General features: G+C 42.2%; 6 protein-coding genes and 1 long non-coding RNA gene across 10 annotated transcripts in view; 4 read left to right on the forward strand and 3 right to left on the reverse strand.

Moving 5' to 3' along the window:
- Nucleotides 1-4,301: 4,301 nt before the first annotated feature.
- Nucleotides 4,302-11,186, reverse strand: LOC121439542 (profilin-4). Its single transcript, XM_041640042.1, has 5 exons — nt 10,715-11,186; nt 10,322-10,533; nt 8,218-8,355; nt 7,250-7,355; nt 4,302-4,365 (listed from the first exon to the last, which is right to left on the reverse strand). The coding sequence occupies exons 2-5, from the start codon at nt 10,436-10,438 to the stop codon at nt 4,337-4,339; spliced, it is 390 nt and encodes a 129-aa protein (XP_041495976.1). The 5' UTR covers nt 10,439-10,533; nt 10,715-11,186; the 3' UTR covers nt 4,302-4,336.
- A 347-nt stretch (nt 11,187-11,533) lies between these two features.
- LOC121439723 (protein FAM228B-like) lies at nt 11,534-29,752 on the forward strand. The gene is made up of 10 exons (XM_041640322.1): nt 11,534-11,667; nt 12,060-12,191; nt 16,598-16,666; nt 17,751-17,942; nt 18,488-18,568; nt 20,352-20,439; nt 20,526-20,682; nt 23,056-23,163; nt 25,902-26,046; nt 28,990-29,752. The coding sequence occupies exons 2-10, from the start codon at nt 12,093-12,095 to the stop codon at nt 29,017-29,019; spliced, it is 969 nt and encodes a 322-aa protein (XP_041496256.1). The 5' UTR covers nt 11,534-11,667; nt 12,060-12,092; the 3' UTR covers nt 29,020-29,752.
- A 1,001-nt stretch (nt 29,753-30,753) lies between these two features.
- Nucleotides 30,754-50,199, forward strand: LOC121439618 (protein FAM228A-like). The gene is made up of 7 exons (XM_041640153.1): nt 30,754-30,941; nt 38,633-38,701; nt 40,130-40,318; nt 41,600-41,689; nt 41,788-41,942; nt 46,519-46,660; nt 50,035-50,199. The coding sequence occupies exons 1-7, from the start codon at nt 30,849-30,851 to the stop codon at nt 50,197-50,199; spliced, it is 903 nt and encodes a 300-aa protein (XP_041496087.1). The 5' UTR covers nt 30,754-30,848.
- Nucleotides 50,200-51,653: 1,454 nt separating this feature from the next.
- Nucleotides 51,654-162,962, reverse strand: LOC121439548 (intersectin-2). Of its 4 annotated transcripts, none has more exons than XM_041640053.1 (40): nt 162,860-162,962; nt 142,864-142,926; nt 135,910-136,002; nt 134,059-134,122; nt 131,050-131,213; nt 129,322-129,528; nt 129,103-129,199; nt 128,270-128,409; nt 126,978-127,041; nt 126,090-126,227; nt 125,620-125,705; nt 124,458-124,720; nt 123,574-123,723; nt 121,405-121,545; nt 120,213-120,300; nt 116,896-117,035; nt 115,727-115,807; nt 107,369-107,505; nt 105,262-105,398; nt 104,263-104,360; nt 99,891-100,066; nt 99,454-99,598; nt 97,844-98,046; nt 96,024-96,088; nt 94,003-94,169; nt 91,002-91,047; nt 90,799-90,920; nt 89,147-89,243; nt 88,558-88,749; nt 66,467-66,588; nt 63,453-63,559; nt 62,483-62,666; nt 59,576-59,674; nt 58,809-58,976; nt 58,180-58,395; nt 57,584-57,705; nt 56,809-56,891; nt 53,785-53,868; nt 53,152-53,325; nt 51,654-52,727 (listed from the first exon to the last, which is right to left on the reverse strand). In XM_041640053.1, exons 2-40 carry the CDS (start codon nt 142,892-142,894, stop codon nt 52,570-52,572), a joined length of 5,049 nt encoding a protein of 1,682 aa, XP_041495987.1. In that variant the 5' UTR covers nt 142,895-142,926; nt 162,860-162,962; the 3' UTR covers nt 51,654-52,569. The 4 variants fall into 4 exon arrangements, with proteins under 4 accessions (XP_041495987.1, XP_041495986.1, XP_041495988.1 ...); XM_041640052.1 differs by lacking the exon at nt 162,860-162,962 and adding an exon at nt 162,507-162,705; XM_041640054.1 differs by lacking the exons at nt 115,727-115,807; nt 162,860-162,962 and adding an exon at nt 162,507-162,705.
- LOC121439549 lies at nt 162,705-228,800 on the forward strand. Its single transcript, XR_005973263.1, has 3 exons — nt 162,705-162,990; nt 165,020-165,121; nt 228,143-228,800. It is a non-coding gene; the product is annotated as an uncharacterized LOC121439549 (long non-coding RNA).
- A 2,000-nt stretch (nt 228,801-230,800) lies between these two features.
- LOC121439755 (proline-rich protein 30-like) lies at nt 230,801-232,592 on the reverse strand. The gene has a single exon (XM_041640372.1). The coding sequence runs from the start codon at nt 232,288-232,290 to the stop codon at nt 231,082-231,084; it is 1,209 nt and encodes a 402-aa protein (XP_041496306.1). The 5' UTR covers nt 232,291-232,592; the 3' UTR covers nt 230,801-231,081.
- A 31,561-nt stretch (nt 232,593-264,153) lies between these two features.
- Nucleotides 264,154-288,358, forward strand: part of LOC121439593 (nuclear receptor coactivator 1) — a 260,024-nt gene continuing 235,819 nt past the window's right edge. Inside the window, exon 1 of the mRNA XM_041640129.1 lies at nt 264,154-264,174. The gene's annotated coding sequence lies outside the window, so the exon portion shown is untranslated. The remainder of the gene's footprint in view (nt 264,175-288,358) is intronic.

The following is a 288,358-nucleotide window of genomic DNA, read 5'->3' on the forward strand; positions in this document are numbered from 1 at the left end:
ATATGTTGGAATATCTCTTGAGGTCCAGAAACCCTGATCTGCGGCCACAGCCACGGCTGCTCATTTGATAGAAAAGTGAGCTGGAAGGATTAATTTTCCTGTTTCTAGGAGGGTTCCAGCAACTCCAAAGGTCCTGCACAGTTCTGCTGAATCACCCTGAGGCAGCAACTTCTCTCCTTGCACAATCGAGTTCAGGTGACTCACTATCTGGAACAGCAAAAGACTTGAGACTTTCTCAAGAAACGTTAAGAGAAAGTCACCAACCAGTAACATTAGCTCTCCTGTCTGCGGGACTGTCCCTGGCTCCCAGGTACTACGTGAACTCTCTCCATGGTACTACCCCTTAAGGCTGATGAGGCAAATCTCAGGAACCAGGAGTCTCCTTCCTCCTTCATTCCTGTCCTCTGTAGACTATCTGTTTTGGCTCTCTTCTTAGGTACCAGTTCTCAGGACTGTAACTCCAAGATCTGTCACCCTCACTTAGACAAAACACCAATGCACATAAAATAAAAATAAATTTTAAAAGAAGTTACTTTAAAAAGGAAATGGTCTTCACTGCTCTATTCGCTGACAATTTAATTAAGCCTTGCTCCAGTTTTGCTGGTGGCAAAGATTTGGAGACCACCCACTCAATAAACGATTTGTTCCCCAGTTAGATGCGTCATTCAGGCTCTCGGGTTTTAGAATTAGACAACACTTTTGAAGACTTACCAAGTGATTGTCAATTGTATCTCCTTTATTGTCACTTAGAAACACTCTGTTTAAACTTATATACTCAGGAGGGATCCCAATACTAATAATGTTGTTTTTTTTAACACATTTTGTCTACGATAAAAGTTTTTGCTAAAATTTATTTACTTAATATGCTTTAAACATATTTTAAGTTAACACCTAGATGCTGTATACTTAATTCACTTGTGAGAAACATTTGTACTACTCTTATTGGCAAAAATGTTCCTCATTGTTAATAAAATAAAAACCCCTTCTATAAGAAAAGAATTTCTCATTTTTCATATCAAGTAATCATTTCACACATCTTGAGACAATCATTTTGTCTCTGAAATTTAAGAAATAATTGATGGGAAAAGTGTGAAGCCCTCTTTTCCTCAATGAATTATGTTACAAAGATTTTCTTTTATTTTAAAAAAAATGTATTTTAACTTGTCTGTGTGAGTTCAAGTGATCCCCTGGAACTGGAGTTCTGGGTGGTTGTGAGCTGCCCTGTGTGTGCTTGGAATTGAACTCAGGTCGTCTGAAGAGCATCCAGTGCTCTAAGCTGCTGAGCCATCATCTCCAGTCTACACCTCATTGGTGCTTTTCTGCTTTCCTCTCACGGGACTCCAGTGCACAGCTGGTGGTGTTTTCATCACACAGGATGAGGGGCTATTGGATCTAACTGTATCTAGTGTTTCCCTTTCCTTTAGCACAGTGTAGCTTAGTAGGGCTTGGGATGGTCAAGATTATATCCTGGAGACGGGAGGTGGGATGGGAGAGGAAAGAAAAGCGATTTGATACGAGCCCTCAATCTCAGCAGCATAGTATTAGGAAAGTACACATAGGAGTTAAGAACCTGGGGCGCAGCCGGATGTGGTGGCACACACCTCTAATCCCAGAATTTGGGGGGCAGAGGCAGGTGACTCTCTGAGTTCCAGGCCAGCCTCATCTACAGAGGGAGTTCCAGGACATCCAGGGCTATATGGAGAAACCCTGTCTCAACCTTCTTCCCCTGACACAAAGAAAAGAATCTGGGGTAGGGAACCCTTTAATCTATCCATGCCACTGTGGGCCTCCCAAAGATTTTGTGCCTACCATGATAAGAACATCCTTAGTTTGGAGACTCGTTTGGGAAGATTACGTGCTCTCTAGGTGTTTCTACCCATACTGTGCAATTACTGCCAAAGAGTCACTTCTTTGGTTCTCTATACAGCTGGGCACAGTTGCAACTTTGTCATGAGAATTATAGGAAGAAACCGGAGAGTCTGTCCCAAGCAGTGCAGTGGTCAAGTAGCCAGGAAAGGCTGTCCATTGGCTGTTGGCGAACCACCCGGATGTTTCATCCTTGCATGTCACTGCAGTTTATCAGCCTAGGGGTAGGTGCACAGTTATCCTGACTTAGACACTCCAGATGTCAGTGTGTTAAATTACAAGGAGAAATCACTGAAGACAATCACAAACCTGTGGGAAGATCTATGTATATAGTCAAATAGGAAGCTATAAATTTATTTTTGAGTATTATTAGTGATGTAAAAAAAAAAAGTAGAAGTCGGGCGGTGGTGGCGCACGCCTTTAATCCCAGCACTCGGGAGGCAGAGGCAGGTGGATCTCTGTGAGTTCAAGACCAGCCTGGTCTACAAGAGCTAGTTCCAGGACAGGCTCCAAAACCACAGAGAAACCCTGTCTCGAAAAACCAAAAAAAAAAAAAAAAAAAAAGTAGAAATAACTAGCCAGATGGTGGTGGCGCACGCCTTTAATCCCAGCACTCAGGAGGCAGAGGCAGGTGGATCTCTATGTTCGAGGCCAGCCTGGTCTGGTCTACAGAGCAAGTTCCAGTACAGGCTGCAAAGCTACCCAGCGGAAACTCTGTCTGCAAAAACAAAAACAAACAAAAAGTGGAAATAACTAAAGCTTCTAGGGGCTGGAGAGATGGCTCAGTGGTTAAGAGCATTGCCTGCTCTTCCCAAGGTTCTGAGTTCAATTCCCAGCAACCACATGGTGGCTCACAACCATCTGTAATGAGGTCTGGTGCCCTCTTCTGGCCTTCAGACATACAGACAGAATATTGTATACATAATAAATAAATAAATAAAATAAATAAATGTTTAAAAAAAACAAAAAAACTAAAGCTTCTAACACAGAATATATATTTAAATTAAATGATATGCAGTGATTTGATAGTGTTTTTTGAAGGAATCTTAGTGACACTCAAGAAACAACCTGATGCTAAATAAACATGTACATTGAAAAATACTGGATAAAAATGAAGTCAGTAGTTTTCATTTAGTGAAAAACTATGAGTGTCTTATTTTTCCCAGGTTCTTAATATGTCTGCTTTTGTATTTTTAATAGATGAAGACTAAGTTTAGGGTATTTACATGTATTTTTTTAAAATTTCAGGAGCACTGAGGCTGGCCCTCCAGTCTTCTGGCATGCTAGGTGCTTCATCCCTGAGCTCCATCCCCAGCATAAACTTATTATATTTATTTATTATAAAAGCATCGTCCACAGTTGCTGATGCCCTTTTGGGAGGCATCCTTTTCTCTTGTGGAATATCCACACACACTGTTTTCCACTTCTCCAACTTCTCACCATTCCTGACATGCCAGGAGGCTCCCTGACTCTGGGGCTCTCTTATGCTGTCCTCCATCCTGGCATGCTCTTTGCCCTCTTCTATGCTTCCTCTCTCAAACTCGCTTCTAATGCCAGTTTCAGATTCTTGTAAAGCCCTGAAGCAGCTTCATGGGACAGTTAGTTGCACCAAGCTCTGTGCTCTGGCATGGTTTCATACCTGGACACATGCTGGTTCATTACGTGATCCTGATAAACTGGGAAGCCATCGGTGGTCGAGAGGACCAGGCGTTTACCTCTGGGCCATTGCTACTTAGCACTTGGTAGGCTGCTCAACAGGAAAGAGATGAATTTTGAACTTATCTCTTTCACAAACCAAGCACACGGATGAATGGTTTCAGTGGGAAAGTTGACAACGAAGAACAAATGGGTGACTCTTAGGACCTAACCTCAGACCTAACCTGCTGGCATTGGCAGGAAGCTCTTGGAAAGGTTGTGAGATAACACTTGAAAATGAGAGGATTTTCTAAGCAATACTTTAATTTTTAAGGTGGTTTGACACTGACTCGGTCTGGGTACAGAGTGGTCAGGGACACTGGTGAGAGGGCTCAGTGGGTTCACTTGCCAGCAGCCCTCACGACCCAGGTCCCTGTCCCACTACTCACATGGTGGACGAGGAGAACTGACTCCACAGCTCTCCTCTGACTTCGATGTGCGTGAGGCCCACACACGGGGAGACTAGGGCCTGTATTCTTGGAATATCTGGCAGGTTGTGTGGGGACTTGGAGGCGAGACTCCCAGCAGACTTGTCCTATGAAAAATCGTTAATGAACTCGGGTTTCAAGTCAGTGAGCAATGCTTAAAGAAAAGGAACGAGCTGGTCAGGTCCTTCCGGTGAGAGATGATGAACACTTGAAATAAGAAAAATGTTCCTTAACTCAGTCTTTGTTTTTGTCTTCCACTCAGTGTTTTTAAGCACAAAATACTTTTTCTTAAGGGTCTGTACTTTCTTTCAAAATAATAAAGTTGTCTTCACTAGTTGTCCAACGGTTTAGTTTCCTTTCTTTCTTAGATAGTCTCCTGAAAGAAACCCAGCACATTGATAATTTGTGAGTGTGAACTGACATTACAATGTAATTCATTCATTTCTCAATAAGCAGCGTTGGCTGACTACCACGTGCTGGTACCATGCCACGTACTGGAGTTACAAGGATGACAGACAGGATGGATAAAACACAGGCCTTGTTCTTGTGGAGGTCTGTGCCTAGCAGGGGAGTCAGATGTATGCAATCCTCGGTTCTACTCCATAGTGACAGGGCATTGGAGCTGCTCTGGAGAGAATGATGGCACACACAACTGTCAAGGGAAGATGGGTGGGGGAGGGCTCAGGGAACAGTAGAGCCTGCTGCCTGCTCCTTCATTAAAAAAACAAAATACTGTTTTTCACTCAGCAAAAATTATACTTGTTTTCTTAACCTGTGGAAGGTTGCTTGAGCCCCCAAAGGTTGAGAACCATGGCTCTACTGCAGCCATGACAGATAGAGATAGGGGGAGACCAGGATTGTACTGGCAATTGACTTTTAGTCAGATATGGTGGCACGCTCTTGCAATCCCACTACTTGGGTCTTAGAAGCAGCAAGTTCATGGCCAGTTTAATATGCATGTTGAGTTCTAGGCCAGTCAGTACTACATAGCAAGACATTGTCTCAAAAACAAAAAAAACAAAAAAACAAAAAAAAACCAAAACAAACAACACCAAAAAACCGAAAACAAATAAAAAAAGCAAGGCCTTTAAAAACTTAACTTATTATAAGAATTACTGCCAGGCAAATTCAGAAAAACGAATTTTTTTATATTCTTCTGTTTTATAGGACTGGTCTTAGATGATATTCTAATGAGAATAAACAAAATACCCAAACCATGAACCATCACTTCTTTCCATGTAGATGACAAAACACAGAGCCTAGATTCCTACATCCATGTGGGTTTAGTTAAGAGAGAAGCAAGTCTCATGTGAAGAAGCTAGGACATTTGGTTTTCCACTTGAGGTTAAGTCACAGGAAGTTTAAGGAATAATTATAGTTCTTTAATAATTTTATATTAACTTTTAAAAACTGATAATTTAGAATTAGTGATGCTAACATTTTACTGACACACACAATTTGCCAATATAGTTGTTTAAAAATAAACCTGACTGATTGTGTGGAGTAATACAGGGTTATCTGCCTATTGACTCCTTAAAGTTGCTATTACGTCATGCTGTTGGAATCTTCCATATTTAAAAAACAATTGAAACAGGGTTTCACCATATAGCTCTGGCTGGCTTGAAACTAGCTATACAGATTATTCTAGCCGTGAACTCACAGAGATCTGCCCACTCCTCCTATGTGCTGCGGATTAAATACAGGTGAATGGTCTACATCCAGAGGTTAAAAAAAAAATTAATCACCTTGATTCTTTATTTCTCAAATCTTCTGCAATAATCACATATTTTTTAATAGAGAAAAGCACAATTGGAGGCATACTAGCACATGCCTGTAATCCCAGAATTTAGTGGGCTAAAGCAGGAAGATTGCAAGTTTGATCCCAGTCTGAGGTACACAGTGCAACCCTATATCAGAGAGAGAGAAGGCTGGAGGAGGGGAGGGAGAGAGAGCCATAGTAATGAAGGAAGCACAGTCAAGTCAGCTGATGGTAGCAGCCTGACCCACCCCTTAGGCTATCCAAACACTTCTAACATCGCTGGTCCCTTCTTACAACAGTGGGTTCTAACTGGCGCTGTGCCAGCTGCATTATTTTTTGGAGTCTTTTGTAGCCTTGAGTGAGTGAATGAATGAATGAATGAATAAATAAATAAATAAATAAGTCGTCAGAGAATCTTCATTACAATGAAGCCAGGGAACTTTCTGACCTTCCCTATGGAATTAGCTTGGTTCTGAGCCAATAGAATAAAGCCTGGTTTATTGAAAACCTAGCGGCCTGCCTTCCTACTTTCATTATAGATATTTTAATGAGATATATTAGCTCAAATTATAGGTCTCTGTCTGGTTTCTGCTCCTACTCTGCTGAAACTGGGCCTCCTTTTCTAGGACTTAACTTCTCACCCATTCATTTGAGATTAGTTCACTGGCACTGCCCTGGGTTTGTTAGGTAGAAGTCATTCGCATCTCCATTTATCAAACATACAGTAATTTCCTACTCAAAATCATGTACTGTGCTAGATCTCAGATGGGGGGGGGATCAAGATGGCATTGCTGTAATGGGTTTGTAGTCCACATCAACAAAGAGCTCCAATGGAAATAACAGCAGTGGTGTGCATAAAATACACAGCACAGTGGAAGAGGCATCCCAATCTGCCCAGACCCTCAGTGACGATGAGGAGTGTACCAACCAGATGTGAGGGGCATGGGCAGGACAGGATGCATTTCTGGCAGGTAGGACGGCATCTACAGAGTCACGAGAGGCCATTTACCATTTGCTATGCTCAAACCTCGCTTTAGTTGTCTAGTAAATCTTAATTTTTATTTTCCCCAATTGTAAACCAAAGAAGGAGACTACACTACACACCAAGATGGCTCCACCTCTCCAGAGTGGGCCCCTAACATTCCTTTTTAACCTGCTTCCTCTCTGCTCCCCTGCGCATCTCTCTTGCACAGCTTACTGACGTGGGGGTGGGGGTAGGGGTAAACCATGACACAAATCAGGGTGCTACCAAGCCAGGGAAGGAAGCAGTTGCCTTGCAATGGGACAGGGCAAAGCTGACTCACGAAGAAGCAGAGACAAGACAGACTGCCAGCTGTCGAGCAGTGTTCCTATCCAGGGTACTTGCCTTTCCCACGGCTCCCCGGTGTTCAACACTTTCTGTGTGTGTGAGTGTGTCATCCTCGGATTCTCCAATAAATTCCTCCTTTCTCCCCTGGCTAGTCTGAGTAGGGTCTCAAGCCTCAGTGGGAGGCAAACTTACCCAGCTTCTCTGTGGCCTCCACACAGACGCTAGGATACATGCCTGCAGTGTAAGTGGCCACCAGAAGATACAGATGGGTCTTCACAACCACCACACCAGTGTTCTCCTGGGTGAGGAAGGACATAGAACGCTCTGGCTTTGTTCTGAGCCACAGACACATTCAAAACAAAACAAAAAACCTTTTTCCTGACTTCTTTGTATTTTTGTACTTGTATTTTAATCTTCCATTATTTTGAGAAATTTAGTAGTATTTTCTGAAAAGTTTCAGGTTTTTGTACTAATATTGCATGTATTGTGAAGAAGAATTCCTGGAAAGTATATTGACTGTGGGGAGGTTGGAACGTTGCAAGTCCAGAGCCTTTAACTATGTATTCTGGGCTATAGCCCAGTAATAACCTTTCCTTGCCTACCTCTGTGTCTGATTTAACATTCTTGTGCCTAACAGGTATATGAACTTTGGAAAGCATGTAAACACCCCACCTGATCCCAGCTTTACTGTCTGTATCCGTGTCTCTGCCCTTTCTTCGTTCCCTCGCTGTCCCCACACTGGGTTTCAGGACCCAAGACAAGCAAGTCATAGCACTGGAGGATGAACGGTATCAGGAGAGGTAGCTCAGCTGACAGAGTCCAGAGGGAATATTTTAACAGCCGGGATATCTGGCTAAGAATACTTTTGGACAGAAGTGCTTTTCTTCTTCTTTAATTCACTTCAGTGCTGGAGACCAAGCCCGGAGCTTTGCACGCTCCAGGCAAGGTCTCTGCTCTTCATGTCCATCCCCAGCCTCTATGAGTATCTTCACACTTCACAGCTTCATACACACACACACACACTTCCTGGCACTAGAGTGCTATTTCAACAACTCAAGGCTACTAGTAATGTTTTGCAGAGAGCATGAGGAGGGATAAAAAAAACCAAAGTAAAATTCTTAAGATTTTTACCCATCTGTCTTCGAATCTTGAATACTTACATTCTTAGCATAAAGAGAATAGTCATCTGCCCGGACACATTTGTAATCCTTTTCCTTGAAGTACAAGCCTTCCCTTCGGGTTATCAGTGGGTTTTTGGCAAATCCATTCACAAGTGTTCGAACATCACTTGGCATTACCTGCAGAGGTTAAACAGGACAGGTAAGAAGCATGGCCACTGGCCAGGTAAATTTGGTTGACTACCTTTTAAAATGACCTGAAGGCTGGGAATGGTTTTCACTTTTTAAAAATGACTGGACAAAAGAAAGGCACTCGTGAGCTGTCACCATTACATGAACCTCAAGTTCCACTGTTCATAAATTTGCATTAGAGGATAGCCATTAAAGGACTTTGACTCAACATGTCAGGATGAGATAGGCACATGTACATGTTCACTGGAGTAGTAGTCACGATAGCCAAGACACAGAACTTATCTAGATGCTGCCCAATATAAGAGTAAACAAAAAAAAGTGGTATACGTACACAATGTAATTTTATGCAGCCATAAAGAAATTGACATTGCTGGACATGGTGACACACGCCTTTAATCCTAGCACTTGGGAGGCAGAGGCAAGCAGATCTCTGTAGTTTGAGGCCAGCCTGGCCTACACAATGAATGAGACTCTATTTCAGAGGGAGAAAAAAAGAAAAATGAAATAATGACATTTGCAGGAAAATAGTTGCAGTTGGAGTCATTGTGTTAAGGGTTAATAAACCAGACCCAGAGAGACAATTAGCACATTTTCTTTTACATATAGAATGTGGATTTAATGGCTGGGCGATGGTGGCACACGCCTTTAATCCCAGCACTTGGGAGGCAGAGACAGGCGGATCTCTGTGAGTTCAAGACCAGCCTGGTCTGTAGGCATTGCATACACACGGTACATAAACATACACATAAAAATAAAAACAAATCTTTACAATTATGTGTATGAATATATTTGCTGATGTGTGCGTCTGTAGGTGAAAAAAATTGTGGGGCTCATAAGAGGGAAGTTAGATCTCTTAAAGAAGGTGGGAAATAGGACACGAGAAGAAAACAGAAGGAATCAAGCTGAAGCGGAAGAAGGTACAGAGAAGGGCACTGCGGGCAGGAATGAACGGAAACAAGGTATAATGACCATGTGGGATCAGGCTGGGCCTTGCCCTGTTACTCCATGCTTTGTAAAACAGCAGTTTTTCAGTGTTTCTTGTTCGAAGAGACTCCATTTGAAGATGGAGGACGACTCCACACCTGGATGGACACAGGAATAGCACTTCCGTCCAGTACCACCTACACAACACAGACTGAAAAGCGACTTATTCCCAGGGGAGAAAGATTGCGCCAACTGAGAAAGTGGAGGCATATGGGCATATTAAAACCATATCAGAAAGACCAAGCCCAAAAAATATCATATACAACAGACCAAGGCAAGGGTGTAACTCCCTTCCCCGGACTCCACAGAGAAGTAAACAGTTTGCACGGAGGTGGCATTGGTGCCGACTGACCTGGACCTGCCCCATCTGTCCATCTGTCTGCCGATCTGTCTGGACCCAGCCCTGCCCTTCTGCCCTGGAGCTGTCTCAGCTCTGCAGCTTTACTCTCAAACTTGGGATCTGAAGGAGCCTAACCACTCACCAAAGTTTCTCCAGATTCTTTCTCGGGGCTCTGGTTCTGTTAATTTATCGGTATCTATTGTCAAATATCTATGATATTTCTACTAACTTCCCTTCTTTTCAGGACTTATGAGAACCCTTGAACTCTGCAGTGATCTTTTAACAATTTATTGCCATTTGGAACCATACATACATATATATGGTTGCATGTATACGTACACACACATATTATTGTGTGATCCAAGAGTTGATATTAATAATTCAGATGGGAATTAAACAGCCTGTGTTCATCTCGGTCATGGTTGCCAAGGAAAGCAGGCATATCAAGTGGATGCCATGGAAATGACTGTTCCTTTATCATTACTCAATAAATTCTGATATTGTTGAAACATGTTCATATTCTTTACATTGTCCACTCACAGCACATATCTGAAGATGACATGTTAAAAAAAACAATACTTTGGATGCTAACCTAGAAAGCTATTTTTTTATAAAGTTTTTTCCTCTTACATTAAATCCTGGTGATGTCATACACAGGCTCCTTTCTTGGAGTTTGATGAGGGCGGCACTGTCCACGTGCTTTGTCCCCAGCAAGGTGTCTAACAGTAAGTTTTGTAAATGACTCATGCTTCCTCAGCTCTGAACCAGGAACTGCAGTTGAAGCCTCCAAGTATGAGCATGTAAGTGCCTCAGATGCTTCAATTTTAGTATCAGTGGGTGACCTTTAAAACGTTGGAAGAGTGACATTGGTGGTCTGCCATCCAGTGTTCACCAATACTCAGAATTAAACAACAAAACACCATGGAAAACCAGAGTTCATAGAATGGCTTATTAAGCGGAATTAGAAGAAAAAAATCAGAGCCTCAACATTTTTAGCTATGAAATAATTTACATGAGAATTACCTGGGGTTTAAAGACACAAATCCATGCCTATCATCACAGGTACCCTAGCGGCAGGAAGGCTACAAGTTCAAGGCCAGAGAGACCCTGTCTCTCCATGGTAGAGAGGGAAATGTAAAGTCCTCGGTTCAATCCTCAGACCCGCAGAAATGAACAAGTAAATAAATAAAAATCAAATAAAGTAAAAACAAAAAGAAGCAACCAGCTACCCAAAGAACGTCATAGCCAGTGAATAAGGAGAACAACCGAGTTAAATAAGATCCTTCTTTCATTCCTCCTTGACCAGCATCAACGCTGGAGACAGACACTGGGTCAACAGACCCCGAGCTCTACCACCACCTTGGATGTCCTTTAGGGCTACATTTCCTGCCCGTGGACTGCCACCAGAGTCAACCGCCACAAACGCTCGTTCACCAGGGACCTAGCATGGCTATCGCCCCTCTCCTGCCGCTCCTTTCGGAGAGGCGACTGAGGGCGAGCGAGCAGCCTAACCGAATCCGAAGTCCTGGGGAATGGGAGCTAAACACCGGGTACCAGCGCTACTGGGAAGTCAAAGCTCCGCCAGGGCCGGGCATGAGCGGAGCCTAGGGGCATGGGCGGAACCTAAGGGCACAGACGAAAGCGGATTGGCTGTGGCAGCTGCCTGTTAGTGCGAGGCCGGCCCCCGCTCAGGTTTGCGGGCCGCGGTCCCCGGTGCTACCCGACGAGGTGGGCGCGGGCGCTCTTGTCGCCTCTCGTGGCCGTGGGGCGCGTGGGGCCGCGTCCAGGAGACCGAGGCCCTAACTTTCGCGCGTTCTGAAGCCACGGTCTCGGGCTGGGGCCGCGGGCGCACTGTGCTGCGGGAGAGCCGAAAGCTCTGCCTGCCGCCAGAGGGGGCCGAAGGGCCTGGTCCGAGGCCTGCACGGCCTGGCGGCCTCGCGCACACGGTCTGCGTCAGCGGGCGGAGCGGTCTCCTGGTGAGCGAGCCTGGTGCCTGGATCCACCGTGGGGACAGCCTCCGAAGTCCCCTTTCCCCACACATGCAGACCCTGGGGAGGGCTTGGAGCCTCTTGGAGCTTGAAGACCCGAATTTCGTCCAAAATTCCCTTTCTTCTCCAAGAGCTCATTTGTGCCCCAGTAGTTTTATCAGATTTAGGGAACTGCTGGGGATGAGATTCCTAGAGGCTGGTCGGATGACCCGTAGCCATGAGGTCTCCAAAAGTCCCCTGTTTCATGGCAACCGGAAGGGAAACAAGGATGGTCCGTTTTCGAAGATTCATTCCACGGATGCCCAAGGTCATGAGTGTTGATTATTAAATAAAAAAGAAAACTACTGTGAATTTTAATTACAAAATAAACGCTGTTTTAGCTTTTCTAGGGACCCTGTTACTTGGTGACCACAATGAAAAATGGGAACCAAGATGATCTGGTAACGGGCACACTTCCTAAGCGCAAGAGCTCCAAAGAATGGTTGGAACCACAGTCGCTTTCTTTTATGGAGGTATAGTGTATGACTTTTGAGGTCTTTGCTTAGAAAGGGGTCTTGTACTAACTTGAGCTTTTTTTCTTCCCTGTTCTAGTCCTTTGCTTCTCAGTAGAGAGCTGCTTAAAGTAGAATCACAAGCCACTGATTTATAAATCTTTTCTAATATAGATAGCAAAGCTGTTAAACATCCACTGAAACTTGGATATGTTTTTCCAAATAGTTTTATTAAGGTATAATTGGTATACAGTAAATACATACACTTAAAGTGCATAATTTGCTAAGTTTTGGCATGTATGTGCTCCCGAAACCATTGTTACACATCAAGTATATTCAATATTCCCAGTTTCCTCATGTCCTTGCAGTGCCCCCCCCCCAACATTTCCCACATTTCCTGTAACCACGCTGACTTAAAAAGTTTTATGCAGGGAAAACTTACATGTTCTTTTTTTTTTTTTTTTTTTTGAGACCGATGTCCTGGAACTCATTCTGTAAAACAGGCTGGTCTCCAACTAAAAGATCCACCTGCCTCTTGCTCCTAAGTGTTGAGGATAAAGGCCTGCGCCACCATGCCTGGCTCTTCCGTCATCCTTTTATCTGGCTGCTTTCACTTAACACTGTTTTTCGGTTCCTCCACGCTGTTGTACGCATCACTAACTATTCCAGTGCTCCTCTTAGCAACTGCCCGTCTCCTCAATGACTATGTTCCAATTGGTCCGTCTTATTGATGGGCATTTGGGTTGTTTCCAATCTGAAGCAATTAAAAGCTTTTCTAACTGGGCAATGGTGGCACACACCTTTAATCCTAGCATTGAGAAGGCAGAGGCAGGCAGTTCTTTGCGAGTTCAAAGCCAGCCTGGTCTACAGAGTTCCAGGACAGTCAGGGCTACACAGAGAAACCCTGTCTTGAAAAGCCGAAAATAAAAATAAATAAATAAATAAATAATAAAGCTCTTCTAAGCATTCACATTCATGTCATGGTATGGACGTTTTTCATTTTCCTTTGGTAACTTTTAGTTGTGAGGTAAATTAACGTTTTGCGAAGTTGTCAAACTATTTCCCAAAGTTGTTACTTTACATTCCCATTAGCAGCATATGATAGTTACAGTTTTTTTCATATTCTATCCAACATTGGTATAGTCTTAAGTTTTATTGTATAGTTAAAAGACTATTAACCTAATTAGTCATTAAGACATCTTTGCTTGCTATGTATCTTCTTTGGTGAAGTTTGTTCAAATATTTTGTTCTTTCTAGAATTAGGTTATTATTGAAATTTTAATATTGAGATATAATTTATAGATCATAACAGTCACTTCTTTAAAATGTACAATTAAGTATCCTTTCAGTTTTTTTCACAAGGCTTTGTGTCTTCTACTACTCTCTTAATTCTAGAATATTTTCATCATTCCTAAGAAGAAGCTATTTCCTTCTGCAATTGCACCTCATTCTCTTTGCCCTCTAGTTGTTGGTAACAGTAATCTACTTTCTATTTCTGTGGATTTGCCTATCCTAGGCATTTATACAAATGAGTCATACATAATATGTGGTCCTTTGTGACTGGCTTCTTTCCCTTGGAATAATGTTTTCAAAGTTCAACCATGCACTCATGCTTTTTAAACAGTTTTTTATATGTGTGTGTACAGGTGTTTGTATACGTCAGAAGGGGGTGTTGGGTCCCTTGGAGCTAGAATTATGATGGTTGTAAGTTACCTAATGTGGGGCTGAGAACTGACCTGACCTCACTCTGGTCCTCTGGAAGAGGAACAAGCACTCTTCACCAAACTTTCTCTTTAGTTCCTACACCCTTTTTTTCTTTTTTCTTTCTTTCTTTTCTTTCTTTCTTTCCTTTTTTTGTTTGTTTTTCAAGACAGGGTTTCTCTATAGCTTTGGAGCCTGTCCTGGCACTAGCTCTTGTAGACCAGGCTGGCCTTGAACTCACAAAAATCTGCCTCCTGAGTGCTGGGATTAAAGGCATGCACCACCACTGCCCAGTCTCCTACGTCCTCCTTTTCATGACCAAATACTATCTCAGTGCTTGACTGAAATTTGTGTCTTTTTAAAACGTAAGAACTGAAAAAAAAAAATAAAACGTAAGAACTGGATTTTTCCACTTTTCTTGCTTCTGTTTGTTTGCTAAGTTTGTCCTTTCATTTTTAGCATATTTTTACCCTTTCCAAAATCTCTTTTTTTTTCTTTTAGATAGGACTTTACTGTATAGTGTAGCCTGACTTTCAACTCTTTCTCTTCCTGCTTCAACCTCACAAGAAACTGGAATAACTGGAATTAGGGCATGTGTACCATGCCCACACCCCCAAAGGCTTTATATTTCAGTTTCAACTAATGGACCGTCCTAGTATTGCTGATGTTTTTCTTAAGTGTGGGTCACATTTTCCTTTTCCTCTGTGTCTATTTTAGGCAGTATGAATGATGCATTTTAGAGGACCTTGATTCTTTTATGTCATTATGAGGAATATTAAACTTCCCAGACGCTTAACTCTGCTGAGTTCAGGCTCCAAATTTTGTCTTCCAGTTGGCAGCAGGTGAAGCCACTCTGCTTTTCTTAAGCTTTGGTTTTACTGCATAGAGTCTGGTCCACAGAGAGGGCAAGTGTTTACTGGAGATTTGGCCAGTCCTTTCGTGGACTTTGCGGCACTCTTTCTGTGACCCTCTTAGAGATGTCTCCTTTCCTCTCTCATCTCATCATGGTTGGGCCTGAGGATGTGGTTCAGTGGTAGAGCACTTGCCTAGCTTGCACAAGCTTAATCTCCAGCACTGCTAAGGAAAACATCTTCCATAGTTACCAATCAGTAAGACTGCACGCATGGGAGTTTTCGCTACCTCCATTAGCTCTGGCTGAAACGAGTTGGGCATGAAGGGATGGGGCTGTTTGGACCACTCTCCAGGGCCTTCAGATCGCTGATTTTGTGTTGTTTTGTTTTGTTTGTCTGTGCAAAAGGAGGAAAGAAAATGAATTCTGAAACCAAGGATATTGGTTCACATCTGTAATCCTTGCACTTGGAAAGTTGAGGCAGGTGGATCACAAGTCTAAGACTCCTGAGCAAGTTTTAGGCTAGGCTGGAATACATAGTCAGACTCCATTACACACAAAATAGTAGATACATATTTGAGTTTGTATTGTGGTTCAGTTATGTTTGGTGGCACACAACTTTAAACCCAGTACTCAGGAGTTAGAGAGACAGGCAGATCTCTGAATTTGAAGATAATCTGGTCTACATAGTGAGTTTTAGAACAGCCAGGGCTATAAAGTGATTGATTCCCTGTCTCAAAATGAACAACAAAAGCCCACCAAGCCCACACAAAAATACATAAATTTATTAGGTGATTACAAGGTCTTCATTAATAATAAATGTATTTATTTTAATTATATGTATGTCTGTATTGCCTTTGAGAAAAAATGTTTCAGTCTATCAAGCTGGTAGATTGTTATGGAAAATTAGTTAAAGAAACATACACAGGCCTGTAATCCCAGCACTTGGGAGACCAAGACAAGGAATGGATTGGCAGTAGTTTGAGGTCATCCAGGGCTATATAATGAGTCCAGGCCAGTCTGGGCTACATTCTAAGATCCTGTCTTAGAACAATGTAAGAAGACTTTAAGAGAAAATGTCTCTATTTCAATCCACCATTCTTATATTTTATAAAGATCCAGCCATATATTTGATTATACTTTCATATTTCATGTTTATTTGTAAGTTTGTGGATAAAAAATGTAACCCATGATTCATATTATCCACAGTCTTTACATTTTAGTATTTGTTCGTTTGTTTATTGATGGATTGGTTTCTTCAAGACAGAGTTTCTCTGTGTAGCCCCGGTTGTCCTGGAACTCAGAGGTCTGCCTGCCTCCTGAGTGCTGGGATTAAAGATGTGCGCCACCATGCCAGGCTTTACATTTTCGTTTTTAAAAAGCAATTTTCAAAGTCAAATCAATAGGTAAATTCGTTATAAAAGAGTAAGAATAGGACCAGGAAGTGTAATGAAGCCCTTTCTTTGACCTTGTGTTGTTTTATTTCAGTTACTTTTTTCTAGGATTAGGTTTGCCTAAGGTGTGCTAAACTCATAGTCTTCCATTAGATATACAGAGAGATTAGTCTGTCAAGTAGAGCCTGTGCATGCCTGTCTTTACCCAGAAAGGTAAAAACATTTGCCAGAGATGTGGGGAAGTCATTTGATGGTTCTGGGACTCAAAACGCCTGTGAGGTCAATTATTTTTTGCCCTAGAATGAGCTGTAACCAAGAGCAGAAAGATCAAAAGAGTCTTTGAGAAAGCACTTAATGATATAGAAACGTTGGGTTTACAGAGAATGTTTCAGGGATATGCCTTTCATATAAAAATATAATAAGCTCAGATAATGCTAATGATTGTTCAAGATTTGATTTTTGGACTAATTCTGTTCTTTTAGGCTTTAGCTAAAGAAGACACTGATGCAGCTGTTCAATCAATTTTATACAGAGAAAATTATGTAATAAAGGTAAGAATTAGCTACAAAATGCATCTTAGATAATTTTTTTTCATTTCCATGTAGTTTCTACTTAACAACTTTGAGTAAAACTTGAGGTTTCAAATAATTAGAAAATAGAATTAAAAACACTTATTAGCAATTGAGATTAAGTGGAACACATCTCTGAGAGTGTTTTAATGACTGCCAATCTCCTGTGCTTTGGGAGACTTTCTTTAGTGTTGTACAGGTGAGTATACCTGCCACACACATACATGTCATAAAATAATTTTGCTAGAATGACTTCACTTATAATGTATGCAAAGTTGCTATATTTCCTCTCTTCCCACTGTGTGGTATATTTGATCTATTTTAATTTAAATAAAACTTTTTTTTTGAGACCAGGTTTTTCTGTGTAGACCTAGCTATCCTGGAACTTGCTCTGTATATCTGGCTAGCCTCAAGCTCAGAAATCTGACTGGCCTCTGCATCCCAAGTGTTAGGATTAAAGGCATGCACCACCTCTGCCCAGCTTAAATAAAATTTTTATTTATTATTATTGTATATGTGTGTATGTGTGATATATGTGTGGACACACATGCCGTGGCGCACACGTGGAAGTCATAGGACAACTTCACAGAATTGGTTCTCTTCTTTACCATTATATGGGTTCTGGGGTCACAGGTTGCCAGACTTAAGGGACAAACTTCTTCACCTGCTAAGTCATCTCACTGGCCCAGCATATTTAATTATCAAGAGGGTGGGCATGTGCCTCCATTGTCCATGTATCCTTGTTTTTGGCAGTGTGTGCCAAATGATGGAAGCCTTATTTGTTTGTTTGTTTGTTTGTTTAGCTATGAGTGTTATGTATACCTGTATACCAGAAGAGAGCATCAGGTCCCATTATAGATGGTAGTAAGCCACCAATGTGGTAGCTGAGAATTGAACTCTGGGCCTCTGGAAGAGTGGCCAGTGCTCTTAACCACTGAGCCATCTCTCCAACCTCCAATGGTGGATTATCCTAAAGAATAATTTAAGCTATGAAGTTTAAGTTTTATAAAATTTTAGGAGATAAAAGCTTCAGGATAATTTTTTTCTTTCTGTCACTGTTTACTAGGAATTAGACAAGTATTTAAATCATTATGAATTCTTAAATGAAAGAAGAAAAGAAATGTTGTATAAAAAATGGGTTGAGCGTGTGGAAGATCCTCTACAGAAGAAAATTATAGAAAAAGTTTCTTCACATAAGAAGATTAAAAAGAGGAGACGACAAGAATTAGAGAATTTTTTGAGATATGTTAATAAGAAGGTACTAAGGTGATTTTGTACTTTTATAGTGGTTTAAAAATTATGTTTATCTTTGCTCACTGGCTCATCCAGAGTCCTGCCTCTTCCTCTTCTATTTATGTACAACCAATACTCTGATATAAACAATATATTCTTTTAAAAAATTAAATTGTATTTATTTATTCCTCTCTCTCTCTCTCTCTCTCTCTCTCTCTCTCTCTCTCTGTGTGTGTGTGTGTGTGTGTGTGTGTGTGTATGTGATGAGCTCTTGGAAGTCAGAGTTCTCTTCCTACTGTATTAGTTCAAGGGATTGCACTGAGGCCATCAGTCTGGTGGCAGGACTTTACCCACTGAACTGTCATGTGCATGAAGAGATGGCATCGATGCATTGGTGCTATTCTCAAGCATAAGACTGGAACCTTGTAGGACTGGGACTGTAGCTCAGTGCCTCAGGTTTGTCCCTTATGACTGAAAACAGGGATACAAACTGTTAAACTTTTGACTTCCGTTATCCTCAAAGTTAATTGTGTACCCTTTCTTATGTGCAGTTTTATTTCCTTCCTATAGGAAAATGCGTTTATAGAGCATTATGATCCAAAAGAATATGACCCTTTTTATACGAACAAAGAGGACCCCAATTTTCTGAAGGTAGGCAGTTTTTTTTTAATCATGGTGGTATGTGTGTGGTTGTTGTAAGTGTGCTTAACATAGGTGTTGCTTGCCCTTGAGTGAGTTCTTAAAGTTCAGTAGCATTGTTAGTAGTTCCCTACCTAGTATTTTAGAAAAGCAATAAATAACCCAAAGGCCAAAGATGAATTAATCTCAGAAAGTGTGAAAATGTTGTATAATAATTGAGTAATAGGAAATGTTTAAATATTTTCAAAGACTTTAGATTTTGTTACAGAAGTAATACATTCTTTTGTTTGTATTTTGAGACAGGGTCTCTTTATGTAGTGTTGGCTGTTCTGGAACTCACTATGTAGACCTGGCTGGCCTCACAGAGAACCGTCTGCCTCTGCCTCTCTAGTGCTGGGATTAAAGATCTGATGAGTTCTTATAATAAATGAGAAAACTAACTTTAAATTCAGAATATAAATAAAATAAAACAATCCATGTAACTGGAAGTTTCTCCCCTGCCTGCTAGTTCCTGAGTAACCACTCGAAGGCTTAGAATTAATTGTAAATGTTGGGCCAATGGCACAGGCTTATTTCTTGCTAGCTCTTATATTTAAATTAACCCATTTCTATTAATCTAAGTATTGTCTGTTGGCATTTGTTCATTGGATGGCTGCTGGTGTTACCCTGGCTCTGCCCTTCTTCACCTGTTTCTCTGCTTGGATTTCCCACCTGGGTCTCTCCTGCTTTGCCATAAGCCAAAGGAGCTTTATTTATTAACCAGTGAGAACAACACATATTCACAGTGTATAGGATCGTAATTAATCTTGATAATAAAAACCAGGGGTCAGATATTTGTCAGAACACAAACAAAGTATCACAACATTTCCACTTCCCAAAACAAACTCATTAACATTTTTATTTACCTTTCTGGACTTCTTTATCTATTTAAAACTAGTTGGTGTTAACCAAATGTTTGTTTTTCGTTCTATATATAAAGCATTCATTCTACCACTGAGTCTACTGTCTCCTAAAGAAATCCATCTCCCCTGCTGTTGTGTGAGGCAGTGTAGCACAAATAGGTTATTTGTCAGTTCACCCACCTATGAGCAGCAGGGCATAAATGAGTCTCTAGTCATTTACCACACCTTGCAATGTTGTCATTTTCCTGAAGACTGAGTATTGCTCTTACAAACAATTTTTATGATGCTTATCTCTGTAACGGTTTGTGACCCGGAAGTTATTTTATCTGTTCCCACACATGTGCATGCAACCTACAGGCATTAAGTGCCTTAGATACCGATGGCGGTAAAAAGAAACAGGAAAGAGTTCTGTAGCCGTGGAGGGACAGCATGTGCACAAGCAGCCAGAATGAAGGGCAATGTCGGAGCCAGGTGTGTCAGCAGACCAGCAGATGTCAGACTTTCCCACGGACAGGGGCAGCAGAAACGTGCAAACGAAAGGGGAAGGGGAGCATTTTCTCAGTTAAGGTTCCCTCCTCCCAGGTGATCCTAACTTGTGACAGGTTGACAAGACAGCCACCAGTGCAGATGGAGGCGAGTGAACGAGGCTCCTAGGGAGGCATTAGAGCAGAGCAGGGCAGGAGATGCAGACAGGCCCTCAAAGCTGTATGACCTCATAAGAAGAGTGTCAGAGAACCCATCTCTTTTGAATGTGTTACATATGTTAATAGCTCTATGTTAATAGGTCCCATGTCTTGACTCTTCTGGCGTGAAAACATATGGGTGTGTAGGGTGGACTGAATGCTGATACTCAGACCTGCAGCCCAGGCCTCAAAGAAGTGCTTCTCTTGTAGGTTATCATACCGCCAGTTCGTGACCCTTTGAAGAAAGCTCAATATGACAAGGATGATGAGAAGCGAACTCTTCTTCAGTGTGAGACTGGTATGTAACTCTTAGGTGACTCTTGGCCTGACAGTGAAGGCAGTTGTGTTTAAGCATGCTGATTTAGATTGCTAATTTTCTTGCAGGCAAAATCTATACAATGAAAGAATTTAAAGAGATCGAGAAGGCCCGATTGCAGTCCAGGTTCCCGAGTATTTCTAATTCAAGGCAATGCATGACTCCAAATGAATGGCTTAAAGTGCCCATGAGATATATAGAGAGTGAATTTTGTAAAAAGAGCAGGTAATAATTGATGTAATAGAAGTTGTGGGCTTCCTGGACTTTGAAAATTCTTTCTTGAGATAGTGATCTGTTTCAGTAATGATTTTGAAAATGAAGTCTGCTGTAATTTATTGTTCCTCCATATGTGATGTGTTTCTTGAGTTCTATCAGGATTCTCCAATTTTGGCTTTTGTTGGGTAGGCTATGAGGTATCTAAGCTTAGTTTTTCCTCTTAGAGTCCTCTGAAATTTTCATTTTTATCAGTATACATATTTCATTAATTTGGGGGGAGAATCTAGACAATTATTACTTCAAATATTTCTCATGTACCATTTGTCTGCGTTTAATTTCTGAGGTTCTGTGTGTGTGTGTGTGTGACCATGGATAACACCCACAGTTGTGTAAGTCTTGGATAGTGGTTGACTTTGCTTACTGTGTTTGGGTTAGATGATTTCTATTGAGCTGGCTGTAAGCTCACAGAGCCTCCTTGTTGCATGCTGTCTGCTGGTGAACCCATCAGAGACACCAACTGTGATATCATGACTTTAGCTTTGCCATGTGATTTTTCAGAGTTTTCACCTTTTCCAAAATTCTTCATCTTTTAGTGCACATTGTCCACTTTTTCAACCAGAATTTTTCAAAGGCCATACTAATCATAATTATTTAAATTTCTGATCTGATAGATCCAACATTAGGATCATTTTTGAATTTAGTTCAGTCTGGTTCTGTTGATTGCCTTAAATCTTGACTAGGCATTATATTTTGCCTGTTTTTTTTTGCTTGCCTTATAATTTTAAAAGATTTATTTATATTTATGTGTTTTGTCTGCATGTCTATTTTTACATGACGTGTATAGCTATTGACTGCAGAGGACAGAAGAGGGTATTAGATACCCTGAGACCAGAGTTAAATGGGAGCCACCATACTCGGCATTGAACCTGGCTCCTCTGGAAGAACAGTCACCTTTTTTGTTTGTTTGTTTGTTTGTTTGTTTATTTTTGTTTTTGAGAGAGGTTCCCACCATGCCCTGGGCTGTCTTTGAACTCCCCCTTGTACATCAGGTTAGCTTTGAACTCAGCTCTAGAGATCTTCCTGCCTCTGTTTCCTAAGTGCTGTATTTAAAGGCGTGCACCCCACAACTAACCCGAATTTTATGGTTTTTTTTTGATTGAGTATCAGACACTTGAGATGGAAAAATAGTGCAGATGCAGGGTTTTTTTGTTTTGTTTTGTAGAAACTGACATGCCTCTTCTGCCTCCCATTAGTATTGGGGGAATTGGTTTATTAGAAGTTGATCTATGTTTGGGTATTATAGCTGTTGCCTTTAGCACTCTACAGACAGTAAAAACAAGTATGCCATGCGTGTGCAGCTCACAGAAGCCAAAAGAAGTTATTGGACTCCCTCGGGCAATTGTGAACTGTCCATGTGGGTGCTGTAAATTGAACCTGGGTCCTCTGGAAGGGCAGCCAGTGCTCTTAACAGCTAAGCCAGCCACCATCCAACTCTCCAGATCGCTAAAGAGTTTTTTTTAATTGTTATTGTTTTTAAGATGTTTTTATTTTGAATTTCTTTGTATCTGTGTGATTCTGTGTATGGGTGTGGGAACATGAGTGCAGGAGTCTGCAGAGTCCAGACGAGAGTGTTGGGTGTTATGGTGCTGGAGTTGCAGGTGTTTGTGAGCTGTCAGAGTGGTTGCTGGGGACCAAACTTAGGTCATTTGGATAAGCAGGTTTTGCAGTTTAGCTATGTCTCTAGGCCTGACTTTCTTTGTTTCTGCCTGTTTGTTTGTTTTTAAATAGGAATCCATGTTGTGTGAGGGCCTCAGGATGATAGCAGAGGGATAAAATAAAGAGATTGATATGATAAAAGAAAAGATTTATGCAGTTTCATAACTGGAGGGTCAGGAAGAAAGAGAAAATTCGAAGTTGGAGCTCATGTGCTGACTGCAGGATTTCACGCTTGCTGGGCAGGCTCTCTGTCCCTGAGCCTGTCTCCAGCCTGCTGTTCTAAGAGCTGTCATCATTGTGTTTATCTCCTATGGCTGCCCTATTTGTGGCAGTCTTCTTGCCTCTGCCTCCCAAGGGCTGAGAATACAGGCCTGTTCTACTACATCTGACTTTATGACTTCTTTCTACATTAGAGTATAAACTCCCAAGGATTAGAGGGAAGGGTTCAACTTTGCCTGCCTAATCTTGGTTCTCAGCAAACATCACGCCATTCTCCATTATGGTTTCAGAAGCTCTTAAACAACTAGTATCATTGAGAAAGTATAGCAGTGTCAAGTGATGGTATTTTGGACCATATTTATAGCAGTCAGTATCTAATGATAATTAAAGCTTAAATGCAAATGAGCACTGTTTCACAATGTCCTGACACATACTTTCTTGTTAAAGGGTCAAAGTAAAGGTGAATTTTAATGCTGGTAGTTTTGATTTGAATCCACTGAGAAGGGTGCCTGATATTCTGGAATTCCAGGAGGAAGAAAAGGCAGTCAGTTACAAGTAAGCCTCTTGTTTTATAACTTTGCTCTCCTTTCATTTAAGATGCGTAGCTGTGTTGCCTTCTCTACCAGCCTTTCAGATTGCTTGAGTTAGTGCCAAGGCCTCACACAATGTCAGGGTAAAGAGACTTTTCTTTGTTTAAAGGAACAAATAGCACAGAAGCAGCAAGTACAAAAATGGGGCTGGGGGAGATGGTTAACAACTTGTACTAAAGTTATGAGAATTTTAGACTGAAACTAGTTTTGGCAGATATAGTCAGAATAATACCTGCACCAGAGTGAAAACGTACAGCAGGGAAGTAATTCATAGAACTATGTGTGCAACATGGGAAATAAGTTATTAGGTACTGATTAGTTAAAAATGAGAGGTTTCACACACAAAAGAGCTGGGTGGTAGTACACACCTGTATTCCAGTACTTGAGAGGCTGAAGCAGGAAGATCTTAATTTTGAATACAGCCTGGGCTACATAGCAAGATCCTCCTGAGAAAATGGTGTGTGGCTAGAGATTTCTCCACATAGTTATAGAAAAAGGTAACTTCTCATAATCTGATTAAAAATAATAGAATCCGTCATCATTGCTAGAGGGAGTTGAAAATAGTGCAGAAACTTTGGGAAACAGTTTGTCAGTTTTCTAGAATGGTAAACATTACCTTACCATGTGGCATAGTTCTGTAGCAATGAGGTGAGCAGGCCTGCTTTTCGTGATGCTCAGCTCACGCATGGTTAGCTTTACACCCAAAATAACAACACACAAATTGTATTCTTTTAAACACTGCCTGGCCCATTGTATCTAGCCTTTTCTTGGCTAATTTTCACATCTTGCTTTAACCCATATTTAGTAATCTGTGTAGCACCACGATGTGGTGGCTTACCGGGAAAGATTCAGCATGTCTGACCTGGCGGCTGGCTCCATGGCATCTGGTTTCACTTCCCTTCTTCCCAGCATTCTGTTCTGTCTACTCCACTTATCTAAATCCTGCCCTATCAAAATGCCAAGGCAGTTTCTTTATTAACCAATGAGAGTAACACATAGACAGATGACCCTCGTCCATCATAGTTCTAGTGCTGATTTTATTTGAGTGGTGTGTGTGTGTGTGTGTGTGTGTGTGTGTGTGTGTGTGTGGTGTGAGACGTGGTCCTCACTGTTTAGTCCCCTGGCTGACCTAGAACTCATTCTTGACTCTGCCTCTAGAGTGCTGGGATTAAAGACATATACTATTATTCCCAGCCTATTGCCAGGTTTATATTCAGAAGAAATGAAAACATAGAACCAGCTGGGTGGTGGTGGCACACACCTTTAATTCCAACATTCAAGACAGAGATTAAATTACATTTATTTATGTATTTATATATTGTGTGTGTGACAGAGAGAGGGGAAAGATAGGAAGAAAGAGGAAGGGAGGGAGGGATGGAGGGAGGGAGAGAGAAAGAGAGAGAGAGAGAGAGAGAGAGAGAGAGAATATGAACATGAAAGTGTGTACCACAGCACAGAGGTAGGGTTTGCCCAAGTTCTTTTCTTCTGCCATGTAAGTCCCATGGATCAAACTCAAGTCATCAGACTTGACAGCAAGTGTTCTTACTACTGACCCATCTTGTTGACCCAGTAATCAACATCTTATTGTAATTTCTGTCAACGGGACAAAGGTTTTCATAAAACCTCTCCGAGTATGACTCAGATAATTGTTCACATTGTTGGACACCTGGGAACTTGTGTTTTAGACTAGAGGCATTAGTCTTCCAGCTCCCTCTGGAAAAGGAGTAAGACTATATTCCATGAATGAGAGAAGCATCCCAATGATAGCAATAGGTGTGGAGAGGTGTTGTGTAATTTGGGGGGAGTTATACAGTTAATACCTGCCCCCAAACTGGACCAGTGCCAGCAACCCTAAAATGACTTATTCAAGTTTATCCTTTTGTTTTGCTTTTCCAAACAGTTTCTCTGTGTGGCCCTGGCTGTTCTAGAACTTACTCTGTAGACCAGGCTGGTCTGGAACTCAGAAATCCACTTGCTTCTGCCTCCCCAGTGCTGGGATTAAGATATGCCTGCCTCCCTCTCAATCAAGTTCATCTTAATGAGAACAATGAATTTATCAGAGGTTAGTTATGAAGCAATGAGTAAGCATGGCCCACTCCACTCCTCCCTCTCTCTCCTATTGCAACACCACCTTTACTAGCCCTGTGTACGACTTTAAGTCTTAATCAGGATTCATGTAAACCTGGGTTTGGAGTGCTACCTACCAGCAGCATAGGCAACTATGGGCGTGGACATGAGGCACAGAAAACAGACTCTAGGAAAGAAAGATACATGAATGTGTGCTCTGTCCTTCTTCTTAAAGGCCCTGTCTTGGCAGACACTGTGCAGGCATAAGAAGGGTAGCTTGTTTAGCTGTTCTGGCATAAGAACACTTAAAATTGGCAGCGTGCTGCAAGACAGCGTCACTCTGACCAGTATTTGGAGGACCAATTTCACTAGGTCAGGTTGATTTTAGGTCAGTTTGGAGCTTCTCAAGGATAGCAAATGCACAATGCTGAGGGCATTGTTCAGGACAAGGGACTATCACTCAGCTGTTTGATTATATAGTTTCAACAAATATAATACTACAACAAGGTGGTTACCTTTTAGTTTGCATAAGAATGTGAGTTCATATAGATCTCATAAACTTAGATTTTTAAATGAAGATGTTAGTTCTTCTACTGAGTTAAATGTTAAAAGGATTGCTCCTGGTTCTTCCTACAGAAACAAAGGACTTTCCTCTCTGGACAGTGAAGATCTGTGTCTCCAGGAGGGAAAAAACCCAAGTTCTAAAGGGATCAGTGCTGAAGGTCGCCATTCTTCTGCAGCCCTCCGCCAGGAGGTAGAAAGGAACGGGGACCAGGATGCGGTGAGAGCTGGGACAGTCAGTCCCATTTTGTGATACACAGGGTAGCACTTGCTGACACCCAGTCCAAGCAGTTGGGAACTTCTTGATATGGTAGGCTTTGCAGAATCCAGGATGCTATTGAGCACATCGCTAGTGGGCAGTAGAAGAAACTAAGACCGGTGTCATTTAGAGGCAGTGGAGAGTGTCCTTGCAGCCTGATGGAGCCACATAGTGGACTTCCCAGATGGTCTAGTATTTCCTTGGCTCCTGAGTTGACTCCTGATTGGGTAATCTGTCTACCACCTCTACCCTCTTTCTCTGATTTACCTGTAGTCAAGAAAAAAATTGTTTCTTTTAATTCAGATCAAGAATTAGTTTTAAAAAGGGTCAATACTAAAAGCAGTAAGGAAAGAAGGAAAGTAACAGCTCCCAAATGTAGACTGCCTAGAGATACAGGTGTGCATAGAGACTTCAATCCCATGGGAACTCCAGTGCTGTGGTGTCCTGTGACAGAGCTAGTCTGACACAAGTAGGTCTAGAGGGTACTATTACACTTCAGTTTCCCTTCCCATCGCTGGGTCCTGTACGATGGGGACAGTCTCTTCTCCGGGGAGATTTATTTTATCCATTCCTGAGAGTTTACTAAACCTGTCAGCACTCTGTTTTACCATCTTTGCCTGTCGTTGTTTAGTTCTTTTTTCCATGTGGTTGCTTACTTTGTACCCTACCTTAACAAATACCTGTTCTGAGTCAGGCAGTATGTAAGGGGCTGGATCCATAATGGTGAACTGCAGGGAAATCTCTGCTTTTGTTGAGCTTTTGATGGTAAAGAAAGAGAACAATCAAAATAAATGTAGAACAGGTGAGTTGATGAGTGAGGAGGAGAAAGTTAGATAAGGACAGCAAAGAAGGGGATGGATGAGGACACCATTTTAAATGGAGAAACTAGGAAAGGCTTCCTGGAAGAGATGACATTGTTCAGTGGCCTTAGAAACTGAGGATGGAATGGGAATAATGGAGCACATCTTCAATTCCAGTACTTGGGAAGCAGAGACAGGAAGACCTCTGTGAGTTCAAGCCCAGCCTGGTCTATATTGAGTTCTAGGACAGCCAGGGCTACACAGAGAAACCCTGTCTTGAAAAAAAAAAAAAAAAAGGAAAGGAGCTGAGGGTGGGCCATGGAGAGTCTTAGGGGGAAGCACATCCAGGGAGAAGATTGACACAGCAGCTTGAGAGGGGAATGAGGCTGACAAGAAGGGACTGGAGAGAGGTAGATGCCACTCGGGAGCCATTCAGAGGTTTTGATTATACACATACCTAAGTGACTTTGGGGGAAGGTTTTTTCTTTATTTTCCTTTTTTTTTTAAATTGGTTGTTGTCTAGTTTCTTAGAGACAGCATTTCATGGTTTCATGTATCCTAGACTGGCCTTGAACTCTTTATATAGCTAAGGGTAGCCTTGAATTCTTCATCCTTTTGCCTCCACCTCCCACATGCTAGGATTACAGGTGTGCACCATGACACCTGACAAAGTGACATTATAAAAGAAAACATGGCTGCTTTGTAGCCAGTTATATGCAGGCCAGAACAATCTGGCTGGTAGACCAGGGCACTGGATCAGGAGCATAGTAACTTGATGTCTAGTGATGGCCGTGTGGTCATGGGACCTAAGGAGAGAGCAAGACAACAAAGCTATTAGTGTTCGACATGAGAAACGAGTGAAAGCAAGAAACCAAAGACAACTGTGTTCTTGAGGTTTTTGTCTTGAGGAGTCTGGATGGACGATGGTCCTACTTCTGATTATAAAAGTTGGACTGGAACTTGGAGAGATTAAGGAAGAAGTACAAAGATGAGGTAATGCTTCCTGGGGCTAAATTAAATTTCCTGCATATAACTGGCTACAAAGCAGCCATGTTTTCTTTTATAATGTCACTTTGTCAGGTGTCATGGTGCACACCTGTAATCCTAGCATGTGGGAGGTGGAGGCAAAAGGATGAAGAATTCAAGGCTACCCTTAGCTATATAAAGAGTTCAAGGCCAGTCTAGGATACATGAAACCATGAAATGCTGTCTCTAAGAAACTAGACAACAACCAATTTACCATTCCAATGTACACTTATAGGATATGACTATTGAGTAATTTAGCCTTTTCTCTAGCTGTTCATCAGGATGTAGCCCAATGGAGAGTATTTACCTATCATGTGCGAAATTCAGTCTCCAGCAGTCTCTTTCTTAAAAAAGAAACAGACGAATAAGTAAGGAAGTAGTTAAGCATGTTCTGTAAAGGTAGTTTCCCCTAGCCTAGGTGTCCTCAGATGCTAAGTGTAATCAGAATACAAAGGCTCTCACTTCTATAGTTAGCATGACTAAGTGACAGAATGACTGTGTGCTCCTCCTAGCCTGGAATTTGCTGTGAAGACCAGGTGGGCCTCAAATCCACAGATCTCTGACAGCTTCTGTCCCTGGAGTGCTAGGATTAAAGGAAGCTCTCTCTCCCTTTCTCCCTGCCCCCCCCCCCTCTCTCTCACACACACACACACACACACACACACACACACACACACACACACACACGGGTTCTTGAAGACTCATCTTCACACATTTAGAACGTAACATTTTCTCCCTAACAGATACCAATACTAAAATCAAGTGTATTTTAGTAATATTCAGCTGTATTTAGCAACATTTATCTTTTACCTCAACCTCCCAGAGGAACTGTGCAGTGGGCAGGTTACGGTATAATCTGAAGGTCAAAGGAGATATGAGGTTGGACGTGCATAATGTAATTTGAAGTCACAAGATAACCTGAGAATGAGTTTCCAAAGGGCTGATGGCTAGATTCTGTGAGTAGTGTCAACTCTGGCCAGAATGACTTTGGGGGATCAGCTCCCATAGCCAAGGAACTTTCTGGTCCTGTAACCCTTTATTACTATGTCACACTCAACTCCTTTGTTACTTTCAAAAGGTTGTGACAACCACACATCCTGATTCCTGATCTGAACAAGGACCCACAAAAGAAGGCTGCTTTAGACGAAGTTACCTGCTGGCAGGAATCCTTCTGAGGCGAACCAAGGAAGAAACATAAGAATTATTCTGTTCTCTACAATAAACTTCTTTTGATATAGAGTTCAGTGCCTGTGATGATTAAGAAATTACAATGTAAAAAAACCAAAACAAACAGAAAAACCGGATGTGGTGGTGCATGCCTTTAATCCCAACACTTGGAAGGCAGAGGCAAGTGGCTCTCTGTGAGTTTGAGGCCAGCCTGGTCTACAGGATGAATTCCAGGACAGCCAGGAATACACAGAGAAACCCTCTCTTGAAAACAAAAACCAAAACAAAAAGAAATGACATTACATTTTCCCAAAAGTGTATTTTCCTCTGAAATTAAAATGTTCACAGAAGGGGCCAACAAAAAGAGCCATCTTCCTGAATGTCTGTCTCAGTTCACTTGGTTTGTGACTAAGTTATTCTTTCTGCCTAGGATTCCTGAAATTGAGCTTTAAGATATCAATTGTATTGTCATATTTTATTGCAATGCCATATTTATTATTTGCCTTATTCCAGGAGTATTCTAGGCTCTTGCCTCCAATCTACACATGGTTCCAGGTGAAAAACTCAATTAAAAATTGTGAAACATTATATTGTGGGAAATTTCAGAAAAGTATATACAAATAGAGATAACTGTGTAAGAGACCCTCATCTACTCTCAATAAAGAAAATTTTATGGTCTGTCTTCACTTACTTTTCAACCACAACAGATTGTGTCCTAGATATGTTTTCAAAAAACACCTGTCCAGGTAGTAGCGAGTGGACTTCTTTTCTTGCCGTCTTTGGATGGGAATGGCAATTCCAAATACTTCCCAAGTCCTCAGAGCCTCGACCCGTAGGGGCCTATCTGGATGCAATCCTTCCTTTCAGAGGCCGATGCAGGAGGAGCACAAGGTCCAGGCCAGACCTATTACATAGGCTTAAGATGAAATATAAAAGGTTTCAGATATTGTTACATTACATATTTTCACAATATTTAATATTTGTCAGGTGTGCACTATTTGCTATCATGACACATTAAACACTACATTTGTATTTATAATTTTATTTTTCATATTAAACTACTAGCATTATAAGCTTCAACCAGGGACTGTGGCATCCTTGCACACCCACAAGCTGAGGAGAAACACCTTCGAGAGGCAAGGGAGAGGTGTAAAGACAGTGCTCTAGTTTTCTGTCAGCGCGCCATTCCAGGGACGTTGGTGTCGCAGACCACGTGACCCTGCTTCGCACTTCGACAGGGCCCGAGACACCACCCACGGGAACTGACGGAGGCAGGCTGCAGGGTGCCCAGGGTAGAAACCAGCCAGAGAGCAGCCCGACCCTGAGGCGGCCTGGGAGGCCTGTGGGTCGGAGGTAACCAGATCAACGCAGGAGAATCCATCTGAGGGGAGGGGAGGCCTGTGAGCCTGAGGCGACCAGACCACTGCAGGAGCGTCCATCTGAGGGAGAGTAACTGGCCACTAAGAGCTTCCATCTGAGGAGGCCACCCTTACCCACTCAAGATGCCATCAGCCCAGGAGCATCCATCTGAGAGGAAGCCTGCAGCCTGAGGTGGCCACCCTTCCCTGCTGAGGGCCATCACCCTCAGCCCGAGGCTATGCATCCTGTGTTGACTCCTGCTTTGGTCCCCACGACAGCGTGGGAAGCGCAGTGAGGCACACTCGGGTCTCTAGGACACAAGAAAGAGGAGCTGAGTCCCTAAGAACCCTGCTTTTTCCACATCGATACAATAAGTTCCTCAGTTTTTCTTGCTCAGAGATTCTATTATTTATGGCTGCCACAAAAACTTGGAACTGCAATGACTATTTCAGTGTGGACAAACTAAAGGAGTGGCCAGAGCCGGAGTCTGTTTCTTTAATGGAGGTAACAGCATGGCTTTCCCCCCTTTCTTTTCCTTTTTCTTCCTTCCTTCCTTATTTCTCCCTCCCTTCCTCCTTCCCTCTCTTCCTTCTCTCTTCCCTTCTTCCTTTTTCATAAGAAGCAAGATAATGTAAATGGAGGAGACCAGTGATAGCTCCAATTGTGAATCCACTATCAAGATTGGTCTGGCTTAAAAAGGACTTAAAGGTTTGATTTTTAAGATGTTGTCTTTCCATGAGACGCACAATTCCTTGAGTTTATAACCAGTTTGGTCTCAATCGCCCATCTGTTTCCAGTATTAGAACAGTTCTTCTTGGCTTAGATTGGGTAGTCAGTGAGTGGGAGCACCTGGGTTCAGATTTGGCCAAAAGCCATCCTGAAGGAAAGACGGCACCAGCTGGCTGCCAGGCAGGTAAACACGAGTCAAATTTGGCCAAGGCGCTTCAGTTTCATGGGATTCTATGGTTTGCCTCATTAGAAAGCAAGCTCTTGAGAATTGATCTTGCCCCCTCTGTCATGGTGACAGGAAGAGTTGTGAAATGTGAGTTCACTATTTTTGTGTTTGTGAGCAGCGGATTTCAGAGGAGCTGCTTCGGATGATTAGTGTGTCTATATTTTCTAAAAATAAAATTGCAAAGAATGACTTATCAATGACAAAGACTATCTAGATCTCTCTTTTTTTAAAAAAATTAAGTTGCATTGTTTTTTTTTTCATTTTCTATTCTATACTTTTTTTGAGACAGGGTTTCTCTGTAGCTTTGGAGTCTGTCCTGGAACTAGCTCTTGTAGACCAAGCTGGCCTCAAACTCACAGAGATCCGCCTGCCTCTGCCTCCCAAGTGCTGGGATTAAAGGCATGCGCCACCACCACCCATTATATTGGTTTATAGGCATGTGCTTGCAGAAGGCAGACACACAGATGATGTAGCATGCATTTGGAAGCCCTTCCATGGATCCCTGGAATTAAACCCAGGTGGTCAAGCATGGTAGCAAGTACTTTTACCAGCTGAGCTCTCCTGACAGCCTCTCTCAGATTATTATTATTATTGTTACTATTATTTTATTTATTTATTTAATAGTAGACCTAGCTGGCCTTGAATTTGCTATGCAGTGTGGGAAGTCCTTCTGTATATGTGTTGTTTTTTATTGGTTAATAAAGAAGCTGCTTTTGCATATTTAACAAGTGGTGCTGGCATAACTGGATATCAACATGTAGAAGAATGAAAATAAACCCATATCTATCACCATGCACAAAACTCAAGTCCAAATGGATCAAAGACCTCAACATAAAGCCAGCCACACTGAACCTCATAGAAGAGAAAGTGGGAAGTACACTTGAACGCATTGGCAGGAGACCACTTCATAAATAGAACCCCATCAGCACAGACACTGAGAGAAACAATCAATAAATGGGACTTCCTGAAACTGAAAAGCTTCTGTAAAGCAAAGGACACAGTCAACAAGACAAAACGACAGCCTACAGAATGAGAAAAGATCTTCACCAACCCCACATCAGACAGAGGTCTGATCTCCAAAATATACAAAGAACTCAAGAAATTGGACGTCAAAAGATCACATAATTCAATAAAAAAAAAAATGGAGTACAGACCTAAACAGAGAACTCTCAACAGAGGAATCTAAAATGGCTGAAAGACACTTAAGGAAATGTTCAACATCCTTAGTCATCAGAGAAATGCAAATCAAAACAACTCTGAGATTCCATCTTACACCTGTAAGGATGGCCAAGATCAAAATCACTGATGACAACTTATGCTGGAGAGGTTGTGGGGGAAAGGGAACACTCTTGCATTGCTGGTGGGAGTGCAAACTGGTACAGTCCCTTTTGATGTCAGTGTGGCGATTTCTCAGAAAATTAGGAAACAACCTTCCTCAAGACCCAGTAATACCACTTTTGGGTTTATATTCAAAGGATGCTCAATCGTGCCATAAGGACATGTGCTCAACTATGTTCATAGCAGCATTGTTTGTCATAGCCAGAACCTGGAAACAACCTAAATGCCCCTCAACCAAAGAATGGATAAGGAAAATGTGGTACATTTACACAATGACTACACAGCAGAAAAAAATAACAACAGACTGAATTTTGCAGGAAAATGGATGGAGCTAGAAAACATTATTTTGGATGAGGTAACCCAGACACAGAAAGACAATTATCACATGTACTCACTCTTAGGTGGTTTTTAAACATAAAACAAAGAAAGCCAGCCTACAAACCACAATTCCAGAGAACTTGGACAACAATGCGGACACTGAGAGAGACTTACATAGATCTAATCTACATGGGAAGTAGAAAGTGGAAAAAGACAAGATCTCCTGAGTAAATTGGGAGCATGGGGACCTTGGGGGAGGGTTGAAGAGGGGAGGGGAGAGGCAGGGAGGGGAGCAGAGAAAAATATAGAGCTCAATAAATATCAATAAAAAAATGTATTTAAAAAAAGAAGAAGCTGCTTTTGGCCAATGGCTTAACAGAACATAGCCAGGCTAAAAGAGCTGCTGCTGGAGACCGCCAAAACTTTGACCGGTAGGCCACAACCTCATGGTGATGCACAGATTAATAGAGATGGATTAGTTTAGGATGTAAGAGTTCATCAATAAGAAGCTAGAGCTAATAGGCCAAACAGTGATTTTATTAACACAATTTCTGTGTGATTCTTTCAAGTCTGGGTAGCCAGGAACAAAAGAGCAGCCTCCACCAACAGGTATGCAGATCAGGCTGGCCTGGCACTTACAGAGATCCTAGCTCATCTCCAGAGTCTTAGGAGTAAAAGTGTGTGCCATCCTACCTTTCTGACTTTATTTTTAAATAAAGAAGGTTGTTGACCAAGAGTACATATGACATTAGATAATTTACTTAAAATCTTACAAAGAAGGCTAAAGTTTTTCGCAATGATACTTATCCGCATTTTTGTTAGTACTCTAAATAGTGATTATTCTACTTTTATAAGAAAAAAAATACTTTTCCCATTGGCATCTTGAGATAAATCTGAGCAGGCTTTAAAGTAAGATTGTATATATTCTAGAACTTACACTGGAGAAGACCCAGCTAGTTGTTCAGATACAACTTCCGATTTCATGTGAGCATATTAAATTGTGGATGGAAAATACAGCACTCCTTTTGAGACTTCTATTGTTTATGGATGTGTTTGAGTTTGGGATTTAGCTGGTCTTGATGCATCCAATGAGGTAGAACAGGAGGAAGAGCCATGATGGAATAACAAACTCTGAGAAACCAATAGTAAGAGTTTCACGAGAGGCCATTATTTTAGAACATACTGTATCTCTTCCAGACACTGGCCTCACAGTGCCTTTTCATTTGTTCCTCTGTAGTAATTCAAGGATGAAAGCTGGTCCATACTGACGCAGCTGAAAAAGCACCAGACTGAGGGTTTAGTGCATCAGCTTTCTCTAAACTCAAAATGCAAACAGCAAGCTTCCACACCAGCCCTGCGACTCTGGGCCAATTTCACTAAGTTGAATTTTCTGCTTTTTGAGTACAGTTGCACTAAATTGAGCTTTCTGAGTTTTGCTATTTGTTCTTTCCCAACTTCCCAGACCCAAAATAATCACACAGAAACTATATTAATTATAACACTGCTTGACCAATAGCTTAGGCTTCTTATTAACTAACTTTTACATCTTAAATCAACCCATTCCTATTTTTTTCTCAGCTTCTTAGGTGCGATATTTTGTATTTTACCATCAGACTCATGGTTTACTGGTAAAGTTCTGTCTCTTTTGGCAGCTACACGGCGTCTCTCTGACTCTACCTTCTTTTCTCCTCTATCTCTGTTTGGAATTCCTGCCTTTATCTATTCTGCACTGCCATAGGTCCAAAGCAGATTCTTTTTTAACCAATGGTAATAAAACATATTCACAGTATACAGAGGGAAGTCCCACATCATCTCCCCTTTTCTGTCTAAATAAAAAGGAAAGTTTTAGCTTTAACACAGCAAGATTACATACAACAAAACAGATATCAAGCAAGAATTATAGTTACAATATTTAGTTTATTTATATTTGTCAAATTAAGGAAAATACTCTACCATCTATTCTATATTTGTGAGTCTAAAGTTTTATAACTTATTTACCTTTTATAATTATAACTATCTTTCTTCAATTCCATCAAAGACTCCAGGAGGAGATAATATTAGCTAAGTAAACAGGAAGTGCATTGTAAGCAACTACCAAAGCTCTAGAATTAACAGAGACATCTCACTGCCTGTATAGTCACCCAAAGTTCTTCTGTAACATTGGGGCATCCATCTTCAGCCTACAGGCCCACAGTATCCTGCAGACTTTTACATGAAGCAGAAAATTTGAAAGACTGTTTCATCTCTATTGGCAGTTTGTCAGTCACTTTCTTCTGTATCCTGCAGAATGTCTGGCAGACTCTTTCATGAAGCAGGAACCCTGAAGCAGTTTCACCTTTAGGCAAGTTCAACAGTCATTTTTCTGTGGGTCCTGCATGTCCAGTTTATACAGCATAGCATCAAGGAGCTTCTTTGATGCCCATCTTCCTCTTGAAGTAGATTGATGCTGCCATAAGCAGATATGTCTCACTGTTGAGAAAAGTCTAAGTTTTAAAACACTTTAAATGCCATATTCTATAGGTCTTTGAAAGGCTTGAAGAATATCTATCCTTCTGAAATACATCTCTGCACATCTAGAAAACCTAATATGACTACAAGCTTGACTATTATAAATGACTATTAACCTGTATTTCTTAATTATACATTACATTTTTAAATAAGTTGTATAAACACAATACTTTAGTCAAGAGCATATATATATATATATGTGTGTGTGTGTGTGTGTATATATATATATATATAAAGCTGACCTTAAATTTCTATCAATAAACCAAGATCCATACCAATGCAAAGTATTCATTTCTATATCATATCCCCCTTTATGTGTAAGCAAACATTTATAAACAATATTTGGGAATTTGGGCATAGTTCCCTCCAAACTGCTTCCTGCTTTTTGATGGGCAAAGTATTTTGGGGGAAGGGGTTCATGAAGACCTTTTGGGGGGTATCTTAGTTCCTCAAACCACATTAGTCTGGAAGGAATCACAGGTTCTCATTCTCTGTGGAAATAAAAAAAGAACCTCTTTTCCAAAGTAACATATCCTTAGACCCAAATTTTGAAGTCAAGATTCCTTTAAAATAAATATGTTGGTTTAGCTTAGAAGGCTGTACAATAACATGCCTCTTTGCACTCAGCTCATTTACAGCCAAAAAATTAAAGAAAAACGATAATATGCATATCAGATTCTCTGTGTATTTTCCATCTTTACGTGGATTATTTTTCTTTACTCCTTTCATCTATGACTGTCTTTACTCTGCCTTTTTAAAGACTTTACTTTTTAAAAAACCATTTACTTCTTTTTACAACTATTTTTTCTCTCTCCCAAGCCTACATACATTTATCCAACACTGTGACATATTTAGAGGTTTTCTTCATCTGAGTTTGTCTTTATTGCATGTGTAATTATTTTCTGACCAGGAGCACTTTTGTTTTAATGCTAAGCGGGTATGGCTAGAACCAACTCTGAGGTCCTGCTTGTTGACTTTGCCCAGTCCAACATAGCAGAGACATGTTCACTGCCTCTGAGAGCCATGCACACTTCCCCAGCTTTAGGGTCGCGGCAGGTCTATGTCACCATTAAGCAATTTGTAACATGCTGCTCACAGGTCTCATTTAAGTGCTTGGCCTCCTAAAAGAGCCAGAGCTATTAGTGCTGCCAGCATGAACCAGGATATCACCATTACTTATGCTGAATCAGTAAGTCTTTTCTTAAAGGAGCCATGGTGCCCCTATTTGCCACCAGCAAACAGAGCCCATATATATATATATATATCTCAAGAAGCTACACTAAACTTTGTGTGTGTGTCTAGAATTCCTTTTTAAGTTCTCTCAGATTTTATGTGGCTGTAGTCAGCTCACATTGGTGCACCAATTTGTAGGTAGAGGCCACTTGCTCATTCCTGGCTGCCCAGACCCAAAATAATTACACAGAAACTCTATTAATTACAACACTGTTTGACTAATAGCTTAGGCTTATTAACTAACTCTTACATCTTAGATTAACCCATTTCTATTCTTTTGTATTTTACCATGAGGCTCGTGGTTTACTGGTAAAGTTCCAGGGCTTTGTCTCCTTCAGCAGTTACATGGCCTCTCTCTGATTCCACCTCATTCAGGATGTTTTTTTTTCTAGTTCCATACATTTACATGCAAATTTCAAGATGTAGTATTCCATTGTGTTAATATACCACATTTGCTTTATCCATTCTTCAGATGAGGGGCATCTAGGTTGCTTCCAAGTTGTGGTTATTACAAATAATCCTGCTATGAACATAGTTGAGCAAATGTCCTTATAGTATGATTGAGAATCCTTTGGGCATATAACCAAGAATAGTATTGCTGGATTTTGAGGTAGGCTGATTCCCACTTTTCTGAGAAACTGCCTTACTGATTTCCAGAGTGGTTGTACAAGTTTGCATTCCCACCAGCAATGGAGAAGTGTTCCCCTTACTCCACATCCTCTTCAGCATAAGCTATCATTGTTGTTTTTGATCTTAGCCATTCTGACAGGTGTAAGATGGAATCTCAGAGTAATTTTGATTTGCATTTCCCTGATGGCTAAGGATGTTGAGCAATTCCTTAAGTGTTTTTTGGCCAGTTGAGATTCATCTGTTGAGAATTCTCTGTTTAACTCTGAACCCCATTTTTAATTAGATTATTCGGCATTATATGATGTTTAGTTTCTTGAGTTCTTTATATATTTTGGAAATCAGTCCTCTGTCTGATGTGGTGTTGGTGATGATCTTTTCCCATTCAGTAGGCTACCTTTTTGTCTTACTGACTTGTCCTTTGCTTTACAGAAGCTTCTCAGTTTTAGAAGGTCCCATTTATTTATTTATTGTTGCTTAAAAATGCTTAGTAAGCTTCTTGGAACTTTATTTATTTTAAAGATGTATTTATTTATTACATACACAGTGTTCTGCATGTATCCCTGCAGGCCAGAAGAGGGCACCAGATCTCAGTACAGATGGTTGTGAGCCACCACGTGGTTGCTGGGAATTGAACCCAGGACCCCTGGAACAGCAGCCAGTGTTCTTAACCTTTGAGCCATCTCTTCAGCCCGGAACTTTATTTTTTATTCTTAACTATGTACCATATGTGGGTATGTGTATTTTAGTGCTTGTGCTTAAAGAGGCCAGAGGCATTGGATCCCATGGAGCTAGAGTTACAGGCAGATGTGAACTGAACAGCCGGACGGACATAGGTGCTGCCAAATGAAACCTACTCCTCTGCAAGCACAGTATGTGCTTGCAACTGCTGAATCATCTTTCCAGCCCAGCTTCCTGAAACTCTAACAAAATATGATTTCATGATGTAATGTCAGGGATGTGTTTCAAAATAGTCTAGGTGGTTGATGGAAAAATGAGTAGGGTTTAAATGAAATAAGATTGCGTTGCTACCATTAAAGCTAGATTACGGGCTGGTGGAGAGCAGGATTTGAAGTTTCCCATCATAAGGAGTTAGAACTATGCTGTGAGATACAGGCGCTAGATTTTCACGAGTGATACTGGAACACTGGCCTGGGACTTGTCATTCCTATGCTTCCTTCAGAGTGTTTGACTTCCCGTTCATTTTTGTTTTTAGGTATTAGCTCGAGAAGACATCGATGAAGCTGTGCATGCAATATTGTTCCGAGAAAACTACATCGTGAAGGTGAGTGGTTGCGTGCTGCCTTCTGGAGGAGCAAGAGTGGATGCCGTGCTCTGATGCGCTGAACATGACCAACTTAGGAGAGCAAAGGCTTGTGTTGGCTCAGAGATTCAGGGCATTCCGGCAACAGTCACTTCACATAAAGGCAGGCAGCAGTCAGAGCTGCTCACCTCTGGGCATTTAGGAAGCAACACAGGAAGCGAGGAAAGTGTGTCAGGATTTTCTTCAAAGGTCTGCTCTGGGCAACCTATCTCCCGCCTACCAGCCCTGCCTTCTAAAGTTTACAGCACCACCCCATGGCCTCATCAGCTGAAAACACAAACTAGCACACAAGTTTGGGGGCACATTTTACATTCAGACTGCAATGTTCTGTCTGAGAGACTCATTTGCAGGCAAAATGACGTGCCTCTGATTTATACCCTTGAGCTGTGTAGCCCTGAGAGGGTGCCGCTCTTTGTAGGATCACTAAAGGTCCCACATCTTGTATGGATCTGCCCTTAAGGAATCTGAGGGATCGTTTTTTAACTGCTTCCCCCTCATTGACTTGTACCAAATGGAATTCTTTTCTAACAAATTTGCCTCTTTTTCCTATTTTTCCATACTGCATTGGGAAATATTAAAACTACCAGAAATTAATTAGCATTTAAGGGTAATGACCAATTAAGTTACTAATAATCACTGTTGGATCAGCAAGCTTTAAAGGAGTTAATTTCCACCTGAAAGATAGTATTATAATAGCACTTTGACATTTTTATTGTGATTTGAATTTACAAAGTAAATGGACATTCATTCTCTCTCAACATAGTTTATTGAGTACACTGTAAGAGACAATGGGCTAGGCAGTAACTAAATCACTTGCCCATAAATTCTCATTTAAATGAAGTATCAAAAGCAGTCTTGGGGTTAACGCCTTTCATAGGTCAGGGAGCAGCATAAAAGTAAGTTCAGTGTCTTTGTTCTTCCAGTTCTGGCACAGACCTAGTGCTGGTAAAGCCTAGATAGAGAATGAATGTCTGGGCAACATTTTAACAAGAAATGAGGATTTGGTGAGTTAGGAAAGGCTTCATTGGGTTCATGAGTTGGATAACAGTTTGATCCGAAGGTGCGGTATGATTTAGAAGTTTTCATATTTTCTTCCTGGCCTGTGTTTTCAAGTTCTGTCTCTGAAGTTTATTCTGCGTTCCAGTTATTTGGTGTGAGGACTAGGCGGCATGAATCCCTGGAGCGCTTAGGAACGGGTGTTTTCTCCCTGGAGCGCTTAGGAATGGGTGTTTTCTCCCTGGAGCACTTAGGAACGGGTGTTTTCTCCCTGGAGTGCTTAGGAATGGGTGTTTTCTCCCTGGAGTGCTTAGGAACGGGTGTTTTCTCCCTCGCTAACAGAATGACAGGAACGGAGGTCTGTGATCCTTGTTGTTTGTGTTACTTTGTCAGAGAATGGATACATACATTCAGCATCAGGCAGTTTTTAAGGAAAGAAGAAAAGAGATGTTACATAAGAAATGGGTTGAAAATGTAGCGCGGCCTCTTCAGCAGAGAATTATAGAAAAAGTGGTTTCACATAGACGACCCGGACAAAGTCAAGTGAAATATGAATACTGCGCAAAGCACATGGATAAACCGGTTGGTACTGGATTTTATTGCTTCTTCTACGTAACTATGATGCCATTCTTTTTCTTGTCCTCCCATCGTTTTCTTCTCTGGCCTGATGTGTGGGTTGTCCCATCATTCTCACTGTGTGCCTGCTGGCAAGGTAGGGAGGGAGGGTGGTGCCGGGACTCTCTGAACCACTCCTTTTATCAAAAAGCAGACTCTTCAGCATTCCCTAGGCCAACGTTTCAGCTTTCAATCTTACCAGGACTGGGTCAAATGGCAATTCCTAGTTCAGAACAGGGCCGGGAGAGAGAGTTCCTATCCCTGTGGGAGGAAATGGGTGAGGGAGAAGCGGACTGCTTCAAGCCCGGGGTCAGACAGTTCTTTTCTTCGCTGTCTTGACAGAACAGCACCATTCAGTGTCTTATTTTGAAGATGTGTTTCACTTTGAGGTCAGGAACCTCTTCAGGAATTTGTGCCCTCCTAATTTGCAATATCAAATTTAAGTCTACTGGCTTTAAGTGTCCTCCTATTGGATCTTTGCTGTTTGGTTTCCTGGGTCTTTCAGCCCCAGGTATCTGCTAAACTGTAGAAGAGTTCAGACAGAACGTTAGAAACACTGGGTATCATCAAGTTCAGAAAACGTGCACTATTAATTCCCAAATGTCCTAAGAGCTGGAACTCAAGATGTAATCCAAATGTGTTGGAATCAAGGAGTGTGATCTTTCGGCATTGAAGAAGTGGAGAAAGAGGCTTATGGTTAGCCGGAGATTCCTTTTAAATGGCCTCAGTACCACCCACACCCTGACACAGGCTTACATTTCCCTAACCCCACCCCTCCCCAGAGCAGTGGGCCGTGTCCCCTCCCACTGGGAGGACTTTTCCTCCCAGACTGGTTAGAAACAGTGTTTGTGCTCCTAAAGGCTTGAACGGGTGCCTCTCACAACCAAGGTGTCACTTGCATGATTTGTTCTAGACTGAGAACGCGTGAGGTCCGAACTTGGCCTTGGCGTAGCACGGAATAGCTGAGCAAATATTATTGACTAATGCAATGGCTTAGTAAAGCTACGAATAGAAGCCGCCTCTTGCACGTGGGTCGGCCCCCTCCTTTCTCCTACCCGCCATTACAGTCCGTGAAGCATTTCCACCTGAGGCAGCTTCTCCCCCTGCGCTGTGCCTGACTTTATTCCTAAGTCTTGATCATGGCTTTGGTGGAGAAAGGCCTCGCTGACTGACGTTATTTAGGGATAGATTTGATCACTCGCTGGAAACTGCAGCGGGGGACTCAAATACTCTCATTTTCTCCTGTAGACGAAAGCCTCTCCGATGTGTGAGTGTCTGTTCCGAAGACAGCAAGAGCTCCGAGAAGCTAAAGGAACCCGCTACCAACACCGCACAGGTGCTTTGCAGCCACAGCTAAAAGTCAATCATTCCCACCCTGAAGAGCACAGGGGTTGGTTTTACAGAGTTTGATTTTGCTCTGGTGTCTTCCTGTAGAGAAACAGAACGACATGCAAAAAGAACCTAAAGGAACCAAGAAGGCTCCCCTCTTCAGCAAATCACCCAAGTTCATGCTCACTTCCCATGGCATCGTTCCCAAAGAGAGGCAGAGAGCCTCTGCCCAGCCTGTGTGGAATAAGCCCAGTCTGTGCAGGTACAGAGTAACCAGATAAGTCATTCTGAGCTCTAGGGGTTCTCCCAGAAGAGAAGAGAAAGGGAGCATCTAGGAGCCAAGGGTGTGGAAACTGTTGGTGGTTATTGAACCCGGGTGGTAGATTCAGTATATTTTTAAGCGTTTATACCAAAAGTCATTTTTGAAAGCTCTTGTGATCTCTGTGTTAACAGAACAAAGTCTTAATCATCTCAATAAATAAAGAATCAAAATAAAAAATCTAGTCACACACCCCCAAATTAGCTCATAATCAGAGAGATAGAAATTAGCTTACTTAATTTGCAGTAGAGTTCTAGAAATCATAGAGGTTTCATTGAAACACTAAATGTTTTCCCTGTGACTTCCTGAATCAGACAAAGAAACTCACAATTGCCACTTCAGATTTGTGCCAGAGACCTTAAGTAATAAGAGAGGGGAGAGAAATAAAAGGTAAAAGAAATGGGAAGCAAGAATAAAACCCTTCCTTTTTAACAGAAAATATGAGGCTCTACAAAGAAAAACTCAAAGGCTATAAATATTTTTATTTTGAGGCAGGGCTTCTCTGTACAGCCCTGACTGTCCTGAAATATAAATAAATATTAAAAATTAAAAATTGCAGTGAGGGGCTCAGGAGCCCCCACCCCTAGCTAAGAGGTTATTGACCGTTGCTGGCTTTTGGAAGAGAGGTAATAATTTTTTCTCGAGGATGTTGTCCCTTGGTAAACTGACTGTTCTCCAGTGCCTGGCCCCGCTCTCATGAGCATATGGACAGCACAAATTGAATCTTGTAACATGATCGGGGTGGCTTGTTGGGGGTTTCTGTCCTGCCCCCATATCCCACAGCCGGCAAGCCCCAAAGAAAATCACACAGAGATCTCTATAAGTTATAAAGCTGATTGGCCCATTAGGTCAGGCTACTTATTAGCTTTTGTAGCTTATATTAACCCATTATTCTGATCTATGTTAGCCATGTGGCTCAGTACCTTTTTCAGTGGGGCAGATCACATCCTGCTGCTTTGGTGGTGTGGGCAGGAGTGGGAGGAATCAACTTCCTCCTTCCCAGAATTCTCCTGTTCTCATTGCACCATTTCTACTTTCCTGTGTGGTTTTCCTGCCTATATTTCCTGCCTGGCCAGTTAGTGTTTATTTAAAACATGATTGACAGAATACAGACAATTCTCCCACACCAGAATCTGATGATGAGTCCTACCTACCTCCAAATACTACTCTGGAGGCAGAATCAGGCCTAATTGAGAGCTACTTTAAGAGGAATAAAGTAAGAACTAAATTAGCCAGGCGGTGGTGGTGCATGACTTTAATCCCAGCACTTGGGAGGCAGAGATGGGAGGATCTCCATGAGTTGGAGGCTAGCCTGGTCTATGGAGTGAGTTCCAAGACAGTTAGGGCTACACAGAGAAACAGAGAAACAGACAAGAACCAACTTAATGGGAAGATGTACCATGTTCATGGATCACAGCATGTAACATGAGGGGGGGGCCTGCTTGTTGTTGGGGTTTTTGTCTCTCCCAGCCCCCCCCAGCTGTTTAGCCCCAAAGAAAATCACACAAAGATCTCTGTAAGTTATAAAGCTGATTGGCCCACCTCCCTCTCCAGTGGCTCTAGAGGTGGCTCTAGCCTCTCACTGGCTAACTCTCACATCTTGATTAACCCATTTTTCTGATCTGTGTTAGCCATGTGGCTCAGTACCTTTTTTCAGTGGGGCAGATCACATCCTGCTGCTTTGGTGGTCTGGGCAAGAGTGGGAAGAATCAACTTCCTCCTTCCCAGAATTCTCCTGTTCTCATTACATTATTTCTACTTCCTCTCTGGTTTCCCCGCCTATATTTCCTGCCTGGCCAATCAGCGTTTATTTATAACATGATTGACAGAATACAGACAATTCTCCTGTACCAACATCACTCAAAATTGAAAACATGAAAAGTTCTAAAATCTGTCCACACATTCAGTTCAATCTGAATGAATCAGAGATATTTGTCTGGAGTGTGTGTGTGTATGTGTGTGTGTTTATGTGTATATAGAAATTGAGCTAATTCTAAATTTTATAGGACTACTTTATCAGGTATCAAACTGACTTAAAAACTGTACCAAATCAACAATTAAACCAAATTAGAGAATCAAGAAATTAAATACATATAGATACTTTATTTGTACTAAAATAAGGCTATAGTGCAGAACAAGGGGGATAATATAGGGGTTTCAATAAATGGTACTAGAAAATGAGTTTCATTATGGGGGGATTAAACTGGACTCCATTATCTATATAAAAACTAGTTCTAGTTAGGTTCTTACGTAAATTTGAGAAACAAAATCTTAAAAGTCATAGGTATCTCAGTACTTCAAATGGTCACAGTTTGAGGAGTAAGAACTCTCTCTCTTGGGAGCTGGAGAGATGGCTTGGTAGTTAAGATCATTACTGTTTCCAAGGATCCAAGTTCAAACCCAGCACCCACATGGTGGCTCACAGCTGTCTGTAACTCCAGTTCCTAGGGGATCCAATCATGCTCTCTTCTGACTTCCTGGGGACTACATACATGTGGGACACAGACATACATGTAGGCAAAACACCCACACACATAAAAATGAATAAATAGCCAAAAAAGAAAAAAAAATAAAGAGAACTCCCCCTGGAAAGTCTCTCCTTCTTTGGCACAATATCTGCAACTGTCCTATGACTTTACAGACGTGAGCATTACGTTCCAGGTAGATTTCTTGGTTCTTTCCAGCTGTTGCTATTTCAGATCTTAAACCTTGCACAAAAGCACAAGTGTCTCACTTTTCCCTTTTTGTGAGGGGGAGGGCAGTATTTCTCATTACAACTAAGTCTGGCCTCAAGCTCTTTGCCCCACCTCTACATCTCAAGTGCTAGGACTTCTCCCTCCCTCCCTCCTTCCCTCCCTCCCTCCTTCCCTCCCTCCCTCCCCACCTCTCTCTTCTTTTTTTTCTTTTTGAGACAGTTTTTTGTTTGTTTGTTTGTTTTTGAGACAGCCCTGGCTGTCCTGGAACTTGACTTACAGACCAGGCTGGCCTCGAACTCACAAAGATCCACCTGTCTTTGCCTCCCAGTGTTGGGATCAAAGGCATGCAACACCATACCGCCTGGTGAGTTTCTTTTACTTTTAAGAGCTTTTCATTTAAACACTAACAATGACGTAACTTCTCAGTGGTGGAGAGGCCTTTTCTTGCTCTCACCCCTTCACCCCCCCCCCTTTCAGCCCCTCAGCCAGAGCTGCCACAGCTCCTCTAGCCCCACTTTAGTCTGGCCTTTCCCACCTAACAGCTTGAATGATCACTTCCCAGTGAAAGGCTTTCCAGTGGCCTCCTCTAACCCTCTCGGCCGAGTCGGGTTCCTTACAGCTGTGAGACACTGCCTGACCCCCGCTGCCAGCCTTGCTAGAAGGCTTGAAAAATCCCCTTTCCTTAAAGCAAAGAAGTACACACTAGCCCCAGAAATGTCTGGATCGAGCCAACTGTTTACAGTTTCCCGATCTGCCAGGCTGCTGCGCACTTTGTTTCCTGTTGCCTGGTATCCTAGCCCAGGCGAGTATTACATCTTGCAGCGGCTGGCCTCAAGCGCTGGGCGGGATAGATGGCGAGTCTGCTAGACGAGGAAGGGATGGGGAAAGAGAAGGCCTATTTCCTTTGTCGGAATAGGCAGCCATGGCCGTGACTCCGCGAGGTGTCCAGAGAGCGCCCTGTGTAATGAAGGGAAGAACTAAAGAGCAGTACGCTACGTTAACCAGGGGCAGTTGATGGCAAAAAGCAGAATCTTTCTCAAGTGGAAAACTTTTACATTGGAAAGTCCCCGTATATTATATAATCAGCAAGAAAGCCAGGCTGCTTGAGGGACCACGATGCCTGCCGTCTCCTCTGAGACTTCGGGTTCTCGTCATCCCTTCTTCTTGAGGCTTTCTCTGTTCTGCGCATGTGCTGCCTAGTCGATTGCACTTCTCCCTGACTTCCTGGCCTGAGTACTCACACAGGCTGCCTGTGGACCTTCTGTTTCAATCCCAGGTAGGAGGACAGAGAGACTGCCTCAGCCACAGCTGGAGACCGGTCCCACAACTCACATGATAGTTGTGTTAGCCAGCTTCATCTGCGCCATTTGGCTTAAGAAAGGTTTATTGAACTCCTATTTTGGAAGGAAGAGATCATGATTCCATGGTCCCTCTCACCCCCAGACCTCCAACTTCATTCTTTAAAGGCCCATAGCATACCCAACACCACCACCCTGGGCTCCCAGTCTTCCCATATGGACCTTTAGAGACATTATTCCAGCTTGACCAGATGGGCGGGCTCCAGTGATGTCTAGCCAGCCTTTTCTTTTCACAAAACGAATATCGATCAAGTTCATTCAATAACTTTTTTTTCTTTGAGACAGGGTTTCTCTGTGTAGCTTTGGAGCCTGTGCTAGAACTCACTCTGTAGACCATCAGGCCAGAAATCCTCCTGCCTCTGCCTCCCAAGTGCTGGGATTAAAGGCATGTGCCACCACCACCCGATTTCAATTGCTTTTGAATTGTTCGCGCTGAATTGAGATCCCTCCCCCTTTTCTCCTCAGTTCTGAAAAGCTTGTCTGTACATCCAAGTCACATCTGCCTCAGGAAGAGAAGACCTGCAACATAAGCCAGATTGTCTTTGAAAGGCAGTTCCGTTCCTCTAAGCTCAGCCCAAAGAAGAAAGAGGCTGAGAAGAAGGGTCTGGTAAGCTGAGGTCTGGGAGTGGGGCTGGGTGACGGCATTGCAATACCCACTGCCCAGAACAGCGAGCAGAACCTGGCAGAGCCCTCCCCCGCGAGGAAGAGGGGAAAGTGGAGGCAGTGGGGGCGTTCAAGTCCTGCAGTGATCTGGTGGGTGGCCTGGCGCTCTGTCCCTCTGCCCTGCTGGGCGCTGAGCGAGGAAACACAGTGTAGGTGGGTTCAGAACACAAGTGCAGACCCGTCTTTACAAGGTGAGAGCCAAGAAGACTGGCCAGAGCTGGTTCACCAGTAACTTCAGCCCTCCTCTTTCCTGAGCCTTCCTGCCTCTGACAGTTTCTACCATTTACTATTCACTGAAAGCAGATCGGACATTTTGCTCTTAGCCAGGCCTGGTGGTGCACACCCATAATCCTAGCGCTTGGGAAGTGAGGGCAATGGGAAGACCAGGGACTGGAGAAGATGGGTAAGCTGTCAACAGTACTGGCTGCTCTTCCCCAGGACCCAGGTTTTATTCTAGCATCCACATAGGGAACCGATGCCATCTTCCGGACTCCGTGGGTACTGCATGTGTCTAGTGCACAGACAGACAAGCAGGCGAAACACTCATACACACATGGTAACATTTTTAAAAATTAAAAATAATTTGAGGCCAGCCTGGTCATACGGCAAGACCCTGTCTCAAAAAACTACCACCAGCAGCAACAAAAATTTTCTTAATTCAGTTATAATAGGCAATTTTAAAAATGAAACACGAGAAAAAGGGGTGGAGGGCAAAATGAACTTTTGCGTATTTCAAAGGGAATTTCCCCACACACAGAGTTTTGCATATAGGGCTAAGGATCGCATGGGCTCCTGGCCTCTTTGTCTCCCTCTTCTCTCCCTCTGAGGCTTAGTCACAGAGCTTAGAGTCTCTGTGACTGCAGCTCATGGCACAAGGGTTTTCCCTGATCCCTGCCACACTGAGAGCTAACGACTCAGAAGTCATTACATTTATTTTCTCTATTCTTGAGAACCTCATACACGTGTACAATGAAACATCACAGATATCCCTGTTTCTCCCAACTGCCTCCAAATGACTCTCATCACAGCCCCCTCTCCAAACTCATGTCCTTGTCACTGTCCCCTCCTCCTTCCCCATAGCCCACTAAGTGTGATTAGTGCTGCCCTTAGTGGATGGTGCTGGGCCCATCCTCAGTGTGTGGGGAGCCTACCAGGGGCAACACATGAAAGCAAAGAAAAAGACTGTCCTTCCCTCAGCAGTTATAAGCTGCCAATAGCTCCTCAGTAAGACATGGGGTCTAGGGATCACTCCCCCCATCTATACCAGAATTCTGGCTGGATTGGCTTTAAATACCACGACTGCTGTGAACCCATGAGGGCGACAGCCATGCCAAGCTCACAACATGATTATGGAAGTTACAAAATAATCCCACACTAGCTCAGAATTATGTATAATAAAGAGTTATTTATTAAGGGGGGGGGACTCATAATCACTGTCCTAGATCACAGTCCGCTGCATGAATGGGGAACAGGAACCAAATCTAGCAGCTGGAAGCGAGAACCGGAAGCAAGAGAGTGAGTGCACGCTTCACAACTGCACTTGTATATAAGAGACCATGCCCAAGTGGGCTGGGATCTTAAAGGCTATTGGCTGAAGGAGCAGGAGGAGCTCCCACAGCAACAGCGCTCCTCCCAGTTATCAATCAGACACACAGATACACAGACACACACACACGTGTTTTCAGAGAGACTCACTATGTAGCTCTGGCTGAACTCACTCTGTAGGCCAGGCTGGCTTCAAACTCAGAGATCCACCAGCCTCTGCCTCCTGAGGCAGTGCCATTATGTCCAACTCTTATATTCTTCCTACTTCCTCTTCCTCAGTGTCCCATGAGCCTTGGTGGTGGTTGCCGGGGGCGGGGGGGGGGGGTGAGAATGATGACCCTTCTAGGACTGGGCACTAAATCAGATGTTTTGTGCCCCAGCTCCTCCTCAGTCATGATGGTCTCAGTCTCCTTGAAAGCAGATTCTCCCTCCAGGAAGAACTACCTTTCGGTATTAATATAGGACATGGTCCTCTACAGAGCTCACACTCAACAACCGAGAAATAGCCAACATTTAAGTTAGAGTTTTTGTGTTGGACCTCATTCCTTGTACTTCCCAGTCATTGTGGTCCACAAGCCACAGACTAGACATACCTGCTGGGATAGAAGCTTACTTATACACACCCTCTTGTCTGTCTGTCGATCCCTGTCTCTTTTCACTCTCCCCTCTCTACTTTGCTATACAGAAACTTCTAGTCTGATACAGCCCACTTGTTTTAGGTCCTAATGTGGGTTCTGCTGTTATGGTAGGGGAGCCCCTGCTGTCATCATAAGAGTAAAAACATTTGAAAGAGGGTTTTAAAAGCAATGGTTTTGTTTCATTAGTGGATGGGTTAACAGGTCAACAGACTTTCTCCCTTCAGGACCTTGGAATCTTTGCTATCTTTAGCACCTGGCTTCCAAGGGACTCATTCCTGCTAACTTTCTTTCTTTCTTTCTTTCTTTCTTCCTTTCTTTCTTTCTTTCTTTCTTTCTTTCTTTCTATTTTGACCTTTTCTCCGTGTATCAGCCCTGGCTGTCCTGGAACTTGCTCTCTAGACCACGCTGCTCTCAAACTCTGCCTCCCGAGTGTTAGGATTAAAGGCGTGCACTCCCACCACTGCCCGGCTGAAAAGAATAGATTTTATATCAGGTCGGCGGTATATCTTAGTACTTGCACAAAATCTTGGGTTTAATTCCTGCCATTGAAAAGTACACGAACGTTTTTATCACTAACACAGCTGGTACAGGAAGAGCATGCACCTCGGTGATAGAACCAAAAGCAACTGGGTTCCGAGTCTCAGCAGTGTTCAGATCTTACCTGCTTGGCATGCTTATGTGGTTCATGTTGTGGAAGTACCTGAGTGACTTGAAAAATGCTGGCAGAATCAAGTCTAAAAGAACTCTGTCTCAATAAAAACAAAACAGAAGTTCCCCGTTACCACTACCCTAGCCTGCTAACATCTTTTTATGTGGGACAGGACTAAAGGCAGCACTGGGCTAGGACCACTGTCCCTAACTGTGGGTGCAAATGTGCTCAGGAAAGCAGCCCTGAGGGTCTGAACACCGTGGAGGGCAGCGCCTTGGGGACAGCTAGTCACCTCTGCCACCGTTAAGGTGGGTGGCGGTAAAGACACTGAAAGGCTCATCCGAGAACTGCAGAAACCACCAGAGAAGGGAACCTGTCAGAAAGGATAGAAGGCTTGGGGTGGGGCACTGTCTGGGGAGGGGATGCTTCCTCTCATGGGAGCCTGCTCAATCGGCATTACATCCAGCCCTTTTCTTCTGTGAACAGGTTTCAGGGACCCGACCACAGAGACCACGCTCCTGGGCAGCAGCAGACAGCCACCATTCTCAGGGGCAACCTGCTGTGGGAAGAAGGGTGATGACCGCAGAGCTCCTGGGGAAGCACCTGGCCTCCCTGCAGGGGGCAGCCAGGTCGGGCCTCCAGTGGGCATAGAGCTTCCTGCCTTCACACTGCACAGACATTTAAGACACTGAGAACACAGCTTCTCTCTAGGTAGGAAGCGGTTGCAGGAACGACCTGAGGAACAGCAGTTAGTTTTCTAAGCCCTGGCTAGGAACTAGGAAGTGTGTGTGGTGTTTTCGTTTCACTGAAAACACTTGACAGCCAGATAGCTTGAGCATCTCCTAGCACCTGGTGCTCAGTGGGGCTCTGCGCCTGGCCTGGGGCCAGTCCCCACTCAGAGAATACCAGGGCTTTATTCAAGTTCAGTCCTGCTCGCACTCCAGGGTGCGACTACCTCACAGACACTCCGGCCTGGCAGTGGGGGTTAAATTGCTCAGAGGGAGGATGCTCTACCATTGTGTGAGGCCCCCGGGGGTGGGGGGGACACTGAAGGGGTTTAATGGGGTCTCTTCACCGAGGGGAGATATCTAGTTATGTGAGGGCTACCCACTTCCTGGTGGATGGGGGGGGGTCTCCTCGCATCCTCTAGAAACTTGGGCTCACATTTCAGTGGGGAGGACAATTTGACTTCCTCAGGGGCAGTTCTGGGTTACTAGGCAAAAAAGACTGGAGTTGCTGGCTGTACCCTTTCTAGCCATCAAAGTCACATGAGTCAGATCCTGAGGGCTCCTGTGTCCCAAATCTGATCAAGGTGTCCTGACAGCTGAGAGACAGGGACACTCACTCTAGTGAGGATTAAAGTCCCCATGGTCAGGGAAAGAGCATAGACACACAGCAATGTAGACCTATTGCTGTGTAGCTATAGGTCACAAGGAACCTCAGAGCTTTAAAGCTGCCGGATTGCCGGGGAGTGTAATGTTCCACACGTGGGCTGTCAGCAGCAACTTTCCTGACTCCATATTGCTTCAGTAGCAACAAGACAAGCTCCCCAAACCCAGGAGAGTGGGCAGCGGGCTTGCCCAGCAGCCTGTGCCTGGTCCTTCAAAGCTTCCTAGAATAAGCTGGATACTGGTTGCTTCAGTTTTATGTATCAAGTAGCAGCTTCTTCCTGTTTTAACCAGCGGGTATGTGAGGTCAGCATCTGGAGTCAGAGAAGGGAAAAGTCTTTAAAATTTCAGTCCACTGAACTGTGTGTTCCAAGTGACTCAGCCAATTTAAACAAGAATGGGGAGAATGGAAGAGCCCTGAGCTCCTGGCTACTCTAGCTGCTGGAGAAAGATCTGTCACCTTTACTCTGTGATCTTCACTGGAGAATTTGTGTTCAAAATCTTAGTTACTATTTGAAAATTTTCATATTTCAGTATTCAGAAGCCAAATAAGCAGTATGGCTATGGCTATGGCAAGACAGAGGACAGGAAGTGCTGGGGCTGCTGGAGCTGCAGGGCAGCAGAGCTACAGACAGTTCTGACCTCTGCACTTCACCCTTCCCTGTAGGATGCCCCTGTCGGTGCCAGCGTAGCTCCCACGCAGTTCCCCTGCCCACAGCAGTGACCTGTGAAACCAAACCTCAGGAACCTGAGAGTCGCACAGAAGGGTCTGAGCAGGCCAGCGGTGGAGTTAAGTAGATCTCCTGGCCCAGCCATCCCTCAGGATTCTTTATAAGCAGTTTCGGAAGGGAGCTGTTAAAAGCCTTTCACACACAGTCAAGCTTTGAGAGGAGTTACATTCATAAACTTATACTTTTATTCTCTTTCTGTACATGTTGGCAATGATAAAGCTTAAAGATGCATTACTATGAAATATGCAAAACAAGGAATTTACATAAATAATTTATACTTCAGAAAATTAAAGTTGAAAAATATTCCCACATTATTTTAGAGTTCACAGTATATTTAAAGTACATCAAGCTTCCCTCCTTATATTTCAAACCGTATTGTCTGAGCAGAGAAGGATAAAATCTAACCAGAATAAAAGGATCAAGTTTCTGTTTATTCAGTGCACAAGTGGATGCTACTTCAGTATCAGGCCACACAGCCCCGCAGCTGCAGTGTTCTTCCCCAGCCCTTCCCCTCCTGAGTGCTGTGGCCCAGCAGGGCTCACGTGTGTGGACCGGTTCCAGCATCACCGACTCCACAGTGGACACATTTGCCAAGTGGTAACGCCCGGTGGTCTGATGCCTCATTTCCACATAATACTTTATAGCCCTGAAAATGGAAACCCTGGCACCTAGCGCAGCTGGACGTTAACACTAGTTACAAGGCACTGAGCTGTGGTGTTTGTCTATAGGAAAGGTCATGTTTGCATAGATGGCTAGCAAGTTAGTGTGCAGGAACATACTGGCCCGGCGTGTGGCTCTGTGATGGATGAAGCCCTGTGATGCTCCTTGGCCCAGGAGAACGTAGTCTTCCACTCTTGGACCCAGCCTGTGGGCAGCTCCCCGGTGCTGGCTTCTCCAGGCCCTCAGAGGAGAGTTTTTTGTTCAAAAAGCTGCAGGTCAAAGCGGACCCAGACTTCTCCAGTGGGGACTTCATGCAGCAGGAGCCGGCGAGTAGTAGGGCCTTTGCTTTCCTGCTCTGTTCGAATTTTTGCCACTGGAACTTCAGTACGACCCAGGAAGTCTGGGGAATAAACATCACGTGAGGATCAAGTATCTTTGTTCCTTCTAAGATTTAAAACCTTGCCGAGCAGGAGAGCCCGAAACAGGATTTAGACAGCTTTCAAGCCCTGCGTGAGGAGCCCACTGGCTCACGATCTTTGGTCCTACAGTGGACAAACGCATGGTTACAGCTCCCTATCTGTTAGCCAACAGGGAAGACAATGCTCTACCCATCCAGTACTCACTAGTGTTTCCAATGTATGCAGGCAGTGCCTGTGCTCAGAGACCATGCCCTCCGGCAAACACCCACCTCCTGCTGAAGTGAGCTGACAGGGCCCTGTGTCATTTCCTGTAGCTGTCATGGGGCGATAGCACAGTTTAGGACTCTGGATAAAGTCCAGATCCCAGACAACCGGGACCACCTTCAGGTGCCGAGTTAGACTTACCATCTGGAGAAAACTGGTCTCTGTCGAACATAGTGAGACACAGTACGTCCTGGTAAAGATCCTTGATAAAGAACTGGCAGTTGAAGTTCCACTTGGGGTTTAGCGTGTCTTGGAGGGTCCTGGTGGTATAGCTCTGGGAGCCCATGCTGACTTCACAGTATGGATTACTCTTTCCTGCACAGAGAGAGGTCAAGGACACACGAAGTGTGGTAAGGAAAGAGGGTGACCAGGGCAGGGTCTGTAGGCTGCTTCACCAGAGACCATGGCAAGAAGCACCACTACCTGGTAGGACACATTTACCTCAGAGCTGAGTAGCAGTAAGGCCCCGTGTTCCCAATGATGCCATAATCCCAGGGAGCAAGTGTAGGTTCTAACAGCAGGGCTGCTCCCCACAAGCCTGAGAAGGTGCCAGTGTGACATGCTTTGTGTATGTTCATGCATTAGCAATCAAGATGGGGGATGCTGGTTCTTACTGGGAAACAGTGAGTGATATTGGCCCAATAAACAGCTTATCAGGGTTCTAGCAACACCAGAAACACTGCCTTTTAAAAATTACCCATCATTCCACATTCAAAAGAGGTACCAGTAAAGAGCAGGGTGTTACCACATCTGTTGAATAAAAGCAGCATTTACCATTTGGTTTGCAGGCTTTTAATTCTGTAGCCTCAATGACGTGCACCATCAGACGCCCAATACCTGACGTCTTCTGAGAACGTGCTACAAAAGAGGAAGAGAGTGGTGTTAATTTCTCTGAGAACGTAGACAGACACCACAGTGAGGAAGCAATGCTGCAGGGCGGCAGTCTGCTCTCGCACCCTCTGTCTCCACCCTGGAGACTGAACCATGTTAGGGCGTGTCCCACCAGCGGCCCTGCTTCCAGCCCTCACTGTGTGTCACTCCGTCTAGACCACGAGCCCCAGGCCAACGCTGCTGTCATCTGCTGCTGCTGGCGAGCTAGCTTCTCCCAGGCGGCCATCTGCTAGGGATGCCTTTCTGACTGTCTTTGCCCGTCAGGATCCGAGTCATCCTGAGATCCTGGTTAGTCTCGGTCAGCTCAGCCTCCTTCCCTCTGTGTACCACTGCTGTGTAGCCTTGACTGAGGCCTGAAATGTTGTACCCTGCCAGTCTCCTTCCTCCACCGGGAGAAGCAACTGTGTGCCACGTGGACTGCTTATCTAGGCTTCGTAACCACAAAAATGCCTATGAATAGTAATATTAATTTTAAAATGCATCTGTTTGTCCAGTACTTCTGGCAAATAACATGTACTGGTTACTCCATGTTAGGCATGTGCTAGATATAATATGGATTATATTTAATTCCATAATTGCCTTATAAGGTAACTCCTGTTTAATAGGTGAGGAAAACTGAGTCTTAGGAAGAACCCTGTGCTCAACTCACAGGTTTTTAAAGGCCAGGGTTTCATTCTAGCCCAAGCTGCTGGCCTTGAACTTGGAATCCTTCTGTTTCAGCGACCTGACTGTTCAACTCAACAGTTTCCCCCTTTTGGCTTTTCATTTTGAGACAGAGACTCACTGACAGCCCTGACTGGCCCAGATCTTTCTCTGTGGACCAGGCTAGCTTTGGACTTGTAGAGATCTGCCTGCCTCTGCCTCCAGAGTGGTACGTCTAAAGGTGTGAGCCACCACACCTGCCCCAGAGTTTTTAAATGGCAAGGTTAAAAGGAAACATCAGTTAAAGTGTGAACCACTCGTGCCAACTTCAATGACACGAAGGACCCTGGTCTTGGTGAGCAGTTTGTTTCAGGTTTCATGTATTTGGAGAGGTTCTGAAGCTGTTTTAGTGTGGGCAGAAGTGAGTCCTGTGTTCACACTGCTGGCGAATGTGAGGTTTGGAAGCAGAAGGAATGCTTGGTGTCTGGGCCTGTGCAGCCTTCCCACCTTTCCTCCTTCAGGTTTTCTGGTTTTTATTTTCTGTTTGTTTTTTTTTTTGACAAGTTATCGCTAGTATCCCAGGCTGCCAGGCCTCAGTCTTGAGGGCCTCTTGCTTCCATTTCAGAGGTGGGTAGCCTTGTCTGTAAGCAGTGCTCTCCTCCCTGATGTCCCCATGGAGCATGCTCTTGTTCCTTGAAGGCAGACCCTGGCCTGATTGTCTCTATAGGCCCCACTGTGTGCGCTGCAGGGCCTGGCACACAGCCAATAACCACGTCTAAATGATTGTACCCACAGAGGATGCAGAGCAGTGCTTATAGACAAGAAACTCACGAAAAACCTTGATTTGTACTTTTGACAAATTAAGAGATCATTATGTATTTTATGAAATGATTCATCATTGATTTTTCAACAGCAAGCTTTTAAAATAGTATTCATTTAGGAAAAGGCAATTTACACATACCTCCAGGAGCACAGAACAAAATAGGGGAAACCTGAATAAAAAACACACAAGAGCTTCGGCTTCAGCACCAGGGGCCTGAGTGGGAGCACTGGAAGGGAGGAGGGTGGGGAGGGGAGGGGCAGGCCTCCACTGGGGAGACAGGAGGTGGGGCCTGGCATTCAAATGGAGGTTGGGGGCTAAGGATGCTCTCCAAAGGTCCTTTAGGACACTGAGCTGGTGGACAATCTGTCCTACATACAGTGTGACATACAGATCCCCTTGTCCTCGGGATGACTTCAGAGAAGCAAAATCTGAAAAATGGTCCAGACTTAGCCCAGAAGGGCTGCTAGCAGGTGCCAGGGAGGAGCCAGGGTTTCACTTGGGCCTTAAAGAGTGGGAAGCATCCTAAGGCAGACGTGGCAGCAGGCTGTGACATAGCAATGGGGGAGGCACTGGGAAACGGGCTGTGATGGGGCAGTGTTGGAGATGAGCCCGAGTTTGGGATGCGAAACTGTCCTTAATTTGGGAGGCCAAAGGGAGGATGCTGAAGCAGGGGCTGGCGGGCGCAGAAAGGGAGAGCAGAACCATCCAAGAGAGAGGCTGCTGGAGCTGCTGGACAGGGCATGTCTGGAAGGCTGGGATTGTGGAGAGTAGCCATACCCACTGTTGAGCCTGGCAGAGGTAGAAGCCCATGGGAGGGCTGTCTGAGGGGCACAATGCTGGGAGAAGGGTAGATTCCCAGGAGGAGGGGAGAAAGGAGAGCTGAGAAGTCAGATGAAGGTGTGCAGAGGAGCCTCAGAGTATGAGGGGGGTGGGGGAGAGGGCGTGTGTGTAACTACAGGAAGCTGGAACAAGGATTAGTTAGGTTACCCAAGCACAGTCCTTGAAAGCAATGGGGGAGAGATGTGTGCCAAACAGTGGTGGGGCTGAGGTGCAGGAGGGGCCAACTGGGCCCGGGGACCTGGAGGCCAGGATGGTAGGGGCAGGGGCCAAGAGGAGAGGGTCGGAGTGACATACCCAGCAAAGGACTCAAGTGGGATGACAGAGCCCCACCAGGGTGAGCTTAGTCATTAAGAGGAGGGAGGAAGAAGGGGCAGGAATGGCTGCAGAGAGAAGGCAGGCCGTGTGGGGTCCCATGGTAGGTGGGAGAGCTCAGGGCAGTCTGGAACTGGCAGTGGGAGGGGAGGTGCCCAGCTCTCCTGCTGTCCTATGACCCCATCTCCAGGCTTCACTGCAGGGACAGCAGCTGGTGCCTCTAGAGCTAGACTGTGGTCTGCCCGTCCACCTCGGGAGCTGGTTCCCACAGCTGGGGTACTAGCAGGTACCTTGGTAAGCCTTTTCCCGTTTCTTCTTCTCGGTGTCAATGTATTGCTCTGAGGCAGCCTTGATCTTCTGGACCCAGGCCGTCCTGGAGGAAAAGCAGAACGATGGCCACAGGACAGCCAGGCACCTCCGTGCTCAAGCACAGCCCAGTTCCGCAGCTCTCTTTCACCAGCCTTGGCTTTAAGCTTGTATAGCAGGTTTCTAGCTATCACCTAATCTTAGTCCAAGTGATAGACTGGGCTGCTAAAGACAGCGTTGGACAACACGAGGCCCTTGTGAGAGGCTGGGAGCCCCGAGCTGGAAGATATACCACACTGATGGTAACTCAGCATGGTGGCAGTTCCCAGGGGACTGTGCGGAGAACAGCAGCATCCCCTGGGATCGTCACCAGAGGTGCTTACCCTGGGAACTCCACTGGAGGGAAGCAGGGCTGGTGGGGATGTGGCAGGGAGGGCAGCCATCTGGCCAAGTGAGTCTGTGGGATGCAGATCTGTGGGGTTCAGGCGGCTCCCGGGAGATTTTGGTGGGGACTGAGGCATTGATCTGCCATTTGGGGAGTGTATGAGAACTCGGGAAGCAGGGAACTATTAGCAGGCGGCTGTGTGACTAGTGGCTGCACCAGGGCCTACTGTGGGGCTGGAGTACAGGGACGCACAGGCCAGAGGCTGGGATAAGGGTTAGTAGGCCTCCATCATGAGTGGCCACAGGCCTGTGGCACAGGGACATGTCTGTGCTTCCTCTGGAGTTCAGGACAGGTCACGCGTCAGCAGGACTGACCTCTCATTAATGTTGTCTGTTCGGAGGGTATACACCCGATCAATGTGGGAGATGTGGAAGACGGGCTCATCACTGGAAGGGTCTGTGGGCAGTTTCACCAACACTTCATTCAGGAAAATGGGCTGAAAGAATTAGGGCCAAAATATGTGAGAAAATGAGAGATGGGTCCTAAGACTCCACCCAGTGTGACCACAGAGTTCCGTTCATAGTTGTGAAGAGCCCAGGGAGAAGCAGAAAGGGGCTGGTGCCTGCAGGACAGTCAGTATCCCTGACTGGACAGGAGCTCTGAGAGCCTGTGCTGCTGATGGAGTCGCGGAGAGAGCAATGCCGGCTGTGGCACGGTGGAAGCTCCCCCTGTCACAGCAGCGGGCAGTCGAGGGCTGGCACACAGGGCTCCTTCCCTGGGGAAGTGCCAAAGGACACTGAAAGCCACTGGAGCAGGGGATGGACAGGGCAGGACCAGGTGGGAGGTCCTATGTGTGTGTCGTATGTGTGTGTCGTGTGTGTGTGTGTGTGTGTGTGTGTGTGTGTGTGTGTGTGTGTGTGCTCAAGGCGGAGCGTCCTTAGGCCCCATCTGCAGCAGACATGGGGCTCACCGTCTTATACATTTTGAACTGAGCGCTGGACTTGGAGCTGAAGAGCTTCTCGGAGCCAGAGGATGCGGCGAACTGCCTGACCATGTAGGTGAGCAGCAGGAAGTCGTTGAAGAGAAACCCATGCAGTTCCTTGTTGCTCTTGGTCTTATATAACTTCCCACTGTGCAGAAGCTTCCGGGGACCCAGGCAGTTGGTGAGGGAGTTGAAAATAAGTTGCTTAGAGAGAAGAAAATGGCACTTTGTAAGTCTGAGGGCAAATAACTCCGCTGTCCATGGAAGGCCAGTACCCAGCACCTGAGGTACTGTAGGAGATTTTCTAGGAGCAATACGGTTTGAATCACACAGCTTTCTAGAACAAATACAAACAAAACTTTTTCTATTTATCACTCTTTAGAATTCTCTCCAGCTCCATGAAAAATCAGTACTTGATTCTACAGATTTCTACCACTAAATTCAAAGAACTCACAAGGAAGACCCCACTTTGCCTCTCTTGGCAAGGCAGGGCAGCAAACCCAGGGTGTGCTGCAGGCAGGATGATGGGCCCACATGGTCAGTGAGCGTGCGCGGGTGTGACACAGCTTCCCTCCCCTGAACCTCCCTGGCGCATCCAGCTCAGCACACAGCCTCACCTCTGCCAACCCTTCGCACTGCACATGTGCCTGGATCCACTCCAGCCGGTCTGAATTTTCCTTCTCCCGAACTCCCTCGTTCACCTGGGAGCACAGCTCCTCGGCTCGCTCAAGGGCCAGTTTCAGGGAAGAGTGGTCAACGTGATTCTGTGGAGTGTTCTCTAGGATCTGGAGGACAGTGGGCAGTGTCGTGTAGGTCACACGGTGTCACCCACCCATTCACTGCCCTGCTGCACACATGTGTGAGGCCTCGGGGGAACCTCCCGCGAGAGGAGAAGCAAAGGCCTTGGGAAGCACACAGTCCCACAGTCCTTGTGGGAACAGGGGCTGGAAATTACATGGGCTATGGGTGACAGGGACACTATGAATCTGACAAGTCTTGATAATAATGGCTGCCTTCTTGGGTCTCCCTAAGAATATAAGTCATGTGGGTTTTTTTTTTTTTTTTGGTTTTTTTCTTGGTGGGGGGGGGGCGGTGGTTTTGCCTTTTTGAGCCAAAATCTCTGAAGTCCAAGCTGCAGAACATTCACTATGTTCCTTTATAAAACCTGTATTCTCCTTAGAAAGCATTCTGGGGCCCAAGGTTCTGCTAATGGTGACTCCATGTCCTCTCTGGCTTGATGGCTGTCCCACAGCTACAAGATGGCCTTTACCCTGCCCCACCAGCACACGGTGACCATGGAACATTAGGGCACTGCTCCCTGGGTGTGTGGTCTCTGTCCAGCCAGGGGGGTCCTGCTCCTGAGTCAGCCTGACCGAGAACTCACACTTCTGATGAGCAGGGGGTAGCGAGTGATCCTCTGCATGGGCTTCAGCAGGAAGCTGGACAGGGGCATTCCTTTACATCGTGGGTCAGATGCCAGTTTCTGGAAAACAGAGAGGCCTTGTGAGGAAACTACAGCTCCAGGTGAAGCAACAGAAACACTGGGCAAAACGCCCACCTCCTGCCAGGGCCACTGTCTAGATTTCAGGTTCGTTTTATGACAGGATCTGAAAAGACACATGTCAGGTTAGCAACAGGAACCTTTCAGCTCATGAGTCCAGCCCAACCCTGCTCCTCAGCTTTCCCATGCTGTGCAGCTCACTCTTCCTCTGCTGCTAGAACAGCGCTTGCCTGGCCGCTCCACCCAGCCCACTGGCCTGGCTCTTTACCACATTCACTTCTGCCATTTTTTCTCAGTGTAGCTGCTGCCCAGGCCCAGTACCTGTACGCAGTCATTCTCTGGAGTTCTGTCATGACTACATTACACTTCTCAGATGCTGCGAAGTCACCTCAGTCTCAACATGCCCCCCATGTTCAAATTCCCTCCACCTCACCCAGGAGTTGTTACTTCCTCCCATCTGTCGGGTGGACAGCTCTTGATTTCCCCATTTCAGTACGCCTACCACCCCTGCTTCACCAGAAACGTGTGAGATTGCTAGGTGAGAACCGGCTGTGCGCCAGGCCATGAACGTATGAATTTGGCCAGTACTGTCTCTACTGCCCTTTCTCCATGTTTCTGATTCACACTCAGGCCGTGCTTCTCTGTGGTCACTTTCCCCTGGGACACCTCCCTCCTCTCGGTGACTCTCCTCTGTGTACTTAGTGCCTCTGGGCACCAGGGCACCAGGTGGGGGCACCATACTTCAGGTAGCTCCATCAGAAAGTCGGTATCAGTGGCCTGCTGGTACAGCACCTGAAGGGGTCACCAGCACTCTGGGCAGAGCACACAAAGTGGTCGCTGGCACTCTGGGATGAGCACTTTTAATACTGAGGAGTGATTCACTACATTTATGAACAGGAACACTGTCCTTTTTGTTTTCAGATAGATCTGCACCTACATATTTTGCTCTAATGATATCTTTATGCTTTTCATTTCTATTAAAAAGTAATATTTGGAGATAGGGTTGTATCTCAGAGGAAGAATTCTTGCCTATTATGAGCAAGACCTTGGGTCTGAGTCCCAGCATCAAAAAAGAAAAAAAGACAAAAATTTAAAAGTAACCCTTTGATATACATAGTATTGACAAAATTTCCTTTTATTTAACTTTTCTTTGAAGTACTAGGGATGGAACCTAGGGCCTTGCGTATGTCAGGGAATCACCCTCCTGTTGAGTTATACCTCTAGCCCTATATGCTGCTTTACATTTTAAAGCATGTTAGCTGGGTGACAGTGACACACTCCTTTAATCCCAGCACTCAGGAGGCAGAGGTAAGTGGATCTCTGAGTTTGAGGCCAGCCTGGTCTACAGAGTGAGTTCCAGGACAGCCAGGACCACACAGAGCGACCCTGTCTCAAAAAACAAAACAAAAACAAAAATCCAAGTGTTTACTTATGTATTTATTTATTTGTTTGTTGTTGTTGTGTGTATAAGCCATATGTATGTGGGTATCTGTTAGAACCCTGGAGCTACCAGCAGCTATGAGTTGCCATGTGGCTGCTGGGAACTGAACTCAGGTCCCCTGGAGGAGCATTGAGTGTTCTTAACCATTGAGCCCTCTCCAGCCTGTTTGTTTGTTTTTTTGGAAACAGATCCTTTTTATATAGCACAGGCTGATCTTGAGCTTATGTTCTCTGTTTCTCAGCCTCTCAAGTGCAGGAATTACTGGTATACACAAGCATGCCTGGCTTAAAAAGAGCATTGCATTATAGTAACCAGGTGTATGAAGTTAGCTGCTTGTGCAGCACACGCAGGGTCACAGCTACACCTGTAGGGATTATTCACGGGCATCTGTGCACACTGCTGGTGCGGCACACACAGGGTCACAGCTACACCTGTAGGGATTATTTATCTTCCTGTTTATTCTTTTTTTTCCTACTTCCATTTCCTCTAATCACAAAGTACTCACCTGATTATTTAAAATTTATTTTGCTATTTTTTATGCATTTAAGTAAGCTCTTTTATTTTCTTTCTGGAACAAAATGATTATTAAATAAATAAAATTGTAAAATTAGGACTTAATAGTACAGTGGGGCTGGAGAGAAGGCTCACTGGCTAAGAGCATTGGCTGCTCTTGCAGAGGACCTGGGTTTGGTACCCAGCACCCACATGGCAGCTCACAGCCACCTGTAAATATAACCTGTAACACCAGTTCCAGGGGATCCAATGCCCTCTTCTGACCTCTGAGGGTGCCAGGCATGCATGTGGTTCACAGACATACATGCAGGCAAGCACCTGTATGCATAAATAATTTAAAAAGTAATGGCATTATGGATGGTTCTTTGGAAAAACAAAACAGTTGATATATAAGGTTGTTAAAAAAACAAAACGAAGCCGGGCGGTGGTGGTGCACGCCTTTAATCCCAGCACCTGGGAGGCAGAGGCAGGTGGATCTTTGTGAGTTCGAGACCAGCCTGGTCTACAAGAGCTAGTTCCAGGACAGGCTCCAAAACCACAGAGAAACCCTGTCTCGAAAACCCAAAAAAAAAAAAAAAGAAAAGAAAAGAAAAGAAAATGAAGCAACGCTACTCTTTAACCAGGATATAAACTCATGGTTCTAGTCAGGAAAATAAGCTCTCCCTGGGACAACACTATGCAGTCAGGAAGCTGCTGGCCATGCTTGCGCTTCCACTAATGAGGACAAGTCTGTCAACTGCAGATTTCCCACAACTTCTCAGCTTCCACAGTGGGAGGCGTGCTGCTGCCTCCAGGTGAAGAGGCGGCAAAGACCCAAAGGCCCAGGCTGGGCGTACCTTTAAGAATTCCTTGAAGTCAGCGTCCTCGTCTGTCTTCTGCTGTAACAGAGTGGCTCCGTTAAGCTGGCAGCTGCAGAAGCGGATGTAGGCCTGCATGTGGGACAGCTCTGCGGCCAGGATGTCCCCGATCATCTGAACAGGCATCTTCTCACCACCAGTCTTCTTCCGCACCCGCAAGGCCCTGCAAGTAACTGACGGTCACTCCCTTTTCCACAGATCTCCTTCCCTGGGAGTTAGAGAGTGAGCGCCAGAGACCAATAGCAATGGCACCGATGCACTGACCTAGCATCCTTGGGCACCTGGACTGGGAAGGCATGGCTCGCAGGAAGGGGCAATTGCATAGCCTAAAGCTCTGCTGGCTGAGCTAATCTGGGGGAAACACTAGCAAAAAAGAAAAAGGTACCAAAGTCTACACATTTAGGTGCTTTCTAGGTGAATTAGTTTTCAATTCACCTCATTCTCTTGACACAGTTCCTTTTGCAAGATTCAATTTGTTTCTCCCCATTTGAGGAAATGTGGCTGAGGAGCCAAGGTGGCCAGGGGCTGGAATAGAGTGTTGGTGTCTTCATGGTGGGCTGTGTCCCGGCACAGGCAGGGGTGCAGCCCGGATTAAACTGGCCAACTGGCCTGGCGCTCTGCTTTCATATATATCAAGGACAGGCCTTGAGCATGAGCACTGTGCTGGCGTCTGGCTGTGGCCGCAGCTCTCTTCTGCCTGTCGCCCCTCCTCCCAGCAGCATGCTGGACCTGTTTGGGGATCATACACCAACACAGCTTTTCTTGTTTAGTCAAAGCAGTTTTGCCTTCGAGTCCTTTACCTTTCTCAATGATTATGTAATGAAGCTGCAGGGAGGGCCCTTCTCAAAAAGCTCACGGAATGCAAAGCCTCAGGAGGAGGGCGGAGTTGAAAGTCCCAGACCCAGCAGTCCCTGAAGGGTTACAGTGCATCAGGAGGCCCACGACTCACTTCAACAGCTTCGTGTTGGACATGATGAGCTCCTTCCAGTTCACAAAGATCAAGGTCATCTCTGCTTCAGTGAGGAAGCCCGACTCTGCCATTGGCTTCTGGAAAACCTGAGTACAAGACACAGATGTAATTTAGCTGCAGTGTGGGTCCACAGCCATGCATGCCTTCCTGCACTCTTCTAGATAAGCATATTTATAACTGTTAGGTTTTTAAAGTTATCTGTTGTTATTGTGTATATATGTGCATATAATATATACACAACAGAGAGATACAGACAGAGTGGGGAGCATGTACGCCACAGTGTAGAGGGCAATTCTGGGGTGGGTTCTCTCCTCCCCCCTTTCTGAGGCAGCAGGGTCTCACTCTGCAGTGCAGTATCTACAGGCTACCTGGCTCGCAAGCTTCTGGGCATTCTCCTGATGGCCACTCATCTTGCCATGGAGATTACAGATGTGTGCTACCATGTGCGCCTTTGTCACATGGATTCCAGGGCTCGAACTCAAATACAAATGCTTTTAGGGGCTAAACCACGCTGGCTCATGGTTAAAATCGCACCATTTCCTATTCTCACTAGTTGGGCTCCTGTAAGGCTGACTTACGGGCTGAATCCCCTCGCTAAGGAGGTAGTCCCTCCTCCCTCCAGGCTTGCTGTGGGGCCAAGCAGGGTGGGCACAGGGCCTTGCATAGTGGAACCCACAGGATGGAGGGAGGGCAACTGCTACACAGCTGCTCATCCCAGTTCTCAGGACCCTGTGTGTTGCTCAGCGAGAAAACAGTGGGGCCTTCTGTTACTCCATGACGACCATGAGCAGATGCGCCCAGCAGAAGCCAGCTGCAGAAATACTCCCCACCCGGGCTCTACATACACACAGATGCACATGCGTGTAAGGCACAGGAGTGGATACAGGATTCTCACTGTGTACAGATGAAGCGAATGAGCTGCTGTTATTTCTCAATGGCTTATGAAGGGATAAGAGTGATTTTCCCAAGGTTCCCTGTAACACAGGGTTCTATGTTAAACCATGCAAAGGCCCTACACCTGTGAAGTGCTGAGATGGGGAGCCCTTGAGGCTCACAGGCCTTTAGACACAACTCACCATAGGCCCCTAGGTCCTTGACACTCCAGTGTAACTCATAGATCCCCATCCTCACGTCCACTTTTTCCTCCTGGCAGAGTAGACTCATGATAGTCTGAGCATAAGTGGGGAGCCCTTCCTGGTTGGGGGTGGACCTGTTCTCTGGGCTCTAATCCTTACCCTCTTTGGGTGTTGTTCCCCAACAAGACTGTGCACACTGTGAGGACAGGAACACCTTGGCTGCCTGTGTTCCCTGCCATAGCACTTTAGCTAACATTTGCTGAGTTAATGTGGGCCACAGACGTTAGCCAGAAATGCCATGAACCAGAAGCTCTCTAGAGGAGATGTCTCAGCTCCACACGAGATGAAGAATGTGGCTGGATGCCAGGACACACAGACACGCGAGAGGGTCTTCCTGCACCCAGGCTGCACTGAACGGCAGCTAAGGCCCCGGTCCTTATTCCCTACTGGGCTGTTCGTCTATGCAAAAGTCACGTGAGCAGGCTCAGAGAGGGAAGCAGAGGGGAAAAGACCATAGAGGCTTTACCAACTTCCATGAGAAAGTCACATTAGCATAGTGTTTTCCACCCTACGTCCCTGACAGGTCCCTGCCCCTGGAACACTGGGTGAGGAGGGTAGAAGGGGCATTCCTGACAAGCAACTGTGTCTGTTCGTATTCTGGGTTAGTGCATGAGACTCTATGGCCACCCTTAGTCCCCTTGGAACTGTCACTTCCAGGAGGCTGATTGGGAACAGGGGCTTTTCTCCTAACCTATCTTTCCAGGTATGGGGAAGTACAAGTAAAACCATTCAACCAGGGCCAGGCTAAGTTTGGGGGATGAAGAATGAAGAACAGCTAGGGAGGGCGAGAGATTTAACTCAGTTTGTAGGATGCCTGTCTAACAGGCATGAAGTCTGGGGTTCAGTCCCCAGCCTCACACAAACTGGGTATGATGGCAGATGCTTCTAACTGCAGTGCATGGAAGACAGAGGCAGGAGGATCAGATGTTCAAGATCATCTTTAGTTCCCAAGCAAGTTCAAGGCCAGTTTGGACTACGTGAGGACCCTGTCTCAAACACAAACACAAAGGAGTGTGTAGGGAGCGCACAGGCGTGAGGAAAGCAGGCCTTGCAGGCAGATGCAGCCCCTGCTCCACTCTGCTATCCAGGTCATGGCCGGGGACGCACCCATGGGTCCAGGGTAGGGTTGGGGGTGCTTGTTTCTCCAGGAGCTTTGTTGGCTGAATTGCTCTTCTCATCTGATGGCCTTGCTACATTCCCTGGCAACGGAAAGCCGTGGAAACAGAAGCAGGGTGGAAGTATAAAGCTGCCTTTTGTGCTTTCAGACAGAACCATTGTAAAGTGTCCCTCTCAGGAGGCCGCTGTCAACAGCTTAGACACCACTGACCACAAGGGCAGGTCCAGGCAGTAAACACGTGATTTGGGAAACTGTTTGGCAACTGCACCTGTTTGGTTTCCAAAGTTGACACCAACATTAGGTAGAGCCGAATGAAGCCAATGATAATGTCAGGTTTCCAAACAGCAGTGTAAATACAGTTAGGCAAGACCTGGAGTGGAGCCCGTTTGGAGGCCTTCGCACCCTCTCTATGCCCTTGTCCTCTGCACATTCAACTAGGGCCTTCGCAGGTTCCCACCCCCACTCAGTGGACTCAGCTGGGGAAGAGCCTGTGCCTCCATCAATCAGGAGCCTTCAGTCTTCTGCCTCACCAGGGAGCAGAGGCAGCCTTTATTACTACAGCGTGTGAGTCCTCACGTGGAAGTGGTGCCCAGGCAGGGGGCACAGCTCAATGGTATAACACGTGTGTGGTACGTGAGCGGCCCTGGGCTGTGCCCAGCACCGCAAACAGAACAGGATGGCTTACGTTGCTTTCATGTGAGACTGGCAGAGACAGCCACCCTGTCTCCCACGGGCCTCACCTCGATGACCAGCTGCAGATCGTCCATGTACCTCTCCTCTGTCTGAATCAGCTCGTGAATGTAGCCCTGCCTCTTCCTCTCCATGGGCTGCATTGTGTCCAGGGCTTGGAGATCGGCGCACCCTGCAGAGACAGGCAGAGCTTAAGGACACTACTTCAGTCCCTCAAGGAAGATGGGATTTCTCAGAGGAGGCACTGCTTTCCCAGAGGATCACCCGTTTGCGGAGGGCTGGCATGAGCACTACTCTGCTCCTAGAGGTAAACTTACCACATCTGTTAAGTTTCAGTATGCTCCTGATTTCGGAGCAACAGTGAGAGAACTAAGAATTTTAGAAATGGCCTCAAGGTGACCAGAATTTCACCATCCCACGACTTCTGGAAATTATTGAAATGATTAAATAAATTAGTTCTTGAAATTGGTGTTTTTCAAACTATAGATCATGAGCCATCATCAACTTAGGCCTGCTATTCACAAAGAATTACGGTCTATCATGCACACGGTGCTGGTTGGTGCTGTGAAAGGCTTTGCAATCTATCTAGTTATACTTACAGAAAATACCATAACTCACTTTGAATTACTGTTAGGAAAACAAGAACAAAAGTCCTGAGAAATGTATCTCTAGAGTTTTGCAAGGAAAGTTCTAAGGTTAAAAAATCTCAACCAGCCCACTGAAAGAGAGCAGTGGGGCCAGGCCCACCACAGAGTCCAGACACAGCCACTCAGAGGAGTCACAGCTCACAACAGGACGAGCGGTACTGGGTTCACTCTGCATCCATGCACAGCAACTACCTAAAACTACCCCAGGAATCCCCTCCTCAGGCAAAAAGTGGAAGCAGGTAAGTACCATAAAACCAAATTTGTAGGAGGCTGTGTGATTGGATGGAGCAGCTAACAGATCAAATCAATGTAAAATGTAATCACACTAACTGGGTTCTGGCTGGTTGCAGGAGGCCCTATGGTCAATTAACTTATGATTCTTATTATTTTAATATTTTTATTATTTATGTGTATGTATGCAGTGAGGTCAGAGAGGTATAAGGACCCCTGAATCTTGACTCACAAGTAGTTGTGAGCTGCCTAATATGGGATTCGAACTCAGGTCCTCTGTTAGAATACACTGTCTTAGCCACTGAGCCGTCTTACCAACCCAATCACCAATTAAGCTGGAACCAAATGGCAGAGTATTTCAAGCCATAATGGAAAAAATTCTTTGTAAGCCAATAAAAAAATAAATTTAAAAAACCACACACACACAAAGCTGGAGCCAGTGGGATGGCTCAGCAGATAAAGTTGCTTGCTGACAAGCTCCACCACCTGGGTTTGTTCATTGGACTCACATGATGGAAGGGGAAAACTGATGCCCCCCCCCCCCCCACACACACACGAGAGAGAGAGAGAGAGAGAGAGAGAGAGAGACAGAGAGAGAGAGACAGAGAGAGAGACAGGCAGAGACAGAGAGACACAAATACAGGTTTTTGTTTCTGTTTTTTAAACAAACGCTGATCTAGAAGACAATGAGGTGTGAATGGTGACTTCATCTGAAGCAGCAGCAGCTGAGCTGTCCCCAGCACAGGTCTTGGGAATTATGGCAGCAGTGGAGGATGCAGAGTCCCACAGGGAAGCCACAAAACAATGGGAATCGAGAGCAGTGCCCCAGAGGGCAAACAAACCAAGGGTCAGACTCTTTTTTTTTCCTGCTTGCTGGGGGAGACACTAGACAAATACTATCACCAAACTCTGGTATAGCCCAGATTGCTTTAACCTTCTCTAACCTTTTCCCACAGGACCTTGTGTATGACAGGCAAGACTCTACCACTGAGCTATGAATTAAAGAAACATATTTGTAGGCCAGGAGTGGTAGCACACGCCTTTAATCCCAGCACTTGAGAGACAGAGGCAGGTGGATCTCTGTGAGTTTGATGCCAGTCTGGTCTACAGAGCGACTTCCTAGACAGGCTCCAAAGCTACACAAAGAAACCCTGTCTCAAACAAACAAACAAACAACAACAACAGCAATGTGTGTGTGTGTGTGTGTGTGTGTGTGTGTGTGTGTGTGTGTGTGATAGATTTGGATTAACGTACAGTTTTAATGAAGATTTTTTTCTAATACTGCAGGCATGGATGACAGGTTTATAAAACAAAAATAATGAATTTATCAGGTGACATGGGGTGCTAGCCAACCAGAAACCATAGCTCTGCCAACGCAGGAGCACTGATTTGTTCTGCCTGCCGGGGGAGAGCTGCACAGCGGCAGATACACAGTGAATTGGGAAGGCCAGGTAGAGCCTGCTTGCCTGTGCTATGTGTGATATGGAGGCCAGAAGTGCGGCAGACAGCTCGTGAACAGTGCTGCCCAGGGCATCATCAGAGACACTGCTGGAAGCAACTAGAACCTCTACTGAGGGTACTGTGCCTCTTACTTAAAAAAAAAAAAAAATTAAACCAAACAAACAAACCAAACTATTTAACTTTATGTGCCCCATGGGTGTTTTGCCTGCATGTGTGTCTGTGTACCAGGTGAAGCCAGAAGAGGGCATCAGATCCCCTGGAGCTGGATTACAGGAGGTTGTGAGCCACCATGCGAGAGTTCAGAAGAGCAGCCAGGGTTCTTAGCCACTAAGCCATGGCCAGTCGTTACCTGGTGTTTCATGTCATTCATGATCCCTATTTGGGATTTATGAAATATCTGCATTCCGTATCTATGACTGTTTAGTTCTCTTCTTTAAAAAAGTTTTAATTACATTTTAAATTTATTTATTGTGTGTATGTGCATGCATTGCCTCGGCATGAGAGTGGAGGGCAGAGGATGACCTTAAGAGCCAGTCTTGCTTCCTCCACGTGGATGCTGGGGAGTGGAATCAGGAGTCACTGGGCCACCTCACCAGTCCTTGGTATTTTTCATTATATTTATTCATATTTAGAGTAAATGTACCTGTGCTTTTCTGTAAGTCACTGAAGTGAATACATAGCCATTAAATGAGCCTGCATGCATGTGTGGTGCCTGGGTTCAAATGCAGACTGTTGTAGACACTGCTCGCCCAGTGAACCGCATCCCCAGTCCCGAGCCTGGACATATTTTGTGTACCATTTTGCTCACATCACATTCTCAGTGGTTGCCTTAAAATACACCAACACCGGGATATCTAGAACAGCAGCTTATAACCACAGGAAGAGCCTCAAGTCGTTTCTATTTCTGCAGCTGGGATGGATATGACAGAGGCTTCGTTAGGATGAGCACAGGGACAGCTCACCACTATGCCACGCTGACCCCTTGCGTTTCTTCCCATGGCCCTTATACTTCTGTTCTTGGTTCAGTTCCAAGCCCTCACTCCAGATGTCCTTACCTGTGAGGTCAGGGGAAATAAAGGCACAGTGCCCCCTAAACTTTCCGCCCTTTATCTCTCTACTCCCTCACTCCTTATTTCATTCCTGGTCAGGTACTAGGGGTCCTACTTCTCTCTCTAGCCAGCACCCTTAATTGGTCTTCCCTTCCACAGTGCCCCCACCTGCTCAGGCCCCCCATTATATTCAGTTTTCACTGCTTTATTTTTGGTTCACAAGCAGGCAAGGACAACACACCAGCACGTCTCCTTCAGCCCCATTCCCTCTTCAACACTCATGTCACTGCCGAAGTCACAAGAAGGTCTAGACTTGTGTCCCCTTACATTTCCCTAACTCGGTACACTGTCCTGTTGACCCTGCTCTCAGGAAGGTAATAAGGACCCCAATATTGCTGGGTTCAGTGCCCTCTTCCAGCTCACCGCCTCCTCCACCTGCCCCTGCACTGTTACCTCGGAAGTGCTGCCCCTTCAGGCTTGCTGTCCCTTCTCAGCCTTCTCAATGCTCCTCTTCCTGGTGCCTCCTTCTGAATGTCTCCCTCTGCCTGCTGCCAAGCTCTCTGCTTCTCCCAAACCAGCAAACGCCAAAATAGGATATGGCATTCCTGTCCTGTAAGGTCACAGGAATCTGGCCACACTGCAGCCTGTGTATTGCTCTTCTTGGGCCACAGTGCATATTAGCCTATTTGATTCCCAGAAGCCCTGCATTACAGACATATGCAAGCCGAGGCACCCAGAGTTGCCAGCAGTGGACCTGATAGCAGAGGAAGAGGGGGGCGGGATTGCTGGATGAACCAAGGACTCGGGTTGTCATGGAGTGAATAAGCACACTTTGTCATCCTGGATACCCAACTGTCCCTGTACTTGAGAGAGAGGAGTGTGACCGAACCCTTCCAATGCAGCTTGTCCAATAGAGATATTTATAGATGCAAACTACACACTGGGTTTTGAAGACATATTTAAATATGAAATGTAAAATATTGTATCAATACTATATTGGCCAGATCATGGTGAAATATACCTGTGATTTCAGACAGAAGACTGAGGAACTGGAGTTAGAGGTTAGCCTGGGCTACATAGTAAGACTCTTAGAAACAACCAGCCAACCAGTCAACCAGCCAGTCAACTAGCCAACCAGCCAGCAAACTAACCAACAAACCTACTAACCAACCAACCTACCTACAAACCAACCTACCAACCAACCAATCAACCTACCAACCAATCTGCATACATGCCAACCAATAAGCCAGCAAACTAACCAACTAACCAACCTAACAACCAACCAGCTAGCCAGCCAGCCAGCCAGCCAATCAATCAATCTTGTTGCATGTTGTAATATTTTGGATCTATTGGATCCAAAATACTATTGGAATTTTATGTATTTTGACTTAAAATGTGACTGCTAAAAAAGTTTAAATTACTTTCGTATTTATTTAGGGCTTTTGTAGTTATTCACATATTTCTGTGAACAGTTCTGTATTTTGGGGGGTCTTTTCCTCACAAAATGTGAAATGGCTTCCACGGGTGGCAGAATGATGCCCTAACTCAGCAGCACAGCTTCATGGTCCGGCTCCAGTCTGTCTCCCAGCCTCTGCACTCACTGCTTTGCCACCTCCCCACCCAACCAGTAAGGCTGCCCACAGCTTTGCTGAGTTCCTCCTTCCCTTCCTCATTTCCAGCCTGGTTCTCACAGAGAGTCCTTCATGGTGCAGCTGGAGGACTCCACTGTAGGGGGAAGTCTTCCCACCTTGGGTCCCACTCATACCTAGATTTGCTTCTTTTTGTGACTAGTGTATCTGTATTCAGTGGCAGCTGTGGGTGGTGGCTGCATGTGTTCTGCCAGGGAGCTATACTATTTTAATATGTCATCTAAACGAGCTCCTATTGTCCTTAGTCCATAACCTTAGTATGCCTATGCATCCTCTGGTCTGTCTGTAACAGAGGCCTCAATATCAAACCGGTCAGTGCTCTGCCCCCAGGGACCAGGCCGTGTTTGGTAAGTGGTGGAAATACGGTGTTGGTCCTGGGCTGTTTGTTTCCAGATGCACTTTTCCTCTTCTGTCTTTGATCTGGGCTGTAGGGAGGCAGGGCCTGTGGGTGGAGCTGGATTCTGCCAGGTCTGGCAGGAAACTGAAAATGACAGGATAATTCCTTTCACCAGAATAACGGGTAAGAAACCTCTTTGTCTCTGCTAGTGGAAGAAGGAGAAATTGTTGGGCTAAAAATATCACTAAAACTTGGATTTTAAGAATTCTGAAACAGGCTGGGCAGTGACACACACCTTCAATCCCAGTACTCAGGATGCAGAGGCAGGTGGATCTCTGTGAGTTTGAGGCCAGCCTGGTCTACAGAGTAAGTTTCAGGACAACCAGGGCTACATAGAGAAAACATGTCTCAAAAAATAAAAAAAGAATTCTGAAATGGATGATTTAACACAGAAATTGGCCCATAACTTCAGGGGGTGCTCAGCCAAAGAAAGTATACAATCTGTTGGGAGGATCACTCTTGCCACCAGGAAACCAAGTACCACTAACAAGGAGCTGGCTAACAGTACAAAATCACACAATCACACACACACACACACACATCATACACACACACATATCATACACATACCATATACACACCATACATACCACAAACACACACCACACACACCATACACATACACACACCACACATACCACACAAACACACACCATACTTGCACACACACACCATACATATACACATCACACATACCACTAACACACATCACACACCACATAAACACACACACACACATACACACACACCATACATACCACACAAATACACACACATACCAAGGAGAAAATGCACAATAAATTTAAAAGTGAAGATGAAAACCCCAAGAACCTAAGATGACAGAATAAAAAACAGAAGGAGATGTAAAACACACATGACTGAAAACATGTGGGAAGGGAATAATCCACACAGCCCACAGAAAGAGTCTCATTGGAGAGTCTGGCAGATGGCTTGGTCAGCACAGTTACTTGCCAGGAGAGCATGAGCACGTGGGATGGGATTCACAGTGCTCACATTAGCCAGGATGGTGGCATGCATCTGTGCTGGGGAGAGGAGACAAGCCAGCAAGCCAGAGAGTGGCTGGGAGCAGAAACAGGTGAATCCCTCGTCTTGCCAATCAGTGAGCTCAGCATTTAGTGACAGATCTTACCTAAAAACTAAGGTGGAAAGCAATTAGAAGACCCCTGACCCCTGACACTGACCTCTGGTTTTCACAGCCACATATGCACCCAGGTGTAAACACACATAAAACACACATGCATACACTACCTGCAATACACAAAATACATATATTTGAAAAAAGTAAAGGCAAATGGTAAATATTATAATGAAAACAGTATATTAATGGATAAAATACCAAATTAAACACATCTAAGAATTAATAAGTAATGTGAGATGTAAATAAATAGCTTAGAAAGTAGCTCTGAAGAAAAACCAGAAAACATAAACTTATGATGAGGCCAGCACACACTACATAGAACACAGAGTGACAATGACGAGGCCAGAGCACACTACACAGAACACAGAGTGACAATGAGGTGGCCAGTGCACAGCACACACTGCATGGGACTCAGAATGACAAGACCAACACACACTACATAGTTGCTGAGGCGGGGAGGACAAAAGAGCTGGCAGGCAGCATTGAGGTCACAACAGTGATCTCTTTCAGGGATTGCATCACTAATGTTATAGCTGGAGTCATCCCTAGGCTGTGTGTGGCTGCCCACTGCTGTAACCCCAGCATTCAGAAGACTAAAGCAGGAACACAGGGAAGGAGCAGTCAGCCTGGGCTATACAGTGTGCTTTAGGCTAGTTTGAAACTGGAAAACCTTATTTTGGAAAACCAGAATCAATCAAATAAACCAACAAAACAAAATACAACAAATCCCAAAGGATCTGCATGAGAGGCTACCAGCAACCACCTAGACAACACGATGATACTGTGCTTATCTGCAACAAACAGAAAAGCCTCAACGTATGAAATAAAAAGATGGAACCTTTCTTAAAATAAATACACCTCATTTCAAAAAATGAGAGAAAAAAGGCAACTATAATGTCAATAGTAAAGTTGACACTTTTCCATGAAAATTATCAAACGAGCAGTTTGAATAGTTAACAAGTGTGATAAATGAACACATATAAGAGAATACACATTTCAACAAAAATCTGGGAACATTTGCTGATCGTAGCAGGGAGTATAAGAATTTAACACTACTTTCAATTGTTTCCTTTTAAATTTATTTCTGAGGCTGGAGAGATGGCTCAGGAGTCCAAAGCACCTGCTGCTCTTTCAGAGAGCCTGAGTTGGGTTCCCAGCATCCACACTGGGCTGCTCACACTGCCAGCAGCTCCAGGGGACCCAGTGGTCTCTCCGACCTCCACAGGCCTGCACTCACAGACACATGCTCCCCGCCCCACACAATCGGGACAATGAAAAACCATTGCAATTCTGAGTATGATGTGATGTGCGCACTGTAGCATGTCTGTGGGCAGAGAACAATTCTGTGGAGTCGTTCTCTTCTTCCACTTTTATGTGGCCCCCAGAGGTCAAACTTAGGTCAGGCTTGTGTGGCAAGTGCCTGCTTTGTCATTGATCCATCTCTCTAGCCCTTCAAATTTTATTGTAATTGTGTATGTATGTGCACGATGTTTGTGAGTGGTCACATGTGCCATGGTTGAGTATGTATGTGCACGATGCTTGTGTGTGGTCACATGTGCCATGGTGAGTGTGTGTATGTGTGTGCACGATGCTTGTGTGTGGTCACATGTGCCATGGTGAGTGTGTGTATGTGTGTGCATGATGTTTGTGTGTGGTCACATGTGCCATGGTGAGTGTGTGTGTATGTGCACGATGTTTGTGTGTGGTCACATGTGCCATGGTGAGTGTGTGTGTATGTGCACGATGCTTGTGTGTGGTCACATGTGCCATGGTGAGTGTGTGTATGTGTGTGCATGATGTTTGTGAGTGGGCACATGTGCCATGGTGAGTGTGTGTATGTGTGTGCATGATGTTTGTGAGTGGTCACATGTGCCATGGTGAGTGTGTGTATGTGTGTGCATGATGTTTGTGTGTGGTCACATGTGCCATGGTGAGTGTGTGTATGTGTGTGCATGATGTTTGTGAGTGGGCAGATGTGCCATGGTGCATATGTGGAGGATGGAGGACAGCTTTGTGCATTTGGTTTCTTTCTTTTGGATTCAGGTTGACAGGACTGTGCTGTGTGTGCCTTTACCCGCCGAGCCACTATACTGTCCTCAAATGTCTTTGCTTAGGAGAAGAAGCTTCCTGGTGCCCCAGATAGTTTTCTTTCAGTAGCAGGGACCCATTTAACCTGATCCACCACTACCTCTTGTGATTACTGCCTTTTCTGTTTTGATTTTCAGGTTCTGGAGATTCACCCATGGCCAGGCAAGAGTCCCACGCCAAGCCATAGCCTATTCCCTTTCCTCTCATTAGCTTCTCTCCTCATATCCTCTTACTTTCTTGGCCAGCCTTCCTAGGTTTCTCCTCCTCCTTCCTCCACAGCCATCCAGACTCCGAATGGTGAGAGTCCTCTGTTTTAGGCCTAGAGACTCTTCTCTGGGAGCTCAGTGACTTGGTTAAGCCCATGTCTGCCTGACAGCTCTCACATTTATACTCTGCCTCAACTTCTTATTTTTGCTTATGTAGACTCTCCCTCATCAACAGAACAGCAAAAGCCATCTTCTTACCGTCACTGCCAAACTCTCCTCATCACCTTCTAACTCAATGCCAGTGCCATTTCTCCCCAGCTCACGACGCATCTTTCGATGCAGACCTTCCTTCTGACCCTCCATATTCAATCCACCCCCTGGCTCTAACATCAAACACATCCACAACTTGAGCCATTTGCACCACATCCTCCATTACCATCTGGATCCAAGCCACTATCTTATGCTTGGGTCACTATGCAAGTTGCTAGAGGACCTCCTTGCTTCTAGTCCCTTCTGTTCACTTTAACATCAGATCATATCCTTCCTTTGGTAAAACCCTCTAACAGGGTTTTCTTTTGCCACACAAAAGCCAAAGTTATAAGACAGCCCCAAAGAATCTCAACTAGCATTCCATCTCCTTGGCCACCCTGGTCTCATTTCCCCTTCTTGCTATTCCCTTTGTTCCAGGCCCACTGGCCACCACCCTGTTCCCTGAGCATCACGAGGACACCCCAATAGCATCCCCCTCTGATATGCTGCCCCTCGTCTTGGAATGGTTTGTTCCCCAGATATTCCCCATGCCCTTCAAGTCTTTCCCTGTATTAGCAATCTGGACATGTTTGAAGGTCCTGTTCACAATGAAATGCCTTCACACCCCGACCAGCACTCCCTCTACCCTATCTATGTTATTTTCCTGAGATACGCACACTTGGTTAACCTCATTTGTTCACATTCCCCTCCTCACCTGGAGGAAGGCACTAGTTTTGTCCATTTTCTATCTACTCTATCCACAGTGCGTGACACACGAGTCGGTTTTCTTTAAGCATTGGTAAATCTGAGAGATCTACCCTGACCTACAGGTCACAAAGAGTGATGAAAATTTCCTTGTAGGCCCCGATGGACAGGGAGGATGGACAGAGTGAGCTGGACTACAGGCCCTCACAGGGTGGGTAGATGTGAAAACACACTAGGAACCACAGCTGATAAAAACTCTGCCCCACTGCCATGGTTGGGAACTACTGTTCTAAATCCCTGGGCAAACAAGAAGCCAAAGAGAGACGCTCAGGCGAGAGATGAGAAGGTCTGGGAATATCCCAAAAGGCGGAGGACAAAGGACAGGCTGTGCTGGCTGATACAGGCTGCTTGTTCAGATTAGGTCCTAAATGCCAGAAAACTCCTCACCCGTTCTGAGGAGAGCGAGGCCACTGAACAATGCCACTCTCTGTGAGCCCCGCTCTGCTAACCACTCTGAGTATTGAATGTAGTTGTCAGCTGTACTGTGTGGGAGCTCCATGAAGAGACGAGCTCCCAACAGTAAGCCCAGAAGATTGCAACTCTGCAGACTGCCTTGATGCCCAACTCTTATCAGGACTCTTAAAAAACGGCTATTTTATAAAACAATATTTTTTTATCTACTTGGTAAATACATATTAAGGACAAACAACGTACCAAGTAGTATATTTCCACCATGAAGCGATAGGTGAATATATTTTTGGGGAATTTAAATAATTCTTTAACAAATTTTTATTTATTTGTTGGTAATTCTGGGGATCAAACCAGCAGCTTCATGCATGTTAGGGAAGTGCCCTTTAAAAACAATTTAAAAGTTCTTTCTTCTTATTTTTTTCAGAGACATAGGCTAGCTGTGCTGTCTGATCCTTCTGCCTTACTTCCCAAGTGCTCTGATTAAAGGCATATGCCATGTACTCCACCAGCTTGGGCACCTGTGTATTTTTCTGAAGCCTACTGAGTTGTACATCAAGCCATAGGTTGGTTATTTAAATGCAACTGTACTGAAATATTTTAGAACATAAGAAAGCTACCACATAATAACAGCATTCTAGAATGTCCCCAAAGCAAGCTTATTGATATGTGCAAAGGCATATGTTTATCAATTTATTTTCATTTCTTAACCTGCTGTGAAAGATCATAAGCCTAAGACAAAGAGAACTTTTTTCTCTGTGTGTACTTACATGTGTGGCTTGTGAATGCATGTTCACATGTATGGCTGCATGTATTTGTGTGTGTGAGGAAGTATGGGGGGCCAGAGGTTGCTGATGGGTACCTTCCTTGACTTACTGAGGTGGTGCCTTTGCTGAAACTAGTGCCTGCAGATTTTAGTCTAGCAAGTCAGATTGATCCAGGGAAATCCCTGTCTCTGCCTCCTGAGTGCTTGGATTGCAGTTCTTACGTGGTGCGGGGGATCTGATCTGTGGTCCTCACACCCGTACATCTCCACAAAGACCAGGGCACTGGCTCTGTCCTTGGCAGTTACTTCTGGCTAGGATCTATGCGCTTCCTACCCTACACGGACTGAAGTGATATGCTCTTTAGATTCAGACTTCAGGCAAGAGAATGGGCTCCTTCCTTGCACCTAATCCAGAAGTTTCTATTCTAACAATATGTAACCTACCTCTGACTAATGTAACTGAACCTTCTTGAATAGAGGACAGAGATTGTGTAGTTGGGTGGCAGAGAAGGACTTCAGAGCTACCAGGTTTCTTACGTTGGAAGGAAAGGCAATGGTAAGCAGTGTCTACATGGCATTCACTGGGTACCAGGGGTAGACTGTACACCTGACCTGGTGTGACCCTGAACTGATTCTGGAGGAAAAAGGACTTAGAATACTCTGAATATCAAACATCCCCAGGCACTGCAAACAAAACCAACATGACCTTTACTTCCCTTGAACCCTGTGTGTCTTAGTGACATAATCGGCCCTTTATGCACCCTCTACCCTGGTACACAATTAGAACCTTGTAGCTACTTGTTGCAGCACTTTGCACCAGTACTCAGTCACCCAGCACTGCCCTGGGCAGAGGGCTTCATAAACCTAGCCTTCCTTAGTATCACAAGCTGCCTACACACTTCTCACCTCCCCATGGAATATTCTTACAGTTCTATTTCCGGCGTCCACTATTCCGTGACTGGAGAGCACCCTACACTGCTGGCTCTAGGAGACACTTGTTCTTCAGCATCTCCGTGGCTGACAGATAAGCACTCAGGTCCCAGGGGCAGGCTCTTCCAGGGCCAACCAGGATTCACCCAAAGCTGTTCTTTTGACCACCTCATCTCACCTCGCCTCAGATTAACTGGTGATTGCTCTACGTTTCTGGTTTGGAGGAATAGCAAGCCCTGGTTAAGGAAAAACAGGAACATAAATTCCAGATGGATTTGAGCTTCAATCTGTCAACCCCAAATGCCAGGTTAACTGTGTGCTGCACAGAACATGTTCCACATGTCAGCTATTGTTTCTAGAACTGACTATGCGGTGAACTAGTGCTTCCAGAATGCTGAACATATGATGTGGCTCTCATCCTCAGTGACAGACCAGGTGTGGACTCCCAGGGCAGCTTCATTATGCTTTGAAGTGAACACTGAGTGATGGGTACCTTTTGACGATAGCATGACATCTTGTAAGAACATTTCATGATTCCTTGTTCTTGTTTAAGGCAAAAAAAAGTGGTTCAAAAATTAATTCTGAAGTTGATGTGGAGAGGTGAGACTTAGCATAGCCACCACAGTACGGAAGAAGACAAGAGACTCGGCACTGACCTGCAGGAACCAAGACAGCATGGTACAAGCAAGAGAACAGACAGATGAACTGACCATGAGACCCAAGAAAACCCAGAAATCGACTCAGGAAACAGCTAACTGATCTTTGCCAGAGGAGCACAGGCAATAACAGAGAACATAATCTCAATAGATGGCTCTGGAACATGTGACAGCTACAGGTGTGAGACAGACTACATACAGACAGGCCTGTTCCTCATCAGAGTTAACCCGGAACACACCGTGCACAAGTCTCAAATGTGAGCCACAAAAGGTCCAAGTCCCAGGAGAGAGAACACCTACGTGACCTTGGGTTCCGAAATGATGTAATATATGACACAAAAGGTATAATCCACAAAAATTAATAAACTGGACCTCACTAAAATTTAATTTTTTTGTTTTATAAAAGACAGGGTTAAGAGAAAAAAAAGACAACTCACAAACTGGGAAAAAATATTTATAAAACTTACATCAGACCCAGGACTGTAATTCAAAGTGTACAACCAACTCAACAATAGACAAAAACACCTGACTTAAAGAATGGGCCATAAGGCTGGGCAGTGACAGTGCAGGCCTTTAATCCCAGCACTCAGGATTCAGAGGCAGATGGATCTCTATGAGTTCAAGGCCAGCCTGATCTACAAAGCGACTTCCAGGACAGCCAGAGCTACATTGAGATACCCTGTCTGGGAAAAAAAAAAAAAAAAAAAGGAATGGCCTATAGGCCTTAACACTTCACCAAAGAGAGGCTATAGCCAGGACGTGATAGCACACCTTTAATCCTGGCAATTGGGAACTCTGTGAGTTCAAGGCCAGTCAGGGCTACTTAGTGAGATCCTGCCTTGAAAAGGGGTGCTGTATGCCATCTATCTTCAGGGAAATGCATATTAAAACAAGATACCAACACACGCATTAGCTTGGCCAGAAGTCACAACATAATAGCAAATGCTGGCACAACAAAAGCTCCTTCATTGCTGGGGGAGTGATGCATAGCACTGGGACTTTGGAACAGTGTGGTTGTTACAAGACAACATGCTACATGATCTGGAAACCGAAAACACGGCATAGCCAAACAATACAATTTTAACTTGGCTATAAAAAGGAAAAATGCATCAATACATACTACATCATAGATGTTATACGAAGTAAGCCAGTCACACACACACACACACACAAAAAAAAAAAAACAAAAAACAAAAACAAAAAAACCCCATGTTTGTCCAGAACAGGCAAACAGATGAAGACAGAAAGTGGTTTAGTGGTTTCCTGGGGCTAGGGACTGTGTAGGTGGTATGTCCAGAAGTGTGTGTGTGTGTGTGTGTGTGTGTGTGTGTGTGTGCGTGCGCATACGCGTGTAGTTACAGGAAGGTAGGAGAGAGACAATTTAAAAGTTTTTTCTCCTGAGGTGATGAAAGTATTTTCTAATTGATTATAGCAATGTTTGCATGACTGTAACCACACTAAACCACTGAGCTGTGCACTGTACAGACGTGTATGAATTACACCTCAGTCAGATGGCAACTCTGTGCAGCTTTCTCTTTTTGGATGCTATTGCTACAGGCTCTAGCTGTCTTCTTCCATCCTTGCCTCTTCTCTGTGTGTATTTTTCCTCTCTTTACTGGCACAAGCAATGTGTCCCACCAGACCTCACAGCTCTAAAGGCAGTGGAAGCATCAGCATGGGATTCACAGCATGGACTCAGAAGCCAGATCACTAAGACACTAAGCCAACTTGTCCCTTATTGTGACTTTTTTGTTTTCCCATCTGTAAAAATGAAACAATGAGTTACTTTGTTCATGGATCTTAGAAAAGTATCAGATGAGTCCTCCTTTTTTTTTTTTTTTTTTTTTTTTTTTTTTTTTTTTTTTTACCAGTCCCGCAATGGCCCAGGCAGAATTCCCGTCTAATAAAACCTGCTGCCTGCCATGGGACCTCTCACTACTCAGTCCTTAGCTGAGGATCTCATATAAGTCTGAGCCTCTCTCTAGGGAGCCTCAACTACTTCTGGTGTTCTGGTGCTGCCCAATCCATAGTGGTGCCCATTCCCAGCCGATGCCTATCCAATGCTGGGCATCTAGATAGTATCTTTTGTATCTGGACAGCCCATAGGTGTCCTTCCTTCCCCCAGCTCTGGGTCCACACACGGCACAGGTACCCTGTTCTCCCATTCTGCCACTCGGCATACAAACCTGGGACTAGCTGAGAGTCTCCTCTCACGTTTCATCAATGCCTAACTTCTACCAGTTTCCCCTCAGAGCTTTTACACATTTTCTTCACCTCTGCTCAATACCAGAATCTGGAAAACATCCCATGCTCAGGCTATGCCAGGACTCAGAGTTCTTTAGAGCATTTCTTGTCATCCCAGAGTCAGCCTAGAGAGTTGTAGCAGCCGACCATCTCCAGAGCCTCTACTCTCACGGCTGGCTTCACAGTCCCACCCCTGCAACGCTGAGTGCTTGTGACCACACCTGCCTCCAGTCAGGCTTACTCCTACTTATCTCAGGGGTCTGCCAGCGGCTGCCTCCACCTAGCAAGTCTTCCTTGCCCACCATTCTAAGGTCCAGTAGGTATTTCTCCTCTTCTCTCCTCGAAATGCAGGGGAAAACATCTGCCACTGTGCTGAGACTCTTAAATTATGTGCTTCTGCCCTCACCCCACGACAGTGCCATGCTACGACAGCCTCACTCTCATTTACTATCACCTGCCCCTGGTATTCTGCTTGACCTCATGCGAATAAATACTCTACACATATTAGCAGGACAGCTTTGCAGAGAAAGGATTTGGAAAAGATGGTGTTTATGCTAAATTACATTTGGATACATTAGTTTTATTTTCATCAACTTGGTTACCAAATGTAGTTCTCTGCTATAGAGGTCCAGTACATGAGAAACTGTTGACGTTTCTTTATTGGCCTCCTATTTACACTAAAATGTCTCCTAAGATTCTTTCAATAGTTTAAAAAAATTGTGGGAAAAAACTATAAATAAAATATTCTGCCAGGTATGGTGATGCATGCCTTTAATCCCAGCACTTGGGAGGTAGAGGCAAGTGAACTTCTGTGAGTTTGAGGCCAGCCTGGTTTATAAAGTGAGTTCCAAGACAGCCAGGGATATACATAAAATCCCTGTCTCAAAAAAAAAGAAAAGAGAAAAAACAAAAAAAAGAAAGAAATATTCCTATTATCCTTGATTATACTATCTTACTTCTCTATGTAACAGCATAACAAAATAAAAGTATCTTTTGCTTTTGAGATATGTATGAGTATCTCAAGTTATATAAATCTTGACCATTGATCTGTACCCTGAGATTAAATTAAGAGAAAAGAGGAATTCCAAAGACATTAAATCACACTTATATCTAAGCAATTAAAATAAGCTTTAAAAGGATACTTCAAAAGAAATACACAATACAAGTAATGGAGTTTGTGTTCTTTTAATAAACACACTTGCATAGTTATATTACAATTGTGTAAAAATAAAAACAGATTATTTCATGCCAAGCGTGCCCAGCATTTGCACAATCTCAATACCTTTAATACTATAGTTTTCAAGACACACAAAATAAAAATTTAAGGCAAATACATCACTTTGCAACAATTTAATAATTTATTACATTACAGCAGCGTCACAGCAGCATGTAAGAATGCCACCCTAGGCAAAGGGTCTCAGTGCTCCCACCAGCTATTTACAGGAATTCATAACTTGGTAAACTCATTCTAAGAAAACTTGGCAGATAAAGCTTTGGCCTGGACTTCATTTCTTTCTTGCATTTCCTTACCCCCATCTCTTTCTTTTGAGCTCTAGCTCCATATTGTATTTTAAAACAGTTACCGTTTTAAGTGTTGCATTATTTTAAAATAGTCAAAGATTCAGAGAAAATATATAATCGATAGGATAATTTTTAGTTTTCGATTTTCTAAAATAACAGTTTTGGCTGTAGCCTTTTTTCCCCCTCGCACTGCTGTCAAGTTCAAGCACATATTTTAGAAATGCCTGCCACACAGTGTGACCTTAACCAGGCATTTCCTGCAAGTTTCAACTGATTGGTTCCATTGTATTCCAATTTTTAAATTATGCCTCCAATAAGCTCTTTCCTTTTAAGCAACAGAAAGCTGCCTTACAGCAAATCAGGAAGAGAGCAAACACGTGACTGATAAGGTTTTGCAACAGATTGCATGCACTTATAAGAGTGATTTAAATGATTATACGTCATACAATTTCCTTCCTTACAGCTTCCTATCAAACACATGACAATATACCCACCCAGGTAGTATCTGGTTAACACAGCAAATTTATTTTCTAGACTGACATTTACTTTGATGATGGGCCAGTGTGTGACTTAATCCACAGGTATCTGATGAACATATTATTTTCAGATTGATCATAGATGCTGAGTATAACCTAAGTGCCATTTCTAGTAGACTACTCTTAGTGATGGAGAAATCAAGTGATTTGACCTATAAAAATACTTTTGGAAAGATTTATCAGTATAGTAGAAAGCCTAAAATAAAAAAATATAACAGAAAAAAGGGCTTTATGGAACAATGCAGATAATTAGCAGCGCTTGAATTTCTGACCTTGGCTTATACAGCAGCTGTCCACACACTGAATTCAAGGATGTAAAGACAGAATGTTGAGGAGATAAAAAGCGAGTTCGGGTAATCTATATACTGTGGAAAAGTCAGTTTGGAATCAGTCTTTGCACTGTTTCTTAGTGACTGCAGGCAATTCTCTTACCCATCTATAAATGGATACTATTGCTTTCCTATGAATGTCATTTAAAATACTGTTATGATGGCAAATGCTAAAATGGAGGTGGTTTAAGAACTTTAGCAGAGATCTCCACCCCTGGGAGCACACACACATATCTCCCAACATTGCAATAGTGGGAAGTTTTCCAAACCAGATATTGGAGCTTTGTAAAGTTGTAACTAAACTGTCGGTTCTTTCATGATTTAGGTAATGTACAATTGCAGTAATTCATTCATAATATATAGGCACATTAACATAAATATTGCACAAAATATGCCTTTAAATGAAAGTCAGAGGTATAAAAGCATGTTTCATTTTCTCAAAGAACTCTATGAGGAATAAGACTCTGTGATTGTATATACATTTATCTGACATTTCTCAAACAGTAGATTGCACTGCAATTTGTAAACATTTTAAAATGCATAAACTGCTCATTGATTTTCAAATACGGTTTAATACTGTATTAGAATTCTTTTTCTAATTTCAGCTAAGTGCTCTCATACATACTAGTTTATAATAATGTCTATTTTGTTAGAGTGCTTTCCATTCAAGGAAAGAGGTAAAATCTTACGTCAAATGAACCAGTGTGGGAGAAGAATATTAGCCAGGAAAGTATGGATAGCAACATCAATATGCTAGTCTCAAAGAAGCCTCATGGGCATAGAGGAATGCCAGCTCTCACGTGCCCTTACCATTATGGGTCCTTGGTTAGAGCTTTCAAGCCTGCTTCAGGTCTGGCACAACCTCTTCAAGGATTCCTTATGATTTTTACTAAATGCATTATGAATGCCAACAGTGCCATTTTCTATACTAGGGTAAGTAGTCACCTGACTACAAGAGATAACATAAATTCTACTTTAGAATATATTCAGTTATAAGTGCTCTAAGCTAGGGGAAGTTTCTTACCCACAGTCAATGATGGACACTTTCCATTCTTGAAAGCAATTGATGTTTATGTCATCAATAAAGCAGTAACTGTGCTGGAGCACAGATCTGCATCCAAGAGCACCTGAGACCCTAAAGGAGCTACTCGAGTCCTCCACCCATCCTTGGGTAGTGGAGACAAACCAGACATACACTGCTCTGCACACAATGGCCAGAGCACACCACTTTCATCTTCTGTGGGACAAGGGAAGTTCCTCCGATGTTATTGCTCCTACTCAGATTACACAGAAACATACAAAAGGCTATTTCCATTCTTGGCTTTCAAACAAACCTGACTATTGGTACTTAAAATGGCATATTAGAAAGTAATAAACAGTGATTATTGAGGGCAAATCACAGATTGAGCCAATCATGGGCTCTTGTGATTAGGATTATATCAAATATAATAGCAGAACATAAGCAAACATCACCTGAATTCCATAATGAATATACAATTTGCAACAGCATTGGAAAAGCATGGCAGCCCATTCCAAACCAGATAGAACAGTTTGTGCAAATAGTGGGTCTTTGTGTGTTTGCACTCCCACCATGTAAGGGCAAACTGAATATGCATGCTAATGACCTACAATTGCCAAATTAAAAAAGGAAGAAAAATGCTAAAGGATGTCAGAGTGAACAGCAGGGAAAGCCACACAAAGACCCACTATCCTTGAAATTGTTACAAATAAATTTTAACTGTAAATTAGAAACACAAATAAATAATCACAAGTGGCTCTAACATTCAAGCGAAGTAAACGAATTGTGTAGGAGATATTTGATCAGGGCTGCCTGCCCTGCCTCCACGCTAGAGTCAAACTTGGATAGTGGGTCTCTGGGGTGCTTTCACAACTGGAAGACAACATTGGGTCCTAAAAAAAGAAAATGAGGAATAAAATGAACATAATGTAAATTAGATGGGTGAGAAAAAAATCTAATAGTCACATACAACATCAACTAAATAAATTTGAACCACAAAAATCCTCAACCTTAAAAAGTCCTAATTGTATAGTAAAATGAAAATAGTGTTTATAAGGGCAAGAGAAACACAAATGATAGTCTGCAGTTTAACCGGCACTAATGCCTCAAGGACTCTTAATAACTGATTCACTTCTCAATATCTAAGTAGCTATAATAAGTTCTCAGATGAATTTGTGACTATAAGCATGAGGTGTTTTCTAGAACATATCCTATGGAAACTGTAGGCTTATGCCAACTTACGTTTAGCGAACTTTCATAGCTACCAATACAAGGAATCCTGGTCATTTCTAAACAGCAATTTTGGCTCTTCAGTTGCTAATAAACAGCTATTTTGAGCAAACCTAACAGACATGCTGCTGGTTCCTAGGTGGTTTAAACAGCTGTTTTATGGAAAACAGACTTTTCAGAGGGTCTATTTGGAAACTGTCCTGAGAGCTCTTTAATTTCATGATGGATGACGAACCTTTGCCATTCATTTAGGAAAGAAGCATTATTTTCAGATGTATTACTACAAAACCCCAGATATCTTGGCCCAAATTAGGGTAGCAGATAAGCTACAGAGAATAACTTTATAACAAAGAGCACTTTGAAACTATTCTATTTTGACCCAGTCCCTTGACAGTCCTATTTCCTCATCTCTAAATAGGTAAGGTGATCAAGAAAATAACCGGTACTCCCTTCCATCCCTATTTGCCTTTCTAGCAAACTGTAACTCCTTCTCCTCTGGTCCAGTCAAATGTCCTCTGAGAAGCCTTCTGCAGTGACATGCCTTCCTCCCCACAGGGATTCAGGGATCTTTCCCAGGTATGTACTTGTATAAATATTCACTATGGCAAGTGTTGCGTTTATGTTACTGCTCCCAGCTGAAGTCCAAAGCTACTTAGAGCAAGTGTTGTCACTGACTATTGGGATTCTCAGTATGCGGTGGGCAGCTATGAGATGAATACACTTTTTCTTCTTCTTCTTTTTTTGGTTTTTTGAGACAGGGTTTCTCTGTGGTTTAGGAGCCTGTCCTAGAACTAGCTCTTGTAGACCAGGCTGGCCTCAAACTCACAGAGATCCACCTGCCTCTGCCTCCCAGGTGCTGGGATTAAAGGTGTGCGCTACCACTGCCCGGTTATGAATACATTTCTTGACTGAAGCAAATGACAACTTCATTTCTTTAAAATTGTGTAGACAATAATAAATGAAAGATTTCCCTTATATTTGTTCAAAGATTATAGTTTCCTTATATTATTTCAAGGAGGGCATGAAGTCAGTCACCTTGTGGAGCTGTGCTAACACAGCAGCCTGGTGTAGGAGGTCCTACTGTTTATGTATTGCTTTCAATGGTTAATCAAAAAAGAAACTGCTTGGCCTGATAGGGCAGAACTTAGGTAGGCGGAGAAGACAGAACTGAATTCTGGGAGGAAGAAAGCAGAGTCAGAGAGAGCCGCCATGGAGCTGTCAGGTCAGACATGCTGAATCTTTCCCAGTAAGCCATGACTTCGTGGTGATAAACAGATTATTAGAAATGGGTTAAATCAAGATGTGAGAGTTAGCCAGTAAGAGGCTAGAGCTAATGGGCCAGGCAGTAATTTAACTAATACAATTTCTGTGTGATGATTTCAGGTGTAAGCTAGTCGGGGAGCCGGGACAAACAAAGGGCCCCCGCTCTCCTTGCAACAGCAGCCTCTTGCTACAACGGCTGATTTTAAACTGGATTCCAGTTTATGATCCTTCTGAGTGCTGGGATGCTACCAGTGTACCATGCCTGGCTTCAAAGTTACATGTGCAATCTGACATGTGTCCTTGGTTAACCAATTCATGATTTCTGTATAATGTGTGTACCAAACAAATTTCAAATCCTGTTCTCTTAAGAATTAGAAACTGGGGACATGGATGAGGGGTGGAGCACCTGCCTATAGTTCATGAGGCTCTAGGTTCGATCACCCCCCACTACTGCTACTACTACTGGAAGGAGGAGAGAGGGAGAGAGAAAGTAAAAGAAGAGAGAGGGAGAGAGAGAATTTTATTTGAGCATGGTAATACAGGCTTATAATCTAGGTACTCAGAATCAGAAACTGGAAGCAGGAGAATCAGGAATTCAAGATCATCCTCAGGCACAGAGCAAGTGTGAGACCAACCCCAGCTACATTTAGACCAGTATAGTTTAAAAAAAAAAGTTCTCACAAGACAGGGTATTTTTCTAAGAGGTTTTTTATATTTCAGGTAGATTTCTCTAGAGTAATGGCTTCCTTTCTTTTTCTTCCTCCCACCCCTGTCTCATTTGTATGTGTTTGATGTAACTGAGAAACTGATTTTGATTCATATATATTTTGTGGCATGAGACAGTTCTCTAAAGAATCACCTAATGAGAGTTTTGCAAGCATGGAAATGGGTTAACTTTTACAAACTGGGTAGTATATAAACACATAAAAAATAAACGAGGGGATTCCAAACGAATGCCATATGTACACTAAAAGGATACATTGTGGGATAGGAAATTACAGTACCGGCTACTTTTCATCAATCTGAGAAAGAGCACCAGATGCTGTAAAGTGGTGGCAGTGGTAAAGGGGAGATAGATGCCATCACAGCAAAGAACCCACATGGGAAATTACACACTTTTATAAAGACAAAAACTAACACTAAAGTCTGAAACTAGCAGAAAGCATTTATGACAAAGCAGGACAACTTTTGAGCTTGTGTACCTTTTGGTTTTTCTTATTTGAAATAGTAACTATATCTTGTGTGAGCACTAATATCTGATCTGGAATAGCAATGCATGCAATACAGCATATTAATGGTTTTATATCAGGTAAGAAGTAAGTAATTTGATGTTACTCACACTGTTGACTTGGGTCTGAGTCTGTTGTCATCTTAACATAGTTTGAAGGAAAGAGACCAGTCACCCCATTGATTTCTCCTTGCCACCAGTCAGGATCATCCTTGTTCATAACATTAATCAGCTGTCCCTTGGAGAAACTCAGCTCATCTTCATTATTTGCTGCATAGTCATACATAGCAATCACCTGACACACTACAAAAAAAAAAAGGAAAAATAATAAATTAAGCATTCCTGTAAGGATCAACCCTGTCCCTAGAGTTTAAATCATTACTAAATTCTAAAGTCAGGCTAAAAATTTCCCTTACATGCTCTCTCCCTCCATCTTCTTTCCCAGTCTCAAAAAAACAAAAACTAAGTAACTGCAGGTACAAATCCAAGTGAACCACTTCACGTTAATACGACGGAACGACAATTTCACATGTCAAGGAGCAACAGAGTTCTGCAGGAAGACGTTCCCAGAGGCCTGCTGCTCTGAAGCAGAGGACAGGAAAGGCAAGTTTTCCGTGTCTTCAAAGAGCTAGCTAATCTAAGACACTCTGTGCTTTAACACAGTCTGTTAGACGAAATACAGGGTGACCCACTTTCATACCAGCGTGAAAGGCAGGTGTGGTCCTCTCACTACTTGGACCCAGCAGCTTTACGTGGCTGGCAGGAAACCACCCCTTCTGTCGTTTTTTCCCTCTGGCCTATAAAATCAGCAAAAGAAACGTGTAATTAGAATATGAAATTAAAAACAACCATTGAGCTACAATTTAAAACTAAGAGAACCTAGGATTTCTATAATGACAAGTTAACCTTGCCCATATACTGGCCTTTGCACTTGACTCCTCAAGACAAAATCTATATCATTACTGGCAAGTGTCTTAGTTTACCTGCAAGGCTTGGGAACACCAAATCTAGCACTGTGACTTATGGTGGGTGCTCCTTGTCATACTGTATCAGCTCACTCTGATGAGAGGGCTGGAGTCATGCGTTCACCATATGAACAATCAATCATACCCATGTGAAAAAGATCCAGTTAAAAACTCCAACACTAGGGCTCCCACAGGCTTCTCGGACTGGCAATAACTCTGAGTTGTTACAGATTATTTCCAGGGAAAGGTCATGCTGCCCCCTGCTCTGCTGGAGAGGGACACCTGTTCCACTTTAGGAACCCCTTGTTCTAACCTATAGGCTGATTTAGTCTGTACTGTTCCATAATGACAGTGAGGACAACAGCCTCAGTGAGTACTAAGAATCTCTCTTATGAACTACCAAATTTGAGAGCAGTCTTGGGGACTAGTTATGGAACCTCTGAACTCACCATTGGCCTTTTAGATCAACATTAAACAACTGGAAGATTCACTACAGTATGCATCTCAAAGCATTCTGAAAATGACAGTCATGGAAGTCCTTAGAGATCTTCCAATTAAGAGTTCTCTGGCTATTCTGCCCAAATAACAGTTTAAAGAGATCTTCCCAGAGCCTTGCAAGTTCAACTTAACTGTTAAGGGTATAGATCACTGAAAGTACACCCTGGAGCTTCATCAATAATCAAGAAGTCATTAAAGCATATCTGGAGGGTCATGTTTCCCATTGAGTCCGTTCAAAGTGAATCAGAAGGTGGCTATTGAGGGGCTGAGTCAAGAACGTATCAAATCTGCACATCTGTTCACTGCATGCCAGAACTAAGTTATGCCTCGCCTCCCATCATTTCCATCACATGTAAACTTATATAAAAACATTATTTCTCTCATCATCTCTTAACCCTAACGTGCCTTTAGGTTAGCAAGGAAAATTAGATAAGAAAGAAAGCATGTGCCAACTGTTAACATTTTTGGGAAAAACTATGTTCATCTATGTCTGTACTGTTTCCTTGCACTGCTGTTTCCAAGGCCTAAGACTTAGGGGGTGAGCACAACAGCTGTCTACTGGGGAGTATTTTTCTCAGCACACAGCTGGGTCTTTTCTTTTGAGGGGTACAGCAAGGTCAGTGTCCCAGGCAGAGTTAATGGTATGCTTTTTCCTTTAAGAGAAGGACCTATGGCCTAGTGAGTGGTGAACTGGAAAACGATTATGTTGTTAGAGAAAATTATTCTTTAAACTGTTACTTATAGGTCTATAAACTACGTTCAAAGCAGCAGAGACTCAGGGAAATATTTGTAAATGCTAGTCAGTGTTATGACTCGGGGTGACTTTTTTTTTTTTAACTGACTCTGTCTTTTTTATGAGCCTGCATTTTTACCTGGCAAAGAACATTACCTGTAGCTCTCCTTGCCACCACCCACTTGTGTTTTTCTTTAAGATTAATATTAACTGCCCTGGTGCAAGGCTGAGCTGCTCAGCACCGGAAGCGGCATATGCTGAAGTCACTTGCGCAATCTCTGAAAGGAGAAAACAGAAGTGTGGATCCAAGACTACGGCAGGCAAACACCAGTCAGTTTTCAAGTCACTGTTCTACATACCAGGTTTTTTGTTTAATGTTCCTGATTTGCCAGCATTCCCAAAATTCTACAAGGAAAAAATACATTTTAAAAATTATTATTTTCAGCAATCCAGACATGACAATCTAGGTTTACTAAGAATTAAAGATTTCTAGTGCCCAAGATTCTTGTTTCTTTAAATGAAGACCAAAGTGACAATAAACTTTGTGTTAAGCAAACACCTGAAGAATCCGACACTGACAAAGAGATCTGGTCTGCTGACAAGAGTGTTTCATAAGCAAGTAGCTGACACTGTCACACACTTACACGACAGAAAGAGTTCATTTTACATAACTTTCTTGACATTAAACATGGCTGTCTGGAATATATTGGTTTGGTTTTGATTGCTGTGATGAAACACCATGACCAAAAGCAGCTTAGGGAGGATAGGGTTTATTTCATCTTACACTTCCAGATAAGAGCCCATCGCTGAGGGATGTCAAGGCGGGAACTGGGAGATCCATGGAAGGTGCTGCATCTCATAGCCTTCTCATCCTGCGCTCCTGTACCAGGACCCAGCCCAAGGGGGCCCCAACCCACAGTGACCTGCTCCCCAATCACTAATCAAGAAAATGCTCAAAAAGTTTGTCTAGGCTGATCTGACTGGGACATTTTCTCAATGGGGCTCCCTCTCTCAGATGACTGACTACTCAGCTCATGGGCTAGCCTATACATGAAGGGGTTTAGCATTGATGCTAAGTCTATAAACATGTATTCTGGGATATGTGGAGACATATATGAGTTTTGTTCTTATTTCCTATAAGGGACCCTGACTCACCCATAGCTCTTGCTGAATAGTAGGCAACATTTATTTATTTATTATTATATTCTCCCTAAAATGACTGGATTTGATTTAAGAATAGGAAATTCCTATCATGGGCAGCAACTATAACTTTTGTTTGGCTTTAAAGGATAAGCTGGGGATAGAATGTAGCTCAACAGTTGAATATCTGTCTGCTATTTAAGAGGTCCTTGGTTCAATCCCCAGTACTGCAAAATAACAAAAAATAAATTGAACTGATCATATTTATCATTTTTAGCAGTCCAAGTAAAAGAGGGAGGAGTAAGGAGATTTTCTTCTCCATTAGCATACACAGCAGCAGTGAGGGTCTGAAGTCAAACTAACATTTGTGAGTACACAGCAGGGCTTAACCACTGAGCCAGACCCATCCCCAATTTACCCTTGAAAGTCAAATACAAGTCACAGAACGTTTACTTCTAAATCAGATGAAGTCCTCTTAGAGAGAATACAGTCCTCAAAATCCACCCTTTCAACAATCTGACACGATACTGTCATCTACTAGCATGCTGGGCTGCATACACAGTACACCACACCACATTCACACACAGCACACCGACCACGCCACATTCACCCACAGCACACCGACCACGCCACATTCACACACAGCACACCACCATATTCACACACAGTACACCATCACACTCACACACAGCACACTACCAGATTCACACACAGTACACCATCACACTCACACACAGCACACCATGCCACTGTGCTGCTCCTACCTATCATAAAGGTCGGCTGTGCCTGCTAGACCTTTCTGAAAGGGATAATATTTACAGACATTTGTCTTGCTATCATATAATAAAATGTGTCAATACAAGGAGCATCTGCATACCTCCGTGAGCTACTAGTTTCTAAGTACTGGTGAATGATGGTATGATTTTTCACACAAGTAAAGGGTCTATTAACTATGCAAAACATTTTAATATAAAATGCTTTTAATATAAAGTTCAGAATTTTATATTAAAATGAAAAGAATTTTAAAATAAAGTAAATATTACTTTTATTTTAAAATTTAATATTTTATTCAACAAATAAAGGTATTTAATAAATTAATAATTATTTTATATTTAATTATTAGAATAATAAATTTAAGGAAATAAGTAAGTTTTACAATTAGTCTATTAGCATTAAATAAATATTAATAAAAATGAAAAGGATTAGAATATAAAAGCATTCACTGACATGACTCTAACTACTAGAGCTACAACTAATCTAACAGTTCACCCTGCACCAGATTCTGATGTAGAAGAATTAGACTACCAAGAGACATCTGCAGATATTAAAATACTTTTTACCCTTATATCTGCATGGGGTCTTATGTTCTTCATATATTTCAACCAAAAGAGAATACCAAATGCACTGAAGCTGAGCATAGTGACAGACACCTGCAATAGCTTCATTTGGGAGGTCCCACATACCTCCCAAGACTAGGAGTTCAAGGTCTCAGATTTGTAGCAAACATGAAGACAGCCTGAGTTATGTAAGACCCATGTCTACCCCAATGATAAAAAGATTACTTTCAGTGTAAACCAGACTGAATATAGAGACATATATGGGGTCTTTCCTCACTTACCATAAAAGCAACCATAAAAGGTTCACAGAAATAAAAATTATACCCCTTTTCTCACTGAATAGTTTTCTTGAAATTTTGAGTTATTTTTTCACAAAAGTTTCTTATATTTTCAGATAATGAATTTAGTAATTTAAAATGAGAAAATGTTTAAGCAATTTCAGCTTTAATTTCTAATATGGTAAAGATCACTGAGGTCTGACTCACATACTTAACCCCTTTGAGGGGCTCCTGATCCTCTTCAATAGCCAGAAGGGTCCACATTACAGCAGAATGGGGTGTGTGGAAGCAGCGGGAACTGCAGAATGTGGACACGTGGAGTTAGGGCTGGTGCAGACTCCTGCCAGGTGGCTCTTCTAAGTTCTGCAGACTCTGGAGCCAGTTCTTAGTGTTGGTGACCATTAGGCTCAGTTTTATCAATGGCTCATACTCTACTTACTCTGTGAATCCTGTGCCCCTATCTCCTAACTGGAACTCCAAAATAAAGCCTATGTGGTCAGAGCTACTTTGAGCAGTTTCCTTGTGATGAAAGCAGCAAGACAACAACTGTAGATCTCCGTATTGGTAACAACGGAATGCTTTTATTTTAACACAAAGACCATTACCTCTTGATCTTTTGGTTTGACATAGTTGGAAGGGAAGATTCCAGTTCTCTCTCCAATACTTCCTGTCCACCACTCTCCATCTTTCTGGGTCACCAATATTTCTTCACCTTCATTGAAAGTCAAATCTCCAGGCTCTACACTTGAGTATGGATAAAGTGCAATGTACTCTGTGGGAACAAGGAAAGGCAACAGTCTGGACTTTAAGACTACAAATGTAAAAAAGAAAGTGACCTTGAGCCTTACAAACTTCAAACAAGGTCTTCAGGCAGAAAACAGAACCAAAGCAATAATTTAATAATTGTCTAGGTGAAGGCTAACAAACGTTAGGAAGTGCTTTACAGTTTTTTCAATTGCTGTTATTTTGTTAAAGAAAAGAAAGACTAGGGGCTGGAGAGATGGCTCAGTGGTTAAGAGCATTGCCTGCTCTTCCAAAGGTCCTGAGTTCAATTCCCAGCAACCACATGGTGGCTCACAACCATCTGTAAAGAGGTCTGGCGCCCTCTTCTGGCCTTCAGGCATACATACAGAATATTGTATACATAATAAATAAATAAATATTAAAAAAAAAAAGAAAGACTATTGCTTAGGCTGTAGGGACAGTGGGCTATGCTACAAGACTATCAATAGTCAATCTTTTGTTTGTTTTGGTTGAGAAACTATCACTATGTAGCTATTCTTCGCTAGCTTGGAACTCACAGAGATCACCTGACCTTACTTTCCCAGTGCTGAGATTAAAGGTGTGCCCACTTGGTCAATCTTTTTTTTTTTTTTTTTTTTTTTTTTGGTAACAAAGAATTATCCCAAACTACAAACATATAGTATGTCTACAAATAATGGAACTGAGGCTTACTGGGAGTGCTACCTGGTAATAATGGAGTCAAAATGATCTCTTAAACCTTTCATGTAAAATACACCCTAATCTTTGTTCTTTAATTGTTCTGTACACAGTTACGAAAACATTAAGTTCTGCTACAAGGCTCCAGCTCCTAGCATACTGCTTGGCTCCAAGCAGATTCTAGATGAATCTCTGTTACTGAATGACCTCATGGGATAGATAGGTCTGCAGTTTTATACTGTCTTTGATTCTCATTCCTATGGTTACTACTACTTTGAAGAAACAACATCTGTGTTTTAGAAGACTATTTATTTAGTTAGGTTTTTTGAGACAAGATTTCTCTGTAGCTTTGGAGCCTGTCCCGGAACTCACTCTGTAGACCAGGCTGGCCTCGAACTTAGAGATCCTCTGCCTCCCAAGTGCTGGGATTAAAGGTGTGAGCCACCATTGCCTGGCTAGAAGTCTTTTTATTTTTCTATTTTTATGTATATTTGTCAACACAGAATCTGGTCTTTTGTCAGAAACATACTTTGAAACCTACTTATTCTCACTCCCAGAGTCACTCTGCCTAGCTGGTTTACTACAACTACAAGGGTTACAAGGTCTAAGAAAAATCACAGTAAGGAAGAGCACCCAAGCTCTCCTATACTCCTCTCCCCACTCAGTCTGCAGTGCAGATAGGGAGCCGGCCTCTCTGGGGACCTCATTCCCTAAGTTGCAAGGTCATGGTTGGCTCATTCTCTTCAGTCTGTGAGAAGCCCTTTCTCATTCTTTGCCACTGTGTTGGGATTAAAGGCACGCACCGTCACTCTTGATTAGTTTTATTTACGTGTGCGTGTGTGGTTTCTACAGAGGCCAAAAAGGGCACCAGAGCTGTAGTTACAGGCAGTTGTAAGTAGTCTAATATGGGTGCTGAGAACTGAATGTGGGTCTTCTGCAAAATCAGCAAGCGCTCTTAATCACTGACCCATCATCCCAGCCCCTGTGCTGAATTTCTGTAGGCCCAACTCTAAATATGTTAAGAATTTTCAGCCATATATTTTCTGTATCTTCAATATTCATATGACGTAAGGAGAAGCAGGTTTTCTTAATTTCAAAAACATCAAAGAACTAGAAATGGAGAACAATGTATGTTCAAATAATAACTAAGCTAATTCCTGTTTAATACAAATTGTCCAGAGCTTACCTTCTCCAGCTGGATAGGCTGTGGAGGTAGGTTTCTTATTTACAGCTGCATATAATGCTTCTGGCCTAGCAAATTAAATGGAGAAATAAGACAGATTCACACACGCAGAGGGCAGAAGCAGAAGAAAGGTGTGCTGAAGACTTTAACAGGGTTAGCAGAATCTAGGGTTCCCTCAACTAAACTGCCATCTCTGTGCACACAGGAGTAGTCCTATATACCAAATCCTCCTAGACCAAGACCTGTCTAATTATAAACCACTACATTTTAAAATAACTTCAGTAAAATATAGCTTTTGCTCTATATGGAATTTAACTAACAGAATGCACACTAGTAAGTGGACAGTGTATTGAGAACGTTATTATTTGATTAGAGTTTACTGCATCTTACAATATAAAAATAATATTTAAAAAATCTCATAATAGGTAAATAGTAATTTTCATGTTAATACAGGAGGCTGGTTTCAAAAGTTTGGAAGAACTATCATGTTCAAGATCTAGATACCCAGGGGATACAGAGGACTCCCCAGGACCTGCAACTGAATTATGGGGTGGCACAGAGGGAACATTACTAAACCTCACAATGGGACTGCCTTGCTTAATTCTAATGTCTCCATTGGTGCAGGCTTTGCTTGCTCTTTTTTTGTGGTATGTGTTTTGTTTGTTTTGAGACAAGGTCTTCTATGTTGCCCATGCTGGTTTTTGAACTTGTAAGATCAAGAAATCCTCCTGGTTCAACTTCCTAAATTGCTGAACCTATAAGCATGTATACCCATGCCCAGCTCTGCTGCAGGCTTTTAAGTAACATGACTTGTCTCTTAGAAAGGATCAGTAATTGAACAGAAATTTATAGGGGAAATGGCCTCTAAAACATTTAAACCTAATCTATTTTTTGCTTATGCTTTCTTCTCTGTAGTATGTTATAGAATAATACAATCATTGCTATAAAGGGTCTCTCATAGAGATGCTAGGCATGTATTGTGATTTCTATACTTCATCCATCCAAAATTCCAGTCAACCCGAGCAGCTCATTTCTACATCTGAACTAAATACTGACAAGCAGACATGCAGCACCAAAGAGCTTAATTTGTCTATTTAATTCTTTCATTTAATCAGAAATTGGAAGATAATACAGGCTGGTGAAAACAGTGCAACTAGGACATAAGCTCGACACAGGGGACAGTTACCCACAGCTAACATCTGTGCCTACTGCCGAGTTAGAGCCAGCTGGCAATCTGACATCTCCACAGACTTAAGATTTCAGTCGAGTTATTTTTTGGGTTTTGCATATTTGTGATTTCATTCTTTTGCTCACTCATGCTCTCCTGTCCTCATTCAATTAGCTAAGATGACTCAGTGGCTACTATGTATTAGTATTATAGTAGATACAAAAAAATGGATCAAAAGAGACAACAGATTATAGCTTCATGAGCTGATGACTTAATTAGGAATATTGGTCAAAAAAGTCAGTAACTATGAAAACATATGCTATGAACAATAGGGAGGTTATGCTTAAAGAGCCCTAGAGGTTCAGCCATGACCCCAGTAAAGAATCCTTTAAATATTGAAAAATTTCAGTAAACAGTGGAGAAATGCTTCAAGTGAAATGAAAAGTAATTTTTCTAACTGGTCTTACAATAAAAAGAAAACAAAAGTCTAGAAATTGAGTGTTTTGAAACCTTCACAAATTTGAAATGGTTAAAGTGAAAGATGCTAACGCAGACACAACATGTGAAGCAGTTTCTTCCATGCTAGGAATCACCCTCTGGTTATGTGGAGAAGACACCACCACCCACACTGCACGTAACACACGGAGGTGCTTACTCTCGCTTTACTTCACTCCCAGGAATGATCTTGACGTAAGATTTGGGGAACCATCCTCTTCCTCCATGTACCTCCCCAAACCACCAATTTTCCTGCTGCTCCAGGACAGTAATGACGTCATGCTTTGAGAAGTTCAAGTGGTTCTCTTTCTTTGCCGTCCAAGAACAAAGGGCCTGAGCTTTCAGGTTTTCTACAGCCTGCCCCTAGGACAAAAAGCAACCAAAAGTTAACAACGGATCATGGTAACCACGATTTGTGATTCCTAGCATATAACAGAGAGCATATTAACCTGGTCAGTCTATAAACTTAAAATGACACTGATCCCCAGTCTTCCAGCTTCCAATGGCTTCTAACTGCTGTTGGTAACCCTGTTGCCCAAGGACTAGAGACCTGATCATGCTTAGCATCTCCCTTGCTATTCCCTCTTAACAACCAGGACCCCTTCCCTTCCCTCACACCATGCTCACTGCCTTCTCACTTCCCACAAGCAATAACATGAGTCCCTCCCAGGCTGATTCCTTTCCTCCTCCCACCTCCCACAGCAGTAAGGGCATGTCACTGCAGCAAGCTTTCCCAGATGCAGGTCACTGTTTACCCACTGAGCCATCAACCTGGTCACAGTGTTAAAAGTGTAAGCTTCTCTCAAAAACTTTGTTTTTTTCACTGCCAAGTTGTCTAGTACTGGATTGCCTACTTTATTAAACCCCTAACCTCTCTAACTGCTTATCTTAAAATGTTACTTGTAGGCTGATATTTTACTGATTGAGACAAAGTCTTGGTTATATAGCTCAGGCTAGACTTAAATGCTTTATGTAGCCACGGCTGGCTTGAGAATCTCAGTCCTTCAAGTTCAGCCTCCTAAGTGCTGGTGGTATACACCAACACGATGCCTGGATCAACCTGACTTCTTCACCCTTTCCTCAAGAGTTGTGTAATCTAACTACACTATGCACAAGTTTCATTTCTTCCAATACCTCTAACTTATGTACCTCAGTGACCTTCCTCACAATGCTCTTTCACTAGAGAAACTTCTAGGTTTAGTGAAGCCTTACTTCTGTTTGAGGGTCCAACTTGGACACCTTCCCTTCAAGAAGCATGTACTAATCCTCAAAGATCAGCTGAGATGCCCTCTCATCTCCAAGCCTCAGAACTTTGCACACACATTTATTATAACATTTCTCATGCTTCACAGCCATGTGCATGAAAATGATTCCTTTATTAGGTTATAACTACTTAATAGAGAATTTTAGTTAACTTACGTTTTTCTTGAATTTTTAGCACATAATAAAATGCTGGAAATTATAACCATGTAGTAAGGAGTTCTAAGGGAAGATGAAATTTGTATTTCAGGCTTTACTGTGATGAAGTCCACCATGTCTTTTTAGTAATACTAATGTGTCAAAGTATATATACCAAAGTACCAAGGTTCCCAGCCAAGAAAAAGCAATGCCCCTCCCCAGTCCAATCCTCATGGAACTGAATTATTGAGCAAACACTGAGAATGTAACTGAATGCTACAGGCTCTGTTTAAGTGAGGGAAATATGGATGTCTATGTACGGAATCCAGAGCAAAGACAAGAATAAAATACACAGAACTACAGATAACATACCTGTCCATGAATGGGGGACACGGATCCAGGGGACACGGTGCGAGTAAAAGCTGACTTTTTTTGCCATGACGTGTTAACAGTAAGGTTTGAGAAAGATACATTTTGATAATCAGTCACTGATGCTGGTTGAGTTGAACAAAGTGGTCTGCAAATGTAAAACTTCAATATGAGTATACTTAGTTGGTTAGACCCTAGTGAAGCACTACCAGTTTACCCATGTGTCTAATATACACTGTGTTTAAACAGAATTTGTAGATAAAAAGAAATTATGCACTACGAGGTCATTTCCTATTTCAGGATGAAAATGGGAACAAAAGGCACTGTTGGCAGAGCCAGCCCAGATTAAAACCATGATCAAGAATCAGGTTGACACAGCTATGCATTAGTATTCACGCACTGCAGAGCTGTATGAATCCCATTGTCAGCTCACAACTCACTGGGAAGAAGCTGAGGTAGCAGAGAGAGATCCTGTAGGAGGAAGTAAGGCCTTCTTAGGAGACGGAGCTTTTTCACTGGATGGCAATTTTTCTACATAGTTGCATGGAAACCAGCCAAACTTTCCCCGAAAGCTGCCATAAAGCCAACCAGGCTCTCCTACGGTTTTTTCATCAACCTATAGAAGAAAAAAAAAGGTTTAGTGCTTACTCTCAGATTAAGAATTAAGTCCATCTGAAATAAAAAGGTATTTCCTACAAATTTTTAGGTTACTATTTCTTGACATGGACAAATTAGTTTTTAAAATTTTAATCAAAGTTAAAATATGAGGCCAGGTGTGGTGGCACACGCCTTTCATTCTAACACTCAGGAGGCAAAGGCAGGTGGATCTCTATGAGTTTGAGGCCAGCCTGGGATAGAGAGTAAGTTCCATGTCAGCTAGAGTTACATAGTGAAACACCGTCTCAACAACAACAACAACAACAACAACAAAATTAACACAAGGTTAATATATGAAAATAAGTTACAACAAAAGCATCATCATATACAGTTTACATTGGAAAAACTTTTCCTCTACTCTCTATCTAATCTCTCTCTCCATCCATCTATCTGTCTATCCGTCCATCCATCCATCCATCTATATCTATCTATCTATCTATCTATCATCTATCTCCATCTGTCTCTATCTACCTATCCATCTATCTATCTCCACCTGTCTCTGCCTCCCAAGTGTTGAGATTAAAGGTGTGTGTGTGTGTGTGTGTGTGTGTGTGTGTGTGTGTGTAACCAGAACTCTTGGTTGGCCTTAAACTTGTGGCGATCCTCCTGTCCTGGCCTCACATGTGCTGGGGTCACAGTTCTGAGCATCAGGCCCAGCTGCAAATACTATTTACAGTGCTGCTTCTCAGATTTGTTTTCTGTCTTTAGACATTATCTATTGGGTTTTGGTTACAAAAAAATATAAAGATTCACCTCTCTTTCACTGTGCTTTCTTACTCTTTCTGTATTGTTATATAGTTTTTATTGAAGTATAATTAACATTTATGTTATATCTATGTCAATCTCTCACATCTGAGTTATACAGTATTTTGCTGATTACATTTCCTGTCCTGCAAACATTCAATATCCTACAGTTAGTCACTTTTGGGGCTTAGCTGAACTGGAAAACCTGTGGGTACTATTTTCTAAGTGATAAAAACCAATTTTCTTTTTTTCCCTCAAACACTTTTTTCCCCTGTAGTATAGTGGCCTCCCATCTCACCATGTCTCTTGCACTTCTTTCTGGTTACTACCTTCAACACATATGGAACCTGAGTGTAAGCCTGGTTTCCTTGCCTCATGCTGTGCACTTCCTGAACAGGCCCACTTGCTCCCAGAGTTTGGCCAGTGCTCTTACAGAATAGAGTCCCAAAGCTCTTCTCTCAAGAGAGACTTCTTTTCCAAAGGAGATTAATACACTTTCAACTTCTAGCACAAGATCATCCACTGGGACCATCAAACTCAAGTCTAAGATTGAGCCCCTCTCCCTGGTCCTAGGCTACATTCTCCAAGCTGCTATTCCTCCTCTTCTTTTCTTTTAATTGTAGAAAAAAAGTGTATTTCGAGTTAGCCAGCTGGACTCAGTTTAGATGACCCCAATTCTGCTGACACATCCAGAGCCTCACAATGCAGAGCCAGCTGGACACAGACCTTCTCGCCATCAAGCCTTATGAGGATACTGACTTTGGCCACATCAATGTCACAGAGTTTTTTCACAGTTGGTTTGATGCGGTGCTTGTTGGCCTTGACATCCACAATGAACACCAGTTGTCTTGTCTTCTTCACAGCTGAGTCTGTGGTTGGGGGAGGGGATCTGACGATGGCATAGCGATCAAGCTTGTTTCTCCTGGGTGCACTCTTTCAAAGGTATTTGGACCCTCTCCAGAGCCGCAGGGTCTTAGGCCCTGGAAGGTGCGTGAAATGCAGATTTTCTTTTTGAGGCCATGGATGGCTTTTGGCAGAAGCTTCTTCCTTCTTTGTTTTCGGCACCAGCTTCGCTTGCTGTTATTCTTACCATCAAAGACATAAGCCCCTGAACAAGTCTGTGTCTCTTATCTCTATACTATGTCGATAGCCAAACTGTTGACTTTGCCACTAAACAGTTCTTTCTTTTTTTTAAAATTCCATCCTCCATAAGCAATAGCAGCCTTTTGTTTTGTTTTGTTTTGTTTTGTTTTGTTTTGTTTTGTTTGTTTGTTGTATAACATCAACCATGATAATTGTTACTCACAATCAGATTTGGTTAAAGTGCTCTGGCCCAAGCAGTGCTCTCCCATTGAAACTGTTATAATCAACATGACCATACTGTATTATTTATGTACATGCATTTCTGCTAAGTCTGTCATAATCAGCATCACTATGTTACTGCATCTCTTCAGCTGTCTGAGTGCTCATCAACTCCACATAGCACACACTTGCTGACTTCAGTGTAGCCAACCGTCTCTCACCTCTTATTTTCTAAACCTTTCTACAGCATACTTTTCTGCTGACAATGTTACATTCATCAAAACATGCAGGATCTACTAGGATTTTAAAATTCATTTTTAAAGTTAACATACAAAGAAGTGGGTTGTACCATGGCATTGCCATGCATAGATGTCATCTGCTGCATTCTAACTCATGTCCACCTCCCCGTGTTCCACCTACTTCTACTGGCTCCTTCCTTTCCTTCACAATTTTTAAAAACAACTTTTTGGAGATGTGATTAACATAAATTTTATATTAAAGGTGTTAATGTAATGTTTTGGCATATTTATATGCATTTCAAGATTATAAGGTACCCATCACCCCAGTTTCTTCTTGCTTCACCCTAAGTTCTGCTTCCTCACCATCCCTCCTGGGAAACACTGGCCCGCTTTATGTCTCTAAACATTACTTTGCATTTTCAACGAATAAACTCGTGTAGTATTTTTCTTTTTTTGTTTGCTTCCTTACGTGTAAATAAACTGTTTTTTGATCCATCTGATGTAGGATTTCCCTCTGTATGCTATGAATATGTTTTATCACCTTAAAATGTAAGAGTTAGCTAGGAATAGGCCTGAATCATTGGTCAAACACTGTTATAATTAATGTAGTTTCTGTGTGATTATTTTGGTCTGGGTGGCTGGACAATGTAAGCAGTCTCTGTTTACATCCATCCATGTTGGAATATGAGTGCCATTCCTCTTTATTGGTAGTTATTTGAATATATCATACTCTGTTCATGCTTTTCTGGTGAGGGACAATTGTATTCTGCCAATTATGTTTAAATAAATGCTGATTGGCCAGTAGCCAGGCAGGGAGTATAGGCGGGACAACCAGACAGAAAGTAGAGGTGGGGCAATGAGAACAGGAGTATTCTGGGAAGAAGGAAGCTCATTCTGCAGTCCTGTCTCAACCACCTAAGAAGCAAGATGTGACCTGCCCCACTGAAAAAGGTACTGAGCCATGTGACTAACATAGATAAGAATAATGGGCTATATAAGTTATAAGAGCTAATACGAAACCTGAGCTAATGGGCCAATCAGTTTATAACTTATGGAGACCTCTGTGTGATTTTCTTTGGGCTTTACCAGCTGTGGGAACTGGGCAGGCCCTCATGTTACACTTTCCTGCTGATGGACATCTGAGTTGTTTCAAGTGTTTAGCTATTATAAATAAGTATGCTATGGACACCTGGATTCACGAGGACATGTGCTTTCTATTCTCTGAGGTAGATACTTAAGAGTAGAATGACTGGGTCATAGTGGATGCATATTTAACTTTTTTAACAATAGCTTATTGAGTATTATCTTGATATCACTCAGAGACTAAAATCTGAGTCTGTGAATTTTAAAGTCTGTGCTTTTCCAATAAATCATATTACCTTTATCAACACGATTCTCTATTTTCTTACTCATCTATCTCACATGGGTTACGATAATACAACAAAGACCACTTGTTCCTTGGAACAAATTCAGTCAGGACTGCAGAACTTAATGCCATCTCTTTTAACAGCCGCAAGAGGATATGCGGCCTCTCAAACTCTGCTGCTCCTTTATTAAAACACTGCAGGTGGTGCTGCTTTTCTCATGGGAACTGATAGCACAGGGAGAACACTGGGCTGAGGACCAAAGACAAACTTCCATTCCCCTTTGCCACCGCAATGCTGACAGTCAGAATACGTCTGAGTGTAAGTTTTCATGTTTGGTAGTAATAACTACCCTGTGTGGCTCCAAGAGATGCTGCAAGGACTAAGTGAGATCATGTTTAAAAATATTTTTAGAGGTCTGTAAAAATCAAAGTTAATATTATAGAAGCATAGCATAACGTACTATAATTAGCTTACTCATGAGTGGGAAAGGCTTCATTTCTTACCTGAATGACATCCCCAGAATTAAAACTCATCTCATCATGGTTCCTTGCTTCAAATGGGTACAATGCTCTATAATTCACCAAAGCACTAGCTGTCTCACCTGAGGAAAAGATAATTCCCATCATTTGGTACTATTTTTGAGTACTATGACTCAACAAAGAGCCTCTTAAAATCTACAAGAAAAAAAAATGAGCATTGAACAGTATAATGAGAATCTGCTTGCCTCAGACTTGTTAGGGTTTAAATCTTGACTAGTCACAGAGTCAATGTAAAGCAAAGAATGTTCATCTTAAGTGAAGTAGGAGGTGCTAAACCAAGCGACACCTCATAGGCTGAGATGCGCACATGGATCTAGGGGAAGGTGTGGGAATCGGCCAGATCAAGCTGTGTACAGGGAAAGCATCTAAGCAGGGGATGAGACATGGCTAGAGCAGTGGAGGTGAGATCACAGAGAAGCAGTGTACACAAGGAAGCTGCAAACGAGACCAGTGAGGAAACAGGATTAGATGAAGAAACATCTATAGATCTACTAGTTTGCTCTAAAGGGAAAATAGAAGGACTCACAAATGAATTGGACTTGATAAATTCAAAATATTTTGTTAAGAAGTTTGAACACACTGTATTACTATTATGAATCTCAGTGCTTACTCATCTAGAAGTAGGCATACTACTGAACTATGATAAGAATGGACTCCAAGCTGTATAAAAAAAGCCTGCCTTCTGAGAAAAGTTTGATGTGAAAGGCTTAAAATTTTATTGTGTTTCCCTTAAATAAGTGGCTAAACCATACTGGTTAGTAAAGTAAAATCTTCCTGATGATGTCGATTCTGAACACTGCAGCAGATCTTTCAAGCCAGTCAAAGTCTTTGTCTTGTTATGGAGTCTACTCCCGGTCAGTCCCACCTACATCTAGTTGAAAAGGCTTTCCTAGCCTAAAGATGAGCATCTTCCATCTGTCACTGTCACTCGGTTGCTCTCAGCAGATCTACCTTCATCCTTACTTTGTTTGGCCTCAGTTTTTCGCTCCTCTTCTTGAGTTTTCTGCTGTGACTTTTCTTCTTGAAGTCGCTTTTGTTTTTCTTCTTCTTCCTTTTTAATACTTTCCCTCCATAAGTTTTCTTTTCCTTGCTTTGCTTTCCTTTAAATAAGACAAATAAAGAGTTTACACAGTGTCCAAATATGTGGTACACAAAAACCAAAACAAACTAACACACATGCTGGATGATCTGGTATCCACTCGCTGGAGAACTAGCAAGAGATGTTGACAGACGGGAAAAGATGGGCTGAGGAAAAAGGAGGTTGAGGGAGGAAATAGGGGTTTAGGGATAGTAAAAGGGGGGCTGAGGGAGGGAAAGATGAGTTGAGGGAGGGAAAAGGGGGCTGAGGGGGAAGTGGGGGGTTGATAGATGCGAAAAGGGGGGCTGAGTAATGCGAAAAGGGAGGCTGACGGAGGGAAAAGGGGGGCTGAGGGAAGGAAAAGAGGGGCTGAGGGATGAGAAAGGGGGGATAATGGATGGGAAAGGGAGCTGAGAGAAGGAAAAGGGGGGCTGAGGGATGGAGAAGGGGGCTGAGGGAGGGAAAGGGGGGGCTGAGGGCTGAAGGGAAAATAGTCAGCCAAAGAGAAACTTCCAACTAAGGTGAGCTGGAGAGTACACCTGACAATTCTCCAGACCTCAAATTCCCTCTAAACCCAAGAAAAAAACAGAATGAGATCCATTCAGCAAATATAAAACTTCTTCCTGTCTGGATTCTTCACAACTACTCCTTGTGGCCTTAGCATTATCAAGACTAGCAGAGGCTGTAGACAGAGAGACCCCTGGGCCTAGTTTTCTTTCAATGTTTTTCAAACCCTTTAACCTCCATCCAATCACAACATGCTTCCTCTAGAAGTTTTGCACAACTTTGGTGAAATCTGTGTATCAGGATAATGAACAGGAGTATGAGATTTAAAGTATTTTAAGAGCCTTCCATTTTTAAAATTACACGGAATCTCCAAATTTCTTCACCAACTAAAGCTGAAATAAGCCAAATAGTAAGCCTCAAAATAAACCAAAGTTCCCATTTTGATTGGGTATAATGTTATACAATCACAGAGATTCATCTGGCCATAATTTCTGCTATTCTGACAGTGCTGAGGCTAAGGGAAGATACTAAATATAGTAGTGGCAACTCTTTCTTTGAATGGAGGTCATAAAAATAGACGTGAGAGAACTATATAATATATATTAGTTCTGAGAAATGCTGGCTCATTAATACTTGTTTACCAGTCATACTAATTTCTAACACAGGAGAACTTGGGAGAAACAAAGGATTTTACAGACAAAAGACAAAAAGCAAAAAGCCAAACAATCCACACACTGTTTCTGAGGGAAAGGTCTGTGCTTCAGAGGTCCCAGCCTTCTCCCTCCCCTGCTCTACGTGGGGACGATCGGAGCATCTCAGTGTCATTAAGAGAAGTGCAGCAGCCACACGGCATAGAGTCAGAAAGTAAAATCACTCCATGTTTTTAAGTGATCTTTCAGAGAACAGACGGATCTACTGGAGAGGGAGAACTAATGAGAGTTCATCATGTGCAATGTACAAGATGCAGTCCCAGCTACACCATTTAATGCCTACAATATCTCCGAGGTCTTCATCTTTTTTACAAAAGAAGAAACTGAGATTTAGAAAAACAGTCTGTTAACCAGGGTCCCTCAGATAGGAAACAGAGACCAGGAATCCTGTCCAGGTCTGAGTGCACGTTCTTAGCATTCACTGACAAGCCATAAAATTGGTTAAAAATGAGCACTTAATAACTAAAAGAAGAATTGAATTTATAAAATTTTAGAATCTGATTAGTATCTAAAAATAATCCTTTAATTCCCTTTAAATTTTCATAAATAAAGCAATGAGAAACAAAGCTAGATTTCTTTGCTTTTTTTTTTTTTTTTTCGTTTTTTAGGCAATGTTTCTCTGTGTAACCCTGGCTGTAGACCAGGCTGGCCTCGAACTCACAGAGATCTGCCTGCCTCTGCCTCCCAATGCTGGGATTAAAGGTGTGCACTACCATAGCCTGGCAGAATTTTAATAGCAATATAGCACAATATATTCACCAGTTATATTAGTTACCTTGCAGCCTCATCTTCTAGCTTCTTTTTCTGTATTTGCTCTAATCTTTTTCTTTCAATTTCCTTCAATTTGTCACGTTTGATTTTATGAAGTTGTTCGAGGGCTAGCTGCTGTGTATTATAGCTTTCTCTCAGTTCCTAAGGATAAAATATAAATAAGTCAATACTTAAGTATTTTAATCATATTTAATAATATAGCATTTGCATTTAAAACAAATTACTAAGACAAGTATAATTAAATTTAAAAGATTTAAATATTTAAAAAATATCTATTTAAATGATATAAAATCTTGAATACTGTAAGTACTTCATGCACCTATTAAGACAAACACATGCTAAATTCACCTATTTCCACATCAGTTCATCTATAAAGGACAAAGACTATTTAATAAACCAGTTCTTTGAAGTGTTATTTTCAATAGAAAATGAAATTAATTAAAATATGGAAAACAATTTGCTTGTAATAACATTTAAAGAAAAATTTTGTGGTGTGTGTGTGTGTGTGTGTAGGTCAGAGGTCAAGATCAAAGGTCAGCCTTGAGTACCACCATCTCAGGTACCACCAAATTCCTTGTTTACTGAGATAGACTATCTCTCTGCCTGAAACTTGCCTAGTACTCTGGTCCGGCTGGGTAACTCAGGGATCTCTGTGTTCACCTGCTCAGCACTGGGCACAAATATACACAATGAATTTGTACGTGTGGTTTTGGCAGGTCTCACTGTTCCCTGTATTTCCATTCAGAAGCAATCATTTATTCTTGGTCTAAATGATTAGGTGTTATAAAGAGAAACTTCTCTGGCTCATTAAACTGAGATAAACTAAATCTGGCTCCTTTACTATCAAGTGAAACCAGGAGTGACCTTAAACAGAGAGGTGAGATTGTAGACAGAGGTGGGGAAAAGGACGAGGGGGACCTGGTCTTTAGCTCCATTGCTCAACGTAGGGATTGCCTTTCCAGCAATCTATTCTGATTCAGCCTTGTATTCTTTCAATAGCCACCATTTTGAATTGGCTTTTTCCCCTTGGAATCTACAGAATACTAAACAAGAGTGGGGGAGGGGGACTGAAGGAAAGAGAAAACTAATAACAACCAATCAAACAATAAAACAAAACAAACAAAAGAAACAGAGAAAGAGAAGGGAAAAAAACCCTAAAATAATCAAAAGAAATTTAAGAGCAAAGGAGGGAACTGGAAAATATTTGACTACATTTTAGTCTTCTAAAAAGTGTGTCCCCCTCACCCTCCTGGTCACAAAACTCCATACCAAGCTAGGCCAATCTATATATTTTCAGGAACAAGCATGTCAGAGGTAAATGGAGGTCTGGCCTAGGGGTAGTGTGGTGACTGAGACTGTCCAAGTGTCTGGGACTTACACAGCAACAGCATAAATGCTGTGTTCAGGTGAAGCCTCACACAGCGCTCAGCCTCCATGGCTGTGATTGGTATTGTTGCCTCTACATTCTACTGGAGAGCAAAGATATGGTCACTACAAGCAGAAGCAGGGTGACTCAGTATTAAGAAGCATGGCTCTATGGGAAGTCCATGAAAGTTAGAGTCAGGCTCTGTCAATAATGGCTTGTATTATCTCAGCCAAGTTTTATAGTTTCCTGAATGTGTCTTACAGAGCTGCTGGGAGGGTAAATGAATTAATTCAGGTAAAGTGGTTATAGTTTTGCAAGCTACATAGTTAGATTCTCAATAAATATTAGCTTTTGGTGGCAAGGGCCAGGACTAAGGAGACTGCCACATTTTGAGAGGGTATAAAGAGCTTTCAAATTAATGTCACATCATAGCCTGTGTACACTGGTCCTCCAATTTATCCTTTAAGATTGAGCTGCAGTAACATTCCAAGAAGGTTTTATTTCAGGCCCTGAGTCCTTGAAATGGGCCTTCTTCCAATGGACAAAAAGTCTATTAACTGGGACCTCTCCCAGCAAAAGCTGAGTAATTCTTGTGGCTCCAAAAAGAACCAGGACGCTGAATACGACATAAAAACTGCTCATTTACAAGTTCTGAAACACTGGCATGCGCCAGAGAAGTCAGGAGGCCAGAGAGAGAAACACTGAGGGAGGTGACGGATGTCCACCCGACACCCAGCACTCTCTCCTTCCAGGCACTCAGCCATCTGAGAAGCTGAGAAAAAGCAGTGGCTATCGAGCTAAGGAGAGCACCTACTGCTGTAAAGGGTTGGGGTAGATGAGCTGGAATTCTTCCTGAAGAGGACACACTCTGAATGTGTCATGGACACCTCAGGATTAGAAAGTAAGTTGGGGCTCATGGTTCCAGAGAGTTATGGAACATGGAGTAGGCAAGCAAGCATACATAAGCTAGAACATACATCTGATCCACAAGTGTGGGGCAGAGAGAGAGCTAACTGGGAATGATCTAGGCTTTTGAGACCTCAAGCCCACCCCCACTGACACACCTCCTCCAACACAGCCACACCGCCTAACCCTTCCCAAACAGTTCTACCAGCTGATGACCAAGTATTCAAATATATGAACTTATAAGGGCCAGTCTCATCCAAACCACCACAGAAGCACACCAGTCCCGCTTTGAACCAGCTCAGTCAGTAACTGAATTAAGGTTTCTACTTCTGTGATTTTTTTCATATAAAAAGCTTGGATAGGATTCAACAAAAAAAAAAAATTCTGAAGAATACCAGAAGTCAAGGCCATGCATCAAGAACTAAGGAAAAGGACTAGAGAGATGGCTCAGCAGTAAAGGCTGTTCTTCCAGAAGACTCGGGTTTGATTCCCAGCACCTACAACTGTAGCTCACAACCATCTGTTACTCCAATCTCAGAGGATCTGACATACTCTTCTGATCCCTGCAGGCACTGGGCATGTACATGGTATACAGATATACAAGCAACAAATTAATATTGATGCTAAATAAGTCAAGTATGCAAATTGTAGTCTCTAGAAATTACCAGAAAAGTAGAAGGTACAGCTAGTTACAGAGAAGGAGGGGAGTTCAACAACAAAAAAAAAAAACAAAACAAAAACAAAAACAAAAAACAACCCTCAGTTTCTAGCCCTATAGTCCCTGAAGGGACTATAACATTAATGGTTGCTGGGGGAGAGTGAGTGTAGCCATTATTAAGCTGTCATAGCTCAAGTAAATAACTCCCTACCCATGCTCAGGTAGAACCCTAACCAAATGAAGTAGGTTTTCAAAATGTGCAAGGAGGACTTTTTAGGAAGGAAAAGGTGTTGTGGGAGGAGTAAGAAGATGAGGATAATGGTGGGGGACTGTACTCAAAGTACATTATATATGTGAATGACGCTGTGGAGAAATGGAGGAAGGGGGAAGGGAGAGAGAGAAAGGAAGTCAATGTAGATGTACTAAAAAAAAGGAAAGGTAAGAAAAAGAAACACAAAATAAATGAGGCAAAATAAATAACAAAAAAAAAAAAGAAATGCAGTTCACAGTCCAAACTTGTCAATAAGACCCACTAACTCAATTTAAATATAAAACTGAAATTATAAACTATAACTATGCTATTTAAAAGATAAAATGTCAATGCTATATTTAACAGTCTATAATTAGTATGGGAAAAGATATATCATGACAACAAGGCAAAAGAAAGCCAGCACTGTTAGAATAATACATCAGGAAATGTCATCCTTGAGAAAATTATGTGTGTGTGTGTGTTGTATGTATGTTTACATGTGTGCATGAGCATAGGCATATACATATGTTTTCAGGCCTGAAGTCAACTCTAAGTATCTTTCCTCATGACTCTACCTTGTTTCTGAGACAGGGCCTCTTGCTGAGACCTGGGGCTCAACAATTAGGATAAACAGTCTAACCAAAAAACCCCAGGGAAAACCCTGTCTCTGCCTCCTGCCCACATTGCATCTGTCACTTCCTGCACTGAGTTTCTAACCATATCACAGACTTCTGTGTGGATAGCTGGGAGCAAATTCAGTGGAGTCTCATGCTTGCATAGCCAGCACTGTGCCAAGTGATTATCATTCCAGTTCCCCCTCTCCACTTGTTTTGTGTCTTTGAGACAGGCTCTTACCATGTAGACTGTATTCAAACTGTACTCTAGGGTGGCCTAGAACTTGCAGTCCTCTGCCTTAGCCTCCCAGGGCTGGGATTATGGGCAGAAAAACTAGTCCTAAGGCAAGAAGCCTCCCTTATAGGAGCATATCATGATAAAGGGACCCATCACAGTAAGATACAACAGTCTTAAATCTATTCACACTAGCAAAAGCCTCCAATCTGTAAGTACAAAAGGTAACAAAATCAAGAGAGACCAATACATAATCAAAGTGGGAAGTCTTATCATCCCGGTCTCTTGATGTGCTCAAGAAAGACAGCACATCAAACCACTTTGCCTTCACTGGAGGGCAATAGCTTGTAATCTGAGAGCCAATTCATTTCTAAGGTTTTAAGATTATTAGTAGTAGAGTTCACAAGTCCATGTACATGGATGGCTAGGGACAAAATTAATTTTTATTGAAATCCAACAATTCCATTAATGTCAGATGCAAGCAACAAATCACCATGGTATTACTCACATTTATGACATTTTCACTAACAGAAACTGAAGATTTTTTTTCCCTGTATAGTTTTAGTAAACAGAAACTGAAGATGTTCTTATAATTTCAGATTACTGCTATTATGACTTAAAATGTTATTATCTGTCACTATATCTTCTTGAATTCATAAACATAGAATCACATATACTTGAACTTTTATATTTGATGACATTTAAAATACATATATAACACTGGGGATTGGGCCTAGGGCTAAGTGCATGCTAGGCAGCTGCTCTAACCCTAAGTTACACCCTCAGCCCCTCATTTAAAATATTGTGAGATGAGATCTAGAGGAGTCCACAGCATAAACATATTTAAGAAGCCAGTTCCTTCCCCATGCCTTGCAGTGGTTCTTCGGGCCCACACTTCCTGCTATATACTTATCTTCCCAAGGTATACCTGACACCCACCTGGAGGGTACAACTAACAATTGTGGTGTTGGCGGATTTTGCTTTTCCTCTATGGAAAGCACTTCCCACGTTTCTATTCTGAGTCACTAGCAGTAGGTTTTACCACACTAGGTATTTTAGAGATTCTGTGCATCTCTTTCCCGAACAAGAACAGAAGCGTTTGTATAGCACATGAGGGCTCATCTGTGTCTGCATGTATGTGTATGCATGCGACTTCATGTCACCTATTGATCATCTGGTCACTGATTCTCATTTATTCACATCTGACCTCTGCATTGATGATCCAATAAAACCCTAACTCTGAGATCAGACCTTTTAAATGCTCTTTTAATGGATCATTTCTACTTGCATACCTTGGGTTCTATTATCATCAAAAACATCTATCACTGACCAAATACCCTATTCCTCACACAAAAGCTCTCAACCTTTCTTATACCTGGTACAGTTACTTTAAAGGGTTCTCAGCCTCATGGAGACCTCTACTCTGCTAACTTTCTCATTCTCTTTCTTAATCAGCCCCTTCTCTTCTATGATCGTTTCTCATCCAGTTCCTATTTCAGAGTTCATCCTTACCATAATTCTCGTGTTTAGATCTGTATCTCCCCTTCCCTTTCATCTCGGCCAATGTCTGATAAAATCTCAAGCCTGTATGAAGCCATGAGCCTATTTCACAAGCCTTCTCTGGGCATTATCTAAGCAGCTGTACATTAATGGAGGAAAGTCATATAATTAGATGTAGTCTTCAATTTAAACTTATGACCCAGAATGAAATAGGTATTTAACATTGCTCAACACATTGTTTTCTTCTCCCAAGCTTGTACTCAACCACCCCCACCTACCAAGGCATCTACTTAAGGCTGACTTCTCTATCCTGAAATTTCCTGATCCCCTGTCTACTCTCTTTCCTAGAAACCTCACTGAGACCCCATCAGACTATAATCCCTTTGTCTTCCCATCTCAAAATTAGTAGAACTCTTGCATCTGTCTTTTTCTGACCTGGAGTGGTTGTTCCTTCCATGCTCTCAATGATCCAATATATTCGAAAACTCCCTGCTTTCTACCAACAAATGTAACTGTATTGATCTTTTTTTGTTTGTTTTCATTTTCAAGACAGGAATTCTCTATATAACAGCCCTGGCTATCCTGGAACTTGCTCTGTAGACCAGGTTGGAATTGCACCAATCTTTCCCCATATGTTACACTGGAAGAATTATTTCGTCAACAATTACATTTATTTACTTAATTTGTGTGTGTGCAAACATGTATACACATACACACACACATACATACACACATACATACATACATACACAAACACACATACATACACACACACACATGCCACAGTGTGTATGTAGAAGCCAGAGAATGTCTTGTCAGAGCCAGTTCCCTTCACCCACCACACGGGTCCTAGGGGTTGAATTTGGGTCATCAGGCATGGTAGCAAGTACCTTTCCTCACTGATTTTTGCCTCCCATCTGTGGAAGTATTCTTTTTAAAGAATTCCTTTAATCTATGCTTTGGATTTTTTCTTTCTTTTCTTTCTTCTTATTTTGGAGGGTGTGAGTATGTGTATGTGTGTATGTTGTGTGTATTCATAGGCCTGAGTTCAATATCAGATGTCTTTTTTTTGCCTTATTATAATCTTTTTACTTATTCTTTGAGAATTTCATATAATGTATTTTGATTGGATTCATCCGCCTCCCCCACCTTCCTACCCACCCAACTTCATATTCTCTTTCACTTTTAAAAGGAAAGAAAACAAGCAAACAAGACCATGGAGTGCAGTCTGTGTTGGCTGACTACTCCTGGAGCATGGGCCTGCCCTGTTCTCTGGAGTACAGCTGATACAGCTGTCACCTTATTTTTCTGAGACAGGGCCTCCCACCACCTAGTCTCCCTAGCACTGGAATTACAGGTGGGCGTGCCCTTTTCATGGCAAACATATAACCCATTGAGCCATTTCCTTAGCCCCTGGATCTTTTTCTTAATCTACTTTTTTGGGGACTGGGCTTTATCAAATATCATACGTATTTACACAGAGCCTCCATCTCTTCCCCTCACATCCTTTCTTGTCTCCTTTGAGTTTTTCTTTGTCCCTTCATGTAATACCCTTCATCCTCACACTTTCCTGCTCTCTTCAGAATCGCTCATACACATTTAACAGTCTTCACGCCCATCCATTGCTGATCCACAGCATCCAGCTTCTGCTTATTACTCGGCTGAAATGGTGCTTTCTGTGCAGTCCTCAGAGGAAGTCAATGGAAATCCTCAGTGCTGGTCACCACTACAAAGGCTTCTTTTCTAGCTTTCTGTAGCTACACTCAAGTTTACTATCCAGTGACTTACACACTTCACACTCCTTTGGTGTCCTAAATTGTCTCTGATGAAAGTTTCAAAAAGCAATGAAAAACTAGAATGCAAGAAGCAGAAGGAAGAAAGTAAAGCAAGACAAAATAATCTGCTGGCCTGTAGAAAACCAACGCTAACCAGAAGAATAAGACAGTACCCTACGGGTGAGTACAGTCCACAAATCTGTACTGAACCTCATTTCACAATGAAGAGATTCACACTTATGTTTCTATGTAATCTGTAGCAAAAGTTCTAAGACCAGATAACCTGGTCAGCCATGTTCTAATCCTATAGATAGATCAACATTTGGGACCTTGCTACTGCTACTTTTGAAATCTGCCCTACCTTTTCAAAAGCAAGCGCTGAGGTGTGACTACTGTGGACACACGAACTGCCTACTGCCATTCATTCTAGCACTGAGTAGAAGGTGTAATAAGAATCGATAAGGGTGGACAAGTGGTTAATATAAATCATCTCTCTTTACACTACATTAAAGAAGGACACCATTGAATATTTTGAACAGTCTGTGTAATAGAAGTGGCAAAGCCCATGACTTACACCTCAGGTGTGTGTCAGAACACAAGGCCTGGTAAGTAATGATGCCCTCGTATTATTGGTTCTTTACAGTTTTCCTTATGCAAAATCAGGATGCAGGCACACACAAGCCATCCTGCCCTAGGGAGCAGGAAGTCGAAACTCGAGCAATGATTTTCAAGGACATAGCTGATTTACTCTCACATCTCCTTTGTTTTCTCTCAACCCACCCCATTGGTTAACCCAATCCACAGAGATAATGTAAGGGAACTGGCGGGATTCCTCATGAAGGAAGACACTGTGGGTAGCCTTCCTGACTTCTGGCATTAAACTCAAACAGGCAATTAGGCAGCAGAAGGATATTAGAGCAAACAGAAAGAAAAAAAAGGTTTTATTGTATATGTTATTCCAAACAAAGATAATCAGATAAAGGCAAAGAATAGTACAGTTTAAAAATAAAACAGTAAAATAACTAAAAGAAAAAGGAAGCTAGATATTAGAAAATAACCTTAAGTAAGAGGAAGAGGTTGTTGAGACAGCTTAGCAGAGACAAAAGGCACTGAAGAACAGAGTCATCCATATTCCCACACTGTAAGATAAGGCAGATAAGAGGCCAGTTAAACTATGTACAGATTCAAAAAATAATTTAAGGATGATAACTTGACTGGCTTGTCTGACCATCAGTGACAAACAATCACATTTTAATTTCTCTAAAGAACATATCTTTATGTAAAGTACACTCTCAGCATTATTCACCTCCATTTCTGTCCTTAACTGAAGCCACCATGCTGTTGTTTATTCCATAGTTGTTGCTAATGTTACTCTAAATAAGTCAACAAGATAAAAACCATATGAAGAAATAGCTTTCTTAAAGAATTACTATATAACACTGTGTGCTTTCATAACCTTATGCATAGTTAGCAAAGGGTGAACTGAGACTGCAGTTTGAGTGGACACCAGTAGTCTGGTTCTCAGCATTCCAGTCAGTTCCAGTAACCAGCTAACACTTATTATCTCCACTCATATGGTGCCAGTGTCCAATCACCACTGCCCCAAAAGAAAAACAGTCTGCTGGGCACCTGTTCCGCCACAGAGGCAAACAATAAACCAATGAATCATGAATTATATGAAGTTTATAATATCAAATTCTTCTTTAGATTTCCCTAAGTATTTTATTGTTTCATAAAGGTTAATTATATTAGTACGAAGCGACAAACAAGAATTTAGTGTGTTAAAAGAGGATCTACCGACAGCAATTTTGAAATTTCCATGTTTACCCCTCCTCCCTGTTTTGAGACAGAGTCTCACGTAGCCAGGCTGCTCTTAAACTCTCTAAGTTGCCGAGAAACAACCTTGAATTCTAATTCTTTTGTGTCAGTCTCCCAGTTTCTGGGATTTACAGGTGTGACCCACCATGCCCATTCTGTTGCTGACTTTGGTTCTGAAGGACTGACAAAAGCAGTTGTTTGTGAAATGCATAGATGCCAAGAAAAAGAGCACATAGCACCCAAACCTGGAAACTCTGAAAAAAATATTTAGTCTTATGACACAATATTTACTAAACTTTAGAAAGCATTAAAAACAATATAATTCTAGTAGATGAAATGACATAGTCAATTAAGAAAATGTGATACAAGAAGCCCCTACAGAGACATGAAGATAACAGAAGATAAATACCTTCAGTTGATTGTTAAATGTATCCATTTCTGAGAGCTTAGATGCAGTTTCTTTTTCAAGAGCATCTAACTGTTCTTTAAGTCTTTGGCATAATTCTTCCTTTTCTGATGATTTTTTATGAAGTAAACTGATCCCTGAATCTGAAGTAAAAAAAAAAATGAAGTCAGTTTACATTTGGGAGCAGCTCCTGTCACTTCTATCTGCTCACAATGACATAACTAGAGAAATACAAAGGGCATACAAAGATACATAGGTGAGGAGAAGAGACAATACCTTTTATTTCCAAGTAACACCTTATAAAGATCCTCAAAGGAAACAGATATAAGTACTAGTTCTCTACTGAAAGGATCAGGACTTGAAAACGAGTTTGACCAGATACAAGAGGCACAATCCACCTACCTTATTAACGAGGTGAGCAGAAAGCCATGGCATAAAGTCACAGTAAGTACTCAGTCAACAGAATATGCTGCTAAAGTAGCTTTGTACTTACTCGTGACGATCTCAAGAACAGAGGACTACTCACAGAAAAGACCCAATAAGTATTACTAACAGAACTATTTAATAACACATTTTAAGAGGTAAGAGGAGAGAGTTTCACTGTACAAGACCTAAAAATATTTACACAAGGATACAGAAACTAGGTCTGAATATAGTGATTTCCATTAAGATGAAATAGTAACATTACTATCTAAATACATATTCCAAAATTTTGTAATTTTAAAGTATAGAAATCAAGTATAGAATTTGAATAAAATTAAACACACAGAGTAAAAACTTAAGTCATCCTTTATCTGAAACCCTACATTCTCCTTTTAAGCATTTGTACTTAGATACATGTGCATTCAACCAACTTCTACTTGACAGGCTCATATTATCTACAGCATTCTGTAACATACACACATACATATATCATTTATTTATTTCCTTACTTTCTTACTTAAATTTTGGTGATAGTGAACAATGGACACATGCATGCTAGATAAGCACTCTGTTACTGAGCCACACATCAGTCCTAAGTTGTTTTAAATTTAACAATATATCTTACCATTAGGACATGTAGATCTAGTTCCATCTGCATAGTAGTCTACATTATAGCTATTCTGCTTTAACATACCTAATCCCTTTTTGTGGTAAAACCCATTTTTATGGTAAGCACCATTCTACTCTATTTCTCTGAGTTCGATGTTTTCAAATTTCACATGTGACACCATGCACTTTTTTTATTTCCATGGCTGATTTATTTTACTGAGTCTACAGCCTCCAGATTATCCACAATGTCACATTTGGCACTGTTTCCTCTTTTTTAAGGAAGAATATTCCGTTTTGTGTGGATGTATGTGCACGCACATACATTTTTCTCTACCTGCTTTCCTGTTGATGGGCATCTGATTCCACCCTTGGCTATTGTGCAGGAGCCACCATAAACACAAGAGTGGACATAGTCCTTTGAGACAAAGGATTCATTTCTTTTGGATCTACACTCAGATGTGGGTCATATGGTAGCTTAATTTTTAATGATTTAAGGATCTGCCTTACTACTTTCTATAGTCTCTGATTTACATTCTCATCAATGGTGTGCCAGATTTTCCTCTCTTACCGTAAACTCATATTTCTTCACCTTTGGATAACATCTATCCTAACAGTCTGAGGGGATAATTTGTAGAGAGCTGCATGGAGCCGCACCTGATGGTGCTGGCTTCCGCCCTCAGAGATCCCAAAAGCGAGTGCTCTCTGTGATAATCAACTCCGATCATGGTTAAGGCCTGACTCATGCTATTATCACGCAATGATTGTCAGCTGCTTGCATATGTGTGGACCTATGGGCAGTGCCCACCTGGCAATCCGGGGTTGGCGGCCTGTGCCTTTTTAAAGGCTGGGAGAGGCTTGCCCGGGGAGAGAGAGAGAGAGAAAGAGAACAAGGTCCTAAATAAACTGCTTGCAAGAAGAGCTCCGGTGTTGCATCTTCCTTGCTGGTCAAGGCGGGCACGACAATAATTCAGTGTTTAGCCATGGTGACCACATCTCAAATACCTACTGGTCATTTTATCTCTTCTTTGGGGAACTGCTTATTCGAGTTTTCTGCCCATTTTTAAGTTGGGCCATATGGAATTTTTCTGTTTGTTTTGGGGATATTTTTTGGTATTAGATTGTATGAATTCCTTATATATTTTGGAATCAAGCCCCTATCAGATAAATGATTCATAGATATTTTCTCTCAGTCTGTGGACTGCCTTTTCATCTTGGGTACTTCACTGGCTATGCAGAATCCTTTCAGTTTGATGTACAATGGCTTATTTCCTATTTCTTGAGCTTTTGGTAATATCAAAAACTATTTCTATGAAAATTTCCTAAATCCATTTTTCTATTTTTGGTGATTTAAAAAAAAACTGTCAATGTGGCTGAAGAGATGCTTCAGTAGTTAAGAGCCCTGGCTGCTCTTCCAGACCTCTGGGGTCTGATTCCCAGCACCCACATGGTATCCCACAGTTGTAACTTCAATTCTAGTGGATCCAATGCCCTCTTCTGGTCACTTCAAGCACTGCACACATGTACTGCCAAGACATATGTGAAGACACAAATAAATTAAATAGTTTTTAAAAATCCTGCTAAAACAAAAAAAGAGGATATGAAGTTGGAGGTGAGATGAAAAAGTGGGGTGGATCTGAGAGGAGTTAGGGGAGGAGAGGGAGTAAATATGATCAAAATACATTGTATGAAATTCTCAAAGAATAAAAATATTATATTAAAAATGACTGCAAAGGATATCGAGGTACTTTTGTTTGCCCTCTTTCAGAAGTTTTATAGCTTGTATTTTATATTTAGGTTGTAATCTATCTTTGTTGTTGTTTTGAGACATGTTCTCATTCTTTCGTCCAGGCTGACACGGAATTTGCTGTGCAGTCCAGACTGGTCTCAAATTCATGACAATCCTCCTGCCTCCATCTACAAAGTTTTGGGACAGGCATGAGCTACTATGCCCAAGCTTAGGCCTGTAATTCATTTTCAATTTATTTTCATGTATGGGAAAAAAATAAGGCCAATTTCACTCTTTTACATGCAGTTTCCCTACACTATTCCCACACAGGATCACGCTTTCCCACTGATTACTTCCTCCCTTTAGCTTCCTACCTCATCAGGGATCTGGTCATGGCAATAAGATGAGCAGCTATTACAACTTATGATAATATTCTTCACATTATTTAAAAAATTTTAATTTACAGGCAAAATATTATTTTAGGGGAATAATGCCATTTTAAAATAACACTATATTAAAACAATTATCCAGAAAGGAAACAAAACAAAACTTAGAGACTTACCAGGTGTGTTATTAAGCTGCATGTTTTTAATTCTTTCATTTAGTAGTTGCTTTTCAGGTACCAGATAGATAAGCTTATTTTGATATTCCTTTAAAAAGAAAATTAGAATCTGATTAAAACAATATAATGTCTAAGAATATTTCTTTAAATTTAAAACCTGATAAAACTTCTAAGACTCAGAATAGAAATACAAGGTTGTAGTGTAGAATTATATAGGCTATAAAAAGAAAATACTTAAGCAAATGCTTATGAATGGCCAGCTGAAGTTTAAAGGTAATAAAGAATTCCTTCACCACTGGAGAGTGTCTAGAGACCTGAACTTTTCCGCACTGTAACGGACAACAGTTGGCAGAGTGAGAGGGGCTTCTATGCACAAGACCACACAGGTAGGCAGGCCATGTATCTGTAACGCACAAGTACGCATCAAACAGGGACTGCAGTCTCAGGGAGAAATAGGGAAGCAGTTTTAAACCACGTGAGAAAGGGCTCTGCTGCGACAAGGGGAAGACAGATTATTCACACTTGCAGTAAAGACGCTATGTGGGAGGCCTCTCCAGTGGAAAAGACTTCTAGTGCCCTATTCTCAAGTAGCAATAAATAAACCAGACTCCACAAGCAAAGGGACAGGTCTCTGAGAGAGACACTTAATCTCCTCTCACCACAGTTCTGAAAACAGTAACTTCAAATCAGAAATTCCTCAACTTAATAGTAACAGTTTTACTGTAACATATGATATGGTGTGAATATGGGTGTCCTGTCATAATTCCAGGACTGACACACGACTCCCAGTGCTATAGTGATAAGGGAAAAGGCTGTGGGAAGTGGTCAAACCATGAGGACTTCCCCACATTAGAGGGATTATTGGCCTGCCCTGCTCACTTGCCAAGTGCGAGAACAGGAAGATGCCACTTTTGCAGCAGAGTAAACCCATGTCAGACAACGTTAATGCCATGATCTGTAAATGAACTAAACAGATATAAAGAATTTTTTATTAAAGTTCAAAGTATACATATTTATTTATGTATAAATTTAAGCAGAACCTAGCTCACATCTATCCTATGGACTTTCTGATCTTTTCTATCATAGGTCTGCCAAGAAGTCAGGGGCTTACAACTCCCAAAGCAACTATCTATTATGAAGAACTGCTGACGACTGCATGTGTTTATGGACCATTCAGCTGCAAAAGACCTACCTGAAGTTCTTGTTGAAGTTGTTTGATTTCCATAATTTCCAGGTCACACTGCTTATCCAAAACTTCTAGCTCAGTTTTTTGTGTTTGCTTTCTGATTCGGACATCTTGAAGTCTGCCTGAGATCTGTTGATGTTTTCCATTCTATAGGAAAATCACAATCATTTATATGGTAAAAAAAAAATTCTATAGGAAGATCAAATGCATGATCCATTGTCAGTCTGGTCTACAATCCAGTGAGATCCATTTTACATTCATTTATATGAAGAGTTATCAGCAAGAAGCAAATCATTCTCAGAGAGCAAGATCCCCTATGCTATGTGAAAAAGCACAAATATAACACACTGAATTTTTTCTGAATTATGTATTTATAACTACCATAACAATCTCAAAGTATATTTAATTTATTCTTTAAATGTTCTCTGGCTTTTTTTCTACCTTCAATGTTATTTTTTAATCTCCTTTAGTTAAACAATATCCAGAGGAAACTTTTGAGTTTCAATCCTTTTCTCCTTATGAAAGAGTAACCTTCCTTTCCTGGGGAAGGAAAAAAACAGACAGCAAACATTCTTCAATAAGGTCTTAGATAAAGGGAGAGGTGGGGCATAAGGATGAACTGCCACCTCACCCTCCAAGCAAAATTTAGCTAATATTTAGAGAAACATATTTTAAAGAGGCAACTGGTTCAAAAAAAGGTCTTTGGAATGGGCCCTAATCCAATAGAACTAGTGTGTCACTATAAGAAGAACAGACAGAAAATGCAACAGAAATGCCCGTCACAGAGAAGGACATGTGCGGACAGACTGAGACCTCACCAGGACACAAACCCTGACTCTGGCCTCTGGAACTGTGAACATTTCTGCTGTTCAGCCTTCCCAGCCTGTGGTGTTCTGTTATTACAGTTCTAGCTGTCAAATAGTGAGGTGAGAAAAACTGAGTTATCACTGATTAAAGTCTGACTGGATAACATGTCTTATATTTGAAAAATACACACTAAAAGGAACATGTTGCATAGACTCCAGAGCTTATTTTATCTTTAACATGTATAAGTACAGACTGAACCTCTCCAGACACTGACCCATGATACTGTGTTAAAGGAAAAACAGGCGACATTAAGGTCTTTTCTTATGATAAATTATTTTATATTTATTTATTGTGTGGGTATGCACACAGGTCAGAGAACAATTTCTGGGAGTCAATTTTCTCTTTGTACTATATTGGTCCGGAGATTGACCTCAGCAGCAAGTGCCTTGATCTGGTCAGTCCAATCTCCCATTTTTAAGAAAAAAATACAACATCAAGGTGATGGTTCTAATATACACATAGCATACAGAAGCTAAAGGTTTAAGATCTCTGGTGTAAAAATCTCCTTAGTAAATTAGGAGCGTGGGGATCATGGGAGAGGGCAAAAGGGAGAGGGGAAGAAGGGAGGGAAAAAATATACAGCTCAATAAAAAAAATTAAAAATATTTAAAAAATCTCTGTTGTAGCACTGTGGCATGATTAATAACTATGGTTTGTATACAAAGTAATTTAGGGTCATAAAATAACACCTTTCTGACTAAAAATATCATGGTTTTAAGTATTTAGTTGTTGTTGCTGTTATTATTAATTTTTGCAACACTGGGTTTCTCTGTGTAGCCCTGGCTGTCCTGGAACTTGCCCTGTAGACCAGGCTGGCCTTGAACTCACAGAGATTCACCTGCCTTTGTCTCCCAAGTGCTGGGATTAAGGTGTACATCACCACTGTCTAGCATAATACTTTATTTTTTAAAATTATTTCAATGCCACTCAAGCCAACAAAAAAAAAAAAGTATTAAGCAACTAGTACAGAAGAACTAAATTTGGTTCCAGTGCACAGGTAAGCATTCATCATGCTGACTCTTGACATTCTAGCAAGGCTAGGCTCATGGGATTCTAGATCTTTCTATCTTCTCATCCTACATTTCAAAGAACTTGACCTCTAACATTTGATGTCAAACATCAGTTAAGTAGAGTGACTATCAGTGGAAAACTAGTTTTCAAACTAAGAAAAACTGTAAAAGAGATCATGTGGTAAGCAGCTTTTTTTTTCTTTTCCTTTTAAGTAACTGAATCCTTTTTATTTACACAAACCCTGGACGGGTAATGCCAGCATTGTTCTGATAATACCCATGTAAACTTTAGCCATACCACTGCTTCCAACTCAAGATGGAGACTCTTCTTTTTAGAGTTCAGCCTGACGATTTCTTCTTGTTCTCTATTCTTTTGATTGAGAAGTTCCTGTCGACGGATTCTTTCCCATTCTAAACGACGCTGTCTTTCAAGCTCCTGTTTTGCTGCCTGTAAATACCAAATTATTGTTAATTTTTAAATTAAAAAATTGCACGATTCAAAAACTCATGGGATGACATTCTTTAGAACTGAGTGGCCATAATACCTAAGGGCAGGTAAGAAAATCTGGTTTTCTCAATGGGCCCTAAGATACCCACAAAAATGGCTTTCATTTATCACTTTTCATTGCATCACAGAGTCATCGTTTTGTTAAGTCATTCTTCTTTTAATAAGCTAAAGGACGGCTTCATGGTATAAAAAGCAAGAGAAATAATCATGCCTTTATTCTGATAAAGAAGAGAAATAATTCCATTTACAATTCTTCAAAGTACTGTAATTTACTGTGTTCCATCCCTGGCCCATTAAAAACAACCAGTGTTTCTAGGCACCTCTGTAATACTAGGTCGCTTCTGGACTCCTCTGTGTAGCTTCATCTGCCTATGCCTCAAGTCTTCAGACTGATTCTGAGTCCTAAGCTTGCAGGCACCCAGAGACCTCCTGCTGTCAAATTCACTGTAGCTCTTCACTCAGCTGAGCTAGGCACTCAGTCCTCCTCTGCTTGGGGCCTCACCTGCACAGGGTAAGGTTTCCATGAACCTTAAAGCCCTTACACAGAAAGGGAAGTGATAGAGTGGCATGACACTGGGGGGAAGTCACAACAGAAAGGTCATCATAGTTTCAGCAGATGCCATGCGCTCCCTCATTAAACCAGTGACTTTCTTAGGAAAGAACTCGAAAATGACCTCTCGTCTTTCTAGCTCCTTTCTCCTCTCTTCCTCCCGCTGTCTCTCCAGTTCTCTCTGCTTCTCCAAGCGTTTTTCCAATTCCAGTTGCTTCTTCCATTCTTGTTCTTGTAATTCTCTCTGTTTTCGCTCCCACTCTTCCTTTTCTTTCTGGGCTTTTCGCTCAGCCTCCCTCTGCTGCTGCTCCATCAAGGCTTGGCGTCGCTTCTCCAGTTCCATGTTTCCTCGTTCATAGTTGGCTTTCCGTTTATCCTCAAAAGTAACTAAAAGGGGAGAAAGGAATGAAGGAGGGAGAGAGTGTATGCTTTCTCCCACAGTCTACAGAATCTCTTATCTAGTTCAAAACACTGTGGCCTAGTAGCCATTGAGTGCTCTTACTCTCTGGCTATTTCTCCTTAGGATACTTTTATCTAAAATGTAAATAGGAAAGAATTTACTTTCCTGTAAAAACATTAATTCAAAAACCCACAATTTTCTATGTTTGAATCTATTCAAATATATTTTGACTATCCACGCCAATAAAAATATTGGTTTACCTTTTCTCAGTGCCTTTTTCAAATAACCAAGATTGTGTATTATCTGCTATATGACATGAACTTTTTGAAGAAGGTAGTTTTCTTGTTTGGTTTGGTTTGCAGTGCTGGAGTTCAAACTCAGGGCCTTGCTTCAGCTGGCCAAACATTCTATTATTGAACTATAACCCCAGTCTTTTCACTAACTTTTTAATAATTTAAAATAATTATGTATACACTCTTTCAATAAATAGTTAAAACTTTTTCAAAGCTAAAAATTTCATTACAGAGCTTGATCTGATTTCATTTCCCTAATTTTCCAAATATATACACTCTCCCTTATTCCTTCATCATTTTCAGTTTTACTCTTTGTTAAAATGAATAAATAATTAGAAACATTCCAATGGACTGGTATTACTGTTCAGTGATATAAATGTTTGGTCAGTTTACTTAAGTCCATGGATTCAGTCCCCAGGAATGCACACACACACAGACAAATTTCACCTTGTAATTTCTTTATATAACATAATTTTTAGGTATATAACACTAAATATTTATTTGCACTTCAAAATAAAATTTAAAGTAAATATGATCAATAAATAATTAATAAAATAATTATTAATAAAATAATTAAAGTGTAAGATAGACACCTGGCAATTTTTTCTGTGGTTCTTCTTCTTGTGTTTTCTGATACGAAGGTAGAGTTCCATTAATGGAATCAATTTGCTTCCCCCCTCTAAGAAAAACAAACAACAAAAAGCATCACATAGTCTAAGAATTTTCAGACTAAAAAATACAGGCTACTAACAATGAAAAGAACTTAATACTTAAAACACAGGACTAAGACTATTTAAAATACAATATGGCCTTTAGTTATATGTACAAAGTATAGATTCAGCTGACTGCTATACTTGAGCAAGTTTTTCTTAATCTTTTTAGTTAAACTGATGAGTTTCCTTCTCTCCACCATGGTGAAAACAACTCCTGTTATCTATGCTTTTCCAACATGACTCATGGAACATGAAAATCAAAGGATAGAGTATATATTTAGTCTCCTCTAAACTAAAGCATAGGCTTCAACAAACTGAAACCACAGCTCTGCGGCTCCAGAGACACTGACCTAAAAGACGGAGGAACAAGCTCAGGAGGTAAAGTCAGGGGTAACGGCTGTCCAGCTTTGGCCATATCAGTGAGGTGCATTGCCAGGATAAACTCTTCAGCTTTCAACTGTCCATCACCATCAATGTCAGCCAGAGTCCTACAGGAAAAGTGAATAGTCACAATTTACCAAGGCCACTAAGAGTTTTTACTGACTAACTTAAGAGTATAGCTTTTTTTTAAAAAAATATTTATTTATTTATTATGTATACAATATTCTGTTGTGTGTATGCCTGCAGGCCAGAAGAGGGCACCAGACTTCATTACAGATGGTTGTGAGCCACCATGTGGTTGCTGGGGATTGAACTCAGGACCTTTGGAAGAGCAGGCATGCTCTTAACCTCTGAGCCATCTCTCCAGCCCCCCCCCTTTTTTTTAAGAGTATAGCTTTTATTTTCATGAGTAATAATAATGATAATGTAAATGCTAGGTTAATATATTTTAGTGAAATATAAACATATACAGAAAAATGAGTCAATTTTTACCCTTAATTTTCATAGCCCACAAAACAGAGGGAAGACTCATTATGACTATTGCCCATTCTGAGAAAGTGGTTTATCATATTTCATGTTCAATTCACTATATTAAAAATGAAATGATCTCTGAATTGCAACAAAAGTCATTATATAAAAACTTACAGTGTCACCTATAAAATAAAGGCTCAGTTCTCTAGAACATATGCATCCCAACTGAATATTAACTTTCCAATTCCCACTTTTATGGAGCATGCTTGAGTCACAAATTCCAACAGAAATGATTAGTTTTCTATTTGTTTTTTCCAAAACAACCTTCTGGAGGGATTTCTGATAATGGAGAATCTATAGCTGAAATCGTTAATGGGCAGACTCACCAAATGGTAGCCAGCTGAGTTTGGGACAGATTTGACTGAAGAAGGGCATTTCTAGCTTGAAAACCTGATTGGGAGAGAAAACCACAGAGATTTCTTCAGTCTCTTTTAAGTCATGCAAAAAGTGTTGCTGCTTTCCTGGAACATTTACTGTGAAAATGTTTGTGCCAGGGGCCAGGTATTGAGTATTCCATAGTAATCAAACACAGTCCTGCTCCAAAGAGTTCAGAGTCTAGAATCAGTGAGGATGGAATGCTCCTCCATGTTCTTCTAGCGAGACAGTGCTACTTACAGCTCTGAGAGCAAGGGTCAAGAAACCAGCATGGAGGTGAACTCTCCAGCCTTGATCCCCCACACACCTCTCTCCCTGCATGTTCTTCCTTTGTCCCTTATTCTTCACTGTCTCTCCTGCTACATGGTCTATAAGAGCTGTCATTGCTCCCAGGACTCCTGAACACACTTTTCTCTGTTTTCAACAAGCATCTAAAGCCTGATGAGCCCTACGTGCACATCCACAGCCCAAACTTCACCTCTGTATTTATATTCCGAAATCCAACCAAAATCCTACATGTGTGTTTCACAGGCATCTCAAAAAAAAAGTATGTCTAAAACTTCTCTGTTCCCATCATGTCACTCTCCCAAACTGCTCCCTTTTCTCTATGAACTGCATTACTGCCCAGCCATGACTCCAACAGGAACCGCATTCTTTCCCAATCCCCGTTCTTTATCATCATTTACGATGTCTGACCAGAGAATTAGTGCTGAGAGAAGAGGGAGTGTGATACCCAGAGGTGGCACACACTTGCCTATTGTCAGTGTGTGCCCCAGGAACCACCATGTCACCATCCTCTGTCAATCTATAGAATATGCTAAACTGAACTCAGACACATTTGAGTTAGAGCACAAAGAGCGAGCAATGAAAAGGGCAAGCAGAGAAAACGCACTTTCTCTCAAAGAGATCTAAGGCTAGATGTAACCACCACCACACTCTGTGGTTTGGGTTTTCATTCACTTCAGAGGCTACAAGACGAAGACTGACCTTCCTGAGAAATTCTTTTCCAAAAAGTGGGATGTACACCTTTGTACCTAACTTGGCATAAGAACGTGAAGAAAGCAATCAGGTTGTATCATCTTTCAATAATTGTACATGTGCACTATTCTTATGTATGAAATGCCTTCTGAATGTCCTAAATGTTAGAACTTTAGGTAAGACAAAGCACAGATTCAAATAACAGTTTTTCAAAAGAAGTTTACATAGAAGACTAATGGTCTCATAACCACTATAATCCAGTTACCTGAGAGGTATCCACTCATGCTTTTGTCTAGACTATTAAATTTTTGCCGATACTTTAATCTTGAAGGCTGAGGAACTGCCCACTCTGAGGTCCCAGTCTTGGGCGAGTTCCCTGAGAGGGAAGCAGTTGAGGAAGTTGAGCTATAATGAAATGTATTAAAATTTTATGTTACCAAATAAAATACATTTAATTAAGACAAAGACATTAAGAATCATTCCTTATACAATATAATGGCAACAGACACATGCAACTCCATCTATTAAGAACCTATTAATTCCAAACATCTTACTGTCCAGGGTCATTTCAAATGGCATTTCTTATCTTTCAAACACACTTAAAAGATATTATTGTCTACATTTGTTACTTTGTTAAACTATGGCTCAGTGATGTTAAGAAAAGAATAAGGTCACAGAAATCAATGATTAAGCTACAAGGCAATATTTTTCTGGGTGAAACGTAACTCTTTGCAACTGTTTTGAAAGAACTATGATGACTTCTATGGCAGGTAATAAATGACACTTATGTTTTCTAAAATTTTAAAAATAACACCACAGCTAGGCATGGTGATGCACACCTTTAGTCCCAGCACTTGTGAGGCAGAAGCAGGCGGATCTCTGAGTTCGAGGCCAGCCTGGTCTACAGAGTGAGTTCCAGGACAGCAAGGAATACAGTGAGACCCTTCCCAAAAAACAAAAAAATCAGCAACAAAAGAGAAAGCTTATCTAAGTATTTATACTTGTCCATTACAAAGAACAACCTGGATAAGTCCAAGGCTTATTAAATAAAAACCCACATTGAAAGTAGACAAGGTTATATGTGTTAAATATTCATACCTACTAGATCCTAAATCAATCAGAGACTGGGCCTTCTGGATACTAGCACCACCAAATCCTCCCATCATCAAACTGTAAGATGATGCATGAGGCAATGCTGGGGAAGGAGAGAGATAAAAGGGAAAAGATCTGTACTAGACAATTCCACAAAGAAGGAAGTCTTTGAACAACAAATATAACAGCGGCTTCCTTCACATGTCTCGCTCACTAGACACTTACTTGAAGAAGAGTAAGGAATGGATAAAGGCTGAATGAGACTGGCGGTTCCATTTGGTAATGATGATGTACTAACGGAAGGCACTAGGGGAGCAGGCATCATTAAGGGAGGAATACTGGTCCCTGAAGTTGCAGAAGACAAGGGTGTTGTTATAGGTGCAACTGGAGGCAATGGCTGAGGAATAGACAGATTGGGCATGCTTCCCATCCCTAAAGACAAAAGAGAACACATTTTCTAGTGGTACCAAGTCAACTATAAAATACACGCCAAAAAACAAGTTACAGCACAAGAAGCAGCCCCGATGTTTGTAGAAACACCATGGGCAAACCATCCTTAAAATACTCCTTAAAGCAGCTTTGAACCTGAGGTGAAGGAGATATTCTACTGCTCTGAGTGTCAATCATCTGCCATGCATGCGCTACAAGCGAGCCCAGACATCACTTGACTTTTTTCTCCCATTACCACTAAGACAAAGCAATCATTGTCAACTAAAAACACTATCTCGAAGCTAAAATGTTATCTGATTGTATGGTTTTTTGTGTAAGGAAACAGATCTAGTGCTGCCACATTACTAGACTCCACATGCTCATTTCTCAGACAAAACAGGTTCTAGTTAGTGGTAGACATGTTTATGTATATGTATTATTGGCAAACATGCCACATATTTCACTTTTTTATAAGTTATATATCTATAAATTAAAGACAAATCTTTTAAAAAAGTGTGACTTATTTCCTTAACTGCGGGACACTACAACAGTGTGTCCACCCGGTGGTTTGGTGTTTATCACTACAGCTGAGTACACGAGTGGAAGGATACAGTGTGTTAAATCTAGTATCTGGTATAAAGAAATGCATTTCTTAACACAAAAATACCTTATTGAATATTTCATTCAAAATGAGTGCTTTTTACATATAATTAATAAATTGACTAGTCAAAATTATATGGAAAGCATATTAACCAGTAATTTCTGAAGAGTGTATAAATTAATTAGGAAAAAGTTTGCAATTTTTTGGCCTCAATTTATCTGGCTAATTAATCTTTAAATTAAAGAAATTCTACACATTTGTGATTTTAAATTACCACACAAATCAGGTGAGTTTAAATTTATTCAGTCATCTTGTTTTATTTATTTACTATTAAGGACACATCCTGTACCTATTTCTGAGGTACAGTGTGGTATTCTGATACATGGAAACATATATGCTAACCAAACCAGGGTAGTTAGTACATCTACCACCTCAAGCATTTGTCATTTATCCATGCTAAAAACATTCAGAATCTTCTCTCCTAGTTACTTTGGAATACACAATGCAAAGCTGTTGACCATAGTCACCCTATCATACAGCAGAACACCAGAATTTATTGTCTGTAACCATAATTTTGTAGCCACTATTTCTCCTTGACACCATGTCCCCATCACCTCCCTTCTGCAGTTTCTAACACTTAGCATCCTGCTTTCTCCTTCCAGGAGAGATAGAAGAAACTAATTAGGAATAGTGATTTGAGTCTGTTGTAACTAAGGAGGCAGATCATTTATAGGAGTTGTGACAGAGGATTCTGGCAAAACCAGACATGGACACTTAGCTATTAATTAAGATCTCTTCTCTTAAAGGTATGAAGCTTAACTTGGAAGTCTGATAATTGTCATTTTGTGCTAATAAATCCTTTCCTGATCCCCAAAGAACCAAGCTTAACAACAAATAAAGGTGATAAATGAATGCATACATACCAAAACGAGCGGAGATCAGCGGAGAGAACATAGGGGGCTGTTTCATGATAGGAGGGAGAACTACAGGCAACTGCTGGCCTTGAAGCTTTAGTTTGATGAGTTTCATAGCTATGGAGAACTCCTGCTGATCCATCTTCCCATCCTTGTTCAGATCTGATAAGGCCCTAAAAGGAGAATGAGGGGAGTACATCAATACATGGGGTGGCAATGAGGAAGCAAAATTACTGCTGAGGTTGAGAAAATAAAAACAATGATAAAGCACTCACATGTAGACCAGCACTTAGTTAGGCATATATATATATATATGTATATATATATATATATATATATATATATGAATAATAGAAAACGTGCACAGTAAGAGATACTAGTCAGGCAGACTCAACGCAATGCCCATCAAAATCCCAGAAAAATTCTTCAAAGACCATGAAAGAATGGTACTCAACTTCATATGGAAAAGCAAAAAACCCAGGATAGCCAAAACAATCCTGTGCAATAAAAGAACTTCTGGAGGCATCACAATCCCTGACTTCAAACTCTACTACAGAGCTACAGTACTGAAAACAGCCTGGTATTGGCATAAGAACAGACAGGAGGACCAATGGAACCAAATCAAAGACCCAGATATCAATCCACACATCTTCGAACACCTGATTTTTGACAAAGAAGCAAAAAATATCAAATGGAAAAAAGAAAGCATATTTAATAAGTGGTGCTGGCATAACTGGATATCAACATATAGAAGAATGAAAATAGACCCATATCTATCACCATGCACAAAACTCAAGTCCAAATGGATCAAAGACCTCAACATAAAAAAAGCCAAACTGAACCTTATAGAAGAGAAAGTGGGAAGTACACTTGAATGCATTGGCACAGGGAACCACTTCCTAAATAGAACCCCAGCAAGCACAGACACTGAGAGAAACAATTAATAAATGGGACCTCCTGAAACTGAAAAAAAAAAAGCTTCTGTAAAGCAAAGGACACAGTCAACAAGGCAAAACGACAGCCTACAGAATAGGAAAAGATCAGAGATCTGAGCTCCAAAATATACAAAAAACTCAAGAAATTGGACACCAAAAGAATAAAAATAAAATGGAGTATAGACCTAAACAGAGAACTCTCAACAGAGGAATCTAAAATGGCTGAAAGACACTTAAGGAAATGTTCAACATCCTTAGTCATCAGAGAAATGCAAATCAAAACAACTCTGAGATTCTATCTTACACCTGTAAGAATGGCCAAGATCAAAATCACAGATGACAACTTATGCTGGAGAGGTTGTGGGGAAAAAGGAACACTTCTGCATTGCTGGTGGGAATGCAAGCTGGTACAACCCCTTTGGATGTCAGTGTGATTTCTCAGAAAATTAGGAAACAACCTTCCTCAAGGTTGTTTGGATATATACACTTTTGGGTATATATCCAAAGGATGCTCAACCGTGCCACAAGGACATGTGCTCAACTATGTTCATAGCAGCTTTATTTGTCATAGCCAGAACCTGGAAACAACCTAAATGCCCCTCAACTGAAGAATGGATAAGAAAAATGTGGTACATTTACACAATGGAGTACTACACAGCAGAAAAAAATAACAACATCTTGAATTTTGCAGGAGAATGGATGGAGCTAGAAAACATTATTTTGAGTGAGGTAACCCAGACACAGATAGACAATTATCACATGTACTCACTCATAGGTGGTTTTTAAACAAAAAAACAAAGAAAGCCAGCCTACAAACCACAATCCCAGAGAACTTAGACAACAATGAGGATACTAAGAGAGACTTACATAGATCTAATCTACATGGGAAGTAGAAAGTAGAAAAAGACAAGATTTCCTGAGTAAATTGGGAGCATGGGGACCTTGGGGGAGAGTAGAAAGGGGGGTAGGGAGAGGCAGAGAGGGGAGCAGAGAAAAATGTAGAGCTCAATAAATATCAATAAAAAAAATACTTCTTTGAAAAAAAAAAAGAAATACTAGCCAGAGACAGTAACTAACAAAATGCTCACAGACCATACAGAATCTATAGTTTGCAGAGGAAATCTAACAGTGTGAACAGAAAATAACCATTTAAGAATATTATAATTCTAAGCCTGGAATGAGAGCATAACCCTGAAATACCAACCATTATAGAGACAGAGGTAAAAGAATTGTTCCAAGTTTGGGGCCAGCCTGGCCTACAGAGTGAGTTTTAGGACACCCAAGTCAACATAGTATGTGTATTTTATGCAGATATGTAAATTCTAAGTTTAACTTATTCACTTGTTCAAATAATTGAAAACATGTTTGTGACTAGCATTTTGTTAAACACACAAATGTTCCATAAGGAAAAAGGATGAGGTATAAGATCTTATTTATTATAAATACATTTTAAAAACACAATCCCAGATACTTTAAAATTATTTTTTAAAAATTTATTATTTCTTCATGTGTTTGAGTGTTTTGCCTACTTGTGGGTATATGAACAACATGTGTGCCTTGTGTCCACAGACATCATAAAAGAGTGTCAGATTTCCTAGAACTGGAGTTACAGATAGTTGTGAGCTGACAGGTAGGTGCTGGGAATTGAACCCAGGTCCTCCACAAGACCAGAGTGCCCTTAGCCACCAAGCATCTCAAGAGCTCCTCTCAAATATTTTCTTAAGTAGGAGCAAAGAAAGGGATGGCTACGTTGGGGTTTACAGATGATAAAAATAAGTGAAACTACAATGCGGTAACAAAAATAGGAATTAGAGATTTTGTCAAATTGTACAGAAATAGTTTTCAATAATAATTCATATATTCTTTCTTGAATTCTAATGGAATTAGAAATTTTTCCTATAGGACAAAACTTCAAGTGATTTTTTCAATCATTTATTCAGTGTAATTTATTTCTAAAAGAGCTAAAGAAATATTCTTATTTAATAATAGAGCACAAATGAAAGCAATCTGATGTTAACACTATAGTATTGAAAAACAACAGCCTATCAGAAACTTAAGTGCATTTATAAAGAAAATATCTTACCATATTTCAGCTAAAACTGGGGCTGGTAAACCTGACTGTAGGAAAAAAGTACGGGCCTGATCACCTGAAAGTACAGAACACAAGAGCCAATGATACATTGTAAGTGGAATCATCCTAATACTTAAGAATAATCACAGCTGGCAATGATGATGACTTAACTCCAATCATTAAAGACTATGGAGTTACAAGTGTACATACAGTTATCTGTACTTTAGAACCATACAAGTCACCACTAACATTCTATTAAGTAGTGAAGAAACAGTATATTATTCGTCTTTGATTTTTTCATCCCGAAAGGTGCTATAATTAAAACTATCAAGTGCTAGTGAAACATTCCTCCACGAGCTTCCCCATTCTTGTATGGTTGCTTGCTGTACATAACAATAACACAAAACCCAATTCTTCTTTGTTTAGGTTTTCAGAAAGGAGTTTGTAGAAGGAGGCTGTTTGTTGGTTCCCGGCTGCCCAGACTGGGTAAGGTTCTGAGTGTCTGTCTCCTTAGGCAACTACGTGGAGTCTCCCTGACTCCAACTACTCTCTTCCACATATCTTCTAGCCTGGCTATATTCTGCCCTGCCATAGGCAAAAGCAGCTTTATTCATTAACCAACAAGAGCAACACATATACAGAAGCATATCCTTCATCAGGAGTTTGTAAGTGGAAAATCTTGAAGAATGAAGTGATAATGTCTCCCACTGGAATAAAGAACAAACTTGCTTTGGAATGATGGCTTTTTCAAGCTCAGTGCTCTCCTGCAGCTCTCACAGCATGCAGGATACGTTTCCAACACTCTAGATCATCCATGTCAGGCTTAGGGAACAAGGGAAACCAATAGAAACACAGCCATGTGCACACTGCTAGCTGTGCTGCTAGTGATAAAGTCTTGATTCAGGAATCTAGCAGCCATGAGTGGTAGCTGTCAATTATTAACTTGTAAGCAGAGTAATCAGACTCTGACAGCAGGTACAATAAAGCAGGAATACAAATAACATCAGACTATAATAGGAGGATGGATTCTAAAGTCAGACTAAAAGCATTCAGCAACAGACATCTTGATAGCCTTAAGCAAGCTCCACCTCATGTCTAGGTCAGGACTTTACCCTGTGTGAATACAGACACACACAGTAGCTGCCTCACAGGGTGCTGTGGAGGTGAAATGCAGTAATGCATAGTACAAAGCCCACAAGTGGTATAGGAGTCATTCCTGTAACAGTTGTTATCTGTAAAGCATAAGACACAGTGGCACACAGATGAAAAGTTTCAAATTGCTAGGGAAGGGAGGAAAGACACTCCCAAATTCATCACCTTGTTGTTCTGGTGGTCTTTCACAAAACAAGTGCTAACATCAACAATTAATATTTAAGTTATATCTGGAAAATATCATCTTATATAAGAAATAAATTAAGGGGGCTGGAGAGATGACTTAGTGGTTAAGAGCACTGGCTGCCCTTCCAGAAGACTGGGTTCAATTCCCAGCACCCACCTGGCAGCTCACACCTGTCTGCAACTCCAGTTCCAGAGTCTCTCACATCTCACACAGACATACATGTAGGTAATAACACCAGTGAATGTAAAATAAAAATAAATTAAAAAAGAAGAAACCTCTTGAAACAGTATTAATATGTAATAAAACAGATTCCTGACCATCACTTAGAATACAAGACAAGAACTCTAATATGACAAATTAAATCAACAAATTAAGATGATTTCAGGAAAAATATTTTTTAAATTCTAGAGTTTTGATGGATATATGTTTTATTATTTAACACAAATTTGACAGCAGTTATTAAAACTAAAATATATGAACATAAACATAATTTACAATAAATAATATAAAAGATAAACACAAACCTGTTATATAACCTCCTGAAGGCTTGAGGTTATCAAACTGTTTGTCATGCTTATTGCGTTCCTCAGAGGTAATAGCCCACATATTCGGCCCTCCTAAAACATATATGAAAGGCCAAGATATTATAATATGTACATGAGCCTGCTCAAAACAGTGTATCCATAAGAATGCAAAATTCTAACATACAAATATGAATCCTAAGTATCCATTTGATAAGATTATTGAATGTGTGAAGGATATAAAAAATAGAACTCTTATCAACTATATACAGAAACACTAAGGTTTTTCAGCCATTCATTGAGTTAACATCTATTGAATAATAACTGTATACCACTCACCCACTCACGAGAATGAGGTAAATATTGGCAATAAAAAGATTAAAGTCTGGCCGGGCGGTGGTGGTGCACACCTTTAATCCCAGCACTTGGGAGGCAGAGGCAGAGATCTTTGTTAGTTCGAGACCAACCTGGTCTACAAGAACTAGTCCTAGGACAGGCTCCAAAACTACAGAGAAACCCTGTCTCAAAAAACAAAATAACAAAAAAAAATTAAAGTCTGGCAATAATGGCACACACTTTTAATCCCAACACTCAGGAGGCAGAGGCAGGTGGATCTCCAAGTTTGATGCCAGTCTGGTCTACAGAGCAAGTTCAGGGATGGCCATGGGTACCCAGAGAAACCCTGTCTCAAAACAACCAAAAAAAAAAAATTAGCGTACTATTATCAGTCTCAAAGAATTTCTACCTGTAAGGTAGGTACCACCATGTACTGTGTACTGTGAGAGTCCCTGAGCAGAAGGTAAGTACCACCATGTACTGTGTACTGTGAGAGTCCCTGAGCAGAAGTATGACAACAGCTGTGGGATTTTTTTTTTATTTTATTTTTTTTTTTAGTTTTTCGACACAGGGTTTCTCTGTAGCTCTGGAGCCTGTCCTGAAACTAGCTCTTGTAGACCAGGCTGGCCTCGAACTCACAGAGATCCACTTGCCTCTGCCTTCAGAGTACTGGGATTAAAGGCTCGTGCCACCATTGCCTGGCTGAACTGTGGGATTCTAAGTCAGAGCATCGGAAGTGAATTACAGGAAAGACTAAGACCTAAGCAGAGGCTGGAAACTTCGACATCTTGCCATGTGCCGAGGTGGTCTGGGAGTACTTGGCTCACACAAAAAGGGCATAGCTGGAGAAGTTGGGATGCGCAAGACGGATCTGAGTGCACCAAACGGACTACCAGCTCAGGTGCCATACAGGTGAGTGCAGAAAGTGGCAGGAAATAACTAGTCTGAGTTAACTGGAAGGGTCATTTTCTTTTCCTTCATCACTGGGGACTGAACCTAAGGCCTCCCGGTAGTAGGAAGACTCTCCTTCAGAGTCAGGACACAAGCTACTTCCTTCAGGGGGACCTTGATATCACTAGATGACAACAATCACTTCCTCTTCCAGATTCTCAAGATAAACTACATGCTTCAGCAGGGCACTCAGGATCTGCTCCAGCAGACTCTAAGGCCTGGGAGCTGGAGTGTTGTGTGTTTGCCTTTCTATTCTGAGAACCAGCTGAGTACCGGCAAGGAGCAAATACTTAAAAATGATTCCAAATAGATGTCTAAGATAGACATCTAATAGATCAATAAGAAAGGGAGCAAGTGTGGACGTGTTTACTACATAGACCAGGACCAGAAGAACAGAACACTCACAAACTTTGCTGTCTACCCTTCACATAGAATCACCAGCAGCCTCTGAAGGAGTCTTTGAAAAGCTTCACACATTCGCCTTGGCTAATAATCACCTGTGCATCACTTCTGGCTACTCTTATAGTGTGCTCAACATCTGTCAACAAGGAACCACATGTTTAGACACATAAACTCACATAAATCTGCTATCCACACAATAAAAAAGTGTTAGAAAAGTGATTTTCTAACTAGAAAACTAAAGACCTACTCTAATTTTAAATGCTAAAATTGATTTAACACATTTTTCTTAGCCCTAAATGACTAAATTAAAAATAAAAACTACAAAAAGAAGTTTTAGGAAGTAGAGTTAAGAATAAAGAGAGCTGCTGAAGAACTAAGGATCTAAAGCAGCCACAGCTACCTACTTCTGAAACAACCACTCCAGGTGGAGTAAACTTCCCTTGTCCTATCACCTTATTTATCAGAGACTGAGCATACTATCTATACAATATGCAATACACCTACAATAAAATAACACTGAACATAATCTTTCACCTATTAAGATTAGCAAAATAAACCAGGAGGCCAGTGTGTGAGGAGGAACGAAGAACAAAGTATAATGACATGCACATGTGAAACTCCATTAAAAGCTGTCAGAAGTCCTGTGATGGGAAAGAAACTGTGTGTTATTGAACTTATTTACTGTGACTGACTTTGGGGAAATGATGGTAAAAAGATGAAAAGATGAACATGACAACAAAGGGTGAGAGCAGCTGTGAGCCCTGCTGATGCAGGGATTTATGTTCAGTAGCTCATTAACTCCGCCAGCACCGTGCAGTAAGTTAGGTACTATTATAGATAAGGAAACTGAAAGCAATGGTGGAAAAGCAACTTACTTAAGGTAATACAGTAAGTGATAGAGCTGAGATAAGAACTTGGCCGCTTAAGATTAGCGGAGTGGCAGAGCGTTTGGCGGGCAAATACAAGGTTTGGTCCCCAGCATGAGACAGGCAAAATGGAAACTGAGGCTAGAACGGGGGCAACCTGAACTTGCTGAATTGTATGATATCCCAACACACATGAAAATATGCTCTTGTACTAGAACTGCCACCTCTGAGGCCTAGGAATACCACCTAGGACAAAAGTTCCTTCAGAGACCATGTGGAATATGCAATACACCTACAATAAAATAGTGACTGAGGAATGGCAGAACAAAGTATAATGATATGTATGAAAATTCCATTTAAAAACTCACCACTTTGTATGCTAACCTAAAAAACTAATTTGAAAAATATAAATGGGCAAAAATGTCTCACTGTATAGTTCTGGTTGGCCAGGAACTTGCTATGTAGATCAAGCAGCCTCAGATTCAACAGAGATCCTTGTGTCTCTGCCTGGGATTAAAGGCATATGCCACCATGCCTGGCTATGGTGCTCTTTTATATACAACTATTTTCAACTTTTCTTGGGTGCTTGTCTTCACAGTATGAAACTCAATCAGCCTGTTAATAGTGTTTAATTCCTCCTGACTCCTTCATATCCACTCATTCAATAAACACGTAAGGGGGAGCAAAGCTGAGTACATGCACCCCTTTTAAAGGTGCTCTCGGCATTCTTAATATTTAAAATCATACCACCAAGAAAAGCAAACTATAGTGACTATTATTATGATTAAAATTACCTGAAGAGCCGGGCGGTGGTGGCGCACGCCTTTAATCCCAGCACTCGGGAGGCAGAGGCAGGCGGATCTCTGTGAGTTCGAGGCCAGCCTGGTCTACAAAGGGAGTTCCAGGACAGGCTCCAGAGCTACAGAGAAACCCTGTCTCGAAAAACCAAAAAAATAAATAAATAAATAAAATTACCTGAAGAAATGAAATACTCAATAAATTAGTTAGAACATGGAATAACTTTTAAATCATGTTCAAATAACTTGCAAAACAAGAAACCACTTTAAAACGTAAAATATTAATGTATCAAAACTTTTCCAGAAATGAGATAACCTCTAAATGAAAAAATCAGAATGTGTTTGATTCAAAGTCAATTTTTAAATAATTAATGTAAGTCTAGTTTTCTTACTTAGAATGTAGCACTAACAGAATCTTTCAAAGAACTAACTATTTGGTATTCTGCACCTGGAGGGAAGAAAACCTCCCAATTTTAGTCTATTTTTGTAAGCTTTATGGAAAGACAGAATAACAAGGTGGCGGTGGTTGTCCAACATTTCCTTTAAAAGCTGATGACCTCTGACACTGTCTGATAGTCATGTTAGGACTCCATCCAAATTCCACCCATCTCCCTGTTAGGTTGGGAGAGTAGGTCCCAGCCCCCAGGCCTGGTCTGGACTTCAAATCCCAGGAGGCCAGGTCCTGACCCTTCCCTGGGGGTGGGGTCAGGACCACTCCTCAGGGTACTTAAGTGATCCCCCAAAAGAAGAACACCTGGTCCCCCTTTCTTCATCCCAGGGGTCGTTTTTCTGGCTTCCCGTTTCCCCCTTGGGGCCACCCGAGAGCGCAGATCTCCCATTAAACATGGATATTTCTTAATTTGGCTTGTTTTGATTTGCTTGATTGGGAATTTTTGCGTCGTCAGAGAGCTCGCTTAGGAAATATTCCTAACACTCCCCAACTCATCACTAAAGATGGATTTTCAGAATGACTTCTGTTGTTTATTCTCTTCTCGCTACTACCTCTGTTAAGTACATTCATAAAACCAGTGAAGAAGAAAGAGTTCTCAATTACAGAACCAACTATATGCTTGTTCGTAATATAATCCCTGTTTTCACATATGTAGATATACACACATATCTATAAATATGCAAGCATACATAAAGAACACAGCTAGGTAGTTTGTCAATACTGTAATTCTAAATGTAAGTAATTCAAACATGCTATATTTATATACAATAGAAACCAAATTTTAGAAATAGTCTGCACTGATATTTGTCTCCAGTTTAATATTTAAAACAAATATAAACAAATAACACTTAAAATAAATGATATATACTGATCTAGTACTAAGTTAAATGTCTAAAATATAATTGTTATACTGTTCTAAACAAAGCTGTAGCCTAAGTTATGGGAACCTGAACAATAAAAACCTGGGTTTATAGGTATAGTGCAATGCTGCATCCGACTGTAGAGACCCAACATCTAGCTCAGCAATTTTCTAACCATATGGTTGAAAGATTACTGAGCCCTACCAATTCTAAAAAGGCAATAAAGTTCCAAGAAAATGGGGTATTCTTAAAGCCATTGGAGGTTTTTATTCTGTACCCTGCCTCTCCTTCCTAGATTATAGATGAAGCCATTATGATGGGTTTCATAACTTCTTCCTCCAGTCAGTCTTAGCACCCCATAATTTTGAGGCTGAAACAAGTGATGTCACCCTGTAATATCAACCAGTAGCAACACGTATCTGAAGTAACCTCTCGCCTAGCACTTGATGTCCTATCTATCATGTTCTCTCAATCTACAAATTTATTCAGTTTTTGAAAAGCACAATGTAAAGCACTGTGATTAAGGAGGCTCTGGGAAGGACGTTCTGCAGAGCAACAGATTAGGGGCAGAGCTGCAGCTGCAAAAACAGGAGGGAGGCACTGACAGCCTTTTCAATCTTGTTAATAATAATAATAAAAAAAAAGGAAGTGAAGCACCAAAGACTAAGTAAAAAACATCTTGTTTGTACATGTCTTTATCTGCACTGTCCCGTAGGGCAGCCTCAGCTACAAGTGGTTGTAAGCACATGAAATGCAGCAGCGTGGTTACTTGACTTTTATAAACTAAGACAGACGTGGCTACTGTATTAGACAGACAGCACTCTGAGAACCAAAGCAGCCTATGAAGTCTGCACTTAGCCCTAGAGTGATCAAGACATACATGGCCAAATTAGATGAGTGTGTCACAGCATTCATACAAACAACTGGGTCTGGCATCTAAAGACTTAACTGCGACAAATGATTTACTAGAAATGCAGGCATACTTTTGAAGTTTTGTGTTATACATGGATGTTGCTTTCAATAACACTTTAAATGCTGAGTTGGACTTAAACTAGATAAATACAAGTTACTCAACTATTTTTAATAAGTAAAAGGTAACAGTCTCTCTGTTATCAACTTTTCAGAAGTTTTCTTTTAAAAAATGACTATATCTTCCTTTAATCCCAGTACTTGGCAGGCAGAGGCAGATGGCCTCTGTGAGTTCGAGGCCTGCCTGGTCTATAGAGAGAGTTCCGGGACAGGCTCCAAAGCTACAGAGAAACCTTGTCTCGAAAAATAAAAACAAAACAAACGAAACAAAAAACAAACAAACTCAAATGACTTTCTTTATTCCTACATACCACTTCCTAATTAATAATTGGAATTTTATTCACATGGGCATTTTTATCACTGAACATTTTGTTTGCTTCCAATCATGTTTACTTATAATGCAGTGATCTATACAATAAATACGTACGAAAGGAAAGACTGGGATCATACTATGTGTTTATTTGATCCGTAAACTCTATTAATATTCTGGTTGAAGTTTGTAAGTAAACTGACTTTAGTGAAAACGCTTTCCTATGAGGCAGAGAAATCTTCAAAGCTGGGAAAGCAGCACTGTCTTAAACTTACAGATCACTCATTGTGGAAAATAATTATTTAATTTAAAAAACGCCTGTGGCACCAATCCCTATAGTCCTACACCAATTTCACAATGGGAATAACAGTCATTTTAACCGTATTTATGTATTTATTGGGAGAGACACAAACTAGGCAGTGTGTGGAGGTCAGAAGACAACTTGTAGGAGTCGCTTCTCTCCTTCTATCCTGTGGGTCCCAGGGATCAAACACAAGTTGTCAGGTTAACTAATGAGATAAAATAAATATGAAGTTCATAAGTGTTAATAAAGGAAAATTTAATCTTATATTTGTGTTATTAAACAAATCTTGATGGCCAGATCTATTTGCAATCATCTGTGCAATTACAAATACCCTTACTATTCACCTAAGGGCACTCTTGGTTTTTGTCCTCCAGTTTCATGCATTAAACAGAATATACCTTTAGGTTATTCTCAATTGCTCAATGGTAAGCACATATTCCAGATACTACCAAAATGCTTCAACAGAAATGTGGAATTTACTGCATAATACTAATAAGAAGATACAAGTATTGCTCTGAAACACTTGGTGCTTTCAAGTTCTACATTCTAAAAGTCAAGGAAAATTATCTACATAAATATTTCAAACAACAGGCTCATCACTACAACAAAAGCCTACATCCTCTCATGTACCATCAGCATAAAGTTAATTACCGTTCATAGCTGTGGGAAACTGAGCCATCATGGTCCTGAATTTTTCTTGCAGCTCTCAGCCATCTGCAATATGAAAACATGGTCCCCATTAATACAACAAAGACAGATCACAGCTTAGTACTAAGTTGTGGGACTGTCTGTCCCCTTTAGCACACACACCCAACAAAAACAACACAGAGCTCCTGCTGCTGCTGAACAGGCAGAATTCATAGCTGGGGATGAGGAAGGGTTCTATTGTAATAGTGCTGCCTTCAGTACATGACCATTTAAAAGAAACAGTATATGCAATAGCAAATACAGAATGAAAAACCCTCAGTATTAATCAATATTTCTGTAGAAATAAATTCAGGAAGAAGCACTGTTAAGATTAGGTAAGAATTGATTTAAGGAAATCAACTGCATAAATTAAGTATGTAAGAATAACATGGAAGTTAGGGAATGGTGGTGCACAACATTAATCCCAAGACTCGAGAGGCAGAGGCAGGTGGAGCTCTGAATCCAAGGCTAGCCTGGTCTACAAAGCAAGTTCCAGTATAGCTAGAAACCCTGTTTCAAAAAAGAAAAAGAAAAAACCAAAACAAACAACAACAACAACAAAAAAAAAAACCATGGAAATCCATAACAGGTTTTAATCACCTGAAAGAAATCTATCCAAAATAAATGTAGTGCTGTGTTTTAATTAAACTCTCTAAGTTTAAAAAATCATCTAAAAGGATTGGAGTAGATAGAAAAGCGCACAGACACACATGGAGGTACAGTTTAAAAGTAATTATCAAGCCGGGTGGTGGGAGTGCACTTGGAGGCAAGGCAGAGGCAGATGCATCTCTGTGAGTTTGAGGTCAACCAAGTCTACCGAGCAAGTTCCAGAACAGCCAGGGCTATACAAAGAAACTCTGTCTTGAAAAACCAAAAAAAAAAAAAAAAGAAAAAATTAATTATCAAAAGGCATCACAATTATTAAAATATATTTACATTTATTTAAACAAGTTGATTGGTCTTTGTAGCTAACAGCTCTAGGTTCAGACCTGCTTGGCTCTATTCCTAAATGTGACCATAGGAAAGTTGTTTAACTTTTTTTAAGTCTTATATTCCAGCCGGGCAGTGGTGGTGCACACCTTTAATCCCAGCACTCGGGAGGCAGAGGCAGGCAGATCTCTGTGAGTTTGAGGCCAGCCTGGTCTACAAGAGCTAGTTCCAGGACAGCCAGAACTGTTACACAGAGAAACCCTGTCTCAAAAAACAAACAAACAAAAAGTCGTAGATTCCTTGTCTACAAAAATACTTGGATCAGTATTTTTTTAAGTAGTACGTAACTCAATACACTAACACACAGTGTGTATTCAGTAAATGATCGCTATTCTGTAAACATGCAGAGAATGTGAAGCTTCACTTTTGATACCCCCATTCATTATTTAACTTTAAAATAAATACAAAATTCAAATTTTGTTACAAAAATCTTAAAAATAGGACTAGTGAGGGACAGTTAAAAAGACCACTCCATACCTCATCTATTTAACCAAATAGTTTAAATATTGATAGTTTTAGGAGCCCTAGAAAAATACTTGGGTAAGTGATTTTAAACAAAGCAGTTGGGAAGGGTTCACATGAAACTATCACCAGAAAAAACTGGCTAAATGGCTGTCAAAGGTACTGTTCCAAGGTACCATTCTATTAGTGAATTCAGTACGCTAGCGCCCTATGCTAGCAAGAATCCAGTCCTCTAACGACTTAGATAAATATGGTTACATTTCATATTTATTCAGTGATTTGCAGTAACCCTCCAAAAGATGGCACATAAATGCAATTAATTTATTGACAAGAGAACTGGCAGCTGCTTTTCCTCCTACAGAGCAAACTAATCCATCTACTCCATGTTGCAGTGAGCAAAAGGAGAGGTGATTAGAATGGTTAATGGCAAAAACCATCCTTCTACACAACAAAGAACAGCCAGACTGAGCCAGAAGGACGGGTAACCTCGCAAAGGCTTACTCTATAATCCCACCTCTGCCAACCACAGGCTCTTGCTTAGTGGACAGTGAGCTGTGGACTGCAGCTGTTGTCCCCTCTCCTGCTCTTACTCTTTCTGGGTAGGAGAAAAGTTTAGCATGAACATGTTGGTTTTCTTCATTCCTTTCTTATAAGATAAACTCCCAAGCATTGGAGTTGTTTACAAAAAAAATGAATGCCAAAAATCTGGTGGGTGACAGAATTGTCATAGAAGGTACTGTGTTGAGCCTTACAGGATGAATGAGAATTAGTTACAAATAAAAGGTTAAAACCTTGAACTTAACTGTGGCAGAATGGTGTTTTAACGGGTTTTACAGAAAAGAAAATACATTTCATTTAAGATAGATAGTCCTGAAAAAAAAAGGCCAAAGCAAGGAGCAAACAGGGCAAGCCGAAAACAACGCCTGGCACTAGATAGAGGCAGTGGGAAGAGCTAAGAGGAGCTAGAACAGCGAAGTGTTCAAAATAAGCAGAACTCACTGGTTCTCTGGAAATGAGTGCCTGTGGAATAAAAGGAAACAAAGAGACAACTGCCAGAATTATAGTCTGTGAGGTTGGGAAACCGGTGCCATAACCAGTAACAAAAGTTACCACCAAAGGAAGTCTCAACTACTCATGACTACAACCTCAACTTCCTTAAACACAGAACAATTCTACAAATAAATACATTTTACTTCCTCCATGTAAATGATCATAAGCAATATAAGACCTATGCCAGAAAGTAACTATCTACTTAGATGTGCAGTTTCAGAGGCTTAGATCTTACTCACTTCCTGTAATAGACAAGGCTTAAACATGAGAGAAAGTTTGTCCAAAACATTACATATACCACACTATGTAACCATCTAAAGCACCAAACACAGTGTCAATGATGACTGAGATAACAGACAGAGAACAGAATCCCATGGACAGAAAACCTTTAATCAGTTAGATCTAAACTTACAAACCATCTGTCTAGAACTTTTGGCTGGATATCATGTATTCCATGAAGATAACAAAATGTCATATGGTTGATACTCAATTATCGCAGTTATAATCCTGAAATAAAGTTAGAGAACAACCAAATAATACAGTGGACAGGGAGGACAAGCCTCCTGGTATTACAGAATCTCTTCCACCTCACATGTAGAATTCACCTATTCATGTATGCAGGCACCATACTGAGGCATTTACACATGTATAAAGCATTTGGTTGACTCTGATAGCATCTGATTATGGTAATATAATTTATTGGAATCAGTAAGTTTTTAAAGCATACCACTGCATCTGCTTTAGTTACATTAACTTTCTGTCCCACTTTAGAATCATTAATTGTGACATGCTAAACAATTTTCTAGTTTACTAGCAGACTTGGACAGAATAATAATTGGGGCTGGAGATAGAGCTCAGAGATAGGGCACCTGCCTAGCATACACAAGGTCTTGGTTGAATCCCCAGTACATCACAAGAAAAAAATATAATTGAAATCTTGAAAAATAAAAAAGATCACATAAGTGTCTTTTACATTTTTTTAAAATAATGGCTAACACAGGGTGGTGGAGGCACACGCCTTTAATCCCAGCACTTGGGAGACAGAGGACATGGATCTCTGTGAGTTTGGGGCCAGCCTGGTCTACAAGAGCTAGTTTCAGCTACAAACCTGTCTCAAAAAAATAATTGCTAATATTTGCTTAATGATTTCTATTAATTTAACACGCCTCTATTAGTAACCTACCACGTGTCGTGTTCAGTCACTATTCATCAAGAATTCAACATTCCACTTCTGCACACAGACCTTCAGATGCCCAAGGGCTATGTACCTGGAATACTCCTGCAAAATCCTTACAAGGCAGATATCTTACTCATGCCACAGATGAAGGCACAGAGAGATTAAGTTACTTGCCCAAATTCAGTGTCATGAAACAATGTGGAGATTCCAAACTTATCTTATTTTAGAGCCTGGAACGTCTCCCTGTAGGCTTTATGCACCTTTTCCTTTCTTAAATGAATATAATAATGATGTCATATGTTTTAGGGGAGAAGAAAAGTCTGGCCAGGCTGCTGCAACCCTGGAAGCACAGATCAAATGGACTGTTTCTGGCCTCTTGACATAAACTCAGAAGGGAAGGGTAACTAACCAGCATCTCCTCGGGCACACGCTTTGTGGGTGTCCAACAAACCCCCTGCTCTATTGTGTAGAGGATAATGTGCAATGAATGAGTGGCAGTCTGAGGTCCTGATCTGAACTGGTGAGTACTGTGGAGGATGTCAAGACACCTCTGCAGAATGCCTGCTTGGTGAATAACAGGTATGAAGTCAAGATTCATGTGACTGAATGTCAGCCAGATGCAGTCTGGAGAAGCCACCAAATATAATTTTGGGATTGGGAAAGTATATGATCCTGATGAGAGAGAAAAGTGAACTGCTAGACCTGGAGACGCTTCTATAATGGGTCTTAAGACCTAGGAAAGAAAAAAACTACAGCCATTTAAAATTCAAAGTGGCTCAGCAAAGAGTGGGGGTTTTGTTTGTTTAGAAGCACACAATTATAGAAAGGAAAAATTACAGCCATTTAGTCCAAGATACCATTTTCAAGATAGGAAGACTAAAAGAGTTGAAGAAGCCCACAAGTTAGCGAGCAGGAATGGACCTGGAAACCACACCCCTCCATCCAGAGAAACGTCTGTAAAAGAGTGTCCCAGTCTGGCCAGGCAGAGCACTTGGAATGCTAACAAGTCTACAGATATGCAGGACCAACACTTGAGGCTGAGTCAGCAGCACGTCGTATGTGAATCAAGAGAGCCTTTTAGACTAGTTTCCACCCCCAAAAACCTTCTCGCACAGCTACAAGTTTTGTTTCTTCCCTCACCTCACTGGCGTTCCACTCCTGCTTATACTCTCTGACTTTGATAAGCATGCCCTGGCACACACGCACACACTATACAGACACATGTGCACACATACATGCAATTAGTAACCAGAATTTTTAAAAATTGACTATATAGAGAACTGGTAGAAAAGAAGAGGATCCAAACTGCCTCCTTGAGATCCTCCAGACACAAGAGATATGGATATCAGCCATACTGTTTCCCGCAACGTGGCTCTTCCATAACTGGTGGGGAATCTTTTCTTGTAAGCATACTTTTAGAGATAAAAAATTATTTCTCATTAAATTCTGAAGCATTTTAAATTTTGAGTAGAGAGGAAAGCTTGTATTCATCAAATCTACTTTGAATCATAATAGTTAAATAGCTTAAATAAATTTGACTAAAGGCCTGACACTCAAAAGCATGATAGTACAGTTCCTGACAGTATATATTCTATCTATCTATCTATCTATCTATCTATCTATCTATCTATCTATCTTGATTTTTCAAGACAGGGTTTCTCTGTGTAACAGTGCTGGGTGTCCCAGAACTTGCTCTGGGATCACTGTAGTGATGTTTTGTTTATGTTTTAATAAATAAAGATTGCCTGAAGATCGGAGTACAGAATTTAGCCACTAGAAGAAAGGGAGTGGTAGCACACACCTTTAATCCCAGGACAAAGACAGAGGCAGAAAGAGCACTGCACTGTTAGTTCAAGGCCACCCTGGGTTAAAAAGATTAAATCTGTCTAAAAGAGAAACAGAGCTCACACAACGGTGGTCCCAGCACTTGGGATCACATGCCTTTAATCCCAGCACTAGAGAGGTAGAGATGGGAGTGATATGGTTGAATGGAGAGAGAAATATAAGAGGAAGGAGACAGGAGCTCAAAGCAGTCTGAGGTTTGGTGGAGACAGTTGTAGTCTGAGGTTTGGTGGAGACAGTTGTAGTCTGAGGTTTGGTGGAGACAGTGTAGTCTGAGGTTTGGTGAAGACAGTAGTAGTTTGAGGTTTGGTGGAGACAGATGGAGTCTGGAGATGCAGTCTGAGGACATGATCACCCCTTCAGTCTGAGTACTGGTAGAGGTAAAAGAACTCGCTAGTGGCTGGCCTCTCTGCTTCTCTGATCTTCAGCATTAACCCCTATATCTGACCCTGGGTTCTTATTAAGACCAACTAGAATTCATGTTACAAACCAGGTTGGCCTTGAGCTCACAGAAATCCACCTGACTCTGCCTCCTGAGTGCTGGGATTAAAGGCATGCACCACCACCATATTTTAAATTTGTTACTACCTTATAGTTTATTTTGTGTGCATATGTGTTTATGTGTATGGATATGGGTGTGCACACATAGCAGCAGTCATGTGGAGGTCAGAGGACAACTCTCTGGAGTCAAGTCATCTTCTTCAGCTACATGAGTCCAGGAGAACAAACTCAAGTTGCCAGGTTTGGAAGTTGGTGCCTTCATCCACTGAACCAACTAACCAGCCCAGGTTGTTTTGTGTTTTGAGATAAGGTTTTGATATGCATCTTAGGTTGGACTAGAACTCGGAACTCAGGATCCTTTAGACTTAACCTTTAAGCCTGATTTTACACCTGGAGCAGTGACATTAACCAACAGAGAAGCTCTGGGAAAACAGAGATGCGGCTGTTAAACTTGGGAGACAAGTTGAAACAACAACAACTTCAGTTGTAAGCATAATTTGACATATGTTGGTAGGAGTGACCAAGAAAATGGAAAGACTCTGTTTGAGCTACAGACACATATTTGGTAATCATTGGGGACTAGGTATAGTTGCAATCATGCCAGGGAAAGAATGTATCAGGAACAAAAGAAGCCAGGCGTGGTGGTGGCACAGGCCTTTAATGCCTGCACTCCGAAGGCAGAAGCAGGTGGATTGGTATGAATTAGAGGCCAGTCTGGTCTATATAGTAGAGTTTCAGGGCCAGCCAAGTCTATATAGTGAGACCTGCCTCAAAAACAAACACAGAGAAAGTGTTCCAAGGAGGAGTTATCATTGCCAAGTGACACACAAATAAAGGCTAAGTTATGAGTCTTAGCAACCTGTCAGGATCGGTTCTAATACAAGCACAGTTCCAGTGACTTCAAAGACAAACTGAAGTGGATTATGCAGTAAAGGGAAGGTGGCTCAAGAAATATGCAGTTGCTAGGCATAGGTGGAGCTAGATAGTAGTAGTGCACTCGGGAGACAGAGGCAGATGGATCTCAGTGAGTTTGAGGCCAGTCTGATCTACAGAGCAAGTTCCAGGAGAGGTTCTGTGGTGGGGGGAGGTGAGGAAAGGAGGATTATTGTATTTACTTTTTAGACAGGGAAACAAAACTATTTTCCTAGAGAAAATGAAATTCTCCAAAGGAAGTGAATGAAAAGAGACCTTTACCTACATAAGTAGAATCAGATAGTTCTTGAACATAAAGTCACACCATGGGACAGAATTTCTGGTTCTGGGAATAAAGTTCAGATATGGCAACAGGATTTTACAAGTATAAGAGCAGGAAAATAGGAACAGAGAAAAAAAAAACAGATCTCCTTCTGCCAATCTTTTTTCTTTCCCTCTCTTCAAAGGGCAGGGTTGAAGACAGACTAATTTCTTGAACTCTCCAGTGTCTAAATGTGAATTTCTTTTCTGAGACAGAAAAAGGGAAGATCACATGCAAATCAGTTCCCAAGAATCAGTCAAACACGTATCTTGTAGACCAGGCTGGCCTCGAACTCAAGGGATTCACCTGCCTCTGTCTCCCGAGTGCTGGGATTAAAGGTGTGGGCCACCACCGCCCGGCTACAGTTTGATTTTATATCCTACAACTTTACTAGAAGGGTTTATCAGGTCTACAAGTTTTTTAGTGTAGTCTGTGGATCTTTTAGAAAAGAATCTGAGAACAGGAATAATTTGCTTTCCCCCTTTCCCATTTATATTCCTTTAATATCCTTCTCCTGTCTTATTGCTCTAGCTAATACTCTAAGTACTACATTGAGTAAGGGGGGAAGAGTGGGGAATGCTCAGGCTTCCCCCAATTTGTGTAATGTTGGCTACAGGTGTGTCATATATGCTTTTATTATGGTTTGGTATGTTCCATCTATTTCCATTTTCTACAGAATTATGATGAAGGCAATGTTGAACTTTGTCAAATGCTTTTTATAATGATATTTTATTTATGTTTTAATAAAGAAAGCTTGCCTAAAGATCAGAAGGGTGAAGCTAAGCCACAAGAGGTCAGGCAGTGGTGGTATACACCTTTAATCCCAAGATTTGTGAGACAGAGGCAGATGGATCTCTGTAAATTCAGAGCTGCCCTGGGCTATACAAAATCAATGCAAAAATAAATTCAGGTGGTGGTGGCCTACACCTTTAATTTTAGTTCTAGGGAGTCATATGCCTTTAATCCTAGCACTAGAGGGAATATAAAAAGAGAAGAGAGAGAAGCTTAGTCAGCTTTGTCTGCTTAGGCCCCTTTAATCTGCTTAGTCTGTAGGCGCCCAGCCTTGGTAGAGGTAAGACTTTTCTAGTGGCTGGCTGCTTTGCTTGTCTGGTTTTGGGGATGAACCCCAATATCTGACTCTGCGTTTCTATTATTAGTGCTACAGCTTTTTTCTTTATCTATGAAGCTGATCATGTGATTTTTGTCCTTAAGTTCATTTATATGATACATTTTCTGATTTGAGCACACTGAAACATCCTTGTATCCCTGGGATGAAATCAAGCTGGTTATGATGTATAATCCTCTTCCATAAATTCAGTTTGCAAGGACCTTGTTAGGGTTTTTACATCACTGTTACATTAAGAAAATTTATCTATAGATTTCTTTTTGTTGTTGTGTCTTTATCCAGCTTTGGAATCAGGACAATATTGGCTTTGCAATTAGTTTGGTAGTATTCTTTCCCTTTCTATCTTGTGAATAGCTGGAGGCACAATGGTATTAGATTTCTCTTCAAAGTTTGGTAGACTTAAGCAGTGAAAACACACTATTCACAATAGCTTCCAAGAGAAATTAAAAACAATCTAGAAGGCAAAAGACCTCTACTGTTCTAAATCAGCTATGATAGATGTATTACTCATGAAAATAGATATTAAAAACCATAGAATTTGGCACTTTAAAATGGTGACATTTATTGGAAGTGAATTATGAAGTTGCTATTCTAAATAATCTAACGTTCTTTACATTTCATAAAATATGTTTTAAGAGTCTAGTCTTTATTTACAAGGCACGAATGAACTATTCCCCCTTCGCTTTTCTCCTCGGTGCTTATAGCACTACCTACCATGCTGGTGACCTTTCTACTTATGAAGGTTTCCTTTCACTTCCATTTCTTCTTGTACATAATGTCTAGTGTTCTAACTTCTGTTTTCATACTTGCGCACCTCTATAAGACTGTCAACCCCTGAGTTTGTCTCTTCATTTTCATATACCTTAATGTCCAGTTGCTATCGGGAACTCCCCAAGGCCAGCTGGCCTGAGTCTGAAAAAGCATGGGATTAAACCGGACTTGCTGAACATAGTGGACAATGAGGACCACTGAGAACTCAAGAACAATGGCAATGGGTTTTTGATCCTACTGCACGTACTGGCTTTGTGGGAGCCTAGGAAGTTGGGATGCTCACCTTACTAGACCTGGATGGAGGTGGATGGTCCTTGGACTTCCCAAAGGTCAGGGAACCCTGATTGCTCTTTGGCTGATGAGGGAGGGGGACTTGATCGGGGGAGGAGGAGGGAAATGGGAGGCGGTGGCGGGGAGGAGGCAGAAATCTTTAATAAATAAATTTAAAAAAATAATATATTTTCTGTGTGGTTATTTTGGGGCTGAGCTGGGAACTAACTAGCAGTCCCCTACAACAAATTGGTGTGCCAACATGGCTGACTAAATCCATGTAAAACCTGAGAAAACTCGGAAAGAAATCCTAGTCAGAAAAAAAAAAGTTTAACACAGCTTCTTGCTCTGTTTGTGGGCAGTGTGCTGCAGCTTCTTTAAGAGAGGTTTTCTTGATTCAGCGGTAGCAGGGAAAAAAGCCACATGGTTTTGAAACAGTGGCTTTCTGGGCTGTGCTGCCGGCACGAACTCTGGCTCTTTTAGGAGGCCAAGCATTTAAATGGGGTTTATGGGCAGCATGCTGAAAGTTACTTGGTGGCAGCATGGGCCAACTGGTTATCAGAGTTGAGGTAGTAAGGACAGCTCCTACCCGGCAGTCTCAGAGGCAGTGAATGGACTTCTGCCATGTCAGACTAGGCAGAGCCAACAGGCAGGACCGTATTTGCCCTAGCAATGCAGTTGCTTAGGTTTTTAAGAAGGGCTTAACATTTTAAGCAGCAGTCCTGGTCAGAAAAGGATTACAGATACACAGTAAAGACAAATTCAGAAGGAAAAGACCTCTAAATGGGTCACAGTGTTGGATAAATGTATGTAGGCTTGGGAGAGAGAAGAAAAAGAGTATAGAGAGTCATAAAAGGAACTAAATGATTCAGAAAATAAAAATAAAACAAAGTCTTTAAAGAGACAGAGTACTGACAGTCATAGATTAAAGGAGTAAAGATAATAAAATAAATATTTAAAAGGTAATAGAGTAAAAAAATAAGCCATGTAAAGATGGAAAATACACAGAGGGTCTGAATTATGCATATTATTGTATTTTCTTTTAATTGTTTAACTGCGAAGGAGCTAAGTACAGAGAGACATTTCATTATACAGACTGATAAACTAAACCAACATAAATGTTTTAGAGGTATCATGATTTCAGAATTTGGGTCTAAGGATTTGTTATTTTGGAAAAGAGGTTCTGCATTTGTTTCCACAGAGGATGAGAACCTGTGAGATTCTTCTAGACTAATGTAGTTTGATGGACCAAAGACACCCCCCCCCGAAAGGTCACTGTGAACACCCCCCAAAAATTATTTTACTCAACAAAAAGCAGGAAGTAATTTGGAGAGAACTATGTCCATATTCCCAAATATTGTTTATAAATGTTTGTTTACATTTAAAGGGTGATATGCTATAGAGATTTGTATTGGTATGGATTTTGGTTTATTGATACAAATTTAAGGTCAATTTTGTTATACTATGTGTGTATATATATTTCTGCTCTTGATTAAGGTATTTTGTTTGTACAGCTTATTTTAAAATGTAATGTATACCTGGGCAGTGGTGGTGCACGCCTTTAATCCTAGCACTCAGGAGGCAGAGGCAGGCGGATTGCTGTGAGTTTGAGGCCAGCCTGGTCTACAAGAGCTAGTTCCGGGACAGGCACCAAAGCTACAGAGAAACCCTGTCTCGAAAAACCAAAAAAAAAAAAAAAAAAAAAAAAAAAAAAAAAAAAAAAAAAGAAAGAAAGAAAGTATACTGGGTCAGCTGGAACAGTGTATGCTTGTAATCCCAGCTACTGGGAAGGTGTGAAGTTGTGGGGTGGGGAGGACTCAGCTCTAGCCAGGAGTTTGAAAACAACCTGAGCAGCACAATAAGACCGTTTCTAAAAGAAAACAGAACAAAACAAACATCAAACCTCCCCATAAAACCAAGAGAAAAAAACCTACATCCATACCCACAAGCACATACTGGGAGCAAGCAGGGCTTTATTGCTTGGCTCTCCCAGAAGCAAGGCTGTGACACTCAAAACTCACTGCACACATAATGGGAAATCGCCAGCTGTGTTTTCACTCAGTTTCAGTCTCTGGGCTTCTACTCTTTCCCTGCCTGCTTTCAGACCAGCTTTCACGTTACTTCCTCAGTCCAGGTTTCTACTTCATATGCTCTGGGAGGGGACTCACTGCTTTGTGCTTGTGGGGGAGGTATATAAGTGTGTGTACAGGTGTGCACAGGACTTGGCTTTTTATGTGGGTGCTAGGGAGTTGGACTCGGTCCTCATGCTTGTGGAGCAAGCCCTTTGTCAGGTGGGCCATTTCCCAGCCTTCAATCCTTGACACCAGCAGCACCACCAGAACACCTTGAGTTCAAGTCAGTGCATCTGCCCAGTCACCAAAGAAGAATGCACCAAAAGTTAGAATTCCATGTAAGTGCTATGGGAATGAAAAGGGCAGAGGATGAGTGCCTCACTTTGCCTTGAGAAACCAGAACGTTATTAGATGAGTAATCTCAGAGGAAATGACTCCTACATTGAGTAATGGGTACTAAACAATAGGTTTCAGACAGCAGGTTACTGTGATTTTTAGGAACCAAGAACAGAAATAGACAAAGGCACAGAGGAAAAAAATTTAAGACTTTAAAAGACGACGTAAAGTCACACGCCTTTCATTCCAGCACTTGGGAGGCAGGTGGATCTCTGTGAGTTCAAGGCTAACATGGTCTACAAATAGAGAGTTCCAGGATAGCCAGGTCTACATAGTAAAACCTAGTATCAAAATAAAAATTTTTTAATTTAAAAAAAAAACAAAGACAATGTCAAAGGACCTAATCCTCCTAGGGGATGCTGTAAAAAGTACATGAGTTATAAAATATAAAACACTTAGGTATACAGCATATACTTACTCAAAAAGTGCTACCACCATTATCATTTTTCTTAAATCTATAAACAAAGCTAAAAAACATGGGAAAATCTGTATAACTATATGGAAGACATACTTCTTGCCAAACAAAGAATTCTTAGAATAAACAAGAGCGTTGGTGATTTGGTTAAGCTAATAGAATAATCTTCTACCATGCACCAAGTTTCAGGTTTGACCCTTACACTACACAAACCAGAGGAGAGGCACATGCCTGCAATCCCAGCATGAAGGACATGGAGGTGGGTGGATCAGAAGTTCAACATTATCCTAGGCTACACAGTAAATTTGAGGCCAGTCTGGGCTACAAGAGACTGTCAAAAGAGATTAGGGAAAAAAAAGGAAGGGGAGGGGAGAGAAGAGAGGAAAGGAAGGAACAAATGAACAAAGTAAGCATGAAATGAGAAATCAGAAAGGAAAGTTTTCCAGTATAAATGGAAAAAAGACAATGTGAAGCTAATACTTAGAGGAAGAAAACCTAAAGTACTCTGAATAAGTTAGTGTATTTTTTAAAGGCAAAGCTTTCAAGAAAGTGGGGAAATAAGATGGTGTTGTTTACACATTCATACTAATTCATTCTCCTGTAAAATAGTCTGGTAATATGTTTACACGGACATTAAGAAGTGTCCATACCTTTTCAGCCAATGTCTCTCTACTACTTGAAATGTATTCTGGGGAAATACTCATAATCATGAAAACAATTACAGCTTTAAGGATGTGAACTGCGGCAAGATAGAGATTACAAATGACCTTAGCAGTACAGAAGCATAGATAGCAGCCATAAGCAGAAGAGCAAGGTCAGAAATAGATCCTAGGTCTGTCGTCTACCAGTTGTGGACTCTGGGGAAATTACTATACTCCCTCAAACTCAACTACGAAGTTCTTATAGAGAGTCTAAAGACTAAATGAAGCTGGGCAGTAGAGGTGCATACCTTTAATCCCAGCATTCAGGAGGCAGAGGCAGGTGGATCACTGTGAGTTCAAGGCCAGCCTGGTCTATAGAGCAAGTTCCACAACAGTAAAAGCTGTTACACAGAGAAACCCTGTCTCAAAAAAAAAAAAAATGACAATCAATTTATGCAAAGTGTCCCCCAAATAACTAACATATAGCTACTGCTCTATAAATGTTAGACACTATTAATACTCTTCGGTAGTGAGGACAAAGTATTCACCAATAAAAGTATATAGTGGATAAGTGCATAGTGAAAACAGAGCCACGCTTTGATAAATATTATTTGTAAGCTACAAAGAAAAGTCACAGAACAGAAACCAAGCATGTAGTCCAGCGGAAAACCACTTGCCTAGTGCACTACACGTCAATCCCTGGCACAGCAGGAAAATATATTAAATTATAACAAAACACATGACAACATAACACAGGTCCATAGTCAGCAGAGACTAAGTTCTAGGAGAGCTACTAAAACATGAGCGATGGCTATGTCTGGAAAGTTTCATAGTCCTTGTGTTTCCCTATAGCGTCCCCATTTTCTACACAGAACGTTTATTATTTATCGTAATAAAAATAGTACACAAAGTCAATAAAATTGAAAACCAAACAATACAGTGCTTTCAGGAAAAATCAAATTTAGTGTCCATCCCAAACTATTTGGCAAAACTCTGCTTTAAGTGCACACTATGTGGGGGAAGGTTTTTTCTGGTTTCAGTAACTAGAAGAAATACCAAGACCTGCAAGGTATTAACAAAATAAATAACAAAAATAAACTATCTTAAATATGTTATTCTGAAATACAAATAACTTATTTATATGAAGGCTACCATTTATTCTAAATTCAAGAAATTTTATTCTTTCTTCTCTTTTCCTGAATTTAAAGCCACTACGGCAGGACAAGGTTGTATATTTTGTCCACTGGTTATATAATCATTACACTGGGCATGTCTTACAAGAAATCATGTAATATTTATGGAACGATGGAGTGAAAGAACAAATTCCATGCTATGAATTATGAGTGACTTCTGTTGTCTTTAACTTTCAAAGAGAGAGCAGTAGCTGGAATAAAGGAAAGACGTTGTTACATGATACGGAGAAAGGCAAAGATGAGGGAAGATACACTGTGGAGAGAAGCCCAAGCTGTGAAACTCTACTCTTAAGAGGGGGTTGCCATCATGCTACAAAAACTAGAAAGCCCAGGTCCTAGAGAGTACTATAGAAAAGGCTTGCAGTTACCCAAACCCAATCCAATGGTCCTTTACATTTCATTCATCCAAATTACTCAGTTCTCGGAACCCAGTGTGAACCAGTAGGAACCAAGATGTTGGAAGAAGGAAGTAGTAACTCCAAGTCACAGTTACTGGAATGAATGAGGGGAGGGCAAGGAAACCCCAGTACAGGCTGTCTCTGCAGCAAGACAAAAGATCATTTTATAAGCATTTCACTAAAAATTTAGCAGTGGAAAACCTGAAATGCTCTAGTGAGAAGGCTTCTCTTCTATCTCTTCGGTTTTCAGATCTTAATAAAAATGGGTTAGAGAAGCAATACTACTTTGCACTCCTATTTGACCCACACCACTCTTGGCAAATATGATGGTGAATACTGAGGGACAACTTGACAGGATCTACAACTACCTAGGAGATAAGCCTCTGGCCAGGCCTGTGAAGGATTATCTAGATTAGGTCAAAGAAGTGGGAAACTCCACCCTGAATGCAGACTGCTATTCCCTGGGCTGGGATTCTGCACTATGTACAAAGGAGAAAGCCAACAGAGTGTCTGCATTCATCTCCCTGCTTCCTGAGTGCAGACGTGGTTACCTACCAACTACCTGTCTCATTCTCCTGCTGCGATGGACTAGACCCTCAAACCATGCGTCAGTAAACTTTTCCTTCCTCAAGTCACTTCTTGTCAAGTACTATGTCGCAGCAACAAGAAAGTAACTAACAGAAAATGTCACTAATCTTTGACATGATTAGTTATAATCCCTAAGAATAATTTCTAAATCAATGCCACCAAATGTTATTAAAATTATAAGATTTATTAACTTGACCTACCTGGTATTTTTATTAAAGCAGTCATTTGAGAAGTGCCACAAAAGCCTATTAGATGGAAGATGGAAACGGGGTCAAAGATTCCAAGCAGCAGCAAAAAAATGGCAAAGCAAAGGTTGCTCCTGTCCTAAAGACCAGTGTGAACCCTGCAGGCACCTCAGCTGGTCTCCCTTGTCACTACCCTCTCTCAACACCAGCTTCTTCCTAGTCAAGGAAGAACTGAACCCCTGCCAAGGCTCTGAAGTGATTATCCAAAGCAGTAGAAGCTAAGGGAACTAAGGGGCAGAGTCTTAGACTAAACTGAAGGTCAGATTGTCTAATCTATTTTCAGTCTTCTCATAGAGTTCATTTGGATGCTGATTAGAAAATGAGTACCAAAAGAAGAAGCTAATTTCTTATGGAGTCATTAGGATAAATCACAAACCAGAGAGAAAGAGACAGAGCCACAGAGTGAGGGAGAAAATAGCTTGAAATTTCTCACTGAAGCAAGCTGGGATGATAGCAGGTAACATTTATTACATACTTCTCCTAAGCACAATCACTAAGCACTTTGTAGTACATACAACATTATGAAATAGGTTCTATTATTATCCCTCTTTTATAGATAAAGAAGAAAACAGAAATTAAGAGAATTTTTAAAACTTGCTTAAAGTCATACAACTATTCGGAGCTGGAGCTGGGGTAGGAGGTCTAACTGAAGAGCCCATACTTTTATCCAACATGGTTACACATGCAATTCTTATTAAACCAGACTTTTTCTCAAATGAATATGTATTCACAATGAGAAGGATCCAGAAAACATAAAACAAGTGGTTAAATACCACAGGTTAAATCTCTACCATCTGGTTGTAGACCCCTACATGTCTGCCATAAACACGGCTGAATAGCTGTACTGCAAATAACAAAGTTACTCAGTGTCTTGGTCTGGCTGTGAAGTTATGTTTTAATTGAAGCTCTCAAAACACTGCAAATGAAATATGTTGCACTCTTAGAGTTATGAAAATACATTATTTCTCAGGCTATTCACTGTCCTATTTCTGCTCAGTTTCCTCCCTCCCTCCCCCATTTCCTCTCTGCCTCACATCCTTTAAAGCTGGTTCAGTTCCTCTTTCTCAAGAACACCTACATGCACATCTCACCCAGGGGAGTGCTAACCCCTGTCTGTGTGCAACAGCTGTAGATGGTACAAACTTACAAACAACAAGAGCCAAGAGTGGAAGTACATTCTAATGGATGTTCAGTTTTAGACCTATGCAACTGCAGAAATAATTTGAAATATTCTTGTTGGGACCAGTTAAGTCCTGGCCTTCAGCTGCTCTTCCCTGCTAGAGCCTTCTAATTGAAGTTACTAGAAGCTGTGCCTAGTCTAGAGGATCAGAGGATGGGATTTTTCACCTGTTGGCCATTGACCACAGAGTATTTAAGCCTCCACGGTGCTATTAAAGATGGGCTTTGGTACCAGTGTTGGAAGGTCCGTGTGTCGGTCTGTCTCTGCGTGTGTTTCCTCAACCTCCAGCCCCTTGCCCGAAGCTCGCGAACTGGGTTCTAGCGCATAGAATGCAGACGGGGGGGGGGGGGGGGGGGGGGGGGGGGGGGGGGATGGCAATTCTTGCAATTCTTGTTTTTCTATTTCACACTTGGAATCTGCTTTTAACAATTGGCATACCCCAAAAGTCTTCCCTTGTTTGGCCTTTTTTTGCAAAATATTTTTTCCAAAAATTTTCCCTAAGTCTGAAAATACAAAAGCAATCAACCCCCAAACTGGTTGTTAGACAACAAATGTATCATATTTTAGTAACATAATTATCATATCCTGAATAATGTACAGTGCCCAGCGTAAACGTTCTACAAACAAACAGTGAAACTTCTGAGATGGGTGTGAAGGTGCACACGTGGTATCAGCAGTGGGCAGAATGAGGTGGGATAAGTTCGAGGCCTGTGTGTGCTGAATAATGAGACTCTGGCAGTGTAAACCGAGGGCTCCAGATGCAGCTCCATGGTGAAGCACTCTTCTGTCCTCCCAGAGAAGCCTGCAAACCCTAGTCCTGGCAGTCCCTGCTAGAGCTGACAAACCTAGCTCACCCTCCCCTAACGTGAGTACTCACGGCAATTCGTTTGCTCTCTCTATATATTGGACATATATATGTATATGTTCTATATATGCATGTATACATATATAGAATGCCCATATAACTTTGTTTTACCTGAACCAAGATGTTATGTACGAGAACATCAGTGCTGAAGTTAAAAGAATCCTAACCTGAAATGGGATGCTCACACTTACTAACTCTGAGACCTAGAGCAGCTAAATGCTAATTTAACATTTCACTTATCTGATGGGAGGACATTAATTACCTACGAGGCCTTCATATGCTTTAAACAATTATATAAACACTGAACATAGGCTCTAATACTAGAAAGTGTGCTATAAATGACCACACGGGAGATAAACTGTCATACTAAAGGAAGTTTAGTTGATGATGAACAATGCATTTTCTTTTATTAAAATGATGGAACTCTGTGAAACTCTACATTAAAGATGAATTAGAACTAAAAAAAAAAAAGTCTGCATGTACCCTGTACCCAGATGGCAGAGAGCATGCTCAGAATGTGTGAAATGGTTGGTTCACTCCCTAATACACACACAAACACACACATCCCTGAAAGTTCTAAGATTATATATGAAATTATCCAATGTCAAAGATGATGAAAATCTTGAGAGTTCCTATGTCTGGGTAATGGGTGCATGCTATTTTAAATATTTTTGTAAAAACATATTTATTTTTAAAGTACAAATTGAATCCCCTGAGTGTACGTATTTCTTCATATTCAGGAGAAATCAGAATTTGAGTCTTAAGATCTACTGAACAACGGTATAATTCTACTCAGTAAAGTTTTCACTAACTATTCTACCTTTCATTATAAAGGTGAACAACGAGAATACTTAAATGCATTAAATGTTTATAAGCATGCAGATTTTTTTTCAGCTGCATATCAGTATTACACCAAACAGCAGCAACACGCTTTTTTCTGCATCCTTAAGAAAAAGGAAGGAAGGAAGGAAGGAAGGAAGAAAGAAAGAAAGATTTTCACTTTGCTTGCTTATGAGGCAATCATAGGAATAATCCCTAACCTATAGGTAACTGAATTTTGCAGGCCTCCTATCAATCCGTATAAAGGCTGTGGGAAAGGTTTCTGGATCGCTTTCAGGTTTTATCAGTGACAATATAGCAAGCCTTCAGAGAGAAGTAAGCAATTTCTCAGAGGCTTATGTAGTTTGGCCTCCGGTCTGTGCAACCGAAATTAAGCTAACAGCACAAAATTCCAAGTGACAACTTGCCTCCCCTGAGTACAACACTCGTGAAACGGACCAAAAAGCGTGTAACAAAACAGTAGTTTCTGTGCTAACTTCAATTTCTATTATGAAGTAGCTGGCTCTATCCAAAATGCTCCTATTCATTATGAGTTCAAGTTTCAAACGAACCTATTGGCCACGGGCAATCCCTGAACAACACAGCCCGTGACCAATACTCGCAAACAGCATCCTATCTGCAGAATGAAAGCCACCTGCACTGGCAGCCTTAGTTTCCCCAGCCACAATGCACTTGCAGGCGTCTTTTCTCCCTTCCTTAAATAGGCAATCAACTTTACTCTGGTGACCGAGGTTCCCTGTCGCCGTGCTTCCTATACACCCTGGAAGTGCATAACGCAGAACAGAAGTCAACGCTTAACATTTCCCAACTTTAGCTGTTAAAAACGCGAGCTGTGGACGCCAAGCATCCGCCCACAGTCCTCTCCTGACTCGGGCTACTTTGACGCACCGGGATGCGGCTCACCTGACACTCTGCACCAACGCTGACCAAGGAGGGGGGGAGAGAAGAAAAACAATAAATAAATAAACTAAACCAAAATAAAATGGGTCTCCAAGGCAACGCGCAGCCCGGTGCCCCTAAGGAAAGCCGAGGACCGCGTCGCCCCTCAGTAAGAGGCGGCGGCCGTCACCTGCCAAGCGAGGCCGTGCCGAGGGGCCCCAGGGTCCCGGCCTCAGAGAGGAGCGGCCCGCCGACCCCGCGGCCGGGACAGGAACCCGCAGCCCAGGTTTCCGCCCGGCTCGGCCGAGCCCGGCCCGGGCCTAGGGCGGGGGCCGCACGCGCTGTCGAGAACGGGCCCCGGCGGTCTGCGGCGCGCGGCCCCCTCGGCGCGGCCCGTGCAGCCCCGGGGCCGGCGGCGCCCGCACCTGCCCCGCGCCCTGCAGCAGCAGCGCTGCCGGGCGGCTTCACCCACCTGGCGCCTCGCGCGCGTCACCGCGCCACCGACCCCCTGCGCGCTCCTCGGCACCCGCGCCGGGGAAGACCCTGCCGTGCGGCCGCCGCCGCCACCGCCGCCGCCGCCGCCGGGTCAGTCGTCAGGTCGGCCGCAGCGAACCTGTTGCGCAGCCTGTCACGGCCGCTGGGCTCCGGCGGCGCCGCCTCAGCCCCACAACAACATGGCGGCCGCGGCCTCCGCAGGAAGCCGGGGGGCGGGGAGGCGAGCGACGGGCGGGCAGTGACGGTCCGCCCGCTTGCTTGCCCGGCCGGCCGCGGGGCACCGACTCCCCACCGCGGGGGAGCGCGACACTGCGTGACGTGCCTGCTCACCCCGGGAACCGTGGAGCCCTGGATCACGAGGGCGTGGGCCGAAGCGCTTCGCTTCCCGCGACGTCCCGAAGCCTCCGAGCTGACAGCCCTTCCAGGAGCTGCCACGACCCACCTGGCTCCTCCTCTACGAGGTGACTTGAGGAGGCTGGGTGGGACTTTTCCTGCCACACTGGACCCCAAGTTTTTGGAAAGGGCCAAGAGATGTTCAGGACATCCCTGTTGGACCACACATGGAGCTTGCTTTCTCTCTCGCTCTGGAACCTTCTTATTCACTGAAGGTCTCTTCGTTAATGAGGGAGCTAGAATTTCCTGAGAATGGGGAAGTTAGAGGTGCAAAGGAGTTGCCTCCACCTTTGAAACAGACCCTTCTCAGGAACTCCCCTAAAGGAGTTAACCGCACCCAAGAGTCGGCCATCCATTCACCATCACACACACACACACACACACACACACACACACACACACACACACAGAGAGAGAGAGAGAGAGAGACAGAGACAGAGACAGACAGACAGAGACAGACAGAGAGACAGACAGACAGAGACAGACAGAGAGACAGAGACAGAGACACAGAGAAAGTCCAACAAGGAGCATCCCTAAACCTGTTCACATGCAAGAGCATGCTCCTCACAGGAAGACTGCTCCAATTTCTTCTGCCTGCAGAAGCTAACATTCTTACCTGTCTGATAGGAGAAAGTCAAATTCAGAATTCCTATCACCCCTTTCTATTATGCGGACTCCTCAAATATCTATATCTAGGGCTAGCCGGTCGACAAAGTCAACACTCCCTGGGCAGAAAGGCTTTCTTTAGATTTAGATTGGTGTGAAGATGTGATGGTTCCTAATGAGCAAAATGGGGTAGTGGAGGGGGACCCTAAGACTCAAGGTTTAGGTTGAGGGGACTGTGCTGAGAGGCAAAACGCTTAACCAGAACTGGCGTGTCTGGAATCCCCGCACTCAAGAGGCTGAGTCGGAAGGACCATGGTTTGAGGTCAGTCTAGGCTATATAGAAACTGTTTCAGAAATCCCATAAATAAATGAATGTTTTTAAAATATCCATATCCCTATGATTTCTGCTGAGATGTGAGAGATCTGTGTAGATCAGATGCCCTGGAGCTTCATTTTTTTACCTGTTGCGGCAGATGAAGGAATCAGGTGTGCCCTGCAAGAGACGCTGCTGCAATGCTCAGGCCTGACTGAACTGGACAGCCAACTCCTCAGAGGAATTTAGCAAACATTGATGGGGATAAACAGGCTTTTCTTGCTCTCACAGTGTTTTATTTAACTCTTCGATTAGGTCTTCACCAAGACCTGACAGACAGGTCCTGAGCTTCCATGACACAGAGACACCTGACTCCCTGGTATCAGTCCAGGAGGTCCCTCACTTCCTGGGGACCAGTTAATAAGGCTTCTTCCTCTATAAACAAGCCACTGGGATTAAGAAAAGCACTCCTAAGCACCCATTACCATTCCCATGCCAGTGCTCCCTTCCCATGCCCACATCCAAGTGTGTAAGCCTCAGAACCACAGTGCTGCAGAGATGGCCTACAAGGTAAAACTGATTTTTTTATTATTATTATTCCTAATGGGCAGATAGTTAATCTCCACTTCCCTCCCATCACTGACTAGTGTCACTGTGTTTTGATGTTCTGGGCATGGTAGCGTTGACCTTGTCTTCTTTCTGTTGAAGAAGCTGCCAGATCCTAGGGAGGAGAAGGATAGGGAAGGAGGGAGCATTTGAAAGTCTCCCTAAAACAAACTACAAAGCTAACTATCTCTGATGCAAATTGGGGTTCTGTCAGCCTGCCTGCAGTATCCCAAGCACTAAATCAACACCCCAGGTTTCTGTTCAAAATGTCACAACAGAGTACAAAGACTTCCGGTAGCCTAGCTTCTCCCATCCATACATGTGTGGCTCTGAGGTGAACCAGTGCCGTGAAGCATTTAGTGGTTAGACAGAAGCTATGAAGCAGTGAGGGATCCTCAGCCCCCAGGCAAAAAAAAAGAAGCTAAAGAATGGAAAGCCACCCAAGAAGTGTTCTTGCTGCTTCTAGATCTTTCTTTCCCCACTCATATGGGAAAAAAAAGTCCTTTTTTGTTTTGTTTTGAGGTTTGCAACACCTCTCTTCTTTCCTTATGTCTTCTTTTGCCAAATTCCAGGACACTCAATGTTTACCAAGAATGCCAACGCCTGAAGAAGTCAGTCCTCCAGGTCCACCCAGAATTCTCAGCATCCTTCGTCCTTAGGTATTCATGATTCAGGTAGGTGATGCATCCATCCTCCCAGTTCATTAACTTCCTCCACTCAAGGGCAGATCTTGAAACTAAATTCCCTCAGAAGCTCCCAAATCTATTTTTGGTTCACCTCCGGCCTGGACTGGAGATGAAATAGCAAGTCCTGCCTAAGTCAGAGATATTCTTGTCGATTCTATAAAAGAGTAACAATTAGTGAAGAGTGGAAAACTAAGGAGTCAGGAGGTAGACTATGTATGTCACATCTGTCTCTCCCCGCCTGCCAAAATCTCGGGTGGATTCTTAGGCCTGTGACTATAAACTGAAGTTTTACCATGGGGACATCTAATCATGGACTTTTCCCTTCCATGTATCTATGCTCGTCCCAGTCATATAGATCCTCTCAATTTTCCCATTTGTAATTTTCAAAGGTCCCATTCTTCATCCAAAAACCTACCACTCAATCTATCCTCAAAACAAGTCTATTGTGGTGACAACCGGCTGGAACAGACAGAAGTAAACTGTCCCGATTTCAACCATCCCATAGGATAAACATGTTATCTTTTAGGAAGCCTTAAGAAACTTGTCTTTTAACATAAGACCTGTACCACTAATAGACTGCCTATGGCAATACTATAAACAGACTTAAACCAATAATTTATGAAGAGATTAAGAGGCTATGGCCAACAGAAATCACCCTGCCTTACCCGGCGTTTGCTACTTCTGGGGTTCTTCTCTCCTGAAGACAGTTTCCATTTATGATTCCCCTTAGATAGCTTCCTGTAGTATTCCAAGCTACAGTGCAGATATGTTGGCCACAAGTTTTTATATTTTATATAAAATTTAGATGTTATTTGCTTTCATATTTGAATGTAAATTTACATCCACTGGATGTCAGATACTGAGTTACAACCGGTGAGATGGCTCAGGGGTGAAGGCACCGCTGCCATGCCAGATGAGTTGAGTGTGCTCTCTGGGTCCAGCAGGTAGAAGGAGAAAATCACCTCCCACAAGCTGTCCTCTAACTTCTACACATGCTCCATGGCAGGTACATGCTCGTGTATAATAAGCACAGTCAAAATACAATATAAAAATTCTGGGTTTTATGTTTTACTTGTTTTCTTTCGCTATTTTATTGATATTTTTCAATTCTCGTCTAGTCTCACAGTGTCTCTTGAGAAGTGAGCTGTTGATCAATTATGTCTATTATTGTCATACATCATTTTCTTCACTGCTTAAAGACATGCACTGTATCTTTGCTTTCAGCAATTTGACTATGACATACACCAACATGGACTTTCTGCTTTCCAGCTTTATGAATCTCAAGACTGCAGATATCTGTCTTTTGTTGAAATATTTTAAATATCAGTCATCATTTCTTCAGATACCTTTTTCTGCTCCACTCTCCTCCTTCTGACATATATTTTTAACTGTTCGTTGTCCTCTGGAGTTCTTGTTAGGTATACCCCAACAGTGTAGCAATGTTCCACTATGGAACACCAAAAACACTGGCTCTACCCTCCCCTGCACACAGGACGTCTGGAGCTATGGGTACTGGGAAATGCTCTTTTGAAAGTTGTGTTTCTTTGACCTTCTTTGGTAAGAGCCTGTTTGTGTCCACTGTTAGCCAGGGCATCTATTCTAGTGTCTTATAAGAAAAGAAAAGGAACATCATAGTTTCTCACTCCTTTGTTCACATTCTCTCTCTCTCTCTTCTAAGAAATGGGTGAAAATTAAAGCTTTCCCTTTCTGGGTTTCTTTTTCCTTTCAAAACTTAGAACAAACTACTAACAATAGTGGTTAATGCCTGGATATCTAAAGTGAAGTCCATCTGGGAAACAGTTTGAGACTGCCCTGGTATTTTATCATCAGGATCGTATACTGATGAAAAGTAGGCCAGCATAGGTGTTCCAGGCCCAAGGAGAGGTCTAGGCCTTCCAATGCCATGTCTTTGTCAAGCCATTAATTGAATCGTTTTCTTTCACAAAGTTAAAATTATTAAGACCCTCACAGGTTCTTAGTTCAGAATCATCATCAATGGGTCAAACCGGTCCTTAGGTTTTCTTCTCTGCTCTTCAACCTCACAAATCCTTTTCTAGAGTATGGTGCAGAGGGGGAATAGAGAGGTGGAAATAGGAATAACTCGGGGAAAGAGGCAGGAAGGGAAACCTCCCACTCTAGCATGGGAGGAATATTTCTACTTCCAGGTCACTGGTGTCGTGTATAACTAAGACTGTGGCTTGAAGCCGGATGGTACTGGAAAGGCAGTGCCAGGCAAACTGGGGAGGGAAGTCAGCCCAGACTTGGTTCTCTGCCAGCACTGCAGGGTGGAGTCAAAGGCCTGCTTCCTAAGGACTGAAAGCCCTGAACAGGATGTGCTCATTCATGACTGAAGCACCAGGGGCTTCCAGTCTGGCAGGTGTAGCTCAGCAAATGGGAATCCAGTCTGCATTCAGGAGTCAGACATGCTTCCTGTCTGGCATGTATCCCCAGCTGTCTGCTTATGTCATTGTTACTGTGTGCAGACAAACCAGATACTAGTTCACCACTTGTAATAATCTAACTAATAATATTGTCTTTTACACTGGACAGAGGGCTTTTAATTTTTACCTTTCTATTTTTTAATTTTTGTAGTGCTGCAAATGGAACCCAGGGTCTTAGGCATATTAAACATGTGTTGTATCATGGAGCTGTACTCTTAGCCCCTAATTTTAAAAAATTTTTCTTTTCTTGCAACAAATTTGAAAATCAAATATCTGTTTGTGATCAGCTAACTTTGATTGGCATGAGAAAAGGAGGTAAAAATCAGACTTCACCTTATGTTTGGAGATTTTTCTCATGCATAGTTTTGATTTTCATTTGCCCCTTTACCTAAAATAATCGTAAGCAAGCCTTGCTATCGCAGAAGAGTAACAAGTTTCCTTTAAAGCAGGCACTATATCAGATCCTTTGGTACTGCTTGACCCAGAATGGCTAAACTTTTGTTTCTGGTGTTAGCATTTCTTTTTTCAAAATAAGACAATGCCTTGAGAAGAATCTTAAAAAAAATAATTACTACAACATGCCTGTAATCCCAACTACTTGGGAAGCTGAAGCCAAAGCTTCACAGATTTAAGGCTTGTTTGGGCTACACAGTGGATTTAGGGCCAGCCTGAGTAATGTAACAAGATTGTGTCTCAGAAGGAATTGTGGGGAGAAGAAAAAAAAGAGAGGGGGAAGACAAAGAAGGGGGAGGGAGTGACGTGGGGGGGGGGGAGAAAAGAGGTAAGGGCAGGAAAGGGAAGAAGGGTGACAAATGTTATTACTGGCTCTTTGAAGATTGAGGCAAGAAGGTCACAAGTTTGAGGCCAGCCTTGGCTACAGAGCAAGACACTATCAGGAAGGAAGGAGAGGAAGTGAGGGAATAAATCCAAACCAGGAGTGGTAATGGGCAGGTACAGAGTAGCCATAACACTCACATCATGCCAAGAGAAGCCACAGGTAAATGGGAGGTGCGTTTTGATATTCTAAAAAATGATAAGCCTTTAGACTTGCCCTGTCTTGTCTTCACTTATGAAAACAAAGTCCAGGCTATGAAATTATAGCCCAAAGTAGAATCAGCAACATGAAGCTCGTCAACATCCTCACCCCACCGGGGAAGAGCAACTAGCTCACGAGTTTTCTGCTGGGGACTCTGGTGTGAGAAGTCCTTCTTCGTGTTGCTTTTATTGGTTAATGAATAAATCTGTTTAGGCCAGTGGCTTAGCAGAATAGAGCTAGATGGGAAAACTAAACTGAATGCTGGGAGAAAGAAGGCAGAGTCAGTGAGAAGAAGCCATGTAGCCACCTCCAGAGACAGACACACCAGAACCTTGCTGGTAAGACTCAACCATGTGGCGATATACAGATTAATAGAAATGGGTTAACCAAAGATACAAGAGCTAGCTAGCATTACGCTCAAGCTATTGGTCAAACAGTATTGTAAATAATATGGTTTCTGAGTGATTATTTTAGGTCTGGGCAGCTAGGAACAAATGAGCAGCTTTCCCCAACAGGACTCTGGTGGTGATGATGATGTGGGTGTTGGGTGCTCTTTGTCATTGTGATTTCTTCCTTTTGTGTTTAATGCATCCAATTGATAGGTCTTTTCTAGTCTTCACAATTTAGAACTGCCATAGCCAGGCAGTGGTGGCACATACCTTTAATCCCAGCACTTGGGAGGCAGAGGCAGGCAAATCTCTGTGAGTTTGAGGCCAGCTTGGTCTACAAGAGCTAGTTCCAGGACAGGCTCTAAAACTACAGCGAAACCCTGTCTCGAAAAACAAAACAAAACAAAAAAACAAAAAGCAATTTAGAACTGCCTAATTCAGTATACCCACAAAGGAAAAAAAGAAAGAGCAGAAATGGGCTACTGGCAAAACAATTCGCCTCAGAAACCATTCCTCAGTGGGTGAACTTTTGTTATTCTCATAAATGAAAACTTGAATGTCAGAGAAACTCCATCATTTGAACAATTCATTCATCTATAAGTACTGTAATCATTAATGGAATGAAATTTATGTCCTGCCAATGCTGAAGCATGCATGGGCAGCCGTACATAGTGGTTCTGTTGAACTTGTCCATATTGGATTTCATGGTCTAAGTTGTTGAGGATGACTGACCAGGTCTCTTCCTCAAGAGGGCACCAGATCACATTACAGACGGTTGTGAGCCACCATGTGGGTGCTGGGAATTGAACTCAGGGCCTTTGGAAGAACAGGCAGTGCTCTTAACCACTGAGCCATCTCTCCAGCCCCAATATGGACAATATTGGCTATAATCATAGTCTGATACAATTTTGTTTTTAGTTTTTTTCTGGATATATATATATATATATATATGTATGTATGTATGTATAAGGTTCCACTTCTTATAGGCTCCTCTACCTTGCAGTAGCCCCATGAACTAGGGCTGAAGTATGTGTGTGTGTGTGTGTGTGTGTGTGTGTGTGTATACACATATATATGTATATATATATATATATATACATTTAGTTTTAGGAGAGCATTTATTTATGTTTTATACTTATTTTCAGTAAAGATACTTTCTCCTGCTTTTCTGTTTTTTTCCTTAAAACACATTACTGAATTGTTTTTAGACATAGTGTATTTTCTATATTCTTATAAAATTGTATACTATCTTACTATCTTTGAATGGAAGACCATAATTCACTTAATGAATCTCTTGTTAGTAGCTGATTCTAACTTATTATAAATAATAAGCATCTCCTTTCTAAATATGCACATATAGACTATAAACATTTCGCAGTATTTTCTTTTTTCAAGACAAGGTTTCTCTGTAGCTTTAGAGCCTGAATGTAGACCAGGCTGGCCTCAAACTCACAGAGATCCACCTGTCTCTGCCTCCTGAGTGCTGGATTAAAGGTGTGCGCCACCATTATCCGGCTTTCTCAGTATTTTCATATTTCTCTTTTACTAGACTTTCACTATAAAATGTTCCATAAAGGCAGTTGTTTTAAAGGCTTGAGCTCTAGTTCTGGGGCTACTGCAAGGTAGAGGAGCCTATAAGAAGTGGAACCTGGTCATAGTGGTTCACTCATATAATCCTCGTACTATGGGATGGAATTACTATGGAGGCAGGAGAATCAAGGGTTCAAGGATTTTCATGACAACATAGTAAGTTTGAGGCTAGTCAGAGCTATATGAGATCCTCTCTCAAATGAATAAACAAAAATAAATAAAAACAACTTAAAATGAATTGAAAGGAAGTTAGGTCATGGGGGCATGACCTCAGAGAGAATTCTGGGTCCCAACCTTATCCATGTCTTCCTTTGGTACCCAGTCACCACAAGGTGAGCATCTCTCCCTTGTCACATAGTATTCTGATGTTGCCACTAGGCCCTGTGGTCATAAGTTGAAACCTACACAACTATGAGCCAAAAGAAACCTTTCTATATGTGTGAAGCTGCCCTAATAAAATCCATTACTTTTTATATTACCTTAAAAGTTAATAAATAGGGCTGGAGAGATGGCTCAGAGGTTAAGAGCACTGGCTGCTCTTCCAGAGGTTGTGAGTTCAATTCCCAGCAACCACATGGTGGCTCACAACCATCTGTAATGAGATCTGGTGCCTTCTTCTGGTGTTCAAACAGAACACTGTGTATGTAATAAATAAATAAATCTTTTTTTAAAAGTTTTAATAAATAAATAAAACCTGCCTCTTTTGAAACTGATTATTTCTGCCACCAAAGAGATGGAAAGCTAATTACCATTTTCTGGTGCCCATTTTTAGAATTTATTTTAAAAATCTTAACCACTGAATGAAAATAATTGTTTCTATAAAAATGTATTAATCTACCATAGCAATATTAGAAGATTCCACTTCCACTGTGTTCTCCTCAATTATATTTTATTTGCATTTAAACTTTTTTCTAATTAAAAATTATTTTAAAATTTTACTTGTTTTTCTTATATCCACTGATGATCAGCATTTTTATTACTTTTGCTAAATAACAAAATTACATTTTAGTAATAACTTTGTTCAATGAACTATTCATATACTATCTCTGGTTGATATATATATGTATATATATATACATATATATATCAGATAATAAATCTCTGTTATATTCCTTCAAAATTTGTGTGCTGAAATCCTAAACCCCTAGATGATAATCTTAGAAGGTGAGGTTTTTGAGATGATTAAAATAATCTAAGTACAAATGAGATTAGTTCATATAAAGAGGCCTCAGGGAAAGACCTTGTGATGTCTCAGCTAGACCATGGTACCCGTGTACCAGAAGTAAATCCTCACTGCTGTGTGACAAAATGATTTTCTGGGGAGAAGCAACATACATGTCTATTAACCCCAGATAGGAAACACACAGCAAACCAGAGTAAAGATACCACCAAAGTCCAATTCATTGAACCATGAAGTTTTACTGGGGGTATTTACAGGACTATAGCTGAGCAGTTCCTTACAGGAGTAAGTAATTTGAGTAATTTACTCAAAAAACAGCCACACCATCAAGGCACACATCACCACAGGGACAGCTCACAAAGTTGGGAACCTGAAGCACACTGTAGATAGCCCAACAGATTGGAGAGTGTCCTTCCCACTTGTCTGAATTGGTCTAAACCTCTTCTAGGCAGCTGGTATAGTATCAGAGTCTTCTTTGCTGCTTAGCTCGGCCCAGTCTGAGAGGGATTCTCAAGGCTTATTGTTGGTTGGTTTTAGAGGACTGAAGCTCTTTTGAATTGTTTACCTTCTTGCTTAGGAGCTTCCCTGCACGATGGAATGTTTCAGAAGAAACTGTTAGACAAAATCAGGATGTACTAAATGTGCAAATGCCTTGATCTTGGACTTCCCAACACAGAACTGAGAAATTCCTGTGCTTTTTACACTAGCTAGTTTGTGGTATTTCAATTTGGCAACCTAAGACACTGTATACATATATAGTCTCGTATTTATTTTTTAAATATTAATAATTATTACTATAATGCATATATGTATACCTACATTCATATGAGGTACCCACAGAAATCAGAGTTATTAGATGCCCCTGGGGCTCGCATTATAGGCAGTTGTAACAGCTTAATGTGGGTGCTGGGAATCAAACTCAGGTGTGCTGGAAGATAGCATGTGCTCTTGACCACTAAGCCATCTCTCTATTCCCTATTCCTATTTAACCAATTCATACAAATGCTTTATATAATATACTCAAGGAAGGATTGTTTTATTTTATTTTTAAATTAATTAATTTTAATTACTTGTGTATGTATGGGGAGTGGAGTCACAGAGGGCATTTAGATACCCTCTAGAGCATTTAGCTCTAGCTGGTGTTACCATGAAGTTGTAAACCACCTGACATGAGTGCTGGGAGCAGATTAGGCTCGTATACACTGAACCAGCTCCTCAGCCTCCTGAAGGAGTTTTAAAGATCATCGGAGAGATGGCTAAGAGATTAAGAGCACTGGATGCTCTTCCAGAGGTCCTGAGTTCAATTCCCAGCAACCACTATGTGGCTCACAACCATCTGTAAATAAGATCTGATGCCCTCTGCTGGCCTGCAGGTATACATGCAGACTTTATACACGGTATACATAGTAACACTGTGTACATAATAAATAAATCTTTAAAAAATCACCATGTCTTGCTTGTCTATTGTCTTTCAATTTACAGATTATTTTATTATCTGCTTACAAGAAATGGATTTATTTTCTTTTGAAATCCATTTCCTCATCTATATAATTTAATTGGTAATAGTCTTTTATGTTCAATAAAATGTTCAATGAAAAGGCTATGTCAATAATCATAATATGGATCCTGACTCCATTAGGTGTTTAGTAAATGTCACTAAACACTGACAAAAATGAGCATTGTGACAGAAGATAATTTTATCTATTTCAACAAGGTTAGTAATTGATTGGAGGCTCTAAGTAAGTTCCTAAGAGTCTCTTACCCAATCCAAATAGTAGTTGGGTTATTTTGTTGCTGTTAAGTTTTTTTTTTAACAAGTTCTATTTCTTTGTTTTCTATAAACACTAATAACATTACTATGATGTAGTAGGAATAATAAAAACCCAGAGACAGGTATTGGGGTTCAAGCTAAAGGTCAGAAAAGCAAAGCAGCTGGCCACTAGGAAGACCTTTTACCTCTACCAAATCTTCAGACAAAGGGGACGACATCCTGTCTCTTCCCCTTTATATTCCTCTCTCCATCCAACCATATTGCTCCTGTCTCCATCTTCCTAGTGCTGGGATCACCTTTGTGTGACCTCTATTTCTCTTCCAGACAGATTCAATCTTGTATAGCTCAGGGTGGTTTTGAACTAACGGAGATCAGACTGCTTCTGTCTCCCGAGTCCTGGGATTAAAGATGTGTGCCAACACTCCCTGGCCTGTATGCCTGACTAGTATGGCTACTTTGCCCTCCAATCTTCAGGCAAGCCTTATTTATTCAAACTCAAATAATATACCACTATATTCTGAGGCTAGGATTATAAGTGTGCACCACCCATACTCAGCTCTGTCATTATTAAAACATTAATTGTAAATTTTAATGGGATAAACTATGATTTTTCTAAGTATGCCTTAGTTAGGGTTTCTATTGCTGCAACAAAACACCACAACCAAAAGGCAAGTTGGGGAGGAAAGAGTTTATTTGACTTACACTTCGGAATTGCTGTTCATCACTGAAGGAAGTAAAGATGGTGGCATGGACCACATGGTGACCATTGCTGTTTGACAAAGTTCCAGCATTTCAACACTGCAGACCATACTTCTCCAGCACCTTTTTACTTTCATTTTTAGTGATTTTTAATTATTCTCAATGTTAATTCTTTTCCTCTTGGGAAATTTTATATGGGCTTCGGTAAAGGATGAAATTGTGTATAGTAGCTTCTCTAAACAAAATAATTCTTTGGAAAAAAGTCTCTGCCAACATAGAACCAGAAATTCCATTGTGCCCCCCTAATTATGCCAAGAACAGGAACGTTAGAGATTCACTAGATACACCTGATCCCAAGGATGAAATGCCTGCAGTTCAGATGCAGAGGCCATTCAAGGCAAGAGTTCATTTAATAAATACAACACAATGGGAAAAGATTAAGACATCAGTACCTTCCCTTTTGGGAGTGTTATGAGAGAAACAGGACCGTATAGTATAGATAGTGTCTGTTCCCCAGAAGTCCTTTTCCCACTTGGATAAGGGTCTCCATTTCCTCAAGGGGCTTGGGGAAAGTTCTTGCTTGCTAAAAAGGGAGACATTCTTGTCTCTAGCAAGAGGAACTTGTGGCCCTTCCATTAACATAAGACGTGTGCCAGTAGTCAAGTTCAGTGCTAGATTCCTCAACCCTTGACCTCAAGTCACGTCCCAGCTCAAACGCCCCTTGTCTCCCTCTTAATCCTCCGTGCAAGCGTGAAGTAGAAAAGGTGAAGTCTTTTTTTTTTTCAACTAAAGGCTACTGACAGCCATCCTAATTCACCCTCAGATCATGTCCATCTCCTCCTTCACCCACACACCTACTGACTCCATGCATCCTCTTTGGGACCTGAACCCCCAGCCAGAGCAGGTCTTCGGCAGGACAGGAACTCAAACAGGGCAGGTACCCAGAGGCAGGAGCTGATGCAAATATCATGGGGGTGGGTACTGCTTACTGGCTAGCTTCCCACGGCTTGTTCAACCCCACCTTAAAGAACCCAGGACCAGAAGCCCAGGGACAGCACCACCCACCATGGGCAGGGCTCTCCCCATTGATCCCTAAATGAGAAAATGCCTTACAGCTGAATCTCAAGAAGGCATTTTCTCAGCTGAGGATCCTCCCTCTGATGACTTTAGCTTGTGTCAAGTTGACACACAACAGCCACTCGGTATAGAGCCATTGATCATATCCAACACCTTTCTACCCCACCCTTCTCTCTCTACCTCCTTTTCTAGCCTCTAGAAATTTATACTTTCAGGTCACCTTAAATATTTTTGTTTTTTTTTTTTGTTTTTTGTTTTTTTTTTTTTTTTTTGGTTTTTTTTCGAGACAGGGTTTCTCTGTAGCTTTGGAGCCTGTCCTGGAACTAGCTCTTGTAGACCAGGCTGGTCTCGAACTCACAGAGATCCGCCTGCCTCTGCCTCCCGAGTGCTGGGATTAAAGGCATGCGCCACCACCGCCCGGCCACCTTAAATATTTTTAAGTATTATTGTTAATAGTAGTAGTACTTGTTGTTGTTGTTGTGTGTGTGTGTTGGGAACAAGTTTTGGGAGTTGGTTCTCTTTTCCATTTTGGATGCTGGGGATCAAACTCATGTGGTTAGGCTTGAGAGCAAGCGCTTTTACCCACTGAGCCATCTTTCAGTCCTGACTTTTACTTTTTTAAAGTTTCCACATATGATAGAGAATGTGTGATACTTGTTGCTCTGTGACTAGTTTGCTTTGCTTAATGCTATGTCCTCCAGATCTACCCATCCATGTTGCTGCAAATGACAAACTTCCCTTCTTTATGGACAAATACCACTCCATTGTGTACATACACAGCCCATCGTATTGGTCTCCTCGTCTGCTAGTGTGCATGGAGGTCGAGTCTGCATCTTCGGTGTTGTGAATAGAACAGGACTCAATAAGCATGGGTACAGGTTGTGTACACCGACTTCATTTCCTTTGTGCCTGTACCCGGAGTGGGATAGCTGTCTACGGTGGCATTCTCTTGACTTTGGTGTTCTGTCCCAGAAGAGAAGCACTGGGATTGTTAGCAGATTTAAACAGAGACAGAAAATTCTACTTTCATACCAACAAGCTTTGGTGAGACTTTCTGTAACTCCTTAGAGATTTGCAGAAAGGTTCATGAACTTTGTGCCTTTCAAGTCTAGCCTTGCTTTAATTTGATGTACTGTGTAATCTAAATTGATTGGGTTTTATAGAGTAAGCCTTGGGGCAGAGACCAGGTTTGAACATGTACTTAACAGCTTCTACTGTACTTTCAATTCTTGGAAAATAATAATTAATGGTTAGGCATTGGGTGTTTGGCACAAAACCCTGACTCTAAGTATAATTAACTTTAAGAGCTATTTTGGTATCCGTTGAAAGTGAGATGTGAATTCTTTACGGCTTCATAGAAGGAGTCAGAAATCTATCCTGTGCTTAAGACATATGGAAATATATAATACGTAAATGGAATTACCTGATGAACGTGAACTCAGTGGTGTTAATGGAATAGCAGTAGAGATTTTAGAATTAACTCCACAAAAGTCAGATTAAGGGTTTAGGGTCTCTGAATACTTAAAGCATCCATGTTTATAGTCTTAAAAAGCAAAATCTCATAATACATTAGATCTTAAAATGAATATCAGTAAATCTAGTAAGTTCTATAATTTGTTTCATAATTTTCCTTATGACTACTTCAACAGCAGTTTCTCGTGCTCAGATGTTGAATGACTTCCAATAACTGTGTGTGCATACATGGATGTGCAGGCATGTGTGCACACTTGCACTGAAGGCTGCCACAGGAACATCTTTAGTTTGCCTCTTGGATATTCTGTACCATCATCTTCAGAACTTCAAGTGTTGAGGGAAGTGTGTGCACTTTGGCTCCAAGCAGGAACACTTTGATTAGAAAAGGTAGCAACAGAAGAAACAACCCAGGCATTCTGTGCCCACCTCCAGAGAGACAGAGAGAAAGCTGTACACAGTGTCTCCTGCCTTGCAGGCTGAGGCTCAGCTTTGAACTTGAGCATGAACGTTTGCCCAAGTATGATGGTCACCAAGTAGGAACTGCAAGAGGTCTTGTGTGACATTCCTAACATCTTCACCTTTGCCATAGATTTAATCATTTACCCACCCAGAGTTGAAATGCCTCTTTCTAATTTTTAAAGATTGCTTCACTTGTCTAAATAGTGTTCTGTGTGTGTGTATAAAATAAGATGTCCTGTGAGAATAGAAGATGTTTGACTTTTTCTGAGACACAGCACCATGTAGGCCACTGGTAAAGGCTGGGTTTGAACTCTGTGTGTGCGTGCGTGTGCGCGTGCGTGTGTGTGTGTGTGTGTGTGTGTGTGTGTGTATGTTGGGTTTATTGAGACATGGTTTCTCTATGTAACAGTTCTAGCTGCCCTGAAACTCACTCTGTAGACCAGGCTGGCCTTGAACTCACCGAGATCCACCTGCCTCTCTGCCTCCTGAGTGCTGGGATTAAAGGAATGCATCACTACACACAGATTTTTTTAAAAACAGAAAAGAAAATAAGATCATCTTCAAAATTAAAATATCCAAATACAAAATTGAAGGATAAAACTTGGCAAAAATATTTTAAAGAAATGCAACAACTTCATGTCAGAGTGAACTGATGTGAATGTTAAGGGTGTAATCTAAAGTAAATAGAAGCTTATTGGTTTGGGTGCCCTTTCTAAAAGCACAGCCTTCATGATACAGTTCATCAGTGTTCGTGAGGTTACAAAATATATACTTGGCCTTTTCTTTCATTGACATACACTTTCTAAAACACTTGGAATCTCTAAGCCAGGAGGAATGTGTTATTGACAGAAGTTTCTGTTCTGCTAACAGCTCCCAAATAAACACACTGAGGCTTATATTAATCATAAATATTCAACCAATATCTTAAGCTTATTACTAGCTAACTCTTTACATTTAAGTTAACCCATATTTCATATCTATGCTTTGCCACATGGCCTGGTACCTTTTCTCGGTATGGCGTGCCCATCTGGCTTCTCTCTGTCTCTACTGGCAACTCCAGACTCCACCCTTTCTCCCAGTATCCTTAGTCTGGTTCTTCCTCCTAACCTTATCCTGTTCAGCTATTGGCCAATCAGCTTCTTTAGTATACCAATCACAGTGACATATTCACATAGTATAAAGGAAATACTACATTTCCTTTTTTGTCTAATTAAAAAGGAAGGTTTTAACTTTAACGTAGTAAAATTATAAACAAAAAAAAAATGTTATCAAGTAAGAATTACAGTTACAATATCCAGGCCATTTTTAGTTAGCAAAATTAGAGAAAATATTTTATTATCTATTTCATCTTTTGACTCTAAAGTTTTAAACATAATTTGCCTTTTATCATAACTAAGGAAAACTTTAACTATGACTATTTAGTCTTCATCTCTGTGGGGTCCCTCTGTAGATCCTGCCAAAGAATTGAGCCAGCCCCCCACCGGCAAAGTGTGCTGCTTGCCACCCAGCCCCTGGTCCTGGAGACAATCAGATACAGCAGGGAGTCAAGTCAAGCTGGAACTCATTGATTTCCTTACAGCATGCAACTTATAAAGAAAAAATCCCATGAATCCCAGAAGAAGCAGAAGGGGAATTAGCCAATCATATCAGCAGTCACATCTGCATGAGCTACGGCTCCCACAGCTTCTAATGTGGATCACAAGTTATTGGCCACTTCAGCCCCCTATATGCTCATTCTCGATTCAGCCCACACATCTCCATCAAAGACCCCAGAAGGATGAGATGTCACCTAATGACAGGAGCATCTGGCTGCCTAGAGAGTCACCCTAAGTTCTTCTGTAACTACAGGCCTAGAATATATGACAGACTTTTCAGAGAAGCAAGGAATTTTGAAAGACTGTCCTACATTGTCCTGGCAAAGTTTCATAATCACTTTCTTTTATGTCCTGTTTGTCCAATTTGGACAACATACTGTCAGCAGTCAAGTCAAAGGCAGGTTCTTGCTCAGTGGTTAAAGCAAACTCCATATTGAGTTTCTTTGATGCCCATCATCTCCGAAGTAGATTGGTGTTTGCCAGGAGCAGATGTGTCTCATTGTCATAAAAAGCCTTATATTACTAAGCATCTTAAGTGCCATAGTCTGTAAATCTCTGAAATGTTTGAAAATCATCTATCTAAAATATATCTCTGACCTTTACCTTGAAAATATACCTCACGTGACTACAAGTTTGATTGCAATAGGTGACTAACTACTAACCTGCATTTCTCTATTATCCCAAATAGTTTGTAATAATAATTTTCAAGGACTAGAAATTTTCATTGCATTGTTAAATAAGCTGCATAGGTACAATACCTTAGACAAGAGTAGAAACATACATATAGTATAGTAAAAATAACATTAAATTTTTATCAATAAGCCAAAATCCATACCAATGTAAAGTATTTAAGACTAGTAGTTTCTTTTTTAGTTTTAAAGTAGATTCAATAATCTACTTTTTTATCCTATCATTTCTATATCCCTTTTTTTAGAATGAGATCCATGATACTAATCTCCTTTCTTCGGATTTTTTCCTGACCATTTCCAATAACAACTTGTAACCAACTCCCTAAATTATGAAAAATGTCCATAAGCCATCAATAACAATCCACTCCATCTCTTGGAAATGTGGGTATGCTATATTGGTCACAATCTGTAGTCAAAAGTTTCTGCCTTGCCAGCAGATCCCAAATAAACATACTAAGGCTTTTATTATAAATGTTGAACCAATAGCTCAGACTGATTAGTAGCTCACTCTTATATATATGTATGTATGTGTGTGTGTGTGTCTGTGTGTGTGTGTGTGTATATATATATATATATATATATATATATATATATATATTCTTTGCCACATGGCTTGGTACCTTTTCTTTATATAGCATGCCCATCTTGCTTCTCCCTGTCTCTGCTGGCAACTCCAAATAACCTTCTTCCTCCCAGCATTCTTTGTTTGGCTTTCCCCCTAACCTTGTCTTGTTCAAGTATTAGCCAGTCAGCTTCTTTATTAAGCCAATCACAGCCGCTTTCCATTCCAGATGAAAAGCCAGCCTCTGATTGTGCTCCCCTGCCCCCCCCCCCACTTCAAGACAGGGTCTTACTATTTAACTCTGCTGTCCTGGAACTCTCTCTGTAGACAAGACTGGCTTCAAACTCGCAGAGATCCACCTGCCTGTGTCTCCCACATGCTGGGATTAAAGGCGTGTGCCACCAGCCCAACTCTGTATTCTTTGTTATATCTTATATTTAAAAATGGGTAATTGTAAATAAAATGTTCTCTTGAATTCTGTGAGCCACTCTGGAGGAGGAACTCGTTGGAATCTTAATTTTTAAACAATTGATCAGAAGTTGCAAACTGACATCTGAAATTGGAAGCTTTCTGATGAGGGTGAGCCTTTCCATGTGGAACCCAACACTACTCCCAGGTATACCAGGCCAGAACTGAGTGGAATCAGAGGGTCTGCTGCTGGTGTTCCCGGGAAATCCACTGCAGAATTCATTGGTTGGGGTGTGCGCGGGGTGGCAGACCAGAACTGTTTTACACTGTGAGAATGTAGGTGGAGAAACTAAGTTGTTTTTTGTTTTGTTTTGTTTTGTTTTTTCTATATCCTTATATCTTACAGTTATTCTCCTGGGAGGAAAAAAATCTAACACTTGGTGAGGCTGAAAAACATGTTTAACAGAGGGACATTACCTGTATTCTACGTGCAGTTCATTATACTTTGGGAGATACTGCCTGCCCTGGGATGGGTCCAGACTGAGTGGGCATTTTCTAATCTTAATTTTGTCCTTCCTTTTAAAACATTCTTTTTAGATTTATTTACTTTATTTTATGTATATGAGTGTTTTGCCTATATGTATATATGTGTGCCACTAAAGAGCTTAGTGAATTTGCTAATTCATGCAAGCAGAAGTCTGGGAAATATGTGTGGGAACAGATTTTAGTGGTGTCAGATAATGGAAGGAACATAAAACTGAGTCAGGCTGAGTTTATTGATATGGGCCACTGAGTGGAGATTCTAGGTTCAGGATGGAAGTTCCCAGAGTTGAAAAGGGTGTCAAAAGTCTGTTTAAATGGTTGGCTGAAGCATTTGTCAAAAGCTGGCCTACTGAAAAGGAACTGGAGATGCCTAATATCCCTTGGCTATTGATGAAGGGATTTTAAGGTTCAGAGAAACTGCAATGGTAGAGTGGACACTGTCTTAGTTAAGGTTTCATTTATTTATTTATTTATTTTTCCTGAGACGGGGTTTCTCTGTAGCTTTGGAACCTATCCTGGAACTAGCTCTTCTAGATCAGGCTAGCCTCAAACTCACAGAGATCCAACTACCTCTGTTTCCCTAGTGCTAGGATTAAAGGTGTGCGCCACCACCGCCTGGCATTATTTAAGGTTGCTGTGAAGAGACACTATGACTGTGACAACTCTTATAAAAAAAATTAATTAGGGTTAGTTTACAGTTCAGAGGTTTAGTCCATAGCAGGACTTGTCATAGCAGGTGGCATGGGGTATGCAGGCAGACACGATGCTGAAGAAGGAGCTGAGAGTTCTACATTTGATCTGCAGGCAGCAGAAAAAAACTGTCTGCCACATTGAGCATAGTTTGAAAATAGCTTGAGTTTTGATATCAGAGCCCACCCCCCACAGGGACACACTTCCTACTCAAACAAAGCCACTTGTCCTAGTAGTGCCACTCTCTATAGGGACCACAGGCACCTGTGTAAAGCTAATCCTCCACAATGAGACGGCCCAGAAGACCTGCTCTTCACTAGTACTGTGCCACAAAATGGTGAGAGGAGCACCAACATATTTGAGAAGCGTCGGCTTCATTGTCCTTTTCCTTCTGCACACCTAGGGCTGGAGATGCTGCTGCCCAGTTGGGTGATCAAATGCAATCGGTTTAATTGGGCCCCCGAAGTAGCAGGGGCCAGATGGTGGCACTGAATCGCCAACGGCAAGATGATCTTACTTATTGTGGTAGGCAGCACAGGCAAAGTGATTTTTATAGTGGCATGACTCACGGACCTTTGTTACTGGCTAATCAGTCATGATGTTTCCAGGCCTGAAATAGAAATATAAAATCTTTATTTTAAAAAGTGGCTCTGGAAGTTCTTCTGATGAGTTCAGCACATATCATTTGGGGAAAGGGTATAAAGCATTGCTTTGACTGCATTCAAGTTTAAAGTGTCACCTTAAAATGACAGGGATGATTCTGAAGGTTCCCCTTTAGACCTCATTTATTCTCCTGACTCTGCCTTTCCAACAGTTTTGTCTTAGACAAGTTACTTCACCTTTCTGAGCCTTTCTCATTTCTAAAGGAGCCCTACATTCCCCTTTGTAAGTGTATCTCAAACACTGAGGTACCTTACACAGTCTGTGGGCAACTTAGGCCTGCTCTACTCATACACTGAGGCAATCTCACAGGTATTTCGGGTTTAATTTGTTTGTGACCCATTCTAGGGAGTGTTACTAACTTTGGGCATGTTATTAAACTTATTTCCTAAGTGTGTGTTAATAAACAAAAGGGTTAGTGCTCAGATACATATTTTCTAAATCAGAATATGTATGGATGTCCATGTTTACACCTTAAAGATTTCCTCCTATTATGCCCAGAGTGTGGACCCCCCAAAACCACCAAGAAACCAGATCTGATGCAAAAGCAAAGAGTCTTTTTAATTACGAGTTAACTCAGGTCCTCCATCCATCCAACACACAGCAAGTGGAACAGGAGAGACCCCCCCCCCCCCAGCCAGCAGTGGGGCAGGGTATATATTGGGGGTAGAGCAAGGGGGACACCTGGGAGCCTGCTAGTTGCATAGTAATGGTTTCAGGATTTGGTGCACCTCCAGGCTAGGGGAATGAGTCCAGAGTTGGTCAGCTGCTGCTACAGAAAGGTTACTATACCTGGAGGCCATGGGGGGTGGGGGGGTTACTGCATTCCACTATTATCAGTAAAGCGTGGCCAGAGCCTGCCAGATAACTTCTGATTGGTTCTTACCGTAGGAGGGTATTCGGTAGTTTCTTCCCAGTAATTAGGACAAGGTCTGGCAAGGTGAGGGGCTCAGCACGCCCTGCTGTGTCAGGGGCCTAAGGGCCTACTTCTTGCTGGGTCTTTTCTGTTGCCTAGGCTGCCAAAGCAAAGGGTGTGTGTGTGTGTGTGTGTGTGTGTGTGTGTGTGTGTGTGTGTAGGAGGGGGGGAGGGGCTGAGCCCTCACCACTCCCCACTTATAATGATTTAACGTGGGATTTTTTTCTGCTTTACAAAGGTGTAACGGTCATAAACATTCAACAGAAACCGGACTTCCAGTTTTCTCAGGCTAGATGTGGGCAATGTGGTACTGTCTCACAATACTGGGAAGTGGTCGGGAGCCTAGCTCTTATTCAGCCACACAGTCTCAAGGACAAGCAGCCAGTATTCAAAGCTGTGACGTTGGAAATCTTAATCACATTGAATACATTATTTTGACACAGTATTTTCAAACTATTATGAGTTTCCTGGGACATAGCCCATTGTACATCCAGGAATGCTTGTATCATCCAGTTTGTCATGTGTGTGAAAAAGAATTTGGGTCTTGCCCACCCACCCACTAGGGCTAGGAATTTGATCCTTATCCCAACAATAATCTTCAAAAATAAGGAGTTCTTCAAGTTTAAGCAGGACTTAAAGACCAAGGTCTGTGTAGAAATAGGTCCTCCAGGTCTTTTGCCCTCAGGGCTACACCTCAGTTTTATTCTGGGGAGGAACAGTAAGTAGTACCAAAGGGAAAAGAGCTTTCTCCTTTAGCCTAGCTAGGACTGTCTGCTTCACTAGATTTTAACTGGACTCACTTTTGCTTTGTCTACAGTAGGCCTTTACCTTGGCACCTGTCCTTGCTTAGGCCTGACTAGCCCAGGCTAGCAGCTGATCAGATTCTTTATCTCCCTCCAGCTTTGTGTTCAAGTCCTTAGCTTCCTTGAGTAAGAATCCTATCATGTCCATTTAGCCAAACAACAAAAAGAAGAGAGGCAGGCAGATCTCTGTGAGTTTGAGGTCAGCCTGGTCTACATAGTGAGTTCCAGGACAGCCAGGGCTATGTAGAGAGACCCTGTCTCTAATCCACCCAACCACCCAGAAAAACTTCCTATCTTTTCTTAGTAATTCTTGGAAATTTTCTACCCACCAATACTCTTCCTTCTCAGAGCCTGCCAATGCCTACCTGGCCTTATTGTGTTCAGATTTAAGATGAATTGCTTCACAAGACTGTTAGGCTGGAGCCTAGGCCCCAGTCCCTGGCATCTATCTCAGCCCCCAGGCCTGGTCTGGACTTCAAATCCCAGCAGGCCAGGGTCAGGACCACTCCCCAGGGTACTTAAGTGATCCCCAAAAGAAGAACACGTGGTCCCACTTTCTTCCTTCCGGGGGTCGCTTTTCTGCGGCTTCCCGTTTCCCCCTTGGGGCCACCCGAGAGCGCAGATCTCCCATTAAACCTGGATATTTCTTAATTCGGCTTGTTTTGATTTGGCTTATTGGGAATTTTTGTGTCGTCAGAGAGCTCGTTTAGGAAATATTCCTAACAAAGACAATACTGTGAGTATTAAAATATTTTTTTTTTCTTTAAGAACCTTAACAAATCCAGTTCAGGTTGCCACAGAGACGCATTTTTTAAAATCCAAAGACTTAAGTAGCAGTCAGCTGGAAAGGACATTCTGTGGCTAAGCGAATGCTTCTTACTGCTTAGCACCTTCCATTCTTAGTCCCACCCTAAGCAATAAAACCCCAGGGTGTCCTTGACCTGTAGAAGGCACCTCCCCCTTCCCTCCCCACCCCTTCGTCACCGCGGCGAAGTTTGTGTAAGGAGACCCTTGCGCTCCCTCTAGCGGTGAGAATGCATACCGCACCAACAGCCCGTGGCGTCTCCTTGGTGCTGTTTCTCAGTCCAGAAAGCAAGAGTTTCGTTTTCTGTTTTCGTTTTCATTTTCTGTCAGCAAAGAATTAGAATTGTCTGTACCTTCAAGCAGCTATTTTCTCAGTTCTTGCTTAGATGGGCAGTTCAGCCCGTTTTAAAATATCCTTTGATGTTATACCCAGGGAGCCAGAGAACTCCAGCAGGACATTCCCTCAAGTTAAAAAACAAAAACAAAAAAGCCAAAGGGTTCTCTAAGCGCTCTGCGTACCACCTGCAGAAAATAGCCTGCTGTGTTTGTTTTAACGGAAGATTTCTGGGCCCTGCCCCAGAACTTGGGGTTGATGTAGTTCTCACACAGATTAAGGTTTGAGAACAATTTGAAGATATTATTCCAATCCATGCCTCATTTAAAATCGTGCAGGACAGTGCTGTGATCAAACTCATTCGATAGGATTTTATCCACAACAAGCCCAGTACTCCTGCCAGTCTTTCTCCCTGAACAAAGATCTTTCTTCCTGACCATACACCTAACAAACATCACTGTGTATTCAAAACTTTGACTCCAGATCCTTGAATGTTCTTTAAGTACCTGCCTCCTGTAAGGTGTTTTGTTCTGTCCAGAGAGAGGTGTGTTATTTGCACCTACTACTCTGAAGGTGGGTTGATCTAATGTTAGTCTCTTACTGATTCCAAGACGCCAAAGGGAATCGTTCCTTTTTTTTTAAAAGATTTACTTTTATTTTATTTTACATGTATGAGTGTTTTACCTGCAGTATGTCTGTGCACCGTATGTGTGCAGTGTGCACAGAGGTCAGAGTGTCAGGTCCCCTGGAACTGGAATTGCAGATGATGGTTAGCTACCGTGTGGGTGCTGGGACTAGAAACCAAGGTCTTCTGGAAAATCAGCTGCTGCTCAAACCTATTGAGCCATGTCTCCCACCTAATAGCCCCTTCTTAAAATGCCTGTAAAACTGAACCAATTGTCCACAAACAGTACCACTAGAAACCTAAGTGAAATTTCTCTTTGGAAGTATTGTTTAAATGGTTCATTTGTAGAATCCATTCCCAAATCTTCTGGTTTGGTAGATGTGATTGGAGTGAGAAACCTATATTTTATCAAGTATCCCAATTTGATGGTTCTAAAACACATAACCAGGAGGTTTTTATGGGTCTTTGTTTGAGGTAGGGTTTTGCAAGCCCAGCCTGGCCTTGAACTCAAGGATGACCTTGAATTCTGTTCCTCTTACTTCTACTTCCACCTCCAGGCCAAAGCACCACACCCAGTTTTTCTGTGGTTGTGGGGAGGGGGACACAGGGCATGGTGCATGCCAGGCAAATGTTCTACCAAATAAGCTCCATTCCGAATCTCTTAGACAGCATTTCAGCAAATACCATCTCACATGCCAGATTTTCCCAACAATACCATATTTCCAGAATGCTTTACAACCAAGTCCCTCAGGAACTTAGAAATTGAAGTCTTTGCTGTTGGCCTGAAGAAAGAGTCGGAGTGGGGTACCAGTGGCACAGTGACCATAATTTCCCACCTTCCCCTTGCGATTGCTTATAGAGGATGTTTGCTCTTTACACATCAGTCCAAACTGGACCTTCAGTTATGTCCCAAGGCAATTTAAAATAGCCAGCCGCTCTAAGTTGTTTGGAGCTAATATATAGGAAGGAACCCATTGGATATTCTTGACTAGGAGAAATTAAGATTGATATTTCTGCTTTACCAGGATGGTCAACCGCCTGAATTGATTACCTAAAGTTCACCACTGTAACTATAGAGCACCAGGAACATTGCTGTAACAACTGGCTAAGTTTTTTGGGGGAAAATAATTAAATTTTCATGTGGGAGTTATTTATGTGTTAGTATTTTAAATTAAATTTTATACACTCTTAGGGGCTAGGGAAATGACACATTTGGTAACATGCTTGCCGTGAGGACCAGTACTTCAGAGGTGGAAGCAGGAGGGTCAGAGGGTTCAAGGCCACCTGGAGTACCTGAGACCCTGTTTCTTCCAGGCTCCAGACAACTAAACAAATAAATATAGGTGAATTTTCCGTAAAATTTGGACAATAAATAATAAAAGAAGAATCTGTAAAGGAACAAAATGAAGGAATTTAACATATAAACAACTCACCAGGAGCACCTCAGAGCTGAGGTATAACTCAGTGGAAGAGGCCTGTCCGGTATGTTTGAAGCTTCAGCATACAAAATACAATAAAAATAAGATTGTAACATCTGAGCCTATAAGTTCCACAGTTAAAATCATGCTCCCAAAATAAAACGCTAACAGCACAATAATGAGGGTACCCCTCCATCTGTAACAGACCTGGAGGAGATTCTGCTAGGGATAGATGTGAAGAAGGACCAGCACTGGCCTGAGCCTGTGTCTCCCTCTCTGACCTGTTCTCTGGGCTACTCTCTCCCTTGCTTTATCTTAAATCACAGATGTGACCAAAAACTGTCCCCCAAGCAACAGTGATGTCCGTGACCCTGACAAATCTCGGAACACCCAGTCCCAAGATAATAATCAACCAGACCACAATGTCCCCAGGATTACTAGCTGTATAAATTCCCTCGACTTTGGCCCTTCTCTATATATAGCCACAAAGCTGTCACTGACACCTCAAAGACAGATTTTAGGTCACTAGACTCAATTCTTCCCAGTATGTCTACACTCAACACAAATCCTTCCCAACTTTGAGCACTGCAGGGGAGAGTGACCAGGCCGAACTGTTGGGAACCCCAGAACCAATCAGTTTGAAGGAGACCATCAAAGAAGTATTATTTTAGACTTATGTTTTGTCTTTAAATGAACTTTCAAACTCTGACTATCTTAAACAGCATAGTATTAGCATAGAGAACTAGGAATAAAGATCCAGAGTAGGCATTGAGATCTACTTAATCCAGGGATTCCGGCTCCATCACCTCCTCCACACTAGTCCGTTCCTTTGCTCTCCTCTGACTGCAGCTAGGCCTCGTCACTGTACACAGTATCAGATGGGAAACCAGCACTTCCTGAGGTGCTTCTTCATGTTACAACTCTCCAGGTTTTTGTTTGCGTGTTCGCACATGTGTGTACATACATGTGTATGCGTGTCTGTGTGCATGCACATGTGAATGTGGGACTCGTGGCCATAGGACAACTTGTAGGAATCAGCTCTCAGTTCTCTCCTTTCAGCGTCTGTGTCCTACGGGCTGAACAAAAGTCATCGGCTTTGGGTCAAGTGCTTCCACCCACTAAGCCATCTTGCCAGTCCATCTAAGGCACTCTTAAGAGTGAAAGAACTTTTGCTAGCAACCCCTGGCACGTCCTTACAGGACACCAGCTGAAATTTGGTAATGCTTATTGTGTGACTTATCCTGGAGAATCATAACCTATCACAGACGGAAGTAACAGTTCCATCGAAATCCAGCGTGGGGAGACAAAGACTGTGCTACTGTTGCTCCCAAGAGCACAGGGGAGGGCCACTCACGGGGGGGGGGGGGCATGGGTCACCCAAAGACAGCTCTAGCACCCAGAAGCCCACCCCAGCATGGATGATTCCTGAAGGTGGCATCTTTGGAGCTCCTGCACGACTTCCATGACCCTTGTAGGTCAGCGAGTGCCAGGGGCCACGGCAAAGGAGCAGCAGGTGGCAATTGACTTCAGGGTATTAGCCCGCCAGAGGGGAATCCCTGATGGGTGAATCTTGGAAGAGCAAGGCCCCTAGGCCAGAGACTCTAGAGTGTCCTTTCCTTCTGCTGCGCTTTCACAGGTCTGCTGCCGTCATCTCTCTCCAGTATCTAGTGCAGCGTGATTAATAAAAACCCAGAGGCAGATGTTGGGATTCAACTTGAAGATCAAAGAAGGAAAGCAGCAAAGACATTGGAGAGCCCTTACCTCAGTGAAATCTTCAGACTCAGAGAGTAAGCTCCTGTCTCATCCCACTTTGCATTCCTCCCTAGTGCTGGGATTAAAGGTGTGCACCACCATCGTTCAGCCTCTGTGGCTAACTAGTGTGGCTGTTGGGATTAAAGGTGTGTGACACCACTGCCTGGCCTGGATAGTTGACTAGTGATGTGGGATGTCCTTCTGCATATGTGTTGCTTTTATTGGTTAATGAATAAAGCTGTTTTGGCCAATGGCTTAGCACAGTAAAGCCAGGCTGGAAGAGATATATAGAGAGAGTAGGTGGAGTCAAAGAGATGCCATAAGCTGCTGAAGGAAACATACACCCCAGAACCTAACCAATAAGCCACAGCCTTGTGGTGATGCACAGATTAATAGAAATGGGTTAATTTATGATATAAGAGTTACTTAATAAATAGCCTGAGCTAATAGGCCAAACAGTGTTGTAATTAATATAGATTCTGTGTGATTATTCTGGTCTGGCTGGCCAGGAAATGAATGAGCAGTCTCTGCTTACAGATGGTGCCAATATGGAGCAACTACATTCACATAAAAACTGAGAGAGCTTGGGAAGGAATTCTAGACACAAAAGAACAAATGTAAGCATAAAAAAATGCTCCTGGTCAGAAAAGGATTACAGATACACAATAAAGACAGGTTTAGATGAAAATGACCTCTGAATGGGTCAGTGTTGGAAAAATGTACATAGGCTTGGGAGAGAGAAGAAAAAGAGTATATGCAGTTATAAAAAGAAATAGTTTTAAAAATAAAACAAAGTCTTTAAAGAGGCATTAAAAGTAATATAAAAGAGTACAGACAATCATAGATTAAAGGGGTAGAAAAATAAGCCATGTAAAGATAGAATATACATAGAGTCTGGATTAGGCATATTATTGTGATTTCTTTGAATTTTTTGACTACAGAGAGATATTTGATTCTGGGGCTACTAAGCTAAACCAACATATATATTTTAAAGTATCTTGACATCAAAATTTGAGTCTAAGGCTATGTTACTATGGAAAAGAGGTTTTGCTTTTGTTTCCATAGAAGACGAGACCCTGTGAATTCTTGCAGGTTAATGTGGTTTGATAGAACAAACAAGACCCCACAAAAGGTCTTTGTGAACCCTAAAAATACTTCACTCAATAAACAGCAGAAAGCAGTTTAGAGAAAACTATTCCCAAATTCCCAAATATTTCTTTTTTTCTTAAGAAAAAAATGGAATACGATATAGAAATGAATACTTTGAATTGGTATGGATCCTGGTCTATTGATACAAATTTAAGGTTGATTTTGTTATACTGTGTATATATATTTCTACTCTTGTTTAAGGTATTATGTTTATACAGCTCATTTAAAAATAAAATATATAATTAAAATTACAGACTAATAGATAGTCATTTATGTTAGTCAAACTTGTAATGTTAGTTTTCTAGATATACAGAGATATTACAGTTACACAGATTATGTTCAGTACTTCAAAGACCTACAGAATATGGCATTTTGTTTTGTTTTTGTTTTCGAGACAGAGTTTCTCTGTAGCTTAAGAGCCTGTTCTGGAACTAGCTCTTGTAGACCAGGCTGGCCTTGAACTCATAGAGATCTGCCTGCCTCTGCCTCCCAAGTGCTGGGATTAGTGTGTGCCACCACCGCCTGGCTCAGAATATGGCAATTAAAATGCTTTAAGAACTTAGACTTTTCTCAACAGTGAGATTATGTCTGCTTCTGGCAGCACCAATTACTTCAGAGAGGTTGATGGGCATTGAAGAAATTCATTACGGAATTTACCTTCTATGTTACAAGGCTAACCATTTGGGCAAGAAACTGCTCTTGCCTAGACTGCTCGATAGTATGGTGTATGAAATGGACATTCAGGACCTACAGAAAAGTGACTGCTGAACTTTCCAAAAGATAGGATAGACCTTCAGGGTTCCTGATTCATAGAAGAAACTGCCAGAAATTCTGCAGGATTCAGAAGAAAGCCACTGATGAACATTGCTGTTACAAGGAAGAACAGATCTTCAAATTCCCTGCTTCATTGAAAAGTCTGCTGGATACTATGGGTTGTAGGCTGAAAATGGGTGCCCCAGTTGTTACAAAAGAACTTTGGGTGACTGTCCAGGCAATGTCTCTGTTAATTCTAGAATTTTGAAAGTTGCTTACAGTACACCTCCTGTTTACTTAGGGAATATTATATCCTTCTGGGGTCTTTAAAGAGTTGAGGACAAATAGTTATAATTTTCATTAGTTAGGATAAAGGATAAACTCGATATAAAATTTAGACTCACAAAGATAGGATAGATGATAGACTATTTTCCTTAATTTGCCAAATGTAAATGGATTAAATATTGTAAGTGTAATTCTTGCTTGATACCTATTTTGTTATATGTAATTTTGTTATGTTAAAGTTAAAACCTTACTTTTTATTTATACAAAAAAATGGAGAGATGATTTGGGATGTCATTCTGTATATGTGTTGCTTTTATTGATTAATGAATAAAGCTGTTTGGTCAATGACTTAGCAGAGTAAAACAAGGTTGGAAGAGATAGAGATAGAGAGAGTAGGTGGAGTCAAAGAGATGCCATATAGCTGCTGAAGGAAACATATACCTGGGAACCTAACCAGTAGGCCACAGCCTTATGGCAATACACAGATTAATAGAAATGGTTTAATTTATGATGTAAGAGTTACTTAATGGTAGCCTGAGCTAATAGGCCAAGCAGTGTTGTAATTAATATATATTCTGTGTGATTATTCTGGTCTGGGTGGCCAGGAAACAAAGGAGTAGCTTCTGCTTACAAACTAGTGTGACTGTTTTGTGTTCTGAGCATCAAACAAGCTTTATTTATTAAAATACAAATGAAATATCACTACACTTCCTCTTTTTTGTCTAAAGAAAAAAGAAGGCTATAACTAATATAAAAAACCATACACAATAAGTATAATAACTATATACAATATATACAGGCAATACATACACCAACAATGTCTAGTCCATTTGCATTTGACAAATTCAGAGAAAATACTCCATATCTATCCTATCTTGGTAAGACCAAAGTTTTGTACCTAATTTATTTTCTATCATAACTTGCTTTCTGCATCAGATAAACAAAGAAAACTATAACTGTAACTATCTAGTCTTCAACTACCTCAAAGACCCATGAAGTAAATATTAATTGAATAAACAGGAAGTTCAAGCAAATGAATTTCAAAAAATATGAGAAATGACAGAAACACCTGGCTTCCTGCACAGTCACCCAAAGTTCCTCTGCAGTGCTGGGCCATTCATCTTCAGCCTGCAGGCATAACATATCTGATAGACTTTTCTGTGAATTGGGGTATTCTGAAGGGTTGTCCTTACTTGTCTTGACAATGTTCAGCAGTCACTTTCTTTTATGTTCTGCTGTCCAATTTGGATAGCATACTGTGAGCAGTTGAGGCAAGGACATTTTCTTGCCCAGTGACTTACTTTTACCACAAAGAAAGTAAACTCCATGTGGTGTTTCTTCAATGCCCATCATATTCTCTGAAGTAGATTGGTACTGCCAGGAGCAGATATGTCTTATTGTCATAAAAATGGAACTATGTTATTAAAACATCTTAAATACCATATTCTGTAGGTCTCTGAAGTGTTTAAAGATGACCTGTCTATCTAAAATGTATCTCTGTTTCAATTTGAAAACATGTGTAATGTGACTACAATTTTGATTATAATAAGTGATTAACTACTCACATGCATTTCCTTATTATTTTAAATAGTTGGTAATAATAATTTTCAATTACTAGAAATATTTTGCATTGTTTAGTGAGCTGTATAGGTACAACACCTTGAACAAGAGTAGAAATGTATGTATAGTATGTTCTAGGAAAATTAATCTCAAATTTCTATCAATATGCAAAAGTCCAATCCAATGTAAAATATTTAAAACTAGTAGTTTCTTTTTATAAATAGATTCAATAATCTATCTTTTTTATCTTATCATTATCTTTTTAGCTTATCATATCTATATCCTCCCCTATTTCTTTCTAGAGTAGATTCAATAATCTACCCTTTTATTTTATCACATCTGTATTCCCCTTTTTTATTTTCAAAACAAGAGCTCTGAATCTAATCTTTTTTGTTCAACTTTCCTCCTAGTCATAACCAATAACAACTTATAACTAACCCCCCCCCCAAAAAATGACAAAAATCCATAACTCATTGAATGACCAAAAACCACCCACCACACCTCTTGGGAATGTGGGTGTCATAGTCTTAAATTTATTTTCTGCTATCTTGGGGTTACAGCATCTTTAGGGAATCCTGAAAAGAAAATTTTTTGTTAATTGTCAAGTACTGAGAGAGGTAGTTTTATCAAATGTGTTGTCCAGCCTTTGAATAATTGGAAAGTACAGGGCTTGTCTCAAGTCTTGGCTGGAGTAGTCTGCTAGACTGGATCGTATCAGATAGCCACCTAGAAATTGTCCTGAGCAGTTTGTAGTCCAAAGCTGATCTTCAGGTGGCATTTTTCAGCTTAGTGGTGTTATCATTGTCCTGGAGGAATGACACCCTATTGTTCTTATGGAGAGTTCAAAGGTTGCTGTTAGGCATGCTCATGGTTCACTGCAGAAAACTGATAGAGACTCAAACACGAAATCATGTACAGGAAGGTAGATAAGGTAGATGAAACTTTTTTCTAGAATTAGTTAATATTCTATATAAGCATTAATGCCATGACAAAAAAATCTAGTGTGTTATACACACACACATCTTAAAAATCTTATACCTTAAGAAAAGTTGTTAACGAATTAGTACAAAACCACAGATTATTAAATTAGTGATAATAAAATAGTCCTTAAATTTTTATTTTTCTTCTGTTCCATATCCACGTATTTCTTCTGACATGAGATAGAACTTTTGGATTTTACCTTAATAAGCTTGCTTGGGTTTAGAGGGAGGAGAGAGCCACACTCCAACTTCAAAGGCAGCTTTGATTTTTAACTAGACTGGGACTATAAAAAGACTATTTGCATTATTTATCTATAGAGATAGCAGAAACAAACATTTGGGAAGATTTATAAAATTTTATCCTGTTGGAAATGTGATATAGCAATAGGTCATTATACTCTTTTTCTTGGGATACTTCTCCTGGATGATTTATCTCCTTTCTTTAGATATCTCATTATCCAATAGTCATTAGATTCCTTAGCTGGATGCCTTTACTCTCCTGCAGAAACAAAACCCTTCCCCAGCCCTAATTTTGAGGAGATTCTTTTTGGCAAGTTATATATGATCAAATAAAAGGTATTTATTAGTTTTATAGGTCAGTTTAGATTAAACAGCCATGCTGTTCGATGAAATATCATTTCTTCTAATTAAGAGGTACCTCTTGTTCAAATCATATCTTTATAAATTGTGATGGTATCCATAGCTTTTCTTCTCCTGTGGAAACAAAAACAAAACCCTAATCTAATACATGTCCTGGTCTCCATTCTGAGGTCAGTACATATTTAAAGTATATTAGCTGGTTTAATTCTGTAGTTTTTTTCTACTACCCAATGTCTCCCCACAGCTATTGTTTCTTTCTCATTAACATTTAAACAATTTAAAGTTAATAAAGTATTATGCAGTCTATTTCTGGGGAGTCTTTATCATCCATTTCTGTTTATTTAACATATCCTTTAGAGTTTGATTGACATTTAGGATTATGTGGTATACCTGTAATATGCTTTATATTATAATAATTAAAGACAGTTTTATTTTCTTAGAGACATATGCTGGAACATTGCCTGTCTTTATTTATACAGATATATTCTTGATGGTCATAACTTCTAGCAAATGTGTGATTACCAAATCAGCTTTTTCTGAACTCAAAGCACTTGCTCATTGAAAACCTGAATATGTATCAGTGGTGTGTTGTACAAACTTTAGTTTTCAAAATTCTACAAAATGTAGCACATCCATTAGCCAGATTTCATTCCTTTGAGTACCCTTTGGGTTACTTCCTGCAGGTAGTGGTGTTTGGTTGTTTAAAGAACAAGTAGGACATTTCCTTATAATTTCCTTGGCTTGTTGTTATGTAATGGAAATTTTTTTAAACAATTTTTGCTATTGACATGATGTTTTAAATGAAATTCTGAGGCCATCAGCACATTTCCAATCAATAATTGATCAATTGCTGCATTATCTTGTGCTAGAGGACCTGGCAGACCCATATGGGATTGGATGTGTATCATGTAGATAGAATGATTTCTATTCCTGATTATATCTTGTAACTCAATAAATAATTAAGTCAATTCTATGTCATCTGGTATAAATTTAGAGGTTTCAACATGCAATAACTTTCTGTATATTGTAAATAGGTAACTATATTGGGAGGTTTTAAAAAAAATCCCTTAGTACCATGAGAAGCATAATTCTGACTTTTGGACAGAATCATAAGGACTTTGCTTAAATTTTCTGATTTTGTAACCTGCCTTTTATAATTTTATTTGCATCAGTATAGAATGTAGGGTCTGCAGTTATTGGTGTGTCCCTTACAATGTGAAGTAGCATCCAGTTAATTCTCTTTATAAGTTGAATTCTCTTGCTTTTGAGATAATCTCTCCTCCAAAAAATTGCTACAAGTTCTTTTCCAAGGTTCACTTTCTGCTCATAATTTGTCGATTTCATCATTATTAAAAGGTACTGTATGGCACAGGAGACCACTTCCTAAATATAACCCCAGCAGCACAGACACTGAGAGAAACAATTAATAAATGGGACCTCCTGACACTGAAAAGCTCTGTAAAGCAAAGGACATGGTCAATAAGACAAAATGACAGCCTACAGAATGGGAAAAGATCTTTACTAACCCCACATCAGACAGAGGTGTGATCTCCAAAATATACAAAAAACTCAAGAAACTGGACACCAAAAGAACACATAATCCAATAAAAAAAATAGAGTACAGAAATAAACAGAGAACTCTCAACAGAGGAATCTAAAATGGCTGAAAGACACTTAAGGAAATGTTCAACATCCTTAGTCATCAGAGAAATGCAAATCAAAACAACTCTGAGATTCCATCTTACACCTGTAAGAATGGCTAAGATCAAAAACACTGATGACAACTTATGCTGGAGACGTTGTGGGGAAAAGGGAACACTTCTGCACTGCTGGTGGGAATGCAAGCTGGTACAACCCCTTTGGATGTCAGTGTGGTGATTTCTCAGAAAATTAGGAAACAACCTTCCTCAAGACCCAGTAATACCACTTTTGGGTATATATCCAAAGGATGCTCAATCATGCCACAAGGACATGTGCTCAACCATGTTCATAGCAGCATTGCTTGTCATAGCCAGAACCTGGAAACAACCTAACTGCCCCTCGACCAAGAATGGATAAAGAAAATGTGGTACATTACACAATGGAATACTACACAGCAGAGGAAAATAAGGACATCTTGAACTTTGCAGGAAAATGGATAGAGCTAGAAAACATTATTTTGAATGAGGTAACCCAGACACAAAAAGACAATTATCACATGTACTCACTCATAGGTGGTTTTTAAATATAAAAGAAAACCAGCCTACAAAACACAATCCCAGAGAACTTAGACAACAATGAGGACACTAAGAGAGCTTACATAGATATAATCTACATGGGAAATAGAAAAAGACAAGATCTCCTGAGTAAATTTGGAGCATGGGGGCCTTGGGGGAGGGTTGAAGGGGGAGGGGAGAGACAGGGAGGGGAGCAGAGTAAAATGTAGAGCTAGGTAAATATCAATTTTAAAAGTATATAAAAAAAGACTTTACAATTGATCTCTACAATTTTCACCTTTTGGGGTCTAGTTTTTTGTAAACTTATTTTATAACCTAAATAATTAATAGAATCTCCCCTTTGTATTTTTTAGGAGCAATTTGTAATCCCCAACAAGGCAAAATTTTCTTCTTCAAATGTTCTTTCTAAATTATCTACATTTGAATCAGATAGTAAAACAACATCCATGTAATGGTAAACTGTAGATTCAGGAAATTGCTTACTTATCATTTCCAATGGCTTGCTTACAAAATATTGGCACAGGGTGGGACTTTTTAACATTCTCTTTGGGAAAACTGTTGATATCTCTTCTCAGGCTGAGAATTATTATAAGCATGTACTGTGAAGGCAAATTTTTCTCCTTTTTCTTGTAAAGTATAGTGAAAAACAGTCTTTTAAATTAATAACTATAAGAGGCCATCCTTTAGGCAATAGAAAAGACCAGACTATAGAGAGCCATTGGCCGAATCACCTCATTAATAGCTCTTAGATCTGTTAGCATTCTCCATTTTCCAGATTTCTTTTTAATAACAAATACAGGATAATTCCAATATCTGACCATATAGTTGCTCCTGTACTAGCTGTTCTTAAGCCTGAAATTTCTCTGTTGTTAAAAGCCACTGCTTAACCCATTCAGTTTTATCTGTCAACCATTTTAAAGGCAGGGCTGTTAGTGCCTTTGGAAGATCAGCAGCTGCTCTGCTCTGTTCTTGTACAACTTGTATGGTCGCTGACTGTTTTTTTATAAAATTTTTTGTAAACATACATGAATGTATGGTTTGTTCCTAAGATCAGCAAATGTTATTCGAGTGTTCCATTGTTGTAAAAAAATCACAACCCCACAAATTTATTGCTATGTTAGCCAAATATGGTTTTAATATTTATCTCTGTCCTCTGGTCTTATACATTCAACCCATCTCATGCTCTGCTTTACCTGAAATAAAGTTCAGATCCCTAAAAACTGAACATTTACATCCTGAAGAGGCCAATTTGAATGCTAAGATTCTGATAAAATTGTTACATCTGCACCTGTGTCTACCAGACCTTCAATGACAACATCATTTATTCATATTTTTAATTTTGATCTTTGCTCATATATAGAAGTTTGCCAAAATATTTTCTTTATGGTTCCTCCTGAATTTTTTGTTCTTTTCTATAGCTATTCTATCATTCACAGCAGTATGATTTCTTACAATAGCCATTAGGTTTTTTACTTGCTCTGGGAAGGGGTTTCCTCTACAATGGCTGGAAATGACTGAACTGGATTTGGCTAGGGCTCATGGAGTTTCCTGATGGCAAAGGATTACCTTGAATATTCCTCATTGACCTACATTCATTAGTCCACTGCCTGCCTTTGCCATACCTGCATAATCCATGAAGGAGGGGCATTCTGAATGGATTATTCTTAGAAAATACATTGTTTCTAGATGTCAGGGACCAGCTCTGACATAAACCATTTCTAGTACCAGAGTGGAGGTATGGGAATGAAAACACAACTCACATGACTATATAGGGAGGGCGTTCCAGGGATCCTTTATGAAATCTTGAATTCACATCCTGAAATTCACCCATGTTTATTATCCAAACAGCTTTTATATCAAAACATAACCAGAGGGAGAAGTTCATTAGCATTCTGTTTCCTAGGTATTGGGGAAATGATTTAGGTCATGTCCATAGCTGTGCTTTTTGTTACCTCCATGCCCATGCTCATTTTGTCATGTAGACTGAAAAACACCTCTTCCCCAGACAACCTCCTAAATTACAATAGAAGAAGCATAACAACATCAGCATATCCTGACCACTTGCTTAAGATGGCATCCGGGTGTTTCACTATCAAAAGGCTATGCAACCACCTTCTGTGTGGCAGTTGCAAATTGTGCCTTGCAGGTTGCTCAGAATTCTGACTGCCAGACAGTGTAGGAATATGGATCTGTATAATTCAGCCCCTACACTAGGTACACAGTCTGCAGGCCCCTTTAAGGTGACATTGTTTGCCATAATTATAACATTTGACATTTTGATTTTTCCTCAAACCTGTGGAAATCACCTCTCCTATCCATGCATCAACATGGTCATGAGATTCAATATTAATTGCACCTCAAGTCCATTCCTCCAAAGGTCTGACCTTGCCTTTAATGGCCTAATTATCCATTTGTATAGAGAATCGGCATTTCAAAAGCCAGAGATTCAATTATCATTTGTCTAGCTTCTGAATTTGGTATCATTCTAATTATAGCTGAAATCAATCTTTTTAAGAAATCCACAGCCGGGCGGTGGTGGCGCACGCCTTTAATCCCAGCACTCGGGAGGCAGAGGCAGGTGGATCTTTGTGAGTTCGAGACCAGCCTGGTCTACAAGAGGTAGTTCCAGGACAGGCTCCAAAACCACAGAGAAACCCTGTCTCAAAAAACCAAAAAAAAAAAAAGAGAGAGAAAGAAGAAAAAGAAATCCACAAAGGCTTCCTTTGGACCCTGTATAACTTTAGTAAATGATTCACTTTTCTTTCCTACTTCTCCAATTCTGTCCCAAACATTCAAAACTGCTGCACGGCATAAATTCAGGATGTGGTCATCATATACAGCTTGTCTTTCTATAGTAGCATTATCTCTTCCAAGAATTTGATCTTGGGAGATTTTCCTACCTCTAGCTTTATTCTGTTGTTCAATAATCCGAGCCTTTTCTCTGAACCACATATTACATTGTGATTGTGGACCATGCTCTAAAACACCTTTAACCAATTCTATCCAGTCTTTAGGGATAATTCTATACAAACTGACCATGAGTTTAACATTTGCTTCACAAAGGTGAATGCCAATATTAGACTGTTGCTTCCAGTTAGTCTCTGCCATGTGGCAATTCCTATAAGGTTACTAGATATATTAAGGTTGGTTGTTTGAAAACCTTAGAGAGTTCCTCTCTAGTCTTATAATGCAGTGCTGAAATTGGTTCTCCATTAAATCCCTGTCTGGGCCAGGCAATGGTGGCTCACGCCTTTAATCCCAGCACTCGGGAGGCAGAGGCAGGCAGATCTCTGTGAGTTTGAGACCAACCTGGTCTACAGAGCTAGTTCCAGGACAGGCTCCAAAGCCACAGAGAAACCCTGTCTTGAAAAACCAAAAAAAAAAAAAAATCCCTGTCTGAATTTGAATATCTCTGTGATATGTTTTGTTATGTTTTTCTAAGGTCTATATCTTTGCACCCAGAGTAACCAACATTTTTAGTGATAAGACAAAAATGATAAAGCTGATAATGTTTACAATTGACATTACATAAATCCCATCTAAATTAGATATCTTTTAATTTAATCATTCCATTTTCAAACTAACATTATTATACAGAGGCCCAAATCCTTCCATTGTAATTTTTTTCCCATTTTTTAATGTGGGAAAAACTCTCTTTTTAAACTAATTTCTCCCTTTAAGAATTCCCAATTATCTTACCAAATCTACCAACGATGTTGATGACTATGTGAGGCTGATTGCTGCTGTGTAGTACAATAAAAGCCTCACTGGATTTCAAGGCAGCTTCCTAATTTGACAGCAACCCCAGAAAGGGGTTCAGGGAGAGCCCACAACCCACATTACAGAGATTGAGAGTCGGCTGTGGAAGGGGAGAAATGGTTCCTGCAAGTTGTCTGTCCTCTGACCATCATTCATGCACACGGTACAAACACACATACATGTGTTCATGTGCATATATGCGCACACGCACACTGAATAAATAAATGTAAAAATTAAAATAAGAATTAGAAACAAAAACAGTAGAAATTGACCAAAGGCTAGAATGGAAAAATTCATTGATGGAGTGTGCACACGGAATGTCTTCCAGGGACTCAGGTATTAAGGATCTGTCCGTGAGTCTTTGGGGCATGCACTCCAAAGGAGCTGTGGGATGCTGACTTCTTTTCCCTTTTCTCCCTTGCTATGAAGTGAATGAGGAATTTCTTCTGTGGTTCCTACCAGTGTGTGTCGCCACAGGCCTAGAACAACAAAGCAAATCAGCCATGGGTTGAAACAGCTAAAGCTGAGACAAAATAACCTCTTCCTCTTTCTAAGTTTAGCCCCTTGGTATTTTATCATATTACTGGATGCTGACTAACATGATTAAAGCAGAAACAAACTCAATTAATTATATAGTTAACACAAGAAAAAATGCTCGGCCAAATTTAACATTAGAGAAACGATTCATCAAGACATAATTATAAACTGTGATTCTAGCTATTAAAGACTGAGGCATGGGGTAGTGAGTTCTAGGCCAGCTTGTATACCATAGTGAGAACTGATGTTATTCCCCTCTGTATGCTATGAATATGTTTTTACTACCATTGGTTATTAAAGGAGCTGTTTCTGCCAATGGCTTATAGAGTAAAATCAGGTGGAAAATCCAAACAGAGATATAGAGAGAAAGTAGGCAGAGTCAGAGAGATGCCATGTAGTGGCTAAAGGAGAAAGCCGCCAGCCAGAACCTTACTGATAGGCCATAGCCTCATGGTGATTCACAGATTATTAGGGTTAATTTAAGATGTAAGAGTTAGTTAGAAATATGCATAAGCTATTGACCAAACAGTGTTGTAATTAATACAGTTTCTATGTTTTAATTCGGGTATGGGTGGCCGGGAAATGAACAAGTAATCTCCATTTACAGAGCCCTATCTCAAAAAAGTGAATAAAATAGATGTAATTTTATATTAACCAAGCTAGCAATAATACTGAATGTTGGCAATCGTATGGAGAAATACAAACTCTTAGTATTCTACCAGTTGGAGTATAAAATGAAATGATAACTTGAAAGACAACATTGACTAGTCAAGTAGAAGGTGATAGAACACAACATTCCCATTTCTAAGTCAGCATCCCAAAGAAACTCAACAATGTGCATCAGGTGAACAAACTAATTTGCAGTGGCATTGTTTTTAAGTTTGTTTATTTATTTATTTACCTATCTGTCTATATATTTCTTTATTTACTTATTTTGTGGTGCTGGGAATCGACCTCAGAGCCTTTGTGCATGCTAAGCAAGTGCTATATCACTAATCTATGTCTCCAGAAACAGTGGCACTGATTATAATAGCGTACTGTTAGAAAGAGCATCAGTGTCCGGCCGTAGTTAAAGGACAGATTACAACATAGTTCACAGAACAGAATGCTATTTAACAGCAAAACTACAGCAGCATGAAAAAAATCTCTGGAATGTAATTTTGAATGAGAAAAGTCAAGCCACAGAATGTATAATACATTATTTCATTCAAATGAAATTTAAAGGATGCAAAACTAAAGATACATTATATAGATGTTTAAACCCTAAGAATTCAAAGATAGCGGGCAGTAGTGGTGCAAGCCTTTAATACCAGCACTCGGGAGGCAGAGGCAGGTGGATCTCTGTGAGTCCGAGGCCAGCCTGGGTTTACAAAGTGAGTTCCAGGACAGTCGAAAAACCAGAAACAAACACACCCCCAAGACAAACAGAGATAACATAAAATTTAGAATGGTGTTTATTTCTATTAAAATTCCATTTTAGATTTATTTATCTTACATGGGTTTGCCTGCATGTATATGCATGCACCAAATGTGTGGCTGGTGCCCAGGGAAGTTGGAAGAAGGCTTTGGATCCCCTGGAACTGGGGTTATGGACCATTGTGAACCATCACGTGGGTTCTGGGAAATGAACCCTGTTCCTCTGTAAGAGCACCAAGTGCTCCTAACTGCTGAGTCATCTCATGGTTTTGTTTTGTTTTCTTTTTAAAGAAAAAAGAAGGAAGGGAGTGAATGAGTTAGTGAGTTGGACCAGAGAGAGCCCTTCATGTGATGCTAATAGTCTTTATTTTTTAATTGAGGAATACACACACAGGTATGCTCTGAAGCTTTATAATTTTATAATGATAAATATATCTTTATAACTATATATACAACTTTCTCATTTACCTTTATTTTATTGTTGTTATTTTTACCTTTTTAATTTATTCTTACATTTATGTTTTGTGAGTCATGTATTGTGTGTGTGAGTGTGCATGTGTGTGTGAGCGTGTGCACAGAAACACATCTGGAGGCCAGAGGTTTACATTGTGTGTATTTCTTAATTTCTTCTCTACTTTAAATTTTGAGACAGGGTCTCTCACTGAACCTGGAGCTCACAGATCTTGCTAGATTCTCTGGCCAGCAAGCTCTGGGATCGTATCTCTGCCTCCTCAGAGCTGGGATTACAGGTGTGTACTGCTGCACCTGGCTGGGTTCTTATGTGAGTGCTAAGGATCTGAACTCAGGACCTCACACATTCTTGGTATGCCTTCTACAGCCTACCAACAGAACCAGCTTCCCAAGTCTCAACGGTTTTCTTTAAGGTCTCGAATTTGTAGTGCATAATTTCAGTTTTGGTTAAAAACTCCAAATCTTGAACAACAACAAAAAACATTTTTTTTTTACTTAAAATAAAAAATAACTAGTTTGGGTATTTAATGTCAAGGATTCCTAAGTGGCTTTAAAACCATCAGCCCAGTTCATTCACTTTGAATGTAAGGCAACTATTCAAGAAGAAAAGTAGTTCCCTGCTGGGTTTTATGTTTTGAAGCTGTAAGAGCCTCTTTAAAAATTAGCCACCACAGGGGGGCAGTCAGCACAGGGTCTGTGTCTCCAAATACTGCAGTACATACCAAGATTGTTATGTTGTTTGGGAAATAACTTTCAGTTGAAAAAACTTCAAGGAGTTCATTGTAAGTTCAATTACATCTGAAGCAAAATAATTTATTATAATTTATTAGTCGTTGAATACCCATGCACTCCCCCACATTCCCCAGTTCCCTTGCTCCTAGATGGGTCTGTGTGAGTAGTTATGACACAAGAGCTGAGAGCAGAAGTGACATTTGTCACTTCTGGGACAAAGCACTCTTTGGTTCCTTGAAGCCTCTCTTTTCCCCCTGCCATGGCAACCACAGAGGCCAGATGTTGAGAAGGAAGAGATGTGTCTAGAGGATGGTGAATGGCACCTGCAGTTAACTTTGAGCCTAGGAGAAGTAAGCTCCAGTGAGCAAAGCAGGAAGTGTGGGGATTATTTGTCACTGTAACAAAACCTAGTCTAGCCCAGCTAATACGACAGCACTGTCCATTACAGTCACCATGTTTGTTGTTATGATAACATCCCCAGAGTGGTGGCAATGGGCAGTGGGCCATGAAGGCAGCCAGTCCCAGGCAGGAAGCTGCATGAGGTGAGAGACAGAGACCTATTAGGCACGCCATGCAGAGTAAGGTTGGATATTTATTTAGAGGGTTATGGAGGGGAGAAGGGAGAAGAGCAGAGAGAGAGAGACAGAGAGAAAAAAGACAGAGAAAGAGAAAGAGAGAGAGAGAGAGAGAGAGAGAGGGATATGTAGGAGCCGCGGGCTGCATTCCTGCACCCCAGCTCCCAGCCGCCTGGCTAGCTTATGCTCCGAAATAACAACACACAAACTATATTCTTTTAAACACTGCTTGGCCCATTATATCTAGCCTCTTCTCGGCTAACTCTTGCACCTGGACTAGCCATTTCTAATAATGTGTGTAGCACCCCAAGGTGCACTTACTGGGAAGATTCTAGCCTACGTCCATCCTGGGTCGGAGCTTCATCGTGTCTGCCCCAGAGAGCAGAGCTAAGGCATATGAGCTCACTTCCTCTTCCTCCCAGCATTCTGTTCTGTTTACTCCACCCACCTATGTTTTAACCTATCAGGGCCAAGCAGTTTCTTTATTATTTAACCAATGACCTTCCTCTATCAGAGAGAGAGAGAGAGAGAGAGAGAGAGAGAGAGAGAGAGAGATTATTAATTTTGATCATTGTGCTTTTGGGGTTCAGGGAACAAAAGTTATCAGCTAGAGCCCACACCAGCCAGGGCAAGTGCCCATGCACCTTGAGCTGGAATTAGAGGGGTATGTACAGGAAAGGAGGGAGAATCAGATAGACCAGCCATGCATCTGGAGCGTTGTTAATGTCCCCAAGTGCCTGACAGAAGACAAAGTGTCTTTGGAGAAAGAGACTATCATTGTAGACTTCCAGTTACTTTCACAAATAATTGAAAATACAATTGTCAGAACATAGGGGAAAGTAACCAAGTACACAAAACAATTAAAACATCATAAACAAGAAAAAAAAGACTACAGAAATGAGTCCTCAACAATTACAGAATTAGACAGTAAAGCAACTATTCATGTTGAGTTCAAGTAGTTTAAAGTGAAGCTTGGAAATTTTATATTTATTTTATTGTCTGTTTTGTTTTTCAAGACAAGGTTTCTCTGTCACCCTGGCAGTAGACCAGGCTGGCCTAGAAGTCAAAGGTCTGCCTGCCTCTGCCTCCAGCCTGCCTGCTTCCAATGTTGGGATTTGAAGTTATATGCCACTACACCCAGCTAAGTTTGGCTATCTTAGCAAAGGGCTAACAATAAAGTATTAACCCCCACAGCCCCACACCCAAAGGGGAGAAAGGTTCAGTGCTAGAGTTCTTACCTTGAATATGTGAAGACCTGGGTTTGACCCCCAGCACCCCACCCCATAGATAAGCAAATAAATGTCCAGCAGAGTTAAAAAGAATTAATTAGAAATTCTAACCATAGAAATGAGTGACCTGAGTTTAAAAACAAACAAAAAAACTGACTGGGCTGGAGAGATGGCTCAGTGGTTAGAAGCGCTGGCTGCTCTCCCAGAGAACCAGGTTTGAGTCCAAGGAGCCAAGCTCACAATCAACTGTAATTTTAGTTGCAGGGCATCAGACTGCCCTTCTGAACTCCATAGGCTCTTGTACACATATGGTGCACATACATACACTCAGGCACACACACATACACATCAATGAGATTTTTAAGAGACAGAGAAACTGACAAGAGGCCAGAGAAAAACTCAGTGGGTAACTGTAAGGAACTGAGTTCAGATCCCCACATCAATGTAAAAATCTGGAGGTCACTGTATCGATGCCTTTTACCCCAGTGCCATGAAGGGCGGAGGCAGGAGGATCTCTGGGGCTTGCAGGCTGGCCACCGGAGGGTCAGGTCCTGTGAGAGACCCTGTCTCAAGGAGTAAGGTAGAAAAGGATAGAGCAGGGCTCCCAACTTCCTCTCTGGTGCATACACTGGATGTGGGCACTCACACACATACACAGAAAGAAGCACTTTTAACTGTAAGGCTTAAGAATGAATTATGGATAGTTCGGGATACCATTTAGGATGAAGCACAAAGAGAAAAGCAAATGGATAAATTAAATGGCAGGTGGAGTGGAAGCATCTAACACGCTGAACTGTCTTTTCAAGCGATCAAGAGAATGAGGCAGAAGCAGCATTTTAATGGGACACGCCTTGAAAGCTCCTCAGTTCTAGGCATCCACTCACAAATGCAAGGAGACAAGTGAATCTCTGGAACACTTAAGAAGGAAGCCACACATAGAAACGCTGCAGGGCAACAAACCAAAGGCTTGAGGAAAATACTGAGGGCAGCCACAGGCAAAATGTTTACCTTTGTGGAAGGAATAGTTCGATTGCCAATGTCTGGGCAGCAATTGTGGGAGCCAAAATACTAAGCAAGGTCCCTTTACATGTTGATGTGAATATCTGTCAGCTTAGAATTATATGTCCAGTGAAAATCGACTCAAACACTGGAACCAGCCTCGTTTTAGTAATTGGATGCTTTCCCTCATAGATCCACTGTAGGTACAAATCTGTGCATAGTTTTTTTTAATTTTATTTATTTATTTTTTTTAATGAACTTGAACCTTGGATTTTTCCTGTCTCCATCTCCAAGTGCTAGAATGACAGGCATGTACTACTCCTCTTGGACTTTATTGGACTTTCAGCCATGGATAGGAAGGACTCAGAGTAAATCCCAAATCCCTACAGAACTTTTTTTGACTCCCCCATTGGTTTCTGAGCTTCATGTTCTTTGTTAGTAACTTCAAGTAGCCAGGGTAGAAGTGGGAATGGGAGTTGAAAAAACCGACATGAAGGCTTAAGAATGTTCTCAGTTGACTGACATTTTGTAAGGTTTTTGTTTTGCCCAGATCATGGAGACTGCCCACCCCCCACCGAAAACCAACTAGGAGACCAAGTCTTGTATGTAAAACAAAGAGCCTTTATTCTTACTCTAGTTTGAACTCTGACTCTCCATGTCTCTAATGCATTGGCACGTTCAGAGAGCCCCCCAGCTCAGTTGGGGTGGGTTTTTTTTTTTTTATAATAACAAAGGTTGGGTTGAGGGATTTCTAAGGTTCAGAATCGCTGGTTAGCTGATATTTGTCTAGGGGTGTCCTGGTGAAAAGCCATGGGTGTGTGCTGGCAGGGGAGCCTATCTACAATGGTTAGACGGTTAGGAATTTTCTTTGGATGGTCTGGTCCCGGATGGAACCTAGGGGGTCTTAGTTTGTGGTCTTTCTTGGAACCAGGTAAATCACTGAGACTCAACTGAGTTTGGGGCAATGTGTTGGACACATGGAGAGTCAGAGTTTAAGCTACAATAAGAATAAAGTCCCTTTGTTTTTGCATACAGGACTCAGTCTCCTAGTCAGTTTTTGGGGGAACTTCATGATCTGGGCATAACAATTTTATGTTCTTTAAAGCTAATGAATTTTTGAAAATGGCCCTCTGAAAGCAGATTTCTAAAATTCATGAATATCTGTCATTGTAGGAATTTAGTAGAATCACTGTCTGGGGTAGATATTAGAACAAACAACTGCTTTTTAGAAGCACTTTGACCTTGAAGAATCCTTGTGGAAAGCAGCCATCGGTTTGCAGAAGGGGCTTGTATGTTACTGTATATTGCACACGGTACATAATAATGGACTAGAGTCATGAAGGCTTGTGATGCTCTTCTTCAGTAAGACATGTAAATTAAGATTAGGGACATTGGTATAAGGGAATACTTTGTGTAACTTTCAATAAACATGCCTTTGTAAGGCTGTTTGGGGTTCAGTCCATCTGAAGAGGCTGGACCTTCCTATAGAGGGAAGTTTCTGTCCTACCTGGTCCCACAGTCATTCAATCCTAAAGAAACATACAGAGGCTTATATTAATTATAAACTGTTTGGCCCATTAGCTCAGGCTTATTATTAACTAGCTCTTACAACCTAAATTCACCCATAATTCTTGTCTATATTTAGCCACGTGGCTTGGTACTTTCTCTCAGTGAGGCATTCTCATCTTGCTTCCTCTGTATCTAGCCGACTGACTTTCTGTCTTTCCCCTTCCCAGTATTCTCCTAGTCTATATTTCCTGTCTGGCTATTAGCATTTTATTAAACTAACACGAGTGACAAAACTTTATATTGTACAAGAGGTCCTTCCTTGGTCATTTTTTAATAAATGTGCCTGTTGTGTGATATTTTGTTTGTGTTCTGACAAATAAAGATTGCTTGGTGTCAGAAACCATAGAGGTTTGGAGAACTGTACAGAGAGGAAACAGGAAGTGATAAGTCAGGGCAGAGAGAGGAACTGAAGAGGTAGGAATCAACTGGCGGCTGTTGTTCTGCTTCTCTGATCTTTCAGGTTTTTACCCTCTAATATCTGACTCCTGGTTTTCATTGATAAAGTTAATTAGATTTATACTTCATCTGGCACCTAGCTTTTGGGGCATAAATTTACAAAATAGCCACTTGCCAGTGACTTTGCAGTCATCAGCACATGCAGGAGCTGCACACAACGGAGTCACTGCCCTACCGCCAGCTGGCTTTTCCCTTTCTTCCCCAAGTCTTCTGAGCGAGTTTGGGTTTTTCCTGTTGCAGCCTCTCTACAACAGTCTCTCCAGCTACCACCCAAACTCCACAGGCCCCAAACTCCAGAGACACCTGGGCTCCAAACACCGTCAGACTGAGCCACCCTACATGGGCCAGCTCTGCCTTCAGGCAGCTCCAGCCACGTGTATTTCTTCTCCATAGCCCAGCTCCCCACCCCCCCATTGTGGGCTCCACCTGGTGCTCCTCCTCAGGCTGCTGCCCCACTAGGTAGCTGCCTTGACACCCTTGCAGCTTCTACTGTTGTTGCAACCACCACACATTCTTAGCTCATAGCAACACACTAGCCCATGCAGCTGTACACTGCTTGTGTTCTCTTCCCAGAAGTGCTAAGCAGCGGCAACCAGTTTCATGCTCTATTGTCATTGTCAACAGATTTGGTGGGACAATGGGAAATTCTGGAAAGGGGAGAATTAGTTTTAAAAAAGTTTTTTTCCTGTGTTAACAAATGGAAAACAGTATTATGAAGAAGGGAGTTAAGTCTCTGTATGATTATATAATGGATGGTTTAAAATAGAATAATTAAATGAGGGGATAATTAACTTAGATAAGATTTATGTAATGTCAATTATAAACATTATCAGTTTGATAATTCTTGTTTTATCCCTAAAAAAGTTGGTTGAAATGAGTCTCAAGTTGGTTGATGTGAGTGACAAGACATAGGCCTTAGAAAAAGTTACTAGAGAAAATAATGTCATTTTGACTGATAAGTTACAAGCCTTAAGAGATATTCAGATGAAAGACAGATGAATTTAAAGGAGAATCGACTTCAGCATTACATTATAAAATTAGAGAGGTACAGCCCAAGGTTATCAAGCAATCAAAATTAATTTATCCAGTCACCTTCCAGGAATCACTGCCACATGGCAGGTATCCCCAAGTCTGTGTTAATGCTGACTGTATTCCAATGGGAATGTTAGATTTGAGGAGATCTAAGGAAGGCCTAGTCTCATGGCATGCATTCACCTTTTGTAAAGCAGATGTTAAATTCATGGTCAACTAGTAACAGAATTGCCCCACAAGACTGGAAAGACTTGGTTACAGCAGTATTGGAGCCTGGGCCTCAATTGCAATGGAGGACCTGGTGGAAAGATGAGGCTAGGATCACTGAACAACAAAGTAGGTCTAGAGGTATTGAAATCTCCCAAGACCAACTTCTTGGAGAGGGTGATTATGCTGATGTACAAAGACAGTCTCTGTATGTTGACCACGCCTTGACTTTATGCTGTGCAGCAGCTTTGAATGCTTGGGACAGAAATGAAGAAGATGGAAAGAGAACTTAGTCATTTACTAAAGTTATACAGTCACTGATTTTTTTTTTTACAGAGATTGACTTAAGAAGTAAATAGGATGATACCAAATTCAGAACCTAGGCAAATAACAATTGAAAATTTGGCTTTTAAAAATTCTAATTCACAATGCAAAAGGATAATTAGTCCTTTAAAGGCAAGATCAACACCCATAGAGGAATGGATCCGAGATACAGTCAGTATTGAATCTCATGCCTATGATGATTCTTGGATAGGAGAGGTGACTTCCAGAGGCTTGGAGAAACAAAAAATATCAGCTGTTTTAATTGTGGAAAACAAGGTCACCTAAAAGGGGATTGTAGGCAGGGCTTTCATAGTTTCTTGTAGGAATAACCCAAACAGAAGGCCCCTCCCTTCTGGAGTATGCAGAAGGTGTAGCAAAGGTCAGCTTTGGACCAATGAATGCAGATCAACAAGAGACAGACAGGGTAACCCTTTGCCATAGGGGGGCGTCTCACAGGCCCTCATGTAAAGGGGGAACTGCTGCAGGAAAGTTTATAGCTAGTAACTACCTGCCTACTGGGGCGTGGCCTCTTAGACTATTGATCCTCTCTCTCTCTCTCTCTCTCTCTCTCTCTCTCTCTCTCTCTCTCGCTCTCTTTCTCATCCCCCTGGTGCCCGCTTGGCTAGATCAGATTTTTTGGATCCCATCTCCATCTGCCATTCAAGCAGCGAACCCTGGTTTTGAAAGTTTTCCCCCTAAATAAATAACAGTCTATCTCTCAATTCTGAGCCAGTGTGAGATTTCTTTTAAGCACCTGATTTCTCGGCCCGTCAGGAAACACCTGTCACAGGCCCCAGTGTCAGATCTGGTTCCATCATTCTGTCACAGTGGGGGAACTCCTCCCCAAAGCAATTAAAGGACCTCATGCCTATTGTAAAAAACCATACTGCTCTGGATGATAGAACAGCTTTAGAAGATAAAACAAAAATTTCAGGCCTTTAATCCCAGCACTTGGGAGGCAGAGTCAGGCTGATCTCTGGGAGTTCAAGGCCAGCCTGGTCTACAAGAGCTAGTTCCGGGACAGGCACCAAAGCTACAGAGAAACCCTGTCTCGAAAAACCAAAAAAAAAAAGAAATTTCAGGAGAAACCAGAAGAAGTGGGATCTCTTGATCAGAAGAGGAAACAGTTAGGAAACAGTTCATCAACCAATGTGACCATTCAATCTAAACTAACTTATGCAACTAATGAATGCTTTTCATTGTCATGATATTAATGGTTGTATAGAGTACTAATCATAGAAAAAGGCTTCATTTAGCTTCCTGTACATGATTTCCAGCTTGGGTCTCTATCAGGTAAGTAGGAGTTAAGTTTTGGTACTTTGCATGAACTTAACAAATTGTGGTCCTTTAATGATTCTACCTGCATTGTGTTAAAGCACTAAGCTGACAAAACCACCCAAAGATCAGCTTTGGACTACAAACTGCTTAGGACAAGTTCAAGGTGGCTAGCTGAGATGGTCCAGCCTCACAGACCCCTCTAGCCAGGACTTGAGATAGACTGGACAACAAATGATACAACTACCTCTCTCAGGATTGGACAATTACCCCAATTTTTTCAGGACCCCTAAAGATGTCATCACCCCCAGACAGTAGTAATTTTAAGAACATGACGTCCACATTCCCAAGAGGTGGGGTGGGCAGTTTTTGGTCATTCAGTGGGTTATGGATATTTGTCATCATTTAGGGGGGTTGGTAACAAGTTGTTATTGGTAATGGCCAAGAAAAAAAGCTGAACAAAGGAGATTAGATTCAAAATTCAAAAATGTTCTGAAAAGAAAAAAGAGAGCTATAGGAGTGAGGATAAAGGGGTAGATTATTGAATCTACTTTTAAACTAAAAAAGCAACTACCAGTTTTAAATATTTTATATTGGTATGGATTTTTATATATTGATACAAAGTTGAGGTTATTTTTATTATATTGAACATATGTTTATACTCTAAGACTTTTGTACATTGATACAAATATAAAGTTATTTTAGTTAGAACATATTGTACATATATTTCTCCTCTTGTTCAAGGTATTGCACCTATATGGATTATTTAACAATGTAATATAAATTTCTAGTCCTTGAAAGTTATTATTACAAATTATTCAGAATGCTTAAAAAATGCAGGTTTGTAGTTAGTCACCTATCATAATCAAACTTGTAGTCATGTGAAGTATGTTTTTAAGGTCAAACAGATTATTTTAGAGAGACAGGCAGTCTTCAAACACTTAATAGATCTATAGAATATGACATTTAAGATGTTTTAGGGGTTTTTTTTATGACAATGTAACATGTCTGCTTCAGGAAGCACCAATCTACTTCAGAGAAGATTATGGGCATCAAAAAACTCCATATGGAGTTTACTTTCTTTGTTGAAAAGTAAGCCACCAGGCAAGAAAGAAATTGCCCTTGCCTCAACTGCTAACACTATGCTGTCCTAATTGGACAAGCGAGACACACACACACACACACACACACACACACACACAAAGTGACTGTTGAACTTTCCCAAGACAAGGAGGGACAGTCCTTCAGAATTTCCTGCTTCTCAGAAAAGTTTGTCAGATATTCTATGCCTGTAGGCTGAAGATGGATGCCCCAATGTTACAGAGAAACCTTGGGTACTGTCCAGGCAGCCAGCTGTTTCTGTCATTTCTTAGTTTTGGAAGTAGTTTGCTCTGTACTTCCTACTTACTCAGGTAATATTATATCCTTCTCAGGTCTTTGATGGAGGTGAAGACTAGATAGGTATAGTTTTCCTTGTTAATAAATTCAGAAAAGAGACAACAGAGATGTAAAGTGTATAAGGATGAGAGACATAAAATGATAGTTTTAGGGCTGGAGAGATAGCTCAGAGGTTAAGAACACTGGCTGCTCTTCCAGAGGTCCTGAGTTCAATTCCCAGCAACCACATGGTGGCTCACAACCATCTGTACTGAGATCTGGCGCCCTCCTCTGGCGTGTGGGCATACATCGAGGCAGAATGTTATAAATAAATAAATAAATAAATAAATAAAACGATAGTTTTAGGTTGGTGATACAAGTTAGGATAGAAAGTGAATTAGGTACAACACTTTCAACTCACCAAGATAGGATAGATAATGGAGAATTTTCTCTGAATTTGTCAAATGCAAATGGACTAGACATCATTAATATAATTATTACCTGTATATATTTATATGTAGTTATTATACATATTTTATATAGTCTTACTATGTTAACTAAAACCTTCACTTTTTAATTTAGACAAAAGAGGGAAAATGTATGATATTTTCTTTGTGTTCTAACAAATAAAGCTTGCTTGGAATCAGAGGGCAGAGATAGCCACTAGTTAACCTTATTGAGGTTCAACCTAAAGATCAGAAAAGCAAAGCAGCCAAGTCACTAGAGGGCTCTAACCTTTAAGAAATCCTTAGGCTGAAAGAGAATAAATTCTTGTTTCATCTTGCCTTATATTCTGCTCTAGTACTGGGATTAAAGGCGTGTGACTCCCTGATCCTGGGATTAAAGGTGTAGGCCACCACCACCTGAATCTATTTCTGCATTGATCTTGTGTAGCCTAGGGTGACCTTGAACTCACAGAGATCCATCTGCCTCTGTCTCCAAAATCCTGGAATTAAAAGTGTGTGACATCACTGCCTGGTCTCTAGTGACTTCATTTTACCTTCTGGTCTTCAGGAAAGCTTTATTTATAAAAAATAAATAAAATATCACTGTAGAGGTCTGGAGGACTATATGGAGAGGAAACAGGAAGTGATAAGGTGGGGCAGAGGGAGGGTCTCAACTTTTTTGGACGGAGGAACTGAAGAGGTCGGATGCAACTGCCGGTTGCTCCTCTGCTCTTCTGCTCTTTTAAGTTTATACCCATTCCCCCCACCCCATATCTGACTCCTATTTTTTTTTTAAAAAAAATGTGCATTGGTGTTTTGTGATAGGTGTCCTGTCCCATGGAACCAGGGCTACAGACAGTTGTGAGCCACCATGTGGAACTGAACCCAGGTCCTCTAGAAGAGCACTCAGTGCTTTCAACCACTCAGCCATCTCCCCAGCCTGCTGACTCCTAGTTTTTATTGGTAAAATTAATTAGATTTATGCTCCATGTGCCAACCTTTTTACTGTGTATGTGTGTCCAGTCCAGGGCTCCACATATTCCTCACTACTTTAAAGTCCAGGTCGAAGATGCAGCGAGGTTGGTCCGTGGATAAAGGCGAGCCTGACAATGTGAGTTAAATTCCCAGGACCCACATAGGGTAAGGAGAAAACCAACTCTCACAAGTTATCCTCTTATCTTCACATTTGCTCTGGGGTACACGTGAAACACATGAAACAAACCCCAACCCTCGCTGCTCCACCACCACAGTCAATAAAAATATTGAACAGAAGTTAGTGGTCTAACCAGCATCCATTTCCCTCTTTTCCCCTAATTACAAAACAAACTTGGTGAGGGAAGGTTTTAAAGAAAACGCAAATGCTAAAATCATAGGTTGTTTAGCCAAACATACCCCACTCTTGATTCACTGAATCAGAATTCCTGTAATGGAGCTTGGATGTGCAGAAATTTTAAAAGCCTCCCACCCCTACAAGGATTCATTGTGCTTAAGATTGCAAAGCAAAGGAGAAAAAAAAAACAAACAAACAAAAACAGAACATAAGGGCTTAGAAGGCTGTAGCTATAAGGAGATGTTGCTATTTGGAAAACACATTCTAGAACAGGGGCCAAGGAGGATACAGAGCAAGAAAAACATGTTGGGTTTGGCCAGAGTCGCCAGCCAAGTAGTAAACTAAGAACACTGTCCCACAAAGGTGAGGATGGGATTCAGGGTGTATGGCATGGGGGATGAGGAGTAGGGAGAAATGGACAATATCAAGCATCTAAGTAGATGGTAATAAAAATAATTTTGCTTAATCAAAAAAGCCCTCCTTTTCGGTTTTGAAAAATTGTGAACATACAGATTTTTGACTTTTAATTTTTAAAGTTGAAGGAGAGTGCAGAGACCCTCTGTCTGAATTCCCCCTGGCAGTTACACTTTTTCCTGTGTTTCTTCACAAACAATGTGCTCCACATTCCAAAAAGCTAGAAGTGTTTATGAAAGTATTCACCATAAAGAAAGGCTGAGAATTTAATAAGTATGTTCAGTCTGGTTAAAATATTACTTAGGGCATTAAATGTGCCAATCAGTACATGTGTACTATCATGATTTCGTACATAAGTTAAAAATAAATTTAAGAAATTAGTTTACCTTTCAGTGAATGTTCTTCTTTACCACTGTAGGCTCAAGACTCCCCTCAGATTTTATTGTCACAGTTGAGACAGAAGGACAGGTGTCAGCTGTGAGGGAGTGTTCTCTTACTAATAAAGATATTTAATGGCATTCCAAAGGAAATGATAAATAACAAAAAAGGGCCCAACTTGTTAGACCCTAGGATCAAATTTAAATGAATAGGATAATGGAAAAACAGCTGTTGGGGAGGGGGCAGGAGACTGGGAGAGGGGAGGGAGCGGGGAGAGGATTAACCAAGACTCAGAATGTTGAAAAAGCCGGAAAGAATCTACTGCTTTGTAAACTAATTAAAAAAAAAAAATACAGCTCTTGACACTGCTGTTGGTTGCCCACCAGAACTAGAGAGAAACACCATATTTCTCTGCCTGTAGAATGGAGAGAGATTAAGCTAAAGCTAAGATGGAAGCTTCCTCCCTGCTAGCTGGCTTTCCTCGTGCCAAAAGGGAAAATTCGGGTAACTGCGTGTTATGATATGGTGGTGCGAGAGGGACCTTGGCGGGCGAGAGGTAGACACGCCATGCAGACCACCAAGCAAATCTTGTTCACTCAGAAAGTGAAGGAAGCCAAGGGAGAGCAGAGTGGCCTTGTGGAAGAAAAGGGGGGAACCGGGGGGGGGGGGGGGGGGGGGGGGGGGGGGGGGGGGGGAGCTTGGCTTTCAAAGGTGGGTTTAGCGCATGCGCACAGACTATGTACTGAGTAGTGACATAACAGGCGTAAGACCCTGGGTTGGCCAGGGTACTGCCAGAGTGCATCCTGCCAGGTGAGCATAACGCCTGAATCTTAAGATTCCCACCTTTTGCCTATTATGAAAAGGTGAGAAAATGAAAGGGGATCTAGAGGGCCTTCTTTACCACCCTGGTACATTGCTTCAATAAGTCATTTGCCTCATTCAGTTCCTCAGTGGGTCGGGTTTGCTCTGCTTCCATCGGATCTGGAAAATCCTGTCTGTACAGCCCGCTCGCTGTTTGTCAGGGTCTGCCTTCATCAGAGCGTTAAGGTCTTCCATGTCAGGTGCAGTATCTGTAGCTCAAATCGAATTCTAGCCGCCACATCACAGGGCGGGGGCGGGATTCATTTGATCTGGAAACATCTCTTCCAGTCTTTCTTGTTTGTGTTTGTTTTCTCCAATATTCTTTCCTTGGCCTCTTCATCTGCTAGACCATCACGCACAGACTCCCCTAGAGTCATGGCCTCACCTTCCTCTTCCTCCTCACCACTCTTCCTCCTGAGACTCCTCTCTCATAAAACCTTCATGTAGTCTGCCATTCTGTTCATCACCTTCCCCACGCTTTCATCGCCTTCATCCAAAATCCATTCAGCTTGGTAACTGGATGTTTCCTTGCCCATTGTATATCATAACATTGGGGAAGAAAACTTTTTTTAAAAAAAGAAAATTATTTTTATTGAGCTATATATTATTCTTCGATCCCTTCCCTTCTTCTCCCCTCCCCTTCTATTCTCTCTCATGACCCCCAAGCTCCCAATTTAGACAGATCTTGTCTTTTTCTACTTCCCAAGTACATTAGAACCATGTGAGCCACTCTTAGAGCCCTCTCTGTTGTCTAGGTTCACTGGGGTTGTGAATTGTAGACTGGTTTTTCTTTGTTTTATGTCTAAAAGCCACTTATGAATGTGTATATATAATATTTGTCTTTCTGGGTCTGGGTTACCTCACTCAAAATAATGTTGTCTAGCTCTATCCATTTTCCTGCAAAGTTCAAGATGTCCTTATTTGTTTCTGCTGTGTAGTACTCCATTGTGTAAATGTACCACATTTTCCTTATCCATTCTTCAGTTGAGGGGCATTTAGGTTGTTTTCAGGATCTGGCTATGACAAACAAAGCTGCTATGAACATGGTTGAGCACATGTCCTTGTGGCATGATTGAGCATCCTTTGGATATATACCCAAAAGTGGTATTACTGGGTCTTCAGGAAGGTTGTTTCCTAATTTTCTGAGAAATTGCCACACTGATATCCAAAGCAGCTGTACCAGCTTGCACTCCCACCAGCAATGCAGAAGTATTCCCTTTACCCTACATCCTCTCCAGCATACGTTGTCATCAGTGTTTTTGATCTTGGCCATTCTTACAGGTGTAAGATGGAATCTCAGAGTTGTTTTGATTTGCATTTCTCTGATGACTAAGGATGTTGAACATTTCCTTAAGTGTCTTTCAGCCATTTTAGATTCCTCTGTTGAGAGTTCTCTGTTTAGGTCTGTACTCATTTTTTTTTTATTATTATTGAATTATTTGCTCGGGGAAGAAAAATCTTAAATGGTCTTACCTAGCTGTAGAGCCTGCATGCTACAACTTTCCAGGCACAATGTGCCCAATATTATAGTAGTGGTGTGCCTGTTTTGACGGTAACCAGATACTTTTTGCTTGTATTTTGGAGGGATTTCATTCCCGGTATAAAACTGATCAATAGATCAAGGCTGGGGACATTAGCAGGGCAGCGTAGCTATCACTGTTGATTTCTAAATGGACCTGTTGTCCCCATCTGTCTGCCTTTTAAATATTTACATTATGTCCTAGAGCAGTGCCAAGGTGTCCTTGGTAAGAGAAGCTTATTCTTGCAGTGGGTGACGGTGACTTCCGAGACTCATAACTGGTCAGAGTAATAAATAGCCCTAAACAAGACTCTGTCACTTCTAAGGCGCAGAGAACATCAAAACATGGGAAGAATATAAGCCAGTCTTCTGGATTCCACAAAGCCATTGTGCTCACGAACTGCCGGCATCAGTACCCTGCAAAAGACCTGCCCGCAAAATTAGGTCTGTCAACATTCCAACACGGGGAGGGGAGGGGCTTATCCGACCCATCCCTCCTAGAAGAGCTATTTGTAGTTTATAGCCAAAGAGAGATGTTTTCTTCTATGGAGTACCCACTGGTAAATCGCCTGTGCTCTATGCTCATTCAAGCAACCTTAGTTAAACTCCGTGGGCTACACATCAAAGCCAAGGGGCCCTAGTTAAGAAGAAAGTCCTCATTGAGGGAGGGGAGGGACAAGAGAAGACAATGAGATCAAACATATTATTTACATCTATGGAATTGTCAGGAAAAATCCCCCAAAGAAATGTTCTTGCAGAATGAGTTGATCCTTTGTCTTAGCTTTTACAAGGCAAGTAAGTATATCATCCTCAAACCTTAGCTGTGTGATTTTTTTAATGTCAACCTCAAATAAAAAAAAAATGAGAAGACGTCACTTCGGGACTGTTTGGGTTGGAAGTAACAAGATGTGCAGTTAAAGGTGGTTCGGCCCCACCCATAATGTGCCATTTAAGATGTCTAGAAGCTCTGGCGGGGGTGGCTGGCTCGTCTAGTGGCTTTCCTGTTGTGGCCACAAGGTGGCGGTGGCGCTCAAAATATCGCTTCAGGGAGCAAGGCAAAGGAAAGAAAGCCAGCAAAGGGGCTTTCTCTTCGTTTTAAGTCTCCTTAAGTAGAAAGAAAAAAATGGAGGCTTTTTGTAGAATTCCTGGGCAACTTCATCGCATGTCCCTTTTTAGGGACAGAGAGAAAACGGAGCGCCCTGGTTTACTTGAGAGCGTGCAGCTGAGCTCTCAGTTTGCAATTCCGGAGCAAATGGGACTTTTATTTACATATTTAACGGTTTTTGTTTATTGATGTTTTAATCAAGAAAGATGGGGGAAAGAGCTATTGGATAGGCTATGGATGGTGGCTGCCAGAGGGGCTCAGGAGAAATCGCACACGCCAGATTCCCTGCCTCATGTCAACGTGAGAGCCAAGACAGATTCAGAAATGTTTTTTCCCTTTGATAATTACTTATTCTCTACAGTGACTTAGAAAAATGATTGAACTAAATTTCCTGCCACCAGAGACTTGATGACTATAGAGATTAACAATCAAACTATTTTTAAAAGCCACTCCTCACCCAAACTTCTTACTCTTGCTCTGAGTTGTACGAATCACCTCCGATTTACATATTATCGCGGAGAGCCTTACATGGAGAATAAACCCTTTTCAAGCCAGACGTTCCATCTAGAACTGACAGTAGCTGGTTCCCAGCATGTCTTTTATGTCTGACATGCTCTTAGAAGACTAATCATATTCCCAGTGACTCTCAGGATAAAATTTTCTTCTCAAAGCTCATTTTATGGAGATGTTTTTTTAAGTTCTGAAGAATAAAACAATTATTCTTTCTTTTTGAAATTACATGTCAAGTCCAGAAACGTCGACTTCTTTAAAATATTAACATGAGCGATTGGGATAATTCTCTCTTGTATCCGTCCCGCTTTCTTTCGGTGGCCCTTGCTTGCTTTGGCAAACCCTCACTCCTACTAGATTTCCATCGCACATCGATTATCCCAAGCTCCAGCTGCCCACGGACAGCTGTTCTCACTGCCCTCCACGAAGCCTCCACTTCCGTGGGAACCCTTGCTTCCCTGGTGTGGCCGATGCTGGGGCTTCACTGCTGGCTTGGGCACAGAGCGTCTGATGGGAGCAATTCCTCTGACTGCTGAAGAGTTGTTTGGAGCTGGTGACAGTACTGGGTGGAATCTTGCGCCAGACACTCTATGTCCTGATAGATTTTTTTTCCCCCGGAGGGGATGTGAGCCAGGTTGGTGATCGCTGCTGTAATATTGATAGTTTGAGTGGGAACAAGTCTATGACCAAAGCTGAGAAGGAGAGGCAGGAGAGGAAGCCCTGGGCTTTTGTTTGTTACATAACCCAGAAAACTCATGTTTTGCTTAAGCCTCTGTTTGGGTCATGTACTTGCTTGCATGTGACCAAAAGAGTTCTAACGTATACAAGAAAATTCTCAGACCCTGAATATTTCAAAAGCTAATATGGAAACCACGTAGGGAACAAATGCATTTAGAACTAATGGCCAGAAATTTTAGTACCCCTCACTAAATAATAATGGCCACTCATCACCGAAGACCTTAAGTCTGCTCTCTCTCTGCAGATGTCTAATGCAGCCCAGTCTTTGCAATGGCGATATGCACGGGGGCCATATGCACGGGGGCCATATGCACGGGGGCCAAATACACGGGGGCCATATGCACGGGGCAGTGTCTTCAGGACTGGGCTTGCAAACTTGGTTCCTTTTTCAAATTGTTTCTCAACACCATGAAATCAGATGATGTTGGCCACATCCAGAAAGCCTGATAAATTATTGGTCTACACAAACCTCTCATTCTGAAGTGATGTGAGAGTGTGATTCTCAAGTTTCTCTGGCCAGTTCTTTGCTCAAACAGCACCCTTGTGGGAAACAGACACAGCAAACTGACCCAGCTGCTGTGACCACACTCTCTGCGCCTGGCTGAGGGCCATTTGAGTCTTGAAGAGCATTGTGGAGAAATTTTTCTCAGCAGAGAGGTTCCCAAGTCAATCCTGCCAGCTCTCCCCTTGGCCACCCCCACCCGCACCCCCTTGGAGCTGAGGACTGAACCCAGGACCTTTTGCTTGCTGATCAAACACTCTACCACTGAGCTAAGTCTCCAACCACTCCCTTCAATGGCTTTTGTCACTCTCTACCTTAGGTGCTCCAGCCTTGTCAAATTGTAAGAAATCTTTTGTGATGATAAAGCTGGTAGCTAACCAGTTTATCCACCTGGAGCAATCCCCAGAAACGACCCAGTTTGTTTATTATTTCGTTTGTCCTATGCACGTGTGTTTTGCCTGTGTGCAATGCCTTGGAGGTCAGAAGAGGTATCAGATTCCTGGAACTGGAGTTATGGGAGCTGGGAGTTGAACCTGGGTCCTTTAGGAGACTGGCCAGTGCTCTCAGCTGCTGAAACACTCTCCAGCCTCAATTCCAGTTTATTTTTTAGACACAATGGGAAACGTGACAATTTTTGTCTCTGCCACTGAACGAAGGACACATTGACTGTGCTACTGATTAAGTTATCTCCACAAGCAACAATAGTGATATTTATTTGTGATCTGACAAATAAAGCTTGACTGAAAATTAGAGTCACTAGTTAACTATAGAGGCCAGGCAGTAGTGGCACACAGCTTTAATCCCAGCACTGAGGAGACAGAGGCAGATGGGGCTCTGTGAGTTCAAGGCCATTGATTGACTGTCTGAAAGAGAAGCAGAGCTCACACAAAGGCGATTCCAGTACTTGGGATCACATGCCTTTAATCCCAGTCTGAGCATTGGTAGAAGTAAGAACTCTCTAGTGGCTGATACTCTGCTTCTCTGATCACTCAACTTTCACCCCCTAATATCTGATTCCAGGGTTTTATTATTAAGGACAATTAGAATTCATGCTGCAAACCCCTCTGCCTACAGTACGGTGGTGGGGCTACAGCAGGACACTGAGTTTTATTGTTAATGGATAATAGTTCACAGGCCTCTAAAGTCAAAGGGACAAAGTCTCCTTCTTATTTCCATCCTCTGTATATCCAGTTCCTCTCCCCCAAGGGGTTTGTCTCCTGTAGAGCTCTGTTGCTATGAAGAAACACCGTGACCTTGTCCTGTTTGGGATCACTATTGCTATGAGGAAACACCGTGACCCAAAGCAAGTTGAGGAAGAAAGGGTCTGTTCAACTTCCTCTTCCATTTGTGGTCTGTGGTGTTTTGAATGAAAATGGCCCCCATAGGCTCATAGGGAGGGGTACTATTACGGGGTGTTGCCTTGTTGGAGTAGGTGTGGCATTATTGGAAGAAGTGTGTCACTGGGGCAGGCTTTGAGGTCTCAGATGGTCAAGTGTGGCTGTCTCTTCCTGCCATCTGCCAAATCAGATGTAGGACTCTCAGCTACCTCTTCAGTACCTCTGCCTATGTGTCCCATGCTTCCCGCCATGATGGCAATGGACTAAACCCCAACTAAATGTTTTCATTTATAAGAACTGCTGTGGTCATGATGTCTCTTCACAGCAACAGAAGCCCTAAGATATGGTCCATCACTAAAGGAAGTCAGGGCAGAAACTCAAACAGGAGCAGAGCCTGGAAGCAGGAGCTGATGCAGAGGCTATGGAGGGGAGCGACTTACTGGCTTGCTCCTCATGGCTTCCTCAGTCTGCTTTTTTAATTTATTTTCCAAGACAAGGTTTCTCTATGTAACTTTGGAGCTGTCCTGGAACTCTGTAGATCAGGCTGGCCTCAAACTCACAGAGAATTGCCTGCCTCTGCCTCCCAAGTGCTGTGATAAGGCATGAGCCATCACCACCTGGCTTCAGCATGCTTTCTTATAGAACCCAGCATCACCAGCCCAGGGATGGTACCTTCCACCATGGGCTGGCCCTCGCCCATCAATCATTGATGGAGAAGTGTCCTACAGCCAGGTCTTAAGAAGGCATTTTCTCAGTTGAGGTTCCCTCTTTTCAGATGACTCTAGCTTGAGTCAAGTTGACATAAAAGTAGCCAGGACAGTGACCAAAAGAAACCTGGGGAAGAAAGGGTTTATTCTGATTACACTTCCACACTGTGCATCAGCAAAGGAAGTCACGGCAGGAACTCAAATGGGAGGAGCCTGAGGGAAGGAGCAGATGCAGAGGCCATGAGGGGGACTACTTGCTGGTTTGTGGCAACCTGTTTTCTTACGGAACCCAGGACCACAATGGGCTGGACCCCCTACTAGTCACTAATTAAGAAAATGCTCTCCAGACCTGCCTACAGCTGCATCTTGTGGAAGCATCTTGTTTGAGGCTTTCTCATCTCAGATGATTCCAGCTTGGGTCAAGGTTTTCTTTTATTGAGCCTGGGGCAGTGGTGTGAATGAGAATGGCTCCCATAGCCTCAAATATTTGAATACTTAATACCCAGTTGGTGGAACTATTTGGGAAGGATTGTGGCCTTGTTGGAGGAGGCATGTCACTGGCGTGGGGAATGGGTTTTGAGGTTTCATAAGCCCTGCCATTTCCAGTTAGTGTTCTTTCTCTCTCTCATAGGGGCTGAATTATGCAGGCCCATATTCCTACATTGTCTGGTGGTCAGAGAATTCTGAGCGACCTATAAGACGCAATGCAATTGACACCTGCCACACAGAAGATGGTCTCCTGGCTTTTGATAGTGAAACAACCTGACGCCATGCTAAACAGTGATCAGGATAGGCTAATGTCATTCTGCTCCTTCTATTGTAAGTTAGGAGATCACCCGTGGAAGAGATTTTTTTCAGTACATGACAAAATGGGCATGGGCAGGACGTAACAAAATGGGCACAGGTATAGACGTGACCTAAATCATCCCATCCCACACACACCTAGGAAACAGAATGCTAATGAACTCCCCCTCAGTTTACATTTGATATAAAAGATGTTTGGAGAATAAATGGGGGTGATGTGAATTCAGGATTTTATGAAGGATCACTGAAACTCCTCCTATACTGTCGTGTGAATTGTGCTTCACTAATTCCCACACCTCCACTCTGATATGAGAAATGATTTATGCCAAGGCTGGTCCCTGACACTCTCTTTCCACCCCAACCCCCACCCTCTGCATCATGGTTGTGGATTGAGATGTGAATCCTGCACCAATGCCATGCCTGCCTGCCTGCTGCCATGCCTGCCGCCATGTTCCCTAACACGATGGTCTAGAACCCGCTGGAATCATGAGCCCCAAGTTAAATGCTTTCTGAATTAAATGCTTTTTCTAAATTGCCTCTGTCACAGTGTTCTGTCACTGTGATAGACAAGCAACTAAGGCATAGGGTCTCTTTGTGAGTCCTCACCAAATAAAAAAAACAACTTCATTATACTAAATTCTGAGCTAGTGTGGGACTACTTTATTCACGTTCTCCTACAACTTTGTAGACCACACTGGCCTTGAACTCTCAAAGATTTTCCTGCCTCCTCCTTCCAAGTGCTGGGATTAGAGGTGTGTGCCACCCTGCCCTGCTCATTTTTATCTCTTGATGCATTCTTCCAGAATTAGTTTTCATACTCAATCAAATCTGAGTAAATGTTACCTTCCCCCTTACCTCATCAACGGGGCACCTTACTCTTCATTGATGATCTCTTTCTCTCTCTCTCTGTCATTTGTTTGTGTGTATGCATGTGTGTTCTCATGTGTGAGTGTGTACACATGTGCACACACATACATGTGTATGTGGAAACAGGAAGTTAATGTGGACTGTCTTCTTCACTTGCTCAACACTTTTAGTTCTGAAGCATCCCCCGTGTCTGCCTCTTGATTCTTAGATTCTAGGTGGCTGCCACACCTGCTCAGCTTTTACCTGGGCTCAGGGGTACCAAAGTTTGGTCCTCACTTGCATTGCAAGTGGTTTTCCTATTGAGCCATTTCCCCTGGTCCACTGAAGGAAGCGCAGGTTTGCTTCCATCTCCAGGCCTGCAGAGCTTCCTCTTTCCTTTTGACAGCCTCTAAGGATGTCACAGTTTCATAATACATGGTTTCGACAACATCCTACTGTATGTATTTGATTGGCTCCAAACTTTGGCCATTATAAACAATGCTCTCATAAACATGTACATAAGCCAACCTGACTTTGGGTGTGTTATCTTTTTTATTTATTTTCCTTTCTGTGCTGAGGTGAAACCTCAGGCCTCCTGCACACTAGGCAAATGCTCTACCACTTAGTTACACCCCAGGCTTGAGTGTATATCTGAAATGAATGTCTAGAAGTGGAGTTTGTTTTCTTGTGCCAAGGGTGCATGTATTTGAAATTCCTGTCTAAGACATTTGCATGTTTTGCTGAAATGGGGTCTTGCCATGTAGCCTTGGCTGGTCTGGAACTTGTTATGTAGACCAGGCTGGCCTCAAACTCACAGAGATCTGCATGTCTCTGCTTCCTGAGTGCTGGGATTAAAGGTTTGCACCACCATACCTAGCGTCTCCCCAAGTTTAAAGTTTTATTATATTTGAAAAATAATGCATACCTGTAATACCTGATTCTGTGTTACCCTCTCAGTACAGTGTGCCACTGTACTGTACACGAGCCGGTAAGGGCCTGGAGATTGAAAGAACACACAAGAGAACTGGGTCATTCAAAAGGAGATCAGCTGAATGCCATTTATTCAAATTTAGGGAAAACCTTATATACCTAGTTGCTGCACAAGGAATTCCCCCCAGGCAGGTGGGAAATTGCCACACCCAAGATGGAGTAAACAATGCCCTACAGCTAATCACCAGGTGGGGCAGAAGGAGCACAGGAACAAACAGAATGTTTTAGCTGGCTGACCAGAAACTGTCCTCAAGATGAACCCCAGGAGCAGGGGTAGACCCATGGGCCCTACACATACCATAATAAGAATTCCAAATAGAATAAAAACATATACAGGGAAAGTCTATCCCTCGACCCCTCATCTTCTAGGCTTCCTCCCCAAAGAGCATATACACATAGTTCTACACATCATACATGTATGTGGACTTGCATATACAACTAAGTATTTGACAGCACTTGTTTTTTTCTTAAAAGGAACATAAGTTATATACCATTTTGCACCCTCAAGTTTTCATTTATTTGTTTATTGAGTTAGTAGTTTTGTGACAGGATGTCACTATAAAACCAAGCTGACCTGGAATTTGCTGGGTGACTCAGGCTGCCTTTGAACTCATGGTCTTTTTGCCTTGGGGATCATGGATATGTGCCACTATATCCAGATCTGTACCGTCAGCTATCAATTTACTGTATCTTGACATTCATTGCACAGTGTAATACTAGTAGGTCAAACTCAGTCTCTTTAAAGTCAATATGGCATTTACTTCAAGGACACTGGCATTAACTTTCTAGCTTTTAAAAATCAAGGTATAATTTACATAAAATATTATTTTTTAGCATACATTTAAACAAACCTGTATACCCTATTATGATTTGCTAGGACTTGAACTCAGGGCTTTACCCATGCAAGGCTAATACTTTACCACTGAGCTTCACCCCCAGACCTGTCTGTCATTTTAGTGTTTTTCCCATTATCCCTTCAAGGCGTTGTACCAGTTCACACTAGCACCGGTAGGATATGAAGCCCTCTTCCTGCAGCCTTGCCAAGTTCAATGCCATCAGTCTTTAGATCTCTCCAATGTATTGCTAGAAGTAATAATGCATTCTTATTTAAAGTGTCAGCTCTCTCTCTCCATCTCTGTGTGTATGGGGGTGTGAGGGGGGCGGTCTTGCTATGTAGCTCATACCTGCCTTGTCCTTGAAATCTTCCTGTTTCTACTCCACAAGTGCTGGAGTTACAGAACAGAGCAAGGTGGGAATTCCAAGCAAACATAAAGGGAAAAAGTAGGCATAGTAGAGAGGACGCCATGTAATTGCCAAAGGAGAAAGACCTCGGAACTTTACCCAATAAGCCACAATCTTGTGTTGATACACAGAATAATAGAAATGGGTTCATTTAAGATGTAAGAGTTAGTAAGAAACCTAAGCTAATAGGCCAAGCAGTGTTTCAGTGATTAGTTCACAGTTTCTGTGTGATTATTTCAGGTATGAACAGCCAGGAAATGAACGAGCAACCACCATTTTCATTTAGACAGAAAAGGGGAGGTGATGTGGATCCCCCCTTTGTATGCTGTGAATATGTTTTATTACTATTGGTTAATAAAGAAGCTGCTTAGGCCTATGACAGGGCAGAATAGAGAAAGGTAGGAGTTCCAAGCAGAGATAGAGGAGAAAAGGTGGAGTCAGAAACCCTGGAACCTTATCGGGAAACCACGAGCCTTGTGGTAACATACAAAATAATAGGAATCGGTTAATTTAAGACATAAGAATTAGTTAATAAGAAGCCTGAGCTAATAGGCTAAGCAGTGTTTTAATTTAGTTTTTGTGTGATTATTTTGTGTCTGGGCTGCTGGGAAACGAACAAGTGGCCTCCGCCTACACGTGTGCTCCTGTGCCATGGTGCTTATGTGGAGGTCAGAGGGAAACATGGTGTAACTGATGCTCTCCTCCCCCATCCACGTGAGGTTGCCAGCCTTGCACAGCAGGTGTCTTTACCTGCTGAGCCATCTCAAAGGCTTCAGTTTTCTTATTTATTTGGAGGGACGCTTAATAGTTTAGAAAATGTGCCCCTGTCTGTGATATGAACCATGGAGTTTTGGGAAACTCGATATGCACAGAAATAGCATGTAAGAACTGTACTCCCTAGTCAGGTGTAGTGGGCACACTACACTACGCTCAGGAAGCCAAGCCAGATAGCTCTCTGAGTTTGTGATCAGCCTGGCCTACATACTGAGTCCAGGCCAGCAAGGATAACTGGAAAAACTTCTGGAAAATCCTCTCCAGTGGCTCTTTTCAAAGTTATAATCAATCGTAAATGATAGTTAGGGGATTCAGCTTTCACAGCTTTGGGGTTGCTTGCTTGCTTGGTTTGGTTTGATTTTTGTTTTTATTTCAAGATAGAGTTTCACTATATAGCCCTGGCTGTCCTGGAACTCACTATGTAGACCGGGTTGGCCTCAAACTCACAGAGATCCACCTGCCTCTGTCTTTCAAGTGCTGGGATTAAAGGCTTGTACCTCTATGCCTGGCTTAAAGCTGATGCTTTTTTGTTTGTTTGCTTGTTTTCTTTTTCTTTTTAAATCTTTCTGTTTTCTTTTTTTTTCAAACAAACTGCCTTTTTTCGTTTTACATACCAATCCCAGTTCCCACTCCCTCCCCTCTTCCCATTCCCTCCACCTTTCCCCCCTCAACCCCATTCACTCCTCAGAGAAGGCAATGCTCATTGTTCTGATGAAGGACCAAGGCCCTCCCCACTATATCCAGGCTGAGCAAGGTATCCATCCAAAGAGAATGGGTTCCAAAAAGCCAGTACAAGCAGCAGGGACAAACCCTGGTGCCACTGCCAGAAGCCCCACAGTCTGCCCCAAAGCTGGTGTTTTATATGCAGTGTAACAAACACATTTCCAAATAAAATGCCTGAATATGGCCAGGTACCCAGGAAGATGAAAAGTCACCTCTCCATGCTTCCTGCCATATCTTCCCAAGCTTGCTGTGTCACACTAAAGCAAAGACTAAGTTCACAGTTTTGGTGTGCTGTCTCTAGTCTGAAGAGCTGATGTTTAACAAAGCCTTTTTTTTTTTTTTTTTTTTTTTTTTTTTTTTTTTTTTAGAACTTGGGTTTATAAAGGAGAAGAATCAGGATTTAAGAAAATAAAATTCTTGTCTGCATGCGATCTGAAGAAATAAGCTGTAAGCTGTGTTGTGTTGTTCGGTCTCCAGCACAGTGAAAAACATCTTGGGAACTGGAAATGGCACCGCAAACTTTGCTTGATTGGCTTCAATAGTTGTAGATGTGTAAGAGACGTCTTCATTGACGGGGGAATGGAGAAAGGAGCAACTCTGCTCCTGAGCTGTGGACTAGTGGCCGGCGCAATGGATGCGGGACTATAATGAAGTCACCTCTTACGAGCGTGAGCCAGGCGAGCAGTAGCCACTGGCTTTGATTTTCACTTGTTTATTCTTGATATTAAACACGTTATGCACTCTCTCATCATAAACAGCTTTCTTTAAGAATGAGGAGTTGACGGAAGCCACACATGCTGCTCGCATCCCTTATCTTTCATCTCTAAGTGTATCGCCAACCTCTATCCTTAATGTGATGACTAGTGCTTCCTGATCATTAATGAGAAGCAGTGGTCAGAATGGGAAATTCAATGCCTTTCTACCCTTTGCTCTTCTTCATCAGAATTTAGAAATTCCTCAATCTTTTCAATTCTATTCACCATTGCCTTCTGCAATGTCTGAATCTCCTGTCCAGAATTATGTTCCAAAGCCTTCATTGAGAATTCTAAAGTATGAAGTTTGTTCGTTAGAGATAACATCTCATCTTTGGACATAATTTTTATGGCATAAACCGTGCCTTCTTGTATTGACAATCTTTCCGTCAATCTGTCATAAGCTTTAGACAAAATCCGATTGTCACATTCAGCAGTTTTGATTCTCTCAGTTAATGTTTCATTTCCTACAGAAAGGGACTGAATCTTATTGTCCAAATCAGCTGTTCCCTCTTCCATAGTAAGGAATTTCTCCTTAATATCAGTCACTAATGTTTCAGGTCCTACAGAAAGGGACTGAACCTTACGATCCAGATCAGCTGTTCCCTCTTCCATAGTAATGAATTTCTCCTTAACATCAGCCTGGAGAACTTCAAACTGATTCTTGAGAAGATTGTTATCAGCCTGGAGAACTTCAAACTGATTCTTGTAAAGATTGTTATCAGCCTGGAGAACTTCAAACTGATTCTTGAGAAGTTTGTTGTCATTCTCAATTGTTTTTAAGCGTTCAATCTCTGCCTTAAGAATCCTGGATTTGCCTCGTAAAGACTTTATCATATTTCTATTATCAAACCATTTGGTGACAATGAAAACTACGAATCCCAGAAGGATCCATAGATGTGGGGTGATAGACGCCTCTTGTAAAATCTCCCACATGGTACAATTAAAAAAACTGTTAAATTCTTGAACAGTAATGTGTTCAGACATTTTATTTATAAAAGAAAAATTTTTCACCAGCAATGATCGGTTCCTGCCAGTGGTGGTCTGTGTGTTTTTGGAGCCTGTCCTAGAACTAGCTCTTGTAGACCAGGCTGGCCTCGAACTCACAGAGATCCGCCTGTCTCTGCCTCCCAAGTGCTGGGATTAAAGGCGTGCGCTACCACTGCCTGGCCGGCCTCAAACTCACAGAGATCCACCTGCCCTTGCCTCCCAAGTGCTGGTATCAAAAGCGTGCGCCACCACTGCCCGTCCAAGTCACTGTATCAGACCAAATCTGCCGCTATGGCAGCTTTTGTTGCAAAACCGCAGGTACTGGAGCTTCTGCTAATTCAGGCAGTGGGGTTCCACTGCAAAACTAAGCCAAGGAAGGCAGAATGGGCCTGTGTGGCTGAGTATGTCTCGAACTAGGCACTGGGGCCGGAGTCACGAACTAAAAAACAGCACCCATGAGGGTGCTGTGTTAGCTAGCGGGCTACCCACTTGAGTCTGGGGCAAAATAGCCCGTCATTGGACGCCAAAATGTAGCGGCGTAAACGAATGCAGACAGATTGTAAAAATATATATAGTTTTAATGTAGAAATAGACTTACAGAACCACCGTTCCCGCGGAGACCAGGAAAGTAGAAGAGACAGCTAGGAGCAGGCTCGCCAAATTTATAGGCAGACATTAGCCCGACGCGAACACGCCCCCTAAGGTCGGGACTTATCCCTACATAAAGGCATGCACCACCACTGCGGGGCTACTGCTACCCCTTTTAAAGTTGTTCTCTCTCTTCTCTCTCCCCCTGCTTCCCTCCCTCCTTCCCTCCCCTCCCCCCCCCCCCTCTCTCTCTGGCGTGTGTAGTGTGCCCACAGAAGCCAGAGGCGGGTGTTAGGTCTCCTGGAACTAGGGTTGCAGTTTTGAGCTGCCATATGGGTGCTGAGAATTGAACCTGAACTCGCAGGAGCAGCAGCTAGCGAACCACTCAGCCATCTCTCCAGTCCTGGAGCCTTCTGGTCTGTACATGGCATTTCTTTGTTTGCCTGTGAATGAGTTGTTTGCCATGTCTTTCCCAATGAGGAAAATGGGCTGCTGTGTGTCCACCCAGGCATGCCCTGAGAAATGGGCCCAGTGACCTCTTCTTTGATTCCAATTATGTGTCCACAGACTAGAATTAAACCAGAAAAGGGCCTTGCAGAGGTCTCTAAGCAGCTCAGATACTGGGATGTGTGGCACTTTCTGTCCTTGACCTTCCTTTCCCTCCAACCTTGTTGAGAGACCTTATCCTATAGCCCTTGAATCCACCCTGTGGGCACAGTAGGACTCAGACACAAGTCTCAGGGTTAGACTTTATTGGATACAGTGAAGGCTGAATGGGGCCTTGGGTGCTTCTGGTCTTCAACCAGGGGAGAGCAGACTCCACAAGGGGTTTCCAGGGTTCAGGGCAGGAGAACACACTTGGCCTCCGGCCAGCCAGCCCTTCAAGGTGTTGCTGTGGCTTCCTAAGGTCTGAGAAGTCCTGGTAGGGAGGGTGGGGTTTGGAGAGGGTGTTCCATAGGGTCTCCGCTGCTCTGGAATTAAGGTGGTAACTTTTGGAGAATAGATTCTGGAGTCGCCAACCTCTTTGGGGCTGTAGACAATCTGGGCCTTAGGGAGGCAGTGACCCATCTTGGTGCCTGAGCTGGAGGCATGGAACATTGGCTGGATTTTAGTGATTGGAGGCCTGCAAACTTGAGGGGCCCGGCCTGGGAGAGTGTGTCCATAACTTGAGCTTCTGGGGTCTGGGTTGTAGGCGGTTGCCTCAGGACGACCTCTCCTTGAGGACTTGCTTCTTGTCGTTTTTTTGGTGGTAGCAAATGCAAGGCTTTGGCCTGGCCCCGAGACAAGTGGAGGCCGAAGCCAATACCTATGCAGAGAGGCCCAGACTCCTGGCCCTGAGCACAGGGCAGTAGTTGAGGGAAGGCAAGAAGCCTTGCCCCCATCTTGTCCTTGGGGGTGGGGCAAGACCGGGTGCGGGGCCGGAGGCACTGTAGACAAATGGGATACTCCACGACTGGGGCCTGGCCGGGTGTGGATGTGCCGAGCCACATGCGCCGCAGAAACAGTAGCTGGAGATCTGTTGCAATTCTGCGGCGCCCCACACGGTCGGCTAGGGCTTGGGCGAGGGCCATTGGGTCCTTGAACTCTGCAGGGTCCACCTTGCTTGCCTTGCATCCCCCTGCCACTCCAAGGGACCTGGTGTTTTTGGATTGAGGACACTGCCGTGTTTGTTTGTTACTGGAAATCCCTCCAGAAGGGGGGCTGGGGCTGGGGGACGTGGCTGTGGAACTATGGATGCCCTGGAGGTGGGGAGGAGACTGGCAAGAGTGAGGAGAGGAATTTTGTACCTGGGAAAGAGAAGAGTGATGGGAAAGAGGAGGGGAGGCGCCCAGCTGGTAGTTGAGGGGAGGGGATGAGTGTCGTGAAGGAAGACAAGGGTAGTTCTGGTGAAAGAAAGTGGGGGAACTCGGGAGGGAGGAAGAGAATGGGAGGGAAACACAGTCAGAATTTGATTTGGAAGAGTTGAAGTGAGGCCCAGGAGAGTGGGGCTGTGGCAGAGAAGAGAAGGAAAAATAGGCTGGCCTGTGAGATGGCAAAGGTAGGTGGGGAGGTGGGAGGGACTGATGGGGGGAGAGAGATGCTAAGTTGGATGGAGGGGAGTCAGCAAACTGTGAGAGGACCTGAGGGGGACACCCTGGGGGTACTGTGTTCTGTAGCAGCACCTGGTCCTTGTTTTGAGGCAACATTGCCTTGAATCCAGGAAAAAAAGTGGGAGGGGCCACAAGACTAATTAGAGACCTTCCAGTTGGTGACTGCCTTCTGCCACAGCAGTGTGGCCGCTGCCTAGTTTCACTGCAGATGTCAGCAGCAGGCCAAGGGAACACGAAGCCTCTTCTGCTTGTCTCTCGCGTGCTCAGTCCGGAGCCTGCATCTAAGCTTGGCTCTTCACTTTTTCTTAGCCATTCGCTAGAGATGTACGGAAATGGGGAATGAGAGCTGTCCCTTGGGAGCCGAGGGGCAACCCTAACTCTGGGTGGAACCGAGAAGACGACCCAGTCTGGAAGACCTGCAGAGAAAAAGACAGAGATCAGGATGTTGGAACGATCGGTCCACTTCTGGACTCTGCTCCAGGCACTCAGTTCCAGTGTGAACTTATCACAACCCTAAATGTGAGGTCTTCGGGTGTAGTTCAGCTGGTAGAGCCAGCGCTTGCCTAGCATGCATGAAGTCCTGGGGTTGATCTCCAAGAGCACATAAGCATGGCATGCTGGCTATAGCTTGTATCCCCAGCAGGGACACAAGGAGATCAAGATCAACCTGGGTTACAGGCATCTGTCTCAACATAACAGCAAAGACACTAGCTGTTTGTCACCTTTGAGGTCAGAAAACCTGGCAGATGCTTTAGAGAAGGGTAAAGCAGCAGAGCAGATCAGAAGGATAGAGGAAAGGACGGAGATGGGAAAGGAATGGAGATCATAGGCAGTTTTACCAATGTGGATTCCTTCTGCTGTTTCCAAGACACTTCCTCAAAAAGGGAAGAGAAAGCAGAGTCACAAAACGGTCTCCTCTGCCTCCAGCCTCTGACCCCTACACAGACTCTTACCCTGAATTCCACTCCTAGTGGTGCCTCAAGGCCTCTGTCAGGCAGAGCTCTTCTGTGGTGCAGGGTTTTGTCCCTCTATCCCTGACACACAGATTTTGTAAGCATCCTGACTTCCTGGCATGCTGGCTCCCCTGGTCACTTGTCACCCTTCACATGGTGTCCCTCTCACTCAACCTGGCCTTGACAGAGGTGATTGTCAGACCCAGTAGGGTCAGCAGGTAAATGGCTCCCAGAGACTAAAGCTTTGCCTAAGGGGCAGCATTGCTGCCCCCAGTAGGAGCTGAGGGGCTCATTCCCTGGAAGCGGCTTTCTCTGGTATCAAAAGCCTATGTCACAGAGGCTTTCTCTGGTATCAAAAGCCTATGTCACAGAGGTCAGATAATGACATCATAGATTCTGTCCCCCCTCTCCCCCCCATGCTCCAGATCTCTCTCTCTCTCTCTCTCTCTCTCTCTCTCTCTCTCTCTGTCTGTCTCTGTCTGTCTCTGTCTCTCTCTCTGTCTCTCTCTCTGTCTCTCTCTCTGTCTCTCTCTCTCCTCCTCTCCTCTTCTCCTCTCCTCTCCTCCTCTCCTCTCTCTCTAAGACAGGGTTTCTTTGTGAAGCCTTGGCTATCCTAGAACTAGCTCTGTATACCAGGCTGGCCTTAAACTCACAAAGATCCGTCTGTCTTTGCCTCCCAAGTGCTGGGATTAAAGGCATGCACCACCACTGCGGGGCTACTGCTACCCCTTTTAAAGTTGTTCTCTCTCTTCTCTCTTTCTCCCCCTCCTTCCATCCCTCCTTCCCTACCCTCCCTCTCTCTCTCTCTCTCTCTCTCTCTCTCTCTCTCTCTCTCTCTCTCTGGCGTGTGTAGTGTGCCCACAGAAGCCAGAGGAGGGTGTTAGGTCTCCTGGAACTAGGGTTGCAGTTGTGAGCTGCCATATGGGTGCTGAGAATTGAACCTGAACTCGCAGGAGCAGCAGCTAGCGAACCACTCAGCCATCTCTCCAGTCCTGGAGCCTTCTGGTCTGTACATGGGATTTCTTTGTTTGCCTGTGAATGAGTTGTTTGCCATGTCTTTCCCAATGAGGAAAATGGGCTGCTGTGTGTCCACCCAGGCATGCCCTGAGAAATGGGCCCAGTGACCTCTTCTTTGATTCCAATTATGTGTCCACAGACTAGAATTAAAGCAGAAAAGGGCCTTGCAGAGGTCTCTAAGCAGCTCAGATACTGGGATGTGTGGCACTTTCTGTCCTTGACCTTCCTTTCCCTCCAACCTTGTTGAGAGACCTTATCCTATAGCCCTTGAATCCACCCCGTGGGCACAGTAGGACACAGACACAAGTCTCAGGGTTAGACTTTATTGGATACAGTGAAGGCTGAATGGGCCTTGGATGCTTCTGGTCTTCAACAAGGGTAGAAAGGCAAATTTTAACTACATCTGTGGGTAAATCTCTCCGGGACAATTTCCACAAAGCTCTACCTACAGCTCTATCTGCCTTTCCAGTAATAACAACAGAGAAGGTGATTGGTTCCAGAAACCCTAGGGTCATCAAGGAGGATACATGGGAGCCTGTTCGTGTGAATGACCTCAAGGAAATTAAACAGGCTGTCATGACTTTTGGGATGCAAGCCTCTTTTGTTAAAGAGATGCTAAAATCTTGGGCCACGACAAGTAGAGCAACCCCCTCGGACTGGCTCCAGCTGAGCTCTGCAGTACTTGAGAGTGGACCGCAATTGAAATGGCAATGCTTATTCAGGCAAGAGGCTAGACTCTTAGAACATCAGGAAAAAGCAAAGGGAATTGACATTTCCCTAGATAAAATTCTAGGTGAAGGGCTCTTTTCCGACCCTCAGGAACAAGCTAATTTGGATGAAAACACACTCTCCATGTGTACTACAGCAGCCTTAAGGGCTTGGGACAGGGTACAAGACCCAGGACAGAGAATGGAATCATTTGTCAGAGTTAAACAGGGTCAGAGAGAACCCTTTAGTGACTTTTTACAAAGATTAACTAAGGCTGTACAAATAGGGATATCTGACCCAGAAGCAAGACGTATAATGATTGAGTCTTTGGCTTATGAAAATGCAAATGTGGAATGCAAAAGGATTTTGGGCCCTTTAAAGCTCAGATCAGCGCCTTTGGAAGAATGAGTCTTGCATACACTCAATGTTGATACATTTGATTATGGCACTGAAGCATGGGTAGAAGAAGCAATTTCCAATGGTAAAAGGAGACACCAGAATACCAAATGTTTTAATTGTGGCAAAATGGGTCATATGAAAAGGAATTGTAGACAACGGATTTTCAGAAATAATAATAATAATAATAATGCATCTTCTAGAAATAACAGAAATAGGAGGACTCAGCCTTCAGGTTTATGTAGAAGATGTGGAAAAGGCAGACATTGGACGAATGAATGCAGGTCTACAAGAGATAGACAAGGCAACCTGATACAGTCGGGAAACGTGAGAGGGGGGGCCTCACAGGCCCCCATGGCAAACATGGTTCAGTCATTTCCAGTTTCTGCAGAGAATGTGCCTCATCAGGACAATTAGGAAGCCCCATGCCTACTGTTATAAGTAATAATGATCAGAAAGATAAGTTACGTGTGTTTTGGCAAACTTCTATAAATGATCAAAGACCTAAACTGAGAGTGTGTGTAAATGGCATTTTTATTACTGGCCTGCTGGACACAGGTGCTGATGTAAGTATCATTACCCCAGAATCTTGGCATCCGTATTGGCCTCTTCAGAATGTAAATGTTCAGCTCCTGGGAATTGGAACCCTATCTCGAGTAAGGCAGAGCATGAGATGGGTTGAATGTATAGGGCCAGAGGGACAAATAGGAAAATTAAAGCCATATGTAGCCAATATCGCAATGAATTTATGGGGTTGTGACCTATTACAACAATGGAATACCGAAATTAACATTCCTGCTAAATCTAGAGCCTATATTTCTGAGAATAATATTAAAAGATATTACAAACGGAGAAAACTGGCCATTTGGGCTGTACAAGAACAAGCAATTGATGTCCCTTCAGAGATACCAACAGCCTTGCCTCTAAAATGGTTGACTGAGAAACCAATATGGACAAAGCAATGGCCTTTAGCTGAGGAAAAGTTACAGGCTTTAGAACAGCTGGTACAAGAACATTTAGATGCTGGACATATAGAAGAATCTACCAGCCCTTGGAATTCTCCTGTATGTATTTGTGGTTAAGAAAAAATCAGGTAAATGGAGAATGGTGACAGATCTCAGGGCCATCAACAAGGTTATTCAACCTATGGGCCCTCTGCAATCTGGAATTCCTTTTCCCTCTTTATTACCAAAAGGATGGCCTCTCATAGTTATTGATTTAAAGGATTGTTTTTTCACTATACCTTTGCAAAAAGAAGATAGAGAAAAATTTGCCTTCACAATGCCTACTTATAACAATTCTCAACCTTCGAGGAGGTACCACTGGACCGTCCTCCCCCAGGGTATGTTAAATGGCCCCTCCCTGTGCGAATATTTTGTGAACCAACCATTGCAAATAATACGCAAGAAATTTCCCAAATCTATAGTATACCATTACATGGACGACATCTTGTTATCCGATTCAAACATGGATACCTTGAACAGACTGTTTGAAGAAATAAAGATACTTTTACCTAAATGGGGATTGCAAATTGCTCCTGAAAAGATTCAGAAGGGAGATTCTGTTAATTATTTAGGTTATAAAATAGGTTTGCAAAAAATTAAGACACAAAATTTAGGAGAGATCGCCTACGGACTCTTAATGACTTTCAAAGTCTGTTAGGAGACATTTCCAGTCTACGAGCAGCTATTGGAATAACACCTGATCTAATAATTCATTTGAACAAAACCTTGGATGGTGATAAAGATTTAAACAGTCCCAGAGAATTAACAGCTGAAGCAGAAAAGGAACTGACAATGATTGAGGAAAAATTACAACAGGCACATGTGGACAGGGTGAATCCAGAGCTTGATTGTATTCTCGTCATACTACCATCAAAAATTTCTCCTACAGGAATTTTAATGCAGAGAGATGATATTATTTTGGAATGGATCTTTTTACCACATAAACCAAGTAAGAAACTGAAAACTTATGTGGAAAAAGTCTCTGAGTTAATTATAAAAGGCAAGCTGAGACTTCGTCAACTAGCAGGCATAGACCCAGCAGAAATTATAGTGCCTTTCACTGCTGATGAACTAAAGAAATTATGGGAAGATAATGAACCATGGCAAAGAGCTTGTGCTAATTTTTTGGGAGACATTAATAACAACTATCCAAAAAGCAAGAGGCTTAACTTCATAAAGAGAACTTCTTGGATTCTTCCTCGAATCGTCCGTGATGCTCCAATAACTGGAGCCCGTACATTCTATACTGATGCCAATAAATCAGGGAAGGCAGGTTACAAATCAGAAGACTTGGATAAGGTGGAACAAAAATCCGTATAATTCTGTCCAGAAGGCGGAATTATATGCCATTCTTATGGTGCTAAGGGATTTTAAAGAACCTATTAATATAGTCACTGATTCACAATACGCAGAAAGAGTTATTTTACATATTGAAACTGCTGAATTTATACCTGATGATACTGAACTAACCTCATTGTTTCTCCAGGTTCAAGATTTGATCAGGAACAGGCTTTGCCCTATGTACATAACACACAACCGATCCCATACGGGTCTGCCAGGTCCTCTAGCACAAGGTAATGCAGAAATTGATCAATTACTGATTGGTAGTGTGCTACAAGCCTCTGAATTTCATAAATAAACATCATGTTAATAGCAAAGGTTTGAAGAAAGAGTTTTCAATTACATGGCAACAAGCTAAGGAGATTGTAAAGAAATGCCCTACTTGCTCTTTCTATAATCAAATGCCACTGCCTGTAGGGGCTAATCCAAAGGGCACCCAAAGGAATGAAATCTGGCAGATGGATGTGTTCCACTTTGCAGAATTTGGCAAATTAAAATATGTTCATCACACCATTGACACTTATTCAGGCTTTCAGTGGGCAACTGCTTTAAGTTCAGAAAAGCTGATTCAGTAATCACTCATTTATTAGAAGTCATGGCTATCATGGGTATACCTACACAAATAAAAACGGACAGTGGTCCTGCTTATGTTTCTAGGAAAATGAAACGGTTTTTTGATTATTACAATATCAAGCATGTTACAGGTATACCATACAATCCTACAGGTCAAGCAGTCATAGAAAGATCAAATCGAACTATAAACGATATGTTGAACAAACAGAAAGGGGTGGAAAACACCCCCAGAAATAGGCTACATAATGCTTTGTTAACCTTGAATTTTCTCAACGCTAATGAGAAGGGAACAACGGCTGCAGAAAGACATTGGATAATGGAAAAGTCTACTGAACTAAATCAACCAGTTTATTTCAAGGATGTGCTGACCTCACAATGGAAGCCAGGATATGTGCTACGTTGGGGAAGGGGTTTTGCTCTTATCTCCACAGGTGAGGAAAAATTGTGGATACCATCAAAATTAATAAAGGTTCGGTTTGAAGAAGAGAAGCCACTTGGAAAAGATAAATAACAATTCTTTCATAAGGATGGCGAACATACTGATGGTAAGAAGTACAGATAGGTTGGAGGCAGGGTTCTTTTCTTATCTCCACAGGAAAATACTCATCTTCAAAGAAATTGAGGGACCCTGAATATTTAATTACTGATGGATGGACACATTTTCTAAGTATTAATTTTTATTTATATGTCTTATTAAACATTTCTTTATAAATATATAGAGCTGGTTTTGAAGTTGGACTCTGGCTCAGTCCCTCTCCAATTCCAAGCCTGTTAGTAAGAGAAAAACCCAGAGTTTCTGGAGTTTCTGTCTCATGTCAAGAGCCATGATATGGGACAGAAAGAAATATGAGTTTAGAAAACATCTTTGCTTTTCTTCATATCTATCATACTTTTCATTGAATATATCTATCATGCCTTTCATTGAATATATATATGTATGTCTATATATGTCTATATGATTAATGTTTAAGTTTTTCACAATGAACAATGAGTTTTTCCTGAAGTGACATTTGAAGTTTCCAGGAAGAAGATGGGGCCCCACAACAACAACTCTACCTGGTTGATATGACGTCATGATACTGATAGCGCTACTACAAGACCTGTTTTGGATACCAGCTACACAAGACGATCCCAACTTGGTTAGCTGAAATGGTGCACATCTTGTACAACATTCTGGCCAGACCGCCACAAAATACTCAGAGACTATTTGCAATTTTAAAAGACATTGATCTTGAAATTTAACCATCATTTTACTTTCACAGGATCCCCCAGAAAGAACGCCGCCCCCATGACAGCTGGAAGTAATTCTAGAGGACGACATCCCCTCTCCCAGTAAAGTTTACCCCTGGGTTTAGGGACATCATTTAGGGGTTGGGAGGTTGGGGGAGGAATTTTATAAGCTCAGGGATCAAAAAAAAAGAGGGAATGATGGGATAATAGATTTATAATTGTGAGTTACTGCTTTTAGACAAATATATTGGTATCAATTCTTGTATATTGAAACAAAGTTAAATTATATTGACTATTGTATGCATGCATGTTTCTATGTCTGTTTAAAACATTTTTATGTATTAATATATACAATTAATACATACAATACAATTTATGTATTAATATATACATATTGCAATGTACATTTCTACCTCTGATTAAGATACTTATATAATGTTTGTGTATTGATATATATTTGCCATATTGCAATGTATATTTGTACAATGTTTATATTTGGAGGTCAGTATCCTCATTTGTTACACAGTTGTTTGTTGTCTTAGTCTTTAAGTTAGATAGATATTGAGAATTATATAGATAGTCATCTAAGTTTGTCATTTATAATCAGACTAATCAGGTTCTTTAGATATATAGAGATTATACTCAGTATAGATAATCTTCAACCTCTTCAAAGAGCTGTAGAAAATGGCCTTTAATCTAACTCAGAGTTTCGTGATAGTGAGACACAATTGCTCCTGGCAACACCGCTCTATTCCCGAGAGAATGTTGAGCACCAAAGACACTCCACCTGGAGCCTTTCTATTTGGCAGAACTGGCCTTTGGGCAAAGAAATGCCCATACCTCAACCACTGACACAGATACAGAGCGTGCATCAATGGATGAAACAGGACTGTCATATCCTGCCAAGACAGGGTAAGATAGTTTTGAAAAGTTCCTTGCCTTTAATAATGGTATGTCAGTTATGTTAGGCCTTAGCCAAAATTGGTTGACTCAACATTGCAAACGAGACTTTGGGTGATTGCCCAGGTAGTCAGTTGTCTCTGTCAATTGTTGCACATTTTGGATATATCTCGTTTGTTGAGTAGTGTTTATTCCCTTCTCAGATCTTTGACTGAGTTGAAGATTATATAATTGTAGTTACTCTTTACATTATTTGGACTCCTTGAGATAGAATGTTTAGCAAAGCTTTTGTTCTCAATATTGTTTGTTATATTTATTATTTGTTGTTATTGTAGGTAGTTGTATTTGGTTTAGTTCTGTCTTATTTAGACAAAAAGGGGAGATGTAGGGATAAGTCCCGCCCCTTAGGGGGCGTGTTCGCCTCAGGCTAATGTCTGCCTATAAATTTGGCAAGCGTGCTCCGAGCTGTCTCTTCTGCTTTCCTGGTCTCCACGGGAACGGTGGTTCTGTAAGTCTATTTCTACATTAAAACTATATATATTTTTACAATCTGTCTGCATTCATTTACGCCGCTACACCCATTGCCATTGTTCTTGAGTTCTCAGTAGACCTCATTGTCTGCTATGTTCAGCGAGTCCGGTTTTATCCCAGGCTTTTTCATACCCAGGCCAGCTGGCCTTGGTGAGTTCCCGAAAGAACATCCCCATTGTCTCAGTGTGTGGGTGGCGTCCTCTGGTGTTTAAGGTGTCCGTTTTCCTTCAGCTGGAACCTGCTTCTGGTAAGGGTCTGTGTAGGTAAGGGTCTGTTCAGGTAAGGGTCTATGCAGGTAAGGATCTACACAGGTAAGAGCCTAAGGTCTGGAGAAGGTAGGAGGAGTAATTTCTCAATCCTCTGTCTCTGTCTCTGTCTCTCTCTCTTCCTTCCCTTTCTCCATCTCTCTCCCCACTCTCTTCCACCTTCCCTAACCCCACCGTCTATGCTGATTAGTTTTTACTCTTGACACCACCTAGAGTCCTCTGGGAAGAGGGAATCTCAACTGAGGAGTTGCCTCCATCAGACTGGCCTGTGGGCATCTCTGTGGAACATTGTCTTAATGGTTCAGTTGATGTCAGAGGACCCAGCCCACTGTATGCAGCACCATGCCTAGGCAGCTGTCTGGGTTGTGTAAGGCAACTGAGCATAAGTCAGTAAGAAAAGTAAACAGCGACCTCCTTCCTCCATGGCTCCCACTCCAGATTCCCGCCCTGGCTTCCCTCAGTGATGGACTGTTACCTGGAAGTGTAAGCTAAAATAAATTCTTTCCTTCCAACAAGTTGCTTTTGGCCCGTGTTTTCGCACAGCAAAAGAAAGCAAACGGGACCACACCCTGTCAAGCAGTCTCTCTGTCTGAGGACTTCTGCCAGAAGCCAGGACAGAAGTCTGCAGGGCAGGAAGGAGAGGAGAAGTGGACACACAAGAAGGGCTCCCTCAGCCAGCCTCAGTTGGCTTCCCACTCTGGGCTCAGGAGACAGGCCTGCATATGTGGAGGGAGACTCCTTTGATTACAATGTACGGATGTAGTCCAGTTGGCAACAGTGCTGAGCCAACAGGCCATAGAACTAGAAAAAAAACAGCAACATGATTTCCTGCATTATTCCACATGCCGACTTATAGAACCAATCGTGGGAGTTAAACGAATAAAGCATTTTTACAATGGGGGAATTTCCCCATACCTCTGAGGTTAACAGTGGTTTCTTAAACAGGCTACAGAAGTTATCAAATATATCAAATACACACACACACACACACACACACACACACAAACACATGGCAAAAACTCCTCTATGGAATATTTAAAGAACTTTTGTTTCAGAAAGGAAAAGATAGACAACCCAATTTAAATAGTGTAAGCTTTGTACATTACAAAAGATAAACACGAACATGATTCACACTTGGTTTTAGCCAAAAGGCTGAGAAACAGCAACCCTGCAAACTTCTAACCATCAGGGAAATGCAAATTACAGTGAGGTCACAGGGAGCCGAGACTCTCAGAAACAGCTACAGTTGAATACCAGGCAGGGGCAAAATGAGAGGAATTGTTCCTAGTTTAGACTCTACAATCCCACCCCTTCCTCCAGGACCTCAACATGGAACCCAGGCTGTTGTCAAAACTCATGTCTGTCCTGCTTCAGCATCCATATGGCTCAGATTACAGATGTGTGCAATTCTGTTAAGCCTGAGAACTTGCTAATGGTGCCAAGACTAAACACACATACACATATATATTGAATAACCTAAAAACCAATGACATTCTTCACAGGAGTTAAAAAAAATCCTAAAATTCATATGGAAGCACAAAAGGACCCAAACAGTTTAAGCAATCTTCAGAAGAAAGAGTAATTCTGGAGGTATACCTGATCTCAAATTACATTGCAGAGTTATAGGACCAAAACAGCATGGCACTGGCCCAAAAACAGACATGTAGACCAACGGACTACAGTAGAGTGCTCAGAAACAAGCCCATACTTTATTGTTGACAAAATTGTCAAAAGCATGCACCAGAGAAGAAACAGTCTCTTTGACAAATGCTCCTAGGAAAACTGGATTTCCACATGGAGAAGAGTGAGCTAGGAATCTAGACCCAAACCACTCAGTCATAGTTAGAGTCTGGAAATACTGTGGGGAATAGACAGAAAACACTTCAAGATATAGACACAGGCAAGGGTTTCCAGAACAGGCACTAACAACACAGGAAATGATTCCAAGAGTTGGGAAGTGAGACCTGCCTGCCTCTGCCTCCCAAGTGCTAGGATTAAAGATGTGTGCCACTACTGCCTTATATACTATTGGTAGGACTATAAACTTATGTAGACATTATGGAAATCTGTGTAGAAGTTCCTTTAAAAAACAAACAGAAAATAGAGTGGCAGAGGATGACTTTAATGCCAGCACTCGGGAGCAGATGCAGGTGCAGGTTTGAGGCCAGTCCGTCTACAGAGCAAGTTTCAGGATAGCCAGGACTACATAGAGAAACTCTGTCTTGAAAAACAAAAACAAACAAAACAAAACAAAACCAGAGAATAGAACTACCATATGACCAAAGCTATAAGTGAACACATCACAAAGACATTTACATATCCGTGTGTGTAGCTGCACTACTTAAAATAGCCAAGAAACAGAGGCAACCTAATTGTACATCAACAGGTAAGTGGATGACGAAATCATGCTACATATATACAATGGAATTTTATTGAGTCATTAAAAAATGAAATCATGGCATTTATGAGAAAATGAATGCAACTTGAAATCTCTGTGTTAAGCGAAATAAGCCAGATTCAGACATATATAGTCTTTTTCATATGCAGACTTTAGATTTAAAATCAATATGCATATATTATGTATGTGTGTTGTGTGTGTTTTCATATACGTATGTAGGTCACTAAATTTGAAAGGAAATCATGAGAAGGGAAGAAGAGGTCTTAAGGGAGGAGAGAAACAGCAATGAAATAAGAGAATCATAAGAAAGCAGAAGTTGGGAAGAAAGGGAACCAGCCAGAGAAGAGCACAGAAGAAGGCGATGGGGGAGGGGAACAAATAGAACGAACTGTAAAGACGAGTGTTGAGGATGCTATAAGGAACCCCCTCCGCTGCATGCTAACCTAAAAACATAAAATAAAAACTCCTCTCTATATTTCCAACAGCAACAAATGCTTACTTCGACCAAAAGACTTTTGACTGTGAAGGAGCATGCAGGAACTCTCTTGGGTGTGGGTATTGTCCCATATCTCTGTCTGAGGGCTGGTTACATGGGTGTGGTTACTTTAACACACTCACCACAGTAGGCATCCGAGGCTTTATTGTAGGCGACGCGGCCCCAGAGGGAAAGAAATGCAGACTCATCTTTCATCTTCAGTTGCTCTGACTTTTTTTTTTCCCCTTGAAACTTTTCATCTCTGATTCAAGTGTCTGTTAGACAGATGATTTTCTTTAGGTCCTCGAATTCACAGAGATTAATTTTGATCCTGGTTTTCACCAGCTTTTTGGCAAGGATCTTTTTGTGTGTTGTCTGCCAGTTGCCCCTGGCTTGGCCCCGTGGATCCAAGTACTTTTGTAAAGATCCACGCTGTTTCCTTCTCACCTTTGAATGAGGACACCTTTTCCTGCAGGGCTGACACTCTCTGGTTTCCAGTAGGCAGCGTCTGAATTAGTCTCCCTTCAAGGGGCTCTTCTCACACAGAACAGAATGGTGAGTGCTTCCTGGGGAACTTGCTGCCCAGACAATAGTTGACTGGAATTCTTGTGGGGAGGACACCAGAGCCGTTTCTGAAATCCCTGATCCCAACAGGGGTTCCTACATGTGCCAGTGTAAGCTGGTTTAGCCTTTCCTTCTCTACCACCTTGGGGGTTATCATCAATGGCAGCTCTTCCTCCACTCAAGTCCCCACGGCAAGACAGTATGAGTGGGTCTGGAGGATCCTTTGCCTGCGCCTCTTTAGTGAGAAGTGGAGCCTAAGGGAACCTGAATGACTGAATGGCACATTACATTTATTCCATCTTGGTGTGCGTGCAAGGGGTGTAGGAGGGGGTCACGGTGGAGGGGAGAGCTGCATGGACAGCTGATAGAAATGAAATGGCTCCTTTTCTCCCACCTTTTGGGTCCTGGGGATGGCAACCTGAGTTCTTACCCCGGAGCTATCTTGCTGGGCCACAAAAAGCCTTGTTCTAAGCAAAGCATTTCATTTTGCATCTCAACGTCGTGTGTGTGTGTGTGTGTGTGTGTGTGTGTGTGTGTGTGTGCGCGCGTGTGCATGTGTGCGTGTGTGTATGTTGACTTTTAGCAGCTCTGCATGCCCTCTTCAATCTCCAGCACTCTGTATGAATCTCCTTCCTGTCCTAATAAGGATCATCCTCTCAGAAGACAGGCTTGGTACCCAGAGGGCCGGGGTGAAGGCCGCTTAGCTGTTCGGTCAGATATAGTGTCCTTTCTCCTTACTGTCAGATGATGTGCGAGTATTTATTTTGCTCTCACACACATGGTGCCATTGTCCATAATCCGATTCGCATATGTGAAAGTCCATCTGTAGACTATGTTCCCAGAGCTGGAATGCCAGTTAAGAGTCTGTGTAATTGTAACTTGCTTTCTACGAGTTCCAATTTATACTTTTCCCAGTAAGTATACCCATCTCCCCAGCTCTTGCCAGCACCATGGTTTGGCCTACATTTTGGTCTGTAGCATTCTAAGAGGTTAAAAATGGAATGTCAGCATAGTGTTTGAAAACCACATCTTTTTCCTTTGCATATGTTGAAGAGCTGTCTGTCTTCGCGTATCTCTTCTATTTCCTTTCATAAACTGGCTCGCCATCAGTTGGCCTATTTCTCTCTGGGGTAGATTTGGCATTTACCTTATTGATTTTTAAACCTTTTTTTGTATCAGGATATCAGCCGTCTGTGATATGAATTGCAAATATCTTGTCACTGGCCTTTTGTCTTTGCTCAGTGTGGTCATCGCTCTGTTGTGGTTCCTCGGTTTTTATGAGGAAAAGATCTGTGTAATGCAAGAGGGTCTTTATGGTTCCCACTCACGGCAGAATAGGGAACAGAATGAATTCCTCAACATCCTGAGTACCGTGTACAGATCAGCTTGTGTTGGACAAGCCTACAAGCTTGGGTCAAGTAAGAGGAGAAAGGGGGAGAAGTCTCATTTTCTCATCCTGCACAGGCAGATACCAGGACCTGGGCAATCAATCAGCTGGATACAAGGTAGGTGTGGGTTTAATGGGTGAGTCCTCTCTCCTCCTCACTCTCTTCCTTTTTTACAGCACAGCCATAAAACAATCTGTGGGAGGACAGTCAAACTACCTGCACCACGAAGTCTCCGTGTGGCTTTTATGATTCTAACTATTTACAGGAATTGTCCGGGAATGGCAGCTACCCAGAATTTGGGGACTTTGGTACCAGAGAGAAGTTGTGTAATCAAGATCGAAGGAGATAAATATGTGGAAATCTTACTCCTTGACCGCCTTTAAATGTTAAAAAAAAAACATTTAAAGGAAATAAATCAGATAACAGAGGTATCCATACACTTAATAGAACTAGAGAAAACCCTTGACTGATATTGTAATCTACAAAACGGGGTCAGGTTCTTGGTTTCAGCAATAAAACCCATGCTAACTAGCTGAGACTGAGGGGGGGTTATTAAGTCGCTCATATAAGCCTAGAAGCTGGAGGAACAGGCTTCAGGCTGAGCTCTGGATACAACCATCAGACCCAAACTGTGGAACTTCATCTCAGCGAAGAGCTGCCACCTCTGGTGGCAGAAATGTCTACCCCAATTGCTTAGCTCCCGCCCTGTTGCCAGCTCCCTCTCTGGGATAACTCCCTGCTGGTATCCCTGGCTTGATCTCAAGCCAGCACTTCCAGTTGAGTGCCGTAGTCGGAGTTTCTCTATGTCCTGGCAGCCGCTCCCAAATAACCACTAAGAGACTTAATATTTATTATAAATGCTTGGCCAATAGCTTAGACTTGTTTTTAGCTAGCTCTTCTAACTTAAATTAACCCATTTCTTATCTGCCCTTTGCCATGTGGCAGCGCCTTGTTCTTTCAACAAGGCATGTTCATCCCGCTTCTCTCTCTGCCTCTGCTCGTGACTCTGCAGACTCGGCCCTCATTCTTCCCAGCATTCTCTCTGCTCTGAAAATCCTGCCTAGCTGTGGGCTAACCAGCTTTTATTAACCAATGAGAGTAATGCATGTTTACAGGGTAAAGAAAGATTATTCTACAGTAGAGTGCTTTTCTCCCTGATCAGTTGGGTTTCTCAGACATCACTAGGTCACAGACCGAGAGGCTCCGTGCCCCATAGCCATTGGCCACACAAAACCAACTTGAGATGCATAAAAACATGAAAGGTAAGAGCTTGTCCAAAAGCTGGAGACAAACTCAAAACACAGCTTGAGTGGCACTCATGACTTCACCCTCACAGGGTCTCTCTGGGTCTGGCTCCTGCCCAGGTCCTCTCCAAACCACCCCCGGGTGGAGCATTCACTGTACTAGATAGTGTGCTAAGTGCTGGACACACAAAAATGAAACAGGGAAGGATAAAAATATTCTGTTTGGGGCCACAGAGAAAACAAGAAAAACAAAATGACAGCAAAGACAACGAAGCAAGTGAGAAACTGGAGAGCTGCCTGGGGGTTAAGAGCTTGGATTGCTTTGGCGGAGGTCCTAGGTTTGGCTCCTAGGACCAGTATCTGGTGCCTCGCAACTTCCTGTAACTCCAGTTCTAGGGGATCCATTGTCCTCTCCTGGACTCACTCACACATACCCAAAGGCAATCATACACACATAAACATAAATAAAAATAAATCTAAAAAAAAAAAGGAAACGAGAAAGCAGCTTAGATTGCGGTCTGAGTCTATGAGTTAGGCATTTATGATAGAAGAACCTATGATCATGTCAGAAGGCTGCGTGGAATCTTCAAATGTAGCTAATGGCACACATTGAAATGGCAATATTTTATTATTTTGGGTTAAATAAAATATGTCATTGAAATTAATTTCACCTGTTACACTTTTACTTTTCCGTGTGATATCAGAGAATGTACAAATTTCATACGCGGGCTATACTGAGTTTCTATCGGACTTTGCTGAGTTGAGAGAAGGATCAAAGGCTAGAACTCACAGTATTTTAAATCGTTTATTATTTAATAGTGTCAAATATATTTTTGCACATGTGGGACAGCTGTTTGATGTTAGTCAAATCAAAAGGTAGGCCCCAGTTGATTTCTGACGTCATTGTCCTGTCCAGATCCCCTGGTGTGTTCCTCCTGTTTCCAAATGTGCACACCACGCTAGCGCGCTCTGTGCAGAGATTATTTGTGGTCATCAAATTCTTACCGCGTCGGTCAGGAATTTCTGCTTAGGGTTTTTTTTTTTTTTTTTTTGTACTTGAAAAATCGAATCACACAGCAAGCGTTTCATCTGGGAGCCACATGTCTAGAAAAGTGACTATTTCACACCCATGGGAATGGCCTACCATGGCCGAAACGGATCTGGTTTCTGTTCTGTGTATCACTAATAAAGCATCGTACTCTCAACAAACCCACTGTGCTACACGCCGGCTGCCAACCTTGCATGCATCTTCCTGGATGACTCTGGTATGTGACTTGCAGCATGAGGGGGTTTTTAGTGTTTGGAAATGGGGAAGAGGAACTTGGTAGATGTTGTTAATTTTGAGGGATTTGGGGGCCATGATATACAGCTGCAAGAAAACAGAACTAAAGAAAAGTCTTAGGAAATCTGCCACCCATGCCAATGTGCTGTAAAAAGAAATTAGATTAAATTTCTTCAGGAATAGAAGTAGCTGATTCTCAGCACGAACTTGCTTGGTATGACTGTTTGATGATAAAAATAATTAAGGCTGGACATCATGGAGAAAAAACTAGTACCCTCTGGTTGTCATTCAATAAATAATTAACACACGACCCTTAAGAAGTTCAACTTTGCCTCTTCTTTATACAAACCCGTTTGGTTTAATGTCAGCTTCCTTAGAAAAACGTTTTTCCCAATGGAGAAAGCTTAGAATGGAATTGGAAGACCTGGATCTTGATTTTGAGACTTGTTTGACTTTGAATATGTTCCATATGTCTCTTAGACTCAGTGTATTTTGAGTAAGTCATCTGTGGAAACATAATAGGCCTGTGGACTAGTGTGTCCAATCTTTTCAAGGTATGACCCTGCAGTACCTCAAAAAGAAGCCCATTGCAGGCCCAAGAGGTCACCTTTCTGAAGACGTCCGTAGTGTGCATCTTCAGGGGAACTGACAACTAAAATGTGAAGGGCATTTTTAAATTTTATTTTAGGTGTGTGTGTTTGTGTGCATGTGTGTGTATGTGCGTGTGTGCGCATACATCCATGTGCATATGGAGGCTAGTGTATCTTCTGCCACAGTTTTTTTGAGTCAGGGTCTCTCCCTGAACCAGTAACTTGTTGATTCAGCTGGACTAGGAATCCTTCCAGCACTGGGGTCCCAGGTGTACACCACCAGGCCTGGGTTGTTTTTTTCTAAGTTATTAAGCTTGAATTCTTTTTATTCTAGTTTTTGAGATTATAGTTTAATTACAGCTTTCTCTCTTCCCTTCCTCCTTCCAAACGCCTCTCATATACTCTTTCCCATTCTCCTTCAAATACAAGGCCTGTTTTCACTAATTGTTATTATATGCATATATCCCTAAATACAACCTATTGAGTTTGTATGTTACTTGTACATATGTTTTCATGGCTAACTGATTGGCACTGAACAACATATTGCTGTGTGCTTCCCTGGGGAAGACCGCTTCTTCTGCTCCCAGTTTTCTTTGGTTGCCTATAGTTCTTTGTGTAAGATTGAGCATGCCTGACTTTTTACATGGATGCAGAGGATCCACTCTTAGGTCTGCATAGCAAACGTTTCACTGACTGAGCTATCGCCACCGTCCAAGGTGAAAGATCTTTATCAGAAAATACTCTGCAGCAATTAGGTGTCATGAATGGAGACATAAGAACAATATGGGTGAACACTTAAAACAGACGGAGTGGTGCATGCTGGCATTCCCCAGCACTCGGAAGGCCGAGGCACGAAAACTGCAAGTTAAAAGTCAGATCGATTACATAATGAGTCTCACAATCCAACTCGTGGTCTTGATTAAATAATGGAGACACAGAATAGTGCTTTATGGGACCATTAAAATCACAGTCATGGGAGCAACCCATGTGTTCCTCAAATATAACACCTGTCTGACAAAACAGCTGCCTGCAGAAGGGGAAAAGATCTTCACTAACCCCACATGGGACAGAGAGCTGATCTCCAAAATATACTAAGAACTCAAGAAACTAGACATCAATCTACCAAATAATCCAACTAAAAAGTGGGGTACAGATCTAAACAGAGAACTCTCAACAGAGGAATCTCAAATGGCTGAAAGACACTTAAGGAAATGTTCAACATCCTTAGTCATCAGGGAAATGTAAATCAAAACAACTCTGAGATTCCATCTTACACCTGTAAGAATGGGCAAGATCAAAAACATTGATGACAGCTTATGCTGGAGAGGATGTGGGGTAAAGGGAACACTTCTGCGTTGCTGGTGGGAATGCAAGCTGGTACAGCCACTTTGGAAATCAGTATGGCGATTTCTTAAAATTGGAACTCAGTATACCTCAAGACCCAGCAATACCTCTTTTGGGTATATACTCAAAGGATACTCAATCATACCTCAAAGACATTTGCTCAACTATGTTTATAGCAGCATTATTCATAATAGCTGGAACCTGGAAACAACCTAGATGTCCCTTAACCAAAAAATGGATAAAGAAAATGTGTGCATTTATACAGTGGACACTACTCAGCAGTAAAGAACAATGACATCTTTATAATTGTAAGCAAATGGTTGGAACTAAAAAAAAAAAGAAAAGAAAAGAAAAAAAGAAAACATCCTGAATGAGGTAACCTGATGTGAGATTCCCCTCTGTATGCTGTGATTATGTTTTATTGACATTGGTTTTTGGCTTTTGGCTAATGTCTTAAAAGAGTAAAGCCAGGCAGAAAATCCAAACAGAGATGTAGAGAGAGAGTAAGCAGAGTCAAAGAGACGCCATGTAGCCGCTAAAGGAGACAGACACCCAGGAACCTTAGCAGTAAACCACAAGCCTCATGGTAAAATATAAAATAATGGAAATGGGTTAATTTAAGATATAAGAGCTAGGTAGAAATACACCTAAGTGATTGGTCAAGCAGTATTGTAATTAATATAGTCTCTGTGTGATTATTTCAGGTCTGGGTCCTGAAGGTCAACTTACATTTATAAAGTACAATTTTGACGAAGATCAAATTTCTAGATCATGTTGTCATAGAAGCTTAAATTCTGCACAACAGAAAACAACTCAAACAAATTGTGACAAGGTCATGTACTTAGGATGGTGTGTTATCCAATGTACACAGTGTTCTGTCCTTTTCATATGAAGAACAATGGCATAAAGGACTCAAGAGAGCTAAGGCCACAAAACCCTGGGCTACCCCCCTTCTTACACTGGAACAGGTAGAAGAGATAAACTGGGGTCTTTTGAGGACAGATCCTGTGTCCTGCTGACCTTCCTCTTCAGTGACTGACAGAACATACAGCATATAGGGGATACTTAACCAAAGCTTGCTAAATGATGGATCAAATAGGGGAGAGGAAATTGGAGAAATGAAAAGCAATGAGATCAATTCTTTCATATGACTCATAAATTGGCCCAGAAGACGCTCGACTGCAGAGCACAAAGGAAAACGCAGCATTGTTGACCTAAGTGTGTGGTCACATTTAGCTGTACACGTGGCACCGCTACCCATCAAGTCACCATCTCCCAGAGACTCAAGCTCGAAACTTTAAAAGCTCGCATGAGTCATCCACTCTAGTCCCTTCCTCCTCTAAGCCGTCATTAAACTCCTGCCAGAGTTACATCAGCAGTGTCCTCAGGCCCCGTCTCCTTATTGTCTGATTTTTAAAGTACAGCTACCAGTCTTTCTCCCCTCTGCAATCCATCCTCCCCCGACTCGTCAAACTATTCCTCCTGTAACTAATATATTTAACAAAATGGAAACAAGAGGGCTCAAGCAGAAAGCAGTCTGTTCTGTCTTATGGCAGTCCTTTGTGTGTGTGTGTGTGGGGGGGGTTACAGGTGTACATATGTACACACGTGTGTGGAGGACAGAGGTCAACATCAAATGTCTTTCTCAATTGCTCTCCATCTTATTTTTGGGGACAGACTATCTCATTAAACCCGGATCTTGCCCATTTGGATCGATTTTTAGGGGGTAACAAACCTTACGGGTCTGTCTATGCACCCCCAGTGCTGGGACCACAAATCTACAGAGCCACACTTGAATGCTGGGGATTTGAACTCGGGTCCCTTTGTTTGTGTAGCAGGCACTTTACCAACGGCGCCAGCTCTCCGGCCCCTTCAAAATGCTCTTTCAAGTCTTTCTTCCCCACTCTTGGTTTTCTTGCTACCTTCAATCTGATCAAATGCCAAAACTTTCTCACCCAAATGAAGTACTTTTCTCCATTAGTGTGGACCACATCCAGACTCAAACGTGCTGAAGAAGGTGTCAAGACCATTGTCTTCGCTCTGTTGCGTCTCCTCTGCAGTGGTTGGGCCCAGGATAGACAGAATCAGGAAACAAGAAGTCTGGACTTGAGTGGTTCTTGCCTTTGTAATCCCAGAGCCCTTGGTGAATATCAGATCTACAGCTGTTTCTCTAATTTTAAGGATTTAAAGACTTTTTCCCTCTCGGAACTCCATAGCATTCCCCGGGTGGACAACGGTCCCTTTAATTAGGCTCTTAAAATTTCCTCCTTGCTGCCTGGAAGCCTGCAGACTCACACAGTGCTTTCCTGTGTTGGAGTCCTCTAGAAGGGTCTCCTAGAGAGGGTCCACGAGACGACTGAGGTCCAACTCTCTTCTACATAGCTACCTGCCATAATCCTTCCTATGGTTTATGCGTATATCGTGTCCTGTTGGGACCCCCAGGCTTCATCTCCTGACCAAAACTTTTCCGGCCAGCTTTTCTCTGCAGATTTTTTTTTTCTGGTGAAGTCAGAAGGCAGCGGCTGTGTCCCTGCTTAACTTTTCTCTTACAGTGCCTGGAGCCCTGTGCAGGTCTGATCATGGCAGCGCGGGCTCCGCAGCTCTGGAGGTCCTGCCTAGACTGTCTTCTATCCCAGTTAGGATGTGGAGATGGGGGGTGGGGGAGGGCGCTTCAACCTATTGTTTTCAGCTTTGGAGCTTGGGCCAAAACTCCCAAGAAAGGAAGAGGCCTATTTTAACACGCTGCTACACTCCTTTAAAACATCAGATACTGTTTTGTTTTAATTAACTGTTCCAAGTTTACAACGTTTGATTTTTTTTTTTTTTTTGAAGTTCAGACTCAGAACAGACATCTGAAGTGATCACTAGACCTTGATCACTTTGCAAATTGAGAAATAAAAGCCTGGGGAAGTTAATTAAGTCAGAGTAGATCACACACCTAATAGTGACTGGACAGGGCTTGATCTGAAATCTTCGCCCTTTAAACCTCATGCTTTTTCTACTGTGTCATCCTGCCTAAAATGCTTCTCCTTAAAGGAGACACGCTAGATTTGCTTCTGAAGTAAAGCTAGATGTGTGAGAGGATCAGTTGAAAATCATAGAGATGTTTAATGATTATAAAATGTATAATCTGAATTGGGTAGTATAATTATGAATGATTTTAATTTGGAGGTTTATCTGTATTACACATACATCTATGATCAAACATTTATTATAAGAAAACAATACTTTTAAAATTATTATTTTGGGCTGGGTTCATGGCCCAATGGTTAAAACATTTACCATGCAAACATAAGGACCAGAGTTCAAATCCCCAGAACCCATATACAAAGCCAGGTGGGCACAGTAGCACATGAGTAATTCTAGCCTTGGGAGTGGAAACGGGGGACCTCCCCACCCCAGGGTAAGTCGGCTATCAAGGCTAACCATGTGGGTTAGCTCCAGGTTTGGCTGAAAGATCTTATTTCAATGGAAGGGTGATCAAGAATGATTCCCAACACCAACCTATAGCCACTACATTTACATGCACACATGTACACACACACACGCCCATACATACTAGTATGCACATACATCACACACACATGGAATGGAAAAATAGAAATAAATAAAATTATTCTTCTTAACTGTAATGGTCTGTTCTTGTCCTTTTAAGAGACAAGCCAGGCCCACTCCCTCCCCCCACTCCACCGAGGCAAGCTGATCTTCAGCTTCCAGCCTGAGTCCCTTCTTTTCCATCTCTCTCTCTCAAAGAGGCAGCTTCTGTCTCTCCCTTCTCCCCACTTCTCCCCTTTACCCCCTCTCTGTTTCTCTCTTTCTCTCTGCCCTTTCCCCTTCACCCCTTCCCTTCCATAACCCACTAAATAAATATCCAACTTCATTCCGCTATCCATCTCAGTCTCCGGCTTCCTGCCTGGGACCCTGCTGCCTTCATGGCCTGCCATGGTCTCAGGACCAGCTGCCTGCCACTGCTCAGGGACCTGCAGTGTAGTCTCATGGCCCACTGCCTACTGCCACCACTCAGGAACCTACAGCATTTTGCTTAAACCATTACAATGGTGCTATAATTACATTGATGTTGTCAGACTAGGTAGGTCCTCCTGCCCCTCTCCCAGGGTCGGGATCTGGAACTGGGTATTTTTTCCACAACAACCATGTGTTCCATCTGCCTGAGTGCTGACCTCTATGCACACCAGCAGCTTCGGTGGTGAGTTTTCCCCTCTAGTCCCCACCACAGCCGTGGTGGCTACAGTTGAGCCCTTTGCTGCTTTCCATAGCTAAAAACGTGACGGGAGGACCCGGGGTCAGTCCTCCCATGCTAGCACTGCAGACGCTGTGCAGTGCATTTGACTGGGGGCCCAGGGTCTCTTGGAGTTTTTTTTTCCTTTCTCTTTTAACCAGAGCTGATTTTTTTTTTTTTTTTTTTTTTTTTTTTTTTTTTGGTTTTTTGAGACAGGGTTTCTCTGTGGTTTTTGGAGCCTGTCCTGGAACTAGCTCTTGTAGACCAGGCTGGTCTCGAACTCACAGAGATCCGCCTGCCTCTGCCTCCCGAGTGCTGGGATTAAAGGCTTGTGCCACCACCACCCGGCTTCCTTTTTCTTTTTTTTTCCTTTTGTACCACTCGTTAGTGGTCCCGGCTGTGGGAGACCACTCGGAGCAGCATCTAGCCTCTCTGGCTTCTGCGTCACCCAGATGGGAGCCAGTCAGGCTTTAACACCCTGCCTGTAGATAGAGGACGCTCTTCTCCAAGCCCTGCCATTTTACACCCTGCCTATAGAGGGGAGATGTCCCCCTATAAGCCTTGTGGTGTTGCCGTTTTTGTGGGTTTTCACGTTTTCAGCTATGGTATAAACCCTCACTCTGCCGGTGTCCCACCAGCTCCACTGGCTCCACTTTTTCTCAAACTGCCCCTGTCATTGCTACTACTGTCAACAAGATTGGTCAGATCCCCAAGGCAGCTGTTTTTAATCCCAGCCTTTCGCTGCCCGCCACAGCTTGTGGCATGGTGGCTTGGCAACAGGGCAGATCATGCCTCTAGGTCTCTCTTCCTTACATGTGACCACTGCCATTTTGACTGAGGTCAGGTGACCTTACCACCATCTTAACTGAGGTCAGGTGACTTCACCGCCATCTTAACTGAGAGCCAGGTCAGGTGACCAAGTTCCACCATCTTTACTGAGGTATTACCTGCCTGGTTCCCCGGTCTTAACTTTGTTACATAGGTGACCTTACCACCATTTTAATTGAGGCCAGGTGACCTTACTGCTATCTTAACTGAGGTCAGGTAACTTCACTACCATCTTTACTGAGAGCTAGGTCAGGCAACCAAGTCTCGTCATCTTTCCCTTGGCTTACTTGTATTTTTGTTTCTAAATTCCACTTGCAGACTCTGTTGCATGTGTGTTTTGCGCAGTGGCATGCCTTTGGTAGGGCCCACCAAGATCATCCACTTCATCTAATTCCTGTTCTCTCTGTATGTGTTTATACATGTAACTTAAATGCATCTATATTTACTGTTAAATGTTACAATTGTCCGTTGATTGTATCTCATTTCAGACTATAAAAACAATGTGTCTCATGTTTTAAATTAGTATGCACATTGAAGTCTCTTGCAAAAATACTTTATATTTAACCCAACCCTGCTTTCCCTGTTGAGAGCCAGTACAGTCAAGCTTGGACCCAGCTCTCCAGGCAGATTCTATACTGTAGTTGTACCTGATAAACAGCCTTCAACTGCTCAGAGATCTGGGGAATATGGCATTTAAATATTTAATTATTAAAAGACTTTTCATAACAAAAAGAGACAGGTTGGCTCCTAGCAGCAGCTCTCTACTTCCTCCAAAGAAGACAGAAGACAAATGGGCATGGAGCAATGTACATCTGCAATTCATTGCAACTGCCAAGCGCTGGCCACTGGGCAAAACTGCCTTTCATCTAAAGTGAAGATCTTCAGACAGTGGACAGAATCACTGGAATCGATAGCCTCGCTGCTCAGGTCAAGGTAGGCTTGTCTTCCTATAGACTTCTTAGCCCACAGACTCTTCTGGAGCCTGACAGGCCCTGAGCTAAATAGCAAAAGACAAATACAACTCTCAGCGACCACGGAAGACCCTGAGGAGTAGCTCTAGGTGCCAACCAACTAAGTTCTCTGTCATTTTTTAATCAATAACTCAAGTAAAAATTTATCTTTCTCAAAGATCTCTATGCAGTTTGACAGCTGAGAGGTTTTGTCATTTAAAAGGACAGCCTCACCAAACAAATTTCAGCAAAATACAAATACAAGTTATTAAGGCATATACCTACAAGTTATAAAAGAATGAGGACAAATACACACTATAAAATTTCTCTCTCACACTGCCTTCCATAGTCTTAAAAATACTTTTCATTGTGCAAAAACATCTGCCACAATCATTCTACTGCTGTCTCAAACTTCTGTTTTCACAAACCCAAAGAATTCTTATGAGTTCCAAGGAGCCAAATTGAAGTATCCACCTTAAACAGGTCAGATACACCCTTCTCAATTCCCTGGTCCTAAAACAATTTTTTTTCCTAAGCTTAACTTTTTCCTCTGTTCTGCCAATACCTTAAACAGGTATAAGAGATACCAGACATTTCAATACCACAAACACCGGACAGGAACAAAGAGACCAGCTACCCCAGGATGTGACCAGCAGCCAGCTTTCTTAGGTTCCCCCCAAGATGACACCCCCAAATAAGCAGGAAGCAGACTTGAGAATCCACTGTCCCAATTCCTTTAACCTGTTGTGCCTAACCTCCTGCCATATATATATACATGTATATATATATATATGAATGTAATGGTCTGTCCTGTCCCTTTAAGAGACAAGCCATGCCCACCCCCACCCCCCACTCCTGTCCACTGAGGCAAGCTGATCTTCATCTTCAAGCCTCAGTCCCTTCCTTTACATCTCCCTCTCTCAAAGAGGCAGCTTCTGTCTCTCCCTTCTCTCCACTTCTCCCCCTCACCCCCCTCTCTCTGCCCTTCCCCCTTCTCCCCTTCCCTTCCATAACCCACGAAATATATATCCAACTTCACTCTGCATGGCATGCTTATCCATCTTGGTCTCTCACCCGCCATGTAGCTTCCTGCCTGGGACCTAGCTGCCTTCGTGGCCTGCCGTGGTCTTGGGACCCGCTGCCCTGCTGCCTGCCACTGCTCAGGGACCTGTGGCATGGTTTCATGGCCCCCTGCCCACTGTGGCCTTTCTTTCGGGGCCCCACAGCATTTTACTTAAACCATTACATTAACACCAGATGCACATAGCATAATCTGAGCACTTGTGGGTTGGGGTCATGAGGATCAGGAATTCAAGGTCATCTTTGCCTGCATAGTGAGTTTGAGGCTAGTCTTGGCTACAAAAACTCTGCCACATCCCCCCCCAAAAAATTTTTTTTTAAAAAAACAGCAAAAGTAATTCTTTAAAAGTTTAGGTATCGATTGTAGGGAGCTATGAGTTCATACACGAGTTCAGTCCCCAACACTACAAAATAAACAAGCAAACAAATAAATGTAAAAAATGTATCAATGAAAATGGCAGCTCCACTGGAGAATAGTAAGGCCTGAATCCTTGTCCTGACTTATATTTGACCTTATGTTGGTCATTTGACTCTGCGATTAATTTTTTTTCAAGTATAACTCGGGAGCCTACAATAAATAAAATTAAGTGTTTTCCTATTCTAAGAATAAAAATCCTTCCTTCAAAGCCTTGTGAGTGGGCAGGGATCCCTCTCAGTGATCGAGCACCTGGTTATCATATACAAGCCCCGCCCCTGCCCCAGAGCTGGGGAGGAGGAGTTGACAAGATGCTTGTGGAACAATATGGAGAACTTCTATGAACAGTTTCAATGTGTAACGCCTCGTGTACATTTATGATGGAAAAGAACTGTGGCTTATTCTCCAACGTGAACCTCCAAGTAGATGAGATCTGCTTCCCCAATTTATCCAAGAAAAGCAGGTCTGCAGATTTGCCTTCAGTCTCCACTTCTCAAAACCTACTGCTTGCGTGTAGTCTCCTTGACGACTTGAACCCTCATCGATCCCATTTCCCTTCTTCAGACCGAGCCCATGTTGCACCATTTACCCAGTGAATTCACGCTCTTCTGGCTGCACACCGCGATTCACTGCACGTTTGACTTCCTTTTCCCTTGCCTGCCGTCTGCAGCTCTTCTTGCTGTCTCCATTTCCCCCCACTCTTCTCAAACACAACCCCAGCACTCACAGGGGCTCCGCACACATTTATTAATGAGAAGCATTGTTGGAAGAAGGGGGAATGGTCCGGTTAAAGACTTCAGACCCTGCAGAATAGGCTGAGGACAGCGCTCCTTAACAGAGTGTTTCCCTAGCATGCAGGAGGCCCCGAGTTTGGTTCCTCACAACCACAAAACACCAGTAGAAGTTCCCAGTTGTCGCTGGCACAGGGTGCCCTTGATGATCTATCTTGGCTCTAATAGACGTTGAAATCTATTCCTTTTCCTTCTACTCCCTCGGGTCTCTCCCCAACCTGGCCCTGGGCGACGCTGACTCTGGAGTTGCATTTCTGTTGCTATCACTTCCTGGAACTGGACTCACGGTTTGAACCTCTCCTGGAAAAAGGATCATGAATCTCTCCTTACATGCTGGCTCCAGCGCACCTTCCCGGGGCCAGGCTCGGGTAATGAAGTCGGCCAGAGTACTATCTGGGCTATACGCTGGGCCTCTTGGCTGAGAAGGTCCAAACAGTCCCTGTTGGTTTCTTGTGCCCCCCAGAAACAGGGGAGAACGGAGCACACGCTGCCTCTCTAGCTGCGCTGTTTGGCTGGTCTCATCTGCCCACCTCCACTCCTCCCCCTCTTCCCCTCTCGCTGTCCCCATTCTCCTCTTTCTGGCCGAAATCCCTGGCAGCTTGACTTTTCCTCCGGGGTTAGCCGCCTCCTCTTCGTGCCCACTCAGCTCTAGCTCTCGCCCACCTTTCTGATTCTGGTTATTTCCTTTTTTATTCTCTTCTTGGAGAGTAGATAGGGAACAGGGGCTGATTGTCACTCTTGTGACCCTGGTGGCAAGATAGGAGATTTCTATACAACCCCCACGCCCCATTTTGAGAGCTGGGCATTATTCTAATCATAAGGTGTGGGAAACAGAAGACTTACATCAAATCGCTTATTTAGAAGAAGTGCAGGATCCTGACCGGAATATCCCACACCCTGTGGCCCAGAAGTAGCCTGGAAGGGACTTGGTGGTGCTGATGCTGGCTGCAATACTAGGGAGCAGTCGAAGCCCCCCCCCCCCCCAAAGTAGGCCACACACGCTTCACTGCACGATTCTGAGAGCCCCCACCGGTCTTTCCTACCACACCGCCTCAAGCCGCACATCTACAGTGAAACGTGGGTGTTTTAATCACTGAAGAGAATCCTTAATCGTGCCCCGTCAGCACAGGGCTGCCTCTCCAGTGCCAGGAACTGCGGGGAGCCTATTGCTTCCCGTCCTGAACTGGCTCCAGAAGCGTTAGGTGAGGCTCAGTACAATTTTCAGTTGTTATCGTATGAGGCCCTGAGAGACGCTTCTCAATTCTAGCAATTAGCCACATAGGGGTCAACCAAGTGTTCTCAGCTCTAATTAACAGCTGTGTTGAATCTGGGACACATACAATTCCTCTGGGCATACACTCCTCCAACAGAAACAAAACCAGAATATCAGGCTCTTTCTTCCTTATCAGAGTCCATGAAGTCTGAAAATTATTGCTCAGAGTATTTGCAATTAAAAAAGAAAGAAAGAAAGAAACCTCGGAAAACAGGAAGCAGAGGGGCTTCTGGGTGGAATGCATGGATTTAAAGGCAAAAAGTATGTATGATTATCTCTGCCTAATTCTGAAAGTACCCCGTGGGCCCAGGAGACTTCGGGAGTGCCTTGGGGGATTAGTTGCCTCTCAGCTCTGCGCCCAGAGCCCAGCTACACCCAGCAGGCTACATGATATCATCAGCACACAAATCAAAGGCTTCTCTCTGGCTTCAGAAGGAAAGGGAACAGGATCCTCTGTGTTGGGAGCTCCGCACTGAGCGGGAACTACACCGTTGCCTGTTAGAGCTGCTCTCTGGGTATTCTGGCTTCATGCCCTGCCTGACAGCTGCAGGGGTCCTGTAAGAAATCTGGGGGAGAATTTCCTCTGCAGCCATGACTGAAAACCCAGGATCAAGAGCTTTGCAGACAGAAAAGACATCCCCCCCCCCGGCCTACCCCCCCTCCGCCATCCCCACCCCGCAACTAGCCCATCCTTTACTAGGCTCAACAAACAACAGGCAAAATGCCGGACAGCTGGCCCTTTGGCCCTGGATGGAAAAAAAAAATGTATTTCACTGGGATCTAGCTAGCTGGCTTTTCTTTACTAAATGAGAGCAACTGCACAGCATTTAAAAATAAGTTGTTGTTTTAAAGCTAGGATATTTATATAAAAAATTACAACGTACAGAACAATACCCACGGCCTCAGATCAGTTCACGCTAACTTTGGGCTACATTTGTTTCGTGTATTTTTTCTTCAGAGTTTGCATGAATACATTTGAAATGTCTCCTACTTCTCCTGGCCCCAGTCCCCATGCTGAGGGAGTTGATTTGGACTTTTTCCTTTCCTTTTCTACTTCTCCTCCTCCTTCTTCTTCCTCATGCATGTGTTCCCGTGTGTGTGCATGTTTACACACATGTGGGTGACGTGCGAGTGCTTGTGAGACTGGAGGGTGACACCAAGTGTCTTCCTCAACAGCTCTTCACCTTTTTAATTGATGTGGTGTCTCTTGCTGAGCCGAAAACTCACAGTTGACTGATGTAACTAGCTAGGATGTCTCCACACCCTCTGAGCTCGAATTATAGGTGGGAGCCACACCCACCCCGGTTACATGTGTTCTGGGGATCTGATTCAGTTCTCACACGTGTGGGGCAAGTGGCTTATCCATCTCCCCAAGCCAGGTTGGTTTGGACCTTCCCAGGTATTTGCAGTGAAAGGCATATATCCCAACTGTTTACGGGTGCATCCGGAAGCGATGAGGTGAGACTCGGGTTTGGAATGTCTACAAGTGTTTACATTATTCTGTTCCTCTGTTTTTGTAACACATTTTTATTTCTCAGAATTAACCACATTAATCCAAGCAAACCTAGCACAATCATTCTAACTTAAAAAGCCACTTTTATTATATGACTGGAAGTATTTGCCCGCTCTCTTATTGACATACATTCATAATGTTCTTGAAGAGAAATCACCAACATTGCTGCCAAGATTAGCCCTCCTCCCTTTCTCTTGGGGAGACAAATGAGAGATTTTTTTTTTTATTATTATCTCTAGGGCAAAGAGTCTCAAAGTTTTTCTCCTGGGATCCTTCCACACTGTCAAAATTATTAAAGATTCCAAATAGCTTTGTTTATATAGATTGTTGTGTCTCTTGATTCAAAATCAAAACTGAGGAACAAAACTATTTTAAAACCCACTACCAAGTCACAATAAGAAAGTCCATGTTTTTAAATGAAAAAGAGCTATCTTCCTTGTCGAAAAACTAAATGAAAAGAGGGGCATTGCTCTGCATTTTCACAAGTCTCCCCTTGCAGAGCGAGAGTCAGAGGCTTCTCATATCCGTCAGCATCCCTGCTATGGCAGCATGTTGTCTGCCTGGAGTCTCCGGAGGAACACAGGCGTCACCCAGATGTGCAGCTGTGAAAGGGAGGCAAACCCTACCAGCCTCCCTTCATTAGGGCTATTCTCCATCAAAGACTCCAAATCCAATTCAACAGATCACAGTTCCTAAAGCTTACTTTCCGCGGACTCTGAAATCACCTAAGCGTCCCTATGCGTTGTCACATAAATCTGTTGGTCCTACTTGCTCATCTGAAAACACTCATTTACTGATGTGAGAGTCCCTCAGGATGCCGGCAGGCTTCGTTATGTAATGTCAGAGTGCACACTTATTTATATCACTTCTGATTTGATAATCAAAGTTATTTTAAAAAATTGTGAAGATCATGGTGATGGATATAACTTTCCTGAAATTCCGGGTTTTGCCTGAAAGCTCAACACTCATGGTTGGCAACAGATGCAGCTGGTCTCCATCCCTGAGTAACAGGGCTCACTTTGTTCATTTTTTTTTTTTTAAAGAAATGCCTGCCAAATTCCCAAGTCTGAATAACCATGGTTTGTGAGTCTTTCTTTCAAGTGAAAATGGTATGCCCTGAAAAAAAAATTGTGGCAACTTCAGCTCATAGTTCAAAACAACTCTCAAGCTTTTTTCTTTGAAAGACAGACCACTATCAAGCCTTGGCAGGCAGAAGGTCTATGCAGGTTTCCCATTTCATTAATCCTAATATTATAAAGATGTGCATTCAAGACAATCCCTGAGACTCAATAATATTTATTAACAATCTTGTTGCCAACATTTCTAAACTGAATTATTATTGTTGTTGTTTTGCTTTGTGTGCAAGACAATAAGAATATACTAATGCAGAGAACAGTTAGTGGCATGGCCTTGCTTTAAGGTCAAGTACTAACAGTATCAATCACCGCTTCTTTTGCATTGGAAGAACAGCTAAGAAGCACATTGAAAAAGGCAAGTATTATAGAGTGGAATTCTTGCAGCCTAGGAGATGTATGGGCATTTACAGAGACTTTCAGTGCTGGGGGTTGAAGCCAGGGGCCCTTGCCTGTTGTAGATGATTTCTCTATCACTCCACTAGATCCCCTGGCTGTGTGTGTGTGTGTGTGTGTGTGTGTGTGTGTGTGTGTGTGTGTGTGACAGCACCTGGCTGTGTAGCTCAGGCTAGCCTTGAGTCTACTAGATAACCTATGCTGGTTGCAGATTTGCCTCTCTCCTGCATTAACTGCCAACTGCAGGGATTATATGCATGTCCTACCACACTTCGCTAGTTGGACTAGGTGACTGATCTTTTAAAAGAAGACATGAAGTTGGAAAGGGGACATGTAGGGTGGAGATAGGGGAGTTGGAGAGGCAGTGGGGGAAGATAGGATAATATACATTGTGTGCACATATGAAATCCTTGAGGTATAAATAGAAATATTTAAAAAAAGTCTTTGTATTTTTCATACATACTTTTTGTCTTTTGTTAGATTGGTACCTCAGAGATTTCTTTCTACAGTTAATAGAAAACTCCCCATTATGCTTGAGGCTGGGAGAAATAGAAAGTAACCCTTTTTTGTTTTTTGTTTTGTTTTGGGGTTTTTTGTTTTTGTTTCTCCTCCTCTTCTTCTTCTTTTTAAATGCCCACAGTATTTTGTTCTTCCCCTTCAAGGGAAACTGCTTTACTGCAAGCTATCTAGTGAAGACTCTACTAAAGACTATGCCAAGGTCTGGGAATTACTCTCAGTTTCTTCAAGGGGAAGGATGGAGAGAGAAACACCTAAGTCCACTGCCTGTCACCTTCCTTTCTTACAAGGGTAGAGCAGGGTAACAACAAACAAAGAAAACAAATCCTCGTGAAGGCTACAGCCCAGAGGTAAAGGTTTATTAAAAGTCAAATACCTTGATTTTCAAAAGTTTTTTTAAGTTTATTTGTTCATCTAGTTCTCTCTCTCTCTCTCTCTCTCTCTCTCTCTCTCGTGTGTGTGTGTGTGTGTGTGTGTGTGTGTGTGTGTGTGTAGGAGGGTGCTCTCACCCCCATGGTTTGCATGTGGAGGTCAGAGGACAACGTATGAAATCTGCTCTCTCCTTCCACTGCAGATATTACTCGGGTCCTTAGGCTCGCTTACGTTCTTTACTTGTTGAGCCGTTTGTCTGCCCCTTCCAGGTAAGTCTAACAGCCCTCTTCTCTCTTTATCGCTGTATCTCTTGGATCCCTTTGTAAGATTAGAGGAAATAAGCAAAGGAATTCACTTGTGTGTCTCAGACCTCATTTAAGGACCCTAGATTAGAGAAACCCAAAGCCAACAGGAGGCAGAAACAAGGACACAGGAGGACATTTTAGTAAAAATACTGACAGCCACAGCCAACAGTAAATAGGGCCTAACTCCAACCAGATAATATAAAACCTAACTCGAGTGACCTATTAATTTTGGTTTCTTGTACCCAGTCTGTATCATGTCTGGTTTTCACCAAAAGGTTTCAAGGCATAGCAAAAGAACAAAACCACATTCCAGAGAGCCCCCGCAAAACATCAAAATCAGGCTCTGATCAGGCCGTGGTGGTGGTCTAATCATCCTGGGGATTTTCATCTTAAACAACTGATTACCATGCCATGATATCCTGTGAGGATATCATTACATATCTTATGTTTTCAGGACGGTTTTAACTGGACCTTATGATAATGGCCGCCTTTTCTCTCTGAACTTAAAAATGCTTCTAACATTTGACTATTGAGTATATATCCCCACCCCCAGGCTCAGGAAAGTCTCTGTGTCTTTCCACTTAGCTAAGAGTCGTGTGTTTTCTAGAATCATGAATGGTTGTTAAATTTTATTGAATGCTTTTCCTGTATCCTCAGAGAAGGTCACATGGCTGGCTTCTTTTATTAATGTGCTGGGATGAGATTACAGAATTTTTTTCCTTCTGGTAATTAGTCATTGCATGATAAATCCAAACTGGCTTGATTAAAAAGTCCCACATATCTGGATTTGAATTGTTTAGGATGTTTCCTTTATATACTTATGGCTTTGCACATGATTGATTTATATTTTTCTTTCTTGTGTAGTCATTGCCTGGTTTTAGTATTGAGGATATACTAGTCTCATAAAATGAATTTTCCATTTTTTAGTTCATTTTCTGGAAATGAACTTGACTGTAAAATCACATGAGCCTCATGTTTTCTTTGTGGTAGGTTTAACTATTATTCCTCTTTCGCTTATGATCATAGGTCTAGTATAGTTCCTGCTTTGTAGGTTAGATATTAAAATTTGTGTGTAAATGTGTGTGTGTATGCTATATCAGTGAAAGAATTTTTATTATGATTATAGCTAAATTTTTATTTTCTTTACAGTATTGTTTATTTGAGCCTTCTCTTGTTTTGTTTTGTTTTTAATCATAGATCAGGCTTGTCATAGGCTGATCTACTATGTTGAGATATCACCAATTATAAGTTATTTTATGTACTTAAAGTATACAAGAGTGGCTAAAAACAGGTAAAATATGGTCCCTTAGTTTTGTCAAAGATCTGCATTGTTACCATTTCCGATTTTTATATAATGGATTTCTGTCATTTTCTTTCTTTTTTATTTTTATTTCTTAATTTTTAAAAAACTTTTTGAAATAGGGTTTCTCTGTGTAGCTTTGGAGCCTGTCCTGTCCTGGAACTCACCGGGTAAGGCTGACCTTGAACTCAGAGATCTGCCTGTCTCTGCCTCCTGAGGGCTTCCGTCATTTTCTTTATTGTTCCTTCTATTTTTTAGCACTGCCATTCATTTTCTAATGCCTATAGTAGTGCATTAACTTGAATTTTTGATTTTACAGTCAAGTTCATTCCAGAAAATTAAAACACCCATACCTTGGATCCGTAGGTGCCCCTTCTGTACTCCCTGTTTGTTTTTGAACTTGTTAAGGCTGAATGATCAAAGCATGTTTTAAATTTTTCAAGCATTGTTAAAATGTTGTTGGGTGTGGGCTGTTTACGCCTTTATTTCCAGTCAGAAGCAAAGAATCTCTGAGTTCAAGGCCAGCCTGATCTATTTAGCCAGTATTAGGCCAGCCAAGGCTACATAGTGAGACCCTTTCTCAAAATAACCGAGAAAAAAATTGTTGTTTATTTTTACCTCCTCCACATTATACTCCGGAAATATGATGTGTGGTTCTTAAATATTTGTGCAGACTTCCTTTAAGATGTGGGGCATACTCCATGAACGTCCATGTCTCTCTGCCTTCTCACAAATTATATGAGAAATGAAGCCATTTGTGGTTGTTGGATGTAGGTGTGACATTACTTAGAGACAGAATCTCACAGCACCTCTCCCCCATGCTCCAGCTCTTACAGTCTTTACTCCCAGGACTCAGGAGACAGAGGCAGAAAGATCTCTGTAAATTCAAGGCTACCCAGGGCTACACAAGATCAAAGTTGTCTAAAAAAGAAACAAGAGCTCACACGAAGGTGAGCCCAGTACTTGGGATCACATGACTTTAATCCCAGCTCTAGGGAGGTGGAGACAGAAGAGTTATGGCTGGGCAGGGAGAGGAATATAAAGGGGAAGAGACAGGAACTCGGTGGCGTGTGGAGTCTGAGGACTCATGGAGACAGGATCTCTCCCTTTCGGTCTGAAGATTTGGTAGAGGTAAAAGGTCTCTCTAGTGATTGGCTGCTTCACTTTTCTAATCTTCAGCTTGAATCCCAGTGTCTGTCTCTGGGTTTTTATTATTCGTGCTACACACCTCTAATTATTTTTTTAATATTATTACTGCTATTTATGTAAGTGATATTTGTATACGTTTAATCTATTTGTTTGATAGTTTATCTGTTGGTTGTTTTTTTCTATCACATAGTTTGGTAAATTCAGAAGCAAAGCTACCATATTGTTTGGTCCCTGACATCAATGTAATAGAACCAGTTGAAGAACAAGGATATGAGAAAAATCAAAATTTAAGAGCGGTTATCCCTAATGGTGAATGGCAAGTGGCATAGGAGAAGCAAATAGGCCAACACAGATTCTGGAGAACTGTTAGCTCTTGAGAGGTCAATCTATAAATGGTTTACCATATTGTTATAAGCATGACTCAGTTAGACGAGGTTCATGGAAGGACCAAATGGCCAGTCCACCCCCTCGATTCCCAGCACGTTATTAATAGGAATCAGGACTCACATGAGTCCACCTCGTCCTTCTGAAGTTCACAGAGCAAACATGCCACTTACGGAGCTGCCTATTACGCAGGCCTGGTCTTTCTTCTATAAACCAGGCAACAAGGATAGATGTGTTTCTAGTTGTACACCCAACTATTTCCCCAACCAGGTTTTAAAAATAAACTTTTAATTTTAGAATAGGTTTAGATTTATAGAATAGTTGCAAAGCTAGTCTGGAGAACTGCAATAGCTCCAGCTCCTTCCTGTTTTCTCTACCTACTTTTTTTTTTTTTTTTTTGAGATTGAGTCTTACTATGTAGCCATGGCTGTCCTGGAACTCACTATGTAGACCAGGCTGGTCTTGAACTCACAGAGATTTGCCTGCCTCTGTCTCTGCCTCTGCCTCTGCCTCCCTCTACCCACTTTTAATACTTTCTATTGCCCCATGCCTTTGTTTCTGAGATGAACTGATGTTTTTTTCATTTGAGTGGGACTTGAAGCTTCCACAGAGCAGAGCGTTGAGCCGTTCCCTTGCACCTACTCAGCTCCAAATGTGTTGAACTACTTAGGAAAATAAACTTTCTAAATGACTACATTTTCTGCAAAAATGAACTCTTTCATGAACACTTATAATTTTCTCTAAGCAGCTTTTGTCTCTTTGAGCTAGAATCGCAAGCTAAGTTGAGTTTAACGTTCTTGAAAGTCATTGTTTCTGAATTATTTACCAGTGTTCTCATTAGAGCAAGCACAGGAAGCCAAGAACTGAACTGTTTCTTTTTTTTTTTTCCTTCCCTGGTTTCTTTTCTAAATCAGGTCACGAAAATGGATGCTATTTCTTTAAATAATATAACCAAGTTGATCCCTGGATTACAATTAGGTTACGTCACTTGCTTATGAGCTGCTTTTCATTAAGACTTGCAGTGGGCAATGGTGCTTTACCTCTTAAAGCAAAGCTGCAGAGAACAATCCCACTAAAAAGCCAGAACACATGGGGTGGCAGCGGCAGGGACCGCAGTAATTTCGGCACGGGACTGAGTTCCATGTAGGAGGCCCCTTTTCTCTTTAAGTCCTTTAACCAGCCTTTGTCCTGCCACACCCCCTCGTTCTACATACATTGGAAACACACATGCTGAGGGCCCACACCGAGAGGGAAGATTGGGGTGGCCGCTTCACAGGAAGCCCAGCAACAAGAAGCTCCCCAGGGAGGACACTATCAAGTTTCTGCAGAACTATGGCTCTGCTTCATTCCTTGCAGAACACAAATTACTAGGAAACATTTAAAAGTGTGGCCAAGGGAGGTCACAAGAATCCCAGCTCCTCCACATAGCTACATCTTTGCAAATAGACATCTTTGTTGCTACAGTAAGCAAAGCATCCACTGTCATCAGGTCAAGTACAAAACAAGAAGTTTCAGTCCATGGAATCTGAAGATTCTCCATCCTGATTCATCAAAACACATAGCCTTGTATTCTTAAAAATGGAAACGGGTCCAGGCAGTGTTGGTACACGGAGGCAGAGGCAGGACGATCTCTGAGTTTCAGGCCAGCCTGGTCTACAAAGTGAGTTCCAGGATAGCCAGGGCTACACAGAGAAACCCTGTCTAAAAAGGAGGGGAGGGGCAGGGAACCGAGGGAGATGCTCAGCGGATCAAATGCTTTCTGCTCAAGCCTGAGGACCTGAGTAGGGTCCCTATCCCCCACAGAAAGCTCCTGGCAAACTGCAGTTGTCGTGCTGGTGCTGGGAGGCAGAGGCTGGAGGATGTGAGTGTGGGAGCTTGCTGGCCACCCAGTCTTGTGAGAGCCGGTCTCAGAACAAAGCAAAAACTATAGGCAGTTGTGGAGGAAGACAGTGGATACCCACTTATCAGCTACGAACACACACATGGGTACACCACACACTCATGCACAACAAACAAGAATAGACAGAAGACCCATGTTCTCATGTTGCTTATGGCTACTGTGCAGATACTCACTGTAGGACTAGGCCATTTTTCTTAAAACCACCTCAGGCCAGGTGTGAATGACTTACATCTGTAATCCCAGCACTTGAGAGGGTGAGGCAGGAGGATTGTTGTGAGTTTGCGCTAGTTTAGGTCACACAGTGAAACCCTTCTTCAAACAAACACAAAGCAAATGAAACCCCACCCTAACAAAGACCAAAAATTCAAAAGAAAAATTGATCACAATGTCACATAGAAAATCGTAAGAACCAGAATTTGAAGTTGTCTGAGAGTAATCCAGGTGGCCCCCAGAAGGGATGAGACAAGCAGAGGAAGATGCATGAGCCGATAGTGAGAAGCAACATTCCACGAGAGGCAAAACACTTCTTTGAAATGGGATAACTACATCACCTAGCATTTAACATGGGAATCAGGAAGAGTTCCATGACTTTGGGCCTCTTGACGTCCTCGAAGGGACACCTAGAATTTATTTTAGGAGAACAGCCACAAGAATTTCTTCTCTAAGTAGATAAATCCATGCTTGCTTCTTAATTTTTGATAAATGGGAAATTTTAAAATTCCTAAGGCAGAGATGGATATTTTATACAGCTGTATAAGATGCAGGTGATGGTTGTTTCTTTTAACACATGGCTAAGCTGAAAACTTACACCCATCAGTTAGCTACCCAATAAGCGTCTTAATTTAAGAAGCAGACTTTAACAGTCGGTACAACCAATGTAAATGCGAACTGCATGCTTGAATGCAAAGTAGTTCATTAATTCTAATGGTGTTTGCACATTAATCTTGGCCTCAACACTCCAAAACTTGCCTAAGCCCCGTTGGTTGCTGGGGAGTCTTTGATTCTTGTGTGTGTGTCCAATTTACTAATGAATCTTGGTGTCATTTCGGGGCTGAACCAAGTCCATCTGAACGGGTCCGGGCAGCTGGGGAAGGGCACCCACAGGATACTGATTGGGGTTGGAAGGACACCAGCACGGAGATGACTCAGAAGAGCTCAAAGCCTGCAGTAAGTCAGAGGAAACGTCCCCCACCCTCCCCCAGCAGCAGAGAACAGGAAAGGAAGGGAAGGAGTGGAGGGAAGTTTAAGAGGGAAAAGTGTCAAAGAACTCACCGCACAGCCCCTCCCTGGGGTCCCTGGGACCCCAAATGCTGTGGTCCAAACCTGTTCCTGAAGAGGCCCAGTCCAGTGGCCACAGTCTAAGTGAGGGCCAGAGGAAAAGCCAGAGAGAGTAAGCCCCAATTCTAACTTTAACATGATGAAAATCAAGAAATAGAGGGGCCAGCAGCTGACACTGTGGTCTGTAATCACCCGCAATGCAATTTGGGATATCTTTGGATGATCGCGAGAGTTCCAGGATGCATTGTGGAAAGAGCATGGGGTCTAAGGTTCCTGCAACTTAAGTTTAAATTTAAATCCTTCCTCTGTCCCTTGAGCGAGTGCTGTCATGGAGTAGCCTTCCCTTACACAGAGTGAAGAACACCCTTCATAATCAGGGTAGTTTAGGTAGTTGCGACGGGAGGGGAGGGGAGGTTAGGGGGAGTACTGCAGATTGCTAAACCAGATTGCATGGTACAGTAGTCCCCCTCTATCAGCAGCTCCGCTGTCTATGGTTTCAGGTACCCAAGGTCAACCTCAGTCCAAAAATATTAAGTAGAAGAATTCCAGAAATAAATTCATAAGTTTTAAATTGCATGCTGTTCTGAGTGGCATGGTGAAATTAGCACTGTGCCAGTCTATCGCACACGGATGTGAATAAGTCCTTTGTTAAGTTGTATCCACACTGTGTTTGTTACCTGCCTGTTGACTGGTCATTAACTTAGCCATTCCTGCGAGCAGATTGACTGTGGCGGTATCAAGAAACCGCTTCTATTCAAGAAACCTTTATTTTACTTAATAATGAACAAAGAGCAAAACTAGAGTTGCTAGCATTTGAGTAGGCCAGAAAAAGTTGTAAAGTGTTTCCCTTAAGTAAAGGGTGAATGTTCTCAAGCTTGTTGTAAGCTGGGGAGAAAGTTTACTATCCGGGCTTTCAGGTATTCATTGGGGGTCTTGGAGCTGCTGATTTGCAGCTGATAGTAGGGTACCATTGTGTTGCTTAGCTCAACAGTGGACCTGACATCAAATTGGTAATTAATAAAAAGTAAATATGAGTGATAATCCCACTAGACCATCCAGCAGAGGTTCCTCTTGGTGCCTGGTTAACATGTTTTCCAGGCACACTTTCTTTAGACTCCACCTGTCATCTTCCAGAGATCAAGATAGTCTGTTTCTTAATCTGGGAATGGTTTATATCCAATGAAGAAAGATTAGGGTAGCTCACACTGGTAACCCCAGCACTTGGGAGGCTAAGCAGAAAATTTGGAATTCAAAGCCAGGCCCAGTTATATAGTGAATTTGAGGTTGGACTGGGACACACACACACAAATCTCAATAAAATAAAATAAAATGCTAAAGGAGGCCAGGCCTGGTGTCACACACCTTTAATCCCAGCTCTCACGTGACTGAGGCAGGAGGAGCTCTGAAAGTTTGAGGCCAGCCTGGACTACAGAGCGAGTACATGGTGAAATCATGTCCCCAAAGGAAACAATACCGAAGGAGGAAGAGGAACAGCAGCAGTAATATCTAAGCATTCAAAGATCTCTTCAAGGGTAGGGATACAGCTCAGGGGTAAGGTGCTTAGCCAACACAGACAAAGCCCCAGGTTCAGTCCTTAGTACCACACACAAGATCACTCCAATACACACAACCTTCACAAAACTGCTTCTGCCAGCCAACACTCTACCACTGAAGATTAATGTCTTGGTGATGAGAAAGCCTAAGGCCTTGGGGTTCTATTTCAGTATGAGATCCTTTTCTCTAGAGAGAGAGAAAAAACAAGCCCACTTGGCATTCTTTTTGACAAGTTTCCTCTGAAAGCCCACCCTCTGCACCGCTTTGTTCTGGTCGACTCAACAGAAGAACGTTCAGCTCAGGCACAGATGCCCATCTCAAGCCTCCTGTCATGGAGAAGGGAATGGCCGCACAGGCGGTGGGGGGTCACTAGGAAGGGAATTGGGAGGACAGGTGTCATGAGGCCATCTTGCTAATTTTTGCAATTCTCACAGGGCCTATTGTCCTGTCACACAAGAATAATGATAATGATGGCGACGATAATGTGATTGCGACATCCTGAGTGCTTACAGTGTCTCCAACGCCGTGCTCGAGAGCTCCGTGTATTCCTACACGGCTCCGTTTCACAACAGCTCTGTCCGGTAGCTTCTTTTATTAAACTACATCACAGGCAGGGGATGGGAGGTGGAATTTCTCTCTGGTAGAGGCGGAAAAACCTTTATTTGCTTGACTCTCTGAACTTCAGCATCATTTAAAAGTCGGAGCAAGAAAAAACGGAAGGGAAAAATTTGTTCTCAGATGTTGCTAGATCCGGGAAAGAAAAAGAAGAGTTGGGCATCTAACTAATATACTAAATACCTTAGCATACCGAATCTCATTTGGTCTGTTGTCATTTCACAGGTGAAGGAAAGGAAGGCTGGGAGAGAGTTCCCGAAACTGGCACTCAAAGAGACCTCACTCTAAAGTCCTACTTTCTTTCCACCCATGGAAGCTGCACCGGCTCTGCTGCTCGAATCATTTACAAACTTTAGGGTTCCTAACAGTGAAAAGGGATTAAGATGCCACTTTTGCCTCAGAATCATTGAAAAATCAAGGGAAATGTTTGAGGAGGTCTGCAAAACTGAAGCAGGCAGGTGGAGCAATGAATCCAGTTCAAACGGGGGAGCTTGAGGCTGCAATGGTTCAAAATCTCAGTTGTCTTTGCATCTGTTTAAGCAAAATTCTGGGGAGACAGAAAAACGTTTGGTTATTGCCTGGGTGATCCATGGAAGAGTCTGTGGAGAAAATAGCACTCCAGCTAACTCTTTAGAACAACGAGGATTTCATTAGGTTAAGGAAAAAAGGAGAGAGAAGTAGACTAGGGAGGAGGGTGTTGTTAGGAGAGGAGCCCGTAGAGGCAAAAGCATGGAGACATGAAGGTTTATGATAAATAAGTCCAAGACAATAGAAGAGGGAGAAAAAGACCAGAGACCCATAGGCCCCTGGGACTGGCAGACAACAAGTCTTGGGTTACTGGACCAGACTGAGAAGGACCTTGAATATGCTAAGTCCTTTGGACTCAATTCTGTAGGCACTTGGGAGCCACCAAGGGTGACTACCCCAAGTATCCATAAGGACAAAGAGTCTGAACAGGGCCCTTTGCCATTCTGTTCTTGTGATGATTGCAAAGTCCCATGTTCAGAACATCACAGTCTGTTGCCATGGAAATAGTAATGGGCCTCACTATGGGAATAAATTAGCCTCATCATTATACCTTTTTTTCCAAGGAACTCAGAGAGTGTTTGTTTTATGTGTTTTCTTTTTCTTCTTATTTTTCTTTTTCTTCTTCTTCTTTTCTTTTCTTTTTTTTTTTAATAGAAGCACCAGATGGTAGTTAAGGGAAAGAAGAAAGCCTGAAGACTCCCGAATTAAAGGAGATTTCAAAGGAATGGATGGAAAAACACAAGTTGAATTTTGAAAGGTTTAATCAAAACAGATGGCAGAATATCTCAGCCTGAGGGAAGGGGAAAAGTGTCTGAGAACCCATCTGATTCAGGAGCTTCCTTGTCCTGGCTTCCTGAGTCCCCTGGCTGCTCCTCTCTGCCGGCTGAGTGACACTCAGGCTCGCTAATGAGGAAGGAAAGATGTGTGTGTGTGTGTGTGTGTGTGTGTGTGTGTGTGTGTGTGTGTACATATATGCCAGATAATATATATGTGCCAGACTTAAGAATTAATGTTCTTGAAATGTATTCTAAATTAAAATTACAGCAAATATTGATCTATTATGCATATTATTTTTACTATCAAATTAACTTTAGGGAAAGTAACCAGGTACTGGAGAGACAGCTTAGCAATTGGGAGCACTGCCTACCATTCTCAGAGGTTCCTGGTTCTATTCCCAGCACACACATGGTGGCTGACAACTGTTAGTCACTCCATTCCACGAGATCTAACACCCTCTTCTGGACCCCATGCACACTGCATGCATACAATGCAGAGGCACACAGACAGGCAAAACACCCATACTCATAAAGGTAAAATTTAAAAATCAGGAAAGAAAGATAACCAATAAAATATCTTATCACTGTCGTATAATTATCTCTGCTGTGTCTTCTCTGGGGGACAGAGAAGGGAACTATTGTGTTTATCTACTGCATATATACTTTTCTCTATGCCAACCAATTGCCATTCAGTCCTAGAATAGGCTATCCCTGTAAGGAAGACATCATTATCGTTGTTACAGAGGAAGATGAGGTCCACAGAGACCTCATTCACTGTCTAGTAAGTGATGTGTATGTCTCAGAGCCCTGATAGAACTCTGACTCGCTTAGCTTCTTTCTAAAGTTCCTAAAGACTTATGACTCTACCATCACAAAACGGGAAGAATCTGCCTCCCTAGGCCCAGTAGAATGGAGAAAAGCAGCGTCTTCTCTGTTGGTCTTCCTTCAGAAGTGTGGGCATGGGTGGGGGGATGAATACAAATGTGGTGTGAACATTCCATGTGTCTTTTTCGAGGCCCAGGTCTTGCCAGGCTATCTGTATTATTTTGAGAGACCAAATTAGTGTGTCAAAGACAAAACTAGTTGGTTTATAAGGAAATGATCATAAAATATAAAATGCAGGGAGATGTTAGGGCACTGAGATGCCAGAGTGATTACATTCATACAACAAGGATTTAATGAATGTCTACTGAATGCAATGCACTGGAACAATTGGTAGGGATCTTAACTTAAACATAACAGCCTAGCTATTCCATAGAAAATGTATAGTCAGGCAAGGATTTCTGTCTGGAAATGACATTCGAAATGAGGTTTTAGCTGTCATCCTCCATGAAGACTGCTTCCTAATTTTATATCTCAGAGCATTATATTGCTTTTAACCTGCTCCGACAAATGTATCTTAAGCATCTGTCCCCATTCTCAAGTCTTCTCCCTCCATATACTGCCTCTCGGCTTCCTGGAGACTTCTGAGGTTCAGATATGAACCCCAAAGTAGATTGCTCAGAGGGGAAAAATACTGCTTGAGTTTGAATCTTTTATCGTTCTGCCTTTTGTGGGCTGCGCTACTTCATGGAAACGCGCTGTTGGCTGATAACCCAACTGTCTGCTGCAGATGGTGGTGCCTCTGTGAGTGGGAAGGGAGGAAAGCGAGAGGGCGAGCGAGGCAGCTGCAAAGCAAGAAAGAAGCAGAAAAGGCGGCTGCAGAGAGCCCAGCTCCCCATTGGTCTGTCTCTTTACCTTAGGGATGATGAACTCTTCTCCAACCTGTCTCAGCATAAAAGGTCATTTTTTTTCCCCATAAGAAAAGCTGTACCTTTAGATTTACACACACACACACACACACACACACACACACACACACACACTTTATCTTAAAATACTGGTTTAATTGGCTCACTGATTTGCCTTCTGCAGTTCTGGGCAAAACTAAATTCTACTAAAGCATAGTGACTCAGAAATCTGTTAGCCAGTGTCCTTGGGTGAGGGGCTTGATAGGATGAAAGCTGAAATAGAACTAGAAAGACACATCCCCAATAAGGCATAAGACTAAGGGGTTATAACAAAGACAAAACCATAATCAAACAGGGCTGTGAAAACCTGGACAAAACAGGAGGAGTTGGGGGCAGGGAAGAAGACGGTGGCCAGAAAGAAAGAAGACAGAGAAGGTTTTGTAGAGTTCATGGAGATCCTAGGCTTGTTTCAAGGTGTGGTTAAAAGAATTTAAGAAAGGTGAGCCGTGGCGATGGAAAAAAGTACTTGGATTTGACGTTGGGTGTTGCGGGAGATTAGTTTGCTTTGCCCCCCGAAACTGTCGATAAACTGAGGCTTGATTCAGAGGATGGAGTCCACACTCAGCTGACCAGAATAAACCGTGGAGGTTTTTGGTTTTTTTTTTTTTTTTTTTTTTTTTGGCAGACTCAGATGTGGAGAGGGACACAGCAAGGAAGGAGTTGGGGTTAGGAGTTTCGCTGGCCTTTTGGATTTTGGAAAAGCGGAGAGGAGGCCCAGCTGGACTTTTCTTGGTCGCCTTTTGTGTCTACCAGGTTCCCACCCTGCTATCTGACTCCGGAGTTTTCATTAATAACAGAATAATTTAGATAATTGTTACAGTTGAGGAGAGGTCAAGGGAAAGGCGGGACCCAGAATGCCAATCACTGTATACAGTACGTGGGCCACTCAGACAAGGGCCAGAGTCAAGGGGCACTAAAGAATTTCATTTGGTTTTTGTCAGGTTCCAGTTGTTTTTGTTTTTCGAAACAGGGTTTCTCTGTGGCTTTGGAGCCTATCCTGGAACTAGCTCTGTAGGCCAGGCTGGTCTCGAACTCACAGAGATCCACCTGCCTCTGCCTCCCGAGTGCTGGGACCAGTTGTATTTGATTTCAGAAGTCTAAAACTAAGAGGAGAGGTTTGGGTGGAGTGATAAACTAGGGAGCTGTCCAAACCTTTTTTTTTTTTAGGTCTATTTTAGTTTTAAATTGTGTGTGTGTGTGTGTGTGTGTGTGTGTTGGTATGTGAGTGTTGGTGTGTGTGTGTGTGTGTGTGTGTGCATCTGTGTGCGTCTATATCTGTGTGTTAGGATCATGCTGTTAGCCAAAGCTGGTCTCAGACTTCGGATCCTTTGGCCTCAGCCCTGTAGAATGCTGACGTTACAGTGGCGTACCTATATGCCTAGGTGCTATCACTACTAGTTTTTGTTACCGTTGTTGCTATTACTTCTTGCTGAGGTTAAAGGCTTGCTTCCCTTCATTTATACTTGATCCAAGAAGTGATTGCTCCATTCATTTATGTAAAACCAGCTTAGCATCCTAAACAGCCTCATAAAAATCCCCTGTGATGATACTCCGGTGCCCTGGGAAAGCCCAGGGCGCTACCTCCCACCTGTCGCTGGAAATGGCTGGCTCTGTCCTACAAGCTCCAGCTCCTGTTCCTTTGCCCAGCACCTGCCTATTTCTGCTCTCTGCCCAGATCCTTTGGCCCCATTCTTCCGTGGGACTCTCTGTTTGTCACACCTCCCAGCTTTGCTCATGGATGCTATCTTTCCCTTGGCTGCATCAATTACACCCACAGGCCAATCTTGCCTCATCTCTGAGATTAGTCTTGGCTCCCGGGTCTCTAAAACAAGTATGAGTCCCTGGATACTCGCCTGTCTAAGAGAAGAGTTCAGGCAATATCCTGTTTCTGTCTATGTATGTTTCTGTGTGTGTGTGTGTGTGTATTACTGTGTCCATTATGTATGTGTGTATGTGTAGTATTTCCATGTTTGTATGTGTGTATGTATGTATATAGTATCTCCTTTGCAGCAAGCATCCTCTTTATGCCCTTCTCCTTCCTCCAGACTTGGGCTGACCCAGCTACTACATGATTTTCATTTCATTGACTTGTGGCCACAAGTCTCTCTCTTTTAACTTTTCCTGTAGACTTTAATGCTATAGAGATGACCTGGTAGTTAAGAGCACTGGCTGCTCTTCCAGAGGGCCTGGGTTGGATTTTCAACACACACATGGTAGTTTACAACTATACCTCCAGTCCCAGGAAATCTGAAGACATACATGCAGACAAAAGACCCATACATATAAAAGCAATAATGTCAAAAGCCCACATTACCTCCTTCTTTTTTGCAGCTGTCCCTTTTCTCAAAGACTATTTGCATTTCATTTCTATGTATTGCTTTCTCCACACCATACCTAAGCTATCCCTAGTTTCAATGTTAAAAAAAAAAAGTTTAAGCCTCACCATTAATCTTTTGACATTGAGGTGTCTTCTCAAAGCTCATAAATTTTAGGTCTGACAAGTCTCCTCAAATTTCACAAATACTGCTGGAGGGAATCCTACTGTTCCTCTCTTGTCAAGTACTTGTGACCTCCGGAAGAAATATATCTATTGGGTTTTATTTGTTTGTTTGTTTTGTTTTGTTTTTAGACTCTCTGTAGCCCTGGCTGGTTTGGAGCTACCTGCCAATCTAGTATGTCCTCAAACTAGGGCTCCTCCTCCGCCTATTCCAGTTGTGGGGATTGCAGGAGTTCACCGCTACACCCAGCTACCTATTGGCTATTGGTGGTCAGCCTTCATTCATAGTGCCCAGTATCCATGCTGACCAGACAGTTAATATTTTAAAGAGCCCTTTATTCTGGTTAAAACATTGATGTTTTTATAGCAAATCCACATAGGGAATGACAGCCTTTTAACTCCAATAACCTGCCTGAAAATTCATAGAACCTAAACATTGGTCTATAAGACTTTTGGTGGCCCACTGATGTCTGTTGTCTACCTAGAAACAGTGAGATGAGATTTAGAACAGCAGGGGAAAAAAAAATTCCCAAACAGTATCCATATAGGTCTTCCTTGTTGAAGAGTTATGAAGCTTATACAAGTGGGGGCTGGAGTTCTCTGTAACCCTGTCCAGTGATTTTTCAGTCAGGAAAACTGTGGACCTTGGGAAACAAAATAAGATTCAGGATTAGGGGAGTGGGCATTTTGAGAAAAACATATTTACTAGTAGAGCATACATTTGGAAAATAGTGGGGCTCTTTGTCTTCACGGTGTAGAAAATAAGCCCAAGCAGGGAAAAATTCTCAAGACATGCCCTCTGAACCTCAGTGAAAAAAAGGCAGTTTTCCTTCAGCATACATGTATGCGTGCCTATGATTAAGACAACAGCCTGCCCTAGTAAGTGATCTTATTTTAAAAAATGCTTTATGGCTGTTTAAACTTACTTCTTTGAAAGCATTTCATTGAGGTGATGCGGCTGATGATGTTAGGGAGTTAAGGTTATCCAAAACCAAACTGTTGGTCCTGTTCTGGACATTCAGACCCCCTTCTCCACAAGGACCCTACCATCGCTTTGTTTTCTTGCACTTTAGCTTGTATGGGCAGGGAGGAAGCGTGTGGCACCATTCACAGCAGTGTGGGAATATTTGATCACGTACCACCCACAACAAATGGGAGGTGCACGATTCCAGTGCTCTAGTCTTCCCTTATTTATTTATCTTATTTTAGTCCTATCACCTAGCCTCTAACAACCTCTTAAGGGCCGATGAGTCAATTGTTTATTCCTTTGTTTTATGTTGGCTAGCCTGGACACCCTGTTGCTCACTGCCTCCAAGAGAAGCTCAGTCCCCAACCTACTTGGGACCTCACCCTCCAAATTCAGGACGGGTCACATTCCATTCAGCCTTTTGAAATTCCAAGTTGATACCCTCCACCCATCAGCATCTCTTGCAACTGTCCTCTTGCTGGCCTTCCTCTTAACCTAGTTTTAAAGTAAATTCCCTTCTTAAAGCACCTTTCTAATCTTTTCTCCTAAGTCCACATCACTCAGTTCCTTTATTCTTCTTGTCCTTTTCTTTTCTTCTTAGGAGGGTTGTAGTCCTGGGCAGGAAAGTCTACTAAATCCATGAAACAATTATACAAGTCAAATTTTAACCTAATCTGGTAGGTTTTTTTTTCTGGCATAAACCAATAAAATTCATTTCAATATTTCAATCTGATGGGCAGAAGCAAGGTATATGTATCTTCTAGCCTCTGAATGGGCACAGTTGCTAAGTCTATGTATTCTAATTATTGGGGAAGGAATGGCAGAACAATGGTGTTCAGAGCATGGGTTGGAATGTTGAATCTAACACTCCACAGGGGCTTGTGACCTTGAGCCAGCCTACTACCTCATGAGGTCTTAGATTCTCATCAGCCAATAATGCTGGCTTCACAGACATAGTGAAAGAAAAAATAAAAAAAAGGAAGAGTGTAGATAATAGAAAGCATGGATCCCAGGAAGTGCTTAGTAAAGTGGCACCATTGCTGGCTACTATACCTTTGGGGAAGATGTACATCACGATAAGAATGATCACACACTGAAGTGTCATGACCCCACATTGAGGTCCAGACAGGGTTCACACATTCCAGGGTAGGGGTCTGAGAGTTAGAAATATTTGATAGGAGGAACGGAGATACGAAAGAAATACAGAGCCCTAGGAAAGAACTAGAGGGCAATCCAGTGAATACTGAATTCACCTGCACTGATTTTCCATATGCTTTAAACCCGCATCCCAAAAAGGGGAGAAGAAGGCAAAAGATTGCTTTAATATGACACAAAGGACAAACAGAGCAATTACTTGCTTCAGTACTTGAAACATCAAGCTACTATATTGAGTTAAGAATTCTGTTGTTTTAGGCAGGACATGCAGTCACTCCCTACGTCAAATGTCCTGTCATATTCTTGAAGGAGCAGCAGGAGTAGTCTTAAATTCTCTAACCTCTGGTCAAGGTGGAGCAGATTCACTTCTGTGGGTCTTCTTAATATCCAAAACACCAAGTAACCACGCCATAGGTCAGGGTATCTTGTTTGTAGCCAGACCTTAAGTCAGACCTCTTGTCAGTAACTTTGAAAGAGCAAGAGTAGACACATAAACTTCAGCCAAGGTAGAGCAGACCCTCTTCTGTGGGCCCCTACAATGAAGTTGAAAATGGCAGGCTATCTCCTTGGCACCAGAATGCATCTTTTTTGGCTTATGACTTTGTGGCTTTTCTCTACTCTCCATTTTTCTTTTTCTACCGGCCATTTTCTTCTGCTTTATCATTTTCTCCCATGTCTCTTAAACTTTGGTTGGCAACTTAGCTTTCCTTCTGTTTCAGTCATGACTGTTGTGTTTCTTAGTCCAAAAAAATCCAAGGGATGGTTTTTTTATTTGCCTCATTCGCCTGTCTGCATATGACTGTTCAGTTCTGGTCACACTCTTTCTTAAGCCCCTCTATATTTGGTTATGTTTGAAAAGAAATATGGTTTAACATCTCCAATGAACACATTCAAAAAGAAATATGATGGGGGAGAGTCTTCTGTTTTGTGTTAATTTCATTGGTTAAATAAAGAGACTGCCTTGGCCCTGATAGGACAGAAAATTAGGTAGACGGAGTAGACAGAACAGAATGCTGGGAGAAAGAAGCCGAGTCAGGCAGTTGCCATGATTCTACCACTCCAGACAGACGCAGGTTAAGATCTTCCCTGGTAAGCCACCTCGTGGGCTACACGGATTATTAGAAATGGGTTAGATCAATATGTAAGAGCTAGCCAATAAGAGGCTGGAACTAATGGGCCAGGCAATGTTTAAAAGAATACAGTTTCCGTGTAATTATTTCGGGTATAAAGCTAGCTGTGTGGGCGGCTGGGTGCCAGGAACGTAGCCCCCCATTCATCAACAGAAATACTTGGGAGAGATGGTAAAAAATGGTATTGAACCTCAGCTTTGACATACCTGTAATGAGTCTGTCCTGTCCCTTTAAGAGACAAGCCCTGCCCACTCCCTCCCCCATCCACTGAGGCAAGCAGATCTTCCTTCCACTTCCAGCCTAAGCTCCTTTCCTTTCTATCTCTCTCCCGAAGAGGTAGTTTCTGCCTTTCTCCCTTCTTCCCTCTGCCCCCTGTTTCTCTCTCTCTCTCTCTCTCTCTCTGCCTCTCTCTCTGCTCTTCTCCCTTCTCCCCTTACCCCTTTCCCCTCCATAGCCCACCAAATAAATACCCACTTTCTCTGCATGGTGTGTCTCTGTCTCTTACCAGCCAAGAGGCTCCCACCCACTGTGTGGCTCCCTGTCTGGGTCTGGCTGCCTTTGTGGCCCACCATGGTCTTGTGGCCTGCTGCCCACTGCTGCCACTCAGGAACCTACAGAGTTTTATTGTTACCATATTTGGTGCTGCAGCCACTCAAGGGACAGCACCATTTTATTTTTGCCATTAACATTGGTGCTTGTGACTTGGCCAGGCTCTCTCCACATTCTCTCCCACTCGCAGGTGAGTTGGTTGAGGAAACCCCGGACTCCAGAACCAGGTTTCTTTACAACAGCTCTGTGTTGTATCTGCCCAAACACTGACCTCTACACACACCAGCAACTTTGGTGGTGAGTTTTCCCCTTCCAGTCAGCCAACCACAGCCTTCATGGCTACAGTTGAGCCCTTTACTGACACTCACCACTGGTTGCTTTCCATAGCTAAAAACGTGACCCCACAATCCAGGGTTGGTCCTCCTGTGCTAGCACTGCACACACTGAGCAGTGTGTTCACTTTGGGGCCTGGGGGTTCCTTGGATTTTTCTTTCTCTTTTCTTTTCTTTTGGACCACTTGTAAGTGGTCCCCACTGTGAGAGACTCCTCAGAGTGGCCTCTAGCCTCTCTGGCTTCTGAGTCACCCAGACTGGAGCCAGTCAGGCTTTAACACCCCGCCTGTAGAGAGGAGACATCCTTCTATAGTTCCTGCAATGTTTGTTCATTGTTTTTGCAGGTTTTCATGTTTCCACCGATGGTATAGATCCTGTGAATGCTCTGCCGGTACCCCACAGGCTCCACTTTTCCTCAGACTGTCACTGCCACTGCTACTGTTCTGACAAGATTAGTTGGATCCACGAGGCAGCTGTTTTCAGTTCTAGCCTTTGCTCCTCACCATGGCTTGTGGTGCAGCAGCTCAGCAACATGGTGGATCACGCCTCTAGGTCTCTCTTGTCATCATGTTTAAAACTCCCGTGGCTCAAAAGAACATGGCTTCTTCATACAACATGTGACTGCCACCATTTTGGCTGAGGTCAGGTGACCTTACCACCATTTTAACTGAGAGCCACATCAGGTGACCAAGTTCCACCATCTTTACTGAGGTATTCCTGCCTGGTTCTCTGGTATTGAGTCTGTTTCATGTGTGTTTTGTGCAGTGGCGTGCCTTTGGTAGGGCCCACTTCACCCAATTCCTGTTCACTCTGTGTGTGTGTGTGTATACATGGAACTTAAATGCACCTATGTTTACTGTTAAATGTTTTAATTGTCTGTTCATTGTATCTCATTTTAGACTACAAAAGCAGTAAGTCTCATGTTTTAAACTGGTATGTACTTTGAAGTCTCTTACAAAAATACTTTATATGAATCCAACCCTGCTTTAAAATATATTGAGCTGTTCTCTCCTGCCATCAGTTCCACTGTTAAGCTTTACTGCAAACAGTTTTTTCCTTCTTTGTCTTTCACAAGTACAAATATCACCTGTTAAGTTGAGAGCCAGTACAGTTAAGCTCAGACCCAGCTCTCCAGGCAGATTCTATAACTCATCTATTCCCAGTAAACAGCCCTCAACTGCTCAGAGATCTGGGGAATATGGCATTTAAATGCTTAATTATTAAGACTTTTCATAACAAAAAGAGACAGGTTGGCTCCTAGCAGCAGCACTCTACTTCCTCCAAAGAAGACAGAAGACAGGTGGGCACAAAACAAAATCCATCCACAATTCCCAGCAGCTATTAGTTGCCAATGTTTGATTGGAACCTTCAGCTTGCTCCTGAAGCTAAGAAGCCCCCATTCCTTTCTCTCCAAACCCTGCCTACACTAAGAATCTCCAAACGAAGGGAAGGCACCAAAAGCCCAGTTCTGCATTCTTGGCAGCTACAGTGCCTCCTCCCCTGAAGTTGCTAGCAGACCAAGACCCTGCCTAAAGCAGTCAGTTGTGGTTGACAATTATCACCCCCTGCCTACAAATTATATAATTTCCCTGCTTTCATTTTTAGGGACAGATTCTCCAGCCTCTATCTCTGGGACTGGAGAACCCATCCAGGAATTGCTTTGCTCAAATAAATGTGTTGTTATACTTTTTCAATTCAGTGTAATCTGGTTTATTGTATCATCAGAGAAACCTATTATGGGTGGCAGGGGCAGAAAACCTGTTAGCCAATAGCTCCTCAGCTCAGGGTGGGACTTTGTGCCCACCTCCTGTCTCCATGCTGGGATCTGGTCTGGCTTAAGTTTACACAGGTCTTGTGTATCTGCATTGCTTCTTAATTTCCCTTTTTATTCTTGACTGTTTGAGTCAGAGTTTCTTCTCTGTGTAGCCCTGGATGTCATTTGTTTGTTTGTTTGTCTGTTTGTTTGTTTTTTGAGACACGGTTTCCCTTTGTACCAGTCCTGCACTTCTTGTTACAAGCTGTTGTAGACCAGGCTGTGCTTGAATGCAGAGGTCTGCCTGCCTCAGCCTCCTGAGTGCTGGAATTAAAGGCATGCACCACCACCCAGTTGCTTTATCTTTTTCTATCTTTGCCTAATGCTATTATCACCATCTATTCAATCTTACTTCCTTGGGCTGCTTTACAAGTGTGTTGTACTGCCAAAAGTGCAAAGATCTTGACGAGTGAGACCCTAGCTGTACCTAAGTTTTCGTGGCTCAGGAAAAAAAACATCATGAAGACTGTTACTTGGGTGCCCTTGTATACCTACTCAGGGTATATGTGCAAGTGTGTGTAAGCTATGATTCTGGTTTAGTCACATCCCAAACCATATCAGGAAACGGAAGACCTGGCTCCTTAAAAATGTTTCTTTTATATACATCATGGTTCTGAGTCCTCCAGTCCTTGTTTCCTTTCCTACATCTCTGTTATCGTCACATTCTCTGTGCTGGTAATCCAGCATTTTGGTGGATTGTTTTTCCTGGATTCCTTGCTGACAATGATGGCCCTGGTGAGCTGTGCTGTACTTCTTTGCATAGTATCTTGTGTGTTTGAGAAGCACAGGAAGGAGTTAAATAGAGGTACTTTACAAAAGAGGAAACTGAGTCAGAAGATGGGTGAGTTGCTCAAAGTGATGGGGACAGCCTCTAGCCCTCATCCCAGTGCTTTAAGCTGGAGGTAGGACCCTGTGTTATGGTAAAAGTAAAACGGTGCCTTTCCCTGAGTGGCTGCAGCAGTCAGTGGCCATGGGGAACTGCCTTGGTAAAACACTGCTGTTCCTGAGTGGCCCGTGGGCCACGAGGGCCAGCGGGTCCCAGGCAGAGAGCTGTGAAGTAGGTGAGAGACAGAGACACGCCTTGCAGAGAAAGTGGTATTTATTTAGTGGGTTATGGAAGGGAAAGGAGTAAAGGGAGAAGGGAGAAGAGCAGAGAGCGAGAAAAAAAAGAGAAACAGAGAGCGGAGGAGAAGGTAGAGAGGTAAAACCAGCCTCTTTGGGAGAAAGACTGAAAGGAAGGAACTCAGGCTGGAAATGGAAGGAAGATATGCTTGCTTCAGAGAATGGGGAAGGGAATGGGCAGGGCTTGTTTCTTAAAGGGACAGGAAAGACCCTTACACCCTGTATCTCAAGTTTATAACATCATGGTTGTTTCTGTCTCCCTTTTTCCATCATGCCCCATATCTAACCCATCCAAAGGTGCTCTGGATTTTTCTTCTACAAAGTCTCACCCTTGCCATTATCAAAGCAGTCAAAGAATGACCTTCATGGTCTGGCTCCTCAAATTCTCATCCTTAGCCAACCTGAGTTGCTCTTGTTTCCCATGTTTCTGTTCTTTTCTGCTATAATTCATCCAGAAGGTGTGTGTTGCTCTATTTGGTCTATATTTCTCTTTTATGTTTCCTTCCCTCTTCTCCATGTACATTTCAGGGTATACCATTACCTCCCCATCAGGACACCCATGGGGCTCATACAGTAGCTCTGGGGACAGCTGGCACTGCCAGCTTCCCAGTGAACAGTAAATAGCAAGAATAATTGGAAACAAAATGTGTTTCTTTTGTGATATCACTCATTGGTGGCCTATATCAGCTTCCTTTTGTGAAAAATTAAAGTTTCTCAGATCCTGTATCCAAGACTGTCTATTAACTGAAAATGTTGACATCATCCTGGTTATCAAGGCATTCCAGCATGTAAACTGTCCCAAGATTGCAAAATGCAAGCGTGCATATAGCTAGGACACTCTTTTTAGGAGAGCAGATGATGTATCTACCAACTTGGGTAATGGCAGAAGTGGTCCAACAGTTTGAAAGGAACAAACACTTATTGTATACCTCCTTGATACCATCAACAGCCCTGGGTTTTTTGTTTTAATTGAATGCCAACATCAGCTCAGCAAAGACTAAAGGGTACAGTGGAATTCAGCAAATCTTGGCTCGCCTGCCTAATCTTGATTTTTCTCAGGGTTCCGAAAGATCTAGAAATATATAGATGATTTGGGGAAGCATCTCTTTGCTTGAAGAATCAAGGGTGCCTCAAGAAAGAACTCATTCTAAGAACAATGGGGCAAATTTGTGCAAAAGCAGCAAGGCCGTGATGAATACTGGAAACTACAGTATTTGTAGATTTCTACTTTAGTTTCGGGGGATTAAACAAAAGAACATATACAGGCATAAACCGAGCAATTGAAAAGCTATTAAAGAAAGTACTATGACCTGAGACAGCCTTGCGGGGTAGCTTATGTGGCTGAGCTTAGCCTGGGGAGCACTGGAGGGAGTGTGGAAGCAGGAAACCCCAGTGATTGAGAAGCACAAAGATAGTCTCAGCTTAGCTCTTGACCACTGGGCAGCAGGCTTCACCCCAGGGTGCCAAAGACAGAAAACAGGAAAATGGCAGACTCCAACTGCCGGAGTCTAGCAGTTGCTTGAAAGAGTGTAGTTATGTAGGAATTTATAAAGTTTTTGAGGTGCCAAGATGCCAATTTATAAAGTTTTGAGGTGCTCAAACCCAGGACCTCACTCAAAATAAGCAACTGCTCTATGACATTCAGCTACAGCATAAAGAAAGCTATCTAAAAATGAGAAAGAGAGAGAGAGAGAGAGAGAGAGAGAGAGAAAAGAGACAGATGCAGAGAGATGACAGAGATGGAGAACACAAACCACGGTTTCCCAGGTTGCTAGAACCCATTCTCAGAAACGTTTGGAAAGAAACCAAGAGAAACGTTTCACAAACACAGCAGAAGAGAGAGGAGAAAGACAGGACCAGAGAAATGATTACTATTGCTATTTTGGTTGGAAAATTTTCAGCTGCTCCCCATCCTTGAACTTGGCACAGCCAGGGAAGCAGGTCACAACCAGCATTATTTTCAGAATATGCTGAGAAACAGGCCCAATGCTAAGTAACTTGTCTAAATTTATACAATTAGGAAATGGCAGGGCTGTAATTAAGATCTAATTATGGTAGTTTATTTAACAGGTGTGTGTGTGTGTGTGTATGTGTGCTCCTCTATATGCTTCATATGGAAGCCAGAGGTTGACATCAGTGTGCTTCTCAGTTGCTCCCCCCACCCCTTTTTTTTTGAGGCAAGGTCTCTCACTGAACACAGAACTCACTGATTTGACTCAACAAGATGGCCAGCTGGCTCCATGCCTACTTCTCCCTCCCCAGTGCTAGGATTACAGACACATGTAGTTATTCTTGGCATTTTGTATGGGTGCCAGACATCCAAACTCAGGTCTTCTTCACTTTACTGACTGAGCCATCTCCCAACAAACATCCCTGCTACACGTCTAGTGTAAGAGACAGTATGAATAGAAACTGTCTCTGCCCAAATAAACCTACCCCCATGGCAGAGACTGGTAACTGTTTACCAAAATTCACAGTCTCCTGGACTACATTTCCCAGTTTCCCTTGCAGTTATATCCCCAGTCTGGAAATGATGACTGCAACTCTTTGGGTCTGGCCCATAGGAACCTCCTCCCATGTCATGTTTTTGTGTGATGCGATTACCAATATAACCTTGGAAGCCACATGTGCAGACAGTGGGGTTGCTCCCTCTGATGAGAAGCACATGGGTTTGGCTGTTCTGTGATCGAGAATCAAACTAAATTGTGTTTGAGAATTTTCGCATTTAGGCACTTATGCTTTGCACAGCTAACTATAGTTCCAAAAATTCTACCATGCAAATGCCCGCCCTCCTGGGATAATTGTTTTCTAACCAAAAGAATTAAAGGTAAAGTTTTGCTCCTGTTTAAACTGCTCTTCGGTAACAGTAAAAAGTGAGCAGCTATGAATGGGACCCATCCCCCTGCTGCCTGAATGGGCCTCGCACGCACAAGCAGCACTGCCCACTTGCCAGATAGCGTCCACAAAAGGGGTCATTCTGTGCAAATCTGACTCCGTGTTAAACATCCCATTTTCAAAGGCTTCACTAACACAGGCTATGCCAATTATTGTAAGGTAGCATTTTAAATTTTCTCCATCAATTTTTTTTGTAGTTCTAATTTTTTCAGACTTTTTGGAAGATAGTTGCTAGTCGTTGATCTCACTCAGAGACCTCAAAAATTAGTGTGATTTTTGGGGTATCTAATATGGCCTTTTAATGGACTTTTCAATAACAAAATTCTACTGTCCACCTCCAACATAAAGGTTGACATTTGTTCATGTATTGGTATTGGGTGGCCAATAACGTTAACTCCAGGAGTATTCATGTTG

Source organism: Microtus oregoni, unplaced genomic scaffold (genome assembly GCF_018167655.1).
Source record: "Microtus oregoni isolate MIOR12 unplaced genomic scaffold, Mior012 000062F_ref0000492, whole genome shotgun sequence".
Taxonomy (NCBI): Eukaryota; Metazoa; Chordata; class Mammalia; order Rodentia; family Cricetidae; genus Microtus; species Microtus oregoni.

Excerpts from the sequence above, each read along its gene's own strand:
- LOC121439755 (XM_041640372.1), bottom strand. The coding sequence starts at position 232,290 with ATGTTGCCTCAAAACAAGGACCAGGTGCTGCTACAGAACACAGTACCC.
- LOC121439548 (XM_041640053.1), bottom strand. The coding sequence starts at position 142,894 with ATGATGGCTCAGTTTCCCACAGCTATGAACG. Across the intron at positions 94,170-96,023 it reads AGCCTATCCAGCTGGAGAAG|AGTACATTGCACTTTATCCA; the intron begins GTAAGCTCTGGA and ends TTGTTCCCACAG. Across the intron at positions 56,892-57,583 it reads ACAGACAACATTAATGAGAG|GACGGCCTGGGTCCAGAAGA; the intron begins GTCAGTCCTGCT and ends CTTTTCCTCCAG.
- LOC121439618 (XM_041640153.1), top strand. The coding sequence starts at position 30,849 with ATGGCTGCCACAAAAACTTGGAACTGCAATGACTATTTCAGTGTGGAC. Across the intron at positions 38,702-40,129 it reads GAGAAAACTACATCGTGAAG|AGAATGGATACATACATTCA; the intron begins GTGAGTGGTTGC and ends TTACTTTGTCAG. Across the intron at positions 46,661-50,034 it reads AGGCTGAGAAGAAGGGTCTG|GTTTCAGGGACCCGACCACA; the intron begins GTAAGCTGAGGT and ends TTCTGTGAACAG.
- LOC121439723 (XM_041640322.1), top strand. The coding sequence starts at position 12,093 with ATGAAAAATGGGAACCAAGATGATCTGGTAACGGGCACACTTCCTAAG. Across the intron at positions 18,569-20,351 it reads AGGACCCCAATTTTCTGAAG|GTTATCATACCGCCAGTTCG; the intron begins GTAGGCAGTTTT and ends CTTCTCTTGTAG. Across the intron at positions 20,440-20,525 it reads TCTTCTTCAGTGTGAGACTG|GCAAAATCTATACAATGAAA; the intron begins GTATGTAACTCT and ends ATTTTCTTGCAG.
- LOC121439542 (XM_041640042.1), bottom strand. The coding sequence starts at position 10,438 with ATGAGTCATTTACAAAACTTACTGTTAGACACCTTGCTGGGGACAAAG. Across the intron at positions 7,356-8,217 it reads ATTCTCTTTATGCTAAGAAT|GAGAACACTGGTGTGGTGGT; the intron begins GTAAGTATTCAA and ends TTCCTCACCCAG. Across the intron at positions 4,366-7,249 it reads GGAGGCCACAGAGAAGCTGG|GAGACTATCTAAGAAAGAAA; the intron begins GTAAGTTTGCCT and ends GGTTTCTTTCAG.